Below are 288,358 nucleotides of genomic sequence, written 5' to 3'. Positions count from 1 at the left end.
GGCGCCCCTCAGTCCAGAGGTGCCCTACGAGGGCCTACAGTCCGGGATCGGCGGTGAGGGTCCCCGCTCTAAAGGTGTCACCTAAGTGGGCCGAGCCAGAGGTGGAGCAGGGTCCACGTCCCTCACCAGGGCCGCCACCGCGGAGTAATGCCCACCCAGACCCTCCCGTATAGGTTCAGGATTTGCGGAGTCCGCACCTTTGGGGGGGGGGGGGGTACTGTCACGCCCTGACCGTAGAGAGCTTTTTATGTCTCTATTTTTGGTTTGGTCAGGGTGTGATTTTCGGTGGGCATTCTATGTTCATGTCTATGTTTTCTATTTCTTTGTGTTTGGCCAGGTATGGTTCTCAATCAGGGACAGCTGTCTATCGTTGTCTCTGATTGGGAATCATACTTAGGTAGCTTTTTTCCCTCCTTCTGTGTGGGATCTTGTTCTTTGTTTGTGTGCAGTTAATTTGCATAAGGAAGCTGTTTGGTTTTTCTTTCTTTATTGTTTTGTTTTGTCTAAAGTTTCGCTTCAGTAATAAATATTATTTGGAACTCAAGGAACGCTGCGCCTTGGTCTCATCCTTCCAACAACAGCCGTTACACCGCTCTTCACCTGGGTGTGAACAGGAATGATTCACACTACTAAAACAAACTGAAATTGAAAAACGAGACTCTCTTACGTTGAGCCAACTAAACTGTCCCATAATGGTAGAGCCTGTTCACGCCTTGGACATTGTGTGCTAAAGGTTGTACTTGTTCTCATAAGTTTTCTATCACAACCAATTAGTTATTCTTCAGTTTTCTGGTGCAATGAGTCAGATGGTTAAGAAAGCGACGAGACGATGATGGCTAAGCCGAGTTCGGTGTTGTGATCATTCCCCCAGTCATGCAGTTATAGCATTTCTCTGAAAGATACTCATGATCTATGTTTAGTTTATCCCGGCGCTCAGGCGGCCCTCGCTCTACCCAGTCCATGTGCGCATTGCCACGTACTGCGTACAAACTCCATGGACAGGCGAGTAGTATTCTTGAGGATGCTTGGAATTACTGATGGAGACTTTCCTTTCCTGGATGCTGATACCTCGGCTGGGACTGAGCTGCAGGAAGCGGAGATTGATTGGGTGGTCTGAGCAACTGTCTTGTCTGCCTGGGCGTGGGGTATGGGGTGACTGCCTGTACCCAACCCAGCTTCTGTGTGCTCTGTCGCTGGTTACAGAAGGCTACCCAAAGAGACAGTGTGGCCAGGTTCAGTGGATACCCCCCGCCTCCTGTGTCTGCCTGTCAATCAACGCTTGCCTTTCTTCCAAGACTTGTTGATGAAGAGTTCGGTCCCACCTCGGTGATCTGGTCCTACGTGGACTTTCATGACTGGGCTAGGTAAACTAGTGCTGCATAGCATACTTGCCAGGTTGGCTAACTCGCAGAGGCAAGATAGGTATTACTAGCTATTCTTGCCTCCCCACGGAAGAGTTGCTGCGGTAGCTCTCTTGTTTGGTATATGTAGTGTTTAGTCGCATGACTATTCTAAACAGACCGTGATGCGGTCAAAGAGGCTAGCCTAGCTTATGCTAAAAAGCCTCCTGGCTAACTTTGGCTAGCGTGCTTAACTTTCGGTGAGTGGAACTTATTAGCTTTCCCCGGCGTTATGGTGCGAGGGGCCTTAGCATGAGCCTGTGTGACCACCTCCTCAAAAACATTACTGTGACAACAGTGCCCACCATGTCTGGCATAAGGGGTACTATGTCAACTGTTGCTTGAGCCCTCTTTGCCCGTAAAGGGGCCCGGGCTTCATGCAGGCTATACAGTCTCATGGAAGCACAATTTATGTTGTAAACTTGTCCATGTTTAATGCTGCCCTCTGTTATCCTGTATTCCACGGTATTCACACTTCTGCAGAATCATGAGGAAATATCCTCCCGTCTCCAGAAGCAGGGAATCCGAGTGGTTCCTGGACTGCTGGTACAGACGGTATTCCTGATTACGAAAAGGGACAGGACGTGTCCCATTCTAGGCCTACATGCCCTCAGCATGCACCTCAGACTATTACAGCGATTGGCTGGTGGCGGGGAGTCGAAAGGGCAAGCAGTGTTACACACTTCCATGCTACTGTCCTGTATTCAGTCTCTAGGCTTCATAAGAAACCAGAAAAATAGCTGCCTGACTCCATCTCAGCACATTCAGTTTTATGGGACTCGACTCACCAATCACACTTTTCTATTCCTACGGAGGTTGTCCGGGTTCCGGCTCTATTTAGCCAAATTTCAGATTGGTCACTCAGTGCATTTTTACCCGTCCCTAAGCCTGCTGGGGATGATGGTTTCTGTGATGAATGTCATTTCCTTGAGACTACTGTTGATACGGCCCTTCCAGTGCTGAGTGCTAGCCACTCACCTGCACGCATCTCGCAGCCTAAGCCGGTTGCTTTGGGTGTCCCTGTCAGGCCTATGGCCTAGTGGTGGATGGGCGCTGCCACTGACTGGGTGGATGGGAAATTGGAGGAAGACTTCCTGCAATGAGATCAAGGTCAGGTCATTTGACCTCATCCAGCCACTAGGGTCATGTGTTGATGCCCATTCTGTGTTCTTTTATTCTCATAACACAAAAAAAAATATTTATCACCACCAACAACCATTCAAAAAAGGTTAAAAAAAAAATATATATATATATATATATATATATATATATATTTTTACCTTTTTTGAATGGTTGTTGGTGGTGATAAATATTTTTTTTGGTGTATATATAAACAAAAGATTCCAAATTTAAATAGCAAAATTCTGCATTTAGGAACAACAGAGCTCTTCCACACAATTTACCTTAGACTGCCATGTAAGCTGTGATGCAAGCACACTGACGACTCAGCTCTTAGCTCCCTCTGTAGATGCCTACTGGACAACTTTTATTTGTATTGCTTTTAAATCTTTTTCATGAATTTTTGTTATCTTATTAACACTTTGTTCTAGCTATCAAGTATACACAATGCTATTGTCAGGGGGCTCCCATGGGCTGAGTTGTATCCCACAAGATGATCACAACAAACGCATCCCACCGAGGCTGGGGTGCGCAGTACGAAGGTAAAACGATCTGGGGTATGGACACTGATGCAGAGAGCACTACATGTCAATTAACCAGAGTGTGTTGTGCTCAGGCGCTTACTCCTTTGGGCTGTCTTGTGCTGGTCAGAACTTACAATATATCAGTGGTGGAGTGCATCAACAGATGGAGAGAGACTATATCTATCCCTTCTAACCTTGGCTTGCTTCATATTGCTGGGGAGCAGTGCGCACATGCTTTTGATTTAGGTGACGCATGTCCCCGGTTGCCTCAACTCGGGTGCAGATCTTTTATCCAGGTGGGATCCTCTCTCTCAGGAATACGATTGTTTTCAGCAGGGTATCGAGAGAAAACATGCATTGTCATCTATTTTTCTCAATGAGGGACCCGGGTGGCCCATTGGGAACGGACGCTCTGGCGCACCAGTTGCTTAGGACCCTCCTTTACTAATTTCCACCAGTGGTTCTGATTCAGCCCACATTAGAGTGGGTGCACCGGGAGGGTTTTCCATTGATTCTTGTGGCTCCCCATTGGCCCAGGCAGCCTTGGTTCACAGAGATCATTAGCCTTTTAGGGGTGGCCCCGTTCTGTGAGATTGTGTGTTAGGCCACACAAGCTCACAGAACGGGACTGCCGAGTACTGAAGCGCGTAGCACGTAAATCTTGCCTGTCCTCGGTTGCAACACTCACTACCGAGTTCCAAACTGCCTCTGGAAGCAATCTCAGCATACGAACTGTTTGTCGGAAGCTTCATGAAATCGGTTTCCTTGGCCGAGCAGCCGCACAGAAGCCTAAGATCACGATGCGCAATGCCAAGCGTCGGCTGGAGTGGTGTAAAGCTAGGTGCCTTTGGACTCTGGAGCAGTGGAAATGTGTTCTCTGGAGTGATTAATCACGCCTCACCATCTGGCAGTCCGACGGACAAATCTGGGTTCAGAGGATGCCAGGAGAATGCTTCCAGCCCCAATGCATAGTGCCAACTGTAAAGTTTGGTGGAGGAAGAATAATGGTCTGGGGCTGTTTGTCATGGTAGTGGCAAGGTCCCTTCCAGATAAGGGAACTCTTAACTCTACAGCATACAATGACATTCTAGACGGATAATTCTTCGCTTCCAACTTTGTGGCAACAGTAACACATTTTTTTGGAAAGGTGGCATCTTATAACTGTGCCATGTTGAAAGTCACGATGCTCTTCAGTAAGGCCCTTCTATTGCCAATGTTTGTCTCTGTAGATTGCATGGCTGTGTGCTTAAAATTCTACACCTTTCAGCAACAGGTGTGTCTAAAATAGTCAAATCACACTAATTTGAAGGGGCGTCCACAAACCTTTGTATATACAGTGCCTTGCGAAAATATTCGGCCCCCTTGAACTTTGCGACCTTTTGCCACATTTCAGGCTTCAAACATAAAGATATAAAACTGTATTTTTTTGTGAAGAATCAACAACAAGTAGGACACAATCATGAAGTGGAACGACATTTATTGGATATTTCAAACTTTTTTAACAAATCAAAAACTGAAAAATTGGGCGAGCAAAATTATTTTGGATATGGACTAAACATGGACCCAAGACCTGTTCGGTGCACATTTCGATGCCACAAGGTCTGTTTTCTGCACATTTAGATGAATTGCAAGCAGCCAACACATCAGACAAATAATGTAAACACAGGAAAATTAAAATGTATCCGTGAATATGATTTGGGAGCTTTTGACCTTGGGAGCTTTCTCCCTATTTCATTGAGCATACACCTTTAAGAGATGTCTAAAGGTAAGACACATAAACAGAGCCTGAGATTACCGTACTGTAGTAGAAAACTCCAGCACAGATTTATTTTGAAATCCATCACAGTGTCAGTCAGGGCAGCGGGAGATATCATCATATCTACCTTAATGTCTGTGGGAGAGCGAAGTCAGCCAGACTTAAACACAAATAATCCTTAAACTCCATCCATTTAATTGTTGCGATTATGTCCGACAATAGGTAGACCCAGAGCTGCCCCTGAGATGAGGAGGAATTGAGCGAAGCTTGCAGATGAGCCTCCATGGCTGCGTAAGGCCAGGTTGGAATCGATACTGTGAGAGACACACACTGAACTTCAGTGACAGCTTGAGTCAACTCAGCTGAACAGTTTTTTTTTCTTTCAATCTCTCCCTCCCAAAGAACGTTTCTATGGCTTTGTTTATTTTCTCACTCTCTCTCTTTCTGTCTCTTTCTGTCCAGTAACTGAGGGCATTCTCTTAAGCACATTGACAGGGAAACAGAAACTTGCCGTGATTTTAACGATGGGAGCATTTGTGCCAAGCATAGGTTTAGCATCACTTTTCAGACATGTCAATCTCCATGCTCTCCATATAGAGCACCGACATTCCCTAAGGCCCGCAGATATGTATGCTATGGAGAGAGGGAATGCCCAAAACACCTCCGGTAAGCAGGAGTCAAGACCTGTCAACTGGCTGTTGTCTTTGTGATGCTACACAAGCTGACAGCTAACACATTGTAAGTGTGTCTATCTCTCGCTTTCTCTCTCCCCCTCTTTTTGTCTCAGTTAGTTCCCCTACCTTTCCTATTTCCTATGGATTATTTCAGTGTTTGTTTTTATTCTATGCATGCTTGGCACATGTATGCCCTAAGGGACTAAATTAGCGAGGGAAAGGTGATCTCTCTCTTTTTCCCTCCTCTCTTTCCCTGTGCTCTTCATTCATTGTTGTTTCTCCATCTACTGTTAGAATTATTTTCATACCATTTGAGCATGTTTGCTTCATATGGAAGGCATGGCACGTGGCTACAATCTCTTGCTTCAATAATTTAATATTTCAATCACCTTACTGCACTCATTTAAAACAGTATTATGGTGATCATGGGGGGGAAAGGGAATTTACCTAAAGGATACAGACTAATTGGGAATACATTACTTTGACGCCCTTGAGCACGGCACACTGTCAGCAGAGTTGCAACGCATACACAGCTGTTTCTGCTCCACCACAGAAGAGGAGCTGTAAACTATGCCAATGATGTTCTCTGGAACTCTAACAGAAAAATAAGTAAGTAGTTATCTTTGATTATAATATGCTCCATCTGTAAGGAATCGAGTAAATCAATTGATTCAGTGTTTTGAATATGTTGTAGATGAGCTGGTAACGCGTTAAGTAGATCTTAAACCTGTGTAGTATATGTGTAAATACTGTAGTAATAACATGTTATTACACAGTGTGTTGGGAAAAATGAAGCTTAAAAGTCCAGGAATACATGGTCCTAACTATAGACCAGAGCAATAGTTCCTGTAAACCCAGTCACCTCTGGAAAAGGGGACTGCCATGCATCACTCCTGCCTACTGCCCAGCTAGAGTCCATCCTCTTCTGGTGGGAATTTCCCTCTGCTTTGTCCCATCTCTCTCTCTCTGTCTCTCTGTCTCTCTGTCTCATACCTCAGCGGTGATGTCCGTCTTCGTCTCTCTCCTCTCGGTGTTGTGCAACAGCCATCGCTTTGGGGCGACCGACTAAGGAGAGAAGAGGTGCTCGCCGCAGCACGGGGCCCTGACAGGTAACTCCCAGGATGGCCATTTCCCCTCCGACCAGCCAACATTAATCCCACTCACCGCTCTTAAAGTGCCTCATATGGAAGCCATTAGACGGCCTGACAGGAGCCAGAGAGTGAACTGTGAAAGAAACCCAGGCTTTAATTACAGTTCCCTTCTACCAGGAGACCCAGCTAGCTAGCGCTGGCCATGGGGATGCCTTGGGGATGTCATTAGAGTGTGTCCTGGTCTGGTGACATGCTGCGTTAAAAAAGGAAGTCTCTACTAATTACTGAACTGCTAGGCATGTATCTGGTTTCTGGTAGTTTTTTGGCCTGTGACAATAGAGTGTTGTTGAGTGCTTCAAATGATATAGTGAAGCAAAGTACGCCTGGTTGGTTGACAGTCAGTGTGCTCAGAATATTTGAGCAGAGTCGTTAATAAAGGAATGTTCTGGATATTTTAGTTGTTGTCGTTTATCCACGAGATTGACCACCACCAAGGAAAATGCCTCCCTGCTTGACTGCTAAGGGTACATTTAGAGTGTTTGGGAGAGAAAGGTCAGAGAGATATGCAGTGATAGCCTGAGCTTAGTTGCAACAACGAAAGACAAACCCTGGACTGGGTAACCTTTCAAAGTGTGGGAAACCTGCAATGTCAGCATTGCCGCCTCTCACTGTTTCACATTTGGTCACTCGTTTGCTGTTCTAGGACTAGTTACCCGTCTACCATTGTGTTCCCTTGCGGCCCAGCCCTGGGCCCCAGGCCAGGTGGCCCACAGACTTATGCAGCACTGCCGAGCCCTCATAATTTTGACCCCAGCCTCTGACCTTCCTGTCTATACTGTAAACATTTTGGTTTGAACAGATAGATGGGGATCTAGAGGAAGAATCCTCAAAGGGTGTTCTCTTTCAACCACTTTCACTGTAAGGTAGAAACTGAGGTAGAAAAAGCATTTCAAGTTTATATCTGAGAAAAAATCTTCTCACCAGCTTTACAGTGTTTCACATTCAATGTGATGTCCTCTGTAGCGTAGTTACAAGAGCATGGCACTTGCAATGACAGGATTGTGGGTTCAATTACTGGGACCACTTGATGTAAAACGTATGGACACATGACTATTAGTTGCTTTGGATAAAAGCGCCTGTTAAATGGCATTTAATAGTTATCATATTATATTAATAATATAATGTCTTCTTGCCTTCCTGGGACTAGTGATAAAATCTTCTGATAGCCAAGCAGTATAAACGGAACTGTAGAGCGTAGCATGTTGAGAACAGGACATTAACATCGATTGATACCACAGATCTGTGGCGACAAAGGAACTCAAACCTTCTAACGGTGGGAGATAGTGAAGCACCAATATCCCAAATCTGATTCAGCAGATCTTCATTAGCTGCTGACTGGCGATGATGTACAGGCTTGACGACAATCGCTTTCTCTATTTACTTGCCATTTCCATCTACTGTCTCCAGATGACCTTCTCAATCTCTATTGACACGATAATATTCAGCTCACAAAAAATGAATTGCACATGGAATAGCACCCGGACCTGTTTTAATGCATGCCTAATAGGCCTAGCTGTGTTAAGAATTGCTATGGCATTGCTATGAGGGAGAGCTGCGATGGGAGATATACATCATACACACATTAAGCAGATAAGCGCACTCACCAAATGTTGAGGACACACAATGAGAAATGGGAAGTGACGCTCTTGGAGCATGATTGCGACATATGGCGCGAATATTGTCAAAGGCCAAAAAATTGCAATCAATTGCACTGTTTCTTGTCAAATGGCAATTTAGACACCTGCAACCTAATATCGAAGGAAGGTCATGCCAGTCATGTTGACAACAGCACTGCAGCACTGGGCTTTTATTTTTGGATTCAACAGTATGTCTTATTGAGAGGCTCGGCAGCATTGGCCAGGACTGGGCCACACATGCTTAGTCCTAAGTGCTCAATTAGTCTACTCTACAGAAAGATGTCCTCAAGTAGAATAGGTGTAAGAGACACACACTGCTAGAAGTTGCAATTTTATTTAAGCAATTTATCCCCAAAGGCAGGCCTCTGAATATGTCCCTGGGGGCCTGAGCTTGTGCTGCAAGTTTATATATATATATTTTTACATTTTTTAATTTAACTTGTTCTGTTAAGAACAAATTCTTATTTACAATGATGGCCTACCACGGCCAAACCCTAACCTGGACGACACTGGTCCAATTGTGCGCCACCCTATGGGAGTCCCAAACACAGCTAGTTGTGATATACCCTGGAATGGAAACCAGGGTCTGTAGTGATGCCTCTAGCACTGAGATGCAGTGCCTTAGACTGCTACGCCACTCAGGAGCCCATTTTAGATAGTTGGTAATGGGAAACCAGCTCTGTGAAAGGAGAAAGTTGGTAATGGGAAACCAGCTCTGTGAAAGGTTGAATGGGAAACCAGCTCTGTGAAAGGAGAAAGTTGGTAATGGGAAACCAGCTCTGTGAAAGGAGAAAGTTGGTAATGGGAAACCAGCTCTGTGAAAGGAGAAAGTTGGTAATGGGAAACCAGCTCAGTGAAAGGTGAACGTTGGTAATGGGAAACAGGCTCTGTGAAAGGAGAAAGTTGGTAATGGGAAACCAGCTCTGTGAAAGGAGAACGTTGGTAATTGGAAACAGGCTCTGTGAAAGGAGAACGTTGGTAATGGGAAACAGGCTCTGTGAAAGGAGAAAGTTGGTAATGGGAAACCAGCTCTGTGAAAGGAGAACGTTGGTAATTGGAAACCAAGTCTGTGAAAGGAGATCCGTCCCCTGAGACCCAGAGAGGAAATTACATTTCTGTGCAATCGTATCGAGCCCTTGGGATGGAGAGGGAGGGCTGCTAGCTCCATCACTCACTCCCTCTCATTCCCTCGGATGTTAAAAGGTTTCAAGATGTACAGCGGGATTTGTTTGAGGGGGTTAAATGGACAGTTCTGTTCTGATTGTGTAAATGCAGGCTATCCTATGAACACCATCTTAGAGGTTTTATAGCTGACATCACTTGGGTTAGAATTCCCTGTGGATTTCTCAGCAGTGACAGCGCGGTGCTTGACAAACACTCAGCACTAATTGCAACCTGACAAAAACAAACAGGATGAAGAGAAGAGTTCAAACTAACTATGGAAAGTCCTATAGTTCTGTACACAAATAGGGTCCGATGTTAGAAACAAACTGCGGGTGGTCGAGGAACATCCTAGAGCTATGGCAGTAAATAGATGGGCTCTGTTTTTAGAAAAGTGATGGATAGAAATGCTTCCCAGCTTGTACACATTACTAAGAGCCTTCCAGAATAAACAGGAATCAATTAAAGAAAAAAAAGTGGAATCAACTCCTTAACTACTACTTAATTAGATAATGTGAAATTTATATTAATTGATTGAACTAACTTTAAGTTAACTGACTGTATCTGAAAAAAACAACCTTATACCCCAGTGTACACATTGTTCTGTACACAAAGGGGCTCCTTTGCCTGCAGTAAAGCCAATAAAAATGTGTGGGAACGCTCTGAAAAACAAAACAACATACCACAGCCAAACACACCCTTCCCCAGCAGGTCAGAGACACAACAACAGGCAACACAATATGACAATGTTATAGGGGGAAGAGACAATTTCATTTCTCATATATGCCATTAACTATTTTATATGTGTCCCAAAGCGTTATGTCAGTTCGACAGCAGAGCTGTCCCACTCCTCGAGTCACCTCTCGAAATGAGGACACATCTTGCATAACTGACTGGGTGCCAGCTGCATCTTCATGTTTGTTAATGAAAAATCTTCTAAGCTTTTCCATGATTTGTTTTGAGCCAGCCGACGGTTCCCATCACAGAGACCAGGTGGTGTTGTGTGCTGGCATAGCCTCTTTGTGTTTGTGTGTGTGTGTCTGTGTGGGGTGTGTTTGGGGGGGACGGGGTGGGGGGGGGGGGAGCGCGGGATTGCATGCTTGTGCGTGGGTGTGTATTTCTGAGTTTTAGGCTCCTGGGACTAGTCGGCCATGGAAAGTAATGATACATGCTTAAAATCAAGCTGATTTACTGTCAACAGCCAATATTGTGTCCCTCTAAATACTGTAACTATTAAAGTGCTTATCAAAACAAAGGCTATAACCACACTTTGTCCTTTGAGAAGTTCAGTCTGAAGTGTTTTGGATGTATTACCATAAATTTACTTTTTGATTGGCTGTAGTCCTTCACATCAACAGAGATCATTACTTTTGCAGTTAGCTAGAGGTAGGCTTACTTTGCCAGTGAACCATTGACCTATAGCCCAAGCAATTATCATTGTACACATATACTGAGTGTACAAAACATTAGCAACACCTGCTCTTTCCATGACACAGACTGACCAGGTGAATCCAGTTGAAGGCTATCATCCCTTATTGATGGCACCTGTTAAATCCCCTTCAATCACTGTAGATGAAGGGGAGGAGACAGGTTAAAGAATATGTTTTAACTTCTAATGGCTGCAGGGGCAGTATTGAGTAGCTTGGATGAAAGGTGCCCAGAGTAAACGGCCTGCTCCTCAGTCCCAGTTGCTAATATATGCATATTATGCATAACTCATATGGCAGGCAAAAAACCTGAGAAGAAATCCAAACAGGAAGTGGGAAATCTGAGGTTGGTCGATTTTCAACCCAGCCCCTATTGAATACACAGGGGGATATTGGTTATGTTGCACTTCCTAAGGCTTCCACTAGATGTCAACCGTCTTTAGAAACTTGAATGAGGCTTCTACTCTGATGTGGGGCCGGATGAGAGCTCTTTGAGTCAGTGGTCTGGCAGAGAGCCATGGTTTTTCTACAGACTATGGAATTCTCCATTGGAATATTATTGAAGATTTATGATAACAACATCCTAAAGATTGATTCTATACTTAGTTTGACAAGTTTCTTCGACCTGTAATATAACGTTTTGATGTTTTCGTCGATGTTCGGCTGGACCTGCACGAGCGTTTGGATTCGTGTACTAAACACCCTAACAAAAGTATCTACTTGGACATAAATGATGGACATTATCGAACAAATCAAACATTTATTGGGGAACTAGGATTCCTGGGAATGCATTCTGATGAAGATCATCAAAGGTAAGCGAATATTTATAATGCACTTTCTGATTTCTGTTGACTCCAACATGGCGGATAATTAGATTATTGCATGGTTTGCTTTTTCCATAAAGTTTTTTTGAAATCTGACACAGCGGTTGCATTAAGGAGAGGTATATCTATGTTTCCATGTCTAACAATTGTATTTTCATCGACATTTATGATGAGTATTTCTGTAAAATGATGTGGCTCTCTGCAATATCACCGGATGTATTTGGAACTAGTGAACGTAACGCACCAATGTATAGTTAGATTTTTTTGTGATAAATTTGAACTTTATCAAACAAAACATTCATGTATTGTGTAACATGTAGTCCTATGAGTGTCATCTGATGAAGATCATCAAAAGTTAGTGAATAATTGTATCTCTATTTGTGCTTTTTGTGAATTGTTTGTGGTGCTTTCGCTGTAAAGCCTATTTGAAATCAGACACCGTGGTGGGATTAACAACAAGATTACCTTTAAAATGGTATAAGATGTTTGAGGAATTTTAATTATGAGATTTCTGTTGTTTTGAATTTGGTGCCCTGCACTTTCACTGGCTGATGTCATAAGCCTTGAGACAATTGAGGCATGGATTATGTATGTGTGCCATTCAGAGGGTGAATATGCAAGATTAAAGATTTAAGTGCCTTTGAACGGGGTATGAAGTAGGTGCCAAGAATGGTCCACCACCCAAAGAACATCCAATCAACTTGACACAACTGTGGGAAGCATTGGAATCAACATGCATCTGAACTTTTCCAACACCTTGTGTTTTCCATCACCTCCATGCCCTGACGAATTGAGGCTGTTTTGAGGGCAATAGGGGGTCAACTCAATATAACGAAGGTGTTCCTATATGTTTGGATTATCAGATTCTATATATTTTTAAACAAAAGTTAAAGGCACTGTTATTGTTAATATTATAGAAGTAAATCTACATTCAAAGATCAAGGTCCAACAGTTATATTGTTCCCCCATGGAATGCAGATGCAGACACTGAAAGCATTTCGACCAACATTGTGTTAGGACTTTCTGTAATTCGTTAAGAGATCTTATATCGTCAATTAGAGGGTGGCATGTTACAACTTCCCCATTTCTCCATAGGAAGGGAAGGAATTAGTCTCTGGTACATGAGTTATTGTCATATCATTTCCAATAACCTTGCTTTCTTGATTTATAGTTCCTTTCATTTTAAAGACACAGGCACCGTTACCATTCAGTCATCTTTCATTGGGAACAACTGTACACTTTCCTTGACTGTCCGCAATAATTTTTCATTTTTCCTGTCAGCTAGTACTGTACATTTATAAACATGAATAACTCTTCAGGTTACTCTATAGTCTTTATTCCTCACTGTAGAATATATTGTGACAAGAAATGTATTTCAAAGAACAGCATAGACCATGTGCTGAATAGAGAGCAGCAATTCCATTCCAGGTAAATGTAAAGAAATGCTCTGCATGTTCAGTAGGACAATGGGGGTTAAAAACAGTAAAAGACTTGCTGTGTTACAGCAGCTTTGCATCCACATTACCTCACATGCACATATTTCTTCATAAACTTGACTGATGTTCTTTGGTAACGGGGGACCGCTGTACAGGCATAGAAAAGTTTGAATAGTGTTTGACAAACTTTCCCAATCAGACTCTGCCCCCTACTGGTTAACTCCATCAACATCACCCACCAGTTGAATAGAATCCTGGGACAGACACACACCAATACAGTATCATAGCTAGCTGATATCTTTCATATTCAAGTATATTTTGTCTCTGTGAAAATAATGAGGTATTTGAATGAAAAGGGATGTTGTTGTAATTCTGCAGCTTACATCGATCTTTCCCTTTAATATAAACAAGATGGCGTTATTATGTGCTGCTGTGGGTGACATGCTGGCTAATAAGCTCATTCCTGGCGTTTCCTTGACTACTGTTCTAAGATAATGCATGCGTGACACAGCACTCTACCCTACTGTATACAGTATTAGCCCAATGATTTGTGTGTGTGTGTCTGCCACTTCCCAGTGCTTAATCACTGCTGCTAATTGAGCTGTTAAGCCAACCTTTGTCTTGATTAGATATCTCTCTGCTGGTCTCTTGGATGCTCAGGTCTATGGAGATTCACACATGCACACGCACGCACGCAGGCACACACACACACACACACACACACACACACACACACACACACACACACACACACACACACACACACACACACACACACACACACACACACACACACACACACACACACACACACACACACACAGTACAGTTGGCAGGGAGGGGAGCCTGTTCTCTCCTCAACCTGTTTCGCCCAGCAGTCCATTAGCCTGCCTCAGAGCATCTCAGCAAATGACTGCCATTGTTGACACCAGACAGTAAAGACATTGGTGCTAAATGTAACTTTGATTTGAATGGGGCTGAGTGCAAGCTAAGCCAAAAAGTACATTATGATACTAGCTCATTATGGCTAGCGTACCTACCTTCTGGTGTCCATGATAGAGCCATATCAGGGCTCATCATGTAATAGAATATTACACCTGTGAATGTCTTATTTAGCCCATTTGAGTGTAGCTCCAAAAAGCAGGTATACATATTTTACCTCTGTGGAGCTATTTGTTGTAGCTTTTAGGTACATGGTCTAATTAACCTAGACTTTTATCAAACAGAAATGCAAAGGATTTGGTAACTAAGTCATTAACAGTCATATTTGAAATATACAACTGAGGAAACATTGACATCAAAGACATTTCCAGCGTGAAAGACATTTACTATATTCAAGCTAATGGTCAAATTTTGATGATCTAAAAAGCTTTCAAATACATGGTAATTCCAGAATAATTTCATAGCCTTTACATTTTTGGGGCCTTCAAATGGTCTAATGTCTTAATACAAAGACAATATTGCACTTTGCTTATCATAAAGGCTTGCAATGACACACCAGAACTGACTGCCAACCCAAAGACCATAATCAAACTCTAACGACATATAGGAAGAGATGGGAAGAGAAGAATGAATAATGCAACAGGACATTGTCATGTCATGCAATTTGCCACAATTAGACATTAACATGACATCATGAGGCACTGATAACAGGGCTGTGAAGCCTCCTCTGAGCCAATGGTTCTTTAAAGCACTGGTTCCTTATAGCACATAATACGGTGAGAAGGGAAGGGCTTACTATTCACGTAAGGGTCCACTCTATTGCCCACATGTGACATCAGCACAGAATTCAAATTTCTCCTGAATCTGGCCTCTCCCGCATCTCGTCCGAAGCCTTTATCTGAACACACCAAGGTTACCCTCCTGAGATGTGAGTTTTGTAAGTGGATGGTTTTTGAGAAGCTTAAGCTGCCCTTAACCTTTCCTCTCCTCTCTCTGTCCTTCACATTTGCTTACTGCCCTGCTCTGTCTCTTGACCTCTCTGTGCTTGTCCATTGTGTGAGACGTCAGGTGAGGCCATTGCTGAATCACTGAAAAAAATTGCTTTAGCTACGGAAAAAGTCAGAGGTGGAAACCATGAAAAAACAACAAGCAGGCACAGAATAAAAAACAACTACAATATAGGATGGATATAATATTGTGAATTTTTCATAACCCAGTTTATCTCTTAAGACAACATCAATTACATAATGTATCTGATTTCTTTATTTTTACAAACCTTCATTACATATGAGGTATGGAGACATACAACTGTATGAGTTTACTCATACATTTTTAACAGCATTAATGCAATGCTTAGTACCATTTAATTAATTCTTCCTTCAGTCCAGTGGAATGAAAGCATTGTATGCAACACCATCCCTCTACCTTCTTTTTAAATGGAAAAGGAAATCAATGAAGATCACTAGAAAAAATGTTAGCATTTTACAAAGCGTAGGCCACCTTATGGAATTCACACAGTATGGGATGGATGGAGAGGGTATGATACAATTATTTTGTTATGACTCCTGTGGTGGAATTAATTTACTGTGTGGTGAACAGTATCTTGGGAAGATGATACCGTGACATGTCCATTCCAATTATTTGGCATGCAGCAGACCTGGAATAATTTAGCTGGTATGTGCCTTGGGGTTCACGTCAGATAACCTGACATAATGGTGAAGTCAGATGATTCGGTTTTGTATAGTCTGTGATATCCATGTATGAAGAAATCAATGTCATGGACCTCAATGTTTTTTTAAATCCACAGTGAAAGACCAAGGGTATCGTAAGATTGCAAGAGGAAGTGTCTGTATATTTTCTAACATGAATATTCTTAATACGTGCTGTGTGGTACACATTACCATTTGCCCTATATACAGTAGCAGACACAGCACATTGTTGGGCAATAACACTAACAGGAAAATCATTAATTTAACCAACCATAATTACTTGAAATCTGTCTGAATAAAGCTAAATAAAAATGCATCTGACACCAAATACAAGAGAGTATAATTACTAAAAACTGAAAAGGTTGTACTGTACGTATCAGGTTGAAGGTAAGATCCAGATGCAGACTGTGTCAGAGTAACAATGTTTATTACAGCAGTGCAGGCAAACGGCAGGTCAAGGCAGGCAGGGGTCTATAACCAGAGTAGTGGGGGAAAGGTACAGGACGGCAGGCAGGCTCAAGGTCGGGTCAGGCAGAGGTGGGTAATCTAGAGGTTGGGCAAAGGTACAGGATGGCAGGCAGGCTCAGGGTCAGGGGCAGGCAGAGATGTCAGGCAGGCAGGCTCAGAGACAGGACAGGCAGGGGTCAAAACCAGGAGGGCAAGAAAAAGAGAGACTGGGGAAAAGCAGGAGCTGAGACAAAACAATCCGGGTTGACTTGACAAACAAGACGAACTGGCAACAAACAAACAGAGAACACAGGTATAAATACACAGGGGATAATAGGAAAGATGGGCAACACCTGGAGGGGGTGGAGACAATCACAAAGATCAGGGTGTCGCAGTATGAGGCTTTTCACATTGTACACATTACAATTTGTTATCTACACTAGTGCCTGCTTTTTATTATTAGTATCATGTGCTTTGTTGTAGCTACCAGATGTTGGAACTAGTTCAGGGAACAGAACCGAAAACTATAAAATAACCAAAAATGTAAAGGAACAGAAACAAAACCAGGAACGAAAGTTATCAATACTGTTCCGGAATAGCATGGGATCCGGTTAATAATGTTATTTTATGTTCCAAGCATTTTTTTCTAGTTCCACAACAAAACGCAACAAAGAGCCTATACAAATCCCTCTCTCTGTCACTCAGAAACATATTTGTGTTTGCTTGCAAGCTGAAAATCTTTGCCTGTATATGTGTGTGTTTAGGCTACCTGCCCCTCCCCCTTCTAAGCATGTGCTACTGTACTGATGTTACAAGTTTGATTCAGAAGATAGGGAGAGAGGTTTTTTATTAGCTAGAGAAGAATTGATTAACTTTTTCAATGCTAGTTAAGGATCTTATAGGCCTAGTTATCACGTTTCACATTGGATTTATTAACTACAAAAAGATAAGAAGTGTTTTTAATTCTGTTTCCACTCTGCACACAGAAGCTTGTTAGCTAGCTATCTCAGGCTTGTTAGTTAGCTAGCAAGCTCAACATGCATTAAAAGTTCCTCCATAGAAGCCACTCCTCCTAGGTATAATTCTGTGGAGCTAATACAGATAACGCATGTAAATATAAGACGCCCAGCGCTTCAAGCCTCCTCCTCAACCTTCTCTTGCTCTCTCCCCACCCACAAAATTTCAGTCGCATCTTGCGCTATAGGTTAGGCTACACTTGTCTGTCCATCACGCATGTAAACAACTAGCTTGCCTGTCAAAAAAAGAACGGAAAGGAATTATATAAACCAATACTTTTTTTGTTTGAATTGGTTTAGAACTTTATTTTTTTCCCCTGTTCCTTTGGTGACTTGACAGGTATTGAAATTGAAATGTATTGGTGTTATTACTAGGTCAGTGTGCTTGCCCAAAGTGTGACAAGGGTCACTGGGAAGATGACATGGGGATCAGCCATTGGCCCATGAAGTTCCAATTCTGAGGGAACCAATCAGAAGAGACAGAGGAGGGTATGATGAGGATACTGACCCAACAGAAGTCAACCAACCTCAACTGACCTTTAAAGGGGCAACTGCAGTTCAAACAATAACAAAGTGATCGTCCTGCCACTGTTTTTTGTGAAAAGCTTTGGGATGAGGCTGGAGAAATGTTGCTACTCTCAAATTCTTGGACAGAGCTATGGATACAAGGATTGACCATCTGTGATATCAAATGATAGTTTTAACCATGTTTTGAGGCTATACACTGTTTACAATTACAATGTTTACAAACAAAGGAGTGAAACAAGCTCTGTTTTGGGTTCTATGGGATACGACAGTTGAACTAAGCTAATGAGGTTTCTAGCTACAGTATAAGTTAGATTCTTCAAGAATCAATGGGTGTATATAATTACTTTAAAAGTCTAGAAATGCGTATAGCAATCCCAGAGATCCCCTTTAATTGCATTAGTTTTATTTAAATGTATCCTTATTGTTACAATAGAAGGCTATATTAGTCATTGTAATTGCAAATAGAAATGTAGTTATTAGATCTACAATTTGCATGTTTCTTGTGGTTCTTACATTGTATATCTTCTAGGTCAGCAACTCATTATGCTACTAAGAGAGAAATTGAAGCAGCCGTGCACCTGCTTCTGGCCTATCAAGCTTCCAGCCCCAAAGAATCTGATTTCAGCTGCAAATTGTCTCCCTGACAACCCTCAGTGTCAACTGCTCTGACAGCCGCCATATTCCCCTTCAATCCACAGATGGATGATGTTTTAAGCAATGCTCAGCAGCTTCCAACGGAAAAGATAAACACTGACTCTCCCCATCGCACAGATTTGTATTAATTCTACTTAATCTCCTCTAATATTCCAGCTCAATCTTGTGGTGTCAAAAAGGCGGCCCTGATTTGTCAGCATGTCTTAGCATGTGCAATGATTGGGCAAAGAGAGAGGGAAACAAATTACAAGACAGCAGCTCACTTTTTCTGGAAAAATATAATTTTATGGGGCCTGTCATGCCAAATACTGTTTATTACCGTTACATTGTCAGGTATTTTGACATAAAACACATCTCTTGTACACCAAGGACTAGGGTAATAGTTGCAGGGTAGAGGAGAAGAGAATAATGTGCCTATTTGAAAGCTATACAAAATTAGTAGCTTGTAACAGTAGTACATTTTTTAAGTAGCTAGAAAATGTTGGAGACCCCTGGTCTAAGTTTTACTACAGCTCCAAAGGTTTGGCTGACAGTAAGAGGAAGGCCAATCAATTCTATGGAGAAACAAATAATCCTTGAAAACAAAGAATAACTGTTGTATTATTGATGAATAAACAGTAGCAGTGACGTCACGACCATAGGGCAGATTTGTCATGTAAGAAAAAATGGATTACTTTGTATTTTCCCCCTCACCAATCTACGCACAATACCCCATAACGATAAAGCAAAAACAGGTTTTTGATTTTTTTTTTGCAACAGAAAATGTATAAATAAACATAAATACATTTACATAAGTATTCAAACCCCTTTCATTAGTACTTTGTTGAAGCACCTTTGGCAGCGATTACAGCCTTGAGACTTCTTGGGTATGAACCTACGAGCTTGTCACCACTGTATTTGGGGAGTTTCTCCCAATGTTCTCTGCAGATCCTCTCAAGCTCTATCAGGATGGATGGGGAGCATCGCTGCACAGCTATTTTCAGATCTCTCCAGAGATGTTCGATCAGGTTCAAGTCTGGGCTCTGGCTGGGCCACTCAAGGACAGTCAGCGACTTGTCACGAAGTCATGCCTGCGTTGTCTTGGCTGTGTGATTAGAGGTGTTGTCCTGCTGGAAGGGGAACCTTCGCCCCAGACTGAGGTCCTGAGCAATATGGAGGTTTTCATCAAGGATCTCTCTACACTTTGCTCCATTCTTCTTCCCTCGATCCTGATGAGTCTACCAGTCCCTGCCGCTGAAAAACATCCCCACAGCATGATGCTGCAATCACCATGCTTCACTGAAGGGATGGTGCCAGGTTTCCTCCAGACGTGACGCTTGACATTCAGACCAAAGAGTTCAATCTGGATTTCATCAGACCAGATAATTTTGTTTCTCGTGGTCTGAGAGTCCTTCAGGATCCTTTTGGCAAACTCCAAGTGGGCGGTCATGTGCCTTTTACTGAGGAGTGGCTTTCGTCTGGCCATTCTACAATAGGGACCTGATTGGTGGAGTGCAGCAGAAATGGTTGTCTTTCTGGAAGGTTCTCTCATATCCACAGAGGAACTCTGGAGCTCTGCCAGAGTGACCATCGGGTTTTTGGTTACATCCCTGACCAAGGCCGTTCTCCACCGATTGCTCAGTTTGGCAAGGAGGCCAGCTCTAGGAAGAGTCTTGGTGGTTCCAAACTTCTTAAATTTAAGACTGATGTAGGCCACTGTGTTCTTGGCGGCCTTCAATGCTGCAGAAAGGTTTTGGTACCATTCCCCAGATCTGTTTCTCGACACAATCCTGTCTTGGAGCTCTATGGACAATTCCTTCGACCTCATGGCTTGGTATTTGCTCTGACATGCACTGTCAACCGTGGGACCTTATCTACACAGGTGTGTGCCTTTCCAAATCATGTCCAATCAATTAAATGTACCAGGAGAGTTTACAGTCTAGCTAGACACCTAGGTATTTATAGTTGTCCACATATTCTAGGTCAGAACCGTCCATGGTGGTGATGCTAGTCGGGTGAGCGGGTGCGGGCCATAGTAGCGAAGAATTACAATATTGCAGATTAACACTGGAGTGATAAATGAGCAGATGATGATGTGCAAGTAGAGATACTGGTGTGCAAAAGAGCAGAAAAGTAAATAAAAACAATATGGGGATGAGGTAGGTAGATTCTGTGGGCTATTTACAGATGGACTATGTATAGCTGCAGTGACCGGTTAGCTGCTCAGATAGCTGATGTTTAAAGTTGGTGAGGGAAATATAAGTCTCCAGCTTCAGCGATTTTTGCAATTCGTTCCAGTCACTGGCAGCAGAGAACTGGAAGGAAAGGCGGCCAAATTAGGTGTTGGCTTTGGGGATGATCAGTGAGATATACCTGCTGTAACGTGTGCTACGGTTGGGTGTTGTTATCATGAGCAGTGAGCTGAGATAAGGCGGAACTTTACCTAGCATAGCCTTATAGATGACCTGAAGCCAGTGGGTCTGGCGACGAATATGTAGCGAGGGCCAGTCAACTAGAGCATACAGGTCGCAGTGGTGGGTGGTATAAGGTGATTTGGTAACAAAATGGATGGCACTGTGATAGACTGCATCCAGTTTTATGCGTAGAGTATTGGAAGCTATTTTGTAGAAGACATCGCCAGAGTTGAGGATCAGTAGGATAGTCAGTTTTACTAAGGTAAGTGTGGCGGTGTGAGTGAAGGAGGCTTTGTTGCAAAATAGAAAGCAGATTCTAGATTTGATTTTGGATTGGAGATGTTTAACATGAGTCTGGAAGGAGAGTTTACAGTCTAGCTAGACACCTAGGTATTTATAGTTGTCCACATATTCTAGGTCAGAACCGTCCAGGGCGGTGATGCTAGTCGGGCGGGTGCGGGCAGCGAACGGTTGAAAAGCATGCATTTGGTTTTACTAGCGTTTAAGAGCAGTTGGAGGCCACGGAAGGGGTGTTGTATGGCATTGAAGCTTGATTGGAGGTTAGTTAGCACAGTGTCCAAGGAAGGGCCAGAAGTTGACAGAATGGTGTCGTCTGCGTAGAGATGGATCAGGGAATCAACCACAGCAAGAGCAACATCATTGATGTATACAGAGAAAAGAGTCTGCCCGAGAATTGAACCTTGTGGTACCCCCATAGAGACTGCCAGAGGTCCGGACAACAGGCCCTCCGATTTGTCACACTGAACTCTGTCTGCAAAGTAGTTGGTGAGTCAGGCGAGGCTGTCATTAGAGAAAACAAGGCTACTGAGTCTGCCTTGGCCAGGTCGATGAAGACAGCTGAACAGAACTGTCTTTTATCCATGGCGGTTATGATATCGTTTAGTACCTTGAGCGTGGCTGAGTTGCACCCGTGACCGGCTGGGAAACCGGATTGCACAGTGGATATGGTACGGTGGGATTCGAAATGGTCAGTGATCTGTTTATTAACTTGGCTTTCGAACACTTTAGAGAGGGCAGGATAGATATAGGTCTATAACAGTTTGGGTCTAGAGTGTCAACCCCTTTGAAGAGGGGGATGACCGAGGGGGATGACCGCGACAGCATTCCAATCTTTATGAATCTCCTACGATACGAAAGAGAGTTTGAACAGGCTGGTAATAGGGGTTGCAATAATGGCGGCGGCTAGTTTTAAAAAGAGAGGGTTCAGATTGTCTAGCCCAGCTGATTTGTACGGGTCCAGGTTTTGCAGCTCTTTCAGAACATCTGCTATCTGGATTTGGGTGAAGGAGAAGCTGGGGATGCTCAGACCTGCGGGGGCAGAGCTGTTGGCCGGGGTTGGAGTAGCCAGGAGGAAGGCAAGGCCAGCTGTAGAGAAATGCTTCTTGAAATTTTCTATTATCATGGATTTATCGGTGGTGACCGTGTTACCTAGCCTGTGGGCAGCTGGGAGGAGGTGCTCTTGTTCTCCATGGACTTTACAGTGTCCCAAAACCTTTTGGAGTTAGAGCTATAGGATGCAAATTTCTGCTTGAGAAGGCTAGCCTTTGCTTTCCTGACTGACTGTGTGTATTGGTTCCTGAGTTCCCTGAACAGTTGTGTATCACGGGGACTATTCGATGTTATTGCAGTTCGCCACAGGATGTTTTTGTGCTGGTCAAGGGCAGTCAGGTCTGGAGTGAACCATCTCTTCTTAGTTCTGCAGTTCTGGGTTGTACCTGGTGTGTTCCTTGATGATTTGTGTGAGATTGAGGGCATCTAGCTTAGATTGTAAGCCTTCCGGATTGTTAAGCATATCCCCGTTTAGGTCACCTAACAGAACGAACTCTGAAGCTAGATGGGGGTCGATCAATTCACATATGGTGTCCAGGGCACAGGTGAGAGCGGAGGGGGGTCGATAACATGCGGCAACAGTGAGAGACTTATTTCAGATTAATTTTTAAACTTAGAAGTTTGAACTGTTTGGGCATAGACCTAGAAAGTATGACACAACTTTGCAGGCTATCTCTGCAGTAGATCGCAACTCCTTCCCCGTTGGCAGTTCTATCTTGATGGAAAATGTTGTAGTTGGGTATGGAAATCCTTCCCAAGCCAGGATTCAGACACGGCAAGGACATTAGGGTTGGCGGAGTGTGTTAAAGCAGTGTGTAAAGCAAACTTAGGGAGGACGCTTCTGATGTTAACATGCATGAAACCATGGCTTTTTTGATCACAGAAGTCAACAAAGAGGGTGCCTGGGGACACGCAGGGCCTGGGTTTACCTCCACATCACCCGAGGAACAGAGGAGGAATAGGATGAGGGTACAGCTAAAGGCTATCAAAGCTGGTCGTCTAGAGTGTTGGGGACAAAGATTTCTGGGCGTGATAGAATAGATTCAGGGCATAATGTGCAATCAGGGGTATGGTGGGGTGCGGGTACAGCGGAGGTAAGCCCAGGCACTGAGTGAAGTTAAGAGAGGTTGCATCTCTGGACATGCTGGTTATAATGGGTGAGGTCACCGAATGTGTGGGTGGTGGGATAAAGGAGGTATCAGAGGTATGATGATTGGAACTAGGGGCTCCAATGTAAACTAAAACAATGATAACTAACCTAAACAATAGTACACAAGGCATATTGACATTTGAGAGAGACATAAAGCGAAGCATAGAGCAATCGCAGGTGTTAATTGGAAGAGCTAGCTAAGACAACAACAGGTAAGACAACAACAGCTAATCAGCTAAGACAACAACAACAGGTAAAATGGCAATGGATGGGCAGAGAGGGTCGGTTAACTACTCACAGAGCCTGAGTTCGAGGCTGGGGCCGACAGATAAACAAAAATAAACAGAATGGAGTACCGTGATTAATGGACAGTCCAGCAGGCATCAGCTATGTAGCCAAGTGATCACAGGGTCCAGGGGACAGCAATAGATGGAACAGGGAAGCCGCAGGGTAGTCGCTACTACGCTAGCACGCGGGCGACACAACGTTTAAAGTTAGCAGACCGGGGCTAGTAGTAGCTCCGACGTCTGACAGAGGCCGGTTGAAGGCACAGCGGATGGAGTATTCTTCGGCAGACCAGTCGTGGTGGTACGGTGGGGCACCGTGTCAACAAAGGATCCAAGCCAGATGGCGAAAGAGGAGTTGTAGTAATTTAGTTTGCTAGCCGGGAGATGTGCCTTGCTCACGGCTAACTGGTGCTAGCTTCGGGGCAGGGGCGTTAGCCACTCTAGCCACTTGGTAGCAGTGGTGATCCGGTGCCAAGGTCCAGCGCTTACGGCAAGGATCCGGTGGAGTAGTGGATTCTAGCCGTGTTTGGGTGGAGTGCCAGGTTAACAACTGAGTAGGCCGGGAGGTGGGCCTGGCCTGGCTCAGGGCTAGCTGTGAAGATCAGGAGTAATGGTCCAGGGTTTACGGCAGGAATCCGGTGTTGTAGTTGAGAAACAGTCCGATACTGGTAGGCTGGCAAGTATTATCCAGGCTATAAAAAGGGCTGGTATCTGTGCAGAAGTTAAAGGCCGCTAGCAGTGGCTAACAATGATTAAATAGCTTGTAGCTAATTAGCTGGTTAGCTGCCGATGGCTAGCTTCTGATGGCTAGGTGGTTCTGGTTCTGGCTATAAAAATAGCGGTTCCATATCACATTGGGTGAGGCAGGTTACCAGAAGGTATAACTGATTTAAAATGGAAAAGAGATACAAAACAGGACGAAAAATACAAAAGTATATGAGAGGACGAACAAAACACGTCTGTACTGCTACACCATCTTGGATAAAAAAGTATTTAAATAACGTATTTATCTTTTTTCTTTTTAATACATTTGCAAACATTTCTAAAAAACCTGTTTTCACTTTGTCATTATGGGGTATTGTGTAGATTGATGAGGAATTTGTTTTCATCCCTTTTAGAATGATTCTGTATACTTTCAGAATGCACTGTATATATTGTACCAGTCAAAACTTTGCACACACCTACTCATTGAAGGGTTTTTCTTAATTTTTTATATTTTCTACATTGTAGAATATTAGTGAACACATCCAAACTACCCAAACCATCTCAATTGGGTTGAGGTTGGGTGATTGTGGAGGCCAGGTAATCTAATGCAGCAATCCATCACTCTCCTTCTTGGTCAAATAGCCCTTACACAGCCTGGAGGTGTGTTTTGGGTCATTGTCCTGTTGAAAAACAAATGCCAGTCCTAATAAGCGCAAACCAGATGGGATGGAGTATAGCTGTAGAATGCTGTGGTAGCCATGCTGGTTAAGTGTGCCTTGAATTCTAAATAAATCACAGACAGTGTCAGCAGAAAAGCACTCCCACACCATCACACCTCCTCCTCCATGCTTCACGGTGACAACCACACACACGGAGATCATCCAATTACCATCTCAGCATCTCACAAAGACTCATCAGAACAAAGGACAGATTTCCACTGGTCTAATGTCCATTGCTCGTGCTTCTTGGCCCAATCAAGTATTCTTCTTCTTATTGGTGTCCTTTCGTAATTTTTTCTTTGCAGCAATTCGACCATGAAGTCCTGATTCACCCAGTCTCCTCTAAACAGTTGATGTTGAGATGTGTCTGTTACTTGAACTCTGTGAAGCATTTATTTGAGCTGCAATCCGAGGTGCAGTTAACTTAATTGCCAATTCCCGAGGCTGGTAACTCTAATGAACTTATCCTCTGCAGCAGAGGTAACTACGGGTCTTCCTTTCCTGTGGCGGTCCTCATGAGAGCCAGTTTCATCATAGCACTTGATGCTTTTCACGACTGCGAAACTTTCAAAATTCTTCAAATGTTCTGCATTGACTGACCTTCATGTCTTAAAACCTTTTGTGGATGTTGATCCCCATTTGGGAACTTTCCCTAACACCCTCAGCTGGGATGTGGCGCATGGAACGCAAAAATATTCTTAAAAATATTTAACCTCCACACATTAACAAGTCCAATAGCTTAAATGAAAGATAAACACCTTGTTTATCTACCCAGCAAGTCAGATTTCTAAAATGTTTTACGGCGAAAACATAGCACATATTTATGTCAAACCACCACCAAAGACACAGCTAATTTGCATAGCCAAGTTGAACAAAATATGCAATCAACAAACGCAGGATTAAAAGAAAAATAAATCACTAACCTTTTGAAATCTTCATCAGATGACAGTAATATAACATGTTACACAGTACATTTTTTTTTCAATAATATGCTATATATATCCATAAATCTCTGTTTACAATTACGCATTGTTCAAAAAATGCTACTCAAATGTCCGGAGAAATGACGATAGCTCCGGCAGATAACGTCAGATAACAAGCAATACACATCATAAACTTTAACTAAATATGCATGTTCTACATATATATAGAAAGATACACTTCTTCTAAATGAAATCGCTGTGTTACATTTATTTTTAACGTTACAGAATTCGTTCACTAGGCTATAATATGAGTCGGCGCTCAGAAATTAGCATGATGGCTCCTCTATCTTGGAGTCCACAGAAACCCAAATGTAACACATAAATATTCCCTTACCTTTGCTGTTCTTCCATCAGAAGACCTGGAAGGAATTATACTCACCAAAAACATCGTTTAGTTGTGAAGTCTGTGTCTTTCGATTATCAAACACGGCATATTTCGGTTGAAATGCAGACAAAAGTCAAGTGGATGCGCACCAAAACGTCGAATTTACATATTATATGTCGACTAAACTTGTCAAACTATGTTCATCACCAAGCTTTAGCATGTTATAAAGGTGCACAACAATTCTCAGGACGAACAGAAACACACGCGTCGTTTAATCATTCTTGGAAGAGAGAGAGAGCACCGGAGAAGAGCCCGCATGAATGTGACCTTTTTTTTCGAGTGACCGAAAGGTTTCGGGCTGCCAAAACTCTCATGAGCGAGCTATTCTCACAATGAGAAGCCCCATTGAAAGCAGACATCGCGCTGAAGACATAGAAACTGTTCCCAGGTCTGTAGGCGCTTGGGAAGGGTGGGGGCGATGACGTCAAAGCTGGGCCAACTTTTATGATGACAAGAGAGAGTTTGGGAGAATGACTGCCCTGAGAGTTCTGCTTTACATACAGACATAATTTCAACGGTTTTAGAAACTTTAGAGTGTTTTCTATTCAATAATATTTTTTATATGCATATATTAGCAATTTTTGAAAGATTTTTATTCTGTTAAATATGGGCACGCAATTACTCCAAAGGGGGCAGCAGACAGCCCTATCTTTAACAGGTTTTAAAGTGATGATGGACTGTTGTTTCTCCTTGCTTATTTAAGCTGCTCTTCCATAATATGGACTTTGTCTTTTACCAAATATGGCTATTTTCTATATACTACTCCTACCTTGTCACATTACAACTGATTGGCTCAAACACATTAAGAAGGAAAGAAATTTCACAAATAAACTATTTGTTATTAAGGCACACCTGTTAAAAACTTATTAGGGCTGCAATCCCGTTAACGGGATGATATGACAACAGCCAGTGAAAGTGCAGGGTGCCAAATTCAAAACAACAGAAATCTCATAATTAATATTCCTCAAACATACATTTATCTTATACCGTTTATAAAGGTAATCTTGTTGTTAATCCCATCACAGTGTCCGATTTCAAATAGGCTTTACAGCGAAAACACCACAAACGATTGTTAGGTCACCACCAAGACAGAAAACAGTCATTTTTCCAGCCAAAGAAAGGAGTCACAAAAAGCACAAATACAGATAAAATGAATCACTAACCTTTGATGGTCTTCATCAGATGACACTCATAGGACTTCATTTTACACAATACATGTATGTTTCTTTGATAAAGTTCATATTTATACAAAAAATCTGAGTTTACATTGACGCGTTATGTTCACTAGTTCCAAAAACATCCAGTGATTTTGCATAGCCACATCGATTCAACAGAAATACTCATCATAAATGTAGACGATAATACAAGTTATACTCATGGAATTATAGATAATCCCCTCCTTAATGCAACCGCGGTGTCAGATTTTTAAAAAATGTTACGGAAAAAGCTAACCATGCAATAATCTGAGACGGCACTCAGAAAAATAATCAAAATAGCCGCCATGTTGGAGTCAACAAAAACCAGAAATCACATGATCAATATTCCCTTACCTTTGATGATCTTCATCAGAATCCACTCACAGGAATCACAGTTCCACAATAAATGCTTGATTTGTTCGATAATGTCCGTTATTTATGTCCAAGTAGCTACTTTTGTTAGCGTTAGGTACACATATCCAAACGCTCGTGCATTACTTCGGACAAAAACTTAAAAAAGTTATATTACAGGTCGAAGAAACATTTCAAACTAAGTATAGAATCAATCTTTAGGATGTTTTTATCATAAATCTTCAATAAAGTTCCAACCGGAGAAATCCTTTGTGTCTACAGGAGCAACGGAACGCAGGGCGATATCATGTGGAATGCGCGTGACCAGGAAATGGCTTTCTGCCAGTAACTTGTCATGTCTTGTTATGTCTGTTCCTGTCCTTTCTCTTCACTCTGTCTCTCTCTGCTGGTCTTTTTAGGTTACCTTCTCTGTCTCTCATTCTTCAGCTGTTCTACATCTCCCCTAACTAGCTCATTCACTCTTTCACACCTGTTCTCTCTTCCCCCTCTGATTAGGTCTCTATTTCTCTCTCTGTTCCTGCTACTTTCAGTGTCTGATTCTTGTTTGTGTTTTTGATGCCAGAAGCAAGCTGTCGTCTCGTTTGCTTCCACCTTGTCCTATCCTGTCGGAGTCTGCCTGGCAGGTGCATCCTGCACTATACTACGTTCTTTTTGTTCCATTGTCAACGTTGGAAGAGGATTTATGCCATTCCTGTTTTTCATTAAAGAACTCTGTTTTCTGTTAAAACCGCTTTTGGGTCTTCACTCAAGTACATAACAGAAGAATCAGACCAAGAATGGACCCAGCGGCTCCGGACCCTTTTCACTCCGCCGTCGAGATCCAGGGAGCGATGCTAGGCAGACACGAGGAGGAATTGTCTGCTGCTCGACATGCCGTTGAGACCCTGGCCGTCCAAGTCTCCGACCTCACAAGACAGGTTCACCAACTCCACCTCGATCCACCGCCCACTTCCAGGGTTTCCGAGTCTCCGGAGCCCAGGATCAACAACCCGCCCTGTTACTCAGGGGAGCCCACTGAGTGCCGCTCATTCCTCACTCAGTGTGATGTGGTGTTCTCTCTCCAGCCCAACACTTACTCCAGGAGCGCAGCCCGCATCGCCTACGTCATTTCTCTCCTCACCGGACGGGCGCGTGAGTGGGGCACGGCTATCTGGGAGGCGAGGGCTGAGTGTATTAACCAGTTTCAGGACTTTAAGGAGGAGATGATACGGGTTTTTGACCGTTCTGTTTTTGGGGAGGAGGCTTCCAGGGCCCTGTCTTCCCTATGTCAGGGGAATCGATCCATAACGGATTATTCTATTGAGTTTCGCACTCTCGCTGCCTCTAGTGACTGGAACGAGCCGGCTTTGCTCGCTCGTTTTCTGGAGGGTCTCCTCGTCGAGGTTAAGGATGAGATCCTCTCCAGGGAGGTTCCTTCCAGTCTGGACTCCTTAATAGCTCTCGCTATTCGCATAGAGCGACGGTTTGATCTTCGTCGCCGAGCACGTGGAAAGGAGTTCGCGTTCTCCGTTGCTCCCCTCTCCACATCACTGCCACCTGCCGCATCACTGCCACCCTCCCCCGCCGGCTCGGATGCTGAGCCTATGCAGCTGGGGGTATCCGCATCTCGGCCAAGGAGAAGGAACGGAGAATCACCAATCGCCTCTGTCTCTACTGCGGCTCCGCTGGTCATTTTGTCACCTCATGTCCAGTAAAAGCCAGAGCTCATCAGTAAGAGGAGGGCTACTGGTGAGCGCAACTACTCAGGCCTCTCCTTCTGGATCACGCACTACCTTTCCGGTCCATCTCCGCTGGCCCGGTTCATCTGCTTCCTGCAGTGCCTTGATAGACTCTGGGGCGGAGGGCTGTTTTATGGACGAGACCTGGGCTCGGGAACATGACATTCCTCTCAGACAGTTAGGGGAGCCAACGGCCTTGTTCGCTTTAGATGGTAGTTCTCTCCCCAAGATTCAGCGTGAGACGCTGCCTTTAACCCTCACTGTCTCTGGTAATCATAGCGAAACCATTTCTTTTTTAATTTTTCGTTCACCTTTTACACCTGTTGTTTTGGGTCATCCCTGGCTAGTGCGCCATAACCCTTCTATTAATTGGTCTAGTAATACTATCCTATCCTGGAATGTTTCTTGTCATGTGACCTGTTTAATGTCTGCTATCCCTCCTGTTTCCTCTGTCTCTTCTTCACAGGAGGAGCCTGGCGATTTGACAGGGGTGCCGGAGGAGTATCACGATCTGCGCACGGTGTTCAGTCGTTCCAAGGCCACTTCTCTCCCTCCACACCGGTCGTATGACTGTAGTATTGATCTCCTTCCGGGAACTACTCCCCCGGGGTAGATTATACTCTCTGTCGGCTCCCGAACGTAAGGCTCTCGAGGATTATTTGTCGGTTTCGCTCGACGCCGGTACCATAGTCTCCTCCTCCTCTCCCGCCGGAGCGGGGTTTTTTTTTGTTCAGAAGAAGGACGGGTCCCTGCGCCCATGCGTGGATTATCGAGGGCTGAATGACATAACAGTTAAGAATCGTTATCCGCTTCCTCTTATGTCTTCAGCCTTCGAGATCCTGCAGGGAGCCAGGTTTTTCACCAAATTGGACCTTCGTAACGCCTACCATCTCGTGCGCATCAGGGAGGGGGACGAGTGGAAGACGGCGTTTAACACTCCGTTAGGGCACTTTGAATACCGGGTTCTTCCTTTCGGCCTCGTTAACGCTCCAGCTGTCTTTCAGGCACTAGTTAACGACGTCCTGAGAGACATGCTGAACATTTTTGTTTTCGTTTACATGGACGATATCCTGATTTTTTCACCGTCTCTCTCGATTCATGTTCAGCACGTGCGACGCGTCCTCCAGCGCCTTTGGAGAACTGTCTTTATGTGAAGGCTGAGAAGTGCACTTTTCATGCCGCCTCTGTCCCTTTTCTCGGTTCCGTTATTTCCGCTGAGGGCATTAAGATGGATCCCGCTAAGGTCCAGGCTGTCATTGATTGGCCCGTTCCTAAGTCACGCGTCGAGCTGCAGCGCTTTCTGGGCTTCGCTAATTTCTATCGTCGTTTCATCCGTAATTTCGGTCAGGTGGCAGCTCCCCTCACAGCCCTTACTTCTGTTAAGACGTGCTTTAAGTGGTCCGTTTCCGCCCAGGGAGCTTTTGATCTTCTTAAGAATCGTTTTACATCCGCACCTATTCTTGTTACACCTGACATCTCTAGTCAGTTTGTTGTTGAGGTTGACGCGTCAGAGGTGGGCGTGGGAGCCATTCTTTCTCAGCGCTCTCTCTCTGACGGCAAGGTCCATCCTTGCGCGTTTCTCTCATCGCTTATCGCCGTCAGAACGTAACTATGATGTTGGTAATCGCGAACTGCTCGCCATCCGCTTAGCCCTAGGCGAATGGCGACAGTGGTTGGAGGGGGCGACCGTTCCTTTTGTCGTTTGGACTGACCATAGGAACCTTGAGTACATCCGTTCAGCCAAACGACTTAATGCGCGTCAGGCTCGTTGGGCTCTGTTTTTCGCTCGTTTCGAGTTTGTTATTTCTTATCGTCCGGGCTCAAAAAACACCAAGCCTGATGCTTTATCTCGTCTCTTCAGTTCTTCTGAGGTCTCCACCGACCCCGAGGGGATTCTCCCTGAAGGGCGTGTTGTCGGGTTGACTGTCTGGGGAATTGAGAAGCAGGTAAAGCAAGCACTCGCTCACACTCCGTCGCCGCGAGCTTGTCCTAGGAACCTTCTGTTCGTTCCCGTTCCTACTCGTCCGGCCGTTCTTCAGTGGGCCCACTCTGCCAAGTTAGCCGGCCACCCCGGCGTTCGGGGTACGCTCGCTTCCATTCGCCAGCGTTTCTGGTGGCCCACTCGGGAACGTGACGCGCGTCGATTTGTCGCCGCTTGTTCGGTCTGCGCGCAGACTAAATCTGGGAACTCTCCTCCTGCCGGCCGTCTCAGACCGCTTCCCATTCCCTCTCGACCGTGGTCTCACATCGCTTTAGATTTCATCACCGGACTGCCTTCATCAGCGGGGAAGACAGTTATTCTTACGGTTGTCGATAGATTCTCTAAGGCGGCTCATTTCATTCCTCTCGCTAAGCTCCCTTCTGCTAAGGAGACGGCTCAGATCATTATCGAGAATGTTTTCCGAATTCATGGCCTTCCGTCTGACGTCGTTTCCGACAGAGGCCCGCAGTTCACGTCTCAATTTTGGAGGGAGTTTTGCCGTTTGATTGGGGCTTCCGTCAGTCTCTCGTCCGGCTTTCATCCCCAGTCTAACGGTCAAGCCGAACGGGCCAATCAGACTGTTGGTCGCATTTTACGCAGTCTTTCTTTTCGTAACCCTGCGTCTTGGTCAGAACAGCTCCCTGGGCAGAGTACGCCCACAACTCGCTTCCCTCGTCTGCTACCGGTCTATCTCCTTTTCAGAGTAGCCTCGGGTACCAGCCTCCGCTGTTCTCATCTCAGCTCGCCGAGTCCTGCGTCCCCTCCGCTCAGGCTTTTGTCCAGCGTTGCGAGCGCACCTGGAAGGGGGTCAGGTCGGCACTTTGCCGTAATAGGGCGCAGACTGTGAGGGCCGCTAATAAGCGTAGGACCAAGAGTCCTAGATATTGTTGCGGTCAGAGAGTATGGCTCTCCACTCAGAACCTTCCCCTTAAGACAGCTTCTCGCAAGTTGGCCCCGCGGTTCATTGGTCCGTTCCGTATTTCCCAGGTCATTAATCCTGTCGCAGTGCGACTTCTTCTCCCGCGCTATCTTCGTCGCGTTCACCCGGTCTTCCATGTCTCCTGTGTTAAGCCCGTTCTTCGCGCCCCCGCTCGTCCCTCCCCCCCCCCCATCCTTGTCGAGGGCGCACCCATCTACAGGGTTCGTAAGATTTTGGACATGCGCCCTCGGGGCCGTGGTCATCAGTACCTAGTGGATTGGGAGGGGTACGGTCCTGAGGAGAGGAGTTGGGTTCCCTCTCGGGACGTGCTGGACCGTTCGCTGATCGATGATTTCCTCCGTTGCCGCCAGGTTTCCTCCTCGAGTGCGCCAGGAGGCGCTCGGTGAGTGGGGGGGGGTACTGTCATGTCTTGTTATGTCTGTTCCTGTCCTTTCTCTTCACTCTGTCTCTCTCTGCTGGTCTTTTTAGGTTACCTTCTCTGTCTCTCATTCTTCAGCTGTTCTACATCCTCCCTAACTAGCTCATTCACTCTTTCACACCTGTTCTCTCTTCCCCCTCTGATTAGGTCTCTATTTCTCTCTCTGTTCCTGCTACTTTCAGTGTCTGATTCTTGTTTGTGTTTTTGATGCCAGAAGCAAGCTGTCGTCTCGTTTGCTTCCACCTTGTCCTATCCTGTCGGAGTCTGCCTGGCAGGTGCATCCTGCACTATACTACGTTCTTTTTGTTCCATTGTCAACGTTGGAAGAGGATTTATGCCATTCCTGTTTTTCATTAAAGAACTCTGTTTTCTGTTAAAACCGCTTTTGGGTCTTCACTCAAGTACATAACAGTAACTGACTCATTCAGTTCTTATTCAGTCCCACAACACAGTAGAAGCCTCATTCAAGTTTCTAAAGACGTTTGACATCTAGTGGAAGCCCTAGGAAGTGCAACTTCATTCATATCCCAATGTGAATTCAATAGGGCCTGAGTTGAAAATCGACCAATCTCAGATTTCTCACTTCCTGTTTGGATTTCTTCTCAGGTTTTTATCTGCCATATGAGTTCTGTTATACTCACAGACATTATATTTTAGAAACTTCAGTGTGTTTTCTATCCAATACCAATAAGAATATGCATATATTAGCAACTGAGACTGAGGAGCAGGCCGTTTACTCTGGGCACCTCTGGGCACCTTTTGTCCAATACTGCCCCTGCAGCCATAAGAAGTTAATTGAAATGCATTCCAGGTGACTACCTCATGAAGCTGGTTGAGTGAATGCCAAGACTGTGCAAAGCTGTCATCAAGGTAAAGGATGGCTACTCTGAAGAATCTCAAATTTAAAATATATTTCTGGATTTCTTTAACACTTTTTTGGCTACCACATGATTCCATATGTGTTATTTTTCTATTTTCAACAATGTAGAAAATAAAGAAAAACTTGAATGAGTAGGTATGTCCGAAAGATTGACTGGTACTGTATATCTATCTATCTATCTATCTATCTATCTATCTATCTATCTATCTATCTATCTATCTATCTATCTATCTATCTATCTATCTATCTATCTATCTATCTAGTGATTGCTTGATATTCACTGGTGTCCCCCAGGGCTCTGTTCTAGGCCCTCTCCTATTCTCGCTATACACCAAGTCACTTGGCTCTGTCATAACCTCACATGGTCTCTCCTATCATTGCTATGCAAACGACACACAATTAATCTTCTCCTTTCCCCCTTCTGATGACCAGGTGGCGAATCGCATCTCTGCATGTCTGGCAGACATATCAGTGTGGATGACGGATCACCACCTCAAGCTGAACCTCGGCAAGACGGAGCTGCTCTTCCTCCCGGGGAAGGACTGCCCGTTCCATGATCTCGCCATCACGGTTGACAACTCCATTGTGTCCTCCTCCCAGAGCGCTAAGAACCTTGGCGTGATCCTGGACAACACCCTGTCGTTCTCAACCAACATCATGGCGGTGGCCCGTTCCTGTAGGTTCATGCTCTACAACATCCGCAGAGTACGACCCTGCCTCACACAGGAAGCGGCGCAGGTCCTAATCCAGGCACTTGTCATCTCCCGTCTGGATTACTGCAACTCGCTGTTGGCTGGGCTCCCTGCCTGTGCCATTAAACCCCTACAACTCATCCAGAACGCCGCAGCCCGTCTGGTGTTCAACCTTCCCAAGTTCTCTCACGTCACCCCGCTCCTCCACTCTCTCCACTGGCTTCCAGTTGAAGCTCGCATCCGCTACAAGACCATGGTGCTTGCCTACGGAGTTGTGAGGGGAACGGCACCGCAGTACCTCCAGGCTCTGATCAGGCCCTACACCCAAGCAAGGGCACTGCGTTCATCCACCTCTGGCCTGCTCGCCTCCCTAACACTGAGGAAGTACAGTTCCCGCTCAGCCCAGCTCAACTCCCTCACGACGCCAGGACAGCGGAGTCAATCACCACCTTCCGGAGACACCTGAAACCCCACCTCTTCAAGGAATACCTAGGATAGGATAAGTAATCCTTCTCACCCCCCCTCCCCCTTAATGATTTAGATGCACTATTGTAAAGTGGCTGTTCCACTGGATGTCAGAAGGTGAATTCACCAATTTGTAAGTCGCTCTGGATAAGAGCGTCTGCTAAATGACTTAAATGTAAATGTAAATCTATCTATCTATCTATCTATCTATCTATCTATCTATCTATCTATCTATCTATCTATCTATCTCAACCTATATATCCCCCAACATCATAACTAGCTATTTCAAGCTACCAGTCAAGTTAGACCAGCTAGCTGTCTTAACTATCTTACCTGACATGCCTGTTGACAAGGTTTTTAGACATTCAAAATATCAAGCAATCACTAAATATACTAAGACTCACATTCCTTTCAATATTTTACCCAGAGTTTAGCAGAGAAGCATATTTCGTTTTTTATTAAATAAAAAATGAACACCAGTCAGGAGGATGCATCTAGCAATGTTTGTACCATGTTTGTGCTGCTACCATGTTGTGCTGCTGCCATGTTTAGTTGCTACCATGTAATGTTGTGTTGCTACTTAAGTAAGAAACATTTGAATTTAGCCCTATCCCTATGCAGTACCATGTTGTGTTGTCATGTTGTGTTGCTGTTGTCTTAGGTATTTCTTTACGTAGTGTTGTGGTGTCTCTTTTGTCGTGATGTCCTACATTTTGTCCTAAATTTTGTTTGTAATTTCCTGCCCCCATATTAGGCCTTTTGCCTCTTGGACAAATTTGTTCTTAATGGACTTTCCTAGTTAAGTATTGGATAAATAAAAATACAACAATTAATAAAAACTTGAAATGTAACCATGAATTTGGAGGTTTAAATGTATCCCTCTGGGCCCGAATTTACCTAATTTAAGAAATGCCATTGGTTTGTGGAGACAGACTTTGATCTTTGATAGGCTGATGAGGAAATTGTTACAGGAGATAATCACTGCCATCTGGTGAGGTTGGCATAGGGCTAACGTGTGCCAGGTTATCTGATGGGACCAGCTAAAATGTAGAATTCTATCACATGACACTACGTCAATGATTTTAGTTGGCTGATACTTAAACGTAACCTTGAACTTAAACTTGTTATAATGTTCGCAAGTATGGCCCCACAGTGATCAGTGATACAGTACATCTCACCCCATGCCATCCTGTATGAAATCCATACTCGCTGGCAGACTTCCCCCTCAATAATTGGTAATAATGCTTGTGTTGGACAACCTTGTGGACGCTGATGAGGACGATACACATGATCTACAGCCCCCTCCATCTCTCTCTCTCTCGCGCTCTCTCTCTCTCTCTCTCTCTCTCTCTCTCTCTCTCTCTCTCTCTCTCTCTCTCTCTCTCTCATTGGGCTATTTGTCAGTTGCTCTGTGTGCAACAGGTGCACCACCACCTGTTGAATGCCTTTGTAGACTGAATGGATGTTTAGAATTTACAGTGTGATGAGTATTAAAGGCCTATAAACGTGGTTTCAATGTTGTGGTAATAAGTGTGAAGTGCTTTTCTAACGTAGTTCCCCAAACCCCCCCCCCCCTCGTGGGATTTCTGGACAGCTGAGGTGACCCAGCTAACAAGAAAATAATTTCCCTCTCTGTCACGGCAAACCAAGCTCAATTGAAGTGTGATGACTTCATTGATTTGAACAACATTACATGAAATTGAACAATTGCTGCGAACTAGGGTGTGAAATAGTCTTTGCAGGCCATATCAGATTTATAGAACACCGTTTGAAACTACATGAAAAATTCAAGAAGCAGAGCTTCTGCGATCGGGCAGAGCTATCAATTTAGACAACAGCATATTTTATACAGGACCATTTTCCAGTTCAAAAGATGCGCAATTTGAGTATCATAATTTGCACTCCATTGGCTAAATTATCAGCCAACCTAAATGTTAAAGTTAACTGCTGTATGATTTTATAATATGCATTAGAACTATCTTGAAAAAGGTGAAAGTTGGAACCAAATAAGGTTATTAAGAGTAATGCCATAGGAGAACAATTTTTGGGTCTCTTAAGAACCATAAATGGGATGGTTCTTTGAAGAACCATACAAAAATCCAAAGCCAGAAATGTTTTGGCCCTCCAGGACCGGAATTGAAAAGCCCTCCTGTAGCTTTTTAAGCATATTGTCCAGGGTGCATTTGGAGGGATTTTTTTTAATGTTATCAGTAGCACCCATGACTGTTTTTGCAAGTGAGAGAGACATGGTTGTTGCATTCATGAATTTTAAGTCCTGTGGCCTTCACCAAGTGGAATTCTAAGTGAATATGTTGTCTTTAAAATGTTATTCTTCAAGACAATACAATTCATATTTCATAAGGCCTTCTTTTGAGGGCCTAGTTTCACACTATTACAGTGGCCAGAAAAGTATAGTTTACAGGCCACATCAGGCCTGCAAATCACATTATGCTGGCTTGCAAAGTGATGCATAATTCCTATTGGAATCCAGCCAGAGTAGGGATATCCAAAATTTTTCATTTTTATAACATGCATTCAGAATGACTGCCGAGGTTGGGAAGACTAAGCTATGAGACTTCCTTAAACATCCAAACTGGAACAACCATTTTCGGGTGCAATAAGTCCAAGTAACAGATTAGAATAGTTTAGAAAAATGTATGTTATTTATATTTGAGCAGCATAAGATTAATTCATCAATCAATATACATGCAAAAACATAGATATTAAGTCAAACAATTCAACAAATCTACCTGCAATAGACCATGCTTGGAAATATGATAACAATGGACATGGTTTTGATTAAATTGTGGTTATTAGCACCTACACTGGTGTTATTTTACATCACTGAGTGTTAATTTAACTCTTTACAGTGTTAATTTGAATCTTGAATCAACTCTAGAAATATTACACTGAAAAATCAACACTAGTTAACACTAGCCAATTTGCTGTGTGCTATGAAAGGGACACATCTGCAGGCTTCCATACATTTCAAGAACCTTTTAGAATTTTGAAGAAATGTGATGTCACATCAAGAACCCCACACTTAAATCAACGGTTCTTTATTGGGCAAAAGTTATCCAAGGAACCTTAAAGGTCCAATGCAGCCGGGTTTTTAAAATCTCAATATCAAATAATTTCTGGGTAACAGCTCAGTACATTAGTGTAATTGTCTTACACTAAAAGGGAATTATCATTATTTTCACAATTTTATTCCAACCTCATAGCGTAGAAATATATAGTAAACACAGGAAAATCTATTTTTTGACTGCACTTTGCTGTTAGAGCCTTGGAAGAACCATTAGAGAAGCTTACATTTTTTCAGTGTATGCAATTAGGGATACCTAGTCAATTGTACAACTGAATGCATTTTCTGCAACCCCTCTGAATCAGAGGTACAGGGGGCTGCCATAATCGACATCTATGGCGCCCAGGGAACAGTGGGCGAACTGCATTGCTCAGGGGCAGAACAACATATTTTTACCTTGTCAGCTCAGGGATTCGATCCAGCAACCTTTTGGTTACTGGCCCAATTTTGATTTTTTTATTTAACCTTCATTTAACCAGGTAGGCCAGTTGAATGAGAAGTTCTCATTTACAACTGCGACCTGGCCAAGATAAAGCGAAAGAGTGCGACACAAACAACAACACAGAGTTACACATGGAATACACAAACTTACAGTCAATAACACAATAGAAAAAGTCTATATACAGTGTGTGCAAATGGCACTCTAATGCCACTAGGCTACTTGCCTAGCCACTATTTGTGTGGTCATGTACAATTAATTTGAGGCACACTTTACTCTTCACAAATTCTTATTAAAGTAATTCAGTTTCATTCAGTTTCAACCAGAGTAACATTTCTGTTATACAGTAATGCATGAGAGATTCCCACTGGACCATAAACTCTTACTGTGCATGTACTGTGCATATACTGCAACAGCCAAACATACTGTATGTCATATACTGCTGCATCTTAATATCATACAGAACTATGTTTAAGCTAAAGAAAGATAGGGGTGAAAGAAATAACACCTTTTGAATGATAGGGAAAATAAATTCTGCCTAATAGACTCAACCAATTATTTGTCATGAGATGGCCATAAAGAATAACTGGTAATATTGCATAGTTTTAGAAAGGTCTAGAACTCACCTTTCTGGTCATTTTTTTCATACATTTCTGAGGTGTACTCACTTTTGAGAACACAAGCTCAAGTACATAGTACAAATATTATGAAAATATGAAAATCTTATTATTTTCCTATTCAACAAAAGTGGGGCAAACTTGTTTCAATTTTTAAAAATGATGTAGTATTTTTTCCTGTTGAGATCTATAAATCCATCACAAAGAAATTACTATTGTTGAATCCGCTAAACTGACCCATTTCATATGCACTTTTGCAAGTGCAGATGTGAGTGTCACAGGCAGAGGAAATGTTTACCTTTATTTAACCAGGTAAGTCAGTTAAGAACAAATTCTTATTTTCAATGATGGCCTGGGAACAGTGGGTTAACTGCCTGTTCAGGGGCAGAATGACAGATTTGTACCTTGTCAGCTTGGGGGTTTGAACTTGCAACCTTCCGGTTGCTAGTCCAACGCTCTAACCACTAGGCTACCCTGCCGCCCCAGGGGCAGACAAATCATTCCTTTGTCTGGATAACCTATTTCCTGTGTCTGGTGAAACATACAGGTTTGTTTGCAATAGGAGGCAGGTATTGTAATGGTGTTGGGCCAGTCACCAAAACGCCACTGGTTCAAATAACTGAGCTGACAAGGTGAAAAATCTAATTTGCTTCAGGAGCACCGTACTACTATGGCTAACCGTGTAAAACAACACATTTCACTGCACCTGTCTGGTGTATGTGACAATAAAACATCTATTTAATGGGTGATTTCTCACATATGACTCGGGACAACCAGTACTTTTAGGGAGTGTAAGGCAATTGATGTTCACAGAAAATATTGGTATATAGGGGCCATCTTAACATCTAAAAGAAGCAAACACAATTAAAACAAAACTGACCCTTGTCATGATGCGTACATACAGTAATTATTTCTATAAAAGAAAAATGACTGTCACAAATATTCATGAGAGTTCTTGTTTCTTCATGAGAGATAAACTTGCATTATCATAAAGCATTAGGCGGGAGGCAATTTAGCCTCTGTTCTCTTGTTCTTTAGCTAGCAAATCATCCAAGCTCTTTTCATCTGTCTTGGCAGTGTAAAGTCATGGTGCGTAAACCAACATACACGTCTTAGAATGGTTATGGCAGATGCCACGCCATGTTAAACTATTCAAGGACTTGGAAGGAGCACCTACTGTGGGGTAAGTTGAGCCAAAGGGTTAGTTGAGGCACCCCTTGTTTTGAGGAGATGCCAAGTAGCCTAGCAGTTAAGAGAACTGAGCAAGTGTTTGAAAGGTCGCTGGTTTGAATCTCCAAGGTGACTAGGTGAAAAATCTGTCAATGGGTCTTGAGCAAGACACTTTTAACACTAGTTGCTCTGGATAAGAGTGTCTGCTAAATGACTAAAATCTTAACCATGCACAAAATGTGTAATTTGACCAAATATTTAGGAAGAGGTCATTTCATGGACTCTGTGAAGGAACCACATGGAAAAAGTAGGTAAGTAAGGTAGGTCCAAAAAACTAATCCTGACAAATTGATGTGTTATAGGTTTCATGGTGCTTCTAAACCAAAGTAAAAAAGTTTAAGATTGTTTTGTACATCGGCTTTGGCATCATTAAACCTTTTTTATCAAATCTATTCTCTGTAATGATTATTACATGATTAAACTAACATGTGAATGTAATTAACCAGGAAGTCGGGGCACCAAGGAAAATATTCAGATTACAAAGTTATAATTTTCCTAATGGTTCCAAGGACATGATAGGGGAATGTGACCTAGTGGGCTAAACCGGCATGGCGGCTTGTTAGACAAAGGGACTGAGGAGGGCGCGAAAGATAAAAGACACTACAAAGTTGATAATTATAACAATTGCACATGAATGCTCACTCATTCGGAAAAATTGCAATCAATATATATATTTATGCCGTTGTGATCGTCGTTGGAAAATTTGTTTGAGAGTGGAGAGTTTGGAGAGATTGTCCGGCCTCTCTCTTTCTGCCGTGGTTAGAATGGATGGTTCAGAGTAACATTCAGCAATGTTGTTATAGAATAGATGTTTCGGCGGTTGTCTGTCTTCTCGTTCAATGATACCAAATTCCTAGTTGCAGACTAGTAATTAGTATCACAGATTTGTTCTTATTCTGTTGGTTCGATAGTCTCAGAGTTGAACCACGTGGTATGGTTAAGAATTCAGCAATGGGCTCAAACCTTAGCCCTCTCGCTCTCGTAATTGAGGTAAGCTTGGTCTCTACTCAAACCTTAGCCCTCTCGGAATTGAGAGAAGCATGGTCTGAAGATAAATTCCCAAGGTGGGGGTTAAATTCGGAAGAGCAGAAAGGGGCTGTCCCATGACGCCAGATCAATGTCTGTGCTCATGGGGCGGGTCTATGATTTAGTTAAACTCCAAAGGGCATTGGAGTTTCCTTCATTAAACAGTTTAAATTCATATTACATAATTTCACAATTAGTTTCATCTTTACTCATTCATTTTATACAAAAATTAGATGCAAGCCACCCAACTGAGACTCTTGTCTAAACAGAGTTATGGTAATGTGGCTGTATTATCTCTCATGAGTTTCAGAAAATTGTACCAAACGGACCAGTTCGTAGCTGGCTACTTCACAGACTGTTTATACATTCTCCAGAACATGAGTATTGTTCAGTTCTCAAGTTCTGTGAGGTGGAAGAAGTTCCTATGTTATCTCTATGAAAACACACACTCCTTCTCTATAATGTCTGGCCAAGAGGAAGAATCTCCTCCAGGAATTTATAACCTGCCTGACAGCAACCTGGGTGTAAGAGAGAGAGAGAGAGAGGGGAATGGTGCAGAGAGAGGGGGATGGTGCTCACTGTACCCAAAGAGGGCAACGTCATGACACCAGGGTTAGTTGAGTCAATGGTCATGGTGTAAAGTGGGCCAATGGCCACCATATCCCATAAAAATGATGATTACAATTGGTCATGCATCTCAAGATGGCCTCTACAGACATGGCAGCTCTGCTTCTAGCTCCTAGGCAACTTGCAACTTTATAGTATTTTGTTTATTTGTGTGATATTTCATACATTATAGGCCCAGAAAGTTTGTGTTATTACATGTGTTATTTAACTTATCCCAGAGGCTGCTCCAAGACACTGCCGGCGGAGAAGAGGTATTTGGGGTGGACTTCTAAGTGTGACTCAGGAGGAGGTATGCATGCCATCCACCGCTTACGAGCATATTACTCGCTAATGTTCAGTCTTTGGACAATAAAGTACACAAGGTCAGGGCAAGGATCTCCTTCCAAAGAGACATCAGGGACTGTAACATACTCTGTTTCATGAAATCATGGATCTCTCCGGATATGCTGTCCCCGTCCATACAGCCAGATGTATTCTTAGTACATTGCACAGACAGGAATAAAGAACTCTCCGGGAAGAAGAGATGTAAAGAAACTCAACTCCTTTTGTTCACCCGATCTAGAATACCTCACAGTCAAATGCCGACCATATTACCTCCCAAGAGAATTATCCTTGGTTATAGTCACAGCCGTGTGTATTCCCCCTCAAGCCAATAACACGACGGCCCTAAAGGAACTACATTGGGCTTTGCACAAACTGGAAACCATATATCCTGAGGTCGCATTTATTGTAGCTTGGGATTTTAACAAAGCAAATTTGAAGAAAACGCTACCGAAGTTCTATCAACACATTGACTGTAGTGATCGAGTGCTAAAACACTTGACCACTGCTACTCAAACTTCTGGCACGCCTACAAAGTGCTCCCCCGCCCTCCCTTAGGAAAATCAGATTGTGAAGCCATTTTGCTCATCCCTTCCTATAGGGAAAACCAGCCACGTTGCGAACACCGACGTCTTGCTCCCGGACAAGCTAAACAACTTCTTCACCTGCTTTGAGGATAACACAGTGCCACTGACGCGGCCCACTCCCAAGGACTGTGGGCTCTCATTCGCTGTTTCCGATATGAGTAAGACATTTAAATGTGTTAACCCTCGCAAGGCTGCCCACCCAGACAGCATCCCTAGCCGCATCCTCAGAGCATGCACAGACCAGCTGGCTGGAGTGTTTACGGACATATTGAATCTCTCCCTATCTCAGTCTGCTGAGCCTGAAGCCACACACTGGCCAAACAGTGTGAATGAACTTTGCTACCTGGTAACTGTACGGTTTTTACTTTTTAATTACCGTTTATATTTTTAGTCTTTCCCTCAATCAACTTTTTTTCATTCAACTTTTTCACTCCAGATGTTTTATCTGGACATGGTTCATCAGGACTTCCAACAGCCGAAGCTCAGTAGTAACATTAGCATGATGCCTTCTAATTGCAGTCGCTGTACTCATAATATACAGGAGAACATTCGCCTTATGGCGAGGATAGTTGTGCTGCAAGCCCAGGTTCAGACGCAATTGTTAGGCAAGGGTAATTTCAATGTAGGAAAGGATGAAACAGTGTCTGTGCCATCAGTAAGTACAGACAGTATAAATCTCCTCGCACGGGCCCCGCAGCTGGACAACTTTCTTGTGGCTTCTGGAGCGAAATGCTGTAGGAATGCTCAACCGGTTTCGCTCATTCAGCCGATTCTCCCCATTAAGCAGCGAGTCGGAGTCAGAGGCCGAGCCTTTTCTGGTCTATACTCCTCCCGTTAAGGGGTCTGAGATGCTGAAGGCTCCCACCATTAGCGCCGACAAATTGAAAACCCTAGTCATTGGCGACTCCATTACCCACAGTATTAGACTTAAAACGAATCATCCAGTGATCATACACTGTTTACCAGGGGACAGGGCTACCTACGTTAAGGCTAATCTGAAGATGGTGCTGGCTAAAGCTAAAACTGGCGAGTGTAGAGAGTATAGAGATATTGTTATCCACGTCGGCACCAACGATGTTAGGATGAAACAGTCAGAGGTCACCAAACGCAACATAGCTTCAGCGTGTAAATCAGCTAGAAAGATGTGTCGGCATCGAGTAATTGTCTCTGGCCCCTTCCCGGTTAGGGGAGTGATGAGATCTAAAGCAGAGTCTCACAAGTCAATCGCTGGTTGAAACATGTTTTCTGCCCTTCCCAAAAGATAGAATTTGCAGATAATTGGACATCTTTCTGGGACTAACCCACAAACAGGACCAAGCCTGGCCTGTTGAAGAGTGACGGACTCCATCCTAGCTGGAGGGGTGCTCTCATGTTATCTACGAACATAGACAGGGCTCTAACTCCCCTATCTCCACAATGAAATAGGGTGCAGGCCAGGCAGCAGGCTGTTAGCCAACTTAATTGGGGAAAATAAGAACAATCTGAAATGTATTTTTGATACTGTCGCAAACCTAACTAAAAAGCAGCATTCCCCAAGAGAGGATGGCTTTCACTTCAGCAGTAATGAATTCATGATCTTCTTTGAGGAAAAGATCATGATCATTAGAAAGCAAATTACGGACTCCTCTTTAAATCTCCGTATTCCCTCACAGCTCAGTTGTCCTGAGTCTGCACAACTGTGCCAGGACCGAGGATCAAGGGAGACACTCAAGTATTTTAGTACTATATCGCTTGACACAATGATGAAAATAATCATGGCTTCTAAACCTTCAAGCTGCATACTGGACCCTATTCCAACTAAACTCCTATGGTGAACATAATAAACGGCTCTCTATCCACCGGATGTGTACCAAACTCACTAAAAGTGGCAGTAATAAAGCATCTCTTGAAAAAGCCAAACCTTGACCTAGAAAATATAAAACACTCTCAGCCTATATCGAATCTTCCATTTCTCTCTAAAATGTTTGAAAAATCTGTTCCGCGGCAACTCACTGCCTTTCTGAAGACAAACAATGTATACGAAATTCTTCAGTCTGGTTTTAGACCCCATTATAGCACTGAGACTGCACTTGTGAAAGTGGTAAATTACATTTTAATGGCATCAGACCGAGGCTCTGCATCTGTCCTCGTGCTCTTAGACCTTCGTGCTGCTTTTGATACCATCGATCACCACATTCTTTTGGAGAGATTGGAAGCCCAAATTGGTCTCCATGGACAAGTTCTGGCCTGGTTTAGATCTTATCTGTCAGAAAGATATCAATTTGTCTCTGTGAATGCTTTGTCCTCTGACAAATCAACTGTACATTTTGCTGTTCCTCAAGGCTCCGTTGTAGGACCACTATTGTTTTCACTATATATTTTACCTCTTGGTGATGTCATTCAAAAACATAATGTTTACTTTCACTGCTATGCGGATGCACACAGCTGTACATCAGCACCAAAATTGCCCTCGCTAGAAGCCTGTGTTTCAGACATAAGGAAGTGGATGGCTGCAAACTTTCTAGTTTTAAACTCGGGCAAAACAGAGATGCTTGTTCTAGGTCTCAAGAAACAAACAGATCTTCTGGTGAATCTGAAAATTAATCTTGATGTTTGTACAGTCGTCTCAAATAAAACTGTGAAGGACCTCGGCGTTACTCTGGACCCTGATCTCTCTTTTTACGTAACATTGCAAAAATCAGAAACTTTCTGTCCAAACATTATGCAGAAAAATGAATCCATGCTTTTGTTACTTCTAGGTTAGACTACTGCAATGCTATACTTTCCGGCTACCCGGATAAAGCACTAAATAAACTTCAGTTAGTGCTAAATACGGCTGCTAGAATCCTGACTACAACCCAAAAATGTGATCATATTACTCCAATGCTAGCCTCTCTACACTGGCTTCCTGTTAAGGCAAGGGGTTCACATACTTTCCATCAGCCCTGTATGTAGTTCCAGATCTGTCCACACTGAAAGGGTTGGGGCAGAACGACTACGGGGGGACTCCTTTACAGCCACTCAGTTAGAACATACGCCCACCCACTAAGCCTAGACACAGTGACATGGTGTGTAATTGACTTAAACCATGTGATTACTCTACCAGGCTCTACTGCCTGTCTACAGCTCCAGGTGCAGCTAGCTACCAGGTCGCTTCCAAAATATGGCATCCTATTCCCAACCCTATGGCTCCTGGTTAAATGTAGTGCATTATGTAGGGGAAAGGATGCCACTTGGGAAGCAGTGTCTACAGCATTTTTCGAGCATCATATTCAAATCATCTATAAGTGACCTTATACTACACTGGCTTCCTGTTAAGGCAAGGGCTGATTTCAAGGTTTTACTGCTAACCTACAAAGCATTATATGGGCTTGCTCCTACCTATCTTTCCGATTTGTTCCTGCCGTACATACCTACACATACGCTACGGTCACAAGACACAGGCCTCCTAATTGTCCCTAGAATGTCTAAGCAAACAGCTGGAGGCAGGGCTTTCTCCTATAGAGCTCCATTTTTATGGAATGGTCTGCCTATCCATGTGAGAGACACAGACTCGGTCTCAACCTTTAAGTCTTTACTGAGAATAAGGCTGTAACATAACAACATGTGCAAAAAGGGAAGGGGTCTGAACACTATCCGATAGGCACTGTGTATTCAGAGCCATTTCTCAGTAATGTTTAGAAAAGATCTCATGTCAAATTCTATTGAAGTACAGTGGCTGCAGGTTCACCGGCCTCATCTAAAGCCTATTCTTTTCGGGTGTTGCTATAGGCAATCTTTTCGGGGGTTGCTATAGGCCACCAAGTACTAACAGTCAGTATCTAAATCATGTATGTGGAATGCTTGATAGTGTATGTGATGTAATCTGTCCTCTCAAGAGGAAGCTTCTCACTGTAACTAGCACTTGTAATCTGGTTCAGGTTATTAATCAACCCACCATGGTGTTAACAAACACTACAGGAACAAGATCATCCACATGTATTGATCACATTTTTACTAATACTGCAGAATTCTGTTCAAAAGCTTTATCCATACTCATTGGATGCAGTCATCATTATTTTTAGGCTATATCTAAGAGAACCATGGTTCCAAAAGCTGGGCCTAAAATAGTGTATAAGAGATCATACAAACATTTTTGCTGTGAAAAGATTTGCTGCTGTGATTAATAATGAGCATCCAGACGACGCACTTGATACTGACTGTTAGAACTCCATGGATTGATGAGGATTTGAAAAACTGTATGGTTGAAAAAGATGGGGCAAAAGGAGTGGCTAATATGTCTTGCTGCATATCTGACTGGCTGATTTACTGCAAATTGAGAAATTGTGTCACTAAACTTAACAATAAGAAGAAACTGTATTATGAAGCAAATATCAATGATCAATCTGTCATCAAATCACATGGCTTATTCATCACAAAACCATTTGATGTTGCCATTTATTTTAATGATTACTTCTTTGGCAAAGTAGGCGAACTTAAGCAGGAAATGCCAACAATGAACAGTGAGCCATCGTATTCATGCATAAAAAACTAATAATGAAAGAAAAGCATTGTAAATTATAATTTTGTAAAGTTAGTGTGGGACAGGTGGAAAATTATTGTTATCAATCAATAATGACAAACCTCCTGGCATTGAAGACTTAAATGGAAGGCTACTGAGGATGGTAGCTGACTCTATGGCCACTGCTGTCTGTCATATCTTTAATCTGTGTCTAGAGAAAGGTGTTTGTCGTCAGGCCTGGAGGGAAGCCAAAGTTATTCCGCTACCCAAGAGTGGTAAAGCGGCCTTTACTGGTTGTATAACAGCAGACCAATCAGCTTGCTGCCAACTCTTAGACAACTGTTGGAAAAATTGTTTGACCGAATACAATGCTATTTCTCTGTAAACAAATTGACAACAGACTTTCAGCATGCTTATCGAGAAGGGCACTCAACATGTACTGCACTGACACAAATGAGTGATGATTGGTTGACATAAATTGATAATAAGAAGATTGTGGGAGCTGTACTGTTAGATTTCAGTGCATCCTTTGATATTACTGACCATAAACTGTTGTTGAGTTAACTTGTGTTTTATAACTTTTCAACCTCTGCCATATCAAAGATTCAGAGCTATCTATCTAATTGAACTCAGAGGGTTTTCTTCAAAGGAAACTTCTCTAATGTCAAACATGTACATAGGGTGTGGTGTATCGCAGGGCAGTTCTCTAGGCCCTCTACTTTTTTCTATTTTTACCAATGACATGCCACTGACATTTATCAAAGCCTCTGTTTCCATGTATGCTGATGATTTAACCATATACGTGTCAGCAACCTCAGCTAATGAAGACACTGAAACCATAAACAAGGAGTTGCAGTCAGTTTTGGAATAGGTGGCCAGTAATAAACTGGTCCTGAATATCTCTAAAACTAAGAGCATTGTATTTGGTACAAATCATTCCCTAAGCTCTAGACCTCAGCTGAATCTGATAATGAATGGTGTGGCTGTTGAACAAGTTGAGGAGACTAAATTACATGGTAATACCTTAGATTGTAAACTGTCATGATCAAAACATATACTTTAGATTAAATGGTTGTAAAGATGGGGAGAGTTATGTCTGTAATTGTTTGACACTACACTCCACAAAGCAAGTCCTGCAGGCTCTAGTTTTGTCTCATCTTGATTATTGTCCAGCCATGTGGTCAAGTGCTGCTAAGGAAGACCTAGTTAATTATCTTCTTATGGATGTGGGGCAGTATTGAGTAGTTTGGATGAAGAAGGTGCCCAGAGTAAACTGCCTGCTGCTCAGGCCTAGAAGCTAAGATATGCATATGATTTGTAGATTTGGATAGAAAACACTCTGATGTTTCGAAAACTGTTTGAATGATGTCTGTGAGTATAACAGAACTCATATGGCAGGCAAAAATCTGAGAATAAATCTAACCAGGAAGTGGGAAATCTGAGGTTTGTAGGTTTTCAAGTCTTTGCCTATCCAATTTACAATGGAAATTTGGTCCAATTGCACTTCCTAAGGCTTCCCTAGATGTCAACAGTCTTTAGAACCTTGTTTCAGGCTTCTACTGTGAAGGGGGAGAATACGAGCTGTTTGAGTCAGAGGTCTGGCAGAATGCCATGAGCTCAGTCTGCGTTCCTTTTAATTTCCAAGGACAAAGGAATTGCGGTTGAAACATTATTGAAGATTTATGATAAAAACATCCTAAAGATTGATTTTATATGTCGTTTGACATGTTTCTACGAACTGTAATATAACTTTTTTGACTTTTCGTCTGGACTAAGTGCGCCTCATGAATTTGGATTTGTGAACTAAACGTGTGATAAAAAAGGAGGTATTTGGACATAAAAGATGGACTTTATCGAACAAAACAAACATTTATTGTTGAACTGCTATTCCTGGGAGTGCATTTCTGACTTCTGTTGACTCCACAACATGGAGGGTATCTGTATGGCTTGTTTTGGTGTCTGAGCGCTGTACTCAGATTATTGCATGGTGCGCTTTTTCCGTAAAGCTTTTTTGAAATCTGACACAGCGGTTGCATTAAGGAGAAGTATATCTTTAATTCCATGTATAACACTTGTATTTTCATCAACATTTATGATGAGTATTTCTGTAAATTGATGTGGCTCTCTACAAAATCACCGGATGTTTTGGAAGCAAAACATTACTGAACATAACGCGCCAATGTAAACTGAGATTTTTGGATATAAATATGAACTTTATCGAACAAAACATATATGTATTGTGTAACATGAAGTCCTATGAGTGTCATCTGATGAAGATCATCAAAGGTTAGTGATTAATTTTATCTCTATTTGTGCTTTTGTGACTCCTCTCTTTGGCTGGAAAAATGGCTGTTTTTCTGTGACTCGGTGCTGACCTCAGATAATCGCAATGTATGCTTTCGCCGTAAAGCTTTTTTGAAATCAGACACTGTGGTGGGATTCACAACAATTTATCTTTAAAATGGTGTATAATACTTGTATGTTTGAGGAATTTTAATTACGAGATTTCTGTTGTTTGAATTTGGCGCCCTGCACATTCACTGGCTGTTGTCAAATTGATCCCGTTAACGGGATTTCATCCGTAAGAAGTTTAAGCTGCAGCTGGCATAGAACAGAGAAACACATCTGGCTCTTCATTGTAATCAGAGAGCTAAAATAAATGCTAAGCATGCCAGTCTCTCTTGGCTAAGTGTTGAGGAGAGTCTGCCTGCACACTCCTTTGTTAATAAGAAACATTAATGTGTTGAAAATAGCAAATAGTTTGCATAGTCAACTGACACACAGCTCGGACACACACACTTACCTCACCATACATGCCACCAGGGTTCTTTTCACAGTCCTCAAATCCAGGAACAAATTGAAGAAACCAAACAGTATTATATAGATAAATAATTGCATGGAACTCCCCTCCATCTCATGTTGCTCAAATGTACAGCAAACCTGTTTTCAAAAAACAGATAAAGCAACACCTCACGGGCACAGCTACTCTCCTCTATTTGACATAGATCGTTTGTGTGTATGTAGACTACATGTGCCATTTTGATATGAATGTAGTTCTGTCTTTGGCTGTTATTGTCTGTTAATGTTCTATATTATGTTGTTCCATGTTTTGTGTTGACCCCAGGAAGAATAGCTGCTACTTTCTGAACAACTAATGGGGATCCTAATAAAATACCAAATACTCTTGAGGTTTTTTAGACAGTTGCCAATGAAGTGAAAGAATGGAAGAATTGAATTTGAGTAGCAGCATGAGATGCACACATAGACTAAATAACACTGAAGAGGTACAGTGACAAATAATAAAATGAACATGAACCTGTGTGAAAGAGAGGCTATGTTAGAGTAGCAGAGGTGCACACCGTCTTATCTGATGACAATGGAGTCTGAGCTTGCTAAACATATAAAGAATCTCATGGACCAGTTTAATGGGCTTCGTAGCCTCAAATGCAGATAACTTTCCAATGAATTGGCACACTGAAATAACATCCTTGTTCCAGACAACTGGTCAAGATATGAACGGTTAAGTGATATTGAAAAGAGAGATCTATATCTGAATTTAGGCGTACAGTTAAAGTATACCATAACCCCATTCAATGGACTAAACTTTGACCTACCAGCACCGTTACCCACAGTCACAGGACACCTTCACCCACGTACCCCAAGGCAGCTCAACTGACCCTGTCCCTAGAGACCTTTTTTTTGACAAGCTATGTTTTCAAAACGGTCATGTTTACATGAATTCTGATTATTTCCAGGGATAGACAACATCCTGAAATATTTGTAGATTTATTTGTTTGAAAGAATACTATATTTCACTTGATGTATTGATGCTGAATGTAAAAAATGTCTCAACTTAACTCACTCTACTTTACAGTAATTTTTCTTAGTCCACTTTGCACTAATGTATAAGATGTGAGAGATAAAATCACTCTACATTCCCCATTACTTTGTGTTTAGGTGACTCATGCTGTGAGATGTGCTTTACCTGGTGTTAATGAAAACGAAGAACAGTTATATGATGGACAAAATGTTCAGTATCATGTTTCACTTTCCTTGTACTCAGAGTGAATATGGCCACACATGAATATACTATTTTTAAAATAAGTTTATTGATACAGTTTAGATTGCAGCTCAATTCATAAATACAAACTGTATACAGAAATAAAATTAAGATAGTTAACTGACATACATCTTCACATTATTACAATGATGTCTATATCCATTTGTTTTGCATAGAATGTGCAAGGATCTTCTTCATTTACATCACGGCAAAAAAAAAATGATTTCTCCATTTTAGCAAAAATGTGTCAACCCACCATTTTGAAATGTAAAATTTAAAGTTGATTTTCTGAAAGAGGACTAAATAAATGTATGTGAACTAAATTAATGTCATACCACAACATGGATGACATAGCTTTCACTTTTGAAAGCGATATATCAGATCAGCATCTTGAAATATGAAACAATATGAACTTTGATTGAAGAGAAGACAGGTAACCGATCCAAATAATCTCCCGTGGGCAGATTCTGCATGTAGACTGAAGAATCTGCCGGGACTAAATGGGATGCGTGAGATAACGAGCAGCATTAGTTCAGGCTTTTGGGGGTTTCGTCACTGGTTATTTGGACATATCAGGATTTTGCGAAGGCGGTGCTCAAACTGCTTCACCTTGAGTGGTTTGCGCATGTGCCCACACGGATTGGAAGGGGGGGGGGGGTCCTTTTGCAAGAGTGGAGACATAGTCTCTGGCGGAACTTTAAATTTCTAATATGCATGAACACAGAAGTTAATCACGCTGCCCATATTACGCAAGATTTTACTTCTGGTTTAATAACAGAGATAACATTCCAAATGAATATCTGTATTTACACTATTTTCAAACAGATGGGAGAATGGCCCATCATGCCAAACTCAAAGCAAGGTACGAAGCGAAAATGTGATTGATTGTGAGTGTTGTTTTCTTTTCAACATTTGTCCTCATCAACATTTTGTGTTCCTTTCACATGCTGTTCAAAATCGCATCGACACATGGTGTAACACATTTTTATGAAGCTAAGAAGTAAAGAAATTACACAAGAATGCACAATTTCTCAAAACTTACAAAATATATGTCCTTCAATCACGTAGTGTTTACACCCATTTTAATGAATTAAAAGTAAATTAGAATATTATAAACAATGCACTCAATAGACCTTGTTCAACTGGAGAGGTGTGAGAGACAACACATACTGTAGCTAGCACACAAGATCAAAACAATATGTCTTGTAAAATGATAGCTCTGATATATTTATAATTATGTGTCTGGAGCCACTGGTGGTTAGCCCATTGAACATGCAGTATAACTATGTCCCCATCATAACAGAGAAAGTCTACCTATGTTCAAAGCCATCTGTCACTCTCAGTCTATAAAATAACCACTGCCAGACAGACTGTCAATTCATAGACCCTTTTGAGACTTTTGTGTGTTTGGTTCTATTGGCAGGGTTTCATTTAGAGTGTTTGCTTTTGTTATTACCATATTCACAGGGGAATTATTTCACAGATCATGTAAACGGTCCAAAATAATCCATATGAAGTCATGCATGTCAGATAATCCCTCTGAAGATATGTATAAAATGTATTTGATAAAGCCCTTTTGGAAAATCTGATCGGAAAGTAGCCACATCCTATATAAGCTGAGCTCCTACATCTTCATTCAGTATGGGCTAACATACTTGTTTCAGAGGACAGCCTTGAACGAAGGCAATGATTCATTTGTGGCTTATTAGAATAGTCTTAGAGGAAGTATTAATTGCTGTTCATTTGTGTACCCAGAACCAGAAGCAATGTCTAGTGTTTGACTGTTCATTCAAACTACATGCAATTATCCTAAATTAATAAAATACCATCTTGACCTTGGAAAGCCCTAGTCAAGAGATCAGGATGTTGAAGAAATTATGGCCTTACATAAAGAATGGCAAAAACACCCAGAGACTATTCAATAACCTATAGTTAGAATATCATGTGTACAGTGGACAGGAGAGTACTGGAGGACTGGGTCTGCTTTGAATGATGAGTCAACTAGTGACTGGGCACTTAGCAAATACTTAGGGCTCTATTCAATCTGTATTGTGTAAATTAAGCATTAGAGCATGATTGGGATTTAAAGTCAATGTCAATTTGGGTGGTGTTGATACACTCCTCTGATTCAGTCAATTAGCACTGGACACACGCATGTTTGTACACTGTGTGTGTGTGTGTGTGTGTGTGTGTGTGTGTGTGTGCGTGCGCGTGCATGCGTGCCCGTGCATGTGCACAGTTCCTAGTGAACGTCTACACATCCCTTGCATGTTATCACAATTTGCAACCTTAAAATGTAATAAAAAATAGATTAATATGAGATAAAAATAAAATGGACAGATTTATACAAACTTGTTGAAAATTTCAAAGTGAAAGAAAAAATATAACATTTTCCAAATGAATTACAATAAAAAAAGTAATATGTCTTGATTGCTTATGTCTTCACACCTCAAGTTAATACTTGGTGGCAGCACCTCTGATAGCCATTACAGCTGTGAATGATTTTGAATAAGATTCTACCAACTTATGGCAACTCTTATGACTACATATATCTTATGGCAACATATATCGATTGATTTTGTCAAATTTGCTCAACCTCAGTCGATTTGATTGGACATCATTGATGCACAGCAATATTCAAACCTTATCTGTGATTTTCAAACAGATTTAAGTCAGGACTGATTGCACCAGTCAGGAACACTCAACACAACTTGGAAAGACATTTTGTCCTGCTGAAAAATACAACTATTGCAGGGTTAGGTATTTAGAAGACTGAGGATTTTTTCTACCTGGGTTTTTGCAACTTTCCTATTTATTTTGATCCTGACAAACTCCCTAGTCATTGCTGGTGGCAAGCATACCCTTAACATTGCGCTCCCACCACAGTACTTTGTTTCACTCTTGTGTTGTATTGGATTTGACCCAACCTAAAGTTTTTAATTTAGGCCTAAAAGTACGTTGTCTTGCAGTATTACTTAACAGCCTTGTTCAAACATAATATAATATTTGGAGTGAACTTTTTAACACGGGCTTCCGTCATTGCACTTTGTCATATGTAAGGGATAACCAACGAGGGTTATGGGTTCTATGGAAAATATTGTGTGACGTGGAAGGTGTGCTCCAGAAAACGCAAGCTTCAAGAGAATGCATAGAGCTCTGATTTGATTATCACTATTTTACCTTGGCTATAATTTAACACATTGCCCCTACAAATGTGTTCATTTTACAGGAATATGTTCAACATCCACTGAAGTAGCTAGAAAGTTTACTAGATAGCTACAGTAGTTGCCAAACAGACAAACATACTTGCTAGTTTAGTCAACCAAATCTTCAGTCCTAGCTTGCTATATTACAAATATGACAATTATGTTTTAAATTAGATTTTTGCTTTCCAAACCATTTCAAACCACACATGTAAGAATGAACTATAGCCATTGAATTCTACTGTGCTGATATATCGTGCATTATAGGGAAAATATGCCAATCTAGAATGCCCTTCAAGCCAATCAGAAACGAGTATTCAACAATGCCTTGGTATAAAAGCCAGTATTGTAGAGTAAATGCAATGTTGTTGATCCTCTGTATTTTCAATTATTGTGGTGGCAGCATCATGTTATGGATATGCTTGTCACCAAAAGGGACTAGGGAGTTTGTTAGGATCAAAATGAATATTCAAAGAGCAAAGCCCAGGTAAAAAGTTTGAAGAAAACCTGCCTCATACCTCTGAATACCTAATCCTGGGATATAGTTTCATTTTTTCAGGAAGATAATTACACACATTTCAAAAGACACACCAGAATGGCTTTCTAGTGGTGTTGAGTGTTCCTGAGTTTCCAGTATCAATCCTGACTTAAATATGCTTGAAAATCAGAGACAATGTTTGAAAAATGCTGTTAATCAAAGATTCCCCAACCACATTTACTGAGCTTGAGCCATCTTGACAAAAACAATGGACATAAGTTGCCCTAAGAATTATGCAAAGGTGGTAGAATCTTATTCAAAGTATTTCACAGCGTTAATGGCTGCTAATGGTTCTTCAACCAAGTATTAACTCTGAGGTATGAAGACATCTTAGTTTTAGTTTTTTATTAATTTGGAAAATGTTCAACATTTTTTATTTCCGTTTGAAGTAGCTGGGTTTGTAGACCAGCAGGGAAAAAAATCCAATGTAATCCTTTGTTAGATGACATTTTAAGGCAAAAAATTGTGACAACTGTGAAAGGGATGTGGCACTGTATGTACAGTATGTGTGTCTCATAACTTTTAGATGGTGCCAAACTGAAATATAAGAATGCTATAGTTTAGTACAACTGATACAACAATAATAACTATAAAACAGACAAAATTAAATGCAATGTGCCTGGGAAAATGGTTCAGTCATCTTGCAATTTAGTTTATTATATACTCTCAACAATACTCAGTGGCATTTTACAGTGTGCACATCGGAAATCTAAATAAATAAAATGCTTTTATGTGGAGAAAAAAATTATATTTATATAATTTTACAGAGGCGATATAAAACATAACATCTCTTGAATATACAGTAGCACAATGCTCCACAACATTGACAGAGCTGTAAAAACCCTGTGGTAAAAACCCTCCTGAAGACTGTATTGCTTTCTTCAGCTTGGATGATGAGCTAATAACAGGTGGTGCAAGATGAGGCAAACGGCCCCATTCAAATGGAGTAAAAAAAGCAGATGTTGATGCCAGGCAAAGTGAACTTTAGGAAATCCTTTTGCTCTCTAAAGAACTTGAACACAGACACTGTTCACTTCAGATCGCCTCAGAAGGATTGCAGTGTATGGGAGCTAAGGACAAGACAAGTACTCAATGAGTACCGTACAAGATGACTATGTCATAGTAGGGGCCACTCCGCTTTTTGGTTTGTGTGTCTGTAACTCTGAGCATCATTAAACAAGTAAAGCCAAATACACAGTCGATAGAAGACATTAAAAAAACTCTTAGTAGAACAAATTCCACACGACACACGCAAGGAATGCAAAGACCTCACCCCCAACTGCCAAACAAAATGGGCAAGCGTTTCATTGTAGTAGTTGATCTCAGTGTGTGAGAAGTTTACACAAAATAAAGAAAAAGCAATATAACCTTTCCCAACTGGCAAACATGGTATACTAAACATGCTAACCTGTAGAATATCGAGATATTTACTGATTCAATCTTTTTTTTTTGGAAAAACACATGATATTATAAAAGCTTTAATTTAGAAAAAGAGCAGATTTTTCATTTCATGAGGTTGTGCCCTTGACACACTCAGATGTGATTATGTGTATTTACAGATAAACGGTATAAAAAGTTGACGCTCTTGCTTATATTTCAAAAACAAAAACCATGTGTTTACCAACATGTCAGCCCTGATCTTCTCGTCAAAGGCAATTAACCGCTGAAAAAAGACGAAGGGAGAAGAAGAGAGAGAGAGGGTGTGGCTGCATGCAGTTGGGTGAGTCAGAGATATCTTTGCATTCCCATCCTCTACACACAAAAAGGATTGAACCAAAAGGAAAAACTAATGTTGACAAAAGAAAGTCTGTGTGATGTGCTTCTCCTTGCCACAAGTGCATTGATATAAGGCACAGGCACAGTTTCCCCTCTTTGAACAGAGTGGGTCACTCCCAGTACGAGGAATTGGTAGGGTGACCACCTGTGAAGACCATCACCATGCAATGTTTACTATTACTACTACAACTAATGTTTTGTTAGTGGTGTAGGTTTAAAATCTGTGCTGCTTTTGCTTTCTTCATGATTTAAAAAAATCAACGTTGACATGAATTGACATGATATGAAAATGAAAACAAGCCTGACACATTGACAGTCAAAATGATTCACAAAAGAAAACACTATTGTTACACTCTTCATATTTCAAAAGTTACAATATTTTTAGAACTGCTCAAATTTTTATCATTGAACAAAATCGCAATGAGCCTTCTATCACTACATGTGTGGTAGGTGGCATGAAGCAGAGAGATGGGGTAATGGCAGGATATTGCAGGGTTTCTAATGTGGGTGATCACCCTAGTGATTCTGGTACTGAAATTGTCTTCAGGACATTGAACAGAACATTGTCACTCCGAGTGTCTCTTTGTAAATCTCAGGAGGATCCCTCTCAGTTCCTGTCAAAGGCTGTTAGAAGGAACAGACCCCCTAAGTGTCAATGTATATGCATGATTGCCTGTGTTTCTGTGTATGTGTAGATACATTTTCTATGTGTTGCGTTGTGTGCATTTGTCTATGTGTTTCACTGCATGTGTGTGTTTCAGTATACATGTGGATGTTTGTTTCAGTGTGCGTGTGTTTCGATATGTATGTATGTACGTACAGTGGGGAGAACAAGTATTTGATACACTGCCGATTTTGCAGGTTTTCCTACTTACAAAGCATGTAGAGGTCTGTAATTTGTATCATAGGTACACTTCAACTGCGAGAGACGGAATCTAAAACAAAAATCCAGAAAATCACATTGTAGGATTTTTAAGTAATTCATTTGCATTTTATTGCATGACATAAGTTTTTGATCACCTACCAACCAGTAAGAATTCTGGCTCTCACAGACCTGTTAGTTTTTCTTTAAGAAGTCCTCCTGTTCTCCACTCATTTACCTGTATTAACTGCACGTCTTTGAACTTGTTACCTGTCCACACACTCAATCAAACAGACTCCAACGTCTCCACAATGGCCAAGACCAGGGAGCTGTGTAAGGACGTCAGGGATAAAATTCTAGACCTGCACAAGGCTGGGATGGGCTACAGGACAATAAGCAAGCAGCTTGGTGAGAAGGCAACAATTGTTGGCGCAGTTATTAGAAAATGGAAGAAGTTCAAGATGACGGTCAATCACCCTCGGTCTGGGGCTCCATGCAAGATCTCACCTCGTGGGGCATCAATGATCATGAGGAAGGTGAGGGATCAGGCCAGAACTACACGGCAGGACCTGGTCAATGACCCGAAGAGAGCTGGGACCACAGTCTCAATGAAAACCATTAGTAACACACTACGCCGTCATGGATTAAAATCCTGCAGCGCACGCAAGGTCCCCCTGCTCAAGCCAGCGCATGTCCAAGCCCATCTGAAGTTTGCCAATGACCATCTGGATGATCCAGAGGAGGAATGGGAGAAGGTCATGTGGTCTGATGAGACAAAAATAGAGCTTTTTGGTCTAAACTCCATTCGCTGTGTTTGGAGGAAGAAGAAGGATGAGGACAACCCCAAGAACACAATCCCAACCGTGAAGCATGGAGGTGGAAACATCATTCTTTGGGGATGCTTTTCTGCAAAGGGGACAGGACGACTGCACCGTATTGAGGTGAGGATGGATGGGGCCATGTATTGTGAGATCATGGCCAAAAACCCCCTTCCCTCAGTAAGAGCATTGAAGATGGGTCGTGGCTGGGTCTTCCAGCATGACAACGACAACGACCCAAAACACACAGCCAGGGCAACTAAGGAGTGGCTCCGTAAGAAGCATCTCAAGGTCCTGGAGTGGCCTAGCCAGTCTCCAGACCTGAACCCAATAGAAAATCTTTGGAGGGAGCTGAAAGTCTGTCTTGTCCAGCGACAGCCCCAAAACCTGAAGGATCTGGAGAAGGTCTGTATGGAGGAGTGGGCCAAAATCCCTGCTGCAGTGTGTGCAAACCTGGTCAAGAACAACAGGAAACGTATGATCTCTGTAATTGCAAAAAAGGTTTCTGTATCAAATATTAAGTTCTGCTTTTCTGATGTATCAAATACTTATGTCATGCAATAAAATGCAAATTAATTACTTAAAATTCATACAATGTGATTTTCTGGATTTTTGTTTTAGATTTCATCTCTCACAGTTGAGGTGTACCTATGATAAAAATGACAGACCTCTACATGCTTTGTAAGTAGGAAAACCTGCAAAATCGGCAGTGTATCAAATACTTGTTCTCCCCACTGTATGTATGTATGTATGTATGTATGTATGTATGTATGTATGTATGTATGTATGTATGTATGTATGTATGTATGTATGTATGTATGTATGTATGTATGTATGTATGTATGTATGTATGTATGTATGTATGTATGTATGTTTCAGTGAGTGCGTGTTTTGATATGTTCTGTGTGTGTGTGTGTGTGTTTTGATATGTATGTATGTATGTATGTATGTATGTATGTATGTATGTATGTATGTATGTATGTATGTATGTATGTATGTATGTATGTATGTATGTATGTATGTATGTATGTATGTATGTATGCATGTATGTGTGTTTCAGTGTTAGTGTGTGCATGTGTGTGTTCTAGAGGCAGACATTGTTGCTCATCTGGCAGGTGGAGCCTGTCCCGGCCTGTGATAGGAAGAGTTTCCCGTTGGGACAGACACACACCTCATAGACAGTCTGTCTGGTAGTGGTCCCCGAGGGAGAGGCCTTGCCCTCAGGCAGACGCAGCAGCCTGATCCTCCGCGCGTCCAGAGTGATCTAACCACAGGGAGACAACGGGTTAAATGAGGACAGAGTCATGTTATTTATTTATGTATAGATGTGGTAAAGATGTCAATCGAACTAGACCAAAACACTGGAATTGCCATGGAAACACATGGGGGAAAGGGCTGTGAGGGAAAGATCCTGAGTCTCCTCATTGCCCCCAAACAAAATTACCCTACATTTAGGCTATTATTTATATGTGTATTTCACACTATGTTGAGGTAAAACCATGTCATCGTTACCAATCAACTGCATTACAGTTCAAAACTACTTTGACTACAACCACCGATTTCTGTATGTGAGCTATTATAACCATCTTATACAAACAGGATGTAGCATAGCCACGGGAAGCAGGGGTGCTGAGGGTGCGGGAGCACCCCTGAAAAATTGAGAAGAAAAAAAATCTTAATACAAATAATTGAATAATTGAAAAAAGGAGTGCACTGCGCCTTTACTAGTCCTGTATTAGCAGACAGATATAGCTGTGTCCCCCGCCCCACCCTTTCTAAATTTGATTATATTATTATATATTACGCAGCAAAAACAGCCAAATATTTCCACATTGAACTTAACTAACCACATTGTGGGTCTGTTACGACACATAAATCATGACAGACTTGACAAATATCCACTTTGTTAGATCAGGTTTGTTGAATGTGCGCCAATCTGGTCAATTAAACATCCACGTTCCATTGACTCCTTTACCGCATATATAGTTGGATAGGTGGGTGAGTGAGTGAGTGAGTGAGAGAGAGAGAGAGAGAGAGAGAACGGTGTGACTCTACCCATGTATAGCCTCCTCTACCTAACTTCAAGACAATCACAATGAGAGATGATAAATCACTCAAAGCACTGTGGACAATATACTGTAGATCTGTTTGTATTACCCGTTCTAGCACCTCTGCCGTTCTTCTCTGGGCTAAAGAGAAGTGGCTATCGACAGACAAAGCCGTTTATGGCATTAACCTCTTAACGGCCACACACCCAACTCATCTCTGTACGCTGAATTATTTACTCCTTTATGATTTAAGATTGACAAATCCATACCCAGCGTTCAAGCTACCAATCAATTCCAGCAATAACTTCTCACTTTACTCCGGTATTATCATTTGAATTGGTACAGTACTTCTCTCTCGCCCAACTTTACCATTCCACCAAACCAGACAGTCAGTCTAAATCCCATCTCTTTAACCTCCTCTCCCCCTCGCCCTCCCTGGATTTTTAAGGGGTTGTATTTCCCTAGCCGGGAGAGGATCTGCTCTTAATATAAAAGGTAAAATGAGTCATTTCCAGGCGCCTCAGGGAAGCATTCCTATCAAATGACCTGTAACACTTTTAAGTAGGGAGTCTCAGCTGACTTCTCCACACATCTGCTATTGAGATAATCTCTGCAGTGAGAGGGAGGCCGGGGGCCGGGTATCAGCAGGTCTCTAATAGGTAAACCTCACCACTAATTGCGGTTGGAAGTGCCAAGGGGCTCCTAGAGAGCGAGAGGTGTCTTGTGAAGTGTCTGTCCATGAGTCAGGCAGGTGACAAATGGACAGTTGGAAGGCAACTCAAATGGAGTGTGAGAGCAGGGGTGCAGTTACATGAGGAAGATGGCAAAGCACTAAATGTTTGATATAAGCCACATCAAGTCGATAAAATTGAGAGGAGCCTCTGTTCATGTGTTAAATCAAATAGTCCCATGATTCTGTTAAATTGTCTGATAAAAGAATAAGAATAACCCAAGGGCAACGATCGAACAAGTGAAGTTTTACCCTCATCAACATTCACTCCAGATCATCGACAGACAGATATACAGATGTAGAGTATACACAGTTTAAGAACTCTTAATGCAGCCTTCCTTCCTTCCTTTCTGACTTCCTTCCTTCATGAGATCAGTGATTAACTAATCTGACATAACTTGAAAATAAAAGCTATGGAGTGAAATCCTTTAGATCAATGACTACTTTAACAGAGGAGTAAGAAAATGTGCAAAGATAAAAGTTGAGAGAATGGGTCCCCTACCTCTCCATCTTTGGACTCTAGGCGTAGGTCACTTCTACATGTGGCCTGGATGTCCCCTGCCTCTGCTAGGATCTGGATTCCTTTAGGGGCCTCCATGTACAGAGACCGAGTGGGAGACTCCAGGCTGGAAGAGTGAGAAGAGACAATTCCATCAATGAATGACTGAATACCCAGGAGAAATTAGAAGAACCATAGCCATGGGGTAGAGATGATTTATTAGGGGTTCACAGCGAAGCTATTGTTATTAATAAGTCAAGCGTAGATTAGTAATAGTTTTTCTAATTTGGCACACAGAAACTACAGGCCATGATTGACTTGGTCAAAAGGTATGGTACTGATTGGCCTATAGGTGCCTCAGTTATAAGCAGTCTAACTTAAACCCTCATATCCGCCTCCAAATAACACCAAATGTATGCCCATATGTATGTAGGCCCATGGTCGATCTGTTAACTTAGATAGAGAAAACCTAAGGGATTTGTTAAGCGATGGCTGAGTTATTGATCAATCAGAAAATCAGATTTTACGTGTCCATTTAAATACTTTATAAATCAACTTCACAGTGGCCTATCACATTTTTACGTTTTAGGTTCATCAAAGACAGTGCCATGATGAACCAACGTAAATGTGTTATTGGCATACAGTATCAGGACATCTGTTTTGGGAGATGCTGGGTTATCACACATCTGGTCGCGAAAATGTCCTTTTGTAGGATACCTGGAGGGCTTGTTCGACATTGCAGCTGACACTGCAGCCGACAGTGCAGGTGAATGCCAACTGACTGATCTACAAAGAACCTTGCATCATAAATAACTACTCATTATTATTTGTAGATCAGTCAGTAACAATTTACCCATGATATATTACGGTTTTGATCCTCTCGAACATGGCCATTAATATCCTTTGGTTTTTTGGTTGAGGCTTTTTGGGTGCATGACGTCACTCCGAGCTCTTACTAAAACACAAAACATGATGAATAGTTTATCTCGCCTCGGATCTGATAATACCCGCGCACCAATAACATTGTCGCCAAGGAGGGCTTGCTAGCAACAGTATTTGAGTAATCTCAGGTGTTTTCTTGTAAAGGGAAATGCTAATTCACAGAGTGTACAAAACATTAGGAACGCCTGCTCTTTCCATGACATAGACTGACCAGGTGAATCCAGGTGAAAGCTATGATCCCTTATGTCACCTGTTAAATCCACTGAAATCAGTGTAGATGAAGGGGAGGAGACAGGTTAAAGAAATACTCATAAGCCCTGAGACATGGATTGTGTATGTGTGCCATTTGGTGTGAATGGGCAAGACAAAATATTTAAGTGCCTTTGAACGTATGGTAATAAGTGTCAGGCACACTGGTTTGAGTGTATCAAGAACTGCAACCACGCTCAAAAGTTTCCTGTGTGTATCAATAATGGTCCACCCCCCATAGGACATCCAGCCAACTTGACACAACTGTGGGAAGCATTGGAGTCAACATGGGCCAGCATCCCGGTGGAACGCTTTTGACACCTTGTGTGTTTCTAATATTTTTTACACTCAGTGTATATATCCTTAGAAGCTGTGTGAATATAAAGTCACTGCAACCTTAGATGGCTGCACCAGACCAGTTGGTGGCACTATAGATGTTATTGGCATTAGAGGATACTAGAGCAATAGCTATTGGTCAAGTGGAATTTTCCTCATGCAAATTAATATTCGATTTAAATCATGCAGACAAACAATGTGAAATATTGTGATTAGTATATCCGTATATTCACATATTGTTGTCCTATTATGTAGTCTGAACATACTGAAAAGTGGATATTTTATTCAGTAAAATGAGAAACCGTAAATCCTGCCGCTTGCACAGTCAGCATATTACAGCTGTGAGAGTGTATTGAATTATTCTGGAATGCTAATGTGGAGTGTACCAATGGAGTGTACCAATAGATGATTACACACAAAGGAAGATAGTTTGCTTTGTTATCCAACTGATCGTGTATCCTTTCTGTCATCCTGTCCACCCAGGTCATTGCTGCAGCAAGTGACTACAACATACATCAAGTGACTAAAACACACTAAAAGTGAAAGGTAAATTCAGTAAATTGAGATTTCCCAAAATTATTTCTGCTTGCTGCCATATGTATCAGTGGTTCGTTCATACATAGGGCCTCCATTGTGTAAGAATATGCTATCCATGTCTATCTGTTGGGGGAGTGTTGTTATCACTCTGTCAGTGATAGGAGATATGAACCAGAGTGTGGAATGGAGACAGGGAGACACTAGACAATGATCTGGGATAAGAGGTTGTGGCTGTGACTGCAGTAGCAGAGCTTCCAGTTCATTTCCCTCTCTCTGTCTTCTCTGGCCACTGCCAGCCTCAGCCGCCGCCCAACAAAGGAAATTAAGTATCGATCACATGACCAACAAACAACAAGCAGAATTTATATTCAAATAACTAGCTGTCATCTTTATTAATATCAAATGGGTTTGCTTTGCCTTCACACAGACATTCAAATGTTGTAGTGGAGGATGAATTCTAGATGAAAGATCTTGAATCATATCAGATTTCCATTATGTATTGCTGTGATATTACTTGACTGTTTTTTAGAATTGTATTATGATATTATATATCATATTATTATATTCTAGTATATTACTGCCATTTAATTTGTTCACGTTTGGAACATGAGGACATGAAAAGGCAACAAAGGGGCCTGGGTTATAACTATAATCACATAATGGCCACCGACAGAAACAACATCCCCACCCCGCTGATCCTCAACACTGGGACGCCACAAGGGTGCGTTCTGAGCCCTCTTCTGTACACCCTGTTCACCCATGACTGCGTGACCATGCACGCTTCCAACTCAATCATCAAGTCTGCAGACAACACTACAGTGGTTGGCTTGATTACCAACAACGACAAGACGGCCTACAGGGAGGAGGTAAGGGCCCTTGGAGTGTGGTGTCAGGAAAATAACCTCACACTCAATGTCAACAAAACAAAGGAGATGATCGTGGACTTCAGGAAACAGCAGATGGAGCAGCCCCATATCCACATCGACGGGACAGCAGTGGGGAAGGTGGAAAGTTTTAAGTTCCTTGGCGTACACATCACGGACAAACTGAAATGGTCCACATACTCAGACAGCGTGGTGAAGAAGGAGCAACTGCGCCTCTTGAACCTCAGGAGGCTGAAGAAATTTGGCTCACCAAAACCACTCACAAACTTTTACAGATGCACAATCGAGAGCATCTTGTGGGGTTGTATCACAGCCTGGAATGGCAACTGCTCCGCCCACAATTGTAAGGCTCTCCAGAGGGTGGTGAGGTCTGCACAACGCATCACTGGGGGCAAGCTACCTGCCCTCCAGGACACCTACAGCACCCGATGTCACAGGAAGGCCAAAATGATTGTCAAAGACAACAACCACCCAAGCCACCGCCTGTTCACCCCGTTATGATCCAGAAGGCGAGGTCAGTACAGGTGCATCAAAGCTGGGACCGAGAGACTGAAAAACAGCTTCTATCTCAAGGCCATCAGACTGTTAAACAGCCATCACTAACATTGAGTGGCTACAGAGTCAAATCTCTAGCCACTTTAATAATTAATAATTGGATGCAATAAATGTATCACTAGCCACTTTAAACAATGCCACTTTATATGATGTTTACATACCCTACATTACTCAGCTCATATGTATATACTGTACTCTATACCATTTACTGCATCTTGCCTATGCCGCACGGCCATCGCTCATCCACATATTTATATGTACATATTCTTATTAATCCCTTTACACTTGTGTGTATAAGGTAGTTGTTGTGAAATTGTTAGATTACTTGTTATATATTACTGCACTGTCGGAACTAGAAGCAAAAGCATTTCGCTACACTCGTATTAACATCTGATAACCATGTGTATGTGACCAATACGATTTTATTTGATTTGACGGGTGTGCAATATTGTCCACACTGGGAAATCATCAAATGCTTATAATATTCAAGCAGTCGGAATCTAGGCAGAAATTCAAAATAGGCTACATATCCAGCTAATTCAAAATAGGCTACATATCTAGCTAATTCAAAATTGGCTACATATCCAGCAAATTCAAAATAGGCTACATATCCAGCTAATTCAAAATAGGCTACATATCCAGCTAATTCAAAATAGGCTACATATCCAGCTAATTCAAAATAGGCTACATATCCAGCTAATTCAAAATAGGCGACATATCCAGCTAATTCAAAATAGGCGACTTATCCAGCTAATTCAAAATAAGGTGACATATCCAGCTAATTCAAAATAGGCTACATATCCAGAGTGGGGTATAGGACTCTACAGCATGTATGCTTATTTTATTATGTTTAAAATCAAGGAGATGGTCACTATCTCAGTATGTAATTGGAAATATTGACCAACCAGGGAGCGGGCAAATGGACATAATGCTTTGGACATAATGTACACTCTTAGAGAGTAAACATAGTGCTAAGTGTGTCTGCTAAAACATAAATGAGCAGAATAACACTGTGACGGTACATCATGTCCTCTCAGAGGTGATCAACACAACAGGACAAAACTTTATTTGGAGTTCGACATCAGTATTGGAGGATGAGAAACAGCTTACTATCTTCACTGTAAAGATGAAGGACAAAACATTGTCATCATGTCATGTGTTGTTGTCATGTTGTGATCAGAAAAGAGTCAAACAACAACTGTTGAATCATTGATTAGAATCACAATAAAGGAATTTTAAAAAGTATTTATTGGTTTGAAAATCCAAACAATTATTCCCATTAATCTTAGCCCAAAGTGCTCTTCCTCTTTGAAAAGCGTGTGAGCCTCAGCATGGCTATCTATCTGTATTCAGGGTTGGGCTGTGTTGTGTCTCAGATGCTGCTGGAGGGAAAATAAACCGATTATAAGACATAACATTACAGCAACAGTATCCTTGGTGTCGACTCAGGATCACAGTGAGTCCCCCTCCCCCCGCTGATTATCACCCGTAAAACAGGAAGATAGCGGGTCATTTGCATGCACCGAGAATATGAGATGCCACCAGTGACTCCCTCCCTTCCCCCCCTCTCTCTCTGTTCCCTCCCTTCCTCTGGTGGCATGCACCACCATCAACATCTCCAGCTGAGATCAAAGGTTAATGACTTTTCATGCGTCCTCGTTCACATCACCAGAGTTCAAATATGCCATTGTGTAAATGATATGGTTTTCCAATTGAAAGAAATTGCATGGGATTACAATGTAAATGTACACCATATTTTTGCGGTGTGTTTTCCCTTTTGTGTCCTTCATAATGTCTCCTAATCATGGCTAATTATGATCTGATACATACAGTATTATCTGTATAGTGGTCAACTGTGAGAAATTAAATGAAATGTATCCTACTTTAACCGGACAAGTGATCATAGAGTTAATTGGTTGGATAACAGTAGAGTTTATTATCTCCAGTGATTAGTGTGATTGTGGCTTCCTGAAATAATTTTGTGACCTGAACATCGGCAACGGCACACTATGTTCGCCCAATTACTCTGACAAATATACACTTTGAAATGGGGGTCTGTTTGACATGTCTGGGTCTTATTGCAGTGTGGATGTAAGAGCTAAACCTATTGCATTTCCACCAGGGCCTACTTCCTCAGCCGAACTACAGACACAGAATTTGTTTTAATGATTACAAATCACCTCCAAAACTCAACTCAAAGGTATAACAGTTATGACAGATGTCATGACTGTCCACGAGAATCCAAATAGGTCAGATCACGTTGGCAATGAATAACTTCAATCAGACCCCCTCTCACCCTGAGGGGGAAGGAAAGAACTAGTGGGGATTAACAACTCACGTCCTATTGTAAATGAACGGAGAAGATCCAGGCCTGTGCACTCAAAATTCGCAACAGACTTTTTCCCGCTGAAACTCTAACATGCTCAAAAGCGAACACTAGAACAATATTTCTAACGTAAAACGTGGGGAATGGTCAGAGGCGATCTATAGAACACTAATGTCATTATGTTTGTTATTTTGTGATGTCATTAAAAATGTAATAAAGGAAATACTGTAACTTTGAAACTTACTAAGGGTTTTGCATGTAATATGTAACATGATGACAGTGTTTTTGTTAAGAGAAGGATGTGATTTGAGAAGTTATAAGAGATCAATTTTTCCCCATAACTTGGCACCGTGAGTAGTCACTGCCGCGGAGTGAGGTCAGGGAGTGTGCCAGCCTGCCGGAACCGCCCTTTTTGAGCAAAATGTATAAATAATGGGTTAAGAAAAAAACAGAAGGAACCAGAAAATGTATGAAGCGGCTGCTACACGTTTAAAATGGTTTGAACTTTGAATCTCAACATGAGGTGGAGATGATAACATCACCTCCCGGACAATCATTGGTACGGCTGATTAGCTGTCCTAGGTAAAGTATCATCAAAAGCAAATATAAGTAGGACCATCCTGTTACTCTCCTCAAACCATCGTATTACTCTACTCTCATCACCCACTGGGGAGTCATCGATAAGGTTGGCAAGCCTATCTTCAAAGAAGTATCTTAATTTTACATTTACATTTAAGTCATTTAGCAGACGCTCTTATCCAAAGCGACTTAATCTCTAGCATCGAGCAATCCCGTAACCGGGAGCGTAATCATAGCCTCAAGCTCATTAGCATAACGCAACGTTAACTATTCATGAAAATCGCAAATGAAATGAAATAAATATATTGGCTCACAAGCTTAGCCTTTTGTCAATAACACTGTCATCTCAGATTTTCAAAATATGCTTTTCAACCATAGCTACACAAGCATTTGTGTAAGAGTATTGATAGCTAGCATAGCATTAAGCCTAGCATTCAGCAGGCAACTTCGGATGTTTTCGATGAGGAGACTCTCAGTTAGATAGCAAATGTTCAGTTTTTCCAAAAATATTATTTATGTAGGAGAAATCGCTCCGTTTTGTTCAGCACGTTTGGCTAAGAAAAACCCCCGAAAATTCAGTCATTACAACGTCAAACTTTTTTCCAAATTAACTCCATAATATGGGCAGAAACATGGCAAACGTTGTTTAGAATCAATCCTCAAGGTATTTTCCACATATCTATTCGATGATAAATCATTCGTGGCAGTTGCCTTTCTCCTCTGAACCTAATGGAAAAGTGCACGCAGCTGGAGATTGCGCAATAATTTCGACGGAGGACACCAAGCGGACACCTGGTAAATGTAGTCTCTTATGGTCAATCTTCCAATGATAGGCCTACAAATACGTCACAATGCTGCAGACACCTTGGGAAAACGACAGAAAGTGTTGGCTCACTCCTGGTGCATTCACAGCCACATAAGGAGACATTGGAACACAGCACATTCAAAATCTGGGGCATTGACTGTATGAAACTTCATTTTGGTTTCGCCTGTAGCATCAGTTCTGGGGCACTCACAGACAATATCTTTGCAGTTTTGGAAACGTCCGAGTGTTTTCTTTCCGTTTTGTTATCCAAAAATTAAAAGAGCGCCCCCTATATCGAAGAAGTTAAAACCTGTTCAGACTGCGATACCTGTACAGGCATCAAAATCAGCAAAATTCCAGAACGCCAACTAATAGTACTCCATACAACTCAAACTTTCATTAAACACACATGCCGGGTACTCAATTAAAGCTACACTCGTTGTGAATCTAGCCAACATGTCAGATTTGTAAAATGCCTTTTGGCGAAAGCATGAGAAGCTATTATCTGATAGCATGCAGCCCCCAGAAACACACTAAGGGGACGTAAACAAAGAAATTAGCGTAGCCGGCGCTACACAAAACGCAGAAATAAAATATAAAACATTCATTACCTTTGACGAGCTTCTTTGTTGGTACTCCTATAAGTCCCATAAACATCACAATTGGGTCTTTTTGTTCGATTAAATCGGTCCATATATACCCAAAATGTCCATTTATGAACACCGTGAAATCCAGGAAAAAACTCAGTTTCCAAACGCAACATCATTTTTTTAAATTAAAAAAATTGCCTATAAACTTTGACAAAACACTTCAAACTACTTTTGTAATCCAACTTTAGGTATTAGTAAACGTTAATAAACGATCAAATTGATCACGGGGCGATATGTATTCAATAGCAACAAGTTTGGAAATCGTCGTCCACTTTCCCCCTTCCATAACTTCCTGCTGTGTACCCGAAGACAGGAAGTGCCTATTACTCATCTGACCAAGGATTAACTACAATACAATTCACAACACTGGCGACATCGTGTGGAAGCTGTAGGAACTGTAAACCGGTCGCTATCTATTTTACCTTGTCATAGACAATACAGAGACTGGCGGATTGATATTTTTTTCTTCAAAAATGTGAACAGGTTTCCTTGGGATTTTGACTCCGAAACTCGTTCTGTTATAGTCACAGACATCATTTAACCAGTTTTAGAAACTTCAGAGTGTTTTCTATCCACACATACTAATCATATGCATGTACTAAATTCCTGGCATGACTAGCAGGACGTTGAAATGTTGCGCGATTTTTAACAAAAAGCTGCGAAAATTCGCAGCATCCATAACAGTTTTTAAAGAGCGAATGGAAGGAAAATTAACTCTGTAGTTCTGTTCAGGACTACACAACAAGTCACCGGATACCGAACAACTACAAAGAAGGCTAACAGTAGAAGAGTTGTTGGAACTATTTTGGACAATCAGAGCCTTACAAGCGTGCTGCGAAATGGCCCATCACCCTTTCCAAGACTGCCCCGTTCACCGAGAAATCTCCGGCGAACCCAGGCATTTCAAGTAAATACATTCATGATTTCTTGCTCAAAGAGGGCTACGGTTCGTGTGCAAAGTATATGGTTATTACAGGTGAGAGTAGTTTCTGAATGTGGCAATGTCAAGTGTCTCTGTCCCTCTCTCTCCCTCTCCTCTCTTCTTTAACAAGAACCCATGTTGTTGTCATTCCGCTAGGGACCTGTTTTCAGCATATTACGTCTCCAGTCAATAACCGGTGCATAGTGTGTATGTTTATCCTGTGTTCCCATTTAATTAGCTAGTAAATAAATAATTAAACCAATTTGTGTGGTACTGAATCATAAGTCAGGCTCTGGTTAGATGCAAGGAGGTTACGACTGTTCAGAATGGTGATATGATACGAGGTTTTGAATAATAAGTTGACTGTTTATAGGTGTGATAGGTAAATATCTTTTAGAGTTTGATTCGGGAGATGGTAACTCTTTAAAGAACTGCTCTCGTGGTGCCCCAGATCCCAATGAGTTAATTGTTACGTGATTAATTTAATCAGGTAACAATTAGACATATTTAGTTAATTTGAAAAATAAAAGTCAATGTTAATGTCAAATTCAAGTCACGACACGGTCGAATGATAAAGCCAGATAAAATAGATAGATAGATATGATATGATGCCGGCTATTGTTCTAAGTAATTCTAATTTTGCTATATTTCAGTCTTCTGTGATTTGTATAAAGTGTAATATTTCGATGCAAACTCAAAAAAGAAAAAAAAATCTGACATGGTACAGGTGTCTTCTTTTTTGCAAGCCTATTACCATGTTTGTGCGTTGCATATGTTTGTTTCAAAGTAGATTTTTTTAAGACTACCAAGAGTCACTGTCTGACCCAGATTTAGCCCACTGCAGTAAAAGGTTAAATGATCATGTCTAAAGCTCCGTAAATGATTGATGAGTCACGGTTCATTTACATGAACAAGCTGTACAATTCTAAGTACCACTGAATGGGCCTCCTCTTTTCTGAAAGTAAAGGATGATGCATGGGCTGTTACAGTAGCATGGTGATGCTATGAACTGCGTGTTCATACAGAGTGTTCATTTTGATTGATGGGTGTCAGAATGTTTGGTGTATGTGGAGGCAGGGATGATAACCAGTGTCAACTGTCAACGAGGGTGGGCCCACTGTACCCTTCTCTCCTCTCACTCTGTTCGGGCCAGGGAGAGGTAGAGAGGTGCTGTGTCTGTGGCTTCACAAACATCATTTTATGGCAGGTGTGTCAAATACATTTTGCCCCGGGGGCTCCATTCAGTCTGCAACGAGTCCTCTATCTATTGTTTTGGGAATTTTTGATACTCCCTGACTGTCTAGTTTTCATTTCTGTGATTGTAAGTGAGCTGGACAGTCAACAAAACTGTACAGTGCCTTGCGAAAGTATTCGGCCCCCTTGAACTTTGCGACCTTTTGCCACATTTCAGGCTTCAAACATAAAGATATAAAACTGTATTTTTTTGTGAAGAATCAACAACAAGTGGGACACAATCATGAAGTGGAACGACATTTATTGGATATTTCACATTTTTTTAACAAATCAAAAACTGAAAAATTGGGCGTGCAAAATTATTCAGCCCCTTTACTTTCAGTGCAGCAAACTCTCTCCAGAAGTTCAGTGAGGATCTCTGAATGATCCAATGTTGACCTAAATGACTAATGATGATAAATACAATCCACCTGTGTGTAATCAAGTCTCCGTATAAATGCACCTGCACTGTGATAGTCTCAGAGGTCCGTTAAAAGCGCAGAGAGCATCATGAAGAACAAGGAACACACCAGGCAGGTCCGAGATACTGTTGTGAAGAAGTTTAAAGCCGGATTTGGATACAAAAAGATTTCCCAAGCTTAAGAAAACCTGATGGAGTCTGCAAAAGACCTGAGACGGGACGGAGATTTGTCTTCCAACAAGACAATGATCCAAAACATAAAGCAAAATCTACAATGGAATGGTTCAAAAATAAACATATCCAGGTGTTAGAATGGCCAAGTCAAAGTCCAGACCTGAATCCAAAAGAGAATCTGTGGAAAGAACTGAAAACTGCTGTTCACAAATGCTCTCCATCCAACCTCACTGAGCTCGAACTGTTTTGCAAGGAGGAATGGGAAAAAATTTCAGTCTCTCGATGTGCAAAACTGATAGAGACATACCCCAAGCGACTTACAGCTGTAATCGCAGCAAAAGGTGGCGCTACAAAGTATTAACTTAAGGGGGCTGAATAATTTTGCACGCCCAATTTTTCAGTTTTTGATTTGTTAAAAAAGTTTGAAATATCCGATAAATGTCGTTCCACTTCATGATTGTGTCCCACTTGTTGTTGATTCTTCACAAAAAAATACAGTTTTATATCTTTATGTTTGAAGCCTGAAATGTGGCAAAAGGTCGCAAAGTTCATGGGGGCCGAATACTTTCGCAAGGCACTGTATAAATGTAGGTCCATGATCATTTCTACACAGTTTAAATTTGGGTTTAGTCATTTTAAAGTATATTTACTTTGTTTCGCCCCCACCCAAATTATAATCTCTAAACGCACGGGTCGGATTGGACCCCAAAACACTGGGCTATATGTTTGACACCCATGTAGATTGGAAGGTGAAGAGTGTGCTTGTGTGTGTCTGTCCATATATGTTTTGGGTGGTTGTGTGGTAGTATAGTCACCTGTGTGTCGGTGGAGGCCAATGCTCCAAGTGGCACTAACTGCTCATTATCTCTCTCCCTACAAATCTGTCTTTCCTGCCATGTCTAATCCACCACTTGTCAGCCATCAGCCACACTCTATTTCTCTTTACCCCTCTCCCTCTCTCCCTTCTCTACGTCTCTTGCCTCTGACATTGGCATTGTACTTCATATGTTTGTTTTAGTTCATGAGAAGCTCCTTTAATTACATTCTGATGAGCATCCGGGCATTGATCTGGGTGGAGAGGGGGCTCATCCACTGCCAAGGATACAGCCATTGATCTGTACATGTCGGAGACCACACAACAACGCAGCCAAATGGTTCTTCATCAAAACTCAACTGGACGGGATGGAGTTGCTCGAGGAGTGTAAATTGCTTCATAGAGTCAAGTCTTTCCAAGCTACAGGGCATTGGAAGAAAGTCCAATCCTATAGGCCTGTTCCAAAGCTATTTTTTATATTTAATTATCCTTTATTTAACTAGGCAAGTCAATTATGAACAAATTCTTATTTACAATGACGGCCTACCCAGCCACACCCAAACCCGGATGAAGCTGGGCCAATTGTGCACCGCCCTATCGGAATCCCAAACACGGCCGGTTGTGATACAGCCTGGAATCGAACAAGGGTCTGTAGTGATGCCTCTAGCACTGAGATGCAGTGTCTTAGACCGCTGCACCACTCGGGAGTCCCCAAAAGTAATATTACACTGTATTATTTGTATCTATCTACCTGTGAGTGGAGCCTATCTGCTGTTTCGAAACTATTAAAACGATACTGTGATTTTAGTTGACTACAAAAAAGGTATGTTTATACTGTATGCTAGCATATAGGTGGGGACTCACATATCATTCTCTACCCCATTAAGAAGGAAAACTGAACCAAAATGAAGATTTTGATGTGCCTTAGCACAAGCAAATAACCTTAGTCTGATGACAGGACACACCTGCAGTATAGGCCCTGTCAGCAGAACATCTACAGAAATCTTTAAAACACCACTTATCTGGCTGGAATATATAGTAATGGTTGTCAGTGGCAGTATGCATAGGGTTAGTGAATCATTTAAAAGGAAATAATCCAATCACACCCTCCCTCACCACACACCAAGGTTTGCACCATACCCAAACCCGGCCGTGTGTGTGTGTTTGTGTGCATGTATATTATGTGTGTGCATCAGGGTGGATTCAAAGAGAAACTTATCTTACCGTAGCTCTTTGAAGGGCTCGGCCCTGACGTGTGGCGTCTCCACAGAGTTGGTGAATACAGCTCCCTCGGCACCTGTAATCACAGAACTACAACATTAGCCAGGAGACCTCCTCTCTCTGCCAGCCATCGGCCCGTCGCTCAATACCACACTGTGATGACAAATCAATGGACATAATCTCTAAAGCTACAGATCTATATGGGCCGCCATGGCCGCCACATCCCACAAGGTCTCACCTATGCCACAGAGTTAATTTAGGCTCTGAGCTACTGTAGTCCCACCCTATGCTATTGAATAACCTTTACATTGGGGTGCTGCTAGTGGATCGATGGCCTCACTAAATGTGTTTCAAAGCACTTTATGGCACAGCAGGGACTCCAAAACACCTCTAAAAGTTTAGCCTCTAAAAGTTATCCTATTCAAAAACGAATAAGGGGAGTATTTTCAATAACAGCGACAGGGTGATGGTTGGGTACCTGAATACTTGGAATATTTACAGGGACGTTATTCCTTTAAGGATTTTCTTGAATTACAGCTCTCAGCTTTTTGATCGGAAAGCAGCAAGGGAAAATATGCAAAAAGAAGTACTCCCTCAGCTATGTGGGACATTCGGAAAGTATTCAAACCCCTTGAATTTTTCCAGATTTTGTTATGTTACAGCCTTCTTCTAAAATTGATTAAGTTACACATTTTCCTCATCAATAGACACACAATGACAAAGTGAAAACAGGTTTTTAGAAATGTTTGAAAATGTATAAGAACAATTATTTTGAATACCGTATTTACATAAGTATTCAGACCCTTTGTTATGAGAATCGAAATTGAGCTCAGGTGTATCTTGTTTTCATTGATCATCCTTGAAATGTTTCTTCAACTTGATTGGAGTCAACCTGTGGTAAATTAAATTGATTGGACATGATTTGAAAAGGCACAGAGCTGTCCATATAAGGTCCCACGGTTGAGAGTGCATGTCAGAGTAAAAACCAGGCCATGGGGTCAAAGGAATTGGGGAAGGGAAGGGTCTAGGGAAGGGTACCAAAACATTTCTGCAGCATTGAAGGTCCAAAAGAACACACTGACCTCCATCATTCTTAAATGAAAGAAGATTGGAACCACAAAGACTTCCTAGAGCCGGCCCCCTGGCCAAACTGAGCAATCTGGGGAGAAGGGCCTTGGTCAGGGAGGTGGCCAAAAACCCAACAGTCACTCTTACAGGGCTCAAAGGTTCCTCTGTTGAGATGGGAGAACCTTCCAGAAGGACAACCATCTCTTCAGCACTCCACCAATCAGGCCTTTATGGTAGAGTATCCAGATGGAATCCACTCTTCAGAAATGGGCACATAACAGACTGCTTTGAGTTTTCCAAAAGGCTACTAATGGACACAGACCATGAGAAACAAAATCCTCTGGTCTGAAGAAACCAAGATTGAACCCTTTGGTGTGAATGCCAAGTGTCACGTCTGGAGGAAACCTGGCACCATTCCTATGCTTCACTGTGTGTTGGTGGCATCATGCTGTGGGGATGTTTTTCAGTGGCAGGGAATGGGAGACCAGACAGGATCGAGGGAAAGATGAACAGAACAAACTACAGAGAGATACTTCATGAAAACCTGCTCCAGAGCGCTCAGGACCTCAGACTGGGGCAAAGTTTCACCTTCCAGCAGGACAACGACCCTGTGCACAAAGCAAAGACAACGCAGGAGTGGCTTCGGGACAAGTCTCTCAATGTCCTTCAGTGGCCCAGCCAGAGCCCGGACTTGAATCCGATCGAACATCTCTAGAGACACCTGAAAATAGCTGTGCAGGGATGCTCCCCATCCAACCTGATAGAGCTTGAGAGGATCTGCAGAGAAGAATGGGAAAAAGTCCGTAAATACACGTGTGCCACGCTTGTAGTGTCATACCCAAGAAGACTCGAGGCTGTAATCACTGCCAAAGTTTCTTCAACAAAGTAAAGGGTCTGAATACTGAATACTCATTATGGGGCATTGTGTATAGATTGATGAGGGGAAAAATAGATACATTTTAGAACAAGGCTTTAACGTAACACAATGTGGAAAAAGTCAAGGGGTCTGAATTATTTTCCCGAATGCACTGTAGATAACTTGGTCTATTCCAGGTGGAAGCGCTTCTGTTCTCCTGATGTAAATGTAATGGCAACAGCACAGCAGCGTTGGTCTTCCTGTATGTATCCCAAAGGCCTCTTGGGCATATGTACAGTAGGCTTGGCAGGGGGTTTGTTTTACTCTGACAGCTCTGCTGCTAGGAGTCACACCTCTTCAGCAGGGATGAAGGGAATGGCTATAAGACTGTGTAACTGGACTTCTGGGCTGTAAAATGACTCAGAAAGTTTCTTCAAGCTATGTTTTTTTGTTTTTGCATTTTCTGTTTGTCTGGCTTCCCCTTTTAGGGGGTTTAGATCAGGGTTCTTATTCACCACTCAGTGACACATCTATTTGTCAAAAAGGTAATAATATAAACATTATTTGATAAAATGTTTTTGTAAGGAAGCAAACATTGAAACAGCAGACAGGTGTTGCAGGTAATGCAATGAGAGTTGCATGAAACAGATGAATATGAAAAGTATTATTAATGAAGTCAATATTGAGATAACGCAGGCCACATGGAATACAGTATAAATTGTAATTGAATATTGTCAGATGAACTTTTTTTGAACTCCCACAGGGATGAGGGTCCATTAAGAGACACTAAACAGGCGACAGTACTCCATCGGACCATTCATGTTTTTATTGTCATGTAAACTAGACAGGTGCAGTGAAATGTGTTGTTTTCTGGGTCCGTCATAGTAGTACGACACCCCTGGAGCAAATTAGGGTTAAGGGCTTTACTCAAGGACACATCAACAGACTTTCACCTTATCAGCTTAAGTATTTGAACCAGTGACCTTTCAGTTACTGGCCCAATGCTCGAAGCACTAGGCTACCTGCAGCCAGTCGTGTAATTTATTTAAGTAAAAATACTTGAAAGTACTACTTAAGTAGATTTTAGGGGTATCTATACTTTACTATTTATATTTAAGACAACTTTTACTTCACTACATTCCTAAAGAGAATTATGTACCTTTTACTCCTCACATTTTCCCTTTCACCCAAAAGTACTCGTTACATTTTGAATGCTTAGCAGGACAGAAAAAATGCCTAATTCACACAATTATCAAGAAAACATCCCTGGTCTTCCCTACTGCCCCTGATCTGGCAGACTCACTAAACACATTCTTCGTTTGTGAATGATGTCTGAGTATTGGAGCATGCCCCTGATCTGGCAGACTCACTAAACACATTCTTCGTTTGTGAATGATGTCTGAGTATTGGAGCATGCCCCTGATCTGGCAGACTCACTAAACACATGCTTCGTTTGTGAATGATGTCTGAGTATTGGAGCATGCCCCTGATCTGGCAGACTCACTAAACACATGCTTCGTTTGTGAATGATGTCTGAGTATTGGAGCATGCCCCTGGTCTGGCAGACTCACTAAACACATGCTTCGTTTGTGAATGATGTCTGAGTATTGGAGCATGCCCCTGATCTGGCAGACTCACTAAACACATGCTTCGTTTGTGAATGATGTCTGAGTATTGGAGCATGCCCCTGATCTGGCAGACTCACTAAACACATGCTTCGTTTGTGAATGATGTCTGAGTATTGGAGCATGCCCCTGGTCTGGCAGACTCACTAAACACATGCTTCGTTTGTGAATGATGTCTGAGTATTGGAGCATGCCCCTGGTCTGGCAGACTCACTAAACACATGCTTCGTTTGTGAATGATGTCTGAGTATTGGAGCATGCCCCTGGTCTGGCAGACTCACTAAACACATGCTTCGTTTGTGAATGATGTCTGAGTATTGGAGCATGCCCCTGGCTATACGTTGTGACGGCCCTGAATTTTTCTGAACCGTCTCAGTGCTTCTCATTCGAATAGGGCGCTTTCACTTTAATTCCCAATTAAATAGCCAGCATCAGCTGCGCAAAAGGTTCAACCCTAAGTTACCGAGAAGCTTCTCTATTCCGTTTGTTTTGTAGCCTAATAGGGTTTACCCAGGATCGGCTCCACTCTTGGCGTCCGTGAACTACACCTGTTCTTCCTGGCCTTTGCTGGAGACCTGTTGGCGGATTGGATTGTCTGACTGACTACAACCTTTTTGTATATGGTATTTCATTTGTTTTGATGTGATGTATACTGTGATGATTTATGTAGTTAGTTGTAGTTGAGGACTTAGTAAGAGTTGATACGCTTTATAGCTGTGTGGTAAAATAATTGTTATATTGATTGTACACTGAATGAACGGACAAACATTGCGTGACAAAAGTCACGTGAGTTCCCTGAACTCCTTTACCGGGCTGGACTCTTTTTAGGCCCGAGGTACAGGAGATTTCTGGAGGAACCAGAACTCATTGTGATGTTATTATATGTGTGTGTAATCATTGATGTTGCTAATACAACCCAAGCAAAAGAATATAGTTGTTTTTTAAGTTTGTTCCAATGTTTTAAGGGTTTAAGTCCTTTGTATTGGTGGAGACTTGACGGACCAGATGGGACTCATTCCCTCCCAAACCAAAATGAATAATAACCTCAAGTCAAAACCGTTACAACATAAATAAGAAAATGATGCCGTCTGGTTTGCTTAATTTAAAGAACTTGAAATTATACTTTTAAAATCAAATCAAATCAAAATGTAATGGTCACATACACATGGTTAGCAGATGTTAATGCAAGTGTTGCGAAGTGCTTGTGCTTCTAGTTCCGTCCATGCAGTCATATCAAACAAGTAATCTAACAATTTCACAACAACTACCTTTATACACAAGTGTACAGGAATGAATAAGAATATGTACATATATGGATGAGCGACGGCCGAACGACATATGAGATGAGTTATGTAGGGTTTGTAAACATTATATAAAGTGGTATTGTTTAAAGTGACTAGTGATACATCTATTACATCCAATATTTAATGATTCAAAAACGTAGTCAACAGGCAGTGGCTCGGGTGGTTGTTGTCTTTGATGATCTTTTTGGCCTTCCTGTGACATCAGGTGCTGTAGGTGTCCTGGAGGGCAGGTAGTTTGCCCCCGGTGATGCGTTGTGCAGACCTCACTACCCTCTGGAGAGCCTTACGATTGTGGGCGGAGCAGTTGCCGTACCAGGCTGTAAAGGTTTGTGAGTGTTTTTGGTGACAAGCCAAATTTCCTCAGCCTCCTGTTGCGCCTTCTTTACCACGCTGTCTGTGTGGGTGGACCATTTCAGTTTATCCGTGATGTGTTTGCCGAGGAATTTAAAACTTTACACCTTCTCCACTACTGTCCTGTCGATGTGGATAGGGGGTGCTCCCTCTGCTGTTTCCTGAAGTCCATCTCCTTTGTTTTGTTGACATTGAGTGTGATGTTATTTTCCTGACACCACACTCCCGAGGGCCCTCACCTTCTCCCTGTAGGCCGTCTTGTCGTTGTTGGTAATCAAGCCTACCACCGTAGTGTCGTCTGCAAACTTGATGATTAAGTTGGAGGCGTGCATGGCCATGCAGTCATGGGTGAACAGGGAGTACTGGAGAGGGCTGAGAACGCACCCTTGTAGGGCCTCAGTGTTGAGGATCAGCGGGGTGGGAATGTTGCTTCCTAGGGTCTCGAGCTTAATTACGAGTTTGAAGGGTTCTATGGTGTTAAATGCTGATGAACAGCATTTTTACCTAGGTATTCCACTTGTCCAGATGGGTTAGGGCAGTGTGATTGTGAATGCGTCGTCTGTGGACCTATTGGGGCGGTAGGCAAATTGGAGTGGGTCTAGGGTGTCAGGTAGGGTGGAGGTGATATGATCCTTGACTAGTCTCTCAAAGCACTTCATGATGGCGGAAGTCAGCCTGACCAGAATACCGCTCTGTCTGCCTCTTCTGCAGCAACGTTGTTTTGGGTCGCCGACTGGGATCTGATCCATTGTCCTGGGTGGTGCTCCAAACAGAGGATCTGCTTTTGGAACGTCGTATTACTTGCCGTAATGTTGGTAAGTTGACGTTGCTCTTATAGCCAATAGTTCTTCTTGCTGTATGTAATAACACTTAACATTTCCTGGGGTAACAGTGTAAGAAATGAGAACTCAATTCTGCATAATTTCCTAAGAATGCAAGGTTTTGATACCTAAGTACATTTTAGCAATTACATGTACTTTTGATACTTACAGCACGTACATAAAAAACTTTTAAAAACTTTTAGACTGTTACTCGAGTATTTTACAGGGTGACTTTCACTTTTACTTGAGTCATTTTCTATTAAGGTATCTTTGCTTTTACTCAAGTATGACAATTGAGTACTTTTCCACCAATGCTTGCAACCCATATGCATCAACTGTATCTAGTGGCAGTTATGCACTGTAGGCTGTTGTATATGTACTGTAGGCTGTTGTATATGTATTTACCAACAGACTACTGAGACTATGACAGATAAGAGACATATCACAATCCCCAAACCCCAAAAGCCTGTCGACAGATTTTTACCTGGTCAGCTCGGGGACTCGATTTCGCAACCTTTTGGTTACTGGCCCAACTCTCTAACCACTAGGCTATCTGCCGATTATCATAGTATGGAGAGAAAGATGGCCAGTATAGAGTGCCAGCTTAATGGTCAAAATGAACAATTTGGACTGTTTTTATTTAACAATGCTGAAAGAGAACTCAGCCCCCTGCATGAAAGAGAAGACCATTCAAACTTGCCACCCATATCCATGAAAAGCAATAGAGGCTGTCCATATGTAATGTCAGTTTTCACAGAGTACATGGGTGTGTGATGAGCTGTCAAGACAGCAGTATTTCAGAATACCATAGTGTTAAAGCAACATTTTGAAATATCATTATTTGAGGGGCCTCTTTTGCCATAAACTCACACATAGGTACCGTCTCTTCAAGCTCGTTTCGTTATGTGAATTCATACAGTCTGAGGGACATAACCCAGAATGGTTTGGCTTAATGCATAACACAGCATTAAGGTGAAGAGTAAAAGCCCAGAGAATCTGTTCTAAATGACCAGTGCAGTATATCAGAGAACACGACATCAGTTCCTCATTCTGCCACTGCAGAGCCCAGTCAGTCTTCTCTCAAACACTGCTACCACCCCGCTAGCCACAGTCCATAGATAAATTGATAGATGCTAATTAGAGCCCATTAGAGAGAAATTAATAAAGTTACTCAGTGTTGACAGACTGCAGCTGTAGCAAGACACCCCCAGACAGACTGCAGCTGTGGCAAGACACCCCCAATAAAGGAGTGGTTCTGCAGGCGGGGACCATATCTCAGTTCCTATGCTTCCTGACTGATGTTTTGGTCACTTTTGAATGCTGGCGGTGCTTTCACTCTATTGGTAGCATGAGACGGAGTCTACAACCCACACAAGTGGCTCAGGTAGTGCAGCTCATCCAGGATGGCACATCAATGCGAGATGTGGCAAGAAGCTTTGCTGTGTATGTCAGCGTAGTGTCCAGAGCATGGAGGCGCTACCAGGAGACAGGCCAGTACATCAGGAGACAGGGAGGAGGCCGTAGGAGGGCAACAACCCAGCAGCAGGACCACTACCTCCGCCTTTGTGCAAGGAGGAGCAGGAGGAGCACTGCCAGAGCCCTGCAAAATTACCTCCAGCAGGCCACAAATGTGCATGTGTCTGCTCAAACGGTCAGAAACAGACTCCATGAGGGTGGTATGAGGGCCCGATGTCCACAGGTGGGGGTTGTGCTTACAGCCCAACACCGTGCAGGACGTTTGGCATTTGCCATAGAACACCAAGATTGGCAAATTCGCCACTGGTGCCCTGTGCTCTTCACAGATGAAAGCAGGTTCACACTGAGCACATGTGACAGACGTGACAGACTGGAGACGTCGTGGAGAACGTTCTGCTGCCTGCAACATCCTCCAGCATGACCGGTTTGGCGGTGGGTCAGTCATGGTGTGGGGTGGCATTTCTTTGGGGGGCCGCACAGCCCTCCATGTGCTCGCCAGAGGTAGCCTGAGTGCCATTAGGTACCGAGATGAGATCCTCAGACCCCTTGTGAGACCATATGCTGGTGCGGTTGGCCCTGGGTTCCTCCTAATGCAAGACAATGTTAGACCTCATGTGGCTGGAGTGTGTCAGCAGTCCCTGCAAGAGGAAGGCATTGATGCTATGGACTGGCCCGCCCATTCCCCAGACCTGAATCCAATTGAGCACATCTGGGACATCATGTCTCACTCGGATGTTTTAGTCCAGGTCTGGGAGGAGATCCCTCAGGAGACCATCCGCCACCTCATCAGGAGCATGCCCAGGCGTTGTAGGGAGGTCATACGGCACGTGGCCACACACACTACTGAGCCTAATTTTGACTTGTTTTAAGGACATTACATCAAAGTTGGATCAACCTGTAGTGTGGTTTTCCACTTTAATTTTGAGTGTGACTCCAAATCCAGACCTCCATGGGTTGATCAATTTGATTTCCACTGATAATTTTAGTGTGATTTTGTTGTCAGCACATTCAACTATGTAAAGAAAAAAGTATTTAATAATAATATTTAATAAGAGTATTTAATAAGATCTAGGATGTGTTATTTTAGTGTTCCCTTTATTTTTTTGAGCAGTGTATTATCGATTATATATTTTTAAAACAACCTGAGGATTGATTATAAAAAACGTTTGACATGTTTCTGTGGACATTACGGATACTATTTGGAATTTTCGTCTGCGACGTCGTGACCGCTCGAGCCTGTGGATTTCTGAACATAACGCGCCAAACAAATGGAGGTATTTTAGAAATAAAAATAATCTTTATGGAACAAAAGGAAGATTTTATTGTGTAACTGGGAGTCTCGTGAGTGCAAACATCCGAAGATCAGCAAAGGTAAGGGATTTAATCTCTTGCTTTTCTAACTTTCGTGACCAATCTACTTGGCTGCTAGTGTTTGTAATATTTTTGTCTACTCAGAGAGATGTTGTGACATAAACGCTTGTTATGCTTTCGCTGAAAAGCTGTATTGAAATCTGACACACCAGGTGGATTAACAACAAGCTAAACTGTGTTTTGCTATATTGCACTTGTGATTTTTGAAAATGTAATATTTTTAGTAATTTATTTTGAATTTGGCGCGCTGCAATTCAGCGGGTGTTGATGAAAATGATCCCGCTAAAGGGATGGGTGTGTCAAGGAGTTAACACTTTTTGGTTACTACATGTTTCCATATCTGTTATGTGATAGTGTTGATGTCTTCACGATTATTATACAATGTAGAAAATAATAAAAAATAAAGAAGAACCCTTGAATTATTAGGTGTTTCCAAACTTTTGGCTGGTACTGTATGTCTGGATCAACAACATCACCTCTCACTGGGAGGCCTGGTCCACACCGACTGTGCTATATAACCTATTTAGAAACAAGCCTCTGTCTTTGTCGTCCTTTGCCCATACACTCTTCTTCATCACCTCCCTCCATCCCACCACCAGTTGCTATAGTAGCTATTAAGTGAATGTTTATGAGGCCTCCAAACACTAGTGCTATATCCTGCTGCATGCTTCATAAAGCGCTGATTGATCAGCACTAGCAGACTAGCGGACCAGGGGGGTTGGAGGAGACGTAATGGAAGCACATTGACAAAATAATTTCAGGGGGGACAATAAAACAAAATGGCTTTATCGATATTTCACTCAATCTGTTTATGGATGTTTATGGCCAGTGCATTACAGAATGTCAGCGGGAGAATCGGCCCAGTCCGGTTCCCAATGGAGAGTTTAGTGAGAGAGCAAGTGTGTGTCTGTTTGTGCAAACATTTGTGAGCATGTGTGTGCCTATGTATGAAAATCAACTAAAGTTCACAAGGTGATGTGTAAATGAAAGTGAGAAGATATTGATCAAATGGTTCCCATAGGCAGGCTTTGATTCAAGGCCATGCATACTACAACTCAGCTCTGATTGTACTGCAGTTGTTAAGAAAGGAGGGAAAATAACAGTTACAGTTCGATCATAGGCAGTACTGTCTCCTATGTTGAACCTCATTCTGTTACCATATATATATATATATATATATATATATATATATATATATATATATATATATATATATATATATATATATATATACACACAGTGGTGAGAACAAGTATTTGATACACTGCCGATTTTGCAGGTTTTCCTACTTACAAAGCCAGTAGAGGTCTATAATTCTTATCATAGGTACACTTCAACTGTGAGAGACGGAATCTATGATCATGAGGAAGGTGAGGGATCAGGCCAGAACTACACGACAGGACCTTGTCAATGACCTGAAGAGAGCTGGGACCACAATCTCAAAGAAAACCATTAGTAACACACTACACCGTCAAGGATAAAAATCCTGCAATGCACACAAGGTCCCCCTGCTCAAGCCAGCGCATGTCCAGGCCCATCTGAAGTTTGCCAATGACCATCTGCCGTGTCATTGTGAGATGCTGCGTAGGTGGACGTATGATCTCCACATGTGGTGGTTCCCACTGTGAAGCATGGAGGAGGAGGTGTGATGGTGTTGGGGTGCTTTTCTGGTGACACTGTCTGTGATTTATTTAGAATTCAAGGCGCACTTAAACCAGCATGGCTACCACAGCATTCTGCAGCAATATGCCATCCCATCTGGTTTGAGCTTAGTGGGACTATCATTTGTTTTTCAACAGGACAATGACCCAAAACACACCTCCAGACTGTGTAAGGGCTATTTGACCAAGAAGGAGAGTGAGGGAGTGCTGCATCAGATGACCTGGCCTCCACAATCACCTGACCTCAACCCAGTTGAGATGGTTTGGGATGAGTTGGACCGCAGAGTGAAGGAAAAGCAGCCAACAAATGCTCAGCATATGCGGGAACTCCTTCAAAACACTTGGAAAAGCATTCCAGATGAAGCTGGTTGAGAGAATACCAAGAGTGATTAAAGCTGTCACCAAGGCAAAGGGTGGCTACTTTTTGGTTTTGGTTGCAACATGATTTCCTATGTGTTATTTCGTAGTCTTCACTATTATTCTAAAATAATAGTCTTCACTATTATTCTAAAATATAGAAAATAGTAAAATAAAGAAACCCCTTGAATGAATAGGTGTGTCCAAACTTTTGACTGGTACAGTATCCGTACGCATTATGGCTGCACACACATATTACAGTACATGGGTCTTCTTGCAGGATCTAACTGGGATAGCACAGCTGCTGAGCTTATATCTGGAGGTCCTGCTGTATTTACACTAGAATGTTCAAAGGCATTCCTTATACGATAGAAGACCTGTATCTAAACATAGGATCGAGCAAGGTTTAAATTGCCTTTAGCTATCGGGATTGCATAGATGTGTATCAGAAAAAATGTAAAAGCTGATTGACAAAGTGTTAAGAGACAGTGTAATATGTAATGTAGACCAAATTGTACATGAAGTATACAATTCTAATGAGAGGGATATTACTTTGGGAGCTAAACCGAGTCTCCCTCACACTACCCTGAGGTGGCTGCTGCCGAACAACAACACACCAGCTATTTGTCTCCAATTAATGGAAGCGTCATTGTAGCATCTTTTAAATAGGATTCCAGCCACAGTACTCCGGAAGAGAACTCCAGGTGGCCGAATGCAGTAAAATTGGAACTATCTATCTGCTTTGGGTGCAGTGCCATTTAGCAGCTGAATTGCATACATTTGTATCCAAAGACCCGGTGGACCTTTTATAGTGAAAGTGGCTATTGCTCCTGGAACAAAAGTGTACTTGAGTGTTGGGGAGAAGGAAGTTCTTGGACGTGATGTACCGTTGAAGAGTGCTCCAGGGATCCTCAGTGGTACAGTAGACTGCAGATTATAATGAAATGCATTTTGCATCAGCCTCCTCTTGCAATAGGTCAGAGGAGTGGGATGGGTGCATTAGTGGCAGGGGTGTGGAGGAGAAGAGGGTACACTGCATCGATAACAAGGCTCAACAGGGACTGAGGAGTATACATTAAACAGTGGGACATAGTTTGTAAAAGCAAGAAGTCAAGTATTTTAAGTACACTACCGCAAATGGTATGAAATATATGTCTAATACACCAGAACATATTTAGTTTGTAGCTGATTACTTTGAATGCACAATTGCAAGTAAATGTAGGCCCATAGGTTATCTACATGTGTTTTCACTATGCATGTCTCCTTCCATTTTTCTATGTACTTATACTGTACCCTTTGAACTATACTATCATCTGGTTGTCCGGTTTATAGGTACAAACTGCAGTGATCACACCTGGATCAGGCACCTGGTACAGGTAGAGGGGACGGGATGACAGAACAGTGTGGTGCCGATAGCATCATCCTTTGCTGCCAGGCCATTTGTCACCCCAGCAACATGGAGCCACACATGGAGCTGTGGAACTCATAACTGTGCTGTGTGGATAAACAAGCTCACTCTGGAACAGTGTGATCACACTATTGAGTGTATGTTTGTACGTGTCGAGAGGGTTTGCGGGTGTGTGTGTAGTGGGCTGTGGATGTGTGTGTGTGTGTGTGTGTGTCCTTGACCAGACCTCCGGAGGATTGTTACCCAGAAATAATTTGATATTGAGATAAAAACGGCTGCGTTGGACCTTTTTAAAGATACTCAGCTGCAGGCTTACATTTTAGACCGTTACCAGAGCCATCCATGTTCACAGATACCATTAGTTATTATGGATCAGTGGTGGATGCAGTTGGATAATATTGCTATTGGAGACAAGGTGTACACCTAGAGCATCCTCCCTCTCACATAGCCTTGACAGGGATTATATATCTGAAAGATGAAAAGAAACACATTATCCATCTGTAATGCAGGTCTTAGGGTGTCAGTGACAGAAACAAGACTTGAAAGGCAAACAATGTTGTCATGATTTTGCAAATGGCTCTGCCGGGTGCGCAGCGCTGTAAAACCCCAGGACTGTACTGACTCCATGGTTACAATCTAATCTAGCTTTGTGACCAGACCAGTGGCGGGCTAGATTTATGTGGACCGTGAAACCAAGCCCAAGGAAGAGGCTCAGGTAAAGCAGGTGGATATAACTCACTGGCTTTTAGAGATTCTTTATCATCTACTTAGCATGGTCACCTGACAGAAATCCAATGGCCACTCTGCAAAGCACATTCCCCATTCCTACCTGATCAGACGGTGAAATGTAGTCTCCCTCTTGCGCCCTATATTCATTTCATGTATGACACTTGTCACACAGTTACTCCCGGCTGCTCTTTATGATCGTATTAATGCAAGCTGGAGCCACACACAAGGCGAGAGAGAGAGGAAAGGGAATAAAATGAGGAAGAGAATGAAGAGAAATGGATGAATTTGGAATGACTCAGCTGTAATTTTGATGGCAATGCAGTGAGCATTTCCTTAACTCTTTATTTTTATAGCAGACATCTGAAAACTAAACTAACCATAGGAAGCATAGTGCCATAGGCTATAGACCATTGTACCCCATGTGCTCCACTGGTCATTGTTCACAGTAGCAGTGGAATTACAACATACAGCACCAGGAGCAAGACAAAGTCCTGAGACTGACCCCTAACTAACCAAGTCAACCAGTCCACTGTAATGAGGCCACTGGCCATGTGCTGTAGGGTCATGCCCCCATCATCAGCAGTCTGGACCACCACTGCCAGGTAGCTACCCACCAGGAGTGGATGTGACCCTAGCCCTATACAGTAATTAGAGACTGGCTGAGGCAGGAAACTAAGGTCAGGTCAAGTGGCTCTCCAGCAGCCACACACTGTAATACACATCACAGCTGAAAGTCTGAAGGCCACATGATAGATACAGTAGACAGGATGTAAATAAAGGCAATGTTGTTTGGCCGCATGGCCATATCTGTATCTGTATCATGCTCTCCTCATAAACCTGATATGAATTAAACATGCGCTTAGCAGACTAATTTCCCATTTTCTCTCACGGGTGTCATATTACAGACTAGGGATTGTAAAAATATTATGGAGTTGGCATTGTCTCCCCGTCTGTCAGATCAAACATCTGGACTGGTGTAACGACTATTCACTGGGTGATGTGGTTACTGTGAGACAGACACATCACTGACGGGTGGGACTACTTTCTGCACGTTGCTTCTCTCAATCCATATTGACATCCCCCATTGTAGCATCTAAAATTGGGTTTGCCACATTATCATCTGTGCCGTGCTAATAACTTGACGAGCATTTCTCCAAACCAGGCTATCTATTAATACTATCTGTTTCAGGGATCCTACAATCATCAGAGTGCTGTTGTGATTATTAAGTGTGTAATTCAATTTGAATCAGCCTCCACTGCAGTCCAATGGGATATAATTGAGGCAAATAAATGAGCCTTTAATTATAATTATATATAAAAAAAAAACAGCAGCAGGTAATGTCATTATTCTGTGGATTCCTGCTAATTACGGTTGTGATGATGAGTAGAGAGAGGGGGGTGGAGAGGGATGGAGGGAATATGAGAATACTCGATTGAGCTTTCTCCATTGACAATTCCGGAATTCCCTGTTTCAAGCATATTTTAATTACCATAGAGGAGTGCTCCATTGTGTCCTCTCATTCACAGCTAATTCATTCCTTTCTCTCTTCGTTTTTCTTGTGTCATTGATTAGGTTTGGTTTCCTATGGAAGACAATGAGGATCGCTGTAAACTGCTGGTTCCGCTCCTGTACTGTACAGGGCTGGCTCACAAGACTGTATACACAACACACTATGCCATTTGGCCACAGTTCTCTAAATCTTGATTAAAGGTCTCCAAAGTGCACAGTGTGTGGTCTTGTGTACCATATACAACTGCTATTGTAATTATGGTTTGTGTGACTATTCAGTATTACCCTAATTGTACTCACACAGGTGAAAACATTTGCTGTAACTGACAAGCTAACAATTCATGACATTATTCTGCTCCACAGTGGTGTCTTGCTCAACAAAAACTATCCACCTAGTGTGGAACTTGAAGCAGTTGAGTAACAATAACAATAGACAGGTAAACTTTGAATTGCATTACAGCAGGGTAGGTAACAACACATCTGCTCAACACGGCGGCCCCTCAGGGGTGCATGCTCAGTCCCCTCCTGTACTCCCTGTTCACACATCAGAGACAACCTCTCAATCAATGTGATCAAGACAAAAGGAGATGATCGTGGACTACAAGAAATGGAGGGCCGATCACGCCCCCAATCTCATTGACGGGGCTGTAGTGGAGCAGGTTGAGAGGTTCAAGTTCCTTGGTGTCCACATCACCAACAAACTATCATGGTCCAAACACACTAAGACAGTCATGAAGAGGGCACGACAATGACTATTCCCCCTCAGGAGACTGAAAAGATTTGGCATGGGTCCTCAGATCCTAAAAAGTCCTTTAGCTGCACCATCGAGAGCATCGTGACTGGTTGCATGACCACCTGGTATGGCAACTGCTCGGCCTCAGACCGCAAGGCACTACAGAGGATAGTGCATAGGGCCTAGTACATCACTGGGGCCATGCTACCTGTCATCCAGGACATCTATACCAGGCAGAGGAAGGCCCTAAAAATTGGCAAAGACTTCGGCCAACCTAGTCATAGACTGTTCTCTCTGCTACCGCACGGCAAGTGGTAACGGAGCGCAAAGTCTAAGTCCAAAAGGCTTCTTAACAGCTTCTACCCCCAAGCCATTAGACTCAGCTAAACAAATGGCTACCCAGACTATTTGCATTGTCCACCCCCCACCCCCATTTTTATGCTGCTGCTACTCTTTTTATGCTGCTGCTAATCTATGTACAGTCACTTTACCTCTACCTACATGTACATATTATCTCAATTACCTTGACTAACCTGTGCCCCCGCACACTTCAATTATTTGTTATTTTTCTATTTTCTTCTTTTTACTTTTATTTTTTATTATTTATTTTTTACTTCAGTTCATTTTAGTAAATACTTTCTTAACACTTATTTTTCTTAAAACCACATTGTTGGTTTTAAAACCACATTTTATTTGATTTATTAAACAGCCAAATCAAGTGTTGATATCATAATACAGCCATGCAGTCTCTCGGGTCTCTCATTGGACAATAATCCATTCTGAGGGAGGCATCTCGAGGATCACAATCAAACTCACTTCCTACAATGCTCTTGTCAGAAATATTTCACTTGTGTTTTCTTCAAGTGTCAAGCTTTAAATTTCCACTTCATTGCTTTCAGACACAGTTACACAACTCTGGCTTCATATAGCATTGTTCATCTTTGAGACCATCTTGAAAAGGTTGCAGAACACTGTAATCAAGTTTTACCTGGCAGCACTGATTGAGCCTTGTGTTAAAAAGAGAGACATGTAAAAAACAATCATATTTAATATAGCGATACGTGTATAAAACAATCAAATTTAATATTTGCCTCTAAAAGCCTATTTACAGCCACATTTAAGTCGCAGATTGCTTTGACGACATTGAAGACATTTGACGACATTTATCCTTTTGCCTGCAATCAAAAGCTACAGTATATCCCTATCCCAAAGTTGCTAGTTTTGTTCACTGGATGTAGCACCTGTCAATCTTGTGTAAAAAATAATCCAATAATTTCAGGGGGTTGATTAGCTGTGATATGAGGGAAATCCAGATCTGTAAAAAGCTAGTGACAAATTGCTAAGTTAGCATGATTCCAAACACCTCCCCTATTACCCATTGGAAGCTGAGAGTTCCTGGATCACTGTTCACTGTAGATAGTGCAATAAAGGCCTAATGAAGGCAGTGAAAGCTCTATCATAGATTTCCAATGACCTCAGTTGGGCCAATTAAAGTTATATGCTCAGCATAACTATGCATTTTATTGGTTTGGACAGAAGCATTCATTTGGTAATGGCATGTGGCAGTTTTATAGGAATCTGGCCTCACTTCATCCTGACTGATGGATGGAATGACAGAGGGAGAAGCTAGTAGCAGTTTGCCCAGGCCTGAAATCATTGGCTATATTTATTGATACATGTTGTTTGGCATGGTTTGGAGTGAACGCACAGACACGTACATGCACACACACAAGCAAGTACACAGACACAGGACACATGCATGTGCACGCACACACACACACGTGTGCACATACATGCACTCACACTCACACGCATACTGTATGCCTGCATGCCCGCCCACACATACGCGCAAAACACTTTCAGTACAACAAAGGCCTTTTTAGAGTTAGGCTCTTGGTCTGATATTCACTTTTGAACACCTGAGTAAGCTCCACTCATTGCACTGGCAGCGTCATAGTTTTGACCACGGCATTTGTTCACCGATATCCCCTTACTTTCAATCAGAACTCTCAGCCAGAGTTCTTTACCCCAGCCACCTCAGCTAAGCAGCGGGATGCAGAGAGCGAGGGAGTGGTACAGAGAGAGCGAGAGAGAGGGAGGGAGGGGTACAGAGAGAGCGAGAGAGAGGGAGGGAGGGGTACACAGAGAGAGAGAGAGGGAGGGAGGGTTACTTAGAGAGAGAGGGAGGGAGGGGTACTTAGAGAGAGCGAGAGAGAGAGAGGGAGGGGTACAGAGAGAGAGAGAGAGAGAGAGAGAGGGAAGGAGGGGTACAGAGAGAGCGAGAGAGCGAGAGAGAGGGAGGGAGGGGTACAGAGAGAGGGAGGGAGGGAGGCAGGGGTACAGAGAGAGCGAGAGAGAGGGAGGGAGGGGTACAGAGAGAGCGAGAGAGAGGGAGGGAGGGAGGGGTACAGAGAGAGCGAGGGAGGGGTACAGAGAGAGAGAGAGAGGGAGGGGTACAGAGAGAGCGAGAGAAAGGGAGGGAGGGGTACAGAGAGAGCGAGAGAGAGGGAGGGAGGGGTACAGAGAGAGTGAGGGAGGGGTACAGAGAGAGCGAGAGAGAGGGAGGGAGGGGTACAGAGAGAGATAGTAGTAATGATGATGGGGCTGCCCTGGGCCACAAGTTTCATCAAACGCCTTGGCAACCACAGTCCTCAGTAGAAAGGCATTCTTAGTTCTTCTTAGGTAGTTCTTTACAAGTTTTAGAAAATAGATCTCTCTGCAGAAGCGACAGTTACAGGGATGGTAAAAACAGCTTGATTGCTGTAGCAACATCAAGGAAATTGGGCAGAAAGGTGTGTACAGCAGTTCTTCAAGTACAGCAGTTCAGCATCATCTTCAATTGAGCCTCTCATTCTCCTTAATTGCCGGCCTCAACACGTTACAGAAAGGGTAACTGTATAGGAAGCTCTGGGGACAGGTCGTCTGGATATTGGACAGCCAATAAATTGACAGATGCAAACAGATTATCAACTTTAGCGGACAACCGTTCTTGAGGGCTTAAACAAAAAAACGGATTGTGATTTTGTTCATACTAGTGAACCGTCATTTGAGTTGTGTGGTTGCAATATCAACAGTCCCTTATCTTTGGTATATTTTGGCAAGGATCGTTCAAGACTACGTTTAAATTGTATGCACCGCAATGGACATATAATGCACAATGTCTCAGGAAAGACTTTCTGGTTTGGCAATACTCAGTATAGAAAACAGTCGGGCCCGCAACCTGGACCTACAGGCCGTTGTGAAAACATTTCAACAATAAATAGATAATATAAATAATGACTGAATTTGTCCTGTCGACTACTTTTTTCCCTCATTGTTAAGCCTTTTGATGTGTAAATGTAATAAAAAAAATTATAAATAGCAACTAAATTCTCTATACAGCTATAGATAGTAAACTACAATGCATAATGAAACAATATATAGAAAGCTAGTGTTTTGTGGGTGAACTGACTGTATTATCTGGTATTAATAGACTGGGTTAATGCACAACAACCTTATATCCAAGCTTGGTGAAAGCGCAAGGACCGCTCATGTCATGCAGGTTCAGGTAGGCAATACAGGACAGTTGTAAATTCCCAAAAATCTATTGGTAGATTATTACCATGCTTTTGCATCAGAAATGAATTTTACAATCTGTAATGTTTGAATTTCCAACTTTAATTACTGAAGTAATTACATTATTGCCACCAGCCAGCTGTCTAAATAAATGGCAGCATTGCGACATCATGTAATAGCTTCATGAAATTGTACATTTAACATGATAAAATGATGACCAAATAGGCCTAGCAATAAACATGTATCCATTATCCAAAGCCAAGCTATAGGCTAAATGCCCTGGCACCACAGAAAGCCTTTCATTGTCGCAATTTCAGCACCATGGACAGCGAAAGGTAGTCCATACTTTGTGTGGCTTTCCACATCCTTCTTTTCTTCTAGCTCAAATGACAATGTTATACAACAACAAAAGTGACTGAATCTGTTATTATTTAACATGGTTGGATGATTTCTTCTAATCTAAATAATACAGACTCACACGTCCCTATAGAAACTCTGACTCAAAGACTCTTTTACGTCTTAGTCTAATTTACCATAATTTATGTTCAGCTGTTCTTCAAATGCAAGTTCTCCTGTGACATGTATTAAATTGCTAGCTAGCCCTAAAATGCTAGCTTGTTTTTGCTCAATTTCAATTCATTGTAACGTGATTACAGTGATATTGATCATTCATCCAATGTACACCACATTTTAGATCTCTCAATTCAGCCTCTAAACATTTGAACAGTGTGAGTCCAGTCAAGTTTAAAACTGTTGTTCAATAAACTGCTAGTAGACTGTTGAGTATGATGTAGTGTCTGGTCCATTAACTCACCCGTCACCCGTAGCCTCTCTGCTCCCACCACCACCTCCTGGTCATCAGCAGAGAACAGTAGCTTCCCGGTGCTGGATTTCACCTCCAACATCTTCCCTTGTGCACGCACTCCACTGGATCCTGGACAGGGCAAAAGTTGTTAGGAAAAGTCAGTGAAGTTCAACAGGTGACTTCTGTATGATAAACAAAGATAGACTTCTTGTATTTCAGAGATTCTTGCAAGTCAGGACAATCCTAATCCGACATGTAAACGTTATTTCTTCTAATTTGATTTTTTTTTAATTGCTTAAAAATTACATTTATGTGAATTTTATAAGGGGAAGATTTGCTTTTGGAATTTTATAATTATTTTCAAAATTATTAATTTCCATGTCGGATCTATGCCCGGAAATGCCCTTGTCTGGAACAATAATCTACATTTCAAACTCCCAAAAAGTAAAAAAAAGGCAATAATGAATATTAACTGAAAAGGGATCTCATGTCATTTCTTGCAACAGCCATCTTTGACTTAAAAAATATTCCTCTCAAAACAGTGATTCCTAAAAAAAATATGTCAGGAGACTTGGTCAACTCAGTCAGATTTGTATAAAATCCCAAATGAATCATGAAAGAGAATGGTCAGCTACACCACATTGACCCCTTCTTCATGTCCTCATTACATTGTACAATGAGACAACTCATGGTCTGTAAAGTTCTTTACTTTTGATAGATTTCAAGAAACAATTTTAAAATCACCATTGTCACAACCATAAACTGTCAACGCCATCTGCATGATAGATAAGATATGAACTTTGATTCGAATATTTACATTTTTATTAGGTTTTAGAGCCATAAAGCAATTGAGGAAAACCAAAATTGTTACTTTGTATATCACTTGAATGAAGACTCCGTAAACTCTGTCCGATCCAATCTTTCAGCACTACATCAGAGTGCCGAAAGATCTTATAGAATGTTTATATTTTCATTGGGGATTTTCAAATTAATAATGTTCAATATTTTACAAATATTTGTCTGTTTTGAATATTTCTTGTCTATGTCATCATTGGCTTGTCAACTCCGTCACTGATGGCTTATTTCCTTAAGATCTATCTTTTTGTCAATATTGTACAAATATTTTTATACACTATCGTTCAAAAGTTTGGGATCACTTAGAAATGTCCTTATTTTTTGAAAGAAAAGCACTTTTTTTGTCCATTAAAATAACATCAAATTAATCAGAGGTCCAGAGTACAGAGGTCCATTATCAGCAACCATCACTCCTGTGTTCCAATGACACGTTATGTTAGCTAATCCAAGTTTATAATTTTAAAAGTCTAATTGAACATTAGAAAATCCTTTTGCAATTATGTTAGCACAGATGAAAACTTTTGTGCTAGTTAAAGAAGCAATAAAACTGGCCTTCTGTAGACTTGTTGAGTATCTGGAGCATCAGCATTTGTGGGTTCGATTACAGGCTCAAAATGGTCAGAAACAAAGTGTAACGGCGTTCTTCTTTTGTTGAAAGAGAGTCGGACCGAAATGCAGCGTGTAGGTTACTCATGTTTAATAGTGAAACAAACAAAACGAACTATACATGAAGTAACGAATAAATACAAAAACAACAAACGGAACGTGAAACCTATTACAGCCTGAATGGTGAACACTAACACAGAGACAGGAACAATCACCCAAGAAATGCAAAGCGAAAACCAGGCTACCTAAATACGGTTCCCAATCAGCGACAACGAGAATCACCTGACTCTGATTGAGAACCGCCTCAGGCAGCCAACCTATATAACACACACACCCCTAATCAGCTACAATCCCAAACACTACAAAACCCCAATACGAAAATACAATACAATAACCCATGTCACACCCTGGTCTAACCAAATATATAACGAAAACACAAAATACAATGACCAAGGTGTGACAGAACCCCCCTAAGGTGCGGACTCCCGAACGCACCTCAAAAACCATAGGGAGGGTCCGGGTGGGCGTCTGTCCATGGTGGCAGTTCCGGCTCTGTACGTGGACCCCACTTCATAAATGTCATTATTCCTCCCCTTCGCGTCCTGGGATAATCCACCCTCACCGCCGACCATGGCCGAATAGTCCTCACCCAGAACCCTACATAACAGAGGAGCAGCTCGGGACTGAGGGGCAGCTTGGGACTGAGGGGCAACTCGGGACTGAGGGGCAGCTCGGGACTGAGGGGCAGCTCGGGACTGAGGGGCAGCTCGGGACTGAGAAGAAACCCAGTACTGAGAAGAAGCCCAGTACTGAGAAGAAGCCCAGTACTGAGATGAAGCCCAGCCAGGCAGTTGAATCCGGCAGATCCTGGCTGACTGGCGGATCTTGGCTGACTGGCGGATCCTGGCTGACTGGCGGATCCTGGCTGACTGGCGGATCCTGGCTGACTGGCGGATCCTGGCTGACTGGCGGATCCTGGCTGACTGGCGGATCCTGGCTGACTGGCAGATCCTGGCCGACTGGCGGATCCTGGCTGACTAGCAGATCTGGCAGATCCTGGCTGACTGGCGGATCTGGAAGAGTCTGGTTGACTGGCAGATCTGGAAGAGTCTGGTTGACCGACAGATCTGGAAGAGTCTGGCTGAATAGCAGATCTGGAAGAGTCTGGCTGACTGGCAGATCTGGAAGAGTCTGGTTGACTGGCAGATCTGGAAGAGTCTGGCTGACTGGCAGATCTGGAAGAGTCTGGTTGACTGGCAGATCTGGAAGAGTCTGGTTGACTGGCAGATCTGGAAGAGTCTGGCTGACTGGCAGATCTGGAAGAGTCTGGCTGACTGGCGGCTCTGGCTGCTCCATACTGACTGGCGGCTCTGGCTGCTCCATGCAGATTGACAGCTCTGGCGGCTCCTTGCAGACTGGCAGCTCCATGCAGACTGGCAACTCCATGCAGACTGGCAACTCCATGCAGACTGGCAATACTGGCTGCTCCATGTAGACTGGCAGCTCAGGCTGCTCTATACAGGCAGGAGGCTCCGGCAGCGCTGTAGAGGAGGAAGGCTCTAGAACCGCTGAACAGGCGGGAGACTCCGACAGCGCAGGAGAGGGAGAAAGCGCTGGCTGCGCTGAACAGGCGAGGCGCACTGAAGGCCTGATGCGTGGTGCTGGCACTGGTGGTATTTGGCCGAGGACACGCACAGGAAGCCTAGTGCGGGGAGCTGCTACTGGAGGGCTGGGGTGTGGAGGTGGTACTGGATAGACCGGACCGTGCAGGCGCACTGGAGCTCTTGAGCACCGAGCCTGCCCAACCTTACCTGGTTGAATACTCTCGGTTGCCCTGCCAGTGCTGTGAGGAGAAATAGCCCGCACTGGGCTATGTAGGCGAACCGGAGACACCGAGCGCAAGGCTGGTGCCATGTAAACCGGCCCAAGGAGACGCACTGGGGACCGGATGCGTAGAGCCGGCTTCATAGCATTTGGCTCAACGCTCAATCTAGCCCGGCCGATACACGGAGCTGAAATATACCGCACCGGGCTATGCACCCGCACTGGGGACACCGTGCGCACCACTGCATAACACGGTGCCTGCCCGGTCTCTCTAGCCCCCGGTAAGCACAGGGAGATTGCGCAGGTCTCCTACCTGACGCAGCCATACTCCCTAATAGCCCCCCCCCCAAGAAATTTTTGGGGCTGCTTTTCGGGCTTCCTTGCCACCCGTGTTCCCTCGTATCGTCGGCTCCTATCTCCGGCTGCCTCTGCTCTCCTTAGTGCCTCCACCTGTTGCCATGGGAGGCGATCTCTTCCGGCCAATATCTCCTCCCAAGTGTAGCAACCTTTACCATCCAGCACGTCCTCCCATGTCCATTCTCCGAATAATTCCTCCTCCCTTTGCTTCTCCAGCTGTCGTTGCCTGTTAACACGCTGCTCGGTCCGAGTGTGGTGGGTGATTCTGTAACGGCGTTCTTCTTTTGTTGAAAGAGAGTCGGACCGAAATGCAGCGTGTAGGTTACTCATGTTTAATAGTGAAACAAACAAAACAAACTATACATGAAGTAACGAATAAATACAAAAACAACAAACGGAACGTGAAACCTATTACATCCTGACTGGTGAACACTAACACAGAGACAGGAACAATCACCCACGAAATGCAAAGCGAAAACCAGGCTACCTAAATACGGTTCCCAATCAGCGACAACGAGAATCACCTGACTCTGATTGAGAACCGCCTCAGGCAGCCAACCTATATAACACACACACCCCTAATCAGCTACAATCCCAAACACTACAAAACCCCAATACGAAAATACAATACAATAACCCATGTCACACCCTGGTCTAACCAAATATATAACGAAAACACAAAATACAATGACCAAGGCGTGACACAGACCTTTCTTCTGAAACTCGTCAGTGTATTCTTGTTCTGAAAAATGGAAGGCTATTTCATGTGAGAAATCTCCAATAAACTGAAGATCTCGTACAAAGCTGTGTACTACTCCCTTCACAGAACAGAGCAAACTGGCTCTAACCACAATAGAAAGAGGAGTGGGAGGCCCAGGTGCACAACTGAGCAAGAGGACAAATATATTTGAGTGTCTAGTTTGAGAAATAGACGTCTCACAAGTCCTCAAATGGCAGCTTCATTAAATAGTATCCGCAAAACACCAGTCTCAACGTCAACAGTGAAGAAGCGACTACGGGATGCTGGACTTCTAGGCAGAGTTGCAAAGAAATGGCCAATAAAAGTAAAAGATTAACTTCTTTGGGATAGGGTCAGCATTTTCACGTTTGGATGAACAGCATTCCCAGAGTGAACTGCCTCCTACTCAGTCCCAGATGCTAATATATACATATTGTTATTAGTATTGGATAGAAAACACTCTGAAGTTTCTAAAACTGTTTGAATGATATCTGTGAGTATAACATGACTCATATGCAAAAACCTGTGAAAAAATCCAAACAGGAAGTGGGAAATCTGAGGTTTTTATTTCTATCGAATACACAGTGGGATATGGGTTATTTTCCACTTCTTAATGCTTCCACTAGATGTCAACCGTCTTTAGAACATTGTTTCGGGCTTCTCATGTGAAGGGGGGCCGGATGGGAGCCGTTTGAATAAGGGGTCTGCCTGCAGCCTCGTTCCCAGTCACGCGCTTTCACATGAGAGCTAACTGTGTTCCATGGCTTTTCTACAAACATAGGAATTCTCCAGTTGGAACATTATTGAAGTTTCATGATAAAAACATCCTAAAGATTGATTATATACTTAGTTTGACAAGTTTCTTTGACCTGTAATATTACTTTTTGAACGTTTCGTCTGAATGGACCAGATCGCGCTTTGGGATTTGTTTACCAAACGCCCTAACAAAAGAAGCTATTGGACATAAATGGACAAAGGTCTGGGTTTTTCTGTGAGTTGGTGGTGACCTAACATAATCGTTTGTGGAACTTTCGCTGTAAAGCATTTTTGAAATCAGACACTGTGGCTGGATGAACGAGAATTTTATCTTTAAAATGGTACCTAGTACTTGTATGTTTGAGAAATTTGATTTATGAGATTTCTGTTGATTTGTATTTGGCGCCCTGCAATTTCATTGGCTGTTGGAGAGGGGTTCCGCTAACGGAAAAGAACACAAAAGAACACAGACACGGGATAGAGGAACTCTGCCTACAAGGCCAGCATCCTGGAGTTGCCTCTTCACTGTTGACAAAATGAGCTGTCTGTATTGCAGGACTTTTTGTCATTTTGTGCCCTCTTTCCCGGATAAAGACCAGGCTCACCGGTAGGAGTCAGTACTCTGGTGGGCCATATGTTCCGCTCCCTTACTCGCACCCCTTTTCATGTCATCCTGCTGTGGGGCCGATGAGAGCTTTTTGGACGCCACACTGGCTTCCGAGCTGAACATCCCCACTCAGCCCCTCTCCATTCCCATGGATGTTAGAACGCTGGACGGGCGCTCTATAGGTCTCGTCACCTATAACACCACTCCCATCAACCTACGTGTGTCAGGGAATCACAGCGAGACCATTCAATACCTGCTCATCAAGTCCTCTCAGAGTCCTGTCGTTTTGGGATTCTCCTGGCTCCAGCGACACAATCCCTTCATCAATTTGTCTACGGGTGCTATCATGGGCTGGAGTCCGTTCTGCCACACCCATTGTCTGAAGTCCTGGGGCTCAGAAGTTGCTCTGGACCTCTCCGTGTACCAGGACCTCCGGGAGGTGCTCAGCAAGCAACAGGATGTATCCATCCCTTTTCCTCTCCTCCTGGCGCAGGGTTCTTTTTTTGTGGAGAACGCCTTCAACACAGCCAGCGGCCACTATGAATATCTGGCCAGGCTCTGGTGAATGATGTTCTCCACAACATGTTGAACCGGTTCATCTTCGTCTCCATTGATGACATCCTCGTCTTCTCCCGCTCTCCACAAGAACACATGCTCCACGTCCAACAGGTTCTCCAGCACCTTCTGGAGAACCAGTTGTTTGTTAAGGCGGAAAAGTGCGAGTTCCATTGCTCCACCCTTCCCAACATCATCTCTGCTGGGAGTGTCCAGGGTGCAGCTGCAATGCTTCCTGGGGTTCACCAACATTTATTGCCGGGTTACAGCACCCTGGCCTCCTCCTGTCTGCACTCACCTCTACCAAGGTTCCATTCACGTGGTCCTCTGCTGCTGACCGGGCATTCCAGGACCTTAAACACGGCTTCACCACTGCTCCTATCCTGGTTCATCCGGACCCTTCCCGTCAGTTCGTGGTGGAGGCCGTTGCTTCGGATGTCGGAGTGGGAACTGTCCTGTCTCAACGTTCTGCCCTGGACCTTAAGCTGCATCCCTGCGCCTTCTTCTCTCACCGCCTCAATGCCACGGAGAGGAACTACGATGTGGGGAATCGGGTGCTTCTCACGGTGAAGATGGTGTTGGAGGCACTGGCTCGAAAGTGCAGAACATCCGTTCATTGTGTGGACCGACCACAAAAATCTGGATATTGGAGTATCTCTGCACTACCAAGCACCTCAACTCCAGGCAAGCAAGATGGGCCCTACTTTTTACATGGTTCAACTTTTCCCTCTCCTACCGGCCTGAGTCCAAGGATGTCAATCCGGATGCCCTGTCTAGCCGCTATAACCCCATGGTTCCCACCCCAGAGCCCGAGACCGTCCTTCCTACCTCGTTCCTGGTGACGGCACTTAGCTGGGGTAAAGGGAAACAGGTCCGGGAGGTGCAGCGGTCTCTGCCGAACCCGGGGGGGGGGGGGCCCAGATAACCGGATGTTTGTGCCTGACGCTGTCCGCTCTGCAGACCTGGAGTGGGTCTATTCCTCCAGGCTTGCCTGTCACCCGGGCTCTTGTCGGACCCTGGCCTTCTTGCGACAACGCTTTTGGTGGCCTACTATGGTTCCAGATGTTGCCGCATTTGTTGCCACCTGCATGGTCTGCGCACAGAACAAGACTCCTTGCAAGCTCCGGTTGGTCTTCTCCAACCTCTTCCTCACTGTCCCTGGTCCCATATATCCCTGGATTTCATCACAGGTCTCCCACCACCTGAGGGCGACACTGCCTTCCTGACTGTGGTCGACCGGTTCTTCAAAGCCGCCCACTTCATTCTTCTCCCCAAACTATCCTCAGCCAAGGAGATGGCAGCACGTCTTTCGGATGCAAGGACTCCCGGTGGACATGGTCTTTGACCAGGGCCCGCAGTTCTTGTCCCGGTTCTGGAAGGCATTCTGCATGTTGTCGGCCAGTCTGTCCTCCGTATTCCACCCCCAGGACTTAGAGACGACTCTTCGCTGCCTAATCTCCGCCAACCCTACCACCTGGAGTCAGCAACTGGTATGGGTTGAGTATGCCCGCAACACCCATCCTTGCTCCACCACGGGGTCTCTCGCCCTTCAAGTGTTCCTTGGCCTCCGCCCACCCCTGAGCAAGAGGAGGAAGTCAGCAGTCCCTCTGCCCAGATGTTCATCCGCCGCTGTTGCTGTACCTGGAAGAAAGCCCGGGTCGCTCTGTCGAAGACCACTTCCAGGTATAGGCGACAAGTGGATCGCCACCGGACCTCTGCTCCATGCTATCGGCTCGGGAAGAGGGTATGGCTCTCCACCCGGGACCTGCCCCTCTGGGCGGAGTCCCGTAAATCCCCCCCCCCGTTTCATCTGCCCGTTCACCATCTCTAGAGTCATTAGCCCCACTGTCTTTTGCTACCCCGTACCCTAGGTATTCACCTACAGCCTTTTGTCTTCTGTTTCCAGGCCCATCCCTCCTCCCCATATTGATGGCCATCCGGCGCACACGGTGAGACGCCTCCTGAGTTTTCGACCACGGAGCAGGGGTTAACAGTAACTGGTTGACTGGGAGGGTTATGGCCCAGAGAAGAGGTGCTGGGTCACCGCTAGAGACATCCTGGACCCAGCCCTCATCGCCAACCTCCACCGCCGGCACCCCGGTCAACCAGGTATCTGCCCAGGTAGGACGCCAGGTGGCACCCCTAGAAGGGGGGTACTGTCACACCCTGATTTGTTTCACCAGTCTTTCACCAGTCTTTGTGATTGTCCAGGTGACGCCCATCTTCCCCATCATCACCTGTGTATTTATACCCATGTTCTCTGTTTGTCTGTGGCCAGTTCGTCTTGTTTGTCAAGTCAACCAGTGTTTTTTCTCGCCCTCTTGGTTTTGACCCTTTCCTGTCCTGACTCTTAGCCCACCTGCCTGACCACTCTTCCTGCCCCTGACCCTGCCTGCCAACCTGTACATTTACCACACTTCTGGATTATTGATCTCTGCCTACCCTGAACCTGAACCTGCCTGCCATCCAGTACCCTTGCCCCACCTCTGGTTTACTGACCCCTGCCTGTCTTGACCTGTCTATTGTCTGCCACTGTTGGATTATTAAACCATTGTTAATTCGACGTTGTCTGCATCTGGGTCTTACCTTCATACCTGATATGATTTATGCAAAGAGACAATTACTGAACTATAACTACAGGCAAATATAACTAAGATGAACCAAAGCAGACCAAAAAACACAGCCCCTACACCAAATCAAACTGCTATTGATAGCACAACAAACAGCAGAGTAAAACAACTAATTGACTCTGATTATCCTGAAATGGTTTCATGAAGTGGCGAGGAACAAGCGATCTGAGCAGAGGGCGTGTCACGTTCGTTGAATGGAGGAGACCAATATGAATGATATGAATACATGTTCTATATTTAATGAAGAAAGAACACTAAAAACGTACAAAACAACAAACGAACGTGACGCTATATATAAATAGTGCAGACCCAGGCAACTAGACATAGACAATAACCCACGAAATACCCAAAGAAGATGGCTGCCTAAATATGGTTCCCAATCAGAGACAACGATGAACAGCTGTCTCTAATTGAGAACCAATCTAGGCAACCACAGACATACATAAACACCTAGAGGGTAAACAACCCCATAAACCTACAAAAACCCATAGAGAGTACAAAAACACATACATCACCCATGTCACACCCTGACCTAACCAAAATATGTAAAGAAAACAAAGAATACTCAGGTCAGGGCGTGACAGGGCGACTGACACCGTCACACAGACAATTGATTCTGCTTTGCTGTGTCTAGAGTGGAGTCTCTAGCATACTTACTCACTCATCCATTATCTTCGCCAGATAATCAACAGCCAGAAGGCAAATGCAGTTTAACATGCAGTTTAACATGGGAGAGGTGTTTGGCTGTAGGTGTACATGGATTGAAATATCGGTTATTTTTGTGTCTGCTGAATAGAACTCTAGTTAAAGTACATGGATATGCATTGCTGTGTATTGTGTCCATATTAGCGCACACCCTCCATGGATGTGTGACTGTCTTCTGTTGTGTTGTATGATATTACCTGCAATAAGTTGTGTGACCAGCTGATTCTTTCCATTTAGGATATTGACGGACACATTTTTGGAGGATTGCAGGAACAGTGGGCTGCCCTATGGAGACAAAGCAGGTAAACAAACAATGCTATCGACAATACACAATCCCCCATTAGTGACCCTGGTGCTCAGCATGAGTGTGTAACTAGGACTGTATTGCCGTTCTCTTTCCATGTCATCCACAGGGCGGGAACGGGAATGCAGACGCGCTGTCCCGACGCGACCAAGACGGTGTGTCTGGCGCCCGACCCTCCGGTTCGGTCCTGGGGGGGAAGGTATGTGGAAGGACCACCAGAGGGCAGGCTGGGCTCACGGGTAGTAGCCCAACAAGGCATGGGAGACAAGGTAACCAGAGGCAATTAAGCACAGCTGACAGTACTAATGACATACTGTCCTTCCCCTATAAGAGACAGAATGGAACCAGCAAAGAGGAGGGTTGGGAAAACTATCTCTGGAAGATGGCCACCGAGAGAGAGGAGCTATCCAGGAAGAACCACTAAGACGGTGACAATCCCGTGACTTTTTGTTGTAGTTTAAAGATAATCCTATTGTGTTCCTGTTTCATCTGGAGAAGAAGATGTATGTTTTCCTTGGAAGATTTTCATTGATTATGTTGGAGTGTTTGTGTTGACCAAATGCCCTCAATAGAGAACTGTGTTCAATCAAGAAAACCTATTCCTGACTCGTTTATTCCACCTTCCCGCTTTAGAGTGACGCCCAATTACTTGGTCCGCTCACAGTATGTTTTATAGATCATTTCCATTTTCAACAGCCAATCTGGAATGCATATCACGTCTGAAGCCTGGATCTGTCTTACTTGCCAGAGTAATTTTTCATGCTTCAGTCAACTTCTTAATTAAAGATAGCAGCCAGCCTTTGTGTTGTGCTTAAAGTCGGCAAGATAATGCATCTCATGTATATTTTAGATAATATGAGGTCCCTCCATGCTTATCAAGGTTCCTAAGCAACACAGTAAATAAGCAAAATATTGATATTCCTGAATTGACATATCACTTTAACAATGTGGCTCAGCACATGAGATTCAAATTAATAGGTTCCATGGGAATAATGTTCAGTTAGTATATTAGGCCCCTCATAAATTAATTGAAAGTGCATTTCTGGCCTTCAAGACTCTTTGTCCTACTACAGTAACCTTGATCCCCATTCCCCTCTCATCCCTGTTAATACAGTATACAAGCAATTAACAGTCTCTCTATAAGGCCTCATTAATATCACCTACTCAGACGAGAGAGAGAGAGAGAGAGAGAGAGAGGTTATATTTTTCGCCCTTCTGTATCTCCCCTGGACTGGACAATTTATCTTCTCCCATTTTTCACCCCTATCAATAATTACTATTCCGTTCACCTCCACTGTGGCCGGACTGCTCTCTCTTTTTGCTGGTGTGAGACAGATCAGATAAAGCCCCACACATTATCAATCTATTCATCCAATGCATGCTCTGTGGTATTATTACTGCCAGGCAGAGTGTGAGTGAGCATCTATCGCTCCATCGCCTATGACATCACCTCTCTCTGATACTACTTTCCTTCGTAATTCTATGGTGGTGGAAGTGCAGATGCAGTACTTACTGGTCTGGACTGAATTTCTTTGGCATACAGAGGTTGGAGAAACTCAGAGTCCCCCTCCAATTTCAGACCCTTCTCTGTTATTCTTAAATTGCCCATACCATCCTGTAGAGAAAGAGAGAAGGAATAGGATATGGTCAATGTTTATTTCGGTATGAGTTGAGATGATTCCATCAGTTGTTGATAAAACAAAGACATAAATATTCCATGTGTACATTGTTGTAATTACATATGAGGACACCGAGGTTCGTGCCTCGTACTAATTTTTAACACTGAACAAAAATATACACGCAACATGGAAAGTGTTTGTCTCGTGTTTTATTTGCTGAAATTAAATATCCTAGAAATGTTCCATATGCACAAAAAGCTTATTTCTCTCAAATTACATAAACAAATGGGTTTACATCCCTGTTATTGAGCATTCCTCCTTTGCCAAGATAATCCATCCACCTGACAGGTGTGGCATATCAAGAAGCTAATTGAACAGCATGATCATTACACAGGTGCACCTTGTGCTGGAGACAACAAAAGGCCACTCTAAAATGTGCAGTTTTGTCACACAACACAATTTAGCTGCTTTAAACTTAGCTGCCAAGTAGCTATTTTCAAAAAAATATTACAGTTCTCCCTTGTGATGTGGTACATTGTAAACAAGTCTAGCTGTTAGGTCGCTAACTTATGTTTGGTTTTTCGTCAGCGCAACCTGTGATTTAAACTGGTTTATGGAATGAGTTTGGCTATGGGTGTGTTCCGTGTGATGCTAGGATGAAGATGTTTGCATTGATCTTTTACATTAAAAGGTTACATTTATGAATTAAGTTGTCAAAATCTTTATTTCCCATCAGTACAAAACATTGTTTAGATGGTTTTCAGACAACAATACTGTTTAGGTGGATGTGTTGAATCATTTGGTTCCAATTACATATTTGAGATGGCGCACTGCAAGGACCACTCAACATTGATCACAAATATGTGATTGTACGCGTCAAAGGGTTAAAGAAGGATTTTTTTGTGTGCCATTCAGAGGGTGAATAGGCAAGACAAAATATTTAAGTGCCTTTGAACAGGGTATGGTAGTAGGTGCCAGGCACACCAGCATGTGTCATGTACTGCAACCCTGCTGTATTTTTCATGGGTTGGGGTGGACATTTAAAAACAAGTTTTAGTTCTATTACTGCATTTCTATGCTTCCCGAACTCAAACCCTAGTTACATATCTGAATTTTTATGCAAAATGCACAAATAATTAATTCATCCCATCCATACTTCGTTGGATACAAACATTTTGATGTTGATCTTGATCTTGGCACCCGAGTGGCGGCGCAGTGGTCTAAGGCACTGCATCTCAGCACAAGAGGCGTCACTACAGTCACTGGTTTGAATTCTGGCTGAATCACATCCGGCCGTGATTGGGAGTTCCATAGGGCAGCGCACAATTGGCCCAGCGTCGTCTGGGTTTGGCCGGGGTAGGCCGTCATTGTAAATAAGAATTTGTTCTTCACTGACCTGCCTAGTTAAATAAAGGATAATTAAATACCAAAACAAAAAAACCAACAGAACTTTGACTATATAGGCATACATCGACTAACTGTAGTACAGGTATAAATACCCCAAAGACAGTAACTGAATAGTGGAACAGTGTTCACAAAACCCCTATCTGTTTCTGTGTGTTGCTGAATCATGTCAGACTAAAGGATATATTAAACAACAATGAAGTGAGCTTTGGAGACAAGAGAGGAGTTCACAGAGCTGCTTTGATTCCGACAAGTTTGTCTTTGACCTCTTGCTTCCCCTGGTCAATAAATAAGCGTGGTGAATCATTGTGAAGATGAGTGCCTTGTCTGATAAGAGACAGGAGCTCTCTATCCCTTTCTATCCCTCCATGTGATCATGAAGGGAAACCAAGCCTCTTTGTTTTCCAACATCTTTGATCCTGAGGAGTTCTGAGGACCATTCCCAAATGGAGATCAAGACCTGAGCAATCCTTCTGGATCTGAATGCTTTAAAACGCCTTCTACCCAACACTTTCTACTTCCTCTATTAGAATTCTGTCAAGATAGTGAGAAGTTTAAAGTAAGTGAGACCTGAACGTGGCGTGAATATATATCTCTTTCCTGTAGAACCATAGTAGATGATATTGCTGCTAAATGTAAGTATCATCATTGAAGAAGATAATAGCCTATATGACAACAAGTGGTATATTTTGCCACTCTGCAGTATTTAACCCTTTGCTCCATAGGGGAAAGTGTCTTCATCATCAGATTCAACCACTGACTCACATTAAAGACGCTGATTCTCTCGTTCCTGGTTTTACTGTAATATTATGGACTCGTTTCCCTCTCTCCCTCACTCATTCCCCCTCTCTCAGCCCCCACACCCCCTCTATCGCTCTCGTCTGAGTGAGTGGTGCGGTGCAGCCGGGGAGGACAGGCAGGACACATGTCATGAATAATGCAGAGAGGCATTCGTTGTCAGAGTGGCCCCATAACACTCAGGTGTGTCTTCTCCGCTCTCCTCTTTTTCCTCTACTCCACTCTCCTCTCCCCGCTCCACACTGCTCCGGTCTGTCGGAAGTCAACAAACCTCCACTTGCATGCCAGAGTTTAAGCAGCATCAGGGAGTAAATTAATTTCCACTCGAAACACCCAGGCACGACTGTCAATGCGCTGGGAGCTTAATATTAATCGTGGACCTGAGAATGAGGATGTTGCTTGTGTGGCTTGTGTGTAACTTGTATGTTTAATATGTGTGTGCGTGCATGTGTGCATGCCTGCCTGTTTTCTGCCTGTGTGGGTGTGTTTGCGACACTGGATCTGGCTAAGATATAGATTTCATCTCTTGATGTGACTTTGAGGGACAGCGGTGAGCAAGCGGGAGCCGAGCATGCAGCCAAAACAACGGTGCTCCTTGTCAACAGCTTTTAAGGGTCTTTTCCGTCAAGCCGCTAGATCTTATCTGCCATGCTGTCAAGAGGAGAGGATAACGCAGGAGCCCCGATGCTAATTTGCATAAGAGGTGGTTGTCCGCCCCCTTTAGCTAAAGTTTGCACATTCATCAGTACAGGTGACCCACCCGCTGAACAGAGCCAAGCTGTGTGTGCAGCGCTTTGAGATCACTATGATTTATAATGTCAATATTGAGGGACCTCAGGGCTATTATCTAATGAGAGCATAAACATGTAACTTATTCCCCCATCACTTGAAGCAAGAACAAATAGTGGGATGATTAAAAACAATACCTTTGTGACTAACAGAGGAAATTATTGTATTGTACTGGGAGAGACAGTACTTCTCTGTTATAGGAATCTCTGCTTGACAACATATTACTATCACTAATTAGAGATTCAATTATTATTGAACATTCCTTCCCTGTTAAATCAAAAACAAACATTTGATTCAATGCAATAATTAAACTCCTGAAAAAGGATTCTACTCTCAGATAAAGCAAGATGTGAATCAAAATTTGAGAAAGTATTTTTTGTCTTACTTCAAACTATGAGGGAGTCTGAAAATACAGACTGAGTGGGCAGGGAGCTAGTAGGCTGAGTAGATGGGGAGCTTTGCTCACCTTGAGTGATGCCTATGTCAAGCAACATGGACACTGTGAGCAGTATTGCAGTGAGATTATATCAAACACATGTGCTGATACACAAAGCAACTCCAACAACATTGAAATTGCATGTAACATCCAATCCTGTCATACATCACATTTATCCAACTGTTTGGTTATTGTAACACAAAGTGCAGGCTGTATAATTTAGCTATCTAGCCCAAATTGAATTGTCAGCACTGTTTATCAAGCTAGCTAGCTAGCTAGTTCATCTTGGAAAATTTCAGTTGAAACTTAACAGGGTGAGGTCTGGTACAGACAATGTTCATACAATGCCTTCAGAAAGTATTCACACCCCTTGACTTATTCCACATTTTGTTGTGTTACAGACCTCATTTTAAATAGATTAACTTGAGGTTTTGTGTCACTGGCATACACACAATACCCCATAATGTCAAAGTGGAATTCTATTTTTCGAAAATGTTAAAATGTAAACTCAGCAAAAAAAGAAACGTCCTCTCACTGTCAACTGCTCTTATTTTCAGCAAACTTAACATGTGTAAATATTTGTATGAACATAACAAGATTCAACAACCGAGACATAAACTGAACAAGTTCCACAGACATATTATTAACAGAAATGGAATAATGTGTCCCTGAAATGAAGAGGGGTTTAAAAGTAACAGTTAGTATCTGGTGTGGCCACCAGCTGCATTAAGTACTGCAGTGCAACTCCTCCTCGTGGACTGCACAACATTTGCCAGTTCTTGCTGTGAGATGTTACCCCATTCTTCCACCAAGGAACCTGCAAGTTCCCGGACATTTCTGGGGGGAATGGCCCCTAGCCCTCACCCTCCGTTCCAACAGGTCCCAGACGTGCTCAATGGGATTGAGATCAGGGCTCTTCGCTGGCCATGGCAGAACACTGACATTCCTGTCTTGTAGGAAATCACGCAAAGAACGAGCAATATGGCTGGTGGCGTTGTCATGCTGGAGGGTCATGTCAGGATGAGTCTGCAGGAAGGGTACCACATGAGGGAGGACGATGTCTTCCCTGTAACACACAGCGTTGAGATTGCCTGCAATGACAACAAGCTCAGTCCGATGATATTGTGACACACCACCCCAGACCATGACGGACCCTCCACCTCCAAATCAATCCCGCTCCATAGTACAGGCCTCGGTGTAACGTTCATTCCTTCGACAATAAACCATCACCCCTGGTGTGACAAAACCGCGACCCGTCAGTGAAGAACACTTTTTGCCAGTCCTGTCTGGTCCAGCAACGATGGGTTTGTGCCCATAGGCAACATTGTTGCCAGTGATGTCTGGTGAGGACTTGCCTTACAACAGGCCTACAAGCCCTCAGTCCAGACTCTCAGCCTATTGCGGACAGTCTGAGCACTGATGGAGGGATTGTGCGTTCCTGGTGTAACTCGGGCAGTTGTTGTTGCCATCCTGTGCATATTATGTGCAGGTGTTGTTACATGTGGTCTGCTACTGTGAGGACCATTATCTGTCCATTCTGTCTCCCTGTAGCGCTGTCTTAGGCGTCTCACAGTACGGACATTGCTCATGCCTCTTTGCAGCATGCCTAATGCACGTTCACGCAGATGAGCAGGTACCCTGGGCATCTTTCTTTTGGTGTTTTTCAGAGTCAGTAGAAAGGCTTCTTTAGTATGCTAAGTTTTCATAACTGTGACGTTAATTGCCTACCGTCTGTAAACTGTTCGTGTCTTAACGACAGTTCCACAGGTGCATGTTCATTAATTAATTGTTTATGTTTCAATAAACAAGCATGGGAAACAGTGTTTAACCTCTTGAACCTCTGGGGGCAGTATTTCATTTTTGGATGAAAAACGTTCCCGTTTTCAACAAGATATTTTGTCACGAAAAGATGCTAGACTATGCATATAATTGACAGCTTTGGAAAGAAAAAACTCTGACGTTTCCAAAACTGCAAAGATATTGTCTGTGAGTGCCCCAGAACTGATGCTACAGGCGAAACCAAGATGAAATTTCATACAGGAAATGCCCCAGGTTTTGAATGAGCTGTGTTCCAATGTCTCCTTATATGGCTGTGAATGCGCCAGGAATGAGCCTACACTTTCTGTCGTTTCCCCAAGGTGTCTGCAGCATTGTGACGTATTTGTAGGCATATCATTGGAAGATTGACCATAAGAGACTACATTTACCAGGTGTCCGCTTGGTGTCCTCCGTCGAAATTATTGCGCAATCTCCAGCTGCGTGCACTTTTCCCTTAGGTTCAGAGGAGAAAGGCAACTGCCACAAATGATTTATCATCGAATAGATATGTGAAAAACACCTTGAGGATTGATTCTAAACAACGTTTGCCATGTGTCACGCCTTGGTCTTAGTATTGTGTGTTTGAGTTTATTAGTTAGTCAGACCAGGGTGTGACATGGGGTTATTATGTATTGTATTTTCGTTTTGGGGTTTGTAGTGTTTGGGATTGTAGTTGATTAGGGGTGTGTGTGTGGTTAATTAGGTTGGCTGCCTGAGGCGGTTCTCAATCAGAGTCAGGTGCTTCTCGTTGTCGCTGATTGGGAAACGTATTTAGGTAGCCTGGTTTCGCTTTGCATTTCGTGGGTGATTGTCCCTGTCTCTGTGTAGGTTGCACCAGTCAGGCTGTATTAGGTTTCGTTCTGTTAGTTGTTTTTTGTATTTATTTAGTTATTCGTGTTAGTTCATTCGTTTTGTCTTCTTTAAATAAACATGAGTAACTTACAGGCTGCATTTCGGTCCGACTCTCCTTCAACAACAAAAGAACGCCGTTACAGAATCACCCACCACTCTCGGACCGAGCAGCGTGTCAACAGGCAGGAGCAGCGTAAACAGGAGCAGCGTGTTAACAGGCAGCGACAGCTGGAGCAGCAAATGGAGGAGGAATTATTCGAAGAATGGACATGGGAAGACGTGCTGAATGGTAAAGGCTGCTACACTTGGGAGGAGATATTGGCCGGAAGAAATCGCCTCCCATGGCAACAGGTGGAGGCACTAAGGAGTGCAGAGGCAGCCGGAGATAGGAGCCGAATACGAGGGAACACGGTTGGCAAGGAAGCCCGAAAAGCAGCCCCAAAATTTTTTTTTTTTGGGGGGGCTATCAGGGAGTATGGCTGCGTCAGGTAGGAGACCTGCGCAATCTCCCTGTGCTTACCGGGGGCTAGAGAGACCGGGCAGGCACCGTGTTATGCAGTGGTGCGCACGGTGTCCCCAGTGCGGGTGCATAGCCCGGTGCGGTATATTTCAGCTCCGCGTATCGGCCGGGCTAGATTGAGCGTCGAGCCAAATGCTATGAAGCCGGCTCTACGCAATTCTCCAGTGCGTCTCCTTGGGCCGGTTTACATGGCACCAGCCTTGCGCTCTGTTTCTCCGGTTAGCCTACATAGCCCAGTGCGGGCTATTTCTCCTCACAGCACTGGCAGGGCAACCGAGAGTATTCAACCAGGTAAGGTTGGGCAGGCTCGGTGCTCAAGAGCTCCAGTGCGCCTGCACGGTCCGGTCTATCCAGAACCACCTCCACACCCCAGCCCTCCAGTAGCAGCTCCCCGCACTAGGCTTCCTGTGCGTGTCCTCGGCCAAATACCACCAGTGTCAGCACCACGCATCAGGCCTACAGTGCGCCGCCTGTTCAGCGCAGCCAGCGCTTTCTCCCTCTCCTGCGCTGTCGGAGTCTCCCGTCTGTTCAGCGGTTCTAGAGCCTTCCTCCTCTACAGCGCTGCCGGAGCCTCCTGTCTGTATACAGCAGCTTGAGCTGCTAGTCTGCATGGAGTTGCCAGTCTGCATGGAGCTGCCAATCTGCAAGAAGCCGCCAGAGCTGTCAATCTGCATGGAGCAGCCTGAGCCGTCAGTCAGCATGAAGCAGCCAGATCCGCCAGTCAGCCAGACTCTTCCAGATCTGCCAGTCAGCCAGACCATTCCAGTCAGCCAGACTCTTCCAGATCTGCCAGTCAACCAGACTCTTCCAGATCTGCCAGTCAACCAGACTCTTCCAGATCTGCCAGTCAACCAGACTCTTCCAGATCTGCCAGTCAACCAGACTCTTCCAGATCTGCCAGTCAACCAGACTCTTCCAGATCTGCCAGTCAAAGACTCTTCCAGATCTGCCAGTCAACCAGACTCTTCCAGATCTGCCAGTCAACCAGACTCTTCCAGATCCGCCAGTCAGCCAGGATCTGCCAGATCTGCTAGTCAGCCAGGATCCTCCAGTCAGCCAGGATCTGCCAGATCTGCCTGTCAGCCAGGATCCGCCAGTCGGCCAGGATCCGCCAGTCAGCCAGGATCCGCCAGTCAGCCAGGATCCGCCAGTCAGCCTGGATCTGCCGGATTCTACTTCCTGTACTGGGCTTTTTCTCAGTGCTGGGCTTTTTCTCAGTGCTGGGCTGCCTCTCAGTGCTGAGCTGCCCCTCTGTCCCGAGCTGCCCCTCTGTCCCGAGCTGCCCCTCTGTCCCGAGCTGTCCATCAGTCCCGAGCTGTCCCTCAGTCCCGAGCTGTCCTCAGTCCCGAGCTGCCTCAGTCCCGAGCTGCCCCTCAGTCACGAGCTGCTCTTCTATTATGTAGGGTTCTGGGTGAGGACTATTCGGCCATGGTCGGCGGTTAGGGTGGATTATCTATGGACGCGAAGGGGAGGAACATTGACATTTTTGAAGTGGGGTCCACGTCCGGAGCCGGAACCGCCACCATGGACAGAACCCACCCGGACCCTCCCTATGGTTTTGAGGTGCGTTTAGTCCGCACCTTAGGGGGGGGGTTCTGTTACGCCTGGTCTTAGTATTGTGTGTTTTAGTTTATTAGTTAGTCAGACCAGGGTGTGACATGGGGTTATTATGTATTGTATTTTCGTTTTGGGGTTTGTAGTGTTTGGGATTGTAGTTGATTAGGGGTGTGTGTGTGGTTAATTAGGTTGGCTGCCTGAGGCGGTTCTCAATCAGAGTCAGGTGCTTCTCGTTGTCGCTGATTGGGAATCGTATTTAGGTAGCCTGGTTTCGCTTTGCATTCCGTGGGTGATTGTCCCTGTCTCTGTGTAGGTTGCACCAGTCAGGCTGTATTAGGTTTCGTTCTGTTAGTTGTTTTTTGTATTTATTTAGTTATTCGTGTTAGTTCTTCGTTTTGTCTTCTTTAAATAAGCATGAGTAACTTACACGCTGCATTTCGGTCTGACTCTCCTTCAACAACAAAAGAACGCCGTTACACCATGTTTCTGTCGATATTATGGAGTTAATTTGGAAAACAGTTCGGCGTTGTGAAGACTGAATTTTCTTGTTTTTTTCTTATCCAAACGTGATGAACAAAACGGAGCGATTTCTCCTACACAAATAATCTTTTTGGAAAAACTGAACATTTGCTATCTAACTGAGAGTCTTCTCATTGAAAACATCTGAAGTTCTTCAAAGGTAAATGATTTTATTTGAATGCTTTTCTTGTTTTTGTGAAAATGTTGCCTGCTGAATGCTAGGCTTAATGCTATGCTAGCTATCAATACTCTTACACAAATGTTTGTGTAGCTATGGTTGAAAAGCATATTTTGAAAATCTGAGATGACAGTGTTGTTAACAAAAGGCTAAGCTTGTGAGCCAATATATTTATTTCATTTCATTTGCGATTTTCATGAATAGTTAACGTTGCGTTATGCTAATGAGCTTGAGGCTATGATTACGCTCCCGGATACGGGATTGCTCGACGCTAGAGGTTAATTCGTTTGAGCCAATAAGTTGTGTTGCAACAAGGTACAGAAGATACCCCTATTTAGTAAAAGACCAAATCAATATTATGGCAAGAACAGCTCAAATAAACAAAGAGAAACAACCGTCCATCGTTACTTTAAGATATTAAGGTCAGCCAATCTGGGAAAATTTCAAGGAACTTTGAAAGTTTCTTCAAGTGCAGTTGCAAAAATCATCAAGCACTATGATGAAACTGGCTCTCATGAGGACTGCCACAGGAAAGGAAGACCCAGAGTTACCTCTGCTGCAGAGGATAAGTTCATTAGAGTTAACGGATCAGAAATTGCAACCAAAATAAATGCTTCACAGAGTTCAAGTAACAGACACATCTCAACATCAACTGTTCAGAGGAGACTGTGTGAATCAGGCCTTCGTGGCCAAATTGCTGCAAAGAAACCCCTACTAAAGGACACCAATAAGAATAAGAGACTTGCTTGGGCCAAGAAATACAAGCAATTGACAAATCTGTCCTGCATCTGATGAGTCCAAATTTGAGATTTTTGGTTCCAACAACTGTGTCTTTTTGAGACGCAGAGTAGGTGAATTTGTAAGTCGCTCTGGATAAGAGCGTCTGCTAAATGACTTAAATGTAAATGTAAATGTGAATGGATGATCCGTCTGGCCCCTCTACCATAAAGGCCTGATGGGTGGAGTGCTGCAGAGATGGTTGTCCTTCTGGAAGGTTCTCACATCTCCACAGACAAACTCTGGAGCTCTGTCAGAATGACCATTGGGCTCTTGGTCACCTCCCTAACCAAGGCCCTTCTCCCCCAATTGCTCTGTTTGGCATTTCTGTTTTTTATGTTCAATACATTTACAAAAATTTCTTAAAACCTGTTTTCACTTTGTCATTATGGTGCATTGTGTGTAGATTGATGAGGATTTGTTTTATTTAATCCATTTTAGAATAGGGCAGTAACGTAAGAAAATGTGCAAAAAGTCAAGGAGTCTGAATATAGTCCGACTGCGCTGGAATTGATATCTAAGATCATATTGAATGTTCCTGAGCGGCCTGGTTACAGTTTTGACTTAAATCACCTTGAAAATCTTTCACAATACTTGATAATGTTTGTTTAGCATCCATCAATAACCAACTTCAAGGAGCTTGAGAGTTAATTTAAAAAATATATATATTGTACAATCCAGGTGTGCAAAGCTCTTAGAGACTTACCACAAAAGACTGATTCTAACATGTAATGACTCAGGGGTGTGAATAGATATTTCTTTCATTTTCAGTCAATTCAATTTGTCATTATTGTGTATTGTCAAAAAAAATAATGTTTTTAATCCTTTTAGAATTCAGGCTGTAACACAACAAAATGTGGAATAAGTCAAGGGCTATGAATACTTTCATGACGATCAATGATGCCAAAAAGTTTGTATGAATCAGCCGTTTGTCATGTCTTTTGATATCTGCCCCGTTTATTTAACCTGGCAAATAAACAGTGTGCCCACTACTGACCCTGATATAAGAGACGGGGCTTCATTACTTTTTTCTAGCCTCCCATCTGCAACTCGTCATCATCAGCTGCTATAGATTTCCTATTAACTTCATATTCATCTGGGCCACCCAACACAACCCTGGGCCGCCCAACACAACCCTGGGCCGCACAACACAACCCTGGGCCGCCTATAGGAGTGCTGAATCGAGGCGTGCCGTGACATTGATTGTTATGTGAATAGACAAACCACTGGGCCAGAACATACTATAGCCCCCTCACCTACGGTTGCTGAGCTGTAATGGATGGCTCGTGATACAAGACCAAACAGTGCAATTAGCACCCCTTAATATCTAATCTCTCACCGCTAATTGTAAACCGTTAGATTTTTTTCCTGAGCAGATATGAGAGAGGCTGAGAGATGTTCTGGGAAGAGGCATTGGCAGTCACACTCAAGCCTTGACTGTGCGACAGTGCTCTCTCCGAGTTGAAGAGACACAGTTTGGACATTGATTGACTGGGATGTTGATGAAACGCAATGTCCTGGAATTGACCTGACCAAACCGCTAAAGCAGGGGGCAGTCGTCTTTCCACCACATCCTGCAAACTTTGTTCCCCTCCCAGACGGCAGCAAAAACTAAAGTGCCTCATTACTCTTTGTTTGCATTCATTCTGTTTTTTCGCAAGACACTTCAAATTAGGTCTTTGTCCTATAGCCTCCTAGCCTCCTAGCCTCCTAGTCTCCTAGCCTCCTAGCCTCCCAGCCTCTCCCCCAGATCCGTGCCACTAGATCAGGATTCCATAAAAACCTGCATGTAGAAATTTACGACACCCGGGCTTTATTGAGTCTGACCAGGGAGATTGAATAGCCTTGTTTTTAAGGCACAACATCAAAGGGAAGTGCTGGCTTCAAGGTAATAGATTCTGCCACAGCAGAGTGGGGAAGGCTTTTTACTCCCCTACTGCAGAGACACTATATCCACTGGACAAAGGCAAGCGTCTTATTCACTCTCTGCCCTCCTCTTCAATATGACTGCCATGGTGCCCCCCCAGACAAAACACTTCTTCTCTCTTTGTCATCAACTGTCTAACACTTAACAAAATGACATTTTATTGAGTTATTCTACAGTACATTCCTTGGTATATGTTTCTATCGAGCTATGATATTTTGCACTGTCCTTGGACCCAGCGATGTAAAATATAGCCAATAGTGCAGCAGGTTGTCCCATCTATTTTATCAGGGAGATGTCAATTACAATGTATGCTCCCTCTGGACTATAACATGTTCCTGCAGCTCTAGAGATAACCTTTTAATTCATTGGAGGTGACCTGTATTATGCTACGTCTGACTGGCTAGAGGTGTGTAGAGGAAAGGGGCTGGGGTAGTACAGGATGTACAATACACTAGGTAGTGGTGGAGTGGGAAAGGGGAAGTTACATCTTAGCTGGTGCAGAGGTATTTTTTTTACCCCTGGGGCATTGTAAACCAATTGCAACCCTTACTCTCTCCCCTGATCAAGTCGAGTGAGAGATTCACAGGCCTTGGCATTACTTTAGTCAGGCCTATCACACTCCTTTATCTTGGCTTTAATGTTGATTTCACATGGGAGATGCCAAACATTTACCCTATTATACACTGTACACCATCCCCATCCAAACAGCATTTGTAAAGGAATTGTAATCTGTGTGACTGCATAGGTATTCATTTTTTCCCCAAGGGTTATTGTGTTTCACCACAGGGTAGAAAGCACGTCAAAGACGATATAGTATTTTTCAAAATGTTTTACATCATATACAGTAAAAGTGCTTTGTCTATTCTTTGTGGTATGAGTAAGAGTGAGTAAAGCTAATTTAATCCCAAAATATGTATTTGAGAGGAAGATTCTACAGCTTTTCATTTCAACTAGCACATTGGGGTAGTACGTTAAATAGTGCTGCATTCCCCTAATGTTATCTCCCATCCCCTGCAGATAGAGAGTCAGCCCTATATAATAGGGCAAGTTGTCAGAGTTATCTCCTGTCTACCTTTTGATCTCTACCTTCTGGTGCTTTTCTCTCCATGATAAAACCATGTCCTTCAGGCTATGCCACGTCAGAAGTGGCATCCTGTCTATCCACTGGGAATGTACAATATTGTCAAGGCTGTTTCAAGCTGAATTGGATAAGTAATATACAATATATTCATGTCTATTTTTCACATATTATAATTTTGAACACTCAAAACTGTGCAGTATGTCAGGTTTTTTAATGGAAAGACAGAGAAAGAGGTAGGGGGTATAAAGAAGATCTGAAATACATTTCCCTTGTCAACAATCTATACCTCCTGTTCTCTCGGAGCCCCTGTAGTAAGCTTAAAAAGAGAAAAAAGGCCTTGCAAGTCAAGAAATGATTCCAAGTAATAACACTGATCTGTGAATGCTATTATTGATATTCACAACAGATCAATTGGGAGAAAGCGTCTATCTGAGATTTTTTTTGGCATTGAGACAAAGTGCAGCATTAGGGAGAAAAGGGCTTCCTTCTATAGCTAGAGGACTCCTGATATCTCCAGGAGTGATAAGTAGAATTTTTGTCTTTATCTGTTGTCTAGTACTCTCTTTTTGCTAGCTAGGACAATCTACTTTAAGTGTTGCCTGTTTTCCCAGTAGCCTACTTGGTGTGTGAACTGCTGACTGCTCATAACTTGCAGATGATTGTTGACCCATCAACCAGGACCAAGTGGCAAGGCAATTTGTGACTTGTTTTGGGAAGCAGTGGCTGTATTGGAGGGAGAGTAGCTCCTCTCCCAGGCTATCAGCAATTAATACAGGGAGGTGTGCTCTTCACCTCTGCTTGGCAATTAGCAATTAGTGTTAGTACTTTAGTCTTCCCTGGTTTCTCAACGACAGCTAGAAGCTGTGGTCGTGTCAGGGGCAGTCTCGTCTGCAAAACCTAGACTGTCGCCAGTTGTTCGAGAAAGGAAAGAGAAGAAGGCTACACACCACTCTCTCACTTGAGTATTTTACCTAGTCATTTTCTATACCTGTTCGCTCCTCTCTATAGGCTTTACAGATGGTTCCTATCCCTTGGCAACCCTTCCAATTTAGTGTACCCTGCGCACACACCACATGTAGAATTCTGGGTCTCTGGCAGCACTTGGAACTGCAGTCAAAAATGCAGAGTTTCTCAGCATATGCTTCACTTCCTTAAATTTTTTTTTACTAGGCAAGTCAGTTAAGAACAAATTCTTATTTTCAATGACGGCCTAGGAACAGTGGGTTAACTGCCTGTTCAGGGGCAGAACGACAGATTTGTACCTTGTCAGCTTGGGGGTTTGAACTTGCAACCTTCCGGTTACTAGTCCAACGCTCGAACCACTAGGCTACCCTGCCGCCCCATGGAAAGTTCCTCAATGAGCTTGACACCTTGATAAGCTAATCTTTTGTACTTGGCGACTTCAACCTCCCAATGTCTGCCTTCGATTCATTTCTTTCAAACTCTCTCTTTCCCCTCCTCGCCTCTTTTGACCTCACCCTTTCCCAATTACCTCCAACTCACAAGGCCGGCACTTCACTTGACCTCAAATTTACTAAAAGCTGTTAACCTACTAATCTCACTGCAACACCCCTCCAGGTCTCTAATCATTACTTTGTTTCCTTTTCTGCCTCCCTTTCCTCCAACCCTGACCACTCAGCCCCTACCCAGATGGTCATGCGCTGTCACAATCTTCTCTCTCTCTCCCACTACTCTTTCCTATTCTCTCCTATCATCTCTCCCTTCCGTTAAATCCTTCGCCCTCCTGTTTCCTGATTCTGCCTCTTTGACCCTACTCTCCTCCATTTCCGCATCCTATGACTTGCACTGTCCCCTTTCCTCCCGGCCGGCTCGGCCCTCCCATCCTGTTCCGTGGCTGAGTGACTCTTTGCGAGCTTACAGAACAGGGCAGCGGGCAGCTGAAAATGGAGAAAACCTAAACTTCCCGGAAGACATCATCGTTTCACTCCCTCCTCTCTATCTTCCCTTCCTCTGTATCCGCTGCTAAATACACTTTATATCACTCTACATTTCAAGTGTCTGCCTTTAACCCTAGGAAACTCTTTTCCACCTCCCTCCTTAATTCTCTACTACCCCCTCCTCCCTCTCAGCGAACGACTTTGTCAACCACTTTGAAAAGAAGGTTGACGACATCCACACTTCATTCACTCAGCCTTTTGGTCCTACTGGTCCTACTCACCCAGAACTACATTACGTCTTGACCTCTTTCTCCCCTCACACTCCAGATGAAATCCTGCGACTAGTGAGTTCTGGCCGCCCGACAACCTGCCCACTCGAACCCCCCCTTCTCCAGACCATCTCTGGAGACCTTCTCACATTCCTTACTTCTCTCATCAACTGATCCCTGACCAATTTCTTGAGTCGCTCCCCTCCTCAAGAAACCAACACTCGACACATCTGACGTCAAAAACTATAGACCTGTATCCCTTCTTTCTTTTCTTTCCAAAACACTTGAGCATGCTGTCTCTGATCCACTCTCTTATCTCTCTCAGAACAATCTTCTTGACCCTAACCAGTCAGGCTTCAAAGTCACTCAACCGAGACTGCTCTTCTCTGTGTCACAGAGGCTCTCTGCACTGCCAATGCTGACTCTCTCCTCTGTTCTCATCCTCCTAGATCTATCCACTGCCTTCAACACCATGAACCCTACAGGTGTCCACCAGGGCCTAGTTCTAGGCCTTCTTCTCTCTATACACCAAATCACTCGGCTCCATCATATCCTCACATTCACTCCTTTCATTGCTATGCAGATTACACGCAACTACTTTTCTCCTTTCCCACCTTCTGACACCTAGGTGGCGACATGTGTCTCTGTGTGCCTGCCAGATATCTCAGCTTGGATGTCTGCCCACCACCTCAAGCTCAACCTTGACAAGATGGAGCTGCTCTTCCTCCCAGGAAGGCCTGCCCGCTCAAAGACCTTTCCATCACAGTTGACAACTCCAGTGTCACCCTCCCAGAGAGTAAAGAACCTTTTATGTGACCCTGGACAACACCCTGTCGTTCGCTGCAAATATCAAAACAGTGACTCGCTCCTGCAAGTTCATGTTCTACAACATCTGTAGAGTACGACCCTACCTCACACAGCGGTGCAGGTCCTAATCCAGGCACTCCCACCTGGACTTCTGCAAATCACTATTGCCTGGGCTCTCCCGCTTGTCATCAAACCCCTGCAACTTATCCAGAATGCTGCAGCCTGCCTGGTTTTCAACCTTCCCAAGTTCTCCCACATCCCTCCACTCCGCTGGCTTCCAGTCAATGCTCACCTCTATGACAAGACCATGGTGATTGTCAGGGAACTGTCCCTCCCTGCTTTCAGGCTATGCTCAAACCCTATATACCAACCCGAGAACTCCATTCTGCCACCAAAGGTCTCTTGGCCCTCCCACACCTAAAAAAAAACATTCCTGAACCAACACTTACACTTGCCCCCACCCCACTTACTATGCCTGTGATACAGTATGTGGTTGTCCCACCTAGCTTTGTTGAGATTTAAGCACTAACTGTAAGTCGCTCTGGATGAGCGCATCTGCTAAATGACTCAAATGTAAATGTTAGCAAATCTTTCCCACACTAAAGTTTGTCATAGTCTGGGAAACTTTATTTCCTTGTAAAAATGTACAGAAGGCTATTATAATAATCACTATCATAAAATTGATCTGCTATCAATGAATAACCCTGAATATGGAGTGCAGTATGTACTAGGGCTGCAAAATTAATTAAATTCACATCGAAATCACAATATTGACGTGCAATATCCATATTGCAACAGAATCATATCTCATGCCAAATTTTATACCGCCACTCAGCCGCTTGTAACTTCTGTTTTTTTTGTTTGTTTACTCCCTGAATAGAAATGCTAATATGCAACTAGAAAGTGTTCTAATCACCCAGGGTTAGTCCTCCTAATGTTTAATATTCCACAGGGGTGCTTTGGTCTCCCATTGTAATGCAGTGTACGTTATACATCACAGAGGCACAACAATTGCTGTAACTGCCACCTTCGCCCCTGTCCAGAGTCTAATTAATGACCCTGCCTATTAGTAATAGCCATTTCTAAGACAGCTCCTATGGCTGCCAGAGCAGGTCAAACAGAGCCATTCTTATGAGTTGTCAATTCCCCTTCAAGAAATAAGCATTTAAATGAAGGGTTTTAAAAAGGTACACAATTATTTTTCTCTCAGTTTTGCTAAATGTCACACTGAATGCTTTTCAATGCGTGTGTGGAAATGAGTTCTGATTGACTGGACATGCTTGATTGTAAATTTGTTCTCTTTTGGAATGCATGCTACGGGATTAACACACACTCACTCAATAATCTACAAATGATCTTCAGACCTCAATTAATGAATTGAGACCACAATTGGTTTCAAGTGTATTAGTTAGATGTTGCTCTCCAGGACCACAGTTGGCCATCTCCAATATAAGTGTCCCCAATTGAAGGCACATACTGACAGTGTACTGACAATTTTATTTAACTAGGCACGTCAGTTAAGAACTAATTCTTATTTTCAATGACCGCCTAGGAACAGTGGGTTTAACTGCCTGTTCAGGGGCAGAATGACAGATTTGTACTTTGTCATCTTAGGGGTTTGAACTTGCAACCTTCTGGTTACAACTCTAACACTCTGACCACTAGGCTAGCCTGCTGCCCCAATATTGACACTGAGGGAGTTTCACCTGACAATGGAGTGACTTACTAATATGTATGTTGTAGGCTGTCAGGTGTTAGTTGTGCAGAGGTGAGAACGGAGTCAGGCGCAGGACACAGAACTGAGTAAAATAACGAACTTTACTCAGGAAAATAATCAGGAAAAATAAATCCACGTAGGGATCACAAACCCTAACACAAAAGACTAACACAAACCAGGAACAATCACGCACAAAACATAATGGGAACCAGAGGGTTAAATAGGGAAATTATAATAACTTAATGGGAACCAGGTGTGTCCACTCAAGACAGAACAAATGGAAAACAGAAACATGGATCGGTGGAAGCTAGAAAGCTGGTGACGGCGAGCGTCGAACACTGCCTGAACAAGGAGAGGCACCAGCTTCGGCGGAAGTCGTGACAGGCTGAGAATCTGCATTTTATTGTTCTTTCTTTTAAATCAGTGTCTGAGCCAGAACCACTCAAATCAAATTATTTGTCACATGCACATGGTTAGCAGATGTTAATGTGAGTGTAGCTAAATACTTGTGCTTCTAGTTCTGACCATGCAGTAATATCTAACACTTTCACAACTACCTTATACACACAAGTGTAAAGGAATGAATACAAATATGTACATAAAAATATATGAATGAGTGATGGTCAAACGGCATAGGCAAGATGCAGTAGATGATATAGAGTACAGTATATACATATGAGAAGCGACATTAATGAGTCAATGAAGTGCCGGTCCAGACAGAGGAGCAAACCATCAGATACAGTTGAAGTCGGAAGTTTTCATACACCTTAGCCAAATACATTTAAACTCAGTTTTTCACAATTCCTGACATTTAATCCTAGTAAAAGTTCCCTGTCTTAGGTCAGTTAGAATCAGCACTTTATTTTAAGAATGTGAAAATTCAGAATAATAGTAGAACAAATTATTTATTTCAGCTTTTATTTCTTTCATCACTTTCCCAGTGGGTCAGAAGTTTACATACACTCACTTACATACATACACTTTACATACACTCAATTAGTAATTGGGTGCATTGCCTTTAAATTGTTTAACTAACACTTTCACAACTACCTTATACAAATGTTTCGGGTAGCCTTACACAAGCTTCCCACAATAAGTTGGGTGAATTTCGGCCCATTCCTCCTGACAGAGCTGGTGTAACTGAGTCAGGTTAGTAGGCTTCCTTGCTTGCACACACTTTTTCAGTTCCGCACACAAATGTTCTATAGAATTGAAGTCAGGGCTTTGTGATGGCCACTCCAATACCTTAACTTTGTTGTTCTTAAGCCATTTTTCCACAACTTTGGAAGTATTCTTGGGGTCAATGACCATTTGGAAGACCCATTTGCAACCAAGCTTTAACTTCCTGACTGATGTCTTGATGTTGCTTCAATATATCCACATCATTTACCTACCTCATGGAACCATCTATTTTATGAAGTGCACCAGTCCGTCCTGCAGCAAGCACCCCCACAACATGATGCTGCCACCCCCGTGCTTCACGGTTGGGATGGAGTTCTTCGGCTTGCAAGCCTCCCCCTTTTTCCTCACAACATAACGATGGTCATTATGGTCAAACAGTTCTATTTTTGTTTCATCAGACCAGAGGACATTTCTCCAAAAAGTACGATCTTTGTCCCCATGTGCAAACCATAGTCTGATCTCCATTTTTAAGAGACAATGACCTCTGTTTATCTTTAAACCCCTACTCTCCCTTGCCTTTTCATGTCACATGATCTATCTGCAGGTACAAACAAATTCCACTCTAAACAAAGGAATGGTGGTTATTACTATGTACATTTAAGTCTGTTCAAAGGGAGACCAAGGATGATGTCGGACCTCTAAGGGGTCCATGACACAATGAAGGAAGGAGACTGAAAACATGCAGCACCTTTACAATATATTATTTGTGTGATTCTTTAAAGTGTCGAGTCATGGGAGAGAAAGTGGTAGTGTAAGGGGATGCTCTCCTAATAAGGACAATATTGTGGCAAATTCACTTCTGTATGTAGGCCTACAATCCACGCCTCACACTTTCAAACACAATCCAATTCCAGCCCATTCTCCAATCTGCTCTTCATTTTGTAAATGAATTACATCTGAATGGTGGAAAAACAAGCTGCCTATTTCTCCATGCTCTCTGTCTTTGACCTTTCCATGCTGTTTCTGTGTAGTGAGACTTAATTGTCCAGAGCGAGAGCTAGCCAGTCAGCGGCCCACACATCATCGACAGAGTTAGAATTAAACAGGCAGTGAATCCAGCAATCTGGAGTCTGCATGGGAGATAATCGGTTGTTTCAAAGCGAAGTGGACAAATTTGTGTAGGACAGAGACCGTTCTTCATGGGAAAACTATTATTGAGTTGATACAGGAAGGGAAAGCGAAGGAGCATTTAGTGTAGCTCATTGAAACACTAACAGGAATTGGAAAATCAAAGCTCATCAATGTCCTTTTACCTCATTGTGTGTGCAGCTGCTGCAATATGTGTATGTGTCACCATCGGTTGTATATACTGTACAGTGCCTTTGGAAAGTATTTAGTCCCCTTTTCACACATTTTTGTTACATTACAGCCTTATTCTAAAATGGATTAAATCAAATGTCTTTCCTCATCAATCTACACACAATACCCCATCATGACAAAGCAAAAACATGTTTTTACATTTTCTTTGATAATATATATATATAAAAAAATGAAAATCTACATTTACATAAAGTGGCAAGAAAAAGTATGTGAACCCTTTGGAATTACTTGGACTTCTGCATTAATTGGACATAACATTTTTCTGTAGTTGCAAATCAAGACCTATACAATGGTCAGGAGGAATTTTGGACCATTCCTCTTTACAAAACCGTTTCAGTTCAGCAATATTCTTGGGATGTCTGGTGTGAACCGCTCTCTTGAGGTCATGCCACAGCATCTCAATTGGGTTGAGGTCAGGACTCTGACTGGGCCTCTCCAGAAGACATTTTCTTCTGAAGCCATTCTGTTGTTGATTTACTTCTGTGTTTTGGGTCATTACCTTGTTGCATCACCCAACTTCTGTTGAGCTTCAACAGGCAAACAGAACCTTACATTCTCCTGCAAATTGGGAATTCATTTTTCTGTTGATAATAGCAAACTGTCCAGGCCCTGAGGCAGCAAAGCAGCTCCTAACCATGATGCTCCCTTCACCATACTTTACTGTTAGGATGAGGTTTTGGTGCTGGTGTGCTGTGCCTTCCTCCACGGATAGTGTTGTGTGTTCCTTTCAAACATCTCAACTTTAGTTTCATCTGTCCACAGAATATTTTGCCAGTAGAGCTGTGGAACATCCAGATGCTCTTTTGCAAACTTCAGATGTGCAGCAATGTTTTTTTTGGACAGCAGTGGCTTCTTCCGTGGTGTCCTCCCATTGTTTAGTGTTTTACGTATCGTAGACTCGTCAACAGAGATGTTAGCATGTTCCAGAGATTTCTGTAAGTCTTTAGCTGACACTCTAGGATTATTCCTAACCTCATTGAGCATTCTGCGCTGTGATCTTGCAGTCATCTTTGCAGGATGGCCACTCCTAGGGAGAGTAGCAAGAGTCCTGAACTTTCACCATTTATAGACCATTTGTCTAACTGTAGACTGACGAACATCAATGCTTTTAGAGATACTTTTGTAACCCTTTCCAGCTTTATGCAAGTCAACAATTCTTATCCTTGGGTCTTCTGAGATATCTTTTGTTCGAGGCATGGTTCGCATCAGGCAAAGCTTCTTGTGAATAGCAAACTCAACTTTTGTGAGTGTTTTTTTATAGGGCAGGGCAGCTCTAAGCAACATCTCCAATCTAGTCTCAATGATTGTACTCCAGGTTAGCTGACTCCTGACTCCACTTAGCTTTTGCAGAAGTCATTAGCCTAGTGGTTCACATACATTTTCCAACCTATACTGAATGTTTAAATGATGTATTCAATATAGACAAGAAAAATACAATAAATGTGTGTGTTATTCATTGAAGCAGACTTTGTTTGTCTGATGTTGTAAGTCATCAAATCTAATTCCAAAGGGTTCACATATGTATTCAGACTCTTTACTAAGTACATTGTTGAAGCACCTTAGGCAGTGATTACAGCCTTGGTTATTCTTGGGTATGATGGTACAAGCTTGGCTGTGTGCTTAGGGTTGTTGTCCTTTGCCCCAGTCTGAGGTCCTGAGCATTCTGGAGTTAGTTTTCATCAAGGATCTCGCTATACTTTGCTCCGTTAATTTTTCCTTCGATCCTGACTAGTCTCCCAGTCCCTGCCACTGAAGAACATCCCCACAGCATGATGCTTCACCATAGGGATGGTGCCAGGTTTCCTTTAGACGAGATGCTTGGCATTCAGGCCAAAGAGTTCAATCTTGGTTTCATCAGACCAGAGAATCTTGTTTCTCATGGTCTGAGAGTCATTTAGATGCCTTTTGACACTCCAAGTGGGCTGTCATGTGTCTAACTGAAAGGCTTGCGTATGGCCACTCTACCATAAAGGCCTGATTTGTGGAGTGATGCAGAGATGGTTGTCCTTCTGGAATGTTCTCCTATCTCCACAGAGGAACTCTGGACCTCTGTCAGAGTGACCATCGGGTTCTTGGTCACCTCCGTGACCAAGGCCCTTCTCAGCCCGATTGCTCAGTTTGGCCATGCGGCCAACTCTAGGAAGAGTTTTGGGGATTCCCAACTTCTTCCATTTAAGAATGATGGAGGTCACTGTGTTCTTGGGGACCTTCAATGCTGCAGAAATGTTTTCATGCCCTTCCCCAGATCTGTGCCTCGACACAATCCTGGGTTGAGTTTGGTTGATTGTGGAGGCCAGGTCATCTGATGCAGCACTCCATTCCTCTCCTTCTTGGTCAAATAGCCCTACACATTCTGGAGGTGTGTAGGGTCATTGTCCTGTTGAAAAACAAATGATCCCACTAAGCGAAGACCAGATGGGATGGTGTATCGCTGCAGAACACTGTGGTACCTATGCTGATTAAGTGTATCTTGAATTTTAAATAAATCACTGACAGTGTCACCAGGAAAGCACCTCTACACCATCACACCTCCTCCTCGATACTCCACGGTGGGATCCGCACATGCGGAGATCATCCACTCACCTAATTTGTACTCATCAAACCAAAGGACAGATTTCCAATGTCTATGTCCATTGCTCGTGTTTCTTGGCCCAAGCAGTCACCTCCTTATTGGTGTACTTTAATGGTTTATTTGCAACAATTTGACCATAAAGGACTGATTCACGCAGTGTCCTCTGAACAGTTAATGTGTCTGTTATTTGAACTCTGTGAAGCATTTATTTGGGCTGCAATTTCTGAGGCTGGGAAACTCTAATGAACTTATCCTCCAGAGCAGAGGTAACTCTGGGTCTTCCTTTCCTGTGGAAGTTCTCATGAGAGCCAGTTTCATCAAGGCACTTAATGGCTTTTGCGACTGCACCTAAAGAAACTTTCAAAGTTCTGAATTGACTGATCTTCATGTCTTAAAGTAACGATTGACTGTTGTCTTTTTGCCTATTTGAGCTGTTCTTGCCATAATATGGACTTAGTCTTTTACCAAATCTTCTGTATACCACCCATACCTTGTCACAACACAACTGATTGGCTCAAACACGTTAATTTCTTTCCATCTTAACTTTTAACAAGGCACACCTGTTTTTGAAATGCATTCCAGGTGACTGACTACCTTATGAAGCTGGTTAAGACAATGCCAAGAGTGTGCAAAGCGACCATCAAGGCAAAGGGTGGCTACTTTGAAGAATCTCAAGAATAAAATGTATTTTGATTACCACACTATTTTGGCTACTACATGCTTCCATATCTGTTATTTCATAGTTTGTCTTCACTATTATTCTACAATGTAGAAAATAGTAAAAATAAAGAAACCCTTGAATGAGTAGGTGTGTCACCTTTTGACTGGTACTGTATACATTTCATTTTTATTTTTGCAAACAAACAAAATGAAGAGACAAAACAACATGGTTTGTTAAATTTACAGTGATGGCCGATGAATCTCAAATTTTGAGGACAAATAACTGACAGATATCAATGAGCAGAAAAATGAATTGAATGGATGAATGGGTGGCATTTATTCAGCACTTTCATTTTCTAGATGTCCAAGAGCTTTGCATTTTGGGGTAACTCAATTCATGCACCACGTACAGTATGTGTAGAACCTATGGTCTTATTGTGGAGACAAATGTTGCTGGGTCTGTCATGGTGTAGTTGCTTTTGATTAAGCGGACCAGGGGATAAAATAACCATATGTCTGCGTATTTCTCAGGTAATCAACATGATGACAAACGTGGCCTTCCAGCTTGTTGTATATTTAATTCCACATATATTACAAAGACAGACTATACAGTATACTCCCTAGACGTTTCTGCTGATGCCAGTGAAAGCAACACAAGACGAGTTGTCCAGCACTGACTTGCTGCACAGACACAATCTGCAGTGTTCCATGAGAGAGAATGTAAGATAGAGAGAGACTGTGTGAGAGAGATAAAGAGAGCAAAAGAGAGAGAGATGGGGCATCAGAGAGAGAGAGAGAGAAAAAGTACATAGTAGTGACCAGAGAGAACGACTGTGGAGAATGTAGAGAGACATAGGATAAACATCTCAGACGTTAATAGAATACGACAAAATGTTCAGTGCAAAATGCAAAAAACTAGCGCTGCCACCGTGGCCCCTCACTGGCTTCCATAAACAAACAGAACCAGGGGAGTTATGCACCTCAAATTCTGAGGAGGCACAATGTATAAGAGGATGGTTGGGGGCTGGTCCGTAGGGGGGCTAGGCCCCTATGCGTAAGTTGGAGACTATCCTTTTCAAACACCTGAGACCGCTTTTTCCTGCAAATCTAGAGCCATAATCATTAAGCTTAATTCGATGTAAAAAAAGGTATATTTTTCTGTCTATTTAATCAGACCTCCTGGAGCTGTCTGTATCCTCCTGACTGGTGGTTATTTATTTTAAGAAACTAAATATGCTTCTCTGAATCTCTGCTAAAATATGTATAAACGATGGAAAGGAAAGTGAGTCTTAGTCAGTATATTTATTTATTGCTTGCTTTTCTAAAGTCTACCAACCTTGCCAGCAAGCATGCCAGTTTAGATCGTAAGACAAGCTGGCTACTCTAACTTGATTGACAACCTGAAATGGAACCAATATGGGCTAGCTAAAGCCAACTTCATAAAAAAGTAGTATTACAGAGAGAAAAATGTAATAACAAAATGTAAACAATTCAAACCATTTTAAAGGTCAAATCTAAGGGGGCATGTGCCCCTGTGCACCCTATGGGAATTATGCCTCTGAAGAGAAGAACAAGCTCCATGGCCCCTTTATATGACAGGCCCCGCTTAGCTCAGCCCAGGCCTGAGAGCACAAGCAGCACCAATGAAAATGATGAACTCTGTAAAGGCTGGCATCAAGTACTGAGGATTAAAGAAAAAGTTAACTTCTGAACAATGAGGTCATCCCAATGGTGACACTGGGGAATCGTGAATGTGCCGGCTTTCTGTTCTGTCCTCTCCTCATCAGAGATTGGTGTGCTATTCAAACGTGGGGTGAAGTGGTGGCACAAAGCATGGCCAGAAAACATAGGACTGGCCTGGGGATGAGAATGATATGTCTCTGGCCCTGTGGAGCGTAAAGCGGGACTGTTGCTGCTCAATCCTGAGCCCTAGATCAGTCTGCCCAGAGCGATGATCCATGTTCCAGAGAGAGGACTGCGAGGGCTATGGATGGATGTCTTGGGAGGCCACCCATGCTCCCCTCTCACCACATTAGATAGAAGCCTCTCCCAGGCAAGGCCAGCGCCACAGGATGGCCTGGCATGGGGCCCAGATAGAACCAGAGCAGCAAGGCTCCTGTTTGAATAGGATGGCTACCTCTGACTCTCAGGACAAAGAGCCCTGTAACCTTTCTGCCCATGGTTAAAAAATGCTGCAGCAGCACAGTGGAGGAGGTTGGGGAAAAGACCAGGTTTATGTAACCCTGCATGACTCATCTGTCTCTGACACGTGCCAAGATGTGTCTGAATCTGTACGCCCCACTTATCTCTCTTCCTGTTCTTAATGAGGAAGGTTTATTAGTATGAGTGAGTTTTACAGGAAGACCCAGGATAAGGACAGTGTGACTAATTACCATTACTGCTGACACATGATGTTAGTGAAGTTCGCCTTGTTAGCCCAGTCCAGAACAGTAAAATGATATGAATTTAAACGGGGGAACCCAGATATGACTATTGCCAATAGATCTGTCTCCGTTTCCCCATTAACTTTGTAATTGTGTGCTGCAATAGCAAGGAGTGCACTGTACTTTAATCTGTCATAATCTAGACCAGAGTTTCACTTGCATTAGAACATCCATATTTAACACAACGAGGAGTTCAGACAAGCACTAGGTCTGAAAGGGAGAGTGGGAGTCTGAGGATTTACAGCCTACTGTTTGAATCCACTTGGCCTGGCATCAAGCCTGCTCTGTGACTGGACACTGACTCTGACTCCTACAGCTAGCTACTTCCTTTGATGTACTTTTAAGACACAGAACTGCAATTACTAAACGCTCATAAAAAGACAGCTTAGGGGATCAGAGACCTCACCAACTCTGTCATTGAAACACAAACAGCTCCAGCTTCTCAACCGATACTTATTGCTTCCTCCCCAAGAGTTCAGTTAATTCTGGGGTGAAACTGCCCAGTAGGCCTGTGTATGTGAGTGTGTGTGTGGGGAAATGTGCAACGGAAGAGATTTGACTCATTCACTGTTGACCTGTAGCTCTGGCATTCTACGTTTTGAGCAGCTACTTGTGAAGATGGATAGAGTGGAGGCTTGAATTAGAACTGGCAGTATTGTGGCAGTGCTGTTTATGCCATGAATAACATTCTACGTTTTGACCAGCTGCTTGTGAAGATGAATAGAGGGGAGGCTTGAATTAGAACTGGCAGTATTGTGGCAGTGCTGTTTATGACATGAATAACAATCTACGTTTTGACCAGCTGCTTGTAAAGATGAATAGAGTGGAGGCTTGAATTAGAACTGGCAGTATTGTGGCAGTGCTGTTTATGATATGAATAACATTCTACTGATGAAAAGAGCTTATGTATCATGACAAAAAAAAATGACACCTGGAGGGGGTGGAGACAATCACAGGGACAGATAAAACAGATCAGGGTGTGACATTATGATCTCATGCAAGCTGGAAAATAGTGGCAAATTGTATTCCCTGAGAAACCTAGCAGTCTGAAAATGGCTTATTTTGCATTACAATCACCTGGGAATGGAAATGTAATGGAAATATTTAATGAACATTTAATGGGAATATATTTACATTTCCTTGTCATGTTATTGAAATACTGAGGAGTATTACATGTGCATGTGAACTGTCATTCTGGGTTATACTGAAAAAATATACAGCAAAGATAGTGAGTTCAGGACTGGACATCTTTTCGTAGAAATGCATAATGTAAGCACGCACAGACACACACACGCACACGCACTCCCACCTACGGCCCCCACCCTCTCCACATTAACTTTCACAGTCCCACTGTAACTCGACTTTCATCCAAACCCCATCCTTGACGTGTCATGCAGCACTGTTGGGCTTCGGAGCAATTAAATACAACATAAATCTGTAAATTAGCCATCTGCTCTTCTGCCTCCATGGATCTCCAGTTCTGTCATCAAACTCTTTCAATACAACCTGTGACCTTGAGACCATTTGAAGTACATGAGACACCAATACCTTTATAGTCCATGGGCCAGCAGTTCAAATTTCACATATTTGTCCACTTGGGGTGGCAAAGTCTAATGATAATTTTCAAGTCTGTGGGTTATTTTTGTGGGTTATCGAAGGCAATTTGATAAGGTATTAACTTAATACAATACATATTAATGTATGAAACGATTGTAATGGTAATGACATCTATATGTGCCCACCTTGGGGGGTCCAAGGTCATACATCCATGCATTTCTTTGTCTATGGATCCAGAATGGACAGTAATGGGATGTGCTCTTTTATCACATGGTACACTCTTAAATTAATGGGTTTCAAAAGGGTTCTTAGGCTGTCCCCATATAATAACCCTTTTTGGTTCCAGGTAGAACCCTTTTTGGTTCCATGTAGAACCCTTTTTGGTTCCGGGTAGAACCTTTTTGGGTTCCATGTAGAACCCCTGTGTAAAGGGTTATAGCTAGAACCAAAAAGGGTTTTTCAAAGTGTTCTCCTATGGGGACACCTGAATAACCATTTTAGGTTCTCGATGTGTGCTAAGGGTGCTTTCAGACCAAATTGGTTTGGAGATTATTTCCTTAGTTTTGTTCGTTTGGACTGGTACTTGGGAGTGCACTAAACAACTCACCATGGTTGTTCAAAAAGGGTGGTCTCTGTCCAATTTCATTCATACCATGGTGCGGTTCGCTGCAGGTGAGAACGTGGTCCTTTATTGATCTGTCTCTAGTTACACTATTTATGGAAAAATAGGGATATCGTAGTATAGGGCCTACTGAAATATGTATTGGTTAGTGGCTGCTGACGGTTGTTGAGGGCATCAGCAATGGTCCAACTGCTAAAAGGCTGGATTATTTTCTAATCACCAATTGGACCATTTATATTAAAGGTTCCAAACAGTGAAAATCATGTTTTTCATCAAATTGGATGATATTTGAATTAAGTTCATAGTAGGTTGACATAATTATGAAAAATGACTGTAGCTGGTACATTGACAAAGTTGATCATAAAGTTACTGGTCCCCTCCCCCCGTGTCAAATGCTTGGATTCAGGAGGCAGGGATATTATTAATTCACTTCATCAAATTTGTAATGATATGCATTTTAGAAAATTCAACATCTACTCTGTCTGCACAGCTTCCCAGGCATCCACCGCAGCAGGAATGCTGTGATATAAAATCAACTTTCCCAAAAAAGAATGGGGGATATGCTGTAAAGTCTGTGAAGACACACCCAACATGCTGTAAGTCATATTAATTAGTTTCAAATCAATTGAGGATTTCAGGCACACAAAAATTCCATATACAAACATTAAAAGTTTCACAAAAAAGTGCTCAACCAAATATTGTATATTTACAATTGAGCACTTTAAAAACGCCAGAAACACATTGTAGAATGAGTAGATCAGGACATCAACAAATTGATAACATCATAACTCAGAACAGTAAATAAAAGGACATTCAATTCACTACCCATTTAACAAATTGAGAGCATCCTGTCGGGCTGTATCACTGCCTGGTCGGCAACTGCACCACCCACAACCACAGAGCTCTCCAGAGGGTGGTGTGGTCTGCCCAACGCATCATTGGCCTTTAGGACACCTACAACATCAAGGACAACAACCTCCCGAGCCGCTGCCTGTTCACCCCGTTATCATCCAGAAGGAGAGGTCAGTACAGGTGCATCAAAGCTGGGACCGAGAGACTGAAAACAGCTTCTATCTCAAGGCCATCAGACTGTTAAATAGCCATCACTAGGCAGCTTCCACCCGGTTACATAACCCTGCACCTTAGAGGCTGCTGGCCACTTTAATAATGGAACACTGGTCTCATATGTTATATACTGTATTCTATTCTACTGTATTTAGTCTATGACACTCAGACATTGCTCATCCTAATATTTATACATTTCTTAACTCCATTGTTTTTCTTTTAGGTTCTCTGTATTGTTGTGAAATGTTAGATATTACTGCACTGTTGGAGCTAGAAACACAAGCATTTCGCTACACCCGCAACATCTGCTAAACGTATATGTGACAAATACAATTAGATTTGATTTGAAACATTTCCCTTTTCAAAAACATTACAGGTTCCTGGATCTCCACTTCCATGAGGGGAAGTTGTGCGAGATATCCATCCCAGGCCTGACAAGGAGGCCATAGCTGGAGGAGTCTCCCGCTTCAATCTCCGGGGTGACTGACGCCCGCTTGATTGAAGCGGGGTACATGAGTCCCCATCCTCTCCTGCTCCCATCCCCATCAATCTCTTTTTTTGACATGACATGTCTCATTTTGTTACATTGTATCGTTTTATTCAGGCATTCGGACGAGAGATGAGTGTCACCAATTGTACAAATTAATGGTGTCCTGCACATTGTAGGGAGGCTGGTTGCCTATATTAGGCTTATAGCAACAACAACAAAAAATGTGTCTCACAAATATTTATCATCTTTATTTATCATGAGTGTTCATATTGATCCATATTTCAGCTATGCTGGCCAATTGTAAATGTCTGATGAATACATATTGTCATTTACAATGCTTATGCAGAAGCACCAATAAATTGTCCATGTTGTTTTCATGTACATTCCTTTATGCCTAAGTTTCTAAGGTGACTCACGGTTTACTAATTCATGTGAAGAAGTGTATCAGTGAACTGTCTTCTCTACTTAGTTGCAAAACAATATAAATATATTTGCGTATTGCTGCTGTTTGTCTGATATTCAATAGTTCATTTTCAGTTCTGTTGACCATGAGAGCATTTTGCAGAGAGAATGGGGTGAGGTATACTATTTAGGCTTGGAATCATGGAATTAAAACTTTTTGTTTACCTTGTTACCCGGGAACGACCACAAGGGTGTTTCAAAGTGCTGTCAGTCAAGGAGAGCTCATGAATACAAGCTCCCCGCCCACATACATTCATCTTTTAAAGGGACTGTTGTTTCTTCCCTACAAGGATGATGGTAAAATCAAAGTTTTATACTGCAATTTAACTGGATCACTTTTCACCATGATATCCCACTTGCCATGACATCCCACTTGCATCTATTTGGATAAAGGTTAGAACCCTTATATAGCCACCCAGTGTCCAGCACAGATGCAGACGGACACACCAGTTATCCAAATTGCTTTGGGTAACCACACCGATAGACCTTGGAGTGCAACTCAGATGAAACTCCACTGTGAAACATCAACCTGTTCTCATGGTTTATTCAGACAAGGAGGGGAGGCATGCAGCACTACAAGTATCTGACTCATCGCAGGTGCTGAGGATTACTAAGCAAAAAGCAGCCAGACACTCAAACGGCATGGCTCACAGGGCTTGAGCTACAGACTAATACAACAGATATACAGAGAATCACATTGGAAATTAATGTCAAACTCCGCCGTCTAGAGCTAAGTACTGTATGCACGGCATTAATGTGAATGGTACACATGTATAATATACTTTAGTGTATGGCCCTGATGTCACCACTCTCCTTTGCTGATGTCACCCTATGACAATAAATGCCAACCTGCATCCTGCGCTGTCACCTCTCTCCTGTGCAGGAAGTGACAGTGTCATTGGTTCTAGACTTGTACTTTGAGGCCGTTGTACTAAACATGCCCTCAGTTGAACTCTCTCCGTGAGAAAAGAAAAGAACAGTGGGGTACTCGGAAACTAACATGCAGGGATGGAAGTAGGGGAGAAATAGAAGGAGAGATGAGGGGAGGAGAGAGACCCCTAGCTTGGAGTTAGCTAAGTGGACTAAGACCATAGCAGATCGACCACTGGGGGAGTGAAAATGAAGTCGCTGTACTAAAGTGCCACAGCTCGCAATTACCAGCCCGTCATTATAGTCCCCCTGTGGAGAAAAACCCTATTATTCCAGCACACTTCTAAGCAAATCCAATAATCAATGCCCCAACAGTCATAAAAATAAATCACAAATAAAAAGAGACCGGCAGGTAGGGAGTTGGACTTACTATGGTGAAATGCATGACCTTTACTATCCAGATGGTTAAAGCGAGGTTGACCAGGATCAGGATCATTAACAGGAGCACAAAGAAGTAAAGGCAACGTTTCCGCCAGCCGTAAATTCCCACTTTGTACACATGTGGTTTCTCTGAGCTCTGGACATTGTTCCTATGAGTGCACTGTTCTTGGGTCATCTGCAAGAGAAGAAGAAGAAGAGGGTAAGTGACTTCCTGTAAATTAAGCCTATGCATTCTGAACCCAACATGCCCCAAACATTCTGGCTCTACTGTTGAAGCCGTAGTCAGCCATTGAGTTCGGACACAATGAAAGACAGTTTAGTTAGGAATCAAACTGATTCATTGTCCCATAAGCTTTCTATATATCCATTACTCCCTCTCTGCACCATTGATGTGCTGATCGTGTCCATTAATGATGATTCTAATTGTCCGCCTGTAAAGTGGGAGAAGGCACTGTTCACTTCAAGCTCCATAATAATAGCCTAATAACTGTGCAAAATACAATTTTACTTTCTACAGTGCTTTGAGTGGCTGGCTCCGCTGCCAAAGCCAATCGCATTTGACAACCACACACATTCACAGCTAACTGGTACAAATGACACTAGACAGCCCTCTAAAGCCAGTCAGCAAAACCAAAAATCTGATTGTACTGTTGCACTTTAGTGTTTGTATGTAGGGCATAGTAAACGGTAGGCATGTGCAGGGACACATTGTTTTGATGATGATGGCGATGATGTTGATGGAGAACATGACATATACTTTGTGCATAGCTCTTACATTTCAGTCCTGAAGTTCCATATGAAATAGTTTTTACCAGTGTTCTTCCATAGTTTTTTCCTATTTTTTTCCTATTTTTTTTTCTCCTCAATTTTGTGGTATCCAATTGATAGTTACAGTCTTGTCCCATCGCTGCAACTCCCGTACGGATTCGGGAGAGGTGAAGGTCAAGAGCCGTGCGTCCTCCGAAACACGACTCAGACAAGCCACACTGCTTCTTGACACAATGCCCACTTAACCCAGAAGCCACACCAATGTGTCGGAGAAAACACCGTACAACTGGTGACCGTGTCAGCCTGCATGCACCCAGCCCGCCACAGGAGTCGCTAGTGCGCAATGGAACAAGGACAGCCAGGCCGGCCAAACACTCCCCTAACCCAGACGACGCTGGGCCAATTGTACGCCGCCCCATGGGTCTTCCGGTCTCGGCCGGCTGCGACAGAGCTTGAACTCAAACCAGTACTCTAGTGGCACAGCTAGCACTGCGATGCAATACCTTAGACAACTGCGCCACTCAGGAATCACTTGTTCTTCCATCCTTACAGGTGCTCCAGACTAAATTGGTATGGTTCAGAACAGGACCAAATACTCTATTACCTTCCATGAAGTCTAGTTTACCACGTATTGCACCTCCAGGTTGGCATCTAGTCTTCCATTTCCAAAGTAAACATTGAGTTTAGAGCAGAACTGTGCAAAAACAGACTTAGTGCTTGATTCATTTAACAGGGGGTGTTAGTACTGGCTCAAACCAAGGCTTGCAGACTGTGGCTCACCAGATCCAGGGCCACCAGAGCATGACACAAGAGCAACACTCAACCTACACTACATCAACTAGGGGGGAGGAGGTTCCTTTCAGTCAATCTCACCAGGTAGCTGGTGATATAAAAAATGTATGTGGATACAGCTGTCAGCAACCCCAGGTGGTGTGTACACACTGTATAGTAAAGAAACAAACCGACCGAGAGAAACAGGGTTCACACACAGTATTATTACTGCAAACATGACTGTTTGAGTATTAACCATAACCCTGTTGGAGGCCATCGGTAAATCGTATCTCTGTGTGACCCACTGGTGGGTCATCTTACTGTACATCAGCCACAATAACCTCCTGTTGTATTACAGACAGAGTTAGTCCCCTCATACATATACGTCTACTTCACACAAAGGGACAAGCCAAGCCAAGCTTTACTTGGCTAGCTTGGTTACGCATCCACCATAGTTGCTGTAACTGTGCTGGAAAAAGGACAATGTGAAAATAAAATATCCAAGAGGTTTGGGTGGGCCTATAGTGTTAATCAGGCAAAAGAGTCAACAGTGTCACCCTTGATTTCGGGATGAAAAAATGTGAGCGGATAAATCTGAGGACAAACCATGGTATTTTACACCCAAAAGGGACTGAGGCACAGAAGGAAAAACTGATGCGCCAGGAAAAATAAATGGAGGCCCACCAGAACACTGCCATTTGAAGGCTTCATCCCGCTGTCTAGCTACCGTCTAACGATAGCTACATAGTTAGTTAGTGCCTAAAGAAAGAACAGCGGCACAAAACAAAGTCTGTTTCTGATCAAAGGCATCCCAAGCATTGCTGAATGTTGTTGGTTCTTCTCGCTTGCCAAATCACTGGGCATCTCTCCACTAGGCTCTTTTATAGACAACATGTGGTTGGGTACCAGATTCTGCCAACTTCTGTCCCAGTTCTCCATTCAGAGGCAATGCCTGTCCAAATTTGAAAATACACAAAATGTCCTCTACTGTGTCTAGTGCAAGAGGCTTCTGAATGGATCCTAACGTTGTTTATGTCTACAGTAAGTTTAGGCTGGGAAGAAACAGACTTGAGATATATGCACAATTATGGGAAGAAAATATGTCATGAGCACATTTAACTAATTAACATTTTGCCATTCACAAGCAGTCCTAATCTTCACTTTCACCACACAACATTCATAAGAGCTATCTAGGCCATATTGTCTCCTTTGCCTCATTGTCTTATTACACGGACACACAGTTCCACTTTACATAATGTAGATATGCATGGCCAATTAAATCAGATTTATTTTAAAGGTCATGGCATTACAGTCAACAACCTAATGAGCGTTGAATCTGCTCCAAATATAACAAAGTGTTCTCTCAGTGATTCATAAATCATTGAGTTCCAGCTACACAATCAACAGAATGCATTAAGTAACGATTGTCTGGAGGTGAGAATACAGCCTGTGATTGCTGTCTGCATGGCACAATAAATACTATCAGCTCAACATGCTCTGTATTTTTACTTTCTTATAAATACAGTAGGAGAGTGAGCTTTTCAAATCAAGCTTACCAACAAGCTTTATATCCCTGATTAAGGCAACTTGGCAAGGCATGTGTGTGTGTGGCCCTCTATGACTGTTTTTGGCTTACAATGCCCTCCAACATATATACTTGTATAAGATAAGATACCTCTGAACATCATTGTTTCATGGGTATCAGGGCCCATGTACTGAAGTCACCCACTCATCTAAATTGCTGTATTCATGTTAAAGAACAGAGGGATACATACCATTGGATTCAAAGACTCAAGTCTAACTTCATTCAAAAAGTACTGTTGCAGTAGAGGCCAAATGTATCTCTATCCATGTAGTGATTTTTACATCACCAAAGTCAACAAGCCCTACAATTACCATAATATTACTTGATTGAGGTCTCGCTGAATATCTGAGCGACCACAAGTAGGGCAGAGAAAGTCTCAGCCAAACTATTTCAATTTGCTTCAAACTGACACTACTTCAAAAATGTTTGGGAGGAATTACATGGGCTAGGGGTTCAAAGGAGCAGCACTCCGCTGTGTTTAAGACATGTGGCCTCAAAGTGAGCGAGAGAGAGCCCTCCACATGTGTAATTAAAGACGGGATTAAGGAGAGAGGCAGGGAGGGATAGACCAGAGAGGGTGAGAGACAGAGCGACTTCACTATCAGAGCTACTAAAATCAAATATCAAATCAAAACTTTAAAATAAAACAACATCCATAATGAAATGCTGAAACTGAGCAGCCCTAAGCTGGTGGACGCTCTGCTTAAATGATTAAACTTAATGCTGGAAATTGGATGTTTCCCTGGAATCTGCAATGAAGGTCTAATAACGCCCATCTATAAAAAGGGAGACAAATTCGACACCAATAACTACAGAGGCATCTGTGTATGCAGTAATCTGGGAAAGATATTTTGCAGCATAATGAATACCAGAAGCGGCTTCCTCCCCAAACATCACACCTCAGGTCACATTTACTCCCTCCACACTCATAAATCTAAATATCAAAAGGAACACAAGAAAAGGTTTTGCCTGCTATGTAGACTTCAATTTGGCACGATGGACTATGAAACTAACTCCTCCAAATTGATATGGGGGAAAATGTATTACACCTTGAAATCCTAATGTATGAATAACAAATGTGTAATAAAAATTGGAAGCAAAATAACAGAATTGTTTTCCCAAAGACGTGGAGTCCAACAATATTTATATAAATTAACTACCAAAAATGTTGGAGCAATCTGCCGCTTTAGTCCTCACCCTCCATGACACACATACGAAGTGCATGTTGTACCCTGACAACTGAATTTTGTTGTCACCCACAGAACAAAAATTACAACAGAGCTCGTCCCTTGTAGAGCAGTACTGCCAAAGATGGGTACTAATAGTAAACTTAGAAAAAACTTCAATCATGATCTTTCAGAAGAAAGCCAGATCCCAGTGAAACCAGTACCAGTTTACCTACAGTGGAACTACACTAAAACACAGTTCCAGCTATAATTACCTGGGCCTGGAGAAAAGTTAATCAGGGGAGTTTTAGGCTGGCTGCAAAGGCCCTTAGTGAAAAAAAACTGAAGAGCATTTCATGCTATCAAGTCCAGAAATACAAATATCCCAATAAATATTTGGTTAATAAGTGAGTATACACAATGCCCACAGACAAATAAGTGTGTATATGGTATATACCTGCGTATACCCTCCACTACAACACTGCTCAGAACAGCCTCAATTTGTCAATGCATGGACTCTACAAGGTGTCTAAAGCATTCCACAGGGATGCTGGCCCATGTTCACTCCAATGCTTGTCAAGTTGGCTGCTTGTCAAGTTGGTGTCTACTACCATACCCCGTTCAAAGGCACTTTGTATGTGCGCCATTCACGCTGAATGGAACGCTGAATGGAACACATACACAATCCATGTCTCAATTGTCTAAAAGGCTTAAAAATCCTTCTTTAACCTGTCTCCTCCCCTTCATCTACACTAATTGAAATGGATTGGATAACAGGTGATCATAGCTTAAGGGATCATAAGGGATCATAGCTTTCACCTGGTCAGTCTACTGTATGTCATGGAAAGAGCAGGTGTTCCTAATGTTCCCTTTCTCTAATCACCTTTACCATTATTTATATTTTGCTGTTGTTGTTGATGATGTCACTATCTCACTTTGCTTTAGAAAGTAATAATAAAGCTTATCTGAATCTAAGAGAGAGAGAGAGTGAAAAACAAAGGAACCCTCCCACCGGTCAGCTTATAGTGTGTTGACAGGTCAGAGGGAAACAAGCGCATCACGCTTCTCGCCTCCCTCCCTTGGGAGAAGACAGTGATCGCAGATGTATTGGTCTCTCTCTCTCTCTCTCTCTCTCTCTCTCTCTCTCTCTCTCTCTCTCCCTCTCTCTCTCTCTCTCTCTCTCTCTCTCTCACGCTACACTATGAGAGGCTAACACCTTCATTAGATTGTCATAAATGCTGTGGCAGGTTGTTGAATGACAGGTAACAGCCACAGTGGAGTGTGAACAGTGTACAACAACTGCATCCATGAGGAGGTCTCTGGAGTAGGGCTATGATGATGTGGAGAGCTGTACTGAACTCAATAATACTGTGACGTTCACACATGTTGCCTATAATCAAAATGACATACAGTACATGCCATCCAAATGCAGTAAATTCAAATGTAACGACACATGGAGAAATAACTACCATCTATAAATAGCTATGGCCATCCACTTACAGTAAATGGTTAGCTGAAAACTTGATACTAACAGTGTCTCTTTAAGAGTAAGTGTTTTGACACTGCTTCTGGGCTTGGAGGCTGACAGATAGAAGAGTATGTGGATCTCATAGTTTCTGTTTAGCCCCTGAATTACAAAGGGATTGAGATGGAGCCAGAGAATATGAAACACCTTGTACTGGTTCAGTACCTCTCTCCCTTGCGTACGCACACACACACATAGAGATAACACACACAGGAATACACAGACAAAAACACACACAGACAATAGCACACGCAGACAGGAACACACAGGCATGAACATGTGCACACACACACACACACACACACACACACACACACACACACACACACACACACACACACACACACACACACACACACACACACACACACACACACACACACACACACACACACACACACACACACACACACACACACACACACACTGTTGCTAGGAAATACTCCACTATTGGAGGGCCTGCAGGGGATAGGAGCAGCTAAAGGCTTTATTTAACCAGATGGCACACTAGTTCTCTCACCAACAATATGACAAAATATTAATTCGGGACAAGAGGTGCTTCCCTTTCCCAGTGTTCATGTACATAGTATTTACAATAGGTTTAGAGTCCTTGTATCTTCACCCACACATTTTCCCCATTACCTTAAGATCAACAGGGCTACTTTGGATAGGAACATTTGCTGTCTATTTAATAGGGATTTTGCATATCAAATAAGAGTGTTTACAATATAAATTAAAACTTATTTTCTAATGTCCTTCGAGATGAAAATCCCTGATTGAGTTAAGGATTTTTCAATAGAGAAACCACAAACACTCAGATAAAAGTATTTCATATTAGTACATCGGACTCAAAAGAACATGTCTTAGTTTGGCCACTTTCATGTAGACTTTCAGATAAAGCCAATGAATTTAATCTCTCTTGAGATCTCAACCCAATTATTACTACACTCTGCTTTCTTCTTGAGCACTTCTTGTATTACATATTAAATGGATCCAATTCCATGTCAACCAAAAAGGTTGGGCCACAATCATAAGACAATTTCACTTTCTAAATTAGCAATTTCTTCAATAGGGTTGGATACAAGTAGCCGGTCACTGCAAACAGTGGGGAGAACAAGTATTTGATACACTGTCGATTTTGCAGGTTTTCCCAATTACAAAGTATGTAGAGGTCTGTAATTTTTTATAATAGGTACACTTCAAATGTGAGACGGAATCTAAAACAAAAATCCAGAAAATCACATTGTATGATTTCTAAGTAATTAATTTGCATTTTATTGCATGACATAAGAATTTGATCACCGACTAAACAGTAAGAATTCCGGCAATCACAGACCTGTTAGCTTTTCTTAAAGAATCCCTCCTGTTCTCCACTCATTACCTGTATTAACTGCACCTGTTTGAACTCGTTACCTGTATAAAAGACACCTGTCCACACACTCAATTAAACAGACTCCAATCTCTCCACAATGGCCAAGACCAGAGAGCTGTAGAAGGACATCAGGGATAAAATTGTAGACCTGCACAGGGCTGGGATGGGCTACAGGACAATAGGCAAGCAGCTTGGTGAGAAGGCAACAACTGTTGGCGCAATTATTAGAAAATGGAAGAAGTTCAAGATGACGGTCAATCACCCTCGGTCTGGGGCTCCATGCAAGATCTCACCTCGTGGGGCACCAATGATCATGAGGAAGGTGAGGGATCAGCCCAGAACTACACGGCAGGACCTGGTCAATGACCTGAAGAGAGCTGGGACCACAGTCTCAAAGAAAACCATTAGTAACACACTACACCGTCATGGATTAAAATCCTGCAGCGAACGCAAGGTCCCCCTGCTCAAGCCAGCGCATGTCCAGGCCCATCTGAAGTTTGCAAATGACAATCTGGATGATCCAGAGGAGGAATGGGAGAAGGTCATGTGGTCTGATGAGACAAAAATAGAGCATTTTGGTCTAAACTCCACTCGCCGTGTTTGGAGGAAGAACACCATCCCAACCGTGACGCATGGAGGTGGAAACATCATTCTTTGGGGATGCTTTTCTGCAAAGGGGACAGGACGACTGCACCGTATTGAGGGGAGGATGGATGGGGCCATGTATTGTGAGATCTTGGCCAACAACCTCCTTCCCTCAGTAAGAACATTGAAGATGGGTCGTGGCTGGGTCTTCCAGCATGACAACGACCCAAAACACACAGCCAGGGCAACTAAGGAGTGGCTCCGTAAGAAGCATCTCAAGGTCCTGGAGTGGCCTAGCCAGTCTCCAGACCTGAACCAAATAGAAAATCTTTAGAGGGAGCTGATAGTCCGTATTGTTCAGCGACAGCCCCAAAACCTGAAGGATCTGGAGAAGGTCTGTATGGAGGAGTGGGCCAAAATCCCTGCTGCAATGTGTGCAAACCTGGTCAAGAACTACAGGAAACATATGATCTCTGTAATTGCAAACAAAGGTTTTTGTACCAAATATTAAGTTCTGCTTTTCTGATGTATTAAATACTTATGTCATGCAATAAAATGCAAATTAATTACTTAAAAATCATACAATGTGATTTTCTGGATTTTTGTTTTAGATTCCGGCTCTCACAGTAGAAGTGTACCCATAATAAAAATTACAGACCTCTACATGCTTTGTAACTAGGAAAACCTGCCAAATCGGCAGTGTATCAAATACTTGTTCATGAGACAAAAACTTCATCCCAATGCTTTTCAGGAGCACTCTGACTCACAAACCTGAAACATTTTCCTAAGAGGGTTGAAAAATATATATCTCAAGAATATACAGATTGTGGTACAGTCTGCATGGTCAGGTCAGGCGTTGTATATATTACAGACTGTTATTACACTTTGAGAAATGTCAGAGTGCAATATATTCTCAGGCTAATGGTACGTCTTGTGGAACATGAAACCGTTATTTGATCAGGGCATGGTGGTTTTCCCTCTACCTTATCCTTCACCTACAGCTCTTCAGAATGCACAGTAACATCCTCCACTGGAGACAGTTTCTATACAGTAATACCATTACCTTTAGTACCAATCAGTCATTGTACTCTCTAACAGGACTTTGCAGAGTAAATTAGACACAGAGAGAGAAGCCAGAGGTGACCCTGTTTGCCCCATACTCACGGAGGAACTGACAGGCCAGGAGAGGGACCGAGAAAGGCCATAGACAACACATGCAGCTCTACTTAGTATCTATACACTTACAGAGAGAAACACCTCTGGCAGCTTTGGTGTTATATGAGGACTGTACTCGACCTCAAGTGAACTGAATGAGACTCAATGGTATTTTGCATTGCTTTGAAGACAGAACAGCAGTCAGCAAAACTGTGCATGGATTTTTAAAATGACAAAATTGAGCCTGTGCAGGGAGAACTATTTAAAAGGCATGAGGTGACGAGCTGTAGTTAGGGAATAAAGGAAGTAATATTGAAGGAAGTGATCAATATGACACAATTAATGCCTTCATCATAAAACCTTCACATTTAATTTGTTGGTGCCCATGCCAAGAGGGGTGAATGACTCTTCAGGACAATTGCTTCTGACTGCTGCTCCCCAATTATCTTTTGCAGTGAGTTTGTGCACCCTAATGAAGCCCTAATGATCTGGAGAGAGAACCGAAAAAATCCTCCGTGCAACCATGGAGGAGATGCTCACAGAATTTCAAGCCAGGACGTCATGTAAAAATCTTCCCAGCGTGAAACAGTTGATAAATTGTTCTGATTGTGTTGTGATTGAGACGTCACGTTGTAAACATTTTCACAGCTTGAAAATATTCCCAGTCAATAATTGCACGCACGTTCATGTGGATAGCTGAGCTCGTGCGGATGTTTCTCTCACATCCCCTCAAACTTGATTTAGCTAGCTAACTGGCGTAATTAGCTGTAAACTGGTCGAAATGGTTTGTTCTCAGAGGTGTGCAGTTGTAACTTGTTTGTATAGCTAGCTAGCTAACTAACTAACCCAACTAACAAACAAATCATTTATATGCACTGTCAGTCGAAAACATAGCGCCCAAGTCTTAGCAATCGCGCGAGTCGACGCGCGAGTCCAGGTATTTATAAGTTGACCTCACGCCTCAACAAGCTTCCGTTGGTCAAGGTCAATACTCCTGGCCACCATTGATTGGCAGATGCGTGAAGCATATGAGCGTGCCCACAGAACAGTTTTTCGAGGTCGAGGGAGGGTGAGAGAGAAACATCCGCATGAGCACAGCCATCCACATAAAGAGATGTGCAATTATTGAACTGGTAACATTTTTATGCTGGGAGAAATCTTACAGCATGACGACACAATCAGAACGATCAGAACTATTGCGAACTATTTCACACTGGGATGATTTTTACATGACACAGGACATGCTGTATGTTGCTCATCAAACTGCCAGAACTAACCAAAAAGGAAAGAAATAATACAAGAACTCACAAACTTGCAATTATTCATTGTTTCCCAAGACACTGGAATATGAACATCAACAACAACAATATACAGTACAAGTCAAAAGTTTGGACACACCTACTCATTCAAGTAAATTTTTTCTTTTACTATTTTCTACATTGTAGAATAATAGTGAAGACATCAAAACTATCAAATAACACATATGGAATCATGTAGTAACCAAAAAAGTGTTTAAGAAATCAAAATGTATTTTATATTTGAGATTCTTCAAAGCTTCCACACTTTGCCTTGATGATAGCTTTGCACACGCTTGGCATTCTCTCAACTAACTTCACCTGAAATGCTTTTCCAACAGTCTTGAAGGAGTTCCCACATATGCTGAGAACTTGTTGGCTGCTTTTCCTTCACTCTGTGGTCCAACTCATCCCAAACCATCTCAATTGGGTTGAGGTCCAGTGATTGTGGAGACCAGGTCATCTGATGTATCACTCGATCACTCTCTTTGGTCAGATATCCCTGGAGGTGTGTTTTGGGCCATTGTCCTGTTGACAAACAAATGATAGTCCTAATAAGTGCAATCCAGGTGAGATAGCGTATCATTGCAGAATGCTATGGCAGCAATGCTGGTTAGGTGTGCCTTGAATTCTAAATAAACCACTGAAAGTGTCTCCATTTGAGGCCACACTACTTGCCTTGAGAGTTTTCAGCTATACCTTTTGTGGCTGTTTATTTACCACCACAGCCAGATACTGGCACTAAGACCGCACTCAGTCAGCTGTATAAGGAAATAAGAAAACAGGAAACCCCTCACCCAGAGGCGGCACTTCTAGTGGCCGAAGACTTTAATGCAGGGAAACTGAAATCAATTCTACCAAATTTCTATCAACATGCTAAATGTGCAACCAGAGGGAAAAAAATCTCCACACACAGAGACACGTTCAAAGCTCTCCCTCGCCCTCCATTTGGTAAATCTGACCACAACTCCATCTTCCTGATTCCTGCTTACAAGCAAAAATTAAAGCAGGTAGCACCATTGACTCGGCCTAAAAAAAAGGTGTCAGATGAAGCAGATGCTAAACTACAGGACTGTTTTGCTATGCTCGCATCGAGGCAAGCAACAGTGATGCATGCATGTGGGCATCAGCTGTTCCGGGCAACTGTGTGATCACTCTCTCCGTAGACGACGTGAGTAAGACCTTTAAATAGGTCAACATACACAAGGCTGCGGGGTCAGACTGATACCAGGACGTGTGCTCCGGTTATCTGCTGACCAACTGGTAGGTGTCTTCACTGACATTTTCAACATGTTCCTGATTGAGTCTGTAATACAAACATGTTTCAAGGAGACCACCATAATTCCTGTGCCCAAGAACACAAAGGCAACCTGCCTAAATGACTACAACCCCACGTCATGTTCGTAGCCATGAAGTGCTTTGAAAGGTTGGTAATGGCTCACATCAACACCATTATCCCAGAAACCCTAGACCCACTCCAATTTGCATACCACCCAAACAGATCCACAGATGATGCAATCTCTATTGCACTCCACACTGCCCTTTCCCACCTGGACAAAAGGAACACTTATGTGAGAATTGTATTCATTGACTACAGCTCAGCGTTCAACACCATAGTACCTTCAATGCTCATCACTAAGCTAAGGATCCTGGGACTAAACACTTCCCTCTGCAACTGGATCCTGTACTTCCTGACGGGCCACCCCCAGGCGGTGAGGGTAGGTAGCAACATATGTGCCACTCTGATCCTCAACACTGGAGGAGGTCAGAGACCTGGCCGGGTGGTGCCAGAATAACAACCTATGCCTCAATGTAACCAAGACAAAGGAGATGATTGTGGACTACAGGAAAAGGAGGACCGAGCACGCCCCCATTCTCATGAATGGCCTGTAGTGGAGCAGGTTGGGAGCTTCAAGTTCCTTGGTGTTCACATCACCAACAAACTAGAATGGTCCGAACACCAAGACAGTTGTGGAGAGGGCTTGACAAAGCCTATTCCCCTTCAGGATACTAAAAATATTTGGCATGGGTCCCCGGATCCTCAAAAGGTTCTACAGCTGCAACATTGAGAGCATCCTGACTGTTACCATCACTGCCTGGTATGGCAATTGCTCGGCCTCTGACCGCAGGGCACTACAGAGGGTAGTGCGTATGGCCCAGTACATCACTAGGGTTAAGCTGCCTGCCATCCAGTACCTCTACACCATGCGGTGTCAGAGGAAGGCCCTAAAAATTGTCAAAGACCCCAGCCACCCCAGTCATATAGTGATCTCTTTACTATCGCATGGAAAGCGGTATCGGAGTGCCAAGTCTGGGACAAAAAGGCTTCTCAACAGTTTTTACCACAAATAAACTTTTATTTGATTTGGGAACCACACCTACGGAGGACTTCCATTTACCTACACTTTGTCTCGCAAAGACACGGTGGTTAGAACCAAAAATCAGACCAAAGGACATATTTCCACCGGTCTAATATCCAGTGCGCGTGTTTCTTCGCCCTAGCAAGTCTCTTCTTCTTGTTGGTGTCCTTTTGTCCTGGTTTCCTTGCAGTAATTTGCCATGAAGGCCTGATTCATGCTGTCTCCTCTGAACAGTTCATGTTGAGATATGTCTGTTACTTGAACTCTGTGAAGCATTTATTTGGGCTGCAATCTGAGGTGCAGTTAACTCTTATAAACGTATCCTCTACAGCAGAGGTAACTCTGGGTTTCCTGTGGCAGTCCTCATTAGAACCATTTTCATCATAGTGCTTGATGGTTTTTGTGACTGCTCTAATATGGACTTGGTCTTTTACCAAATAGGGCTATCTTCTCTATACCACCCTTACCTTGTCACAACACAACGGATTGGCTCAAACACATGAAAAAGTTCCACAAATTAAGTTTTAGCAAAGCACACCTGTTAATTGAAATACATTCTAGGTGCCTACCTCTTGAAGCTGGGAAGGCAGGTAGCCTAGTGGTTAAACCGTTGGGCCAGCATCCACCAAAATGTTGCTAGATCGAATCCCTGATCTGACAAGGTAAAAATCTGTCCTTCTGCCCCTGAACAAGGCAGTTAACCTCTCTAGGGTACGTGAGATGCTGGCGTCCCACCTCGTCAACAGCCAGTGAAACTGTAGGGCGCCGAATTCAAAACAGAAATCCCATAATTAAAATTCCTCCATCATACATGTATTTTACACCATTCTAAAGATACACTTGTTGTAAATCCAGCCACAGTGTCCAATTTCAAAAAGCCTTTACGACAAAAGCAAACCAAACAATTATGTTAGGTCAGAGCCAAGTTACAGAAAAACACAGCCATTTTTCCAGCCAAGGAGAGGAGTCACAAAAATGATAAATATAGATCAAATTAATCACTAACCTTTGATGATCTTCATCAGATGACACTCATAGGACTTCATTTTACACAATACATGTATGTTTTGTACGGTAAAGTTCGTGTTTATATCCAAAAATCTTAGTTTACATTGACGCGTAATGTTCAGTAGTTCCAAAACATCCGGTGATTTTGCAGAGAGCCACATCAATTTACAGAAATACTCATAATAAACATTGCTAAAAGATACAACTGTTATGCATGGAATTTTAGATCCACTTCTCCTTAATGCAACCGCTGTGTCAGATTTCAAAAATCGCTTTACTGAAAAAGCACACCATGCAATAATCTGAGTACGGCGCTCAGAGACCAAAACAACCTACGTTGTGTAGTCAATAAAAGTCAGAAATAGCATTATAAATATTCACTTACCTTTGATGATCTTCATTAGAATGCACTCCCATCAGAATGCACTCATATCCATCATTTATGTTCAAATACCTCCTTGTTGTTAGCGTGTTTAGTACACAATTCAAATTCATGACGCGCGGTCACAAGCAGCAGACTAAAAGTCAAAAAGTTCCGTTACAGTCCGTAGAAACATGTCAAACGATGTATAGAATCCATCTTTAGGATGTTTTTAACATAAATCTTCAATAATTTTCCAACCGGAGAATTCCTTTGTCTGTAGAATTGCAATGGAACAGAGCTAACTATAACGTGAACGCGCGAGACTGAGCTCGTGGCTCTCTGGCAAAGCCCTGACTCATTCCCCTCTCATTCGCCCCCACTTCACAGTAGAAGCATCAAACAAGGTTCTAAAGACTGTTGACATCTAGTGGAAGACTGAGGAAGTGCCATTTGATCCCATAGAGGGTAGTTGAGAGCTGTTTCCGCAGGAACTACTTTTGCAGCAAGATGTGAGAATACACAGAGTTGGTAAAACTATTTCTGGAAAATATATTTGATAATTTCTAATTAAATTATTTTGATTTTGAAAAAAAATCTGCCTGCCTTGATGTTCATAAAACTCCACAATTGTTACCCAATTCGGAAACAAGTTGTATGTCGCAAGTAATGACTTCACAGTAGAGCCGTTTGAACATAAAAAATGTTTTTTTTTTAAATCAAAATGTGTTTATTGGCAGTTTATTGGCCTTCTCGAATATGTGAACTTTAATGTGCCTTAAATAATAACAAACTTATATGCCATCTGTAAATACAAATACATTTTTAAATTACAAGCCTTGTTGGTTAAGCCACAGAAAAAGTGAGCAACCTTCCCACTAGCTATGATTGGCTGAGTGAGCTGGACATGCCGAGGAAGGAGTTCGGATTGGCCTGCTATAGAAGCTCATCAGTCTGTGTTGCTAATCCTGTCGAACTCAACTTGAAAAAAAAAGCATTGTGTACTGGAGCTGCGTAAGTGGTGCTCTCCACTTTCTGGAGGACCAAGTTTTGAAATCAGTGGAATTAGAGTATGATAGCTAAAGAGATGGTGAAAACACATGTCTCCGGATTACATCTTCAAACTAAGGGCATGGCATTCCTGACAGGGAGATGCGTGCATGCACGATGATGTATAAAGGTAAGATAGTCTAGTGTTAGCTAGCTACATTTTCAGATATTACATGATTTCTAATTATGACAGAAAGTGGTTTCATTTCAAGCTAAAGTGTACTGTTAGCGATCTAGCTAACATTAGCTGGCTGGCTCCCTAGCTAAAGTTATTGTTCATTTCCCAGAGCCGTTTGATGTTCTAGGTAGAGCCTAATGTTAGCTAGCTAACATTGAACATGGTTGGTTAGCTCCCATTACTGTGGCATTGTTGGCACTGTTCATTTTTGTTTAACTAGCTAACGTTAGCTGGCTGGCTCGTTAGCTAACGTGACGTGTGTGAACTTACACTTTGTTTACCTAGCTAGCTAGCTATATGTCTTAAGCTAAAGTGTACTGTTAGCTATCTAGCTAACATTAGCTGGCTGGCTCCCTAGCTAAAGTTAATATTCATTTCCCAAAGCCGTTTGATGTTCTAGATAGAGCCTAATGTTAGCTAGCTAACATTGATCATGATTTGGTTAGCTCCCAGCACTGTGTCATTGTTGGCACTGTTCATTGTTGTTTAACTAGCTAACATTGGCTGGCTGGCTCGTTAGCTAACGTTACGTGACGTGTGTACAACACCCGTTGAATATGGCCAGTGTCAGTAAACGTCTGCAAAAAAGCATAATGAAATTGTTGCAAGCAGGGATGTTTAGACTGTTTTCATGTTATCCAGAGGTAAACAAAACATTGGCCAGAGCGTCAAGTGTGCACTTTCAGAGTGAAACGAGATGGGTGGCGCTAAAGCTTAGGGTGAGGGTGTGAACGATAGATAGCAAAATATTCAAAGGTGATTGTCTCAAAAGTGAGTTTACATGTTGATCAACTTTCAAAGCAGAATTCCCGTTGTTCCTCAAATGCAGTGTATGATATACCATTTTTGTATGAGAGTACATTTATCTAATGTAAAAAAAATCCTTTCAAATTTTGCTACATAAGACCAAATCCAGGTGGAGAGTCACAATTAGTGTATGAATTGACAGCTCACCTTTCTGTTGTACAGTATATGTATTCTGGAGGCCTTAAGTAAACAAGTTTTCACAAGGGCTATTAGCAGGACAATAGACACGATGTGGTCCCAAAAACATCTCTCTGACATAGTGTTCAGCATATCTCTTGATGATGATTCTCAAGCCGACACAAACTACTTTCAATAATTAACTTTTCATTATTTATTTATTTTTCCATATTTTCTCGTTATGTAGCCTACTGTAGCCTACAGTGATGCCTCTTGCACATCTCAGTACTAGAGGCATCACTATAGTGCCTGGTTCGAAACCAGGCTTTATCACATTCGCCGTGATTGGGAGTCCCATAGGGCGGCCACAATTGGCCCAGCGCCATCTGGGTTTTGTCAGGGTAGGCCGTCATTGTAAATAAGAATTTGTTCTTAACGGACTTGCCTAGTTAAGTAAAGGTTACGTAATGTAATGTGTTTTGTTTAGTAAATTGTTTTGTAAATATGAATTCACATTTGTGCTGCCACTAAATAAACAATGAATTATTTAAGTCAATATTTTTATTATTAAAATATATTTTATGATGGAGGGAGGGTGGATAGGGAGTTAAAATGTTTTACCACAAAGGGTACTTCAATGGAACCTTTATAAGGGGTGCTTTGAATCACCTTTATCAAGGGATCTTCAAAGAACATATAGTGGTTCCCCCACAGTTTCAATTTGAAGAGCACCTAAAGGATACTCCAGGATCCTTTCCTTTTTAGAGTGTAGGAGTAAATGTCAGCTGGCTTTTCAAAGCCGAGCATTCAGAGGTCAAGACAGCAGGTGTGTGTGTGTGTGTGTGTGTGTGTGTGTGTGTGTGTGTGTGTGTGTGTGTGTGTGTGTGTGTGTGTGTGTGTGTGTGTGTGTGTGTGTGTGTGTGTGTGTGTGTGTGTGTGTGTGTGTGTGTGTGTGTGTGTGTGTGTGAGAGAGTGAAAGAGATAGAGAAAATTTCAAAACACACACAGTAAAGTGTGTTAATGAGTTCCAAGAGCTGATCTGTTATCCAACAATTAGTTTTATAGCCCGGCTACTGTGTGAAAATACTCCAAGCAATAGTCTACCCATGCGTGGTCAACTATGTCAGCACCGTTTCGCACTGCTCTGAGAGAAGAAAGACTACTTAATAAACATATACATTTTAAAACAGTATTTTTATTAACCCTACATTGTAATTGTATAAAAGCCCCTTAGATATTAATTTAGAATTTAGAAGGACATTTTATTAATCTTCCAGTATTTTAATTTTGAGAATCCGGTAAAGAAATGTGTATGTAGAGGGGTAACTTTCTTCACTATTTCTCTTACCAATTTGTACAATTGTGTGATTAGCCTACCAGTTGGTGTAACTGTAATGTTAATTATCTTGAGCGGAATTGCTCTCTTCACTATCACAGTATTAAACACTTTCAAATGCTTTCATGATTTAAATCGCTTTAGCCGACGTATGTTGACCCATCATCTCCATTTCGCCTGAGTTGCACCCGACCAGCTCCATTCCCCCCGTTAGGCATGGCTGCATGGTGCACCCCTTTCCCCGGTTAGGCATGGCTGCATGGCACACGCTCTTTCTCCGTTAGGCATGGCCACATGGTGCACCCCTTTTCCCGGTTAGGCATGGCTGCATGGCACACGCTCTTTCTCCGTTAGGCACGGCCACATGGTGCACCCCTTTTCCCGGTTAGGCACGGCCACATGGTGCACCCCTTTTCCCGGTTAGGCACGGCCACAAGGTGCACCCCTTTTCCCGGTTAGGCATGGCCACATGGTGCACCCCTTTTCCCGGTTAGGCATGGCCACATGGTGCACCCCTTTTCCCGGTTAGGCACGGCCACATGGTGCACCCCTTTTTCCCGGTTAGGCACGGCCACATGGTGCACCCCTTTTCCCGGTTAGGCACGGCCACATAGTGCACCCCTTTTCCCGGTTAGGCACGGCCACATGGTGCACCCCTTTTCCCGGTTAGGCATGGCTGCATGGTGCACCCCTTTCCCCGGTTAGGCATGGCTGCATGGCACACGCTCTTTCTCCGTTAGGCATGGCCACATGGTGCACCCCTTTTCCCGGTTAGGCATGGCTGCATGGCACACGCTCTTTCTCCGTTAGGCACGGCAACATGGTGCACCCCTTTTCCTGGTTAGGCACGGCCACATGGTGCACCCCTTTTCCCGGTTAGGCACGGCCACATGGTGCACCCCTTTTCCCGGTTAGGCATGGCCACATGGTGCACCCCTTTTCCCGGTTAGGCACGGCCACATGGTGCACCCCTTTTCCCGGTTAGGCACGGCCACATGGTGCACCCTTTTCCCTGTTAGGCACGGCCACATGGTGCACCCCTTTTCCCGGTTAGGCACGGCCACATGGTGCACCCCTTTTCCCGGTTAGGCACGGCCACATGGTGCACCCCTTTTCCCGGTTAGGCACGGCCACATGGTGCACCCCTTTTCCCACATGGTTAGGCACGGCCACATGGTGCACCCCTTTTCCCGGTTAGGCATGGCCACATGGTGCACCCATTTTCCCGGTTAGGCATGGCCACATGGTGCACCCCTTTTCCCGGTTAGGCACGGCCACATGGTGCACCCCTTTTCCCGGTTAGGCATGGCTGCATGGCACACGCTCTTTCTCCGTTAGGCATGGCCACATGGTGCACCCCTTTTCCCGGTTAGGCACGGCCACATGGTGCACCCCTTTTGCCGGTTAGGCATGGCCACATGGTGCACCCCTTTTCCCGGTTAGGCACCCCTTTTCCCGGCCACATGGTGCACCCCTTTTCCCGGTTAGGCACGGCCACATGGTGCACCCCTTTTCCCGGTTAGGCACGGCCACATGGTGCACCCCTTTTCCCGGTTAGGCACGGCCACATGGTGCACCCCTTTTCCCGGTTAGGCACGGCCACATGGTGCACCCATTTTCCCGGTTAGGCATGGCTGCATGGTGCACCCCTTTCCACCCCTTTTCCCGGTTAGGCATGGCTGCATGGCACACGCTCTTTCTCCGTTAGGCATGGCCACATGGTGCACCCCTTTTCCCGGTTAGGCATGGCTGCATGGCACACGCTCTTTCTCCGTTAGGCATGGCCACATGGTGCACCCCTTTTCCCGGTTAGGCACGGCCACATGGTGCACCCCTTTTCCCGGTTAGGCATGGCCACATGGTGCACCCATTTTCCCGGTTAGGCATGGCCACATGGTGCACCCCTTTTCCCGGTTAGGCACGGCCACATGGTGCACCCCTTTTCCCGGTTAGGCACGGCCACATGGTGCACCGCTTTTCCCTGTTAGGCACGCCACATGGTGCACCCCTTTTCCCGGTTAGGCACGGCCACATGGTGCACCCTTTTCCCGGTTAGGCACGGCCACATGGTGCACCCCTTTTCCCGGTTAGGCACGGCCACATGGTGCACCCCTTTTCCCCCGGTTAGGCACGGCCACATGGTGCACCGCTTTTCCCGGTTAGGCATGGCCACATGGTGCACCCCTTTTCCCGGTTAGGCACGGCCACATGGTGCACCCCTTTTCCCGGTTAGGCACGGCCACATGGTGCACCCACTTTTCCCTGTTAGGCACGGCCACATGGTGCACCCCTTTTCCCGGTTAGGGCACGGCCACATGGTGCACCCCTTTTCCCGGTTAGGCACGGCCACATGGTGCACCCCTTTTCCCGGTTAGGCACGGCCACATGGTGCACCCCTTTTCCCGGTTAGGCACGGCCACATGGTGCACCCCTTTTCCCGGTTAGGCACGGCCACATGGTGCACCCATTTTCCCGGTTAGGCATGGTGCCCCATTTTCCCGGTTAGGCATGGCCACATGGTGCACCCCTTTTCCCGGTTAGGCACGGCCACATGGTGCACCCCTTTTCCCGGTTAGGCATGGCTGCATGGCACACGCTCTTTCTCCATTAGGCATGGCCACATGGTGCACCCCTTTTCCCCGTTAGGCACGGCCACATGGTGCACCCCTTTTCCCGGTTAGGCACGGCCACATGGTGCACCCCTTTTCCCGGTTAGGCACGGCCACATGGTGCACCCCTTTTCCCGGTTAGGCATGGCCACATGGTGCACCCCTTTTCCCGGTTAGGCACGGCCACATGGTGCACCCCTTTTCCCGGTTAGGCACGGCCACATGGTGCACCCCTTTTCCCGGTTAGGCACGGCCACATGGTGCACCCCTTTTCCCGGTTAGGCACGGCCACATGGTGCACCCCTTTTCCCGGTTAGGCATGGCTGCATGGTGCACCCCTTTCCCCATGGTTAGGCATGGCTGCATGGCACACGCTCTTTCTCCGTTAGGCATGGCCACATGGTGCACCCCTTTTCCCGGTTAGGCATGGCTGCATGGCACACGCTCTTTCTCCGTTAGGCACGGCCACATGGTGCACCCCTTTTCCCGGTTAGGCACGGCCACATGGTGCACCCCTTTTCCCGGTTAGGCACGGCCACATGGTGCACCCCTTTTCCCGGTTAGGCATGGCCACATGGTGCACCCCTTTTCCCGGTTAGGCACGGCCACATGGTGCACCCCTTTTCCCGGTTTTCCCCGTTAGGCACGGCCACATGGTGCACCCCTTTTCCCTGTTAGGCACGGCCACATGGTGCACCCCTTTTCCCGGTTAGGCACGGCCACATGGTGCACCCTTTTCCCGGTTAGGCACCCCTTTTCCCGGCCACATGGTGCACCCTTTTCCCGGTTAGGCACGGCCACATGGTGCACCCTTTTCCCGGTTAGGCACGGCCACATGGTGCACCCCTTTTCCCGGTTAGGCACGGCCACATGGTGCACCCCTTTTCCCGGTTCCCATGGTTAGGCATGGCCACATGGTGCACCCATTTTCCCGGTTAGGCATGGCCACACCCCTTTTCCCGGTTAGGCATGGCCACATGGTGCACCCCTTTTCCCGGTTAGGCACGGCCACATGGTGCACCCCTTTTCCCGGTTAGGCACGGCCACATGGTGCACCCCTTTTCCCGGTTAGGCACGGCCACATGGTGCACCCCTTTTCCCGGTTAGGCACGGCCACATGGTGCACCCCTTTTCCCGGTTAGGCACGGCCACATGGTGCACCCCTTTTCCCGGTTAGGCACGGCCACATGGTGCACCCATTTTCCCGGTTAGGCACGGCCACATGGTGCACCCCTTTTCCCGGTTAGGCACGGCCACATGGTGCACCCCTTTTCCCGGTTAGGCACGGCCACATGGTGCACCCCCCGGTTTTCCACATGGTTAGGCACGGCCACATGGTGCACCCCTTTTCCCGGTTAGGCACGGCCACATGGTGCACCGCTTTTCCCTGTTAGGCATGGCCACATGGTGCACCCCTTTTCCCGGTTAGGCACGGCCACATGGTGCACCCCTTTTCCCCACATGGTTAGGCACGGCCACATGGTGCACCCATTTCCCGGTTAGGCACGGCCACATGGTGCACCCTTTTTCCCGGTTAGGCATGGCCACATGGTGCACCCCTTTTTCCCGGTTAGGCACGGCCACATGGTGCACCCCTTTTCCCGGTTAGGCACGGCCACATGGTGCACCCCTTTTCCCGGTTAGGCATGGCCACATGGTGCACCCCTTTTCCCGGTTAGGCATGGCCACATGGTGCACCCATTTTCCCGGTTAGGCATTGCCACATGGTGCACCCCTTTTCCCGGTTATGCACGGCCACATGGTGCACCCCTTTTCCGGGTTAGGCACGGCCACATGGTGCACCCCTTTTCCCGGTTAGGCATGGCCACATGGTGCACCCCTTTTCCCGGTTAGGCATGGCCACATGGTGCACCCCCAATATCAAGGTGCACGTGGGCTTATTTATGTAATGAATATGAATTCAGAAGGCAGAAATTATTAAATATTTAAAGCATTAGAGTTTTAAGAATTGTGTGTGTTCAATTATTTGTGACATTGTGGCATTTAAAGCATATTGAAATTAGTAGCAATAGGATTTGAAGCACTAGCCTACCCGCGTGTGGTCAACTATTTCAGCACCGTTTCGCGCTGCTCTGAGACAAGCATGGGGACTGGTCTTGATAAACCATTGAGATTTTTATTTTTACTGAATCTACAATCTAGTTAGACTACAATTAGGGTGAGGATTGAATATTAACATCGTTTGACATGTTCCTATGAACTTTACGGATACAATTTGGATTTTTTTGTCTGATTGTTTTGACTGACTTTGAGCCTGTGGATTACTGAAGAAAACGCGCTAACTAAACGGAGGTTTTTGGATATAAAGAGACTTTATCGAACAAAAGGAACATTTATTGAGTAAATGAATGTCTTCTGATTGCCACCATATGAAGATCAACAAAGGTAAGGGATTAATTTGATCTCTATTTCTGAGTTTTGTAACGCTTCTGCTTGGCTGGTTACTGTTTGTAATAATTTGTCAACTGGGCTATGTTCTGGGCTAGGTATGCTTTCGCCGAAAAGCCTTTTATAAATATGACACTGTGGTTGGTTTAACAAGAAGTTAATCTTTAAACCTATGTGAAATATGTTTTGTTTTCTGAATTTTTATAATGAGCATTTCTGTAATTGAATTTGGTGCTCTGCAACCTCACTGTTTGTAAGCCAGGTGGGGCGCTAGCGTTCCACATACCCTAGAGAGGTTAAATAACGTGCCATAGAATTCTGCTGTAGCTCGCAAGGTGTGCTGCAGTATGAAACAACTTTTACAGGAAAAACTACTGTAAGCTGCTCCAACTGCATCAAGACTCCTGTAGTGTGGCAGACTGAGCGGTAGATTTCCGCATGTTGGCGGCTGAGAGTGCCTGCAACCCAGAAGCCCAGTTCGATACGTTCCTTCACGGATTATCACAGGTGAATAAAAATGAGCTTGCAGCCCGAGAGCTGCCCATGGACCTTGAATCCCTCATAGCCTTGACCATCTGGAAAGATGTATCACTTAAGTTCCCTTGGAAATTACAATGGGCTTTCGACTCACCTCCTCTGAAGCACATTCAACTGGGCAGGGCTAGATTGTTTCCACCAAGAGATGTCTGTTTGTGGCGCTACGGGACGTTTGTTATCTACCTGCCCATTAAAAGACCTGCTCATCAGTTGTTACGAGTACACTGGTGAGTTTCCAATCTCTCACTACTCGTAACTCCCTCTATGCTACCCTGTTGTGGGGAGACCAGTCCATCCGACTGCTCATTGACTCTAGCGCCAACGAAAGCTTTATGGACACTACCCTGGTGTCAGAGCTGGGTATTGCCACTCAACTTCTTTCCTTCCCGATGGACGTCAGAGTGCTGGATGAGTCACTGACAATATGGTTCCTATCAACCTGCGAATGTCAGGCAACCACAGTGAGCCTATGCAGTTTCTGCTCCTGGAGTCTCCTCATGTACCCATAGTTTTGAGATTTTCATGGCTCCAGAGGTATAACCCCCTTATCGATGGAGCTACGGGTTCCATCATGGGTTGGAGTCCATTTTGCTATGCACATTGTCTGCAGTCGACGCAGACAATAACTCAACCACGCTGCAGCAACGCTTGGGTAAAGCTTCGGATCTGTCATGCCCTGGCCATAGAGAGGCTTTTATTCTCTATTTTGGGTAGGCCAGGGTGTGACTAGGGTGGGCATTCTAGCTTCTTTATTTCTATGTTTTCTGTTTCTATGTTTTGGCCGGGTATGGTTCTCAATCAGGGACAGCTGTCTATCGTTATCTCTGATTGGGAATCATACTTAGGCAGCCTTTTTTCCTTTGTATTTTGTGGGTAGTTTTCTTTGTTCGTGGCACTATAGCCCTAGTAAGCTTCACAGTTGTTTCTATGTTTCTTGTTTTATTGGCGACATTTACATAAATAAAGGAAAATGTACGCTCACCACGCTGCACCTTGACAGGATCTCTCCACCGTTCCCGCGTAGTACCAGGACTTAAGGGAGATTTTCAATTCTGCCCGCGCCACATCTCTTCCTCTGCCCTACGACTGTGCTATCGACCGTCTCCCGGGTTACCGCAGCACCTTGGGCCGACTTTATCCACTGTCGGATCAGGAGACCATAGTTATGAAGGGTATATTGAGGACTCTCTCGCTGCAGGGATTATGCGTCTCACTACCTCCCCCGCCGGCGCAGGGTTCATCTTTGTGGAGTAGAAGGACAAGACCCTGAATCCATGTATTGACTACCGGGGTCTTAATGACATTACGATTAAAAAACGTTACCGCTATCACTCACCTCCTCGGCTTTGGAGCCTCTCCAGGGGGCGGTCATCTTCTCTAAATTGGACCTTCTGAACGCCCGTCATCTGGTTCCGATACGGGAAGGAGACAAGTGGAAGACAGCCTTTTACACGGCTAGCGGGCACTACTAGTACCTGTTGCTGCCATTCTGACTGACCAACGCTCCCACATGTTCCAGATCCTGGTCAATGATGTGCTCCGTGACATGTTCAACCGATTTATGTTTGTCTACCTCGATGAAATCCTAATTTATTCCCAGTCAGTTTAAGAGCACATCTTCCATGTCCGACAGATCCTCCAGCATCTCCTGGAGAACCAGCTTTTCGAGAAGGAGGAGAAATGTGAATTCCATCGCTCCACCATCTCCTTCTTAGGATATTTCATCACTGCAGGGAATAGTCAGATGGAACCTGCCAAGGTGAGAGTGGTGGTGGATTGACCTCAACCCACAACCAGTGAGCAGCTGCAACCTTTCCTGGGGTTTGCTAATTTCTACCGTTGTTTCGTCCGGGGTTACAGTACCCTTGCTTCCCCCCTCTCTGCACTCACCTCTCCCAATGTTCCTTTCATATGGGCTCCAGCAGCTGACCAGGCATTCTTAGACCTCAAGCAGAGATTCTCTCTACAGCTCCCATCTTAATCCATGCGGACCCTTTCCGTCAGTTCTTGGCAGTGTATTCCAGTACCTGGTTGACTGGGAGGGTTATGGCCCGGAGTTAGGTCCCCACCATTAATATCCCGGACCGAGCCCTCGTTGTGAACTTCCGCCTTCTACACCCCAGTCAACCAGGTATGTCCCAGGGTAGGTCGCCAGATGTCACACCCTGATCTGTTTCACATGTCTTGTGATTGTCTCCAACCCCAATCAGGTGTCTCCCATTACCTTGTGTATTTGGACCTGCGTTTTCTGCTTGCCTGTTGCCAGTTCGTCTTGTCCCATCTAGTCCTACCAGCGTGTTACCGTGTTGTCCTGTGCTTTAGTTTTTATTTTTCCTAGACTTCCAGTTCTGACCTTTCTGCCTGTCCCTGATCCTGCACCTGCCTGACTCCGATTTGGAATACGACTCTTTTCCTGCCTTGACCTACCGATTGCCTGCCCATTGTACTGTAATAAACTCTGAAACTCGTACTAGCTGCCTCCTGTGTCTGCATCTGGGTCTCAGCCTGAGCCGTGATAATAAGCTATAATGCTAGGCTATTCAATTGGCTACATCTGTTGGTACAATTCTTTTTACATTTTTGCTCCCTAACCTAAAAAAAAATACACCACTGATCAAGTGGCCCCTATTCAAAAGCCTAATCCGCACATTATCACTCAGCATTACTCTGCATCTCTCCCTCTCTCTCCTCTCCCTCTCAATCTCTCTCTCCTCTCCCTCTCAGTCTCTCTCTCTTTTCCCTCGCACTCTGGTTTCCAGTGAGCAGAGAAAACATCACTGCACAGTCGAGCTAGATTTTAAGCAGATGAGAACGAGCTCTCCTTTTGAAGTGTGTCTTTGTTATATACTGAGCCTTGGCATAGATCCTTGTGAGAAAAACTCAGACATTTTCAGTAAATTCTGTCTCTGGGGCAGACTGGAAAGGAGCTGTTGAATCTCATAGGCCTTCCTTTCACATCTGATGCAGAGGAATGGACAACTTCTATTTTGCTTGTTTGCTCACAGAAATGCAGGAATGCACAGTAAAATGCACAATGGAGTTTGCAATGCACAGCTGAGACTGCACATTAAGGAAATACTGTGCATGTGTGAATGTACATACAGTACATACAATACATGACAGTACTGTACATGTGAGAGCCAAAAATAGGTGTTCACATGTGTATGGATGTTCAAAGAGAAAGAGAGTGATATATTGTGAGAGTGTGTCCAGTAGGAATATATGGGTGCTTTTATTCAGTGGCTTTATACAGAATGAATAACAGTAATGTCCCCATCTCTGTCATCTTAGTTTACTGTGTTTTTCTCTCTCTGAGAAAATATCTACATATCCTGCCTCCTCTTGGATTCCTAACACCGGCCCCTCTGCTTATGACTCACGAGGTCACAGGAAATATCAACAACGCGAATAAACACTTAACACCTGCTTGGATCCTTAACACCTGCTTGGATCCTTACTGCTATATCAGGGTTTAGTACTGTCCCTATGGACACACAGCAGCTGTTATTCACAACACTATTTTGGGAAGAGTTTTGCCAAAGACCACCCCTCCTAACCCTGCCAATACACATAGGCTATACATAGACATACCAGTAGCCACAACCCCCTCCTACCCTGCTGAAACTCGTCAATATAAAGCATGCAGCCCCTCTCAGTAGGCCCCCAGAACAGTAAGGCTGCTGCTGTCTGAACTCTTTCCACAGTAAGTGCGTTGTTACTTATTTATAGCAACACATATCCCAGAGGGGCAAAGTAATTGAAACCAAATGTGATGCCGACAGGACTGATATGGGGAAGTGGGCCGGTCAGCCCCAGCGTTCACTCGCTAGCAGCCCCGAGGGTTACAGATCAACACCCTTGGAAATCTTTTTTGCAATTCATTTTTATTAAATAGTTGTGGCTTTCCACCTTCGTAACTTCTCCTGGCAATACATTAATTTCCAGCCTCAGTCCAGAGGTCTCCGTAAACAGCGGTTCAAAAATATACTTTTGTGAACGTCGGGAAAAACCTAAAGCAAAAAACAGAGCTACTGAGACTAAACTAAAAATACTATTTTCAAAAGATGAAGGCAAAATGTCTTTAGTTTCTTCAGAACAATGAGGCAATAGTGTTTTAAGTAAAGAACATGCTTCTTTCTCCATACATACTCCCCCTCCCACCAGTCAACAGTTATGAGTAGGAAACTTAAATGTCCCCCTAAAACAAAGGACAGTAACTGAGCGAAAACTAAACTTACCTCTCCCTCTGTCTTGCTCTCCTTCTCCTATATCTCTGTCTCTTTCTCTCTCAGGGCTCTCAGTGAGCTCTCACTAAGTCAGGGAGTGTCAGGCAGATAAAAGGAGATTGAGCTACTCTTAAAAAGTTGCATGAGGCCTCCTCTGACAGACTCCAGGCAGCCCCCTTGTCAGCTTTTCCAATAACACACTCCCCGGCCAAGTCCCTGCCCAATTCGTGAGGTATTTCCTGGACACTACGCGCACTCTGTTATCCCAGCCATCTCATTGGAGGCTCTTTTTACGCTTGCTATGTTAGGTTAAGTTGGAGGCTACTCTACTCCGCTCTGCTGTGCTACTGGTGGGGACTGGAGATTCTGCACCACACTGTCTTCTAGTGCTGAGTTACAGCCTTCTGGTCACCAGCCAGATTTAGAAGCCCAGACACATGTGGGAAGTTACAGGCAGGGCTGTCTGACTGTGTGTGTGTGTGTGTGTGTGTGTGTGTGTGTGTGTGTTGTGTGTGTGTGTGTGTGGTGTACGTGTGGGTGCGTGGGTGCGTGCGTGCGTGTACGGTTGTGTTTGTATTTATGTGTGTGCATGTGTCTTTTGGAGGGTGGGAGGGGGTATGGGGGGTATCTCTGAAAGAAAAGAAGGACTGTAAAAATAGAAGGAAAAAAACATTCCCCTCCTCCACCTAATATGCTGTGGCCTGCCAGTCCATCCAGCAAGGGAGGAAATAACCACAAAGGTTCTCCTACACAGCACTTTCTTTTACTCCCCCTCCCAGCCACAGCGTGGTCAGAGCTGATGAATAATAGTAATCATTGTTTAACAGGCACGGCCCATCCAGCATCTTAATAAGTGGTCCGTGAAGACAGCCCATAGACACAAGGGAACGCATGGGGTTGTTGTTGGTGGTGGTGTGGAGCTTCAGCTGCTTGGGTTCATGATTTTTTATCGATAAAGGGAAATCCCTAATAAGCCAGCAGCACGAGACACAATGCTCCTGAGCTACTTGACTTGCATGTGGAGATGTAGCCTACAGTTTTAATACAGTACATCTGGGGAGTTATCATTGCTGTTTTAAATAAATGTTTAAAGATTCCAAGAAGAAGAGGAATACAATCTTTGAAAAAAGGTCCCATCTAGAACCTAAAAGGGTTCTTCGGCTGTCCCGATAGAAGAACCCTTTGAATAACCCTTTTTGGTTCCAGGTAGTACCCATTTGGGTTACATGGAATCAAAAAGGGTTCTACCTGGAACCAAAAAGGGTTATCCCATGGGGACAGTCAAAGAACACTTTTGAAACCTTTTTTTTATGTAGGAGAGATAGAACATAAAAAACAAGAGCATTGGTGAATTTCAGGAAGGTTAAAGCTTTGGCTTACTCTTGGCTTTGTTGTGTTGTTGTGTGAATCTCACCTCTGAGACAATTCCCCAACCTGTTATATGAATATCCAGGCTGGAATTGACAGTGAATCCTTCCTGGGCTCATTTTCTATTTTGATATGGGTTTCAAAACTACCAATTAGAGTGATATTCCATCGACAGGATTTAGAGCGGGTCCAAACACAAGCAGCCTTAGAAAATATGGATTGTGACACAGATGTCATCATGAATAAATATACGACAATTGATTCTTCCACCAACAACATTCACTGCTCTCTCTCCTTTCCAAACACCTGCTCCATTTCTGAAATATAGGCCCTTAATTCCATGATTATTTGTAACACCATTATGAGTAAGATTTCACAAGTCATCAAAGATGGTATTATGGGTCACTTAATAACAATATTGAACGCATAGATAATTTTCTGATCATAGAGATACTGTGTTACATGAACAGAACATGTCAAAAGATTAACTAAGTGAACCAAGACCGAGTGCACTAAGACCGCACTCAATGAGCTGTATACTGCCAGAAGCAAACTGGAAAAGGCTCATGCAGAGTCGGCGCTCCTAGTGGCCGGGGACTTTAATGCAGGGAAACTCAAATCTGTTCTTCCTAATACAAGCAAAAACTAAAGCAGGAAGCACCAGTGACTCAGTCAATAAGAAAGTGGTCAGATGAAGCAGATGCTAAACTACAGGACTGTTTTGCTAGCACAGACTGGAATATGTTCTGGGATTCTTCCGATGGTATTGAGGAGTACACTGGCTTCATCAATAAGTGCATCGATGACATTGTCCCCACAGTGACCGTACGTACATACCCCAATCAGAAGCCATGGATTACAGGCAACATCCACACTGAGCTAAAGGGTAGAGCTGCCACTTTCAAGGATTCTAGCCCGGAAGCTTATAAGAAATCCCGCCTCACCCTCCGACGAACCATCAAACAGGCAAAGCGTCAATACAGGACTAAGATTGAATCGTACTACACCAGCTCTGACGCTCGTTTTCTCATTGCAAACTATTACAGACTACAAAGGGAAGCACAGCCGTGAGTTTCCCAATGACACAAACCTACCAGACGAGCTAAAGAAAGGATGATCATGGACTTCAGGAAACAGCAGAGCACCCTCCCACCCACATCGAAGGGACAGTAGTGGAGAAGGTGGAAAGTGTTAAGTTCCTTGGGTACACATCACAGACAAACTGAAATGGCCCACCCACACAAACAGTGTGGTGAAGAAGGCGCAACAGCGCCTCTTCAACCTTAGGAGGCTGAAGAAATTTGGCTTGTCACCTAAAACCTTGACAAACTTGTACAGATGCATAATCGAGAGCATCCTGTCGGCTGTATCATCACCTGGTACGGCAACTGCACCGCCCTCAAACGCAGGGCTCTCTGTAGGGTGGTGCAGTCTACACAATGCATCACCGGGGGCAAACTACCTGCCCTCTAAGACACCTACAGCACCCGATGTCTTAGAAAGGCCAAAAAGATCATCAAGGACAACAACCACCTGAGCCACTTTCTGTTCACCCCGCTACCATCCAGAAGGCGAGTTCAGTACAGGTGCATCAAAGCTGGGACCGAGAGACTGAAACAGCTTCTATCTCAAGGCCATCAGACTGCTAAACATCACTAACTCAGAGAGGCTGCTGCTTACATATCCCTGGCCACTTTAATAAATGGATCACTGGTCACTTTATAATGCCACTTTAATAATGTTAACATAGCTTACATTACTCATCTCATATGTACATACTGTACCTTATACCATCTATTGCACCTTGCCTATGTTGCTCGGCCACTGCTCATCCATATTTTTTCATATCTACATGTTCTTATTCCATCCATTTAGATTTGTGTGTATTAGGTAGTTGTTGTGAATTGTTAGATTACTTGCTAGATATTACTGCACTGTCGGAACTAGAAGTAAAAGCAATTCGCTACAATTGCATTAACATATGCTAATCATGTGTATGTGACAAATAAAATTTGATTTGATTTGAAAAATTACTTCTATGCTCTCTTCGAGACAAGTAACACTGAAAAATGCATGAGAACACCAGCTGGATGAATGTGTGATCACACTCTCCGTAGCCGAAGTGAGTAAGACCTTTAAACAGGTCAAAATTAACCTGCCTAAATGACTACCGACACGTAGCACTCACGTCCATAGCCATGAAGTGCTTTGAAAGGCCGGCCATGGCTCACATCATCACCATTATCCCAGAAAACCTAGACCCACTCCAATTTGCATACTGCCCCAACAGATCTTCAGATGATGCAATCTCTATTGCACTCAACACTGCCTTTTTCTACCCGGAAAAAAGGAACACCTATGTGAGAATGCTATTCATTGACTACAGCTCAGTGTTTAACACCATAGTGCCCTCAAAGCTCATCACTAAGCTAAGGACCCTGGGACTAAACACCTCCCTCTGCAACTGAATCCTGGACTTCCTGACGGTCCGCCCCCAGGTGGTGAGGGTAGGGAACAACACATCCTCCACGCTGATCCTCAACACGGGGGCCCCTCAGTGGTGTGTGCTCAGTACCCTCCTGTATTCCCTGTTCAGTCATGAGTAGATGGCCAGGCACGATTCCAACATCATCATTAAGTTTGCCAGTGACACAACAGTGGTAGGCCTGATCACCGACAACTTCAAATTCCTTGGTGTCCACATCACCAACAACTGGTCATGGTCCAGAAACACTAAGACAGTCGTGAAGAGGGCACGACAAAGCCTATATTGTCTCTCGGGAGACTGAAAAGATTTGTCATGGGTCCTCAGATCCTCAAAATGTTCTACAGCTGCACCATTGAGAGTATCCTGACTGGTTGCATCACCACCTGGTATGGCAACTGCTCGGCCTCCGACCGCAGGGCACTACAGAGGGTAGTGCTTACGGCCCAGTACATCACTGGGGCCAAGCTTCCTGCCATCCAGGACCTCTATACCAGGCTATGTCAGAGAAAGGCCCTAAAAATTGTTAAAGACTCCAGCCACCCTAGTCATAGACTGTTCTCTCTGCTACCGCACGGCAATTGGCACCATAGCGCCAAGTGTCGGTCCAAAAGGCCGGTTCTAGCCCCCAAGCCATAAGCCTGAACAGCTAATCAAATGGCTACCCAGACCCCTCTTTTATGCTGCTGCTTCTCTCTGTTTATAATCTATGCATAGTCACTTTAACTCTACCTACATGTACATATTACCTCAATTACCTTGACTAACCGGTGCCCCTGCACATTGACTCTGTACTGGTACCCCCTGTACCAGTAGAGGGGGTACCAGTACTGGTACAGGGGGTGTTTAATTATTTGTTACTTTTATTTTCTATATTCTATTTTTCACTTAAAACTTCTTAAAGCATTGTTGATTAAGGGCTTGTAAGTAAGCATTTCACTGTAAGGTCTACACTTGTTGTATTCTGCGCATGTGACATAACATTTGATTTGATTTGATTAGCTGACTATTGGAATCAAGTGACAGACCATTATTACATTCCAACCAATCTTCATGTTTATAGCTAAACTAGCTAGTTAACCATCCAGGCTAGCCAGCTAAGCTAACTAGGCTAGCTAGTTAAGTTAACTAGCTAGGTTTCTTCAACACTTGTCCTGCAGGCGCTTTGGCTCTGCTGTTGGTTATGATCACTCACTGCGTTTGATTCATTTACTGGAGTAATTGCTGGGGATTGAAAGTCACCTCTTTTGAGTGGTCCTGCAAATAGACCAGGCTCTGATAGACAGACTCTCACAACTTGATCACTTCTCACCTGGAGCTATTTTCGTGGTGACTTTCTACCATTACTCCACTTAGATTTGGAAATGTTCAATTAAGGGCTCATTCTATTAGTAGTAATCACACCTGTGAGGAGAGGGACATTCTTCTTACCAAACCACATGACCTTTGTGTTGGAGGTGTTCAGAAAAAGGTTAAGGGCAGAGGAAGCTTGTTGGACACTAAGAAAGCTTTGTTGTAGAGCGTTTAGCACAAAATCCAGGGAGGGGCCAGCTGAGTATAAGACTGTATCATCTACATATAAATGGATGAGAGAGCTTCCTACTGCCTGAGCTATGTTGTTGATGTAAATTGAGAATTGTTAGATTGAGCAAAATACCTGTAAACTTTTTCAAGAGAATTGGGGGAGGATGCAGCTACAGGAAGTAACAAAGTAAGTACTCAAAATTGGGTATTCATAGGAATATGTGTCAGGGTAAGTTAGTGTTTTTATTAAACATGACAGCACACTCACTTGATGCAAAGTACTTGCTGGGAAAAGTCCTACATAGCAACTGAGTCTATGAAACTTAGATATAGTTGGAATCACGTCTTTACAGCCTGACACTTCTTAAACAGTGAGATATTTCCCCTGTTCTCTTTTAACTCTACTGCTCTTTCAGAGGATACATGCATTTTTACATCACTGAAGGTTGAGGCATTGAAATAACTGAGAAAGTGCTGGAATCACTGACAATCATTGAGTCTGTCACTTACGGCAGCCTATGCAATGCATGTAAGAGGATTCCTGCACTGTCACTCTTTCTAACTTCTATGCCCATTTTGTGGTGCCCAGGAAAAAGTGACATTTTACCACATTGCTTTTAAATGTGCAGTATATGCAGAAACACTTAGTAAATGGTGATAACGGAGTTTGCATTATCCCTGTTTGAGAACAAGTGTACCTTTAGAGGAACTACCCCACCGGTTCCACAATATAATAACACACAAATAGAGATAACACAACACAGTGCTGAAAAGATGTTTCTGGGGCATTATCAGCAAATCAATTATGTATTGTGTCCAGAATAGAAAGTATTGAATAGATGTCTGGTACATTTTTTAAGTCGGCGCTATTCTCCTAGCGTCTCATCGCCCATTTGAGCTTTTGCAACACTTTCAGACTGCACAGCTTTGACACCCACTGTAGGCAAATTAAAATCAATCATATGTTACCTCTCAGGCAGGTCTTCCCAGCATTGTCATAAAAAATACAAACATATTTCTGCTGCTATAATCAAACTATTGCTCACTTTTGTTTGGACGTGTGGATGTGTAAAAGGCTATTGATGGGGATTTAGTACTAGTGTGCTTTAGAACTATTGCTGGGTCCACCTGGTGTTTCAATGGATGGAAGACTGTGAGAGAGAGGAATTACATAGAGACGGGCAGGGTGAATAATCATAGTGGCCTGCCAGGATAGCAGTGTTATTAGACATAAATGATACTGCGCTTCCTCTTCACTCCAGTAACCAGAGTAGGATTAATTTCCCCCAAGACACTGATCTAATGTCAGCTTGGTAGAAATTTTGTCACAGTGGTGAAAGTTTGGATTTGGGGGAGGGTCCACTGATCCTAAATCAGTGCATACTAACAAGACCTACCCAGAGCAGTATCACCAGTCATATGGCGTTGCTGCCAAATACTAAGGTCAGTTTTGTGTTAACAATGGTTAAGTCATGAATGGCTAAGGGGAAGATGATTCTAGATATTTTATATTGAAAACTTTGACATGGAGAGGTAACACCAGAGGGACGTCACATCCTGCTTCACAGTGTTTAGGTCCGTTCCTCAGCTAAGGTGACGTGACGCAAACAACCAATGGGCGAACTCTGCCGGTTCACGCTGGGTTCATAGCCCAAAAAAGTTTCCCAGCGGTCAGGGGAAAATGACGCCGTCGACGGAAGTAGAGTCACCACCTGCATCTGCCACAAATTGTGCAGTCCTGAAGTTGGTCTCCACTGCCTAGCGCATGCAGCAAAGCTGCTCAATGAACACAGAGTTATATTAATTATTACATGGGAGGTCTGTATTGCAGGCTTTTACCAAGTACCATGTGCTCTGGTGCTAGAAGCCACTAGCCCAAACAATTAAAAAAACTTCTAAGCTAATACATGTGCATCCAGGTAAACTTATGCGGGTGAGTCATTTAACTGGTATAAATAAGCTGAAAATGAAGGACACCAATACTGCCTTCCTCTTACCGAAGCATTTTGCTTTTGTCTGTAATTTTCTGTGATTTTGCTACACACAGTTCCTATAGATTGTTCTAAAACCATTATTTGGTCAACACTGTAATAGCCTGACTCAACAGTAATAGCCTATGCATTATGTTGATTCCTGCTATGAAAGTATCTGCCTGTCAGGCTGCCGACTCTCACTCCCACTCAGGACTGTGTGCACTCTCCGGACTGTGTGGATGGAGGTGGGAGAGATGCATTCTGAGAAGCACAAGCATATGACCGTTACTCAAAATGCAATTATGGGAAAATACAGTTTTCAAAGTACTTCTGTTGTTCTAGGTACAGAGAGCGGAGTCACAGCTTTCTTCGAGTAGGCATATATCATGTCTTTCTCGCCTCTTAATAATGAGGTCATGGCACCACTTTACAACCGGAGTAGCTCCTCGTTCACACCTACAGCGTCATTGCGTGAAATGGCATGCAGCATCATCTGGATCTGTGTGCAACAAAAGTTCGACATTCATCTTCCGCTAACATTTCTGTCAAGTCGTCTATGCATACAGATTATAAATCCAACATATGCACCACACAGAACGCACTGCAACTTCCTTTGCAACGCAATGCTGCAAGGCAACTGCAGCTTTCCTAAGGCAATGAATGGTACCTTTTGTGTACCAAAATGCAATGACGCTGTAGGTGTGATCGAGGCGTACAGTAGGCTGTAGTTAGTATGGTTTTGATGAGCTCCTGTAAAGGAGCCGAGCAGAGTGAGCCATTTGCAGTGACGTTTCATCAAGTACATCAAGTAGCTTAGGCCTAGTGCTGGAAAGTTTTTGTAGGACATTAGTTGACATTTATTGACAGATTAATCAAGTGTTTTGAGTTCCCACTTCATCAGGTGGTGAATGGTATAGCCTATAGGCCAATATGCACAAAAGAGTCGGCAAATTCTCTGAAGAGCAAATTCTGGATCCTATATTGACTAGTTGCACATACAGTGCCTTGCGAAAGTATTCGCCACCCTTGAACTTTGCGACCTTTTGCCACATTTCAGGCTTCAAACATAAAGATATAAAACTATTTTTTTGTGAAGAATCAACAACAAGTGGGACACAATCATGAAGTGGAACGACGTTTATTGGATATTTCAAACTTTTTTAACAAATCAAAAACTGAAAAATTGGGCGTGCAAAATATTCAGCCCCCTTAAGTTAATACTTTGTAGCGCCACCTTTTGCTGCGATTACAGCTGTAAGTCGCTTGGGGTATGTCTCTATCACTTTTGCACATCGAGAGACTGAAATTTTTTCCCATTCCTCCTTGCAAAACAGCTCGAGCTCAGTGAGGTTGGATGGAGAGCATTTGTGAACAGCAGTTTTCAGTTCTTTCCACAGATTCTCGATTGGATTCAGGTCTGGACTTTGACTTGGCCATTCTAACACCTGGATATGTTTATTTTTGAACCATTCCATTGTAGATTTTGCTTTATGTTTTGGATCATTGTCTTGTTGGAAGACAAATCTCCATCCCAGTCTCAGGTCTTTTGCAGACTCCATCAGGTTTTCTTCCAGAATGGTCCTGTATTTGGCTCCATCCATCTTCCCATCAATTCTAACCATCTTCCCTGTCCCTGCTGAAGAAAAGCAGGCCCAAACCATGACGCTGCCACCACCATGTTTGACAGTGGGTGTGGTGTGTTCAGGGTGATGAGCTGTGTTGCTTTTACGCCAAACATAACGTTTTGCATTGTTGCCAAAAAGTTCAATTTTGATATCATCTGACCAGAACACCTTCTTCCACATGTTTGGTGTGTCTCCCAGGTGGCTTGTGGCAAACTTTAAACAATACTTTTATGGATATCTTTAAGAAATGGCTTTCTTCTTGCCACTCTTCCATAAAGGCCAGATTTGTGCAATATACGACTGATTGTTGTCCTATGGACAGAGTCTCCCACCTCAGCTGTAGATCTCTGCAGTTCATCCAGAGTGATCATGGGCCTCTTGGCTGCATCTCTGATCAGTCTTCTCCTTGTATGAGCTGAAAGTTTAGAGGGGCGGCCAGGTCTTGGTAGATTTGCAGTGGTCTGATACTCCTTCCATTTCAATATTATCGCTTGCACAGTGCTCCTTGGGATGTTTAAAGCTTGGGAAATCTTTTTGTATCCAAATCCGGCTTTAAACTTCTTCACAACAGTATCTCGGACCTGCCTGGTGTGTTCCTTGTTCTTCATGATGCTCTCTGCGCTTTTAACGGACCTCTGAGACTATCACAGTGAAGGTGCATTTATACGGAGACTTGATTACACACAGGTGGATTGTATTTATCATCATTAGTCATTTAGGTCAACATTGGATCATTCAGAGATCCTCACTGAACTTCTGGAGAGAGTTTGCTGCACTGAAAGTAAAGGGGCTGAATAATTCTGCACGCCCAATTTTTCAGTTTTTGATTTGTTAAAAAAGTTTGAAATATCCAATAAATGTCGTTCCACTATATGATTGTATCCCACTTGTTGTTGATTCTTCACAAAAAGAATCCAGTTTTATATCTTTATGTTTGAAGCCTGAAATGTGGCAAAAGGTCGCAAAGTTCAAGGGGGCCGAATACTTTCGCAAGGCACTGTATATCAATCATGCATTTCCTGGGTGTGTTACATGAAATATCTTACTTGTTCATTCATAGTCTTCCATCTCAGTTGTCTTACTTGGCACTAGAATCAAATTGTCTATAGCCCTCCCACTTATATATAAGTAACTGTCGATAAAACATTTTTTTGTTGTTGTCTTTGTTGTTACTGAGCAAAATATTTACATTTATTTTGTCCATATTGCCCACCATTAGCACCTCCCCCAAAAGTATTAAGCATAATTTATCCCTGATTTATCATTATCCCCCCAAAATGTGTCAATTTCTAACAATATGGAATTTTGTCCATATTGCCCAGCTCTATTGAGACATTATTTCATGTGATTTAATACATGCTATTAACAGTGTGCTATTAACAACTGCAGTAATGGTTTCTTTGATTGTCAAGAGCCTTGTGGCTACAGTTGTCTTTTGACTATAAAAAAACTGTTATCTCTAAAGTGGTCCCAGGTGAGGGACCACTTTCACCTACACCTCATGACCTTCTTTCAATCCAGCGGAGGACTCCCCAAAGTGCTCCTCAGGAGTCGCTAATGGAATTAGCATCTGTCATTCCAGGCCTGTGCCTTCATGTTTCACTCTCTCCCCACAGCCAGCAGAGAGAGAAAAAAAACATATTGCTCCCATTATGTCTTTGCGTTTTCCATAGAAATGTACTGATTGTGTTCTGTTGTTCTCAGGGAATGATGTAGATGATGGCTTTGGCAGCCTGAAACAGCAGCACTCCGAGGAGCTAACACTCCTGTGGAGGAGAATAGAAAGGAAAAGGCTTGAAAAACGTTCTAGTTGCTGTTTAGTGAAGACAGCGTTAAATGTTCCTTGGCAATTGTTTAACTGTTCAGTGAGTCCAAAAGGGAGTGTTCTTTTGTGCAGATTTGATTGTTGCTGGTGTTAGACGGATTGCAGCCGAGTACTGCGGAGGCACACACACACGCATACAGACATCACACCCATGCACACAGGAACACTCACAGACAGAAACACATACAGTCAAGAACACACGCAGACAGGAACACACACATGAACACGTGCACATACACACACGTGCACACACACTCACTGACATCTGAAGGACCCCTGGAACATGATGTTTGACAGGCCTTATTGATCTTTGAGTAAATAGCATCTTTGACATTAAAAGCTGCTTGGCATTGAGAGAGAGAGCCTGGCCGTGTGAAATCAACCTCTGCACCATCATGCTCTTCCCATAGGTAATTATACAGAGGAACCAGGACATAAATGTTGCCAGATGAGGTCTTGAGGAATGGATGTAAACACTACACTGTGCCCACTGATATTATGCCTATTATAGAGAGAGAAAGGAGGAGGAGTTGTGCTACAGCAGCTGAACCTTGTCGAGTGGCTCTCTACACAGAGTGCAAGGACAATCAAGCAAAAAGCACTTTAGAGTTATGAAAGCACACTTCAACCCAGTGGGGAAAGAGAGTGTGAGAGGGGTCACACAGTGATGCCATGTTTGTGAAGAGCTCAGGTCAAACAAAAAGGTTCTGTCCAGGTCTACAAAAACAATCACACACTCTACCAACAACCTTCGAGTAAAAGGTTGAGTGGGTTTATTTATTTTTTATTTATTGAACCTTTATTTAACTAGGCAAGTCAGTTAAGAACAAACTATGTTTTGATGTGTCTTAAGGGTATGGTGAGGAGATAAACAGCAATCAAAATTGCTTTAACACACTGGGCACACCACATAATTTCTACGTGGATTATTCGGTAATATTTGGTTGAGATGTTAATCAATGAGATTACAACCTATATTCACCCTCTCAAAAAGACAGCCAAAGTTAGTTAAATTGTTATCACTATGGTTTCAACAATCTAAATGCACAACCAATTTAAAATGGAAAAAGAATGCCAGATATTTTCTTTATTTAAACAACAGATTGTGTTATCACTGTACTTAATCTAATAGCAGAACCAAATTACCTGGATTTGCAGTTAATATTACATCATTTTTTTATTTATTTTTTATTTAACTAGGCAAGCCAGTTATTAACAAATTATTATTTACAATAATGTCCTACCCCGACCAAACTCTATCCCGTACGACTGTGTGACAACTGTGTGCCGCCCTATGGGACTCCCAATCACGACCGGTTGTGGTACAGCCTGGAATCAAACCAGGGCCTGTAGTGATGCCTCTATCACTGAGATGCAGTGCCTTAGACTGCTGTGCCACTCAGGAGCCCTAAAACTACATGGTGCAAGTGAAAAATGCTTTTTGAGATTCTGCACAGACTATTACAGCAATTATGAAGATCTCCACAGACCGGTGATGACCTATGCATGCTACAGTGCCTTCAGAAAGTGTTCACACCCCCTTGACTTTTTCCACATTTTGCTGTGTTACAGCCAGAATTTAAAATGTATTAAATGTAGATTTATTTTGTCACTGGCCTACACACAATACCCCATAATGTGAAAGTGGAATTATGTTTTTAAATGTATTTTAAGAATTGTTTTGCTTAAGACGTCACATAATAAATTGCATGGATTATGTCTGCAATAATAGTGTGATCTTTTTTGGAGTGTCTACCTCATCTCTGTATCCCACATACTGTATACAATTATCTGTAATGTCCCGCAGTCAAGTAGTGAATTTTAAAAATAAATTCAACCACAAAGACCACAAAGACCAATACCTCGCAATGAAGGGCTGCACATGTTTTACTTTTAAACTCAGACAAAGCAAAGAAGCTAGTTCTAGGTCCCAAGAAACAAAGAGATCTGCTGTCAGATCTGACAATGAATCTCGATGGTTGTACAGTCATCTCAAATAAAACTGTGAAGGACCTAGGTGTTACTTTGGACTACTGCAGTGATGTACTCTCCAGCTACCCGGATAATGCACTAAATAAACTTAATCTAGTGCTAAATCCGGCTGCTAGAATCTTCACTAGAATAATAAAAAAGATAATTTTACCCCAGCTAGCCTCCTTTTGTTTCTTTTGTTTCTTCCTGTTAAGGCTGTGGCTGATTTCAAGGTTTTACTGATAATAATAATAATAATAATAATAATATATCCCATTTAGCAGACGCTTTTGTCCAAAGCGACTTACAAGTCGGCTGGGGCCACTACTTTTACATATGGGTGGCCCCAGTGGGAATCGAACCCACGACGCTTGGCGTTGCAAGCACCATGCTCTACCGACTGAGCCACACAGGATAACTTACAAAGCTTTACATGGACTTGATCCTACCTATCACGCTGATTTGGTCCTGCCATACAAATATACACATACGCTTCGGTCACAAGATGCAGCCCTCCTTATTGTTCCTACAGTTTCTAAGGAAACAGCTGGAGGCAGGGCTTTCTCCTAGAGAGCTACATTTTTATGGAATGGTCTGCTCATCCATGTGAGAGACGCAGACTCGGTCTCAACCTTTACGTCTTTACTAAAGACTCATCTCTTGAGGAGGTCCCACGATTGAGTGTAGTCTGACCGAAGAGTGTGAAGGTGAATGGCAACGTGTTGCTATAGGCCACCAAGTGCTAACAGTCAGTATCTAAATAATATGCGTGAAATGCTTGATAGTGTATGTGATGTAAACAGAGGTCCACTTTCCTGTGGACCCGAATATTGACAGGCTTTCATCAAGCTTTGGGGCAGCAGTGTAGCCTAGTGGTTAGAGCATTGGACTAGTAACCGAAAGGTTGCAACTTCAAATCCCCGAGCTGACAAGGTACAAAATCTGTCATTCTGCCCCTGAACAGGCAGTTAACCCACTGTTCCTAGGCCATCATTGATAATAAGAATTTGTTCTTAACTGACTTGCCTAGTAAAATAAATTTAAAAAAAGTTGTCCTCTCAAGAGGAAGCTACTCACTGCAACCAGTGCTTGTAATCTGGTTCAGGTTATTAATCAGCCTACCAGGGTATTTACAAATACTACAGGGACAAGATTATCCACATGTATCAATCTCATTTTACTAATACTGTAGAACTTTCTTCTAAAGCTGTATCCAACACAATATTACGGCAAGTTCCAAGTTCCAAAAACTGGGCAAAAATAGTGTATAAGATATCATTCTGTTACGGCTTTCTATAGGTGAAGGAGAGTCGGACCAAAATGCGGCGTGTAGATTGCGATCCATGTTTAATAAACTGAAGAAACACGAATACAAAATACAAACACTACAAAAACAATGAACGTAACGAAAACAGAAACAGCCTAATACTGGTGCAAACTAATACACGACAGACATAAGTACAAAAGGACATGAGGACAATCACCCACGAAACACTCAAAGGATATGGCTGCCTAAATATGGTTCCCAATCAGAGACAATGATAAACACCTGCCTCTGATTGAGAACCACTTCAGACAGCCATAGATACACCTAGAACACCCCACATACAAAAACCCATGCCACACCCTGGCCTGACCAAATAAATGAAGAAAACACAAAATACTTAGACCAGGGCGTGACACATACAAAATATTTAGCTGTGACTCTTATGTGGATGATGTTAAACATATTTATTGGTCTGATGTGATTAATAAGGAGTATCCATACGCTGGACTTGATGAAATTATGAAATTGCTTCTTCCAATTATTGATAAACATGCACCTGTTCAAATTTAAGAAACTTACTGTTAGAACTGTTAAGGCTCCATGGCTTGATGAGGAATTGAAAAACGGTATGGTTGAAGATATGGAGCAAAAGGAGTGGCCAATGAATCTGTCTGCACATCTGACTGGCTGACTGACTGACTTACTGCAAATTGAGAAATGATGTGACTAAACTCAACAAAAAAGAAGAAACTATATTACAAAGCCAAGATCAGTGATTTAAAGAATTGTGGGGGAAAAAACTTGAGTACTTTAAATTAAATTATGGGCAAAAAGACCAATTCAACTCTATATTTTATCGAATCAGATGGCTTAGTCATCACAAAACCATTGATGTTGCTATTTATTTAAATGATTACTTAATTGGCAAAGTGGGCAAATTTAGGAAGAAATGCCAACAACGAACATCTTTTCATGCATAAAAAAATAATAATGAAGGAAATGCATTGCAAGTTTGAATTTTGCAAAGTTAATGTGGGAGAGGTGGGAAAATGATGACAATAATGACAAACCTCCTGGCATTGACAACTTAGATGGAAAGCTACTGTGGATGGCAGTTGACTCTATAGCCACTCCTATCTGTCAAATCTTAAAGCTGAGCCTAGAGGAAAATATTTGCCAAAGTAAGAGTGGTAAAGAGGCCTTTACTGGTTCGAACAGCAGACCTATAAACTTGCTGCCAGCTCTTAGTAAACTGTTGGAAAGAATTGTGTTTGACCAAATACAATGCTATTTCTCTGTAAACAAATTAACAAGACTTCCAGCATGCTTATAGAGAAGGGTACTCAACATGCACTGCACTGACACAAATTACTCATGATTGGTTGAAATAAATTGATAAGAAGATTGTGGGAGCTGTACTGTTAAATGTCAGTGCAGCCTTTGATATTACTGACCATAACCTATTGTTAAAAAAGTATGTGTTATGGCTTTTCAACCTCTGCCATATAATGGATCCAGAGCTATCTATCTAATAGAACTCAAAGGATTTTCTTTAATGGAAGCTTCGCTAATGTCAAATGTGGGCACTCTCTAGGCCCTCTACTCTTTTATATTTTTTCCTATGACATGCCACTGGCATTACACAAAGCATGTGTGTCCATGTATGCTGATGATTCAACCATATATGCATCAGCAACCACAGCTAATGATGTCACTGAAACCCTTAACAAAGAGTTGCAGTCTGTTTTTGGAATGGGTGGCCAGTAATAAACTGGTCCTGAACAAATCATTCCCTAAGTTCTAGACCTCAGCTAAATCTGGCAATGAATGGTGTGGCTGTTGAACAAGTTGAGACTAAATTACTTGGCGTTACCTTACATTGTAAACTGTCATGGTCCAAACATGTAGATTCCATGTTTGTAAAGACGGGGAGAGGTCAGTTTGCAATAAAGAGATGCTCTGCTTTTTTTGACACCAAATTCCAAAACGTCCTTAGGGCTCTGGATTTGTCTTATCTTGATTATTGTCCAGTAGTGTGGTCGGGTGATGCAAGGAAAGTTAAGCTGCAGCTGACCCAGAACAGAGCGGCACGTCTTTCTCTTCATTGTAATCAGAGGACTGATATAAATACTAAGCATGCCAGTCTCTCTTGGCTAAGAGTTGAGGAGAGACTGACTGCATCACTTATTTTTATAAGAAAAGGGTATGTGTTGAAAATCACAAATTGTTTGCATAGTCAACAGCGATGACACACACACTTAACCCACTAGACAAACCACCGGGGGTCTTTTCGCAGTCCCCAAATTCAAGAAAGCGTATCGTATTATATAGAGCCATTATTGCATGGAACTCCGGTCCATCTCATGTTGCTCAAATGAACTGCAAACCTGGTTTAAAAAATAACCAGATAAAGCAACACCTCATGGCACAACGCCTCTCCCCTATTTGACCTAGATAGTTTCTGTGTATGTATTGGTATTGATATGTAGGCTACATTTGCCATTTTAATTATTTATGTAGTTCTGTCCTTGAGCTGTTATTGTCTATTACTGTTCTGTATTATGTCATGTTTCATGTGGACCCCAGGAAGAGCAGCTGCTGCTTTTGCAACAGCTAATGGGGATCCTAATAAAATGGCAACAAAAAAGGCACTGGCGTGACGAACCACCCTGACTGTCTCTGCCTGGCCGGCTTCTCTCTCTCCACTGGGATTATTTGCCTCTGACCCAATTACGGGAGCTGAGTCACTAGCTTGCTTGCACTCTCCTATCCTTCCTGTAAAAAGGCCTTTATATATTGGTAGATTGGTAAAAAAAAAAAAAAAAAAGATAAAGCAGACATTCAATATCTGTCACACCCTGATCTTTTTCACCGGTCTTTGTGCTTGTCTCCAACCCCCTCCAGGTGTCACCCATCTTCCCCATTATCCACAGTGTATTTATACCTGTGTTCTGTTTTTCTGTTGCCAGTTCATTTTGTTTGTCAAGCCAGCGTTTTTCCCCTTGCTCCTGTCTTTTTCTAGGTTTCCCAGTTTTGACCGTTCTGCCTGCCCTGACCCTGAGCCTGCCATTCTGTACCTTATGGACTCTTGTTATGTTGACACTGTCTGTGTCTACTCCTAAAACGTGATATCCTTTTGAGCATGGTGAAGTTATTAATTCCACTTTGGAAGGTGTATCAATACACCCAGTCACTACAGAGGTACAGGTGTCCTTCCTAACTCAGTTGCTGGACACTAAGGAAAGTGTTTCGGGATTTCACCATGAGGCCAACTGTGACTTGAGAACAGTTCCCGAGTTGAATGACTGTGAACGAACTGAAAATGGAACAACATCTTAGTTACCCCACAATACTAACCTAATTGACAGAGTGAGAAGGAAGCTTGTAGACAAAATATTCTAAAACATGCATCCTGTTTGCAACAAGGCACTAAAAGTAATACTGCAAAAAAATGTGGCAAAGCAATTTACTTTTTGTTCAGAACACAAAGGGTTATGTTTAGGAAAATCCAATACAACACATGACTGAGTACCACTCTCCATATTTTCAAGCATAGTAGTGTCTGCATCATGTTATGGGTATGCTTGTAATTGTTAAGGACTGGGAGTCTTTCAGGATGAAAAATTAACAGAATGGAGCGAAGCACGTGCAAAAACCCAGAGGAAAACCTGGTTCAGTCTGCTTTCCACCATACTGGGAGATTAATTCACCTTTCAGCAGGACAATAACCTAAAACACATCCAAATCTACACTGTGAATGTCCAAGTTAGCGTTTTGATTTAAATCCACTGGAAAATATGGCAAGACCTGAAAAGAGTTGTCTAGCAATGATCAACAAACAAAAATATGGGTAAATGTTGCACAATCCAGAAAGCTGTAGTCGCTGCCAAAGGTGATTCTAATAGGTATTGACTAAGGAAGTTGAATACTTATCCAATCAAGAGTTTTATTTTTCCTATTTTCTTTTACAAATGTTAGTTGTGCTTCTACTTTGACAGTATTTAATGTACATTGTGAACAAAAAATGACAAATCCATTCGTCCCCGTGCCATGGAAGGCCCGGGGACGAAGCCCAAAACAAACACATATACAAAACACGCAGGGATGTAACCCAAACAAAATAGTGAGGTTAAATCTCTAATAAATACACGGGATGAGACCCATAATAACAATTGCACAAATCACGCAGGACAAAAGCCGAAACAACAACACAGGTCCAACAAACATGGTAACAATAACTGACAAGACAATGGTGAACAGGGGGCACATATATATAATTACTAATCAGGGGAAATAGGAACTAGGTGTGTGTAATGAGACAAGACAGTCTGTGGTTAGTGGTAATGAACCAGTTCAGTGACAGAAGCTGTTGACGTAGAACTCCGGAACTGGTACACGGAATGAGCAGCAGTACTGGAGGGATCGGTGACATAATCCCACTTTGTAACAAAACATTTCTGAAAAGTCAAGGTGTGTGAATACTTTCTAAAGGCACTGTAGGACTAAATAGCATCATTGGTGATACAGTATATGAGTGATAAAGTATGGTTACATTTAATTTGCTTAGTTAAACCTACCCATTGGAATGAGATACACAATGTTAATAGTCAGCGACAAATATCATTGTTAAGTATTGCTGGACTTGGTAAAACCCTGGATGGGAGAACAATGGTTAGCTGTCGATCGATTAATTCTCCCTTAGGAGGTGCTGCCCAGCCCAAGCGGCTATAGGGCCGCTAGGTCGATTCCCTAGAGTCAATTGACGCAACGGTACGTTGAAATTCTGACATTGGTACAAATTCAACATATTTTATACAAGGTTTGTCTATGTTGAATTTGGTTACCATGATGACAAAACATTTCCTCAAAGCAACAATTTTGTGTTAAAATTCCCACGTAGATTCCACGTCAAATCACATTGGAACAATGTTGATTCAAACATTTTTGTGCCCAGAAGGGTTGGGGTCAATTCCAATTTAATTTGAAATTCCAGTTCACTCACAAACAGGAGAATTTACATTGTTTAAATTCTAGTTGAATTCAATCTTCATGTTATGGCATTGGAGTGTTTATACAACTTGATTGGGGTCTACCTGTGGTAAATTCAATTGATTGGACATGATTGTGTTGACGCACAGGTCAGGGGAAGGATACCCAAAAGAATTCTGCAGCATTGAAGATCCCCAAGAACACAGTGGCCTACATCATTCTTAAATAGAAGAAGTTTGGAACCACCTAAGACCCTTCCTAGAGCTGGCCAAACTGAACAATCGGGGGAGAAGGCCCTTGTTCAGAGAGGTGACCAAGAACTTGATGGTCACTCTGACAAAGCTACAGAGTTCCTCTGTCAAGATTGGAGAACATTCCAGAATGATAAACATCTCTGCAGCACTCCACCAATCAGAGCTTTATGGTAGAGTGGCCAGATGGAAGCCACTCCTCAGTAAAAGGCACATGACCACCAGCTTAGAGTTTGCCAAAAGGAACTTAAAGGACTCTCAGACCATGAGAAACAAGATTATCTGATAAAACCAAGACTGAACTCTGGCCTGAATGCCAAAGGTCACATCTGGAAGAAGCCTGGCACCATCCCTACAGTTAAGCATGGTGGTGGCAGCATCATGCTGTGGGGATGTTTTTCAGCAGCAGGGACTAGGAGACTAGTAAGGTTTGAGGGAAAGATGAACAGAGCAAAGTACAGAGAGAACCTTGATGAAAACCTGCTCCAGAGCGCTCAGGGCCTCAGACTGGGGCGAAGGTTCACGTTCCAGCAGGTCAACAACCCTAAGCACACAGGCAAGACAATGCATGAATGGCTTCGGGACAAGTCTGTGAATGTCTTTGAGTGGCCCAGCCAGAGCCCGGATATGAACACGATCTAACATCTCTGGCACTAAAATCACTCAATCACTCAATCACATCCTTCCCAAAATATCATCAGCTAGCTCTGAGGTTTTCTCCAAGCAAATAAACAAGACATCATCATTCTGCACCTGCAGATCTCATTCTGACTCAGAGATAAAGAAAGAAGTGAGATAGAGAGAGCAAGAGAAAGAGACAGAGAAAGATAGAATGGTGGACTCCTTTTCACCATTGTTTGACTGTGTAGGTTCAATGTGATTGAAAGAGATAGAATGAACATGTTTCAAAGAAATGAATTGACTGGTACACCAGCACATGGGTTCTATGGTCTTGCAGTATACATGCTAGTCTGTTTATTAGACATATTATGATACTTTTCTTCAAATCTGAGCATAAATGCTCCATATAGAAAGTATACAGTAAGACCTCTACAGGTATGTTTTTATGGATTTTACTACACTACAAAACAATGTACCTATCGCCAGACATTGGTCTTTTAAGCTTTGTAAGATTCAATGAAAACAGACGAAAGCCAAGTTAACCCTGAGGAGTGAGATGTACCGAGGGCCAGTACTGACCAAATAAAATCTGTTTATTTTTCAAGTGCACAGGATACAATAGGTGTACAGTACAGTGAAATGCTTACTTGAAAGCTATTCCCCAACAACGCAGTGTTCAAAATCATGAGGTATGTACATGTAAGATATGTACATGTAGTAAAAGTAAATGGAAGAGCAGGATAAATAATACAAAGCAGTAGCAGCGTATATGATGAATGTACAGTTGAAGTTCTGTCTCCTAGAGATGAAAGTACTTCAGTGCGAAAAGTGCAAATCAATCCCAGAACAACAGCAAATTACTTTGTGAAGATGCTGGAGGAAACAGGTACAAAAGCATCTATATCCACAGTAAAACGAGTCCTATATCAATATAACCTGAAAAGCCGCTCAGCAAGGAAGAAGCCACTGCTCCAAAACCGCCATAATAAAGCCAGACTACGGTTTGAAACTGCACATGGGGACAAATATCCTACATTTTGGAGAAATGTCCTCTGGTCTGATGAAATAAAAATAGAACTGTTTGGCCATAATGACCACAATTATGTTTGGAGGAAAAGGAGGAGGCTTGCAAGTCGAAGAACACCATCCCAACGTAAAGCACTGAGGTGGCAGCATCATGTTGTGGGGGAGCTTTGCTGCAGGAGGGACTGGTGCACTTCACAAAATAGATTGCATCATGAGGGAGGAAAATTACGTGGATATATTGAAGCAACATCTCAAGACACCAGTCAGGAAGTTAAAGCTTGGTCGCAAATGGGTCTTCCAAATGAACAATGGCCCCAAGCATACCTCCAAAGTTGTGATAAAATGGCTTAAGGACAACAAAGCCAAGGTATTGGAGTGGCCATCACAAAGCCCTGACCTCAATCCTATAGACAATTTGTGGGCAGAACTGTAAAAGTGTGTGCAAGCAAGGAGGCCGACAAACCTGACTCAGTTACACCAGCTCTGTCAGGAGGAATGAGCCAGAATTCACCCAACTTTTTGTGGGAAGATTGTGGTAGGCTACCCAAAATGTTTGAACCAAGTTAAACAATTTAAAGGCAATGCTACCAAATACTAATTGAGTGTATGTAAACTTCTGACCCATTGGGAATGTGATGAAAGAAATATGTGATATATTTGAGATTCTTCAAAGTAGCCATCCTTTGCTTTGATGACAGCATGCACCTCTAGACATTGTGTTATTTCATAGTTGTGATGTCTTCACTACTATTCAACAATGTAGAAAATAGTAATAATAAAAAAAACTAGATGACTACCCAGACTATTTGCATTGCCCCTCCCCCCCACCCCTTCTACGCTGCTGCTACTCTCTGCATAGTCACTTTAATAACTCTACCTACGTGTACATATTACCTCAATTGCCTCGACACCGGTGCCCCAACACATTGACTCTGTACTGGTACCCATGTATACAGCCCCGCTATTGTTATTTACTGCTGCTCTTTAATTATTTGTTATCCTTATCTCTAACTTTTTTTGTAGGTATTTTCTTAAAACTGCGTTATTGGTTAAGGGCTTGTAAGTAAGCATTTCACTGTAAGGTCTACACCTGTTGTATTCGGCGCAAATACAATTTGATTTGATTTGACTTCCTGTATTTCAAAGCTGAAGTATTTGTATCCAACAATACTGTAGTCAGTGAGATAATCGCAGTGTTTATCTGTTTCATGATAACGATGATCATTTTCACACTAAAGCCTTTAGAATAATCCGTACAGTAGTCACCAAATCTTTCTGCCTTAATTTACCATCATAGATTGCTTAATATATATTTTTTAATCCATGTTTTGCATGTATTCATGTTTTTATGTTTAAGCTTTCTAAAAGCTTAGCCGAATTGTTGTTTGCCACCATTTTTTCCAATCTAGCCTGAAACAGCAGTACACCTGATCGTTACTAAACCCTCCAGATGGTTTCTTCCTCCTGTCTCTGGCACTAAGTTGATGTGCATTACTTACATGGTGGAACGTACAACAGAAGGACTGGGTATAGTCAGCTCTGCTGGGCTACGCACAGCCATAATTATCCATTCCTCTCATTGTGGGTAGCAGAATCAAGGCTGGATTGTGTCAAGGTAGCTACCAACCTGAGACAGATGGTATTTATCTTAGGGTGGTAGCTCTTTCCCATTTGATCTTCTTTAAAGACACTGAATAAGCCCGTCTGAGATAAATGATGAGGATAAGGCCAAAACCAGACACTGTTTGCTTCTGATGAGTCTAAACAGACCCCAGCAAGATTGATGTGTTTATTTTGCAGAATAAAACATTGATTAGAGGCATCTCCTCTCTGGAAAAGCTACACAGATTGGGGTTTTCTAATCGGGTATGTGTTCTGCAGGGAGGTTGTCCAACAACTACAACAACACAGATTAAAGTACAGTACAGCACTGTTCAATAATGAAAAGCAACGTTGTGTAACCTTCCTATCTATGTCAGACATGCTCATTCATTTGTGAATGTGGTGCAGAGACAGCATGGTGCGTCAATGCTGAGTGCAGAATACCCAGACCTCACAATGAAGCCAAGTCCAAAGATTGAAATCATCTCCCATATACAGTCTAACAACTCACATTGAGTGTGAAACATATCCATCTTAGAGCAGATCATTTCAATAGAAAAACCTTCTCATAGCAGAAGATGCCACATTGTCAGAGAGATTGAGGGCAATGCTGGAGATATGAGTACGCTGATGTGTCCCTCGTTATAGGTTCCAGTTAATTGCAAACTTTTGTTTTCTCCAGCTGTTTTCATGCACGTCTTTGCACAGTCAGTTGCGATAAGAAAGAGTCCATCTACAGTAGTAGATGTAGCATGTACCAGTCCACACACTACATTGACACATGCTCACTACAATGTACCAAAGCTCGCGAGACACTGTCATTATTGCTGACCCTAAAAAGCCAATGTTTATTTTTGGTTGGCAGCAATAGTATGTCCGATCTCAGGGACACACAACATGTCACTACTACACAATGCTAAGCTAGCTGCCATCTGTAACACCAGCACCTTGATGAATGCACCTGTGTGCGTACAGTATGACAGAGGTCCCAATGTATGGGTCAGCAACCTTCACCACAGCTGATATCACTAAAAATACTCTAATAGAGTGGCATAGGCTGAAAAGCTGGGCCACTATTAGATGAAAATCACTCTAAAAACAACCCATTCTGATCACACAGGTCTCAGGGGCCCAGAGGCAGTGTGTCAGTCAAAGACATAAATCTATCTTTCTGGCCCTTAAGCACCACATCTCCACCCAGCCACCAGCAACTCTATCATCAGTAAGTCCATATTATGTTGATAATAAGAGGGCAGTGGAGGGATTAAAGTCTCTCTGTGTGTGTGTGTGTGTGTGTGTGTGTGTGTGTGTGTGTGTGTGTGTGTGTGTGTGTGTGTGTGTGTGTGTGTGTGTGTGTGTGTGTGTGTGTGTGTGTGTGCGTGTGTTTGCTCATGCAGGAGAGTGTGTCTTTCTCATAAAAACTATCAGAGACTGCTACTCTCTCTGGTGTAGTATGGATCTCCCTCTACCTTGCATACCCTGGCTCATCTAAAACTTGTCTGCTAAGCCTAAGTCATCAAGGTAATAGAATTCCTCAGCTATAATTTTGTGTGAACATTTTCTTAAATAATTTATTGTTTGGTGCACTGGCTGGCTACACACTAGTTTACCTTCTTAACTCTAGACCTTACTTTAAATTAGACAGCCAGGTCTTAGGGAAAGCACGAGGGTTCTATGATCTCTGATCAATGTCTGTTAGGGAAAACGGTCGCGTTTGGAATTTTCAGCAAGTTTGCAAAGAGGTCTTTCGTAGAAGTGATTGATGCTGTATTGGTGGTCCTACAACCACTTTCCCTAATGATCTACCTTCCACATGTGACCGAAATCTCGCACTTTCTATCAAAATGTGATTTGCTTTGATTTGTAGTGTTTCATTTGAAAGTAGACTAGGCCCTGTCCATTCTAATATTCTACTTCATATTTTGATTTTCCTACGCACCTGTGATCTGAGACATTTCTTAATAAGGAGTCAAATGTTCTAGATCAGGCTGTAATGCTCTTATAAATACTATATACTTCATAACCGTAATCCCCATCAAATCAACCATAACAACCACTGAGCAAATCACCAGTGTAACCAATCTCCTGTTATGGCATTGCTAAACATGGCATGAAAATAATGAACACGTTTGAGCCCCCGAGCAAATGAATTAACATTTATATGTAAAGGCCAAACTTAAACATTATAGAGGTTTACTCTCCACACTGCAACCATCTGTCTGAGTTTCTGATCCAAAGAGAGGGTTAGAGATTGAAAGGGATTGAGAGAGTATGAGAGGGAGGGGATGAGACATAGAGACAGGAAAGAGGAGGGAGAGAGAGAGAGCGGGAGAGAGGATGAGACATAGAGACAGGAAAGAGGAGGGAGAGAGAGAGAGAGAGAGAGAGAGACCAATCTGTGCTATTCACTCTGACTCCTAATGAGAAGTCCTGTAGTTTCAGGTCTGCTGTTTTTCCATGCAGGGCGACAGAGCCTGAAGAGCAACAACTCATGTACGGACAGGCTAAAATATGACTGGGACAGTGCAGACCACTGAAGGGGGTGAAAATAGCTCCATGTCAGGGAGGTTGGGGGTGTGAGGTGGGGGGTCTGTCATCCAGCATGGGGTGGCTACAGTAATGGCAGAAAGGGGATGATGAGAAGGAACAAGGCCTTCTGAATACGAAGTGTCCAAATGAGCTGTAAAATGTATTAATCTGTGCCTGATCATAATCATTTAACCAGAGAAATCAATGCCTTCACGCAGCCCAGCCTCAACATTCATTAGAACAAAATCACCAGCAGGACCATTGAAGAAATTATTAATGTGATGATGGATTGGAATAACACAAAAATACATGCAGGCCAAGCTGGCAATTCTCTTTTTGTTTTCACCTATCAGATTTGCTCAGTGTGTTGATTTTGCCAGCAAGGAGGAGGGACGAGGGGTGTAATGTCTGCCTCACCAGCAAAAAAGTCAAGGTTGATGATTACACACCAATACAATTTCCCTCTGATCGTGGTTTAAACTGCACACACGATGGCATGTCCTTGAAGCAAGAGCAGATTTACAAACACTGACAATACTTTAATGGTGCTATTGAATCCAATATGTGTGCCTGCAACAAAAGTCTTCACAAAAAAAAGTTTTATTTTCAGTTGAGTTTTTTTTTTACCCCTTGGGCCCTTGTCTGTCTCTACAGCCTTTCTCTCACTCATTTGTTATTTGTAACTGTCTGCTATTGTAAATTGTTCACTATACTACATTTTTCATGGACTGTCACGTTCTGACCTTAGTACCTTTGTTTTGTCTTTTGTTTTAGTATGGTCAGGGTGTGAGTTGGGTGGGTTGTCTATGTTATTTTCTCTATGATTTTCTATTTCTGTGTTTGGCCTGGTATGGTTCTCAATCAGAGGCTGCTGTCAATCGTTGTCCCTGATTGAGAACCCTTTTTTGGTAGCCTGTTTTCGATTGTGTTTTGTGGGTGGTTGTTTTCAGTCTTTGTGTGTCTACACTGGACAGAACTGTTCCGGTTGTTTCTTTGTTTCTTGTTGTTTTGGTGTTCAGTTTTCATTAAATAAGATGAACACTTACCACACTGCGCTTTGGTCCTCACCTTCTTCCCACGACAGCCGTTACATGGACACTACAGTGCTTGCGAAAGTATTCGGCCCCCTTGAACTTTGCGACCTTTTGCCACAACATAAAGATATAAAACTGTATTTTTTTGTGAAGAATCAACAACAAGTGGAACACAATCATGAAGTGGAACGACATTTATTGGATATTTCAAACTTTTTTAACAAATCAAAAACTGAAAAATTGGGCGTGCAAAAATTATTCAGCCCCCTTAAGTTAATACTTTGTAGCGCCACCTTTTGCTGCGATTACAGCTGTAAGTCGCTTGGGGTATGTCTCTATCAGTTTTGCACATCGAGAGACTGAAATTTTTTCCCATTCCTCCTTGCAAAACAGCTCGAGCTCAGTGAGGTTGGATGGAGAGCATTTGTGAACAGCAGTTTTCAGTTCTTTCCACAGATTCTCGATTGGATTCAGGTCTGGACTTTGACTTGGCCATTCTAACACCTGGATATGTTTATTTTTGAACCATTCCATTGTAGATTTTGCTTTATGTTTTGGATCATTGTCTTGTTGGAAGAGAAATCTCCGTCCCAGTCTCAGGTCTTTTGCAGACTCCATCAGGTTTTCTTCCAGAATGGTCCTGTATTTGGCTCCATCCATCTTCCCATCAATTTTAACCATCTTCCCTGTCCCTGCTGAAGAAAAGCAGGCCCAAACCATGATGCTGCCACCACCATGTTTGACAGTGGGGATGGTGTGTTCAGGGTGATGAGCTGTGTTGCTTTTACGCCAAACATAACGTTTTGCATTGTTGCCAAAAAGTTCAATTTTGGTTTCATCTGACCAGAGCACCTTCTTCCACTTGTTTGGTGTGTCTCACAGGTGGCTTGTGGCAAACTTTAAACAACACTTTTTATGGATATCTTTAAGAAATGGCTTTCTTCTTGCCACTTCCATAAAGGCCAGATTTGTTCAATATACGACTGATTGTTGTCCTATGGACAGAGTCTCCCACCTCAGCTGTAGATCTCTGCAGTTCATCCAGAGTGATCATTGGCCTCTTGGCTGCATCTCTGATCAGTCTTCTCCTTGTATGAGCTGAAAGTTTAGAGGGACGGCCAGGTCTTGGTAGATTTGCAGTGGTCTGATACTCCTTCCATTTCAATATTATCGCTTGCACAGTGCTCCTTGGGATGTTTAAAGCTTGGGAACTCTTTTTGTATCCAAATCCAGCTTTCAACTTCTTCACAACAGTATCTCGGACCTGCCTGGTGTGTTCCTTGTTCTTCATGATGCTCTCTGCGCTTTTAACGGACCTCTGAGACTATCACAGTGCAGGTGCATTTATACGGAGACTTGATTACACACAGGTGGATTGTATTTATCATCATTAGTCATTTAGGTCAACATTGGATCATTCAGAGATCCTCACTGAACTTCTGGAGAGAGTTTGCTGCACTGAAAGTAAAGGGGCTGAATCATTTTGCACGCCAAATGTTTCAGTTTTTGATTTGTTAAAAAAGTTTGAAATATCCAATAAATGTCGTTCCACTTCATGATTGTGTCCCACTTGTTGTTGATTCTTCACAAAAAATACAGTTTTATATCTTTATGTTTGAAGCCTGAAATGTGGCAAAAGGTCGCAAAGTTCAAGGGGGCTGAATACTTTCGCAAGGCACTGTATATATAAAAACTATGTGGACACCTAATAATTAGGGGATTCGGCTATTTCAGCCACAGCCGTTGCTGACAGGTATATAAAATCGAGTACACCGCCAAACATTGGCAGTAGAATGGCCTTACTGAAGAGCTCAACGACTTTCAACTTGGCACGGTCATAGAATGCTACCTTTCCAACATGTCAGTTCTACAAATTTCGGCTCTGCTAGAACTGCCCTGGTCAACTGTAAGTGATGTTATTGTGAAGTGGAAACGGCTAGGAGCAACAACGGCTCAGCCGTGAAGTGGTACAGTAGGCCACACAAGCTCACAGAACGGGACCGCAGAGTGCTGAAGTCTGTCCTTGATTGCAACACTCACTACCGAGTTCCAAACTGCCTCTGGAAGCAACGTCAGCACAAGGACTGTACGTGGAGAGCTTCATTAACCAGGTTTCCATGGCCGGGAAGCCACACACAAGCCTAAGATCACCATATGTAATGCCAAGCGTCGACTGGAGTGGCGTAAAGCTCACCGCCATTGGACTCTTGAGCAGTGGAAATGTGTTCTCTGGAGTGATGAATCACGCTTCACCATCTGGCAGTCCGACGGACGAATTTGGGTCTAGCTGCCCGAATGCATAGTGCCAACTGTTAAGTTTGGTGGAGGAGGAATAATGGTCTGGGGCTGTTTTTCATGGTTCGGGCTAGGCCCCTTCGTTCCAGTGAAGGGAAATCTTAACGCTACAGCATACAATGGCATTCTAGATGATTCTGTGCTTCCAACTTTGTGGCAACAGTTTGGGGAAGGAACTTTCCTGTTCCAGCATGACAATGCCCCCGTGCACAAAGCAAGGTCCATACAGAAATGGTTTGTCGTGATCGGTGTGGAGGAACTTGCCTGCACAAAGCCCTGACCTTAACCCCATCAAACACCTTTGGGATGAATTGGAACACCGACTGCGAGCCAGGCCTAATCACCCAACATCAGTGCCCGACCTCACTAATGCTCTTGTGGCTGAATTGAAGCAGTTCCTAGCAGCAATGTGGAAAGCCTTCACAGAAGAGTTGAGGCTGTTACAGCAGCAAAGAGGGGACCAACTCCATATTAATGCCCATGATTCTGGAATAAGATGTTCGATGAGCAGGTGTCCACATACTTTTGGTCATATAGTGTAGTTTGCAGAGTTTTGGCACAACTTTTGATTTTGTGGCAAAATAATACTTTAATATATAGCAATAAAGAAGGAGATGGTCTGGGTGGAATATATTTTGCATTTCTTGGCTTTTATGTTATTGCAACTTTCGTATGAACTAGATGAAGAAGAATTGACGAAACAAAGCGGAATTTGAATACCCAAGGGATAAAAGTTATTTGTTCATTGAGCATAATGTTGTATCGGGCATTTTGTTTAGGTCTGGGGTCGAGGATGTCTGAGTTTGTTTGAGGGTTGGCAATTGATTTCACCCTATTGTGTAGTTTATGGTGACAGCGTTACCATAGTGTTGCATTCAAATACATGTACATCGTGACTGTAACATGCTGGCTGAGCTACATACCTCACCCATCTGCAAGAGTGATGTCTTTACCAACCTTCTTTACAGAGATATACAGCTAAAGCAATATGCAAAGCAGAGGGCAAGTGCAGATTGATAAAACGAGTCATATAAAACCTTAGCGTGTAGAGGCATCCTCTGTGTACAATATCAATATGCGATAGAAGAGACACACTGAGGCTCTCATCTCCTCTATAGCTCCTGCTCCCTCCATCTCCTGTGGCCTCATTAACACCAGTACAACGTATAGCCTCAAATCGTTATTTGTTGAATAATTAACCTCTTGGGTTTTCCCTCCCTGTCTCACAGATAGCTAATGTAAATCTGTTTACGTTCACTGCCTGGTATCCTAAAGGAGTTTGAGCCTCTCTCTACATTGCTCAGGATCGCGTGGCAATGCCTTAACACAAACCAGAGAGAGAGATTGAGTCCGAGCTGGGAATCTGGGAAGTGTGTGTATGTGTGTGTGTGTGTGTGTGTGTGTGTGTGTGTGTGTGTGTGTGTGTGTGTGTGTGTGTGTGTGGGGGCAATAGAGCGATAAAGGCTTATTGGAGCCTTAAGTCTGTAACGCAATTAACTTCACCATCTGCATTGGCCAATGTGCTGCAGAGCGACGCTCTTTTCCATGAGAAGGGATCATATGTATGTGTGATTTGCACACGCTCTGGCTCTGCATGAAGTGTGCAGCTGTGAGGATGAGAAGCAGCGAGACTCAGAGGAGAATAGATGCTCCTTGCTGCCCTGCATCACTGATGATGCTGCAAATTACAGAAGCCTAGGCAGATCAAGGAGACCTGAGCTAGACAGACAGAGAGGGATAGACAGACAGAGAGACCACTGGGTAACAAATAGATGGGCATGCTGGCCAAGAGAAAAGGAGGGTGTGTATACAAATGCACACAGGCATGAAAATGGCCATGCAAACACACACACACACACACACACACACACACACACACACACACACACACACACACACACACACACACACACACACACACACACACACACACACACACACACACACACCAAAATGATCACATTAGGAGCTATATTTGTCCCTGGCTTCATGCAGTGATCGTCAAACACTCAGCATCTTTTAGGATCCCACCCTCCAAACACCCAGGCTCATGCAAGTACGTCTCCTCTGTCTAAACAAGGTGCCATACAGCCCTCATCCAATCTCCTCCATCAGAGAGAGAAACCTTTCTGTATACACTCTTAGAAAAAAATTGTTCCAAAATGGTTCTCTGGCTTTCCCCATTGGATAATTCTTTTTGGTTCCAGGTCAAACAATTTTGGGTTCCATGTAAAACCCTCTGTGGAAAGGGTTCTATGTGGAACCCAAAACGGTTCAACTTGGAATCAAAGGTTATACCGAGAACCAACAAGGGTTCTTCAAATGGTTCTGCTATGGGGACAGCTGAAGAACCCTTTTAGGTTGCAGATAGCACCTTTTTTTCTAAGAGTGTAATGTAACCCCCCCCCCGACCTTACCGTGCATTCAAATGCTTAATCTTGTGACAAAGGGAGGGAGTGGATGAGTCAGTCTTACAGAAAGGTCAAACCGCTAGTTAATCTGCTGTCCCCATCCCCACACTCTGCTCTGCTCCGCCTGCTGCTTCCCACTGTAAATCCAGCAGTGTCATTGAAACCCAAGCTGGAGGTCGCAATTACCAGTCTGCCGCATCTCTCTCCACAATGTAATGCACGCATTAATAAGCATCATTGAATGCTTGTATTCTTATGGGCTTAATAATGACATTTATCATGTACAGTTCCATGTGAGATGACAGACTGGGAAAGACTGGACATTTCCAAAAACATCCTAATATTTTCTCTATTGTTGTGGCTGTACTCTCGAAAAATGACCGAAAACATTGGAATAAGAATATCTGTTACAGTTTCTTCTCTTTCTTCTACTACGTTATGACTCTGCTGCCTTGTGTGACAGCATTGTTACACATCAGACACCTAGAGTTATGGCGGCAAATTCCTTCACTCTCACTTGCTCTCTCCTGTCCAGAGTTTTTCTCCCATCATCCCTGTTGTTGTGTGTGAGTGAAGGAGCTGCTAACAGGCTTTTCATAGCGGCTCTCTGAAGCAGCTGGAGAACAACCCACAGCCTGTCCACTCCAGGAGTCCTGCCAAGCTGTCATATGCCCCTCCACTGCTCCCTTCGCTGTGCTTGTGGACAAAATAGCGGAGCAGAAGTAGCCCAATGGGCCAAGGTAAGGCAAGCTGGGCTCTCTGGATCCATCCACTCTGACTGTATCACTCAGACTGCTGAGCATTTGTATGTATGAGCTTATAAATTAATATGTAGAATATACAAAATGCTGCCGTCTCAATCTGGAAGAGCGGGATAAACCTGGTACTGTAGTTTATGTGTATCGTCCGGAATGTTAAGTTATTTCCAGGGTATAGCTGCAACCATTTGAGGGCTGTCAAGGAAAGCCTGTATGCTTTGGGTTGTTCTATAGGGAGTGAGAGAGATGAAAACATCAAGAAGAGAAATTCAGCTGCCTCACAGTACAGTTCCTCTGCTCTGCTGTTGCCTTTTGTCAGTCTATAACTCAGCCAGTCAGTCAGTAAGTGAGTTGGTGATCGTGTGAGACAGGGGTGTGTGTTACCCCTTACAAGGCTGCATCAGACAGGCACTGCGTGCCCCCCCCCTGCCTTAGTCTCTCTGTCTGTCTCTCCCTCTCTCTGGTGGCCTCATTAAACTGCCTTGCCATGATCTCTAGAGTGCTGTGCTTTTCCTCTTACAGCAGCCCCTCACAGACTGAAACTGACATCCCTCCTCCAGACCCATACAGATCAAAAACTCTCCCATTCCATCAAAACTCCTCAGTCCCGCAAGTATGGCCGCTCCGGCTGCCCATCCGCCCGACAACAACAAACCAGAGAAATCACAGTGCAGCATTGCCACGTGATACAGACAAAGACAAAACAAACAGTCATCAGCGGATTGCTGAAAACAGAGGTGAAGTAAATCCCCACAACACACATGCACGGGAAATGGATGTCAGTGTGCTGCTAACATTCCCCATACTGGGCTCAAACCAATGATCCTCTGATCGCAGACACATGGGACCACCCTCCTTGACAACGTAGGAGCTATCGAAACCATCTGAGCTATCGATAACTCTATCGCCGACATTTAAAGATAGCTGTGGAGTGAGCTGACAGCACATTCTTAACTCCGTTACACACGCACACATACACTGATACCCCACCCCGCAGTGTCTCTAATTGTGCTATTTGTTATTGAAACAGTGTAATGACGTCCCTGGGAGGGTCACGATCCCCTGGGATGCAGTAGGAGAATGATACGGTCAGCAGCCATGGGCTGGGCTATCCCTGAGCTTTAACTTATACTCCTCTGAAGTTTCAAATCCTCCTTCAAAGCAACACTCCTTCAACACTGCTGCAGTCAAATGATTTTCCCTTTGAAAAACAACACCTAAAGCAACAATTTCAGGCTAACGGACACCTTGCACATCTTCATACACAGCATGCAGCTCCTTAGGGAGAACTTTAGAGGATATCTGACTGGGCATTGATGCTCATTCTTCCAAGCCATTTTACTCAGAGTTTAAAAAATATATATATAAAAAAATGACTCATCATTACAGAGGAAAAAAGCAAAGACATCCTTGCTCAGATAATCAAGGACAACTACACCCGGAGATTAAAAAAGCCCAAATGGGGCCCGAAAGCTGATAATTACCCAAGCATCCATTACGTGATGTAAAATGAATGGTCTTCAGTGAGAGAGTAGAAGGCTGCCCATGACTTATGAGAGAGTGTGCATGCGTGTGACAAAAGCAATTCACTGTGATATCAGGACACGGAAAATTATGAACTGTGTTGCAGCATACAGTTACCACAAAGCACATAGGAATTAATTGTTAATTGTGAAAACATTTTTACTCTATAATTTTACTAGAGCCAGCCAGCTGACCAAATACAGAGTAGTGGATAGCTAAGATTAGGATACTCATATGGATATCAATGACGTATATTCTTTGCAGAGTAGATGTGCACATCCATACAGCACGATTCTATTAGTGAGAGAATGTAAATTCATATCAAGGTCAGCTTGAGCTAATGAAGGTCATGCTGCTCTGTCCAGTGCTCAAATTGAAAGCCTTATCCTCTAATGCACCCAGACATTCGTTTGAATACCGAAGGACGCTGCTGGGTTTCATGTAACTCTGCAGCAGGTTACATAATAAAGTCCTCACCGAGTTGGACAGGAATGACGGCCCCTATACAAGCACATATCTCTTATAGACAGAGTTATAGACAGAGTTAACGTTATGCCCATAGTGGCTGCCATGACAATGAGCTTAATGAGTGTTTCCTGGAGTCTTCAATTTCATGCCTGTCAGAGAATGCCACAAAACTGGCTTGGCTGGCATACATCAACCAAGTGGGATGGACAGCTAATATGTGGAGAGTGAAAGTGACTTCTACTGAGATCATTATAACAACATTATGTTATAGAATTCACACATTTCTTCCCTGCCGAGCTGTGCGATTCAATGCATGTGGACCTATTACAGGCAAAATATTCCCAGATTGGAGTGTAATGGACGTTGGGCAGTACATAGCCTGCTGTAGCATGATAAGCTTCATGAAGGTAGAATAGAAATGAGAAATGTTTCACAGAAGATTATCAAGCCATATAAAGCACTGTGTGACCCTGATGATTGATCAAAGAGAAAGCCGGCCGTCTTTAGAGTACCACGATCAACCAGAACATAGGCGTTTCATCTCTGTGTGGGCATGATAATGAACGATGCTATTACTGAGAGACAACTTGGCCCGCAGGTGTGTATGCCTGTACCTCCCTTTGACAAACAGTGATCATTCAGTTGGATGAAATGCGTTTTGTTGAAGCCCTACATACGTTTTTTTTATATAGATGTAGGATCTTAATTTGACCCAGTTTGCTACCACAGGAAAATCATTTGAATTCTTGTGTGGATCATAATTAATGGACATTTTTGAATGGCAATTTTTTTTTAGGGCAAATCAAGTCTGAAATTTTAAAGTGGAAATTAGGCCTACAAACTTTTGAATCCTTTTAAAACATTGAATACACTACACCCTGTGCAAGAAATTTCAACAACAGGGTGCTCAAATTAAGATGCTATATCTGTAAACACAGCCAAGTCTATTCTGCATCATGTCTTAGACAGAAGTCCTGGGTGTCATCAGTGTTAATATGCTCACCAGAGACGCAATCTGATGTGATGCCAACCTTCTGGCTCTCCACCCACACCACTCACCACAGAGCCGTAATTCATTAAGCACATAACAGAGGGCTGCTGGTGTTGGGTAGTAGTGAGTACCATCGGAGGACGGGAACTAATAGAAGTACTAATATACTAATAGAGTTCTGTGTTGTACATGGTCCGTGGGCTTAATTAAGAGGTGTTTATGACAAAGTACGCAAAGTCACTCTCCTGCGTCAAAAGCCAACACGGTATGAATAATTATGATGGGCTTATATGACTCACTGGTAGAGGGAAAGGGAAATCACACACACACAACACCACTACCACAAAATCCCCTCCCGCTGGATGCTAGGAAATAGAAACCGAAATGAATCCATCACAGAAGTATATTTGAGCAGAGAACACGAATATGCAGAGGTAAGTGTGTGGTCATGGTATGCTTTTCACTGATGACTTTTGACTATACCTTACTATACCTTAAATCACTGCACTCCAACTGATGCAGTATGTTTAAATTTGACACGGAGGCTACAGACAACACTCCTTTCAAACCGTATGGTTGACATATTCAATCAGGTTGTGCTTTTGAATCTCAATCACTGCTTATGTGTTCAGATGTTTTTATAAAGTCCTTGAATCTTCTTAAACTCTGAACAAAGACATTGCCAATAACAGAAGAGACATTAAGTATTTATATGAATAAGGTAAACCATTTCCTGAGATAACCATTTATTGAATAACATTATTTAATGGCAATGCCACAACTAATAAAAGAGATGTGAAATGAACTGATGCAACCTTGGCCATGTACCGGCTGTTGTCAACAGTGCATTATGCACTTCATAGGTGCAAGTTGGGAAACATTATGCAGAGTTGACTTTCTGTATGACACTTTATAGACGTCCAAGTAAGAAAAACTGTCTTGTGACCCTTCAGTAAATGTGTCACTCAGCCGAATATGTGGTCAATGAGCAACTGGCTGGCTGTGTGGAGAGAGTGGAGCTTGAGACGGAGCAGAGTAGAGTGGAGCTCCTCTTAGCAGAAGCACACCACTGAGGATATTAGTGTGGCTGCATGGGCACTATAGAGCAGGAGGCAGCAGCAGCAGCAGCAGCAGCAACAGCAGCAGCAGCAGCAGCAGCAACAGCAGCAGCAGCAGCAGCAGCTTGCCTCCTGTCATCTCCTCCCTATTCACTCTCCAAATCCCTGCAGTATCATGAAACTCTGCACATAGCCCTTTGGCGAATATGGTCTTTCGGATGACCTTTCGGGTGTATTGTCGTTGCCCTCCTATATAACTTCACATTTGGAAAATTGAATACAGTGATATTCAATATAGCCTTTATGGCGGGTGCAGTTGATTTTTTTTTTGCCATGGTAGGGTGATTCCTGCTCTGTGGTTTGAGGTTAGCAGAGCTTTAAACCAGAGTACTTTTGGATGCCAAATTCGTCTACAGAAATGAATGCTTGGAACATTGGCTGCAGTGAATAGAAGGGTATTGGGCTTTATCTCTGCTTAAAATACATCCAGGTGACCCCTAAGGGTTGCAGCAGCCACCGCCACTGTAGAATTTGAGCAGATAAATGTTTAAAATGCTGACAAAATGTTATTTGTTGACATTTACCCACAGAAGGTCCCAGAAGCTTCAAGCATGACATGATACTATTCACAAGGTTTCTTACTGGTGCCAGTGCAAAGCGATTAAACATTGTCTACATAAAGGACACAGCCCGTTCCAAACCTGCTATACAGCAAATCATTTCCTTTTTCCTCTCTGCCAATATGGGCTTATGTTAAAAAGAAACGAGCCCAAAACAGACAGAAGTCAAGAGCGACTATGAAAGATAGACAAAGTACAGAAAGGTAAGGAAGACAGGGAGAGTGAAAGAACAGTGACACAGTCAGTTTGATCAGTCTAAAACCCCTTCGTATTAGCAAGATAGAGAAAGTACAGTGGGGCAAAAAAGTATTTAGTCAGCCACCAATTGTGCAAGTTCTCCCACTTAAAAAGACGAGAGAGGCCTGTAATTTTCATCATAGGTACACTTCAACTATGACAGACAAAATGAGATGAAAAATCCAGAAAATCACATTGTAGGATTTTTAATGAATTTATTTTAAAATTATGGTGGAAAATAAGTATTTGGTCAGAAACAAAAGTTTATCTCAATACTTTGTTACATACCCTTTGTTGGCAATGACAGAGGTCAAACGTCTGTAAGTCTTCACAAGGTTTTCACACACTGTTGCTGGTATTTTGGCCCATTCCTCCATGCAGATCTCCTCTAGAGCAGTGATGTTTTGGGCCTGTTGCTGGGCAACATGGACTTTCAACTCCCTCCAAAGATTTTCTGGGGTTGAGATCTGGAGACTGCTTAGGCCACTCCAGGACGTTGAAATGCTTCTAACGAAGCCACTCCTTCGTTGCCCAGGCGGTGTGTTTGGTATCATTGTCATGCTGAAAGACCCAGCCACGTTTCATCTTCAATGCCCTTGCTGATGGAAGGAGGTTTTCACTCAAAATCTCACGATACATGGCCCCATTCATTCTTTCCTTTACACGGATCAGTCGTCCTGGTCCCTTTGCAGAAAAACAGCCCCAAAGCATGATGTCTCCACCCCCATGCTTCACATTAGGTATGGTGTTCTTTGGGTGCAACTCAGCATTCTTTGTCCTCCAAACGCGACGAGTTGAGTTTTTACCAAAATATATATATTTTTGTTTCATCTGACCATATGACATTCTCCCAAACTTCTTCTGGATCATCCAAATGCTCTCTAGCGAACTTCAGACGGGCCTGGACATGTACTGGCTTAAGCAGGGGGACACGTCTGGCACTGCAGGATTTGAGTCCCTGGCGGCGTAGTGTGTTACTGATGGTAGGCTTTGTTACTTTGGTCCCAGCTCTCTGCAGGTCATTCACTAGGTCCCCCCATGTGGTTCTGTGATTTTTGCTCACCGTTCTTGCGATCATTTTGACCCCACAGGGTGAGATCTTGCGTGGAGCCCCAGATCGAGGGAGATTATCAGTGGTCTTGTATGTCTTTCATTTCCTAATATTTGCTCCCACAGTTGATTTCTTCAAACCAAGCTGCTTACCTGTAGCAGATTCAGTCTTCCCAGCCTGGTGCAGGTCTACAATTTTGTTTCTGGTGTCCTTTGACAGCTCTTAAAATAAATTCATTAAAAATCCTACAATGTGATTTTCTGGATTTTTTTTCTCATTTTGTCTGTCATAGTTGAAGTGTACCTATGATGAAAATTACAGGCCTCTCTCATCTTTTTAAGTGGGAGAACTTGCACAATTGGTTGCTGACTAAATACTTTTTTGCCCCACTGTATGTGTGATCGTGAGGGAGGGAGAGAGAGAGCAGGAGCCTCAGACAGAGAGAAAGAGTGCGTGTCAGAGAGAGAGAGCAGGAGCCTCAGACAGAGAGAAAGAGTGCGTGTCAGAGAGAGAGAGCAGGAGCCTCAGACAGAGAGAAAGAGTGCGTGTCAGAGAGAGAGAGCAGGAGCCTCAGACAGAGAGAAAGAGTGCGTGTCAGAGAGAGAGAGCAGGAGCCTCAGACAGAGAGAAAGAGTGCGTGTCAGAGAGAGAGAGAGCAGGAGCCTCAGACAGAGAGAAAGAGTGCGTGGCAGAGAGAGAGAGCAGGAGCCTCAGAAGAGAGAGAGAGCAGGAGCCTCAGACAGAGAGAAAGAGTGCGTGTCAGAGAGAGATAGCAGGAGCCTCAAACAGAGAGAAAGAGTGCGTGTCAGAGAGAGAGAGTAGGAGCCTCAGACAGAGAGAAAGAGTGCATGTCAGAGAGAGAGGAATCACGACTTTCCCAATCTGCACCATTTGCCACCTGTATGTCCCTGACCCTACTGTTGAGGTGCTCTGAGTATCAATAAGGTCTTTCTCTGCCCTACATCTTTCATTGGAGAGATGTTTTCAGAGCTGAGTTGGAGGATTTTATCATCCTCCCCAAGGGACTTATTTCAGTTTAAAATCATTGATACTGATTACTTGGGGCTGTCATATGGATTTTTAAGATGTATAGTCTGCAAGGTCCCTGGCCTCTTTGTTCGGGTGTAAGCAGTCATTTATTAAACACTTTTTCCCTAACAGGCCTCGTCCAGACCAGCTACAGGCTTTTCTCTGCTTCTCTCTGTATCCACTTTGGACAACATTTACTCTTCACACACCGTCTGACCTTCAAAGAGGGAACTAAAAGTAGCTTGCCGTGCGCCATAAAAAAAAAAAAGAAGTCGCTGTTCACTAGTTTATGAAAGAGAAAAGTCAAAAGTCTTACAATGGTCAGTGGGTCAAAAGGATTTGAGGCAGACTTAAAAAGAATGGCTCAGTGTGAGGGTCTTACGTACATGACAGGGACTCTAGCTACTGACCACCTACAGTGGCAGAAGCAAGACACTACAATAAGCTACTGATGTGTCATTTGTCTAGACTCTAGGTCATGACAACATTAGGCACCAGAAAGTATTTACTACATTCAATAAAGCAAATAGCAAAAACATAAAAATCACAAAACAACTTTCATTGGTAGTTTTGAAAGCAGTACTTTGTTCTTTCATATTACGAAAGCGATATCGCTACTTGCAAGGTCTGTTCGAAAGGTTGTCAGAATTGTGTCAATAAAGTCACTTAGGACTGCAAGGTTGCAAGATTCTGAAAGACAACCATAGATGCAGAAATTACGTTAAAAAATATCAATGTCATCTCTTTATACCTCTCTCATGGTTCATGGTGTTAGCTGCGTAGTATCTGCCTCTTTAGTCATCAGTGGGGTTCACCATGTAAAAATGCATTTCCATTAATGGGGTTAGCATTGATTGAGGTTCTAACTCCCTATTACCAACACACTGTCAGACACAACAATAACACATCAGGACCTGGGTCGCAGCTTACAGTCATAGACATACATAATGCATGCGTTATGACAGTGTTCAGTCTTAAATGTCATGTAGACAGCATGCACATCATTATGAGGTCACAGTCCTTGTAGGTAGTCCTCTGTTTCGCTTTGCTATTTGACCTGAATTAGCTCAGCCTGTAAACTGCATTATAAATGAGGAACACATCTGTCAGTTATCCGAGAAAGACATTCGCGCAGAGCAGCACAATATCACAGAAAATCTCAAATCTGGATCTAAAAACTGGTTTTAAAATATTGGATACACACTCACTGGCCAGTTTATTAGGTAGATCCTTCTGGTACCGGGTCGTACCCCCCTTCGCCTCCAGAACAGCCTGAATTCTTTGGTGCACAGATTCTTTGAGCTTTCCCGAGATGCTGTTCTGCACGTCACTGTTGTACTGCACCCTTGTTTGACCATTTGTGGCCCCTCTGCTAGCTTGCACAATTCTTGCCATTCTCATTTGACCTCTCATTAAGAAGCTGCTTTCGCCCACAGGACTGCTGCTGAATGGATGTTTGCGGCACCATTTTTGATAAACCGTAGACACTGTCATGTGTGAAAAGCCCAGGAGACCAGACACTTCTGAGAAACTGAAACCAGTGCACCTAGCACCACGCTCAAAGTCGCTTGGGTCACTTGTTTGCCCATTCTAACGTTCAATCGAACATTAACCTAATGCCTTGCCTGCTTTAAATAGCAAGCCATGGCCACATGATTCACTGTCTGTAGGAGCAAACCATTTTCGTGAAAGGGGTGCGGTACCCAATAAACTTACCTCTGAGTGTAAATTCTGGATATAAATCTTGGAAACAAATCTGGATAAAAATGATGAATTTAAAATCTGGATCAAAATCTTGGAATGCAACATTTTAAGTCATAATGACAGTGTAATTCAAGGCTAGCAGTAAATCAGAGCCATAATATGAATATCAGTTCTTACTAACTGCATGTCTTTGAGCCCAATTAACAAGTGATGGCAGACTGAAGCTGACAGCTAAATATTCATGTTAATGATGAACATTGCAATGAAATAAATTAATTCCAGGGTCTGTATGGCAGCTGTCAGGCCGTTCAATTAATGAACATTTCCTTTTTATGACGAAGTGAGAGGGGTATTATTGGTGAGTCGAGGCCATTATACAGTGATTTCTGATGTGCAATCTCACAGCATGGTGACTTCAGACTGATTGCTCTGCAAGAAGATAATTTCACCCTTTTAACCCTCTTAAGTGAGACTGAGTTATTGCATATTGAGAACATTTCCAGTGGAGGTATTTTTTCAAACTTTTGTTTGATAAAAAATATTAACTAAGTGATCTATTCTTGTGAATGTCACTTCCCCACCCATCAAAACAACCAAACAAAAGTTTCTCTGTTGTGTTTGTGGTCTCTGATGCTAAAAGCCTCCACCCTTGACTTTCCTGAATCAACAGGACATAGGGGCATCCGCTCGGCAAAACCATCCATCCATCGCTCACCTAGGATCTCAGTCCTGCTCTCAAAAAACACATGAAAATACTTTTTGGGCATTACTGCTATTAGCCCATACAAACACAAGGAACAACAGATAGTACCCCCCGAAAAATCTAAAGGAAATTTGTTTTGAAGTCTCTGTCCTATATCTGAGAGATATAAGAAAAATCAAGGAACATTTATTACTATATTTTTTAATATATGTATTTAACCTCTTATTTTTGGCACCAAACAGTCTCCATATATACTTCTATACATTTTTTTCAACTGGTACTGGGGGACTTTCAGACAAGTATTGTGAGGCATGTGGGGGTCGTAGAGTACAACTGAGAACTGAGAGTCTCGTCCTTCCATATAAATATGCTACGGATGATTTTGTGAGAAGACAGATTTTCAGGATCTTTCATGGTCTGACAAACAACAATCTAGCTTTGTCACCTTCACTGCAGATGTGGCAGTGCGACATAGGCTGATGGGTGGGACTGGGAGGGCATAGGATCACCCACTTGGGAGCCAGGCCCACCCACTGGGGAGCCAGGCCCAGCCAATCAGAAAAGGACTTTATTACAGACAGAAATACTCCTCAGTTTCATAAGCTGTCTGGGTGGCTGGTCTAAGACGATCCCGCAGGTGAAGAAGCCCGATGTGGAGATCCTGGGCAAGCATGGTTAAACATGGTTGGACGTACTACCAAATCCTCTAAAATAATGTTGGAGATGGCTTACTGTAGAGAAAATAACATTCAGTTATCTGGCAACAGCTCTGGTGAACATTCCTGCAGACAGCCTGCCAATTGCATGCTCCCTCAAAACTTGAGAAATCTGTGGCATTGTGTTATTTTATTTATTTTTATTTAACTAGGCAAGTCAGTTAAGAACAAATTCTTATTTTCAATGACAGCCTAGGAACAGTGGGTTAACTGCCTGTTCAGGGGCAGAACAACAGATTTGTACCTTGTCAGCTTGGGGATTTGAACTTGCAACCTTCCGGTTACTTGTCCAATGCTCTAACCACTAGGCTACCCTGCCGCCACGTTGTGTGACAAACTGCACATTTTAGAGTGACCTTTAATTGTCCCCAGCACAAGGTGCACCTGTGTAATGATCCTGCTTCTTGATATGCCACATCTGTCAGGTGGATGAATTATCTTGGCAAAGGAGAAATTATGACTAACGGGATGTAAAATTTGTGCATAACATTTTTGAAAAATGTGCTTTTTGTGCATATGGAACATGTCTGGGATATTTTATTTTAGCTCATGAAACATGGGACAAACACTTTACATGTTGCATTTATATTTTTGTTCAGTATAGATTTTTTGCGGGGGTGCGGACATCGACCTTAGGGGTTTTAATCCTCACACAGATGTTTTGTTAGAAGAGGAGTGTGTAAGTTTGAAAGTTCATCTCTTTAGTTAAAATGCCAAACTGTCATGCAGGACATTGTACCTCTGACAGGCAGGTCTGTCAGTATGGCATGTGGCCCAGCCACTGACAATGTGATGGATTGTGGGACAGAAAGCCAGATTGCTGGGGTGTGAGAATCGGGGAGCAGCGCTCCCTCTTCTCCTCTCTTAGTGTGCACTTAGGTGTCACAATCCTTTTATCCCTGATCCGCAGATGAAGAGCCTGACATTTTCCCCACAGGCCTCTGAAAACTTTTTGAGGGATGCACCTAATAATCGGTTGTCTGATGTTGGGCACTATGAAAGCCTTGCGAACATCCTGTTTGATGTTTATTAAATGTGAAAATCTCAAAGGTCATCTGTTCTACAGGCCCAGAGTGATTTCTGAGGGTTGTGAGCCACCCTCACCTTAATCACAATCAATCTGCAACTCCTGGAAAAAGTCCCAAACAAGGTGACGCTGTTGCAAGTTTGAAAATTAGTTTGCGGAGCTCCTGATAGAGAACCCCTATCAACTGAGGCTATATGCATTGCTTACAGTGTGTTTGTCTGCAGTAAATGGCCCAAACTGTTGTGTCTCTTATGAGGTTTGTATCTGGGGCACAGATGGATATGACACAGGGGCTCCCGAGTGGCGCAGTGGTCTAAGTCACTGCATCTCAGTGCTGGAAGTGTCACTACAGACCCTGGTTAAATTCAAGGCTGTATCACAACCGGCTGTCATTAGGAGTACCATAGGGCGGTGCAAAATTAGCCCAGAGTCAGTAGGGTTTGGACAGGGTAGGCCGTCATTGTACATAAGAATTTGTTCTTAACTGACTTGACTCGTTAAATAATTAAAAGAGTGCTACTTTGCTGGGTCTGGACAGGGGGGAAGGGAATGCTGTTGAGGTGTTCTCTCCCTTATTTGTGTGTCTGATTTTCCACAGGTAAAATAAACACCCAATTTTCATTAGTGGGAAAACACACAAACAACTGTGGCAGAATTCCACGCTGTTGTGAGCTACCCAATTCAGAAGCAAGTGTGTGTTTAGCATTAAACAGCTATATCAGATTGAAAAGATCTGATGTGATTGGTCAAAATACCAATTAGTTGGAAAAATATCAGAATTGGTCTGCCTGTGTAAACGCAGCCCTAGTGATGGGTGTACTTCAGGTATAACACATTTTCAGTAACTCAGCAAACACACACACAAGTGGTTAAGTTAAACCTGGCATATGAGTTTAGACAGGAATAGAGTGGGGTGGCAGGTGGCCTAGCGGTTAACTAGAATCTCAAAGCACTTTATGATGACAGAAGTGAGTGCTACAGGACGAAAGTTATTTAGTTCAGTTACCTTTGCATTCTTGGGTACAGGAACAATGGTGGACATTTTGAAGCAAGTGGGGACAGTAGACAGGGATAGGGAGATATTGATTACGTCCGTAAACACTCCAGCCAGCTGGTCTGCGCATGCTCTGAGGACGTGGCTAGCGATGCCATCTGGGGCCGGCAGACTTCGGATTAACATGCTTAAATATCTTACTCATGTCGGCCTGACAAAAGTTTTAAGTGCCTTTAAACGGGGCATGGTAATAGGTGCCAGGCGTACCAGTTTGAGTGTGTCAAGAACTGCAACACAGCTGGGTTTTTCACACAACAGTTTCCTGTGTATTTCAAGAATGGGCCACCACCCAAAAGACATCAAGCCAACTTTGACAACGATGGGACGTATTGGAGTCAACATGGGCCAGCATCCCTGGAACGCTGGAGAACAAGAGCTCACAGTCCTTGTGAGTGGGCCGTGTCGGTGGCACTGTGTCATGTCTTTACTATCATTAAATTGAAGACATCAAAGATTCCCTGTAATTAGTATAACGCGATCAAACTAATTAATTGTGTAACTGTAATTAACTAGGAAATAGGGGCACCAAGGAAAAATATTCAGATTACAAGGTTATAATTTCCTAATATAACCTTTCAGATATTTTCATATCTGATCAAATAGTCTTCTGATTAATGAATTATTTACTTTACCTCACATTAGTCTCATTCCAACTAAGAAGTCCCTACAGAGTTAATTATAACAATAAAAAAATGCTAATTCCTTACACATGAACGCTCACTCATTCGGGAACAATTGTAATCAATATATATATTTACGCTCAGTGTGTCGTCTTGATCGCTGGTGAAGTCTTTCTTTTGTAGAATTGTTCGTCTCTCCCTCTCTCTCTCTGTCTTGGTTAGAGGCGATAGTTCAAGGTGACATTCGTTATAGAATGGATGTTTCAGTGGTTGTCGTTCTTCGCATTCAATGATGCCGAATTCCTAGCTGCAGACTAGTAATTAGTATCAAAGACTTGTTCTCATTCTGTCGGTATCGATAGTCTAAGAGTTTAACCACGTGGTATGGTTAAAAGATTCTACAACCTTTAGCCATCTCGTAATTGAGGTAAGCTTGGTCTACAACCTTAGTCTTCCCCAAATGGAGAAAAACATGGTCTGATAATTTCTCAAAGTTGGGTTTTATTCAGAATGGCATAAGAGGGCTGTCCCAGGATGTCTTACCCTAAATGGGCTCAGGGGCGGTCCTCTGATTTAGTTCAAATCAAAAGGCAATTGTATTTTTCTTCATTAAACAGTCCACAATCACATTACACCATTTTACAAACAGTGTCATCCTCACTAATTCATCTTATACAACAATTACATGTAAACCACATATCTGATGCTATTATATAAACAGTGTTACGGTAATGTGGCCACACTGTCACTCTTAAGCTTCCCAAGTTGTGACAAACGCAACAGTTCGTAGCTGGATTCTTCACCGATCTTTTACACTTTCTCTGGAACATGAAATTTGTTTGTACCTCAGGTTCTGTGAGGTGGAAGGATTTCCTTTGTCCTCTGTGAAAGTTTACCCTCTCTCTAATACTGTGTGTCCATGAGGTCTTCTCGGAAATTTACGACCTCTGACCACAGCAGACTAGTTGTAGAAGCAGAGAGCGGGGGATGGTGCTCGCTGTACTCAAAGAGGGCAACGTCATGACAACTGTGTTATCCTCAAAGCGGGCGCAAGGTGTTTAGCTTGTCCGGGAACAAGAGGTTGGTGTCCGCGACATGGCTGGTTTTCCCTTCGTAATCTGTGATTGTCTGTAGAACCTGACACATACGTATCGTGTTTGAGCTGTTGAATAGCGACTCCACTTTGTCTCTGTATTGACATTTTGCCGGTTTGATTGTGTTACGGGGGGAATAACAACACTGTTGGTACTCAACCATATTCCCAGTCACCTTGCCATAGTTAAATGCGGTGGTTCGCGCTTTCAGTTTTGTGCAAATGCAGCCATCTATCCATGGTTTCTGGTTTGGGTAGGTTTTAACAGTCACAGTGGGAACAACATCCCCTATACACTTCCTGATGAACTCAGTCTTCATGTCCGTGTATACGTCAGTTTTATTCTTAGAGGCAACCCAGAACATGTCCCAGTCCACGTGATCAAAACAATCTTTAAGCATTGATTCTGAGTGGTCAGACCAGCATTGAATAAACCTTGGCATGGGTACTTCCTGTTTGAGTTTCTGCCTATAGGAATGAGGAGGAAAATCAAGTAGTGATCTGATTTCCCGAAGGGAGGGTGGGGGAGGGCCTTTTAGGCATCCCGGAAGGCGGAGTAGCAATGGTCGAGTATTACAGTCAAAGTGTTGATATATCTTCGGTAGCGTTTTCCTCAAATTTTCTTTGTTAAAATCTCCAGCTACAATAAATGTGGCCACATAATGTTTTTTTTCTGGCTTGGCTTCCCAAGTGATTTTATCCACACCACTACTTTACACTCAGTAGCCTCAGTTTTTCTAATGACTGCCTTGCCTGGTTCACCAACTACTTTGCAGACAGAGTTCCGTGTGTCAAATCGGAGGACATGTTGTCCGGTCCTCTGGCAATCTCTATGGGGGTGCCACAGGGTTCAATTCTCGGGCCAACTCTTTTCTCTGTATATATCAATGATGTTGCTCTTGCTACGGGCGATTCCCCGATCCACCTCTACGCAGACGACACCATTCTGTATACTTCTGGCCCTTCCTTGGACACTGTCCTATCTAACCTCCAAACGAGCTTCAATGCCATACAACACTCCTTCCGTGGCCTCCAACTGCTCTTAAACGCTGCCTGCACCCAAACTCTCCTTCCAGACTCATATCAAACATCTCCAATCTAAAATCAAATCTTGAGTCGGCTTTCTATTCCGCAACAAAGCCTTCACTCACGCCGCCAAACTTACCCTAGTAAAACTAACTATCCTACCGATCCTCGACTTCGGCGATGTCATCTACAAAATAGCTTCCAATACTCTACTCAGCAAACTGGATGCAGTTTATCACAGTGCCATCCGTTTTGTTACTAACGCACCTTATACCACCCACCACTGCGACCTGTGTGCTCTAGTCAGCTGGCCCTCGCTACATATTCGTCGCCAGACCCACTGGCTCCAGGTCATCTACAAGTCCATGCTAGGTAAAGCTCCGCCTTATCTCAGTTCACTGGTCACGATGGCAACACCCACCGTAGCACACGCTCCAGCAGGTGTATCTCACTGATCATCCCTAAAGCCAACACCTCATTTGGCCGCCTTTCCTTCCAGTTCTCTGCTGCCTGTGACTGGAACGAATTGCAAAAATTGCTGAAGTTGGAGACTTTTATCTCCCTCACCAACTTTAAACATCTGCTATCTGAGCAGCTAACTGATCGCTGCAGCTGTACATAGTCCATCGGTAAATAGCCCACCCAATTTACCTACCTCATCCCCATACTGCTTTTATTTATTTACTTTTCTGCTATTTTGCACACCTGTATCTCTACCTGCACATGACCATCTGATCATTTATCACTCCATTGTTAATCTGCAAAATTGTAATTATTCGCCTTCCTCCTCATGCCTTTTGCACACAATGTATATAGAATATTTTTTCTTTTTTCTACTGTGTTATTGACTTGTTTCTTGTTTACTCCATGTGTAACTCTGTGTTGTTGTCTGTTCACACTGCTATGCTTTATCTTGGCCAGGTCGCAGTTGTAAATGAGAACTTGTTCTCAACTAGCCTACCTGGTTAAATAAAGGTAAAATTTAAAAATTTAAAAAATAATGTCTTAAAACATCCAACATACCAAATATTCACCCATGTAAAATATGTTAATGTACAGTATTGTGTTCTGAACACACTTCATAACATTCTACGATCTTGATCTGTGTCCTTTCATGTCCCACGTGCCTCCTCACTCACCTCTCTTCTATAACTGGTGTTATAAAAAGCTGTTCTCTATTTAGCGCAGTTTGCACACTTTAAAGTGTCTCTAACAAAGAGAACTGATACAAATGATTGCTCTGTGCATGTTAACTCTTTGATGTGATGAGTCAGAGTCTCAGGGAGAGAGGCGGAACAGTCCCAATAATGTATGCAACTTTTTGTGGACCATCTGAAGCCAGAGTGCAACATGACACCAGAGCAGTTCCACAAAACAACTGAGCCCTACATGGAGCTGACCTAATGGATCGGAAAACAAATAACAGACCAAAGGTGAGAGAGGGGAATACAAATTAAGGAATGCTTCTGAGGGGTCAGTTATAATGAACCATCATTTTACAGAAGCAGTGAATATGTAAGAAAGCCAGTAATGCTCCCCTGTGTGTGTTTCTTTGTGTGTTTGTGTGTCTGACTGTGTGTCTGCTGTGTTTACTGTGTGCAGTGGTGCTAAGGAACAAGAGAAAAAATAATATAAAACATAGCCCTTATAGTTAAATTGATCAGACAAAAGGATCTATTTACAGGTGCTGTCCAATGTATTGGCATCCATGGCACTTACCAAAGTAGCGCAATGGAACAGAATGTTCAGTTTTTTATTTTCAGAACTGGTTGAATGGCTATTTTTTACCATGTAGGCTCCTGCAACTTACGTACCACAGGTGAGATAAATTACACAGTAAACGAGAATCAGTGCCTCAAACAAATACAAATATATATATTTAGTATTGCTAGTGTGCAGTTGTAAATCAAACAAATACATGTGTTAACACCAAAGGTTATTCATATAAATTGAATGTGGTAAATTCAATTGATTGGACATTATTTGGAGGCACACATCTGTCTATATAAGGTCCCACAGTAGACAGTGCATGTCAGAGCAAAAAACAAGCCATGATGTTGAAGGAATTGTTTGTAGAGCTCCAAGGCAGAATTGTGTCGAGGGACAGATCTGGGGAGGGATACCAAAACATTTCTTCAGCATTGAAGGTCCCCAAGAACACAGTGGTCTCCGTCATTCTTAAGTGGAAGAATCTTGGAACCACCAAGACCCTTCCTAGAGCTGGCCGCCCGGCCAAACTGAGCAATCGGGGGAGGAGGGCTTTGGTCAGGAAGGAGACCAAGGACCTGATGGTCACCCTTACAGAGCTCCAGAGTTACTCTGTGGAGATGGGAGAACCCTTCAGAAGGACAACCATCTCTGCAGCACTCCAGTAGAATGGCCAAACGGAAGCCACTCCTCAGTAAAAGGCACATAACAGGCCGCTTGTTGTTTGCCAAAAGGCACCAAAAGGACTCTCAGACCATGAGAAACAAGATTCTCTTGTCTGATGAAATGAAGATTGATCTCTTTGGCCTGAATGCCAAGCGTCAAACCTGGAGGAAACCTGGCACCATCGCTACGGTGACGTATGATGGTGGCAGCATCATGCTGTAGGGATGTTTTTCAGAGGCAGGGACTGGGAGACTAGTCAGGATTGAGGGAAAGATGAACTGAGCAAAGTGCAGAGAGATCCTTGATGAAAATCTGCCCCAGAGCGCTCAGGACCCCAGACTGGGACGAAGGTTCACCTTCCAACATGACAATGACCCTAAGCACATAGCCAAGACAATGCAGGAGTGACAATGGGACAGGTTTCTGAATGTCCTTGAGTGGCCCAGCCAGAACCAGGACTTGAAACCGATTGAACATTTTTGGAGAGACCTAAAAATAGCTGTGCAGCGACGCTACCCATCCAATCTGACAGAGCTTGAGAGGATCTGCAGAGAAGAATGGGAGAAACTCCCCAAATACAGGTTTGCCAAGCTTGCAGCGTCATACCCAAGAAGACTTGAATCTGTAATCGCTACTGAAGGTGCTTCAACAAAGTACTGAGCAAAGGGTCTGAATACCTGTAAATATAATATTTAAGTTTTTATTTTTCATACATTTGCTCAAATTCTACAAATCTGTTTTCGCTTTGTCATTACGGGGTACTGTGTATAGATTGATGAGGAAAATCTAATACATGTTTGAATAAGGCTGAAACCCTTGAAAGTCAAGGGGTCTGAATACATTCCAAATGCACTTTAACTGTGAGAAATGATTTTCCTCCATCTTCACCATTATCCCCAGTGTATTTATACCTGTGTTCTCTGTTTGTCTGTTGCCAGTTTATTTTATTTGTTAAGCCTACCAGTGTGTTTACCCCTTGCTCCTGTCTGTTTCTATTCCCTGTTTTCATGGTTTTGACCTTTCTGCCTGACCTGCCTGCCGTTCTGTACCTTGTCACACCACACATGATTACTGACCTCTGCCTGCCCTTGACCTGTCCTTTCCCCTGGTCTAGTAATACACTTGTGTTACTTCTACACTGTCTGCATTTGGGTCTGTGATGTCCTGATCTGGGCCAAAAACTCCATCCCACCTGAACAGGCTGAAATTCCAGGCATTTTTTTTTCTCAAACAGCTCTTAAATAGAAAAGGCATCATTTTCACTATTGTAATGTTATTCATAGTCCTGTTAGATTTATTCATAGTGTAGAAAAAAACAGGCAAATCAAAATGTTTAATTGTTTTGTCTAATCACCTGGATTTTTCTAATCTAGACCGTCACTCTACTGTGATTGTGTTAGTCTGTTACACTAATTTAGGCGAAATCATTATTCACATAAACCCCCTACACAGTTTCTAAGCTTTGTTTGAAACACAGAGATTCAACATAGATGACTTGAAGGGGGATAACTAGGGGCAAATAGACAAAAAGAGAAGGCTACAGACTTCTTCAAAGATTGGAATATTTGAATGGATACAAGAAGGGTCCACATGGAACAGCATTCCATTCCCTGTAGCCTTTCTGCTCCCTTGCAAAGTCCTCTGTAACATTAAATGCTTAGTAAAAAATGCTAATATGTATTAATCTCGCATATTAGGAGGGATGACCATTTCGTCTTTTGGAAGTGTACTTTAAATTCTCTATTAAAATTCAGTTGCCAAAACACATCATATGGAGCTTTATTGTAATTAGATTCAAACTACAAAATAGTAAAAAATGGAAAAGTACTGAAATTAAATACTGTGGTTGATAATAAGCTATTAGCATTTCCATTTCTTTAGGAGAAAGAACTAACTTATTTATTTTCCATTAGATCTTTTAAGACACTTTTCACACTTTAAAACAGTAGGAAACTAGAGTTGCATACTGTTTCTGTGACAACTCCAACTCGTCTAATGACGTTAAGGATTTGTCAATATTCCCATCAGGTGGTGCAGGTAAAATTGAGAGGCAAAAACACAATACTAGATGCCCAGTAGCAACATATCTCTCAAGTGCCAATACAATAATGAAAGTATTCATACGTTTTCACAAGTATTCACAAGCATGCAAATGTCGCAGGGATGTGTTAAATTCACAATACATGTCGATGAATATTCAAACTCAATGGAGCGCAACAAGCTCAATGGAGCGCAACAAGATCAATGGAGCGCAACAAGATCAATGTCACGTGTGCTCCCTCTCCGGCCTCTAGGTCACCAGGCTGCTCGTTACGACACCTGCCACTATCGTTACGCGAGTCAGCGCATAATGACACTCACCTGGACTCCATCATCTCCTTGATTATCTGCCCTATTTATGTCACTCCCTTTGGTTCCATTCCCAGGTGTTATTGTTTCTGTTTCATGTCTGTGTGCTGTTAGTGTTTCTTGTATTGGATTTTGTATTGTATTAGAATCCCCATTAACTGTTGCAAAATCAGCAGCTACTCTTCCTGGGGTCCACACAAAACATGAAACATAATACAGAATGACATAATACAGAACATCATTAAACAAGAGCAGGATTATGTTCTGTTTATTTTATTGTTACAGAATAACGCCTCACCAAAGTGAAGCGTCAAGGAGTGTTTTTTTTGTTTGTTTTTTTTGTGTTGGAGGTGATGTCGGGTCTAGGTGTCAGTACCGCAGCTTCCTGACAGGCTCAGCAGGTTTGTTGGATTCCCATGCCTCGGTGGGTTCTGGGTTTCATTCCTCAGCGGTATCGATAGGCTCCCATGCCTCAGCTGGGTGAACAGGTTCCTGACAGGCTCAGCAGGTTTGTTGGATTCCCATGCCTCGGTGGGTTCTGGGTTTCATTCCTCAGCGGTATCGATAGGCTCCCATGCCTCGGTGGGTTCTGGGTTTCATTCCTCAGCGGTATCGATAGGCTCCCATGCCTCGGCTGGGTGAACTCCCATGGTTCCTGAGGGTTTGTTGGATTCCCATGCCTCGGTGGGTTCTGGGTTTCATTCCTCAGCGGTATCGATAGGCTCCCATGCCTCAGCTGGGTGAACAGCTTCCTGAGAGGCTCAGCAGGTTTGTTGGATTCCCATGCCTCGGTGGGTTCTGGGTTTCATTCCTCAGCGGTATCGATAGGCTCCCATGCCTCAGCTGGGTGAACAGCTTCCTGAGAGGCTCAGCAGGTTTGTTGGATTCCCATGCCTCGGTGGGTTCTGGGTTTCATTCCTCAGCAGTATCGATAGGCTCCCATGCCTCAGCTGAGTGAACAGGTTCCTGAGAGGCTCAGCAGGTTTGTTGGATTCCCATGCCTCGGTGGGTTCTGGGGTTCATTCCTCAGCGGTATCGATAGGCTCCCATGCCTCAGCTGGGTGAACAGGTTCCCGTGCCTCAACAGAGACAACCGGGGAGGTCTTAGCTGGCTAATCATGCTCTCACGCCTCAGCCACTTCGTCAGGTTTCTGCGGCTCACTGGAGGCGACCGGTCTGCTCCTGATCCGGGATCGGATTCAGCCATGCTCGGTGGGTGTTGCGATTCCCATGCCTCGGTGGGTTCTGGGGTTCATTCCTCAGCAGTCCTGTGGTTGGATTCCCATGCCTCGGTGGGTTCTGGGGTTCATTCCTCAGCGGTAGAGACAAACAGGTTCGGGGAGGGGAGGTTGGTGTCCTGCAGCTGGAGCCGCGCACTGGGGAGGGGTACCGTCACGTATGCTCTCTCTCTGGCGCTCTAGGTTGCCATGCCCCCGCGCCTTAGCAGAAGTGACAGGTCTGCTCCTGATCCCCGGGATTGTCATTTTGGTTGCCGTCCTGGGGCTGAAGCATCGCGTCAGGGAGGGGTATTGTCACTTGTGCTCTCTCTCCGGCCTCTAGGTCATCATTAATAAGGTACAACGGTATCTTGAGTTGGTTTCACATGTAAATATTAGCATGGATTAATTCATATTCCCCCGAAATTGTTTTATTTCCTCACTGTAATTTCATCATTCCAATACATAAAAATAAAATGAACTCATTGTTTATTTGATTTTAGGGGCAGAGCATGCAAATGCTAATATGTATTAATCTCGCATATTAGGAGGGATGACCATTTCGTCTTTTGGGAAGTGTACTTTAAATGCTCTATTAAAATTCAGTTGCCGAAACACATCATATGGAGCTTTATTGTAATTAGATTCAAACTACAAAATAGTTGCAAGGCAACACCTCATTAACATAAACATTAAACAAAATTCTAAAATGGTATAAGCCGTCTTCTGGTCTTAAATTCTAATGGGCAGTCCAATGCTCACAAGTACTGGAACCATTTCTTAATTAAAACTAACAGTTTATTAAGGCAATTTTATGTTTGGCTGTCACTTCAGAGGAATACCAATGAAAACTGTCCTTCCCTCTCATTTTCACATTTTCCTCTCCCCTATTCTCCCTCTCTCCACATTTCCCCTAAATTCCTCTAAACCCAGGAGGGAGACCCAACCTCATGATCTATACTTGGACCTGCTGGAAACATCTGCTGCTTTGTCTAAACTGACAATCCCTCCTCCCGTCCAAACAGAGTCGTCCTACCCGAGTCCTTCTTTCCATCCCCTGCCTGGGCTGTGCACTAGATCCACTGACTGATTCCCCCCAACACACACACACACACACACACACACACACACACACACACACACACACACACACACACACACACACACACACACACACACACCGACCTCTCTGCTGGGTGGTGATGGCTGCTGATTTATGGGGGAGTCAGAGGAGAGCAATTCATAAAGAGAAGTGATAGGCAAAGTACCATCTCTGACCTTTGATGTCTATGGTGAGAGTATTGACAAACTCTCAGCATGGAGAGAAGAGACTGAATGGGAATGAACCAAATTGGATGTTTGACGGCATGGCTATCTGTTACAGTCATTTGTTAGGAGTGAAAATCCTGTTGCCTCTTACTATGACTGATTTGTAGAATGTCAACGCGACGATACCAGAGCCAGAACAAAAGGAGTACTTTGAAACGGCAGCCAACTGGCAAATTTGTAAAGTAGAAGATGAATCCCTTCTGCAGGTCTGTAGATACATATCTACAGACTTCATAAGTCTGAAAAGAGGGAACTGGATCGTTACATAGCCACTGGGGTGCATGATGGCTTGGACTCCATAAAATGCAACTTCAATGCCGGAGAATTTTCCCATTTAAAAACGGCTCAGAAAGCCATGCACTTCAGAATAGGGTGAGCATGATGAAGACAAATTACATTGGACTTAATGTGGAACTCCCCCACACGCAGCCCCCGCCCTAGCTGTTCCCATAATAAACTGTTAGCTTTTATGACATGGTGCAGCGTGATGGATGATCTATTTCACACCAAGCACTGAAACAATTATTTTGAAGTTTCATCTGAGTCAAAAACACTGTTAAAAAGTTTTGTGCTACAGCGTTCTAGCTAAATGTCTAGCTCAAAGAGATACTTTAAATATAAAGTATTTGGATTTTAGGAGCAATCATCTGTTGCAGGAGTTGCTAAACCCTAGTTTCCTGTAAAGTGCAGTGCAGTCAGCTTACCTGGATTCTATGGTGTAAATGAGAAGTCAGTTTTCGGTCCATCTAGAGAGTCAACTGAGGTGACTCTGACTCTCTACTTTTAAAAAGTTATTTAGAAGTTCTGCAGCACAGTAAAACCAAGTAATACTAATATATCCTATGCTCTACCAGGGACACAGTCCCCCATATTGTACCTGGTCATCTCAGGAGTGGAGATCTCTGATCCTGGAGGGCTGCAGTGTGTGCAGGCTTTTGTTCCAGTCCAGCTCTAGTAGGCCTTCCATGATCCGAGTTGCCCACAACAAATCTACATCAGAACTGAGTTGTACATAATGGTGCTCGGTACGATCACAGACCCAATCTGAACTGTTCAATAAAGTGTACACCCTGATTGACTTTTCTAATAATGTGTCATTAGGCTGTCATTATCAATAATTGCTCTTTTACCTAATTAGGTATTTCCAGCATCGATCAGACAACTAGTCGCTCCCTAAATTAAAATGGAAAGCTATCAAATGGAGAAGGCATGGGGAACGTGATGAGACAACAGCTGAAAGGCAGAGGGAGAAGGAGGGAGGGAAAGGGGAAGTGGAAGTGGAGAATAAACTTCCTGACTTTGTACTTTATGGAAAACTCTGTGTTCTCAGTTCTCAGGCCTAATCCTGTTAGTGAGTGGAACCGGCCCTCATTATGATGACATTATCAGCCATTCCACACATATTCAAAACCTTTGCCTTTTTCTGAACTCGATTTATGGTTGATTTTTGTTAATGGATGTTTTTCCCTACAAACATTAGAACTGCATCCCACTTCAAAACCCGCTACAACTCTTTAGAATTTACCACTTTGGGTATATTCTTAAAGCATTGTGGAATTATCTAGAACCCTGCCTGTGTACGTGGAGGGCTGGGGTATGAATGTAAGCTTAGCTAGCTCTCTTTCAGCGCTGAGCAGCCAAGGCCACACAGCTGTCAGAGAAATGCAAATGGCCTGGAGTTTCATGTTGAATACTCACATTCTGGTCACGTGTCACCTAAATGGATGGCGAGGAATCTGTATAGTGGCAGCGGTGGCAGCTATGAGCATGACAGAAGGATCTTTGTGGGGTTATGTCCTAATTTTAGCTCCGTTTTTGGAGTGTGGGGGTATGGAATGGGGAGAGGAGAGGGCAGAATGAAGCTAAAATGTAATAGCTGTTTATTACCCAATCATTAGAACAGAATTCACAAATAAGTGGCGAAATGAGCCGGCCGGCCACGGAGTATCGATTCAAATGAATCCATTGCCTTCTACCTGCTCCTCTCCAGATGAGTCAATTACTCCGATTTGTGGGGACGAGAGCTGTTTAGCGGGATATTTACATTACAACTGGAGGCAAGCACAGCATACCACTGTTCCATCTATTAAAGCCATTTAATGCTCTTTCTGGAAAAGGCCATTTCCCTCTGTCTTTAGAGTCCTTTTCATTTCCCCTGGGACGAAGGCTCACATGCTTCTAAATGGAGAAGGGAAAGTATGAAAGTGAAGATTACGGTCCTAGCTCTGCTGTCAGACAGCAAACAGGAGAAAGGACTTATGGGTTTGAAGTAAAAGCAAATCACAGAGCGACAGCGAAGCTCTAGATTAAGCCTGGAGGCCCTGGGCTTTAGAGCTGGGATGGAGGAAGCAGCCAGACTGACAGGTGGACAGCAAAGCCCAGGAGAGAAGGAGGAGGTAGGGGAGAAAGAGGTGGGGGAAGACGAAGAAGAAGACAGAAGAAGAAAACGAAAACAAGAATGTGACGAGCTAAGTTGTCTTTTCTTGAGTAGTAAAATTGCTTATAACAGTTCCAGTTATCCTTTGATGTGCGTTCGTCCTTTGATCTCATTGTATTGTTACATCCCTCCCTGGTCATAAAAAACATCACACAACATTTTCCGGACATATTTACAAGAATGTTAGTTATAGTCTTGAAGTCTGTTTTCTTATCTGGGTGGATATGAATCCAATTAGAACAAGAGCACATCCAATGCTATGCTTTCTCCTTAATCTGTTACCAATTAAACAACATCTTTATAACAATTCATCCAATGTTTCTGTCATATTACCAAAGATATCCATGGCAAAAGTGCTTTAATTGAATAAAAGGACTGTCAACACACATTAGGCCTACGTGATGCTTTCACACATTCTCTACATTAAATAACACATCTGCTCATTGAAAAAGAAGTTGGAGAATGAACTAAGAGTATCAGACTCCTCGTTAGTTTGCACAATAATGTGATATGATCTAAGTTCAGTTCATTGCATTATCTTTCTTGTTTAAACACAGTGTCAGATTGAAAATGGCCACCCTTCCCTCCACTGTCTCAATGTAAAGTACAGCCACCAGGTGCACAGCACAGCCCTGTCAGGTTGGGAGTTTAGAATGCCAAACCACAATGTCCTGTCAGTGTTTCCCTCCCTATGCTTCCCTCTCCTATGATTTCCATCCAACGCCACAATTAAATATCTCACTCTTACTCTGGCAATTAGGAAATGTGGAAAAATGGTGGTATTGCGTGGACAGCTTTGAAACAAGGCAGGGCTGAGAGAGAGAGAGAGAGAGAGAGAGAGAGAGAGGGATGGAGAGGGAGACAGGGAGAGAGAGACAAGGAGAGAGAGACAGAGAGAGAGAGACAGGGAGAGTGAGAAGGAGAGAGAGAGAGAGGGCTGTTTATGAATCTGTTATAGGAACACTGAGGAGATAATTAGTTGAACAGGGGAGACAACTTTATGTTTCAATCTCCCACCAAGGCCTGACGTAGAAGGTAATTTTATCTGTCCCTGTATTTTATCTATCTGCTCCTCCTCTCTTTTCAGATATGGTGGAGTGGGATGTTGGCTCTGTATAGTACAAATGCATCATATTTCATGTCCTGCTCTCTGCTAAATAAAACTGTGATGCTCTCAAGTTGTGTGATGTTGTCAAAAGTACGTTGTTAAATTGTGTACATTAGTCAGTTTTATACATTGTTTAATGATTGTAAGGTACAAATAAAGTGTTTGATTACTGTTCTGTAATGATTGGTTTGACTCAGTGAGATTGCTCTTTCTCTCTATGAGAAACCATTAAAATTAAGTAATTTCTTGAATAATGTTATTATTGATTGATTGAACTTGAAATATTAGTGTTTGTCTTCTTGTAGTCTCCAATTTGTTTTCTTGAACATTATTTTTATTCACATTTTGTTCACTCCTATTGCATTTTGATAGATTTTACTTAATGAAAACAATAAGATGGGATGAATTGTATTTTCACAACAGACACCCAGAAAAGTTATTGCTCTATTTGAAGGACATTCATTGTTTTAAATGCCAACAAGGAACTCGCCAACAAGCTACCATACACAAGACTAGACTGTAGGAGAAGTACCATCTGTTTCGTTCTAGGGAAGAAAATTATAGTTGGTGTCTGAGTCATAAAGGGATCTGTCCTGACTCCAGAAAACAGCTGTACTGTATGTCCTCTTACATAATTAGGACACTGATTCTGAAAGAAATAAGTGACAACAGTTGAAATTAATGCATTATGTCCAGCGTTATTCCAAGGGTGCCAAATGTGAGTACAATTATGAGCAGATGCATAAATAGAAACTTTTAAAAGTACATTTCAAAATGTGAATTGTTCTCATTAGAAAAAGAGTTCCTTGGGCTACATGCATGGTACATAGGAAGAGTCCCAACTTATTGCAAAAAACACCAAGGGCAAAAAACATCATGGTTCTGGAAAAGCACAACTCCTTTATCAATGTATTACTACAAAGATATTACACATTCTGCACATACATGATAATAAAATGTGTGATTGAATCAGCCAGGACTTGAACTCACACCCGACATTTCATATAGTAGGCTAAACAATGAGGGGACATGCTTTAGGTGTCTCCAACACTGCGATGTGAACCAAATTATGTATTAGATCCGTGCTGTGTATTAATAAAGCCAAACGGTGACTAAATGTGTCTCAACCCTCCGACATTACAATCTGCCTATCCAGCTGTAAGTAACCTAGACTTTTGGGACAGTGTGTGTTTGTAGTTGGGTAATATTAATCATATACAATATGTGTTATATATACCTCACGTGCGACCTGTAATACGACTGTAATTAATATGGTCAAAGTCTATTAAACTGAATATCTGACTTCATAACTTCTTAGGGCTAGGCCCCTTTATTCTCCACTTCCTGTCTGAATGACGTGCCCAAAGTAAACTGCCTGTAGCTCAGGCCCTGAAGCCAGGATATGCTGATAACTGGTACCATTGGAAAGAAAACACTTTGAAGTTTGTAGAAATGTTACAATAATGTAGGAGAATATAACACAATAAATATGGTAGGAGAAAATCCAAAGAAAAAACACCAGATTTTTTATTTTGAGAGACCTTGCTCTTAGAAATGCAAGAGAAAGGTCATATTGAAAATTAGCTCCATGGAAAATGAGCTCCACAGGGTGTCAACAGCCTATGTTCAAGGTTTCAGGCTTGTAACTTCAAAATGAATAAGAAATATCAGTTTTAGTAGAAGGACACAGTCTTGGAAATTCGTGTTTCGCGCCATGAAGACATTACGCACCTGCTAAAATTGGTTTCCTATTGAACATACTTCTTTCCATAAGAAATATTATAGTTTGATTACATTTTAGGGTATCTGAGGAGTACATAGAAACGTATTTTGACTTGTTGAAACAAAGATTTTCGGATTCCTTTCTCTGCAAGTTGAACGAGTGGATTATTCTAATTGATGGTGCCAACTAAACTGACTTTTAGGGATATAAAGAAGGATTTTATCTAACAAAACGACACTACATGTTATAGCTGGGACCCTTGGATGACAAATCAGAGGAAGATTTTCAAAAGGTAATTAAATATTTAATTGTTATATGTGAATGTATGAAACCTGTGCTGGTGGAAAAATATTTTGATGTGCAGTACCGTCCACAAACAATCACATGGCATGTTTTTGCTGTAATAGCTACTGTATATCGGACAGTGCAGTTAGATTAACAAGACTTTAAGCTTTCAGCTGATATTATATACTTATATGTACCTAAATGTGAATTGTCTATATCAAAGGCAGATATTTAATATAATTGTAAATTGAATGATAACATTATACAAGGCATAAAGCTTAAGTTACAAAGCATTAACAAGCATTACAAGGCATGATTAGAGAGGGAGATAGAGATACAGAGAGGGAAATATAGATAAGGTAGATGAGAGAGATAGGTCATGATCAGATGAGCTCCTGCATTTTTCAGCATTTTCTAAAAAATATGATTTTTGAGTTTTTTGAACTCAGAAACATATACAGGATGTTACCCTCTACAACTAACCTTCACTCCAAATCAAACCTCAAAACCTACAACCTGATTTTGGACGGAATTACAGAATCACCTGGAAGGCTTACAACTGCCAAAGATTATTATTCCAATGCTATACAGCACATTCTCCGGAAAACAACAGAAACCTGAAAACACCATCCAACCTGGAACTGAGTCAGTAATGTTTAGTCTGAAGCTATATTTTATTTCTAAAATCCAAGAAGAAAATACATTACATTACTCTATAAGGACTGAATGCTAAATTAAGGCTGCCGAGCCTGATAAAACTTCAATCAACACTGACATGTCACGTGAGAGGTGTCAAAGCCCTTTAGCCCAACAATGGCAGGAGAGTCAAAAAGTCTACTCCAACCAAATGGAGAGGCCTTAGAAGCTACCTTCCTCTGTTCAGAGGTAATTAAAATATAGTACCCTGTGTATGTAAAGAATGATAAGGCAAGAAAAGATCACAAAATGAAGCTCCTTATGGAAAATCAAGAGACACTTTTTGCTGACTATTATAAAAATGGGAACATCAGCAACCTCATCTTCCACACAAACCATCCCCTGGCATGTGCTATATTAGGACATTACCCCTTCGTTAACGTCACTAGGGTAGGGGGCAGCATTCTGAATTTTGGATGAAAAGCGTGCCTAAATTAAACTACGTGCTACTCATGCCCAGAAGCTAGGATATGCAGATAATTGGTAGATATGGATAGGAAACACTCTACAGTGTCCAAAACTGTTAAGATAATGTCTATGAGTATAACAGAACTGATATGGCAGGTAAAAACAAGTGATGCCTATCCAATATACTGTGTTTATTGGGTCAGATTGCACTTCCTAAGGCTTCCAATAGATGTCAACAGTCTTTAGCATGTTGTTTCATTCTTCTACTGTGAAGGGGGAGTGAATAAGAGCGGTTTGAATCAGGGGTCTAGTTGAAAGCCTTTAGTTTATTCACGCGTGGCCATGAGCACAAGCTCCGTTCCCTTTCATTTCTAAAGACAAAGGAATTGTCCGGTTGGAATATTATTGAAGATTTATGATAAAAACATCCTAAAGATTGATTCTATACATCGTTTGACATGTTTCTAGGAACTGTAATGGAATTATTTTGACTTTATGTCTGGACTTAGTGCCCGTGCATTGTGCATTTGGATTACAGGACTAAATGCGCGAACAAAAAGAAGGTTTTTAGACATAAAGATAAAATTTATCGAACAAAACAAACATTTGTTGTCTAACATGGAGACCTGGGAGTGCCATCAGATGAAGATCATCAAAGGTAAGTGATTAATTTGAATGCTATTTCTGACTTTTGTGACACCTCTCCTTGGCTCGAAAATGTATGGTTTTCTGTGGCTAGGCGCTGACCGAACATTATCGCATGGTGTGCCTTTTTGAAATCTGACACAGCGGTTGCATTAAGGAGAAATGTATCTTTCATTGTATGTTAAACACTTGTATCTTAGATCAATGTTTATGATGAGTATTTCAGTAATTTGATGTGGCTCTCTGCACTTTCACCGTATGTTTGTTTGAGACAATGCATTTCTGAACATAAGGCGCCAAATTCAAATTATGTATTTGGACATAAAGATGAACTTTATCAAACAAAACACACATTAATTGTCTAACATGGAGTCCTGGGAGTGCCTCCTGATGAAGATCATCAAAGGTTAGTGATTAACTTAATCGCTATTTCTGACTTTTGTGAGCCCTCTCCTTGGCTGGAAAATGGCTGTATGGTTTTCTGTGACGAGGCGCTGACCAAACATAATCGCATGGTGTTCTTTCACAGTAAAGCCTTTTTGAAATCGGACACTGTGGTTGGATTTACAAGAAGTGTATCTTTAAAATGGTGTTTAATACTTGTATGTTTGAGGAATTTTAATTATGGGATTTCTGTTGTTTTGAATTTGGCGCCCTGCAATTTCACTGGCTGTTGTCGAGGTGGAATGCTACCGTCCCACTTGTACCAGAGAGGTTAAAACCTCTTGGAACTCCCCATCCCGGATCCGGGATCGTGACTAAAGCCTCAGGCTCATTAGCATAACGCAACGTTAACGATTTCTGAAAATCGCAAATAAAATGAAAATAATGCGTCTGCTCTCAAGCTTAGCCTTTTCTTAACAACACTGTCATCTCAGATTTTCAAAATATGCTTTTGAACCATAGAAATTGACTAATTTGTGTAAGAGTATGCAAAGCTAGCATAGCATTTTGAGTAGCATTTAGCACGCAACATTTTCACAAAAACCAGATAACCAAATAAATAAAATCATTTACCTTTGAAGAGCTTCTGATGTTTTCAATGAGGAGACTCTCAGTTACATACCAAATGCGCAGTTTTTCCTGAAAGCGTCTGTGTGTAGGAGAAATCGTTCCGTTTTCCACATTGCATCTGGCTACCGAAACGAACCGAAAATTCAGTCACCTACAACGTAAAACTTTTTCCGAATTAACTACATAATATCGACCAAAACATGGCAAACGTTGTTTGGAATCAATCCTCAAGGTGTTTTTTCACATATCTCTTCATTGATATATCGTTCGTGGAAGCTTGCTTTCCTCTCTGAATCCCATGGAAAAATACTGGCAGCTGACTTTTGCGCACCAATTTCGGCGCAGGACACCGGGCGGACACCTGGTAAATGTGGTCTCTTATGGTCAATCTTCCAATGATCTGCCTACAAATACGTCACAATGCTGCAGACACCTTGGGGAAACGACAGAAAGGGTTGACTCACTCCTCTCGCGTTCACAGCCATATAAGGAGACAATGGAAAACAGAGCTTCAAAAATCCTGCTCTTTTCCTGGATGCCGTCTCATCTTGGTTTTGCCTGAAGCTCACGTTCTAGGGCACGCACAGAAAATATCTTAGTAGTTCTGGACACGTCAGAGTGTTTTCTTTCGAAAGCTATCAATTATATGCATAGTCGAGCATCTTTTTGTGACAAAATATCTTGTTTAAAACGGGAACGTTTTTCATCCAAAAATGAAATAGCGCCCCCAGAGCATCAACAGGTTAAGAGAGGGGGTGTTAACGAGGGTGGACACTCAGGATACTTGACAACGAGGACTCTGAGCCAGCTAATATAAATCTATATAACTCTGGAACAGTAATGGTACAGGGCAACCCAAAACAGTTTCAGCTGGACTTTCACCTAGTCAAAGAATTAGCCCAGCAGGAGAAGCTTTTCCTTGAGAACGATAACCCCACCCCGAGCGGCTCAGACCAGACCTCTTCATTATATAACCCCACAGACGAGCAGAAAGTCAACCGTCCAGCACAGTACTACCCTCTCATTGAAATGAAGGACAAATTTACCCAGCTGGTGGTAAGGCAGCTGGAGCTCAAACAGCAGGTGATTACACTCCAGTCAGCAAAGACCCAGACAACAGTCCAGCACAACACCCCCTTAACCAGACCCGGAGAGCTGGAGGTGGAGAGAGACATATCTGCACTCTGGACTGTGGTGAGACAACTTCAACAATATAGAAAGCAAGAGAAGGAGAAGAACAGAGCACTAGATGAGAGGTTTATGGGGATAACGTGTGACAGAGAACAACCCACTAGAGAGGTGGCCAGCAGAACAGAGAAGCCAGCAGAACATCCCACCTCAGCTTCCGACAAAAGTCTCGACACCAAAGCAGAACAGTCAACACCAGACCCTGACCATAGCGTTGACATTACAGCAGAACAGACAAATGAAGAACCCCAAGCCCAGGGGCTCTCAACCCCTCTGAGCCACCCTGATAGCAATTCCCAAACCTTCCTTAACAAAGCCATCACCTACAGAGAGATGGACCTGGAGAAGAGTCCCCTAAGCAAGCTGGTCCTGGGGCTCTGTTCACAAACACACCCCACAGAGCACCAGGATAGCAACACAATTAGACCCAACCAAATCATGAGAAAAAAAAGATAATTACTTGACACATTGTAAATAATTAACAAAAAAACAGAGCAAACTAGAATGGTATTTGACCCTAAACAGAGAGTACACAGTGGCAGAAAACCTGACCACTGTGACTGACCCAAACTTAAGGAAAGCTTTGACTATGTACAGGCTCAGTGAGCATAGCCCTGCTATTGAGAAAGGCCGCTGTAGGCTGACCTGGCTCTCAAGAGAAGACAGGCTATGTGCACACTGCCCACAAAATGAGGCCGAAACTGAGCTGCACTTCCTAACCTCTTGCCCATTGTATGGCCATATTAGAGACACATATTTCCCTCAGATTACACAAATCCACAAAGAATTCGAAAACAAACCCGATTTTGGCTAACTCACATATCTACTGAGTGAAATACCACAGTGTGCCATCACTGCAGCAAGATTTGTGACCTGTTGCCACGAGAAGAGGTCCACCAGTGAAGAACACCATTGTAAATACAACCCATATTTATGCTTATTTATTTTCCCTTTTGTACTTTAACCATGTGTACATCGTTACAACACTGTACACAGTGGGGAGAACAAGTATTTGATAAACACTGCTGATTTTGCAGATTTCCTACTTAGAAAGCATGTAGAGGTCTGTAATTTTTATCGTAGGTACACTTCAATGGTGAGAGACGGAATCTAAATCCAGAAAATCACATTGTATGATTTTTAAGTAATTAATTTGCATTTTATTGCATGACATAAGTATTTGATACATCAGAAAAGCAGAACTTAATATTTGGTACAGAAACCTGTGTTTGCAATTACAAAGATCATACGTTTCCTGTAGTTCTTGACCAGGTTTGCACACACTTCAGCAGGGATTTTGGCCCACTCCTCCATACAGACCTTCTCCAGATCCTTCAGGTTTTGGGGCTGTCGCTGGACAATACGGACTTTCAGCTCCCTCCAAAGATTTCCTATTGGGTTCAGGTCTGGAGACTGGCTAGGCCACTCCAGGACCTTGAGATGCTTCTTACGGAGCCACTCCTTAGTTGCCCTGGCTGTGTGTTTCAGGTCGTTGTCATGCTGGAAGACCCAGCCATGACCAATCTTCAATGCTCTTACTGAGGGATGGAGATTTTTGGCCAAGATCTCGCGATTCATGGCCCATCCATCCTCCCCTCAATACAGTGCAGTCGTCCTGTCCCCTTTGCAGAAAGGCATCCCCAAAGAATGTTTCCATCTCCATGCTTCACGGTTGGGATGGTGTTATTGGGGTTGTACTCATCCTTCTTCTTCCTCCAAAAACGGCGAGTGGAGTTTAGACCAAAAAGCTCCATTGTTGTCTCATCAGACCACATGACCTTCTCCCATTCCTCCTCTGGATCATCCAGAAAGTCATTGGCAAACTTCAGACGGGCCTGGGGATGCGCTGGCTTGAGCAGGGGGGCCTTGCGTGCGCTTCAGGATTTTAATCCATGACGGCATAGTGTGTTGCTAATGGGTTTCTTTGAGACTGTGGTCCCAGCTCTCTTCAGGTCATTGACCAGGTCTTGCCGTGTAGTTCTGGGCTGATCACTTACCTTCCTCATGATCATTGATGCCCCACGAGGTGAGATCTTGCATGGAGCCCCAGACCGAGGGTGATTGACCGTCATCTTGAACTTCTTCCATTTTCTAATAATTACCCCAACAGTTGTTGCCTTCTCACCAAGCTGCTTGCCTATTGTCCTGTAGCCCATCCCAGCCTTGTGCAGGTCTACAATTTTATCCCTGATGTCCTTACACAGCTCTCTGGTCTTGGCCATTGTGGAGAGGTTGGAGTCTGTTTGATTGAGTGTGTGGACAGGTGTCTTTTATACAGGTAACGAGTTCAAACAGGTGCAGTTAATGCAGGTAATGAGTGGAGAACAGGAGGGCTTCTTAAAGAAAAACTAGGTCTGTGAGAGCCGGAATTCTTACTGGTTGGTAGGTGATCAAATACTTATGTCATTCAATAAAATGCAAATTAATTACTTAAAAATCATACAATGTGATTTTCTGGATTTTTGTTTTAGATTCCGTCTCTCACAGTTGAAATGTACCTATGATAAAAATTACAGACCTCTACATGCTTTATAAGTAGGAAAACTTGCAAAATCGGTAGTGTATTAAATACTTGTTCTCCCCACTGTATATACATAATATGACATTTTGTAATGTCTGTAATCTTTTGAAAATTCTGTGAGTGTAATGTTTACTGTTCATTTTTATTGTTTATTTCATTTTTGTATATTATCTACCTCAATTGCTTTGGCAATGTTAACATATGTTTCCCATGCCAATAAAGCCCCTTGAATTGAATTGAATTGAAATGATACAAAGAAGCCTTGGCTTGTACCATGTCCCATAGTTCATGCGAGAGGGAGAGGGAGAGGGAGAGGGAGAGGGAGAGAGAGAGAGAGAGTGTAGCCAAGAACAAAGAGAAAGAGACAATGAAGCTAAGACCCTTTTATATCCATTTGAGCATGTTTAGATTCAACATTTTAGTTGTTGACCAATAGGATTACTGTTGAGTTAATAAATCTTCTTAAGGCTCGGCGTCCCGCTGTCGACAACATCCGGTGAAATTGGAGGGTGCGCAATTCAAAAAGAATAATCGTAATATTAAACATTTATGAAAATACAAGTATCTTATATTGTTTAAAAGCTTAAATTCTTGTTAATCTAACCTCATTGTCCAATTTACAATAGGCTTTACAGCGAAAGCATTCCATGCGATTGTTTGAGGACGGCGCCCCTCATACAACATCTTTTTCAACCAGCACAGGCGTCATAAAATCACAAATGGCGATTAAATAAATCACTTACTTTTGAAAATCTTCCTCTGTTTGCAATCCGAAGGGTCCCAGATACAACATGAAAGGTCGTTTTGTTTGATAAAATCCTTCTTTATATCCCAAAAAGTCAGTTTAGTTGGCGCCATCGTTTTCAGTAATTCACTTGTTCAACTTGCAGACAAAGGTGTCCAAAAAGCTACCGCTAAACTTTGTTCAACCAAGTCAAACTATGTCTCTATATAACCCTCAGGTATCCTAAAATGTAAATAAACTATAATATTTCATACAGAAAGAAGTATGTTCATTAGAAAAGGAAAATTTGTTAGCTCTTCGTCGCATGCCAACAGACTAATATTGTACCGGGACTCTTTGTACAAAAACTCCAAATTCCTTCTCGTTTTTGAAGAAACAAGTCTGAAGCAATGAACAAAGACTGTGGACATCGAGTGGAAGCAATAGAAATTGCAATCTGGGAGCTGAAATTACATTGAACCCATAGCTTTACATTATAAGAGCCTGGGAGCTCAAGAAGAACAAAACAATGTTTTTTCTTTGGATTTTCACCTGCCATATCAAATGTCTTATAATCTCATACATTATTTTAACATTTATACAAACTTCAAATGGTTTTCTATCCAATGCTACCAATTATATGCATATCCTGGCTTCTGGGCCTGAGTAACAGGCAGTTTACTTTGGGCATGTCAGTCAGGTGGAAATGGAGAAAAATAGACCCTATCCCTAATTCTTCCAATCTTTTTTTATTTTATTTTTTTAACCTTTATTTTACTAAGCAAGTCAGTTAAGAACAAATTCTTATTTTCAATGACGGCCTAGGAACAGTGGGTTAACTGCCTGTTCAGGGGCAGAACGACAGATTTGTACCTTGTCAACACTAACCACTAGGCTGCCCTGCCGCCCCAGTGCTCTACCACTAGGCTACCCTGCCGCCCCAATCGGATATCAAACCTACAAGATGCTATCACAACAAAACCTCTGCTTTACAGAAAGAATGGGGGATCTGGAGAGAAACACAGAGAAGGCTGAATTCCTGAGAAGACAATAAAACCTCTTGCATACAGTTGATCAAATTAACTTTGGGGGCTGGGCTGCCCTACGTGTGTGAGTGAGTGAGTGAGTGAGTGAGTGAGTGAGTGAGTGAGTGAGTGAGGGAGAGAGAGAGAAAGGGGGAGAGGTAAAAAGAAAGAGAGAGAGAGAGATCTTTATTTACACTATAAAATGGATTGCCTCCAACTTATGGTGTGTGGCAAGGGAGCCATACCCTCCTGGCTGGGGGAAGAAACATCATTTCAAGCTTGAGTGGCTCTGCACTGTCTTTGTGTCCTGTCAAACGGAAATGCCGGCAGAATACCAAACTCCTCCTCTGACCTTTCTCCATATCTGCTCTGTACATCTGAGTAGTGGATCATACAGGGGTTCTCTGAACACTGGATCCACCCCACCACAAAACAATTTCATTAACAAAGGGACACAGTGTTGAGAGGGGAATTAAAGGTGCCATATCTGATTCATAAAAAATGTGATTCATATCAAATGACTGCTATTCTTTTGTACCAGTTCTTACCTAATACAGTCAATACTGATCCAGAACATGTCAGAACATGAGGTCTGAAAACACCCACTGCCCAGAAGCGCAGGGACAGAAACACAGGGTGTGATATCAACATAATTCATGTAATTGAATACAGGTTTGATGGATGCTCCGGTTTGTGTGGAAATTAGCAACCCTAGCAGTGAGCCAACAGTGCAACAACAGGGTATTCACAGAAGCTTCCCAGCTCTAGTAGTTGTTTTCTCCCTCTTCCCTATGCGGTCTACTCGTTACCGCCTTGGCATTCAAATGGCCTGCAATTGATTTGCTAAGTGGGCACAAGCTGCACACCTGGACCCACTCCCTAACATGTTTACTCATTGTATTAGGCAACAATAAGCCCAGCCAACCATGGCTGGCTGACTGTGTCTAATAATCACACAGATGGTGACCATGACAAGGGGTTACACCATAATTATCCCAAATTAACTATTCCCCCAAGGCACTCGGAGGTCACCAGGGAGAGGAATGGTTTTTGTGAGGAAGGAGGAGGATTGGAAGGGGGGGGGGCCGGAAAAGAGTATCATGGCGGTGCTAATAGCCCACCTGTCTGTACTCATGCACGCCTTGTTCCTGTCTGACTGAAGTCCTTGTGTGACCACCACCGTGTAATAAAACACAGGCAGTGGTGGCACCTGGCTGAAAGTTGTCTCAAAATCGAGCTGCGGCGGCAAGTTAGTTTAGGATGCGCCACACTAGTTAAGTTAAGAGCCCGAGCTGCAACTACAGTAAAGAGACGAAGGCCCTGACTGTATGGAAATGAAGACACTTGTCCAGGGTATGGTGTTGGCACGCCACCACACGCAACAGGGTGAATCATAGGCTGCTGCTCTCTGGTGATGAAACGAGGATTAACCGAGAATGTCACCCAACACATTCTCTGGGGTGAAAGAGCCCTCGTGGGTAAGCACATTTGAATAAAGTGGGCTCACAACAACAAGCTACGCTGTGTGCTGTGTGAACCTACTCTGAATTGACTGTCTGAAGACTGTTGTCCTTTAGGAAAAAGAATGTTCACCTAGTGAGTCATTAAAGACTAAAATGATGGGAGAAAGTTAGCTAAGTCCAACTGCTCCAGCAAATGCTATCAATGCCTAAACGTCCATTTTGTGTATGTTTTCATTAGAGTTCATAGATTTGGTCATATATTTCCTGTCTGAGATTAGAAATATATGACTTTCTTCAGAATTGTCACGCCCTGACTATAGAGAGCCTTTTTATTCTCTATTTCGGTTAAGGTCGGGGTGTGACAAGGGTGGGTAATCTAGGTTGTGTATTTCTATCTTGGCCTGGTATGGTTCCCAATCAGAGGCAGCTGTTTATCATTGTCTCTGATTGGGGATCATATTTAGGCAGCCATTTCCTCACTGTGTGTTGTGGGATCTTGTTGGTGTAGTTGCCTGTGAGCACTCCATTGTCTTCACTTGTCATTGATTGTTTTTGTGTGTTTTTAGTTAATAAATATGTGGAAACCATATCACGCTGCACCTTGGTCCGATAATTCTTACGATGAACTTGACAAGAATGCTTTTTTCTTATACTCTGTTGATTGCACCAATACACTTACAAAGCAACACCACCACTTCAAGTCATTTAACATGGTCAGAATTAACACAGGGATAAAAGTTGTCTTTTGATTGTGTTCTGAGATACTCTGTACACATTCAGATGGGGAAACAGGGTACTGAGCCAAGACAGATAGAAGAGATTGTGCCGAAACTCTTCCATAGCAACAACACTATGTTATTGGAGGACGACATTTGCAATGAATTGAGTGATACCATGCAGAAAATTAGCTGGCCCGATCCAGTCTACAGTCTTTGGGCATATCTGCATATCCCCTTTAAGAAAGTGGTGGAGCAAATATTAATAGTCAGAATATAGACTCTGGTTAATGTTCCAGACAGAAGCAAAAAGAAACACCCACTGTAAAAATAAGCATATTTCAATATGAATAATGCATTGTTAGGTTATGTTTGCCGAGCTCCGTATAGACAGGTACAATAATCCTGTGCAGTTGTTTACCTATTGTGCTAGAAGATGTTAGAGGGCTTTAAACCCTTAGACAAAGCTATTCTACTCAACCAAGATTTAAGATTAGTCCTGTAAAACCAGTATTCTGCCACAGAATAAAACTGCAAAACAATATCTTTACACTGGGTACTTCATATGTCCGACCTAGAGTGTGCTTTATATGTGTTGGAAATAAGTTGTTCTAAGAGCACTTCTCTTTGTATTGTTTTTGAGAGCTTACCATGTTGGTATAAAAGGCATTAAAACTGAAAGTTACCACATAATTGCAAGTGTATTCAGGTTGGTGGTGAAATACACATTTAGAATGATATTTTTTATTTATTTAACCTTTATTTAACTAGGCAAGTCAGTTAAGAACAAATTCTTATTTACAATGACGACCCACCAAAATGCAAAGGGCCTCATGTGGGGACGTTGGCTGGGATTAAAAATAAATATAATCTAAATATTGGACAAAACACACATCACGACAAGAGCGACAACACAACACTACATAAAGAGAGACCTAAGACCACAACATAGCAAGGCAGCAACACATGACAACACAGCATGGTAGAAACACAACATGACAACAACATGGTAGCATCACAACATGGTAGCAGCGCAAAACATGGTACAAACATTATTGGCACAGACAACAGCAGAAAGGGCAAGAAGGTAGAGATAACAATACATCACACAAAGCAGCCACAACTGTCAGTAAGAGTTCCATGATTGAGTCCATGATTGAGTCTTTGAATGAAGAGATTGAGATAACTATCCAGTTTGAGTGTTTGTTGCAGCTCATTCTGAAAAGAGGAGCGACCCCCAGGGATGTGTGTGCTTTGGGGACCAAGCATGCCAGATTGGACGATTCTTGCCATTCTCCTTTGCCATTCTCCTTCGACCCCTCTCACCAACGAGCTGTTTTCATGACGGTAGCAGGAATAAGTTCTAATACGGTGAATCATTCATAATTCATATACATGTAAACATTCTGAAATGAACCTTTCACTGCATTGAACACTTCATACAATCTTACACTAAAAAGATAGCCTAAGGACAGACTGATTAGAGATGCTTCTTGATTCAACAGGTATGTACATTTGGAAGTAGTTGTAATCTTTCTAGATCCACATTCTTGGGTTTATTTATGTAACCTCTAACTTTGTCTTACTTCAAAAATGAAAAAAAGATCCCATTGTCCCACAAATACTACTAGACTGATGACATGATGCTTCTTTTCATGCACATTATGTAAGATCGGCTAAATACTCATTGACCGCCTGAATACTAGATAAATGTTAAAGTGCAACTATCACGTGGATGACTGAAGCTAAGTGTACTCACTGGTTGTAAATGTAAAAAAAAATGTAATCAAAAGTTTACATCAAATGTAATTAGTGTGTGTGTGCGTGCGTGTGTGTGTGTTTGTGTGCATGGGTATGTGCTTGGAATATTTTGTAAGAGAATATTATATAGAAAGAGCACCATAACCTATCAAATCAAAATATTATTATTATTATTAACAACCAGAATCAGATGCAAAACTATATTTCCAGCTCATGTTTATATAGACCCTGCAAGTATTCAAGTATTCACTAAGAATGCTAGCAGACAGGAAGGACGATGTCTTCATGGTGATATTGTACAGCATACCATTCCTTGCTTACTTATTTCCCATAAGTAACAATCTAGATTAGCAGACACCCAGGAGTATTGTGAGGAGTGATGAAATCAGATTATTACTGCACCCTCATACTGTTTCCTCCATCTCTGTCTCTTCTCCTCTGCTCCTACACTATTCCTGCCACTAATACCGCACAACTTATTCACTGCTTGTATCTTAATCAGCACACCGGTTATGACAGCACACCAGTGTGGAGGCAGATCCCAAAAGATCCCAAAACTGTGCTAAAGTGACAATCAAAAACCTAAATCAGAAAGGAATCACTTATTTTTGTCAATTAATGAGGTTAAATTCATAAATTAAATTTATAGAGCTTTGATCACCTGAAAAAGCATTATATATCTGGTCCATTCATTGTTTGTATTATTATCATAGTAGCAAATCCCATTCACAAGCCCTGAGAGCCATTGCCTTCCTCCCACACTCAGCAGGTCAGGTCAGATAGATTATTGCAGAATGAGTCCATACAACACCACCACCAGTGGTATCATCACATTCGAACACAGCTCTGCTGTAACAGACATTGATCTCTGTCTGCCACAGGGGAGATCAGCAGTACCGTAGATCTCTCAGAACATCAGTCACGACCCATGCATAAACAGGCAGATCCAGGGGGCCAAGAACGGCCTTGTACACAGTCTTCCCTGAGATGTTGACAGGCTGCATCTCACGGGAGGTACATAGGCGACCTCCAACATCATTATTCAATCGAATTAACATATGAATCCATTTTTTACATTAGCATTTGTCACAAAATGCTATACAGATACCCTGCCTCAAAACCCCAAAAGAGCAACTAATGCAGTTGCAGAAGGAGAACTCCCTACAAATGTAGGATCTTAAATTGATCACTGTTTTGTTGATTATAATTTCCCTGCATAGCAGAAAATGCAAACATGCAGTGTATTTGAGTTTAAAAAGGCTTCTAAAGTTCGTCATTTCCACTTTGAATTTCAGACTTGATTTGTCCTAATGAAAAATGTATCAACCCCTTCAAAATGTCCATTAATTATAATCCAAATAATAATTCACATTTCCTGTTGCTGCAGGATGATTTTCTTGCAGTAGCAAACTGGCTCAAATTAGAATCCTATATCTGTAGAAAGGCAGGATTCTATGATGAAACCTAGAGACGAACCAGGCTCCTAGGGTTGGCCAGTCCTGTTCTATTGACTTATCTGCAAGACCAGTGGGGAATTGGGTATGCTTGCCTTGCACTATTCAGCAGCCTACTACTTAGATAGTGGTGATTATGATCATTTCCCAGAGGTAGACTATTAAAGGAAAGGCTTAGCGGGTTGGGAATATTGTAGGGAGGGGACTGCAGGTGTTATGTTGGAGCTATCAGTAAATCAACACATAATGATGTACATAAAGTATCTCATGCCAGTATTCTAAACCTGGCTAATCGTGCAAACCACATTTAAAAAAAATTGTAGTCATGAATTCATGTGTTGCGATAAAATATGTATTTACCCAATGGATTAGGTCTTAAGCAGTCATACTGCAGATATCATATCTTTCCCCTGTCAAAATAGCTTGACATGTATTCTATATATTGAAAAATGAGAAGCGTTCAACCACAGCCAGCACGTTGTAATTCAAATAACAGTAAACCTTTATTATGGTCAAATTTTACTTATAATTAATTAAATCACGCATTTCTTTCCCAACATATTTTATCTTAGAATTGTTCATCCTGTATGGAAAGCCAGGGTTATCAAACTAAACAAAAACGTTGAATGTCTAATAGTCTCAACAGGCTAGTTAAGGTGGGATTTATTTCAATTATTCTCATCCTGTGGTGTGCATTTAGGGCAGCAATGATGCATAGTATAGTCGTTCTGAGTATACAGTATAGTGATATGGTCACATTTCATTTGCTAGATATCTCAACAATCATTCACACGATAGCACATACAGTAAGCACAATGGTAATAGTCAGTGACACATATCATTGTTAAGCATTGCTGGACTTGGTTAAAACACAGGATGGGAGACCGACGGGTAGCTGTAGATCGATCAATTCTCCATTAGGAGGTGCTGCCCAGCCCATATATTTTTTTGGGGGGGGGATAGTGGATATATAACCAGGGCCGGCTCCAGGCATAAGCAACATAAGCAGGTCGCTTAGGGCCACGGCCGCTAAAGGGCCATGAAGACCATGAAAATTATAGAAAATGTTCGATGAATCCAAAGGATTGTAGGCAACTCCACTGTCCTATTACTAATAAATTAGACACATTTTACTAGATAGATTAATAAATTAAACCTCTCGATATGAACAGTCTGGTCTGTAATGTGTGTCATATTTCCTCTCCAGTTGGGATTGTTATGATCAAATACATAACATCACCCTTAGAGAGGGTGACAAGTACAAAGAGGGATTACAACAAAGAACGGATGCTGTGACAGCAAACAACAACAACAACTTCTTAGCTTATTGTATAGCTTTAGCTCTGCTATCTGACTTGACAATGATTGAAGATTATTGATGGAAAGGGGAATAGAGAAGATTAAACAGCTTCAATGGAACAGCAAAGACGGAACACATTAATGACTGTCAACAAACTGCACATTTCTCTGTCAAAACGAAGATGTTTGGCACTTTAAACCAAAGATGAAATGTAGTATGATGATTGTAAGAAGCCTGAGAAAATGATCCATTAATTAATGGATGCTCATTAAACTGTACACTGTGGTGGCTAAGAAACAAAATCATTTTTATTTAAAATGTAATTTCATAAACTAAAATAAGACAAATTAAAATATGAGACAGAAATGTGCCACTTATAAAGAGATAGCCATGTGCCTCAGACGTTTGGAAACAAATGCAATAGAAACATGATCGTCATTGTAGCTAATTTCAGTATAACAATATGAAATGGGAAATGGGTTATAAATATAAATAAATAAATACGAAATGGGTTATAAAGGCTTCATAAAGTCTTCATAATGCCTTCATCTGTAACCATCTGTAACCACAAATACTTATCTGATAGAGTTCAGTGTGTCAAATCAGAGGGCCTGTTGTCCGTACCTCTGGCAGTCTCTATGGGGGTGCCACAGGGTTCAATTCTTGGACCGACTCTCTTCTCTGCATACATCAATGATGTTGTTCTTGCTGCTGGTGAGTCTCTGATACACCTCTATGCAGATGACACCATTCTGCATACTTCTGGCCCTTCTTTAGACACTGTATTACCAACCCTCCAGATGAGCTTCAATGCCATACAACTTTCCTTCTGTGGCCTCCAACTGCTCTTAAATACAAGTAAAACTAAATGCATGCTCTTCACCCGATCGCTGCCTGCACCTGCCCGCCTGTCCAACATCACTACTCTGGACGGCTCTGACTTAGAATATGTGGACAACTACAAATACGTAGTTGTCTGGTTAGACTGTAAACTCTCCTCCCAGACTCACATCAAACATCTCCAATCCAAAGTTAAATCTAGATTTGGCTTCCTATTTCACAACAAAGTATCCTTCACTCATGCTGCCAAACATACCCTTGTAAAACTGACCGTCCTACCGATCCTCAACTTCAGCGAAGTCATTTACAAAATAGCCTCCAATTCCCTACTCAATAAATTGGATGCAGTCTATCACAGTGCCATCCGTTTTGTCACCAAAGCCCCACATACTACTCACCACTGCGACCTGTACGCTCTCGTTGGCTGGCCCTCGCTTCATACTCATCACCAAACCCACTGTCTCCAGCGCATCTACAAGACCCTGCTAGGTATCGTCCCCCCTTATCTCAGCTCGCTGGTCACCATAGCAGCACCCACCTGTAGCACGCGCTCCAGAATGTATATCTCTCTGGTCACCCCCAAAACCAAATCTTTCTTTGGCCGCCTCTCCTTTCAGTTCTCTGCTGCCAATGACTGGAACAAACTACAAAAATCTCTGAAACTGGAAACACTTATCTCCCTCGCTATCTTTAAGCACCAGCTGTCAGAGCAGCTCACAGATTACTGCACCTGTACATAGCCCATCTATAATTTAGACCAAACAACTACCTCTCCGCCTACTGCATTTATTTTGCTCCTTTGCACTCCATTATTTCCATCTCTACTTTGCACATTCTTCCACTGCAAATCTACCATTCCAGTGTTTTAATTGGTATATTGTATTTACTTCGCCACCATGGCCTTGTTTTGCCTTTACCTCCCTTATCTCACCTTATTTACTCACATTGTATATAGACTTATTTTTCTACTGAATTATTGACTGTATGTTTGTTTTACTCCATGTGTAACTCTGTGTTGCTGTATGTGTCGAACTGCTTTGCTTTATCTTGGCCAGGTTGCAATTGTAAATGAGAACTTGTTCTCAACTTGCCTACCTGGTTAAATAAAGGTTAAATAAAAAAATAAAAAAATATGTGTGTGACATAATCACCATTGTCAAATTTGAGGTAATATGTGCTTAATTAATAAATGGTGTTGTGCTGAAAGATGGCACACGCTCTAAAGTGATGTCATGTTAGTCACATTACACCTAAACTCATTCCTAGACGCCGCCTAAACTCGGCCTTCATTATTTAGGGTTACATTTAAAATCACATTTTAAGAAGAGAAATTATGGAAATAAGCAGGTTTTAACCATAATTATGACTTTGTGGCTATTTTAACTAGTGACGACCAGGGGGAAGGTTTTTTCTAGCAAAGGACATGATGACAAATACTTTACTCAGTAAGGTCACTCCCATACAATTTTATGGTAACTCCCACTTAAGGAACCTTTGAATGGTTGACGTCCCACGATTATATGTGCTGTGTGCGCAATAGCCTGGGGACAACGTTACACTAAGAAACACTTACCTTGATGAAAGCAAAATAAGGAAATTAAAAATAGCTTTTTTCTGGTACCAAGTTACATGTTCTTCAGTACACAAACATGCACAAAACAATATATAACGAACCATACCATGTTGTGTTGGTGGCCAGTCAGATCTTTGACACATTCACCCACTCCCACGCTCGAAGATCAGCTACAAAATGTTGTCACCATTGTAACAGGTTGTAATCAAGCCCTGGTGTCCAACATGGGAACTGAAGAGGAATACCTGGTGCAGTAGACTTAGGTTGGACTACTCAAAATCATATTGGTTCAGACATACACAGACACACACAGACACAGACACAGACACAGACACACACACACACACACACACACACACACACACACACACACACACACACACACACACACAAACGCAAGTTTTGCAGGTTCAACAACACATTTAAATACCTCTCACACCCTAGAGTAACCTGTGGATCATGAGAGAACCGTCATAAATCAGAAGAACATTAATAACCTATTTATTGACACTTTACGTAGTGTCCTGTAATACTTAGTTTGAAGTGAGACACCTTCGGTCATTCATAACACATCCATAAAGACTCTATATCGCATGGCGCTCCGAACTCATCACATGTGCACTTACTGCACTACATAAATAATGCTCATCAAACAACAGTGCAGGGCTTGCACACTGAATTAAAGGGCAACTACACACTAAATCAAATATTCTCAGCTTTTGCCCAGAACTCAAAAGTCATTCCATGATGTGGTTTAAGCATTGTTGTGAACACAGAAAATCAAATTTAGTTGTTTTTCTATTTAATAAGTGTGTAAAAACTGGGGGGAACCCTGAAAGTAATACAAGAGAGTAATACAATATAATATGAACAATTTAGCAGACACTTTTATCCACAGCGATTTACTGTCATGCGTGAATACATTTTTCGCTATAGTTGGTCCCGGCATTCGAACCCACTATCCTGCCTTTGTAATGCTTTTCCAAGATGCATGACAAGGTTATAAAGGCTTTGTGAAGCCTCAATTTAATATAATTTATAAAGCATTTATTAAGTGATGCTTATGCCAACCTCATATTTGACATAGTTGGTGGTTGTCACACAGCTATACCACATTATGAACCCTTTACAGAGCATGACATACGGTTATAGATCGTTTGTGACACATTTATGTAGTGTTTATGTATTCTGCCATTAAACATGTTACTCTCGAACATACACTATACAGATGCAGGATTTTCGCTCTTTTCCTCTCAAGGTACGTACTTCTGTAGTATCCAGGATCCTGGGACTGCGCTCCTCCTTTCCCCCTCTCCCTTCATCTCCCACTCCTCGCTGTCTCTAACAGGAGTTGAGGGCATTGTAGATTAGGATAAAAGCTTCACGCTGCCACAGTCACACCACAATGGCGTCAGGTTGGACAGCAAAGCCCATCTGAGTCACGTGTCCTGACTGGATTTAAGTGCTGTTTAAACATTCCATCTGTATTATTAATGATGACGGGTCCTGCTGTAGCCCAATTCAGACCGGGTGGTTTGGACCAAGCACTAAATATCTTTGATTCTAATGTGTATAAAATTTTGATGTGAGGGAGTGTAATGTTAGATGTTTGATCTTGTCACATCTGCTCCTGCAACGCCCTCTACTGCTCATCCTGTGCCTCCTTGACCTGCAGCCACTCCACCAAAACTCTCTCCCTCTCCCTACTCTGTGTGTGTGGGATTGTGTGGGCGGAGACAGGTGTGCTGGAGTCAGAGCAGATCACCACCAGCTGCAACCTGTTCCATAATCAAGACCACTACTCAGCCCTGCCACTTCCAAGCTGCCAGATCGTAATCACTGCTCAGTCAGTCTACGTTTCTAGCCGTTTGTTACTATTCAGATCCTGTTATCCTGTTGTGCCTGTTTTCCTTGCCTGATGCTGTTTTCCTCTCCACTACAGTTCGGCCTGCTCTGACTCTGCGTCTCTCTGGAAATCCGCAGGAAAAGATCCGTTTCCACATAATCAATTGTCTTTACTCTCCCCTTGTTCTTGCCCATCCATGGTTAAAATTACACAACCCACAGATTGATTGGACTGCCGGAAAGGTAAGCAATTGGAGTTCATTTTGTCATTCTAATGGTTTACATTCTGCCCTCCCCCTGCCTTGTCTGTGCCCTAGTTCATTCCAGAACCTGCCGACCCGTCATCAGTTCCTCCCGAGTATCACGATCTAGCTCCTGTGTTCAGCAAGCACCACGCCATGTTGCTACCGCCTCATTGGCCGTACGACTGTGCCATTGACATCCAGCCTGGAGCTCCTCTCCCCAGGAGCCAGTTGTTTAATTTCTCTGGGATATGTGGGATGGTAGCGTCCCACCTCGCCAACAGCCAGTGAAATTGCAGTGCGCCAAAATCAAAACAACAGAAATCTCATAATTGAATATCCTCAAACATACAAGTATTATACACCATTTTAAATGTAAACTTCTTGTTTATCCAGCCACAGTGTCTGATTTCAAAAAGGCTTCACGGCAAAATCACACCTTTCGATTATGTTAAGTCAGCGCCTACCCACAGAAAAACATACAGCCATTTTCCAAAGAAGGAGAGGTGTCACAAAAGACAGAAATAGTGTTAAAATTAATCACTAACCTTTGATGATCTTCACCGGATGGCACTCCCAGGAATCCATGTTAGACAATAAATGTGTGTTTTGTTCGATAAAGTTCATCTTTATGTCCAAAAACCTCATTTGAAATTGGTGTGTTATGTTCAGAAATGCATTGTCTCAAAATAACATTCAGTGAAAGTGGAGAGAGCCACATCAAATTACAGAAAAACTCATAATAAACATTGATGAAAGATACAAGTGTTAAACACACAATTATAGATAAAATTCTCCTTAATTCAACTACTGTGTCAGATTTCAAAAAGGTTTTACAGTAAAAGCACACCATGCAATTATGTTAGGTCAACGCCTAGCCACAGAAAAAAATACAGCCATTTTCCAACCGAGGAGAGGTGTCACAAAACTCAGAAATTTGAGTTATAAATATTCATTAACCTTTGATGATCTTCATTGGAATGCACACGCAGGAGTCCCAGTTCCACAATAAACGTTTGTTATGTTCGATAAAGTCCATAATTTATGTCCAAATACCTCCTTTTTGTTTGCGCGTTTAGTTCACAAATCCAAATTCACAAGGTGCAGGCACTTAGTCCAGACGAAAAGTCTAAACAGTTCCATTACAGTTCGTAGAAACATGTCAAACGATGTATATAATCAATCTTTAGGATGTTTTTATCAAATCTTAAATAATATTCCAACCGGACAATTCCTTTGTCTTTAGAAATGAAGGGAACGCAGCTCGCTCTCACTGCCGCACGAGTGACTGAAACGAATGGCATTCTGCCAGACACCTGGTTGAAACAGCTCTTATTCGCTACACCTTCATAGTAGAAGCCTGAAACAAAGTTCTAAAGACTGTTGACATCTAGTGGAATTGCAATATGACCCCATAGACACTGTATATTGGATAGGCAAAGACCTAAAACCTACAAACCTCAAATTTCCCACTTCCTGGTTGGATTTTTCTCAGGTTTTTGCCTGCCATATGAGTTCTGTTATACTCACAGACATCATTCAAACAGTTTTAGAAACCTCAGAGTGTTTTCCATCCAAATCTACTAATACTATGTATATTCTAGCTTTTTAGCCTCAGTAGCAGGCAGTTTACTCTGGGCACCTTATTCATCCAAGCTACTCAATACTGCCCCCCCAGTCTCAAAGAGGTTAACCTCTCTCCTGAGCAAGAGGCTATGGAGAGGTACATCCAGGATTCTCTGACTGCAGGACTTATCAAGCCATCTTCCTCCCAGTGGGTGCTGGGTTTTTCTTTGTGAAGGAAGATGGGTCATTGTGGCCGTGCATGGACTTCCGTGGGCTGAATAATATCCATGTTAAGAACAAGTACCCCTTGCCACTCATCAGCTCTGCTTTTGCCCCCCTCCATGGTGCCATGGTGTTTACCAAACTCGACCTCCAGAATGCCTAACACCTTGTCCACTTAAGAGGGTGATGAGTGGAAGGCTGTGTTCAACACACCACTTGGTCACTGAGTATTTGGTCATGCCTTTTGGTCTTACTAACGCCCCTGCTGTTTTCCAGAACCTAGTCAATGACGTGCTGAGGGATGTGATTGGAATCTTAATTTTTGTCTATTTAGATGACATCCTAATTTTTTCCCCCAAGGACCCTGAGGCTCACCAGCAACATGTTCTTCAATGGTTATTGGAGAATAAATGTTTTTTTAAAGCTGAAAAGTGTGAGTTCCATGCTGCCACTGTCTTTCCTGGGTTATATTATTGCACAGGGACAGTTACGTATGGACCCCGCCAAGGTCATGGCAGACCCAGAGTGGCCTGCCCTCTCCAATCTGGAGCAGCTACAGCGTTTCCTGGGGTTTGCAAATTTTTACAGACGTTTCATCTGCAACTACAGCCAACTGGTAGCATTCCTGGAACACCTCTGCTCCAGTCCTTACTCAGCCCGACCCAGAACTCCAGTTCATCGTGGAGGTGGACACCTCTGACACCGGAGTAGGTGCTATTCTGTCTCAATGTTCCCACTGTGATCAGAAGGTCCACCCATGTGCATTCTTTTCCATAAGCTCTCACCTGCAGAGAGGAATTTTGATATTGGAAACTGGGAACTCCTGGCAGTTAAGCTGGCACTGGAGGAATGGTGTCACTGGCTGGAGAGCTCTGTAACCCCCTTCATCGTGTGGACTGACCATAAAAACCTGTCCTGCATCCAGACCGTCAAACGTCTGAATTCCCGACAAGTCAGGTGGGTCTTGTTCTTCGGTAGATTCAATTTCACACTCACTTATTGCCCCGGGTCGAAGAATACGAAGCCTTATGCCCTCTCTCACTATTTCACCACTGACAACACGGGTACCGAGCCAAAAGCCATTGTGCCATCCACCTGCATCATTGCCGCCGCCAGGCTCAGCAGAACCAGCCTGACCCGGGTAACGGTCCTAGTAATGCTCTGTTTGTTCCAGATTGTGTTCACTCTGATGTTCTTCAGTGGGGCCATTCTACTCACCTGTCACCCTGGTATGAACCGGACCCTCACCTTCCTGCGTCACTGCTTTTGGTGTCCCACCATGGAGAGAGATGACCGGGAGTTTGTTTCTAAGCCTGTTCGGTTTATGCCCAAAACAAAACCTCCACTAAACCTACTTCCGGTCTGCTCCGCCCTCTTCCCATACCCAGTCGCCCCTGGTCACACATAGCTTTGGACTTCATCACTGGCCTTCCCCCATCTAACGGTAACTCCGTCATCTTCACCATTATTGACATGTTTTCCAAAATGGCTCACTCCAAGCTCCCGTCCTCCAGGGAGACTGCGAACCTGTTAGTATCCCACGTGTTTCGTCTGCATGGCATGCCTATGTTTCCGACAGAAGACCTCAGTTTACCTCCCAGGTATGGAGATCCTCCTGTTCAGCTCTTGGTATCAATGTCAGTCTTTCTTCTGGATATCACCCCCAGACCAACGGCCAGACCAAACGGGCCAACCAAGAGATGGAAACTGCCCTACGCTGCATGACTTCTGATAACCCTTCCTCCTGGAGCGCTCAGCTACCCTGGGTTGAACATGCCCACAACACCCTCAACAATGCCTCGTCAGGTATGTCACCCTTCGAGTGTGCTCTGGCTTACCAACCCCCCTTTTTCCCCACCCAAGAGGTTGAGGTTGTGGTTCCCTCTGTCCAGGATCATCTGCGCCATTGTCACCATACCTGGAGGAAGGCCCAGGCTGCCATGACTCCAACAGGACTCAGTCCCAAGCCAACCTCGCCGGGCCTCAGCTCCAGTCAACACTCCGGGTCAAAAGGCATGGCTCTCATCAAAGGACCTGCCATTGAAACGGGCATCAAATAAACTTTCCCCCCAGTTCATTACTTACTTACTTACTTACTGACTTTATTGGCCCCATGGGGAAATTTTGTTGCAGTGTCATGTACACATTTAAAGTGGCGTTTTAAATACAAAACAAAATTGACAATACAACTGCTGGCCTTCCTGAGTCAATAGGAACATTAGCCCGAGCTATTTATGAGGGATATTACACCTGGCACAAATTATTGTCTAGTTCTGTTTTTCATGCTGAGGGGGGCTCTATACCTGCGCCCAGAGGGGAGTAGTTCAAAGTCCGGGTACAGGGGGTGGCTTAGGTCTAAAATGATTTTTTGAGCCTTGCGGAGGGCCCTGACCTTAAAGATCTCATTCAGGCCTGTCTGTTTGACTCCAAGTACATTGCTTGCTGTGGGGATAATCCTTCTCAACATATTTCTCTGGCTGACATTGGCATTGCCAAACCAACAAACAATACAAAAAGTTAAAATACTCTCAATGGAAGATTTGTTAAACAGAGTCAGTATAGTACAGTCTACATTAAAAGATCTCAGATTTTTGAGAAAGTACAGTCGCTGTTGGCTCTCTTTTTAGATCAGATCTGTACATTTACTCTGAAGCTTATTGTCCAAGAGGACACCCTGGTATTTGTATTCCTCTACAATCTCTATATTCTGACCTCTGATATAAATTGCAGAGGTAGGTGTTGTACACTTCCTGAAGTCTATGCACATCTCTTTGGTCTTGTTGGTATTGAGGACCAAGTGCGGTTCCCTCACACCACTCTACAAAGCCATCTAGGACCGGGCCATGATGTTCCTCGTAGTCATGCATCAGGCTGATCACGGCAGTGTCATCAGCGAACTTAACGAGGAGTCTGTCAGGATAGGAATTAGTACAACTATTAGTATACAAGATGTACAGGAATGGGGACAAAACAAATCCCTGAGGAGATCCTTTATTGCTATTGCCTATGTCTGACATATGGGGGCCTATTTTGACTCGCTGTGAGCATTGGCTCAGGATGTCCAACAGCCACAAAACCAGCCCCCCCATCTAAGGAGAATTCCCAAATGAGTCTCTGTGCCAGAATGTAGGGCTGGATTGTGTTGAAGGCAGAAGAAAAGTCAACAAACAGAACCCTAACATGGGATTTGGCACCCATGTTAATCCCTTGCCAGGCCAGCCTTGCATTTCCTGAGAAGAGGGTCCTCTCCTCCCTTTGCTTGTATGCCTCCTTGTCCACCAGTATCTGTCTTTTGATTTCACGTTGTACATCTCTTAAATGCTCTACAACAAAGCTTTCTTAGTATCCAACAAGCATCCTCTACCCTTAACCTTGTTCTGAACACCTCCAAAACACCTCTACCCACAGGTGTTACTACAACCTCTGAGGGTTTAGAGCTTGAGGAAGTAACCACATACAAGTACTTGGGAGTTTGGCTAGACGGTGCACTGTCCTTCTCTCAGCACAAATCCAAGCTGCAGGCTAAGGTTAATTCTAGACTTGCTAGATTTCGGAGACATAATTTATAGATAGGCAGGTAAGGGTGCTCTTAAGCGGCTAGATGTTCTTTACCTTTTGGCCATCTGATTTGCCACCAATGCTCCTTATAGGACACATCACTGCACCTTATAGTCCTCTGTAAACTGGTCATCTCTGTTTACCCATCATAAGAGCCACTGGTTGATGCTTCTTCAAAAAACCCTCTTAGTCCTCACTCCCCCCTATCTGAGATATCTACTGCAACCCTCATCCTCCACATACAGCACCCGTTCTGCCAGTCACATTCTGTTAAAGGTCCCCAAAGCACACACATCCCTGGTTCACTCCTCTTTTCAGTTCGCTGCAACTAGCGTTGTCATGTTGTGTTGCTACCATGCTGTGTTGTCATGTGTTGCTGCCTTAGTATGCTGTTGTCTTAGGTCTCTCTTTATGTAGTGTTGTGTTTTGTCCTATATTCCCCACAGGAGGCCTTTTGCCTTTTGGTAGGCCGTCATTGTAAATAAGAATTTGTTCTTAACTGACTTGCCTAGTTAAATAAAGGTTCAAAATAAATAAATAAATACAAAAATAATCCTCACTGTGCATGGGGACAAGATACAGTACACTTGCGTCCAACATGAAAGTTAACCACTTTTTTGCCGTAAGGAGTGGTAAGTGGTATATACAGTGCATTCGGAAAGTATTCAGACACCTTGACTTTTGCCACATTTTGTTACGATATAGCCGTATTCTAAAATGTATATTAAAAAACATCTCATCTATCTACACACAAAATGCCATAATGACAAAGCAAAAAAACGATTAAAAAAAAAATCTATTAAAAGTCAAAAAATGGTTTGCATAAGCATTCAGACCCTTTGCTATGAGACTCGAAATTGAGCTCTGGTGCATCCTGTTTCCATTGATCATCCTTGAGATGTTACAACTTGATTGGAGTCCACCTGTGGTAAATTCAATTGATTGGACATGATTTGGAAAGACACACCTGTCCATATAAGGTCCCACAGTTGATAGTGCATGTCAGAGCAAAAACCAAGCCATGAGTTCGAAGGAATTGTCCTTAGAGCGCCAAAACAGGATTGTGTTGAGGCACAAATCTGTGGAAGGGTACCAAAAACTTCTGCAGCATTGAAGGTCCCAAAGAATACAGTGGCATCCATCATTGTTAAATGAAAGACGTTTGGAGCCACTAAAACTCCTCCTAGAGCTGGCCGCATGGGCAAACTGAACAAGAGGGAGAAGGGCCTTGGTCAGGGAGGTAACCGAGAACCCGGTGGTCACTCTGACAGAGCTCCAGAGTTCCTCTGTGGAGATGAGAGAATCTTCCATAAGGAAAACCATCTCTGCAGCACTCTACCAATCAGGCCTTTATGGTAAAGTGGCTAGTTGGAAGCCAATCCTTCGTAAATGGCACATGATAGCCCACTTGGAGTTTGCCAAAAGGCCCATAAAGGACTCAGACAATGAGAAACAAGATTCTCTGGTCTGATGAAGCCAATATTGAATTCATTGGCCTGCATGCCAAGCGTCACATCTGGAGGAAACCTGTCACCATCCATACAGTGAAGCATGGTGGTGGCAGCATCATACTTTGGGGATGTTATTCAGTGGCAGGGAATGGGAGACTAGTCAGGATTGGTAGAAAGTTGAAAGGAGCAAAGTACAGAGAGATCCTTGATGAAAACCTGCTCCAGAGCGCTCAGGACCTCAGACTAGGATGAAAGTTCACCTTCCAACACGACAACGACCCTAAGCACACAGCCAAGACAACAAAGGAATGGCTTCAGGACAAGTCTCTGAGTGTCCTTGAGTGGCCCAGCCAGAGCCCAGACATGAACCCAATCAAACATTTTTGGAGAGAGCTGAAAATAGTTGTGCAATGACGCTCCCCATCCAACCTGACAGAGCTTGAGAGGATCTGCAGAGAAGAATGGGAGAAACTCCCCAAATACAGGTGTGCCAAGCTTGTAGCGTCATACCCAAGAAGACTCGAGACTGCAATTTCTGCCAAAGGTGCTTTAACAAAGTACTGAGTAACGTTGTATTTTTAATACATTTGCAAACATTTCTAAAAACCTGTTTTTGCTTTGTCATTATGGGGTATTGTGTGTAGATTTGTGAGGGGGGAAAATGATTTCATCTATCTCAAAATAAGGCCATAACATAATAAAAATGTGGAAAAATCAAGGGGTCTGAATACTTTCCGAATGCACTGTATATACAGTACCAGTCAAACATTTCGGACACACCTACTCATTCAAGGATTTTCATTTATTTGTACTATTTTAATAATAGAGAAGACATCAAAACTATCAAATAACACATAGGGAATCATGCAGTAACCAAAAAAGTGTTAAAAAAAATCTAAGTATATTTTATATTTGAGATTCTTCAAGGTAGCCACCCTTTGCCTTGATGACAGCTTTGCACTGTCTTGACATTCTCTCAACCAGCTTCACGAGGAATGCTTCTCCAACAGTCTTGAAGAAGTTCCCACATGTGCTGTGCACTTGTTGGCTGCTTTTCCTTCACTCTGCGGTCCAACTCATACCAAACCATCTAAATTGCGTTGAGGTCGGATGATTGTGGAGGCCAGGTCATCTGATGTAGCACTCCATTACTCTCCTTGGTCAAATAGCCCTTACAAAACCTGGAGGTGTGTTTTGGGTCATTGTCCTGTTGAAAAACAAATGATCGTCCCACTATGCGCAAACCAGATGGGATGGCGTATCGCTGCAGAATGCTGTGGTAGCCTTGCTGGTTAAGTGTGCCTAGAATTCTAAATAAATCACTGACAGCGTCATCAGAAAAGAACCCACACACCATCACACCTCCTCCTCCATGCTTCACATGCCATACATGCGCAGATCATCCATTCACCTACTTTGCGTCTCACAAAGACATGGCGGTTGGAAACAAAAATAAAAAAATTGGACTCATCAGACAAAAAGACAGATTTCCACCGGTCTAATGACCATTGCTCGTGTTTCTTGGACAAGCAAGTCTCTTCTTCTTATTGGTGTCCTTTAGTAGTGGTTTCTTTGCAGCATCTCAGCTCTGAAATGTTGATATTGAGATGAGTTTGTTACTTGAACTCTGTGAAGCATTTATTTGGGCTTCAATCTGAGGTGCAGTTAACTCTTATAAACGTAACTCGAATGAACTTATCCTCTGCAGCAGAGGCAACTCTGGGTCTTTCTTTCTTGTGGCGGTCCTCATGAGAGCCAGTTTCATCATAGGGCTTGATGGTTTTGCAACTGCATTTGAAGGACCTTTTAACCTCTTGAAACTCCCCATCCCGGATCCGGGATTGTGACTAAGCCTCAGGCTCATTAGCATAACGCAACGTTAACGATTTCTGAAAATCGCAAATAAAATTAAAATAATGCGTTTGCTCTCAAGCTTAGCCTTTTCTTAACAACACTGTCATCTCAGATTTTCAAAATATGCTTTTGAACCATAGAAATTGACTAATTTGTGTAAGAGTATGCAAAGCTAGCATAGCATTTTGTGTAGCATGTAGCACGCAACATTTTCACAAAAGCCAGATAACCAAATAAATAAAATCATTTACCTTTGAAGAGCTTCTGATGTTTTCAATGAGGAGACTCCCAGCCACATACCAAATGCGCAGTGTTTCCTGAAAGCGTCTGTGTGTAGGAGAAATCGTTCCGTTTTCCACATTGCGCCTGGCTACCGAAACGAACCGAAAATGCAGTCACCTACAACGTGAAACTTTTTCCGGATTAACTACATAATATCGACCGAAACATGGCAACGTTGTTTGGAATCAATCCTCAATGTGTTTTTTCACATATCTCTTCATTGACATGCAGTTCTTGGAAGCTTGCTTCTCTCTCTGTGCCCCATGGAAAAATACTGGCAGGTGACTTTTGCGCACCAATTTCGGCGCAGGACACCGGGCGGACACGTGGTAAATGTGGTCTCTTATGGTCAATCTTCCAACGATCTGCCTACAAATACGTCACAATGCTGCAGACACCTTGGGGAAACGACAGAAAGGGCAGACTCATTCCTCTTGCGTTCACAGCCATATAAGGAGATCATGAAAGACAGAGCCTCAAAAATCCTTGTCATTTCCTGGATGCCAAGTCATCTTGGTTTTGCCTGAAGCTCACGTTAAAGGGCACGCACAGAGAAGATATTTGTATTTCTGGACACGTCAGAGTGTTTTCTTTCGAACAGTAGCAATTATATGCATAGTCGAGCATCTTTTTGTGACAAAATATCTTGTTTAAAACGGGAACGTTTTTCTTCCAAAAATGAAATAGCGCCACCATAAGTGTAAGAGGTTAAAGTTCTTGAAATGTTCTGCATTGACTGACATTCATGTCTTGAAGTAATGATGGACTGTCTTTTCTCTTTGTTTATTTGAGCTGTTCTTTCCATAATATGGACTTGGTCTATTACCAAATAGGGCTATCTCCTGTATACAACCCCTACCTTGTCACAGCAAAACTGATTGGCTCAAACACATTAAGAAGGAAAGAAATTCCACAAATTATTTTTTAACAAGGCACACCTGTTAATTGAAATGCATTCCAGGTGATTACCTCATGAAGCTAGTTGAGTGAATGCTAAGAGCGTGCGAAGCTGTCATCAAGGCAAAGGGTGGCTACTTAGAAGAATCTCAAATATATTTTGATTTGTTTTAAAACCTTTTTGGTTACTACATGATTCCATATGTGTTATTTGATAGTGTTGATGTCTTCACTTTTATTCTGCAATGTAGAAAATTGTCAAAATAAATAAAATCCCTTGAATGAGTAGATGTGTCCAAACTTTGACTGGTACTATATATGTACAGAGTATCCTATTGAAGGCTAGAAATGATTATGGCAGCTCTATGGTGTCCTAATAGGTGTGCTAATAGGGACACTGTACAGCTCAGGTTTTTGAATACAGAAGAACCCAATCAGTCTAGTGGACACTTCTTTCTGTGTGATCATGTGTAATTAATTATCAAACAGATTGTGTTACGGTACCATCCTATCAATATTGACATGACATGGACATTTTATTAATTGAGTCCCAATTCTGTTGAGCGAAACGTAAAGTTAATGTATACAGTGAGGGAAAAAGTATTTGATCCCCTGCTGATTTTGTATGTTTGCCCACTGACAAAGAAATGATCAGTCTATAATTTTAATGGTAGGTTTATTTGTGAGAGAGGAGAGAAACAGTGAGAGAAAGTGAGAGAAAGAATAACAACAAAAAAGTCCAGAAAAACGCATGTCAAAAATGTTATAAATTGATTTGCATTTTAATGAGGCAAATAAGTATTTGACCCCTCTGCAAAACATGACTTAGTACTTGGTGGCAAAACCCTTGTTGACAATCACAGAGGTCAGACGTTTCTTGTAGTTGGCCACCAGGTTTGCACACATCTCAGGAGGGATTTTGTCCCACTCCTCTTTGCAGATCTTCTCCAAGTCATTAAGGTTTTGAGGTTGACGTTTGGCAACTCAAACCTTCAGCTCCCTCCACAGATTTGCTATGGGATTAAGGTCTGGAGACTGGCTAGCCAACTCCAGGACCTTAATGTGCTTCTTCTTGAGCCTCTCCTTTGTTGCCTTGGTCGTGTTTTTTGGGTCATTGTCATGCTGGAATACCCATCCACGACCCATTTTCAATGCCCTGGCTGAGGGAAGGAGGTTCTCACCCAAGATTTGACGGTACAGGGCCCCGCCCATTGTCCCTTGGATGCGGTGAAGTTGTCCTGTCCCCTTTGCAGAAGAACACCCCCAAAGCATAATGTTTCCACATCCATGTTTGACGGTGGAGATGGTGTTCTTGGGGTCATAGGCAGCATTCCTCCTCCAAACACGGCGAGTTGAGTAGATGCCAAAGAGCTCCTTTTTGGTCTCATCTGACCACAACACTTTCACCCAGTTGTCCTCTGAATCATTCAGATGTTCATTGGCAAACTTCAGATGGGCATGTACTGTATATGTGCTTTCTTGAGCAGGGGGGCCTTGCGGGTGTTGCACGGCATAATGTGTTACCAATTATTTTCTTGGTGACTATGGTCCCAGCTATCTTGAGATCATTGACAAGATCCTCCCGTGTAGTTCTGGGCTGATTCCTCACCGTTCTCATGATCATTGCATGATCTTGCATGGAGCCCCAGGCCGAGGGAGATTGACAGTTATTTTGTGTTTCTTCCATTTGCGAATAATCGCACCAACTGTTGTCACCTTCTCACCAAGCTGCTGGATGATGGTCTTATAGCCCATTCCAGCCTTGTGTAGGTCTACAATCTTGTCCCTGACATCCTTGGAGAGCTCTTTGGTCTTGGCCATGGTGGAGAGTTTGGAATCTGATTGATTGATTGCTTCTATGGACAGGTGTCTTTTATACAGGTAACAAACTGAGATTAGGAGAACTCCCTTTAAGAGTGTGCTCCTAATCTCAGCTCGTTACCTGTATAAATGACACCTGGGAGCCAGAAATCTTTCTGATTGAAAGGGGGTCAAATACTTATTTCCCTCATTAAAATGCAAATCAATTTATAACATTTTTGACATGCGTTTGTCTGGATTTTTTTGTTGTTATCCTGTCTCTCACTGTTCAAATAAACCTACCATTAAAACTATAGACTGATAATTTCTTTGTCGGTGGGCAAACGTACAAAATAAGCAGGGGATCAAATACTTTTTTCCCTCACTGTACATGAATTCTCAAAGAACAACATCAAACTTTATCCCCTTTCCCTCCTACACCAAAGTTATCATCATCAATTAAATGTGGGTGCTAAAATGATGAGGCTCCCCAGTGGGTTGTGGCGCAGCCACTGCCCTGACAGTTTTATCTGAATGTAGAGCCTGCAAGAGATAGAAGGCCCTCTGTACACTGGTAACCAGTGGAGACCGCAGTCAAAGGAAGTTCCTTATCACCTCACTGTTTATACAGTGCAGGCTATAAGATAATTCCCCCTAGCAAGAAATGACATTATTTAGTATTCGTAAGGGAAGCACCAGCAGATTGGGCTCCCTTATCACTGTCCTGTGCTGTACTAGACGTAACCTAGTATTAAATCATTCGGCTTTTCTGCCAAGACAGAATATTAGCATTTTAAATAAATTGCAAGCCCTCTTTTTTTCTCACTCCATATATTCATCATCTTGCTGAGTGCTCTCTCCAGTGAGCCTCGAAATGGACTAGATAATGCAAAAAAGTCTATCTAGCTGTATGCGACTGTGTTACAACTGTGATTTCACAAAAGTATTGTCAAATACCACGAGCAAGCAGTCCATTATTAAGATGAAAATACTCCAATAGTACAGCAAAAATGTAAATAGTCAAATAGAACAGCAACAGCAACATAAATAAAAACCAGACAACTTGATTATTAATTAACTTGATGTCCTTAAAATTTTCAAGATGAGCTGACAATGTGTATACCACATAACATACGACAGTATGTGACTGTACTGTATGTGCGCTCATTTGTACTCTTTATGGTCAAGGGGCTGTGTGTGATGTGGTACAACATGTTCTATATAGATAGAGCTTTAACATCCCTGTCTTGTCTGTCCATGATAAATGGGCCCCAGCCTCCAGCAATTGACTAATCTTTTGATACTGAGAGATTAGGTTAGATATCAGTCACATCAACAGCCAAGAGGGAACAAGCAGATAGCAATGAGCTCCTTTTATCTCCCGACTCATTGTCCTTTGTTAAAAAATAATGATCCTACAACCTATCCATTCAAATGAGAAGAGTGTACAAAGCAGGCCTTCCATAAAAGGAATGGCAGTTTGAAATCATTCAGAAAAACACATTCATATGTCAACAATGCTACAACTCATCACGCATGAAGAGATTGTGAGCAATCAAGAGTTCATGTGTTACAGCTGTATAAACATTTCACTAAATGGCCCAGATAGTGAATACCTCAAAATGATCCAGAGAGCACTCTTCAAAGAATGTGTTGATGAAGAAGTGGTCCATGGCAAACATGCTGTAAACTTCCATCAAATATGCATAAGACAAGTGGTGTTCGTTAAATTGAAGTACTATTGAAAAAGGTAAAACAGTTGAAAACAAGGTATTTTACACCAAACAAGAAATGTATGAATTTCCATACCTTTTGGAATGTAAATAAATCGTCATTTGAAAGATCTATTGGGCCTAGGTCTATTGAGGTTCTAGGGTTCACAAATGATGGAACACATTTGTGAACACAAGTTGAGAAATGGAAGGACAGACAGATTGCCTCTGATTGTAAGCCAAGTCTGCAATCACTGTTTCCAACTGGGTGTTATGCTCTTACATGATTCCAGGTGACAAGATATAATTAAATAAACACTGAAATAGGAATGACGGGGAAAATATATATATATATATCCCAAGCTACTCGTAATGCTTCCAAAAACAGCATACAATATTGCAGAATATTATGACGACCCGTGAAGCAATCCTTCTGTTAGCCAGTAGCTAAATCCAGTCCCCAGCTTTTTTTATTTTATTTTCATTTCACCTTTATTTAATCAGGTAGGCCGGTTGAGAACAAGTTCTCATTTACAACTGCGTCCCGGCTAAGATAAAGCAAAGCAGTGCGACAAAATCAACAACACAGAGTTACACATAAACAAACGTACAGCCAAGACTATGTACAGTAGAAAAGTCTATGTACAGTGTGTGCAAATGTAGAAGAGTAGGGAGGTAGGCAAAAAATAGGCCATAGAGGCGAAAATACTTACAATTTAGCATTAATACTGGAATGATAGACGTGCAGATGATAATGTGCAAGTAGAGATACTGGGGTGCAAAAGAGAAAGAGGGTAAGTAATAATATGGGGATGAGGTAGTCGGGTGTGCTCTTTACAGATTGTCTGTGTACAGGTACAGTGATCGGTAAGCTGCTCTAACAGCTGATGCTTAAAGTTAGAGAGGGAGATATAAGACTCCAGCTTCAGAGAATTTTGCAATCGTTCCGGTCATTGCCAGCAGAGAACTGGAAGGAAAGGCGGGGCTTTACCTAGCAAAGACTTATAGATGACCTGGAGCCAGTCGGTTTGGCGACGGATATGTAGTGTCCCGCTCCTGAAATGTGTACTGACACTGACGGAGTGGTACAGGTGGCGGAGGCTGGAATAGATGCTATGGCTGATTGCTAAAGAGCTATGGGTATTGCCGGGCTGACACTCAATGATGCTCTCTGTGGCCTCTGCCTGCAGCGAGGGGGAATGGCCAGGTCACAGTACCTCCTTCAGGTTGACTACCACAACACTCATCACAAACACTTTTCGCCTGCCTCCACTTTCATCCACCATACGAATGCTCGTGGTAAGTTTTTGTTGTGGTCCTGCGGGTAGGATGGTGGTTGCCACGGTTACAGCTAATGGAGTTCTGGGTATGTGAATTGACAGTGGGCCAGCTTGTCTGGTCGATTTCCGTAATGTAGACATTAGCACCTAGCACACAGGTTAGGACCTCTGCATGAGATCTCCCACAGCTGAAGTTGATCAACGTACAGTGGCTCTATTTGGAGTATCGTTATTGTGGTTGATGCACTTCTGGTGCAATCAGGGCAGTATTGCACACAATTATTAATATGAAATCATGTGGCATGTGAGTTACATAATTGTACGAACCACCAGATGTTCATGGCTAGCAGGTTTATGGAGCCATTCTTCTTCTGTCAGAGTTCAGATCAGAAGTGTTAAATGTCACTCTGACAGACTGGTCTCACTCCTCACACAAAAAAATGTATCTGCCATAAAGGCAGCTTTTGTCAAATGGTGAAAGACTTGATGATTCAGCACTAGTCCCTTTTCACACATTCATTTAATACGTTCTCCTGTCTGAGTGAACTCTGTTAATCAGTCCATTCAAATTGGTTCAGAGGATTGACAAGCAGGAACATTATTAGACCTAAGTGGTAGCTTCTCTAGCCTCAGTTTGAGGCAATGAATTTCATCTGCTGATACAACTGGTTAAATCTAGCGTTTTGTCAGAAGTAGTTGTGACAGGATGGGTGGTGCTACTGTGTTTTAGCACCACTATGGAAATCTGCAGTGCTAGTGGAGCTAGAGTAACAAACATTTGTGAGGGGAAATACAGATTTCTAAAATGCCTGCAAAAAAAACAAAAATTCAAATGATAAAACCTCTAACCTTTTAACTTTAACAAGTGATCATATTTTGCTGAATTGTTGTGCTCTTTTTCATCTATGAAACCAATTACCTAAGACCAAGGCATAGTACCAGCCCAACAGTTAAAGCACATGACTAATTCAGTCACTCTAGACAGCTTCTAATACGTACTTGTCTCGATAGCCTTTAAAGGGACTCTTAAAGGCAACATCTCTAAATTACCACTTTTAAACTCTTCAAATCAATGTTACCTTGCTAATGGGTACAGGATATTATTTACTACCATTGGCCGTACTTTTGAAACTCCTCCATTTAAAACAAGCAACTTACCACGTTTTCTAAAAAGTTAGTGGTGATCAATGTGAAACTCATTGTGAATACCAATGCTGTTCAAATGGAGACCCTCTAGATGTCTACTTTGCTAGAGGAACTACAGCATTGATCCCTTTTTCGCAGTTCCCGCCTCTGTTTCAATCAAAGCTGTCTGTCTTGTGTAGACCTTTTGTAATCGATATCCAAACGGAACTTATCTGAACTCTGTGATTTTATAAGCTTTCCAAATCTTCGATTAAATGACAAATCATGTTTTGATGTACTGTAGAATTATAGAAAATATGTATCCAATTAGTAGGTATAATCTAAGTGGTAAAAATGTATTTATTTATTTTCAAGTATGCTTACTGCTTGCTGTGTTCCCAACCTACAATTAATTAACTTATGGCTCTTTCATAATAGCAAATCAAACATCAGTCAGACATGGAGTACATGCCCAAATATACTATAATTAGTTCCCCTTTGAAAGTTGTTCCAAGAACTATTGCTTCTTCATATTTAATACTGTTTTTCTTTCAAGAGCCTGCTCTGTGTTTAAATTAATCGTGTTCTGTCTCTCTTTTCTCCTACAGTAAAGTAGATTGGCTTCTATAAAGAAAGATTAAGAGAGACAGTTCATAATGGAAAGGTGTGCATTGGGATTAAATCTTACCCGGTTGAGGGCTGGTGTGCAGATGATGCAGATGATGTGCAGATGATTAATTGAAGGGTAGTGCTGAGGCGAGGGAATGGCAAGTGAAGAAAAAGGGATCACAAAAGCAGACAACCTCTGTCATACATATGTACTAGATTCAGCCACGGGGCAATTTTCTCTTGAGCGGATGGTCGTGGTGCCGGAACATAATAACAAATCATTTTTAGACTGCAAATTGACAACAAGAAGTCCAAACAGATATAATATTTGGCTGAAAGATGATCGTTTCAAAACGTGCTTATATTTGTATAAGATTACGCTTCTCTCTATTATGCATGGGAGGTCTTGGGAACAGATTTCCCCAAAAAATGTAAGTAACTTGGAGCTGATATTCTGGTGTTTTTACAGTCATTTACACTGAGTGTACAAAACATTAGGAACATCCCCTTTTGCCCTCTAAACATCCTCAATTTGTCAGGGCATGGACTCTACAAGGTGTCCAAAGGGATGCTGGCCCATGTTGACTCCAATACTTCCCAGAGTTGTGTCAAGTAAGCTGGATGTCCTTTGGATGGTGGACCATTGTTGATACACACAGAAAACTGTTGAACAGATTTGTAGTTCTTAACACACTCAAATCGGTGCGCCTGGCACCTACTAGCATACCCCGTTCAAAGGCACATTCACCCTCTGAATGGCATACAGACACAATCCATGTCTCAATTGTCTCAAGGCATAAACATTTTTTCCCACCTGTCTCCTCCCCTTCATCTCCACTGATTGAAGTGGATTTAACATGTGACATCAATAAGGGATCATAGTTCAAACCTGGATTCTACTGGTCAATCTATGTCATGGAAAGAACAGATGTTCCTAATGCTTTATACTGTCATGACTGTGCTATAAGGATTCAAATAGGTCACGTCAGCTTTCCAATAAAGTACTTCAACCAGACCCTCTCTCACCCACAGAGGGGGGGGACTGGTGGGGGTTGACAGCTCACACCCTGTGGTAAAACAAGGACAGAACATTCAGCTATCTCCCTCTCCAATGTTCACCACAGGAATGTGCCTTTGTCTACACAGAAATGTTTGTCAAAACTCTAACGTGTTCTGAAGCGAATACTAGAACAATATTTCTAACATAGAACGTGGGGAATGGTCAGAGGTGATCTGAAGAATAATAATGTTATTTTGATTGTTATTTTGTGATGTAATTAAAAATGTTACAAAGGAAATACTGTAACTTGAAAAGTATGCACACTATACAGTAGTGTGAAGTGTCCATCCGATGCGTTGTGCATGAAGTACGAAAAAGGATAAGTGTTTTTGTTAAGAGATTAATGTGATTTTAGAAACCATAACAGGAAATTGTTTATATAACTTTGTACAAGTGAGTAGTCAACACCCCCTTGAATTAAAATATCAGACCAGAGAGACGTTTAGCTGCAGCTGCACATTTAGAGTGGTCTAAACTTTGAATCTCAACAATCGGTAGAGACGGTAGTCGCCTCCTGGACAATCAATGGTATGGCTGATTAACTGTCCTAAGTAAGTTATCTAGAAAAGTGAATTTAAGTGGGACCATTCTACTACACTTTTCAAATCTCCGTAGTATGCTACTTTCATCACTCCACTGAGAACCATTGGACACGGCTGGCTAGCCTATCTTAAAATACGCATATTCCGTGTAGTTCTGTTCAGGGCTACACGACAAGTCACCAGATACCAGACTGCTGAAGAGGAGAACAACAGCAGAAGATGGGTGTGGACCCCTTTGGACAATCAGAGCATTACAAGTGTGCCGTGGAAAGGCCCAACCAACCCCCTTTCCAAGAAGGCCTGGTTCGAACAGAAATACACAAAGAAGCAAGACATTTACACATAAATATATTCATGATTTCTTACTCCAAACAGGCAGCGGTTCGTGTGCTAAGTATATGATTACTGTGAGAGTAGTTTCTAAATGTACCAAAGTATTATGTCTCTGTCCCTCTCTCTCACCATCTCCATGTCTTTCGCAACAAGCAGCCATATTTTTGTCAGTCTGCTAGGGACCTGTTTCTAATGTACTAAGTGCATATGTTGATCCTGTGTTACCATATATCTGGGTCATACTATATACTTCACTGGGTCTCTCTCCACATCTGGAATTCACTCAACTCTCCACACCTTCCTTTGTACTGTCAAAGCACTTTGTTCAAAATAACATATCAGTAAAAAGACAGTTACAGTGCATTCAGAAAGTATTTAGACCCCTTGACCTTTTCCAAATTATGTTACATTACAGCCGTAATCTTAAATGGATAGCATTTTTTTCCCTCCTCAATCTACACACATTAACCCATAATGACAAAGAGGAAACAGTTTATTTTTACCCCCCCCCAAAGAAAATGTAAAACACAAATACCTTATTTACATAAGTTTTCAGACCCTTTGCTATGAGACTTGAAATTGAGCTCAGGTACAGCCTGTTTCCATTAATCATCTTTGAGATGTTTCTGCAACTTGATTGGAGTCCACCTCTGGTAAATTCATTTGATTTGATTAGGGCTCCCGAGTGGCAAAGCAGTCTAAGACAATGCATCTCTAGTTCAAGTGGCATTACTACAGTCCCTGGTTCAAATCCAGGCTGAATCACATTTGGCTGAGATTGGGAGTCCCATAGGCTGGCGCAAAATTGGTCCCAGGGTTGTCTGGGTTGAGCCGGGGTAGGCCGTCATTGTAAATAATAAGAATATTGATACCTCGACTTCGTCTCGGGCCTAAAAACACTTGTGCCAATATATCCTCCAAACACTGGCTTCTCGGGCGCTATCACCTAATTAACTGTTGTACTGTAGCCTATTCCATCTTCATTTCTGCAGTTGGCCTTGCTGAAAACATTTCCAATCTTTTTTAGACTCTGTGGTATTTTGTAGGAGTGGAAATAAATATGTTATTGGCATGCAGGTTCTTCTTAGACTTGCCACTTGTGTGTAGAAAATATTCAACATTCACAAGAGGTATCAGAAACGCGAACTGTTAACAAGCCAGCTAAAGTTAAATTGGAATGCCTGCTTCCATAAGAGTATTTGTCATGGCACTAAACAGAAATCTTTTTTGGATGGGAAAACCCAGAAAGGAAAATTAACTGTTGTCAAATGTTTGGGCAAATGCTAAATTATAAATCCTATGTTCCGTGATATTGTGTTATTTGGTTTGTCTCTTTCAGGAGAGTGGCGACAACAACAAAAAGTAATTCTGACTCACCATGAGGGAAAGTAGGTTTTTATAAGATGCAGGCATCATTCTGAGATGCAGCTTTGATATGTACAGTCCATTCTGTAAATTCACTGGATCTGTTGATAGTTAGACAGAGGAATAAATAGGGCCACCTTTGTCCAATAGCCCTGCCTTTGCACCACATGGACAAAAGTATGTGGACACCCTTCAAATTAGTGGATTAGGCTATTTCAGCCACAACTATTGCTGACAGGTGTATAAAATTGAGCTAACATCCATGAAATCTCCATAGACAAGCATTGGCAGTATAATTGCCTGCACTGAAGAGCTCAATGACTTGCAATGTGGCACCGTCATAGGATGCCACATTTACAACAAGTCAGCTAGTCAAATGTCTGCCCTGCTAGAGCTGCCCCGGTCAACTGAAGTGCTGTTATTGTGAAGTGGAGACTTCCAAGAGCAACAACGGTTCAGCCGCGAAGTGGAAGGCCAGACAAGCTCACTGAACCTGACCGCCGAGTACTGGAGTAGATATAGCGTAGTAATTAGCTGTCCTCGGTTGTAACACTCACTAATGAGTTCCTAACTGCCTTTGGAAGCAACATCAGCACACAAACTGTTCATCGGGAGCTTCAAGAAATGGGTTTCCATGACCGAGCAGCCACAGACAAGCCTAAGATCACCATGTGCAATGCCAAGCGTCGGCTGGAGCGGTGTAAAGCTCGCCGCCATTGTGGACTATGGAGCAGTGAAAATGCGTTCTCTGGAGCGATGAATCTCACTTCACCGTCTGGCAGTCCGATGGGCTAATCTAGGTTTGACGGATGCCAGGAGAATGCTACCTGCCCCAATGCATTGTGCCAACTGTAAAGTCTGGCCCTGTCCGGGGGTGTCCTTGGGTGGGGCTACAGTGTCTCCTGACCCCTCCCGTCTCAGCCTTCAGTATTTATGCTGCAGTAGTTTATGTGTCGGGGGTTAGGGTCAGTTTGTTATATCGGGAGTACTTCTCCTGTCCTATTCGGTGTCCTGTGTGAATTTAAGTGTGCTCTCTCTAATTCTCTCTTTCTCTCTTTCTTTCTCTCTCTCGGAGGACCTGAGCCCTAGGACCATGCCTCAGGACTACCTGACATGATAACTCCTTGCTGTCCCCAGTCCACCTGGCCGTGCTGCTGCTCCAGTTTCAACTGTTCTGCCTTATTATTATTGGACCATGCTGGTCATTTATGAACATTTGAACATCTTGGCCATGTTCTATTATAATCTCCACCTGGCACAGCCAGAAGAGGACTGGCCACCCTACATAGCCTGGTTCCTCTCTAGGTTTCTTCCTAGGTTTTGGCCTTTCTAGCCACCGTGCTTCTACACCTGCATTGCTTGCTGTTTGGGGTTTTAGGCTGGGTTTCTGTACAGCACTATGAGATATCAGCTGATGTACGAAGGGCTACATAAATAAATTTGATTTGATTTGATTTGGTGGAGGAGGAATAATGGTCTGGGGCTGTTTTTCATGGTTCAGGCTAAGGTTCCAGTGAAAGGAAATGTTAATGCTACAGCAAACACTGGCATTCTAGACTATACTGTGCTTCCAACAGTTTGGGGAAGGCCCTTTCATGTTCCAGCATGACAATGCCTCCATGCACAAAGTGAGGTTCAGAAAGAAATGGTTTGTCAAGATCAGTGTGGAAGAACTTGACTGGGCTGCACAGAGCCCTGACCTCAACCCCATTGAACACATTTAGGAAGAATTGCAACGCAGACTGCGAGCCAGGCCTAATCACCCAACATCAGTGCCCGACCTCACTAATGCTCTTGTGGCTGAATGGAAGAAAGTTCCCTCAGCAATGTTCCGACATCTAGTGGAAAGCCTTCCCAGAAGATTGGAGGCTGTTATAGCAGCAAAGGGGGGACCAACTCCATATTAATGGGCATGATTTTGGAATGAGATGTTCAACGTCCACATACTTATGGCAATGTAGTCTATCTAATATAAATAAAACACAGGATGGTTTCACAATCAATATACCAAATGATTAGTTACTTCCTCTGCCAGAAAATGCTACATTATGAAAGAAAAACAACAAACAGTTAGTTTGATTGATTTCATCTTAATACTGTTCTGTTCTTAATCCCTTACTCCAGCACATCTCCCATACTTCTAGCATCCCAACATTTATCAGCCATCTTGATAGTAATACATTAATTCAAATGAAAATAAGGCATGAAAAACTGACAGCCTGACTAATCTATATGTAGAGTACATCTCTGACTGAGTCAGCCTGCCCGCATCTGTCTGCATGCCTTAGCTAAGAGGGGAATAGCATCACAACAAACATCCGTCACTAGCCAGCCAGATAGAGGCTGAGGCTGACCCTCTTGACCCTTGACCTGAGGGGACCTGATGGGTCACTAACTCTGGTAGAATATTATTTCTATACAATTTCTAATGGAGCGCACTGAACATCACACTCACCAAGAAGAGGAAGTGTTATTGAGCAGAAAAAATATATAAATTGTATTAGCTACTAATCATGTATTAGACTTTTAGAGATCTCCTTGTGTGATTGACAAACTCAGTAAAAAAATAAACATAACCTTTTCAGGACCCTGTCTTTCAAAGATAATTCATAAAAATCCAAATAACTTCATAGATCTTTATTGTAAAGGGTTTAAACACTGTTTCCCATGCTTGTTCAATAACCCATGAACAATTAATGAACATGCACCTGTGGAACGGTCTTTAAGACACTAACAGCTTACAGACGGTAGGTAATTAAGGTCACAGTTATGAAAACTTAGGACACTAAAGAGGCTTTTCTACAGACTCTGAAAAACACCAAAAGAAAGATGCCCAGGGTCCCTGCTCATCTGCGTGAATGTACCTTAGGCATGCTGCAAGGAGGCATGGGGACTGCAGATGTGGCCTGGGCAATACATTTCAATGTCCGTACTGTGAGACGCCTAAGACAGCGCTACAGGGAGGCAATACGGACAGCTGATTGTCCTCGCAGTGGCAGACCACATGAAACAACACCTGCACAGGATCGGTACATCTGAACATCACACCTGCGGGACTGGTACAGGATGGCAACAACAACTGCCCGAGTTACACCAGGAACGCACAATCTCTCCATCAGTGCTCAGACTGTCCGCAATAGGCTGAGAGGCTGGACTGAAGGCTTGTAGCCCTGGGCACAAACCCACCGTCGCTGGACCAGACAGGACTGGCAAAAAGTGCTCTTCACTGACGAGTCACGGTTTTGTCTCACCAGGGGTGATGGTCGGATTCGCGTTTATCATCGAAGGAATGAGCGTTACACCGAGACGTGTACTCTGGAGTGGGATCAATTTGGAGTTGGAGGGTACATCATGGTCTGGGGCGGTGTGTCACAGCATCATCGGACTGAGCTTGCTGTCATTGCAGGCAATCTCAATGCTTACAATTGCGTTACAGGGAATACATCCTCCTCCCTCATCTGGTACCCTTCCTGCATGCTCATCCTGACATGACCCTCCAGCATGACAATGCCACCAGCCATACTACTCGTTCGTTGCGTGATTTCCTGCAAGACAGGAATGTTAGCGTTCTGCCATGGCCAGCGAAGAGCCCAGATCTCATCTGTCTGGGACCTGTTGGATCAGAGGGTGAGGGCTAGGGCTTGGGCCATTCCCCCCAGAAATATCTGTGAAGTTGCAGGTGCCTTGGTGGAAGAGTGGAGTAACATCTCACAGCAAGAACTAGCCAATCTGGTGCAGTCCATGAGGAGAAGATGCACTGCAGTTCTCAATGCAGCTGGTGGCCACACCAGATACTGACTGTTTCTTTTGATTTGGTCCCCCGCTTTGTTCAGAGACACATTATTCCATTTCTGTTCGTCACATGTCTTTGGAACTTGTTCAGTTTATGTCTTAGTTGTTGAATCTTGTTATGTTCATACAAATATTTAGACATGTTAAATTAAGTGTGCTGAAAATCAACGCAGTTGACAGTGAGAGGACGTTTCTTTTTTTACAGAGTTTAGTTGGAGGGAAAGAGGGGGACGGTGTTAGCCATTGTTTCATACTGTGCTTGAGCTGTCTCCCCCTGCATTTAAACAAGGATACGCTCTCCCTCTCCGCTAATTGTTTGTCAAACAAGGTGGGAGGGCAACTCTTCTGAATAGAAATGTTATGCTATTGCTTTGTTAAGTGACAGAACTGTATGACAGTATTTCCCTTCCGTTTCTCAAGTGAAGTGTGTGTTGGTTAACTTTCCCTAACATTAGTGTGAAGTTTATACTTAAAAAATGATTGAAATCAATGATTGTACTGCTGACATTGTGCCAAAATCTATACCCATAAATGAATACCTGTAATAGACATAATGACCTGGAAGATGAACCAACATTAAAATTAATTCCTTCTTACAGTGTATATGATAGCAAAGTGCAACATTTATGATGCAACACTTGCAGAGATTAAACAGATCTAAAATAGCATGACAATATTCTATATGTTTGATAAAAAACATGCTCTCTGTGTGCTGTACTTTATTACATTTCAGCAGCATACCACCTACATACCACTGCTTGCTTGCTTCTGAGGCTAAGCAGGGTTGGTCCTGGTCAGTCCCTGGATGGGAGACCAGATGTTGCTGGAGGTGGTGTTGGAGGGCCAGTAGGAGGCACTCTTTCCTCAGGTCTAAAATAAATAAAAAATATCCCAATGCCCCATGGCAGTGATTGGGGACATTGCCCTGTGTAGGGTTCTGAGGTCATTAAAGATCTGAGGTCATTAAAGATCCCATGGCACTTATCGTAGGGGTGATAACCCTGGTGTCCTGGCTAAATTCCCAATCTGACCCTAAAACCATCACAGTCACCTAATAATCCCCAGTTTACAATTGGCTCATTCATTCATCCCCCTCCTCTCCCCTGTACCTATTCCCCAGGTTGTTGCTGCAAATGAGAACATGTTCTCAGTCAACTTACCTGGTAAAATGTAAATATCAAATGCCCCAAGTGGCAAAAGCATCCTGTCTGGTGCAGAGATCAATAAGGTCTATGTTGTCATCACTACCGTGTCTCGCCAGCTTGGCCTGGATGAGGGCAATTTTTTGGCAGTCTGGCGGAGTACACTTCCAAGCAAGGGCTTTGGGATGGAGATGCAATATGGCGGTCTTGACAACATATCTCATCAGCCACCTGGTGGAAGGGACTTTGTGGATCTGAGGCTCTTTCCCCTGTTGCCTCTATCATCCTCCAAATCCCACCAACATCAGCCGCCTCAGAGAGAGTGCAACTGGTCCTTGTTTGGGAACACACACACCAAAGCATGCAACAGGCTGACCAATTCAAGGGTTGAAAAATTGGTGGCCATCATGGCAAATTTGAGGATTTTTGAGCCTGACAACGAGCCATCCTCAACAAGTTGGAAAGTGACAGTGAAGTTGAGGCCTCAGAGTCTGATGTTCAAGAGGTGGACATTGAGGAGGTCCAGGGAAAAGACATGGAAGCCTGAGAGAAAGACAACCAAAGCTTTAGTTTCTAGACTATCATTTTACAGATGTATGTTGAAAACGTGCTTGGGAGATGCTATGGATCATTGGGGATCATTCAATATTCCCTTTCTTTTGTTGATCAGTGAAATCATCCCATGTGAAGAGCCAACTCATTTAACTAAAGTTCAATCGTAACTAAATTGTTTTTTGTAACGATATGGGTTGAGAGTCAGGAAGCAAGTACAGGGAGTGAATATTTAATAAAATAAAGGGAACATAATACAAAACAAGAACCTCGAACAAACCACAGACATGAAAAATAAACAGAAACAATGCCTCAGGAAGGGACCAAAGGGAGTGACATATATAGGGAAGGTAATCAGGGAAGTGATGGAGTCCAGGTGAGTCTGACGATGCGCAGGTGCGTGTAACTATGGTGACAGGTGTGCGCCATAACGAGAAGCCTGGTGACCTAGAGTTCGAGGGAGCACACGCCGATATGCGGCACTAGCGGCAGGAACCCGACCAAAATTACGATCCCAGGGATCAGGAGTGGACCGATCCCCTCTGCTGAGGCATGGGAAACCAGTCAGTCCAGCTGAGACGCTGGAGCATGGCAAACGAGAGTGCTGGAGAGAGCATACATGACGTTACCCACTCCCCGGTGAGTTCGGCTCCAGCCGCAGGACACCAAGCAAAGAGATGATCCCAGGGATCAGGAGCGGACCGGTCACCCCTGCTGATGCGCGGAACCTGTTGTCGGCTGGGGCGCGGGAACCTAACAGCCCAGCTGAGTCAGGCAAGCCTGGCGATCCGGCTGAGGCATGAGAGCCTGACTAGCTGGTGGAAACAGGGCAGCCTGGCAATCCGGCAGGGGAACCTGGTGATCCAGCTGAGGCATGAGACTGACGAACCGGCGGAGGCAGAGGAGCCTGGCAATCTGTCTAAGGCATGAGAGCCTGTGGTGCCTCCCGGACCCTACGTCATTCCCATCAACAAAAAAAATATATATATATATATTTTTTTTTCTTTAAACACTCCCTGATGCTTCCCTTAGGTGAGACGTGTAACAATATGCGCTGAGAGTCGGGAAGCAAGTTTCGGGAGTGAGTGTTTTAATAAAATAAACTGACTATAATACAAAACAAGAAACACTAACAGCACACAGACATGAAACTGAAACAATGATGCCTGGGGAAGGAACCAAAGGGAGTGACATACAGTGTATATAGGGAAGGTAATCAGGGAAGTGATGGAGTCCAGGTGGGTCTTACACGGAATAAAAGCCGGCTGCGTGCGCTATCGTGCATAAATGTATTTTGTCCCCCTACACCAAACGCGATCACCACACGCAGGTTAAAATATCAAAACAAACTCTGAACCAATGTCATTAATTTGGGGACAGGTCGAAAAGCATTAAACATGAATGGCAATGTAGCTAGTTAGCTTGCACTCGATATGCACAAGGTCCTCTACTCCGACAATTAATACACACATAAAACGGCCAACCGAATCATTTCTCGTCATCTCTCCTCCTTCCAGGCTTTTTCATTTTTGAACTTATATGGTGATCGGCATCTAAACTTTCATAGTATTACCACGACAACCGACAAAACAGTTCTTCTTTCAGTCACCCACGTGGGTTTAACCAATGAGGAGATGGCACGTGGGTACCTGTTTCCATAAACCAATGAGGAGATGGGAGAGGCAGGACTTTCAGCGCGATCTGCATCAGAAATAAAATAGTTCTATTTTAGCCCTTGGCATTGCAGACGCTCGTTGGAATTTATTTTGCGATGCTCGCACATGCGACGTGTCCAGTCTGGCCAGCATGTTACGATGCGCAAGTGAGCGTAACGATGGTGATAGGTGTGCGCCATAACGAGACATAATTGCAGATGGAATCCTTCCAAAAGGAGGATTTAGTCATTTGCAATAATGTCTACTTATGACAAGGTAAAAGGTTTACGTTTCTGTCTCCAAATGATATTGTAAATATATCCCATGCAAAAAACATCTATATTTAAAAGGTATTAATATTAATTAGCATATATTTCCGTTAATTCCAATATATTCCCGTTAACTCCCACGGAAAGTTTCCACCTCTGAATATTCCCCAAAATGTGCAATCCTACTCTAGAGTAAAGACAATTATTATCTATTCAAAATACATCATTTTGTAACCCAAGCACATTTACAGTTCCCACCGGGAAGGCAAAATAAGTCTATTGAAAATCAATTTGAGCTGCAGAGATGATGCAAAGCGTGCATAGCTGCAGTTTACAGTTAAGCTTTCATTATTTACTTCCCTGTTGGGGGCAATAATTTAACTTGTATTATAAAAAAAAGACATACTGTGCCTTCAGAAAGTATTCTCACCCGTTGACAATTTTAAAGTGGGATTAAAATTGATTTAATTTACATTTTCTGTCAATGATATACTAAAAATACTCTGTAACGTCAAAGTGGATTTTTTTTCATAGCAATTGTCAAATATTTATGAAATATAAAACACTAATATATCTTGATTCGATAAGTATTCACTGAGTCAATACATGTCCTCATTGGCAGTGATACATATCCTCATTGGCAGTGATTACAGCTGTGAGTCTTTCTAGGTAAGTCTCTAAGAGCTTTGCACACTTGGATTGTATAATATTTGGTTACACCTGGATTGTGAAATATTTGTAAATTGGTTGTTGATCATTGCTAAACAGCCATTTTCAAGTCTTGACATAGATTTTCAAGACGATTTAAGTCAAAACTGTAACTAAGCCACTCAGGAACATTCAATGTTGTCTTGGTAAGCAACCCCAGTGAATATTTGGCCTTGTGTTTTAGTTTATTGTCTTGCTGAAAGGTGAGTTTGTCTTCCAGTGTCTGTTGGAAAGCAGGCTGAACCAGGTTTTCATCTAGGATTTTGCCCTTCCTTAAGCTCTATTCCGTTTCTTTCCATCATAAAAAACTACCCAGTCCTTGCTGATGCATCCACCACCATGCTTGACAATATGAAGAGTGGTACTCAGTGATGTGCTGTGTTGGATTTGCCCCAAATTTAACTCTTTGTATTCAGGTCCTAAAGTAAATTTATTTGGCACATTCTTTGCAGTTTTACTTTAGTGCCTTATTGCAAACAGGGTGCATGTTTTGTCATATTTACTGAAAAAAATAGGAACGCAACACGTCAAGTGTTGGTCCCATGTGTCATGAGCTGAAATAATAGATCCCAGATATTTTTAATCCGCCAAAAAGCTTGTTTCTGTCAAATTTTGTGAACACATTTGTTAACATCCCTGTTAGTGAGCATTTCTCCTTTGCCAAGGTAGACGATATTGAACCGGTTCAACATGTGACAGAGAATATCACTAACCAGCGCCTGGAACCCAATATGGGCGTTGGTAAGGCCAAATGGCATGACCAGATACTCGTAGTGACCACTGGTCGTATTGAAGGCAGTCTCCCACTAAACCCCTTCCTGTATCCACACCAGGTGGTAGGCATTCCTAAGTTCCTGCTTGGAGAACACGGTGACACCCTGAAGCGGCTCGAAGGCCAAGGAGATGAGTGGTAGTGGGTAGCGGTTCTTCACTATGATGGTGTTGAGACCCCGGTAGTCGATGCACGGGTGCCGGCAGGGGAAGGCAGAAGGACGGATGAACCCTGCAGCTAGGGAGTCCTCAATGTAGGTCTCCATAGCCTTGGGCTCCGAACCCAATAGAGAGAAAGTCATCCCTGGGGCAGAGTGGTGCCTAGGAGAACATCAATCCCGCAGTCATAGGGGTGGTGCGGGCCTTACTAAACACCTCCCGGAGGTCCTGGTACTCCACGGGAATGGCGAATAGGTCGGGGGCTGCTTCCGAACCCCTAGGAAGACGTCCCAAGGCAGGCTGCGCTGACTTCAGGCACTGACGTGGCAGAACAGGCTACAACCCATGATGGCACCAGTAAACCAGTCAAAAAGGGGATTGTGTTGCTGGAGCCAAGAGAATCCCAATACCACGGGAACATGAGGAGACTAATGAGCAGGAATTGGATTGTCTCGCTGTGGTTCCCTGATACCCGTAGGTTGATGGGGGTGTTATTGTGGGTGACCCGGCCTATAAAGCGCTCTAACATCCATGGGAATGGAGAGGGGCTGAGTGGGGATGCCTAGCTCGAATGCCAAGGTAGCGTCCATAAAGCTCTCATCGGCCCGAGAATTGATGTGTACCCGGAGAGATTTCGGCTGGTTTCCCCACAGCAAAATGGCATGAAAAGGGGTGCGAGTAAGGGGAGAGGAAAAGTTATCCATATGGCGCACTAAATCAAATCAAATCAAATATATTTATATAGCCCTTCTTCCATCAGCTGATATCTCAAAGTGCTGTACAGACACCCAGCCTTAAACCCCAAACAGCAAGCAATGCAGGTGTAGAAGCACGGTGGCTAGGAAAAACTCCCTAGAAAGGCCAAAATCTAAGAAGAAACCTACACCTATTAGGGGTGGCCAGTCCTCTTCTGGCTGTGCTGGGTGGAGATTATAACAGAACATGGCCAAGATATTCAAATGTTCATAAATGACCAGCATGGTCTTATAATAATAATCACAGTAGTTGTCGAGGGTGCAACAGATCATCACCTCAGGAGTAAATGTCAGTTGACTTTTCATAGCCGATCATTGAGAGTATCTCTACCGCTCCTGCTGTCTCTAGAGTACTCATTACTACCGGTGAGCATGGAATTGTAGTGGACAGGAGACCAAATTACCAGCAGTCCCGCAATACAGGCAACTCTTAGTGTGAATCCTGTAAAGCTGCTCAGTTGGAGACAGCCTAGCTCTGCCTAGTTGCATTGGCTTGGGAAGAGGTGCATCTACAGCCTTCAGAGACTCTCGGGGGAACTCGGGTAGCCTCAGGTTCTCTTGGCAACGGAGCCGTCGGGGACTTCCGGGAGGCAAGGTGGAATACTTGGGCGGGCGAGTGAAATCAAATCTCCTCTCCTTCCTTCATTCCCATTGTCGCCCATCGATCCGAATGGTCAAGGCGATGAGCGAGTCGAGATCAGTCGGTAGTTCCCGGGCTGCAAGCTTGTCCTTTACTTCCTCTGATACTCCATGCAGTGCTTCTCAGTTCCAGGCACTCTCAGCTGCCAATGGTTGTAAATCCACCACATAGTCTGCCACACTGCAGGAGTCTTGTCGAAGCTGGAGTAACTTCCGGGCAGCCTCTTTCCTGGACAATGGATCATGGAAAACGTTCTTTACCTCTGCCACGAACTCCTCCAGACTGAAGCATATGGCCAAATGCTGTTCCCATACTGTCGTAGCCCAGCCCTCCCGGACATCAGCGTGATGAGGTACGCTATCTTAGAGCAGTCCAAGTGGAAGGAGGAGGGCTGCAGCACAATGATGATGGAACACTGAGCGAGAAACGCCCGACAGGTGCCCGACTCTCCATCAAAGCATTCTAGGGGAGGTAAGCGGGGTTCCCGGGAAACCGGGTGGCCGGGGAGGCGGCACTGCTAACGGCCATGTTACTGAGGGGCTGGGTGGTTACCGTCGTGGTAGGCTGCCTAATAGACAACCAGCAGAATTGCTCCAGCAATGTGTTCAACGCTCGGTTATGGCGTTCGGCCAAGGTCTGGAACCCTTCCATAAGACCAAGAAGTAACTCCTTGTACCTTCCGATGGTGGCTCCTTGGAAGGAGATGGCGTTGTGGAGCTGGTCCGAGTCTGCTGGATCAGTCATGGCCAGTTCGTACTATCACGTTTTAGGGAAGACCCAGATGCAGACAGTGTCAGTAATCGAGATCAGAGTCAAAAGGTACAAAACGACAGGCAGGGTCTGGACAGGCAAAGGTCAATAAGCCAGGGTGGTGTGACAAGGTACAGAACGGCAGGCAGGCTCAGGGTCAGGGCAGGCAGAATGGTCAAAACTGGGAAAACTAGAAAACGGGAAAAGGTGAAACAGATCAGGATGTGTCAGCTTCGAAGCGAGCATTGAAGTAATTTAGCTCTTCTGGTAGGCTTGTGTCACTGGGCAGCTCACGGCTCTGCTTCCCTTTGTAGTCTGTAATAGTTTGCCAGCCCTACCACATCCTACGAGGGTCGGAGCTGGTGTAGTATGATCACTGTGGGGATGATGTCATGCCCTGACATTAGAGAGCCATTTTATTTCTCTATTTGGTTAGGTCAGGTGGGGTGGGCATTCTATGTTTTGTTTTCTATGTTTCATAATTTCTATGTTTTGGCCGAGTATGGTTCTCAATCAGGGACAGCTGTCTATCATTGTCTCTGATTGGGAATCATACTTAGGAGCCCTTTTTCCCTCCTTTCAGTGTAGGTAGTTAACTTTGTAAGCTTCACAGTTGTTTTTCGTTTCTTGTTTTGTTGGCGACATTTTAAATAAAAAGAGAAATGTAAGTTGACCACGCTGTACTTTGGTCCACTTATTCCTTCCAGGAAGACAGCCGTGACAGATGAAGCCAGTGACTGATGTAGTGTACTTATCAATGCCATCAGAGGAATCCCAGAACATATTCCAGTCTGTGCTAGCAAAACAGTCCTGTAGCTTAGAATCTGCTTCATCTGACCACTTTCTTATTGACCGAGTCACTGGTGCTTCCTGCTTTAGTTTTTGCTTGTAAGAAGGAATCAGGAGGATATAATTATGGTCAGATTTGCCAAATGGAGGGCGAGGGAGAGTTTGTATGCGTCTCTGTGTGTGGAGTAACGGTTGTCTAGAGTTTTTTTCCGTCTGGTTGCACATTTAACATGCTGGTAGAAATTAGTTAAACTGATTTAAACTTCCCTGCATTAAAGTCCACGCCCACTAGGAGCGCCGCCTCTGGATGAGCGTTTTTCTGCTTGCTTATGGCTGTATACAATTCATTGAGTGCGGTGTTAGTGCCAGCATCGGTTTGTGGTGGTAAATAGACAGCTACGAATAGATAGATGAATACTCTCTTGGTAAATACTGTGGTCTACAGCTTATCATGAGATACTCTACCTTCGGCGAGCAAAACCTTGAGACTGCCTTAGAGTTCGTGCACCAGCTGTTGTTTACAAATATACATAGACCTCTTGTCTTACCAGAGGCTGCTGTTCTATCCTGCCGAATAAGCGTAAAACCCGCCAGCTGTATGTTATTCATGTCATCGTTTAGCCACGACTCGGTGAAACAAAAGATATTACAGTTTTTAATGTCCCGTTGGTAGGATAATCTTGATCGTAGGTCATCAATTTTATTTTCCAATGATTGCACGTTGGCCAATAGAACGGATGGCAGTGGGGGTTTACTCGCTCGCCTACAAATTCTCAGAAGGCAGCCCAACCTCCGACCTCTTTTTCTACATCTTTAAAGGAAAAAGCTTCTTCCAGTTCGAGGTGAGCGATCGCTGTTCTGATGTCCAGAAGTTTATTTCGGTCATAAGAGACGGTATCAGCAACCTTATATACAAAATAAGTAAAAAAAATAAGTTAAAAACCAGGCAAAAAATTAACAAAATAGCACAGTTGGTTAGGAGCACGTAAAACGTTAGTCATCCTCTCCGGCGCCATTCTACCAATCCTTTTTGAGGGAGTGTGCTATTGGCATGCTGACTGCAGGAATGTCACTAGAGCTATTGCCAGATAATTTCATGTTCATTTCTCTACCATAAGCCGCCTCCAACATTGTTTTAGAGAATTTGGCAGTACGTCCACCGGCCTCACAACCTCAGACCACGTGCGTGGTGTCATGGAGGCGAGCGGTTTGCTGATGTCAACATTGTGAACAGAGTGCCCCATGGTGGTGGTGGGGTTATGGTATGGGCAGGCAGAGGCTACGGACAACGAACACAATTGTATTTTATCAGTGTCAACTTGAATGCACAGAGCTACCGTGACGTGATCCTGAGGCCCATTGTCGTGCCATTCCTCCCCTGCTATCACCTCATGTTTCAGCTTGATAATGCATGGCTCCATGTCACAAGGATCTGTACACATTGCATACTCACCAGACATGTCAGCCATTGAGCATGTTTGAGATGTTCTGGATTGACGTGTACGACACTGTGTTCCAGATGGTCACACCACACCACTGGTTTTCTTATCCACACCCCTACCTTTTTTAAGGTAACTGCGACCAACAGATGTATATCTGTATTCCCAGTCATGTGAAATCCACAGATTAGGACCTATTTCATTTACTTCAATAGATTGATTTCCTTATATGAACTGTAACTCTGTCAAATCTTTGAAATTGTTAGACGATGCATATATTTTTCAGTATACAATGTTGTTGATCCAGCCTCAGTTTTCTGCTATCACAGCCATTAAACTCGATAACTGTTTTAAAGTCACCATGGCCTCATGGTTAATCTCTGTGTCTTCCTGAGTTAAGAAGGATGCCGGCATCTTTGTAGTGACTGGGTGTATTCATACACCATCGAAGGTGTAATTAATAACTTCACCATGCTCAAAGGGGTATTCAATGTCAGTTTTCTTTACCCATCTACCAATAGGTGTCCTTCTTTGCGAGGCATTGGAAAACCTCCCGGCTGTTTGTGGTTGAATCTTTGTTTGAAATTCACTGCTCGATTGAGGAGCCTTACAGGTAATTGTATGTGTGGGGTACAGACATGAGGTAGTTATTCAAAAATCATGTTAAACACCCTTATTGCATTATTGAGTAAGTCCATGCAATTTATGTGATTTGTTAAGCAAAATTTTAACTCCTTTACTTATTTAGGCTTGCCATAACAAAGGGGTTGAATGCTTATTGACTCAAGACATTTAAGCTTTTAATTAAAAAAATATATATATAATCTTTCGAAAAACACAATTCCACTTTGACATTATGGGCTATTGTGTGTAGGCCAGTGACCAAAAAAAATCGCAATTTAATCAATTTTAAATTCAGGCCGTAACACAACAAGATGTGGAAAAGTCAAGGGTTGTGAATACTTTCTGAAGGCACTGTAGTTGGTACTGACAGCCACTGGAAGATTCAGAGTCAGTGTTTCTGGATGTTGCTCTCCGCTAGTATGATCAAAGCTTGTACGAAAAGCAACTTTAGAATCAATACATACCACTCCAACTACATGTGACAGTTTTCATTACATCCTACATATTGATCAACCACTTCAATGTTTCTATACTTTTACAGTCTGACCATTCCGTCAGTAATGTGGCCACATCCTAATCATGTGGAGCCCCTCAGGTTACTAAGCAACAATGCAACCTATGTGCTATCGCCAGGGTTGGAGAGTAATTTATTCAAATCAAATCAAATTGTATTTGTCACATACACATGGTTAGCAGATGTTAATGCGAGTGTAGCGAAATGCTTGTGCTTCTAGTTCTGACCATGCAGTACTATCTAACAAGTAATCTTACAATTTCATAACTACCTTATACACACAAGTGTAAAGGAATGAATAAGAATATGTACATAAAGATATATGAATGAGCGATGGCCTAACGGCATAGCCAAGATGCAGTAGATGGTATAGAGTACAGTATATACATATGAGATGAGTAATGTAGAGTACGTAAACATTATATAAAGTGGCATTGTTTAAAGTGGCTAGTGATACATTTATTACATGAGTCCATGAGATGAGTCCATATGTTGGCAGCAGCCACTCAATGTTAGTGATGGCTGTTTAACAGTCTGATGGCCTTGAGATAGAAGCTGTTTTTCAGTCTGTCGGTAGGCGGGGACCGAGAGCCTACATATAATCAGTTTCATGTAATCTGATTACAAAAAAACTATCTGTAATCAGTTTAGTTACCAGCAAAAATATGCCAAACGTTATCAATAGGCAATATTATATTCACTAGGCTATAGATAATGCCTAAAAAGACAGTGTATGCTTCGAATACAATTCTAATAAAAACTAAGCAACTTGTTTTAAATATGCTATGCTAAACACAGTTAGAGGCACCATAATTGCCACCCATAAATGTATAATACAGACAAGGTAACTTAGACTATGGAGGGTTTGATGTAATATACACTAACCCTAAAATTGGCTACATGATTGTTATAACAGGCCTATCTATTTTTTTTATTGGATTCAACATGGAAATATTAATCTACACACATTGCATTCACATTTCGAAAATGCACTACATGCCTGAGCCATGGAAAATTGGACATTACCCAAACATTATAGGGTTAGCCTACCATCACCGTTGATTTGGCCTATTAGTAACTTTGCCACGAGAAAGGTAAACAAACTAACAGGAAAATAGGCTAGGCTACAAGCAGATTTAGTGCCAAGAACAGCAATCAGAATTCCTGGGATTTGACAGTTAGGTGCAACAGATGAAAGTGGAAGATGTAATTGTTTAACAAAATGATTAAGGAATAACTTGATGTTCCTAAATAGACTTCCTACAGTCACTGACACCTTTCATTCAATAGGCATCGCACATAGGAACAACAAGTCCAAACTTACAAAGAAAAAACAGGAATATCTGTTGCTGCTTGTGATATTTTAATCAAACATTGGTTATAGGCTACTGATTAGGCTACTGTGCCCCCCTGGCTGGCAAAATCATTGCCATAACCAATTGCGTTACCGTTAAGACCAACTTTTGGTAAGTCTTAAACATTACCAGTAGCGCTGCTTGAAATTGGCACATTAGCACACGTCTTTAACGCCAGCCAATAATGGAGCCCCAAATGAGTTTGATATAGTCTTTTTGTCTTCTTCTAATGCCTCTTAAGGGGAAAGTTATTAGATTACATGACTGATTTTAGGTAATCCAAAAGTTATGTTACTGATTACAATTTTGGACAGATAACTATTAACGGATTACATTTAGAAAGTAACCTACCCAAACCTGGCTGTGGCTAATGCTTCTATACTGTTGTTGACATGACATGTCATACTTTTCCTTGACTGTAAGGAGGGATCCCCTCCAGCTCCAGACCACAGTCCATGTAACTCTAGGTACATAAGAGTGTATGTGCAGAGGCAGAGGAGAGGAAGTCTTTGTCAGGCAGGCAGTGAGATGCTAAAGCAGTGCTCTAAAGCAGATAGTTTGTTCCCTCCACTGGGGCACAAGGCACCTGCCAAGAGGAAACTTGACCTCCTCTAAAGGGTATCTTGTTAGGTCATTAGCTGAAATAATTGATTATTTCTACCGAGATCAGAGATGCCCTTGGTAACTGCCGATTGATTAATACAGTGCCAAGGACTGCCTGGCAAACAGTGTTTTCCTGATCACACGATGGATGGAATTGGAAAGGAGGAGCAGATGCTAATGGGAAAATGTTGAGGTGGTTAACTAGATGGGCAAATTCAGAGCTTTGTTTTAAGATTCTGTTTGGTGATTTAAAAGCATTCACAACTTCTTGCCAGAGGTTATCTGCACTCAGCCACCACCTTTCTGCAGTACATCTCACAAGAGCCCCGACTATCTCCGTCCACAGCGTGAATTTAAATAAGACCATCAAACAAGGTCGTAATTCTCCTTTTATCTGAGCCCACACGTTCGCCACTGATGACCCCCGGAGCATATACCGGATTCTCCCATTCAGGAGAGCAGCAGGGGGTCCAGGAATTAATATTTAGGAGCCTAGGTAGCAGATATTAAAGGGCAGGGATGGACAGGTTGGAACATGGACCCCCTACATGGAGAGTGTTGGTTCACGCCCGGCCTCATTATTTAGTGACCAAGTGTGACTCCAGTGTCTTACATATGCATATGCACATTTTGTTGAACTATAGCCTGAATTTAAAATGGATAAAGTTTAGATTTTTTTGTAACTTGCCTAAACACAATAAGCCATAATTTTTACAAAATGAATAAAAAATGAAAAGCTGAAATGTCTTGAGTCAATAAGTATTAAACCCCTTTGCTAAGGCAAGCCTAAATAAGTTCAGGAGTAAAAATGTGCTTAAGAAGTCACATAGTAAGCATGGACTCCATGTGCAATAGTGTTAAACATGATTTTTGAATGACTTCCTCATCTCTTTACCCCCCACATACAATTATCTGTCAGGTCCCTCAGTCAAGCAGTGACTTTGAAACACAGATTCAACCACAAAAGGCCAGTGAGATTTTCCAATGCCTCGCAAAGGAGGGCACCTATTGGTAGATGGGTAAAAAATACATAAGCATAATTGCTTTGTGTAAGATACAGGCATCCTTCCTAACTCAGTTGCCGGAGAGGAAGGATACTGCTTAGGAATCTCACCATGAGGCCAATGGAGAATTTAAAACAGTGTGTAGATGGGGTTTAGATGGGCGAGAATAAAAAATAATTAAATCAATTTTTAATTCCGGCTGTAACACAACAAAATGTGGAATAAGTCAAGGGGTATGAATAATTTCTGAAGGCATTGTAAGTCATCTTCATACTCCTGATCGCCTAACCAATCAAAGGCAGCTAAACTAATAATAAATCAATGAGGTTTGATGCTATACGATTCAAGTATCAATGTTAACATGAAAGCAGACAGAAAAGTCTCAGCTATTGTTAGACTGATGCTTCCAGATGCACACATTTTGTTTGGTATACCTTTAGAGGGAAAGTTGCCTCACTGATTCTTCTCTTGACAGCATTTGTTATTTTTCCACCACTGTCTAACCTGTCAAGGCCCCACCAAAATATGATTTCTTTCGTTTGCGCTTGGTGTACATACCAGCAAACTTCCAATTATCTAAAACGTGGGGGAAGAGAACACCATTGATAAATCTAAGGGCCGTCTGACAATGAAATATTTCATGAGGTGATTCTTTTTTCCTCTTCTCGCCTCGCCACAATTTTCCTGAACCCCATCCTTCCTTATCTTCCTCATAATTCTCTCTCCTTCACTCCACACCCTGACTATATTCTCTCTTTCTTTAGAAGACAGACACATAACTTGGGGAGCAGTGAGTTGCCAGTGGTGCTGAGAGGAGCAAAGACGGTTCTAATTGTCTAGCTGCGGAACACCGTTTGTGTCTACTGTCTCTCCATCAGTTCTGGCCTGCCTTTTCACATCCCTGCCCTGGAAACAATGCCCCATCAACGGAACACAGTAATTAAGCCACTCTGATTGTCTGGGGGAAACGTGCCTGTCACGTGACTTTGTGCCCTGTGAGGCATGGATGACATGAGCTACTGGGAGATGTAATTTACATACATAGTACTATTGCCACAGAGCACACAACACACAGCTAACCCGTATTGTGTTGCAAATGATACTTAGACCACCACACTATTATATTTATTTGATGTTAATAAGGAACAGTGCCAAAGCACCAAAGTGACTATATCATAGGAACGGCCATCAGAAACTACTCACAATTTAAAATTGATTAAATTTCGATTTTTGGTCACTGGCCTACACACAATACGCCATAATGTAGAAATGTTTACAAATGACTTAAGTATGAAAAACTGAAATGTCTTGAGTCAATATGCAACCCCTTTGTTTTGGTGAGCCTAAATAAGTTTGGGGGGTGGGGGGTTGATGGTCATAGCTATTTGACTTAGAGTTTTAGGCGGCCTTTAGATAAAATATGTTGAATTTGGCCTTTGCTACTGTAGCCCATAGAAACGCACTGCATAACTCATTCCTTAATAGCAATAAATAATTCATTAGGTGTCATGCCCTGACCTTAGAGATCCTTTTTAGGTCTCTATTTTGGTTTGGGTGGGCATTCTATGTTTTCTATTTCTTTGTATTTGGCCGGGTATGGTTCTCAATCAGGGACAGCTGTCTATCGTTGTCTCTGATTGGGAACTTAGGTACCCTTTTTCCCACCTGTGTTTGTGGGAGGTTGACTCTGTTTAGAGCACTTTGCTTTTGAGCTTCATGGTTTGTTTTGTAACCTTTATTTTACTAGGCAAGTAAGGGAAAGAACAAATTCTTATTTTCAATGACGGCCTAGGAACAGTGGGTTAACTGCCTGTTCAGGAGCAGAATGACAGATTTGTACCTTGTCAGCTCAGGGATTTGAACTTGCAACCTTTTGGTTGCTAGTCCAACGCTCTAACCACTAGGCTACCCTGCCACCCCACATGGGAGGAGATCCTGGCTGGAAGGGATCGCCTCCCATGGGAATAGGTGGAGGCAGCCAGGAGAGCGGAGGCAGCAGGAGAAGGGAACCAGCGGTAATGAGGGAACACGGCTGGCAAGGAAGCCCGAGAGGCAGCCCCCAAATTTTTGTTGGAGACCTGAGCCCACTCCCAGTGCTTACCGTGGCGAGCATGTGACTGGTCAGGCCCCGTGCTATGGGGTGATGCGCACGGTGTTGAGGCGGAGCATTCACAGGCCGGTGTGCTCGGTGTCAGCATCCTGCATTTGCTGGGTGGAAGCTGGCATCTAGCCAGAATGGTTGGGGCCAGCTCTGCGCTCGAGACCGCCAGTGCGCCTCCACGGCCCAGTGTATCCGGTGCCTTGGCCAAGGTAGAGGCCTCCTGTATGTCTTCCCAGCCTCGTGAGTCCTGTGCCTGTTCCCAGAACCAGGTCTCCTGTGTGTCTCCCCAGCATGGTTAGTCCTGTGCCTGCCTCCAGCACGGAGCTGCCAGAGTCGCAGATTTTGCGGCCGGAGTCCGCACCTTTGGGGGGTGGGGGTACTGTCGCCCCCTAACCTTAGAGATCCTTTTTATGTCTCTATTTTGGTTTGGTCAGGGCGTGAGAATTCTATGTTTTCTGGCAGATCTTTTGATTAAAATAAAGAAAATGTACCCTCACCATGCTGCACCTTGGTCCTCTCCTTTGAACAGCCGTGACATTAGGAATACGATTTTGAAGTGTCTGTCCTATATCTGGGAGATATAAGAAAGCTCAGAGATACAAGAAGCCCCTATTTAACCCCGTGGGGCTTGTGGAGAACAGAGTCTGATCTTTCCCTAAAATGATCATAAACTCAGCAAAAAAAGAAACATCCCCTTTTCAGGACCCTGTCTTTCAAAGATAATTTGTAACAATCCAAATAACTTCACAGATCTTCATTGTAAAGGACTTAAACACTTTCCCATGCTTGTCCAATGAACCATAAACAATTAATGATCATGCACCTGTGGAACGGTCATTAAGACACTAACAGCTTACAAACGGTAGGCAATTAAGGTCACAGTTATGAAACATTAGGACACTAAAGAGGCATTTCTACTGACTCTGAAAAACACCAAAAGAAAGATGCCCAGGGTCCCTGCTCATCTGTGTGAATGTGCCTTAGGCATTCTGCAAGGAGGCATGAGGACTGCAGATGTGGCCAGGGCAATAAATTGCAATGTCCGTACTGTGAGACGCCTAAGATAGCGTTCCAGTTCCTGCCAAGATCCAGCAACTTCGCACAGCCATTGAACAGGAGTGGGAAAAATATTCCACAGGCCGGTCACAATCAACAGCCTGATCAACTCTATGCGAAGGAGATGTGTCACGCTGCATACTGATTGGTTTTCTGATCCACGCCCCTCCCTTTTCTTTCTGTGACCAAAATATGTATATCTGTATATCTGTATTCCCAGTCATGTGAAATTCAAAGATTAGGGCCTAATGAATGTATTTCAATTGACTGATTTTCTTATATGAACTGTGATTCAGGGGTAACATTAAAACAGAATGATATCTCCAACATTAGACAACTATACTGAAAACCCAAACTAAAATAACTGAAATAATTCAATTAAATCAATGAGGGAATAGTCAGATTAATTAATAAAAAACATCAGTGCAGATTGCACTCTTTTGTCAAGTGCAGAGGTGTATTATAGATAATGAATGGGCAGGGGTTTCAAAATTATTCCATGGAAGGGAAGGCCTAGTGTCTGCTGGTTTTTGCTCAGAGGGTGAATGGGCAAGACAAAATATTTAAGTGCCTTTGAATGGGGCATGGTAGTAGGTACCAGCAGTGTCTAGAACTGCAACTCAATATTATGTTCCTAATGTTTTGTACACTCTGTGTATATTAGTTTCATAAATATTTTACAAATTTTCCACTTTGACATTACCGAGTATTTTGTGTAGATCGTTGACAAAAAATTACAATTAAATACATTTTAATCACAACTTTAAAAGATAACACAACAAAATGTGGAAAAAGTCAAGCGGTGTGAATACTTTCTGAAGGCACTATAACTAATGGTCATTGAATGTGGATATCTCACTACAACTGTCAGGACCCGGTTACGAACCTGGGTCTCCGGAGTGAGAAACAGTCACTTAACCAACTGAGCCACGAATAGTCAGCAGAACCCAGAAGATGAGGCAGACACAGCAGTACTTAAGACGGTGTATTTAATAAAGTAAAAAGGAGAAGTCCTTCAATACAAAAAATGGCAAATCCAAAAGGTGGTAGGAATAGCACAAAAAAGCCTCAAGAGATACTCAAAAACAAAAACAGAATTCCACAAGAGCATCCACCGGAATCGACAAGAATACACAGAACACTAGGGCTGGGTGCTAACATACAAACACAGAGCACAGAACTGAGGGAAACTAAGGGTTTAAATACAATCAGGGGAAACGAGGCACAGGTGCAAATAATAATGGGGAACAAGGGAAAAAACATAAGGTCAAAAAGCACAATGGGGGCATCTAGTGACCAAAACCCGGAACAACCCTGGCCAAATCCTGACAACAACATCTAATTTGAAAGATTGCATCTCCACCAGGGCAGTGTCCTGCGCTACTGGGTTATGGTATAATGACATTCAATATGGTCTAGTGAGAAGTGATTCACCTTTCCATCAGCATTCTGTTGTCCTCAATAGGTCTCCCATCCAAGCAGTAACTAGCCCTCCCCTGCTATGTGCTGCTGCACTGAGCGGCAGGGTGGTACGGCTGCAGATTATTTTATCATAATAATGGTCATAATGGGGCCTTGTGTTCAATAATAAATATTTCATTATGTATTTACATGAACTGCTATTTACATGAATGGTTTGTGAGTCATGCGATTGTCATTTCTCTGATCAGTTTTCTGCTGAATAATTATCAACCACATAAAGAATAATAAAATTAGCATTTCCGATTTTCTTCCTCCTGTGACAATGTAGAAAATACATTGTTCGTGTGACCTGGGGCTTTTGTATGACTCAAGACTGTGTTGGCCCACTGAGTCATTAACTCTCATAGTTGAAATGATTCTTCTAAAAGGCAAGGCTACTCATCACACAAGAGTAGATCACTGCACCTTTGCTATGTTAGGTCTAAAAGTCTACTTGATTGGCTTGAAGTGCTTAGACCTGGCCAGACCCAACACCTCTCCAAATGTTTCACCTCCATCTAGGTTAGACCACAAAGCAGGCAGCCAGCACAAACACAAAGAGGAAGAGTGTGCACTCCTCCCAAGAGGGACCTCCAGGACAAAGAAAATGTGTTGAAGGACAGTGAGGGAGATGAAGAGACATCAAACAGGCTTAGGCCAGGAGCCAAGAAAACAAAGACGGGCTGTAAAAGTGAATCAAGGATAAAAGAGAGACATCATTTCCCAAGCGTGACAACATAATTGAGGGAGGAAGCTTGCATCAGCCTAGGGGCTGTCTACCCTATGAGAGAGAGACCTGCAGAGAGCCTAAATAAAACATTACACACCAAAGCACCTCTTTCTCTCTCCTTGTCACGTTCTATCGCTCTCTCATTCTTTTTCTGTCTCTATCTCTCTCTCTCTTCCTCTTACACACACACACACACACACACACACACACACACACACACACACACACACACACACACACACACACACACACACACACACACACACACACACACACACACACACACCTAGCCGCTCATGGTGCTCTTATGAAGATTTTCGATGTCCTAAAATGCAAATTGAAGGGTGAATAAAAGTCACGAGCAGCATAACTGTTGACAAGTTTATTTGGATTTCAACAACCATCAAATTAAGTGTGTCATTGTAACCTTATTATAGATGCTACTGGTGAACTGTACAGTAGGTTTGCAGGATTTTGTGAAAAAAAAAAACACTTCCAAACTGATGCATTCTAGATAATGTTGTGGTTTATTGCTATCTAGCTGGCTAGCCAACTCATATAATTACCACAACATCTGACAACATTTTGAGTTTAACCGTAGCCAACTTTTTATTCACCATAACAGCAACATTATTACAAGGTAATTACAAAAAAATATTTACAAGCGTGGCAAACTACTAAGTTACTGTTGTGAATGTAAAGCAATGAAAAAAGTGCATTGCATTCTGTTTTATCAGAGGAATTTAAAAGTTGATCAATGCTGCTTGCTGCATCAGGTTACCCTGTCAACAGTTGCAAAAAGTTGAATGTCTCTTGCTCAGTTTCCGCCTAAGAAACATGTATTTAACCACAAGTTTTTGTCACTAAACAGTCTGTCACTATATTTTTTTGACTGGTACCGGGGGACGTTCAGATGAGTCGTCTGAGGCCTGTGGGTGTCCTAAAGCAAAACAACCGATATGTACGTGTTCATGGGAGTCTCATCATTACAGAGAGTCTCGTCGCTCTGGATAAGAGCGTCTGCTAAATGACTTAAATGTAAATGTCTCACCATTAGTGTGTAGCCCAAACCGGTCGGATGCTACAGACAGAAGTTGGCAGATCAGCTGTACCACCTTCGCGACGAGTCACTAGACGCATATTCATGAGTCTAATCTTTCCATAGAGGGGTAATAATAGTTTGTAGGCCAAACTGTTCGGACGCTACAGACGATTGTCATGACTGTCCTGTGAGAATCAAGATGGGTCAGATCAGCTTTGCAGTGGATGACTTCGGCCAGACCCCCTCTCACCTACAGAAGGGGGGAGAGGGGAGCTGGTGGGGGGTTGACAGCTCACACCCTGTTGTAAATCATGGATTAGAATTTTCAGCTATCTCCCTCTGCAAATTCACATAGGAATGTGTCTTGTTCACAGACATTGTCCCGCCTAAACACACACTTTCTAAATACTGGAACAATACTGGAACAATATTTCTAACATAGAATGTGGGGAATGGTCAAAGGCGATCTAAATAATTATAATGTCATATGGGTTGTTAGTTTGTGATGTCATTAAAAATATTATAAAATAAATACTGTAACTTGAAAAGTATATACACTACATGTACGAAGTCGCCATCCTCCCCGTTGTGTATGAAATATGAAAAATGTCGAGAAGGATGTGATCTTAGAATCTATAGAGGATATTGTTTCTATAACTTCGTACAAGTGAGTAGTCATCGCCCCCTTGAGTGACGTCAGAGAGCGTGTCAGCCTGACCAACTGCCCCTTTTGAAGAACGATAAATTGAAGGCTTAAGAATGAACATATCAGACTAGAGAACTTCACACCCCTACCTTTTTAAAAATTATCTGTGACCAACAGGTGCATATTTGTATTCCCAGTAATGTGAAATCCATAGTTAAGGGCCTAATGAATTAATTTAAATTGACTGACTTCTTTATATGAACTGTAAATTAGTTTTAAAAAATGAAATTGTTGCATGTTGCGTTTATATATTTGTTCAGTATATTTATCATAGCGATTCAGGGGTAACATTAAAACAAAATGATATCTCCACCATTAGACAACTATACTGAAAACCCAAACTCAAATAACTGAAATAATTAAATTAAATCAATGAGAGAATAGTCAGATTAACTGATAACTAAAACATATTCCACTGAAGGCCTAGTGTCAGCTGTTTTTTGGGTAAGACTTAGACAACCCGGTAGGGAGAGTTCTTTACTAATCAGTGACCTTAATTCATCAATCAAGTGCAAGGGAAGAGCGAAAACCCACAAATCATGTCAAATGTAACCATATTGTCATTGATTAAAGGTTTTTAAACTATTTTAGCTGAACAGCATACCACTTATCTTAAACCCCCCATACCATTTCATTATTTTATTTATAATAGCTTGGGACACCTGGGACCATCACGTGACAAAAACCTCCAGGGGACCATGACACAACATTCCAAGAACCTCCTAAAAATGTCTTTGGGGACCTCCCCGGTGCAAACCAGGAACTAGACAAAACCTTCAGGGGACCATGACACAATGTCCCAAGAAAGTCTTAAAAACATCCTTGGGGACTTCCCCGGTACAAACTGGGAACTAGACAAAAACTCCAGAAGACCATGGCAAAACGTCCCAAGAACACCCTAAAAACTTCCTCTGGGATGTCCCTGGGGCAAACTGGGAACTAGACAAAACCTACAGGGGACCATGACACAATGATCCAAAAACATCCTCCAAATTTCCCAGGGACAAATCGGGAACTATAAAAATGTCCCCCAGAGAACATTCCCTTGGGACCATCACATGACGTCCTAAAGACTAGTAAAATGAAAATTCTGACAACATCCTAAAAAGGCCCTTACATGGTCCGGGGGATGTACAGGGAACTAGACAAAGGTCACCTAGAGAACATTCCCTTTGGACCATCACACAATGTTCTTAGAACGTTCTCAGAAAGTCAGTGGGATAACGTTGAGTCAAAACCCTCAAGGGACCTAATGGGAAAGTCACCAAATGTCCTCAGGACGTCCCCTGTTTTCTGGGCAGC

General features: G+C 42.9%; 1 protein-coding gene across 1 annotated transcript; it reads right to left on the bottom strand.

Moving 5' to 3' along the window:
* Positions 1–59,337: 59,337 nt before the first annotated feature.
* On the bottom strand, positions 59,338–164,311 carry LOC135550720 (delta-sarcoglycan-like). Its single transcript, XM_064981772.1, has 8 exons — positions 164,085–164,311; positions 136,842–137,027; positions 105,715–105,816; positions 104,095–104,182; positions 94,273–94,392; positions 74,637–74,709; positions 61,989–62,112; positions 59,338–59,972 (listed from the first exon to the last, which is right to left on the bottom strand). Exons 2-8 carry the CDS (start codon positions 137,025–137,027, stop codon positions 59,793–59,795), a joined length of 873 nt encoding a protein of 290 aa, XP_064837844.1. The 5' UTR covers positions 164,085–164,311; the 3' UTR covers positions 59,338–59,792.
* Positions 164,312–288,358: the final 124,047 nt, after the last annotated feature.

Source organism: Oncorhynchus masou, chromosome 12 (genome assembly GCF_036934945.1).
Source record: "Oncorhynchus masou masou isolate Uvic2021 chromosome 12, UVic_Omas_1.1, whole genome shotgun sequence".
Lineage (NCBI taxonomy): Eukaryota > Metazoa > Chordata > Actinopteri > Salmoniformes > Salmonidae > Oncorhynchus > Oncorhynchus masou.
Note: the sequence above shows the minus strand (reverse complement) of the source record. Positions and strands in the feature narration are given on the sequence as shown.

What these genes read in the sequence shown, in the direction of transcription:
- LOC135550720 (XM_064981772.1), bottom strand. Translation starts at nt 137,027, where the DNA reads ATGACCCAAGAACAGTGCACTCATAGGAACAATGTCCAGAGCTCAGAG. An exon ending in AGGTCATGCATTTCACCATA is followed by an intron (nt 105,817 to 136,841) that starts GTAAGTCCAACT and finishes CTTTCTCTACAG; the next exon opens with GATGGTATGGGCAATTTAAG. An exon ending in TAGAGTCCAAAGATGGAGAG is followed by an intron (nt 59,973 to 61,988) that starts GTAGGGGACCCA and finishes CCCTGTGGTTAG; the next exon opens with ATCACTCTGGACGCGCGGAG.